Source organism: Hippopotamus amphibius, chromosome 16 (genome assembly GCF_030028045.1).
Source record: "Hippopotamus amphibius kiboko isolate mHipAmp2 chromosome 16, mHipAmp2.hap2, whole genome shotgun sequence".
Lineage (NCBI taxonomy): Eukaryota > Metazoa > Chordata > Mammalia > Artiodactyla > Hippopotamidae > Hippopotamus > Hippopotamus amphibius.
Window position 1 is genome coordinate 29,623,969 of NC_080201.1, and position 244,078 is coordinate 29,868,046.

General features: G+C 47.0%; 3 protein-coding genes across 5 annotated transcripts; 2 read left to right on the plus strand and 1 right to left on the minus strand.

Moving 5' to 3' along the window:
• Positions 1–24,438: 24,438 nt before the first annotated feature.
• Positions 24,439–183,650, plus strand: GNAO1 (G protein subunit alpha o1). Of its 3 annotated transcripts, XM_057710761.1 has the most exons (8): positions 24,439–24,556; positions 24,789–24,831; positions 110,525–110,666; positions 165,974–166,134; positions 170,924–171,052; positions 172,901–173,030; positions 176,877–177,030; positions 179,259–183,650. In XM_057710761.1, the coding sequence occupies exons 1-8, from the start codon at positions 24,439–24,441 to the stop codon at positions 179,444–179,446; spliced, it is 1,065 nt and encodes a 354-aa protein (XP_057566744.1). In that variant the 3' UTR covers positions 179,447–183,650. The 3 variants fall into 3 exon arrangements, with proteins under 3 accessions (XP_057566744.1, XP_057566746.1, XP_057566747.1); XM_057710763.1 differs by lacking the exons at positions 24,439–24,556; positions 24,789–24,831; positions 110,525–110,666 and adding an exon at positions 165,577–165,657; XM_057710764.1 differs by lacking the exons at positions 24,439–24,556; positions 24,789–24,831; positions 110,525–110,666 and adding an exon at positions 165,583–165,623.
• Positions 183,651–186,443: 2,793 nt separating this feature from the next.
• On the plus strand, positions 186,444–191,442 carry LOC130838006 (guanine nucleotide-binding protein G(o) subunit alpha-like). The gene is made up of 3 exons (XM_057710765.1): positions 186,444–186,860; positions 189,912–190,127; positions 191,190–191,442. The coding sequence occupies exons 1-2, from the start codon at positions 186,533–186,535 to the stop codon at positions 190,097–190,099; spliced, it is 516 nt and encodes a 171-aa protein (XP_057566748.1). The 5' UTR covers positions 186,444–186,532; the 3' UTR covers positions 190,100–190,127; positions 191,190–191,442.
• A 3,411-nt stretch (positions 191,443–194,853) lies between these two features.
• AMFR (autocrine motility factor receptor) lies at positions 194,854–238,200 on the minus strand. Its single transcript, XM_057710760.1, has 14 exons — positions 237,761–238,200; positions 229,845–229,937; positions 226,016–226,180; positions 224,650–224,802; positions 220,762–220,802; positions 220,460–220,592; positions 218,738–218,871; positions 217,780–217,890; positions 209,952–210,142; positions 208,076–208,179; positions 201,833–201,967; positions 200,090–200,173; positions 197,344–197,528; positions 194,854–196,517 (listed from the first exon to the last, which is right to left on the minus strand). Exons 1-14 carry the CDS (start codon positions 238,025–238,027, stop codon positions 196,370–196,372), a joined length of 1,944 nt encoding a protein of 647 aa, XP_057566743.1. The 5' UTR covers positions 238,028–238,200; the 3' UTR covers positions 194,854–196,369.
• Positions 238,201–244,078: the final 5,878 nt, after the last annotated feature.

The following is a 244,078-nucleotide window of genomic DNA, read 5'->3' on the forward strand; positions in this document are numbered from 1 at the left end:
ACCCCAAGCAATAATGGAGACTCTCAGGACTTAGGAAACATGGTTGGGCAGAGCATAGCCCAGGAAGCTGCAATATGAGCAGAGGGGCAAGGCCAAATGTGCTGAGAAGATGCCCTTAATTTAAATCTGATTTCACTTATACCAAGTTAGAGTGATGGGGAAAACAGAAAGTGATATGCCTTACCTTCTATTCTTCCTAGAAGTAGCCTTGGGTTCCACACCACCGTGGAATAGTATAGTTATAATCAGTGTATCTTATGGTAGTATGGTTAGGCTTGAGCCAGGGCAGGGAGGGGTGCCTGCTTTGCCAGTCATCAAATGGAAACCCTGGTGAGATTTTCAGGTTGATGACATGTTGCTGACATGGCTGAGTATGCGAAAGCTGAGCATGACTGATGACTGTTCACAAAGGGCCATTTTCTTATTCAGATGATCCATTTTTACTCTATCTAGCTAAGTGAAAACTGAGTTATTCTAGAATACAGTAGGCCAAGAACAAACCTATCGGCAAGACTTAAGTAAACAAATTTTTGGCATTCTCCTCAATAAGTCAGACACCCTATCTCTTTTTCCAGAGCCCATATGAAAGTCCACATGAGACTCTGAGTGAGGCATCCAATGATCATCTGGTAGTAGAAAGAACACCCAAACTGGAGCTTGCAAGAGTGGCTTCTACCCTTGTGTACTATATTGGTGGGAATGTAAACTGGTATAGCCATTAAGTAAAACAATAAGGAAGTTCTGCAAAAAAACTAAAAACAAAATTACCATCTGATCCAGCAATCCCATTTCTAGATATACATTCAAAGGAAAGGAAATCACTATCTCAGAGATATCTGAACTCGCATGATCATCGCAGCATTATTCACAATAGTCAGGATATGGAAACAACCTAAGCATTCATCAACTGATGAATGGATAAAGAAAATGTGAAAGCTATATATAATAATAATAGAATATTATTCAGCTTTAAAAAAGAAGAAAATCCTGCTGCTTGCGACAACATGGATGAACCTAGAGGGCATTATGCTAAGTGAAATAAGCAAGACACAGAAAGACAAATACCACATGATCTCACTTACATGTGGAATCTAAAATAGTTGTAATCATAGAAGCAGAGAATAGAATGGTGGTTGCCTGGGGCTTAGGAGAGGGAGAAGTGGGGAGATACTGGTCAAAGGGTATGAAGTTTCAATTATGCAATATAATAAGTTCTGGAGATCTAATGTATTGCATGGTGACTACAGTTAACAGTCCTGTATTGTATACTTGGAATTTACTAAAAGAGTAAATCTTAAGTGTTCTCATAGCATACACAAAAAAGATGATAACTGTGGGGTGATGGATATATTAATTAGCTTGATTGTAGTGATCATTACATAATGTATTTGTTTATCAAAATATCATGTCTCCGGGCTTCCTAGGTGGCGCAGTGGTTGAGAATCCGCCTGCCAATGCAGAGGACACGGGTTCGATCCCTGCTCCAGGAAGATCCCACATGCCGCGGAGCAACTAAGCCCGTGTGCCCAAAAAAAAAAAAAAAAAAAAAAAAAAAAAAAAAACATTTAAAATATCATGTCTCCACCTTATACATTTCCATTTGTCAATTATACCCTGATAAAGCTGAAAAAAGGAGTGGGTTCTAATCTATTTCCTCAGTAACTAGCTCTATGACCTTAAACCGGTCACAACTCTTCTCTCAGCTTCAGTTAGCTCATTTGTAATTGAAGGGGTAGAACTGTGCCTTTGTCCAATGGGTCATCTATGTGTTTCAGCAGAAAAATCAGCTGAACATTTTTAGGTGGCTCAAATGAATAAAAATTAGATTTCAACCACACTGCTGCTATTATTAAATGGCTACCTAATCAGACCTCTCTTTCATCCCAAATTAATCTGTAATGATTTAAATTGTAACTTACAGGTTTTGAAGTGTTTGCTTCTACATTTTCCCCCTTTTTCTCCCCTCAGCCCATTTGTGGTAGCTGGGGCAGGCATTCTATCTCCATTATTTTCCTCTTGGGGGAAAGTACAACTCTTACCCTAGGATCCCTGTAGTCTATAGCAGCAATTCTCTTATTCCTGGGCCCTACTCTAGAGCTACTAAATCAGAATCTCTGAGATTGAAGCCCTGGGATTTGTTCACTTTTTTGACAAAATACCTCTAGGTGATTTTTATACGCCCTGAATTTAAGAATCACTAGTTTACAGAGAAACATCTGAGGCCCCATTACATGTCAGGCACTACACTAGCTGCTTTGCATATATTCTTCCATTCAATCCTCATAACAACTCAGTGAAGGATATATTGTTTTTAAATAAACTTTTTATTTTGGAATAATTTTAGATTTATGGAAAAGTTGCAGAGATAGCAGTATTAGTATTCACCTCCCCCAGTTTCAATGGTCCCTATTGTTGTTATTTACATTACTGTGGTTAGTTTGTCAAAATTAAGAAACCAATATTGGTAAATTAGTATTAACTAAACTCTAAATTTTATTCAGGTTTCACCAATTCTTTCATTAATGTCATTTTTCTTTTCTAGGATCTAGTCTAGCATACTACATTGCATTCAGTTGTTGTGTCTCCTCTGGTCTGTAACACTTGTCTTTGTTTTTCATGATCTTGATAGTTTTAAGAAGTACTGGTCAGGTATTTTGCAGCGTGTTCCTCAAATTGGGTGTGTCTGATGTTTCTCTCATGATGAGACTGGGGTTATGGGTTTTTTGAAAAAATATCACAAAGGGGAAGTGTCTTTCTCATCACATAACATGGGGTATATGATATCCATGTGACATCACTTGGCGATGTTAATAAACTATATGTTTGTAATCCCAACTCAACCAATTAGGAAACAAAATTTTACCAAGTCCAGTGTTCCACAACTGCTAAGTGATGGAATTATGGTGAAGTTTCCTTTCTTTTCTCTGCCATTTTGGTTGCAAGTGACAATTCCAGCTTTACCATACATCCCCATATAAAACTCTCCATTTCAACTTGACTTGTCCTTCCCTTATGTTATTTTATACCCCACTTAACTCCCAAGTTTTCCAAGTCCTTCAGTGTTCAGCTCATATCCAATCTGCTCTTCGAAATTCTCCATGACCCCCAACAAACTCTTCTTTGATAAAATCTTGAAGCACTTACTGTCTGCCCCTCTAATCTTCTACTTGGCATATATTTTCTTAACCTCTGTCTTTCCAAGCTAAAATGGAATGTTAATGGAGAGAGACCAACCTACGTGTGATTCCATGTGACTCCATGAGCTGAATGACCTTGGTATCTCACCAACTGCTATCTTACCCTCTTCAGTCTTCCACACTGTAGTCAGAGGAATGCTTCTAAACTGCAAATCTAATTATACCATTACCTTGCTTAAAACTCTTCAATGCCGTGCCACTATTTACAAAATAAAGTCTGAGTATCTGATTCTAACATACAAGGCCCTTCATGAACTGACCCTTGGCTACTACTTTACCTTGTCTCTAGCCATCACCCCACTCTCAACTCCATAGCATTCTGCCATTCAGTCATGAAGAACTATTGGCAATTTCTAGGTGGCCTTGACCTTTCTAAGCCTTATACTTTTGCATTTGCTCTGTTATCAGTGAGGATGCTGCTGCAGAAGACTCCAATTCAAAGTGGCTGATAGAACAAAAACAATTATAACATCGCATAACAGGAAGGAGAAAAGGAGGGATGGTTGTTCAGAACTCGACAATGTCATTAAAGATGCTGGTTCTTTTTATTATCTTTTTGCTTTGCCATCCTCAGAAATTTTGATTTGCCCTCAGATTGGCTCCCTACACAGTCACATGATGGCTGTAGTAGTTCTAAGCAGCCCTTCCAAGCACAGAAATATCTAGAGAAAAGAATGGCAGGCTATCTCTTCCAGTGTTTCCTTTTAAGGGCAAGAAGTATTTTCTAAAGCCCTCCTAGCAGATTTCCTTTTATATCTCATTGGCCAAAACTGGTTCATATGCCCAGCCCTAGGCTAATCAAACAAGAGGAGTAGACTTACCATAATTGATTTAAACCAATCAGCACTTCCTCCTGAAGGCAGCAATAGGGTCACTCTCCCTTGAGTCAAGTAGGAGAGGGGACACCTTAGCAAAATCTTGGCAATTCCAGAAAGAGAGAAGGTAATGAGGGGTGACTCTCCTGGTGATGCAGTGGTTAAGAATCCACCTGCCAATGCAGGGGACACGGGTTCAATCCCTGGACCAGGAAGATCCCACATGCCATGGAGCAATTAAGCCTGCACACCACAACTACTGAAGCCCACGCACCTAGAGCCCATGCTCCACTAGAGAAGCCATCACAATGAGAAGCCCGTGCACCGCAACTAAGAGTAGCCCCCTGCTCACTGCAACTAGAGAAAGCCCATGCACAGCAAGAAGACCCAATGCAGCCAATAAATAAATAAACAAATTAAAAAAAAAAAAAAAAGGCAATGAGTGCTGAGTGGGCAGCCAGTAGTGGCTGCCACACTGTTATTGTTGCCTTAACTTCCTTGCCTACTAGATGGACTCCTTCTCATTCTTTAAGAGTTACCTCAAATATTACCTCTTCCAGGAAGCCTTCTCTGATATCACCAAGCAGAATGGACTGCTTCATCTTCTGAACTCCCATATTACTGGGTTCATACCTCTACTATAGCACTTAATACATAACTATAATTATGCCACCTTCAGAAAAAGTGAAACCTTGGAAAAATGCACCATGTCCTATAAGGCTTTTGAGTTCAAGCTTGTTGAGAGAAAGAGAGAAGGAAAGAGAAAGGAAGAGAGAGAGGGAAGGAGGAAACAACTTAAAGTCTCTGAGTTCCAGGCTGTTCATTTGTAAAATAGGGATAATTTTAATTTCTGATAGTTGTTTTAAAGATTAACTAGGATAATATACAGAAAGCACCCAACACAGTTCTTAACACATAGCTTCCCATATATTTTTGGAGAACATGCACTCATCTTGTATTTTTTTAAAGCCATCCTCCCACCCTTCACACACATTTCCTAACAGAACACTTTGTATACCTATAAGTTGCTCAATAAATGTGTTGATAATTTGCATCAATCTAAAAAAATACAGATTACTGAATAAATTAAACAACCAGCCTAGTTTGTCATGTCCTGATTTCCTTTATTAGACTGGCTTAGAGAATTTTTAATAACATTTCCTAAATTCTCTATTAACAGAACTCTTAATTGAGGCTCTCCTACAACCATCCAGAACATTAGCTCTGCACTCACTGCTTCAGTGACCTTTCACTAGGCACTCTTTTGCTTTTCCACTCCACTCTCTTCAGTATTCTGGGCTTCATTTCAGATCTGTCCTTCTGAGGTATGCCTTCCTCCCCTTCCTAACACTTCTTTGTTGCTAAAAATAGGAGATGTCCCTTCGGAGCAAAAACACTTGGCAAATCAGCTAGCTTTAATACGTACAGCATTATACTGGTCTCTGAGAGATCGGGGCATGGATGGATTAAATAAAGGAAGAAGCTCACCACCATCTCTTTCTCTCCATGTACCCCTGCATTCCTCAAAGGAGTTTACAAAACAAATAAAAATAGCAATACCATACTCATCAAAAATGTACCAGCTAAAGGATGCTAAGTGAGACTCTGCAGAATGCTAGAGAGTAAAAAAACCAGCCAGCTCAGAAGATCATCTGAAAGAATGTTGAGGAAACATTTGATTAAAGAGCACTATGCCCACTCCAGCAGACTAGGGCTGGAGCAGTTGCCGATCAGGATTTAACAGACACACTTCTCCAAGGAATACTGGAGCATGTGATGTGGCCAGTTTCCTGTGGACTATTATGGAGATCTTTAGGACTTCTCTCACCTAGACTAGCTCCTGGCATGATACTGTCAGCTTGGGTTCTGCCTGTACTCAGTTCCTTGTACACCCTATGAAGTTTTGTGACATTAACCCTGAAAGAGGCATCAGTATATTACCTAAAATATTCTTCTCATCCATTGGATATTTGCTTTGAAACACTCTTTGTTTCCCTGCACGTGAAAATTTTCTATTAGGTACCATATTTAATTCTCCTTATATCTGGCATATGTGTGAATGAATATATTCACGTGGATCGATCCTTATCTCCATGGGTATCAAGACATGAACATGTTGTTTTATCCATGCATATATTCATGCACAAATTTGTATGTGTACGTACTTGAAAATGAGTGTGTTTTTACCACTGTGCACTTCTGAAACTCATCTCGAGTTGCATTGTCCTCATTTCTTTGAATGAAAGTAGCAAACTTGCAGCACAAACTAAAATTGCTCAGCGGTCTCAATTTACAGGTAACTAGCCCAATTTAGTACTCAATTAAATCCTATTCTGTTTAATCTACAGTATTAGCAACTGTGTCGACCTGCTTGTCAACTACTATCTTCTGATCTTCTATCCTTAACTCAAAAATCATTCTGCCTTCTCTTTATTTTCTAGAGTTCATGCCAAGTTCCCTGCCTGTTATTTGGTGTTTCACATACATTCTTAGGGTCATAGTTGTTATAGCTTGATTTGTTTGCCTCTGGTTATCTCAAAAAGATTCTTTAGGTGCATAAATAGTCCAAAGAGTGAATCACACAAAAATGGATATGAGGGTCAGGGGAAGGTGTGAAGAATGAGAAGTATTCTTAATCGTAAGGCAGAAAGAACAGATCAACATCCCAATGACATTATCATTGATGGGTCATCCAGCTATTAACATCTCCAGTGTTAGGGAACTGAGAGCTATCCCCAAACATGCCTTCTGATCATGACAACACTCTTGTACATTAAGGTCACATCTGTCTTCCTGTTGTTTCTCCCACTCAAGTATTCATCAAAAGCCCATGAGAGTGGTTAATCTATGGTGGTTAGCCATTGAGCCACTAACCCCTTTGAGAATCTAATGAAAATGATGGACCCACTTCAAAAACTGCACATGCAAAAATAATTTTTCTTACAATTTCAGAGAGTTCACAAGTTCTGTGAAGCCCATCCATCCATGGACTCCCTGGCAAAGAATTCATCATACTGTTTTGTCCTGAGCAGAGAAATGGAGGAGAAATAAGCCATGGTTTCCTCCTTCAAGGAGCTTACTTTCTAATAGCAAACGCTTGTGAAACATTTCATAGCAATAAGACAATATATGGTAAAGTACTCATCATACACAGAGGGACAGAAAATTCTACTCCTGCTGTGTTATATAGCAGAATGGAAGTCCCCGCATGTGGCCATCATGCACTCACATTTTATCAGGGAAATAAAAGCCTTCTGCTGTGTTCTCAGAAGCATCATCTAATGGCACAGCAAAAGGAGAAAAGAGGAGAGTGCTGGTCACAGTCTGGTACACGGTATTCAATAAATGTTTGCTGAATAAGTAAACGACCCAAGAATAAAATGCTCCTTGATTTTCTGAGGAGAAAGTTGAAAAGAACAATAGAAATATTTCATTCACCTCCAAGCTTTTTTAGGAATAGCATTTCCATCCACTTCACCACTTAATCCAAAAATCTCAAAGCATTCCTAAGCCCAAAACAAACCTCTACAAGACATGTTTTAGATGAGTTAATAAAGGTTAGAAAGATGTATCCAAGGTCACAAAAGCAAAACTACAGATTAGAATCCAATCAAATCTTAGGAAGGGGGCGCTGGTACTTCCATTTTAATTTCTTAATAATGGTACCTTCTAACAAAGTATTGGGACAGCTTTAAGAAGAAGAAGTAATTAATTTTCTTTGAAATCCAGATGTTAGTCTGCTTTCTTTATGTGAGGGTAACTGTGGCTGCTCTCCACATGCCATCTCTCAGTAAAGAAACTTCATCAACTAATGCAACAGGAAAAACCTTATAGCTGGTTCATAGTCATTACTATTTGTGCTGTTAACATTGCTCTGTAATGAAATACAAAATGTTTTCTTTCAGTTGGGACTGTTGCTCTTTAGTTCTTTATATGTATGCTATATATTGTAAGGATGGTTTTGTTTGGTGCAGTTTTTGCTTATGTAAAAGGATATTACATAAAGACCAAATCTTCTAAGGGGGCCAAGCAGTTAACACTCTACCAACTATAAATGAAATAGTCCCTGTAACCCCTTACAACGTCTTTCCAAAGAAAAATCAAAGATTTTACATAATGTAAAGAGAGATTTGAAAGTATGAATTCAAGTCCTGGCTCTACCATTCAATAATTGTGATCAAATCACCTAGCCAACCCAAGCCTCTATTTTGTCACCAGTAAAACTGGGGTAATAAAACCTGCCCTACTAGCCTCCATGGTTGAAATGAGGTTTACATGAGGTTATACACATGAATAGAGCCTTTTAAAAGTCTGCATCAGTGTTAAGAAAATACAGTTTCATCCAGAAGAGATGCTTACCTGGTGATAGTTGGGTCTCTCTCCACTTGTGCAGTATTAGAATTTTAGGGGTCAGATTGAAGTAGTGGGTATAAGAATTAAGATCCCTACCATCCAGCACCTCAGCTCAGCTCTACCACAGTCCTAATCAGCTAAAAAGCACCTGAGCTGCCCCTAATTTCATGAGCATTCAAAGCTATTTATTTGGGGGAAAGATAAGAGGTATATAATGACTTGTTCCAAAGTCTGATGGCAGAGTAAAAACAGTGAGCAACTGAATTCAGACTCCTGGGTTCCCAGTTTAATTTGTTATTCAATAACCAATTAACAGTTACTAATGCACACTAGCATTAAGTACATCTTTATGATAGTATTGGTAAACAAACTTGATAAAGGGGGAAAACAGTCCTCATTTTTAAAATCAACATATATGGAGTCTGGCGAGTTCAGAGAAACAGCAATTCAGAAGTGTAATCCTGAACAGATGGCTGCTCTCCACATGCTATCTCTAAAGGGGATTTTTTTTTCCAAGGTAAATAGAAACAAATGTTTTGGTGCATTGTGTACCAAAATATAGATCTCACAAGAAGCATTTTCCAGCATGAAACAATTTCCTTGTTAATCACATTTTTATGACAAAGACAAAAACTGGTGTGTGAGCTACTTTAAGGCATTCACTGTCATTCCATCATTAAATTACTCTTATCAATAAACAATATGTTCAGTTACTTCTAAGAGATTCAAGTTATTTTAAATCTGCCCATTGAATCCCCTTATTCCTACCCCCCCCATGTGGTTCCTAACAATATTAAGCCACAAAAGTAGTTTGTCTCTCTTTAAAATGTTCCAAAAATAAATAAATAAATAAAATATAAAATGTTCCTTGTATAACCAATAAAGCATGAGTATGTTTGAGAAAACAACACACTTTGTTTCATTAACTTGTTTATTCAACAAACATAGTTCAGGGATCTACACAAAGGGTAAAAGACACAAATCCCAATTCTGTCACTGATTATATGACATTAAAGACCCCTCATAATTTCTCCTAGCCTCAGTTGCACCATCAATCATAAAATACCCAACTTGCTCACTTGACAAGGCTGTGTATGAATATGCTCATTCGTTCATTCATTCATTCAATTCAACAAATATTCATTGAGCTCCTACTCTGTGCTGAGCACATGGTGCTACAGATACGGTAGTAAACCAAACAGACATGGCCCAACTTCACAAGGTTAATCCATAACTATTCACAGAAGGAAACTAAAGTGAAAGGTCTTATTTGAACAGGAAAGTAAGAGAAAGATATCCTAACTTTGGAGCCATTAGATTCTAGCCTCCTTTTGCCCAGAGCTACAAGCGAGGCTCCAGAGAAAGGGCATGAATTACAAAAGAAAAACTTTATCAAATATGCAACAAGGGACCACCTGTTAAGAATCCACCTGCCAATGCAGGGGACACAGGTCTGATGCCTGGTCTGGAAAGATCCCACATGTCGCGGAGCGTCTAAGCCCATGCACCACAACTACTAAGTCTGTGCTCTAGGGCCCATGAGCCACAACTACTGAGCCTTTGTGCCACAACTACTGAAGCCCACGCGCCTAGAGCCTGTGCTCCACAACAAGAGAAGCCACTGCACTGAGCAGCCTGTGTACCTGCAACAGAGTCGCCCCCACTTGCCACAACTACAGAAAGCCCATGCACAGCAACAAAGACCTAGCAGAGCCAATAAAAAATTAATTAATTTTAAAAAAAGGGACCACCTCATAACTGCTTCATGTCTACATTGGTACAAAACATGAGTTAAAATACAATCCAAAATGTTTCTTCCTTTAGGTGTGCTTTTTTTCCCCATAATTGCTCATAGTGGCTTTTTTATGGAAAGGAGGTGTTATAACTTTAAACACAAATGCATAAGCAGAAATAGCATTCTAAACAACACAGGACAGTGTGACATCTTCTCTAGCCCAGAATTTCCCAAAATGTGGTATGTAGACCACTGCAAGACATGAAATTATTTTAGATAGTACATAGATAAAATTTTCTTAACGATTATGTATCTACTTTAATTTATATCAGAAAAAAACATAGCACATCAAAACCATGATTTCACTGGGCTTAGCATGAGGCTAACAGCCCCCATGAATTAGAGGAGTAGGGCTCAGGTGGGCCCATAAATGTTTCCAATCTGCCACCATAACTTTAGAGACACAGGAAGAAGTACAAGTGAATTGAACTTCACATCGTGAATGTCCACGTGTACTGTAGCAATCTTATCTGAGATAGGCTATTCATTAATGAAAATAATAGTTCCATAAACGGTCTTGGGGAAGTCTTCACTGACTCAGCTTGTGTCACTTGCCCCTTTAAAGTAAACATTGTGGCCACTGGGATGAGATTCTCAAATTGGCCAGGCGTAAGCTTCGTTGCCCACTCTGGAACCTGAGGCTGGAGCAAATCTATCTAAACTGTATGAATTAACATTGGAGGAGATGTGGTTGCACAAAAGAAAACTGAGGGAGTGTTCCTTGCATGTATAACGAGGATAGTAAGCCTTACATTAGAGGACTATGGTGAGTATTAAATGAAATAATATATTTTGCCTGATTGACCTAGTGAATGGCTCAAAGCAAGTGCTCACCAAATGGTGGAACCAGTAGCAGTAATAACTGCTATTATTATTTGTTAACATGATGGTTGTTATTATTGTTGTTGTTACAGTAATGGTTTTCTAAAACAGTTTTAGGGTCATATTTTTAACTTAGTTATTTTACCAACCTAGAAATGAAGGATAATTATTTGAAAATAACTTTTGGAGAGTCATTAAGCCAAGGTAGTACTTCCTTCAATTACATCCTTAATTTGTTTATGATCTCCATGCATAATCAAGGCACTCAATTACCACAATAAAATTTTCAGTGTCTCACCAAATAGCTTTTTGATTCATTCTTAAGTGACACAGTTTTATCATAACATAATTTAATCTAAATAATTATGCAACAATAGTGTTAGTATTTACAGTAATGCTATATTTACAATAAATTGCAATGTATTTTTCATAGAACTCATATGATCTTGGGGTTAATTTAGTGTTCAGAATTTCAAAATTAAAAGTAGTGATTACAATAATAAACCATATCAGCAAGAACTTAGCAATGTTGCTAGAATCTTTACTTTTTAAAAAGCACATTATATGGTTAGGAAGAAGAGTTAAAACAAATGTGAAAACTAAAAAAATAACAAAGCTGGTTAGCCCTCTGTGGACCAAGGACAGCATTGTATACAACCTTTAAGCAGCCCAATTAATTGAAGATTTATGATAGACATAAATGCTAAAGTTAACCAAAATATTTCTAGTAAAACAATATATGAATAAAAACATATTTGGTTCATAATTTTATGAGATTATCATAAAAGACCATCATCTTAGATTATTATAAAAAATACACATAACAAATATAAAGCATTGAATAAAATAAAGCTTTGAAAAATCAAACTTTTAAAATATAGATACAGTATATTTCTTTTACGTTCATTACTGAAAACCTTGACAAATTTCAGGAGACATGAGACAAAGGTGGGTGATATATTGCCCAAATACCATAAATTTTAAATATTCTAGAATAAGTCATAGAAGGAATTTTAAAACCCTGAAATTACAAGTTGTAACTGCTGCTGACTTTTTAAAATGTAAAAGTGATTGCCAAAGGAAACAAAGAATAAGTTCACCTTAAAGTTAAGTTCTATCCAGAGTGTTAAATAAATTAAATGATATATAACCAGAGGTGGCCCGTCTCCTACCTTTACATAAGTGAAGGCAGCTATAAAATCCCCCAGAGGGCAAAGTCATTTCTGTTTGTGGCTTTTTTACGTTCTAGTGCTTCCTCACACTGAATCATTTTTTAAGGAACACCAAATACCAAAGTGTACATCTATAGTACATACATTATTAGAAATATAAATGCATGTGGCTTTCTACCAAAAACCTCAACTGAATTAAGAGAAGCACTGGGATTCTGCTTTAAGTAAAGAATTATGAGTGCTTTTTTCTTTAGGATGTTTGCATCTACATTCATAAGGGATACTGGTCTGTAATTTTCTTTTATTGTAATGTCTGTCTGGTTCTGGTATCAGGGTGATGCTGGCCTTATAGAATGAGTTGAGAAGTATTCCCTTGTCTTCAATTCTCTGGAAGTGTTTGTGAGAGTTGGTATTTTTTTCTGCCTTAAAAGTTTAGCAGAATTCCCAAGTGAAGCTATTTGGGCCTGTCATTTTTTCATGGGAATATTTTTAACTACAAATTTAATTTCTTTAACAGATATAGGGTTATTCAGGTTATCTATTTCTTCTTGAGTAAGCTTTGATAGTCTGTGTCTTTCAAAATGAATTTGCTTATTTCATCTAAGTTTTTGAATTTGTTAGTATCTAAACTGTTCACAATATTCCCTCATTATTCTTATTAATACCAGCATAATCTGTAGTGATGCTACTTCTCTCATTCGTGGTATTGGTAATTTGTGCTGTAAATCTTTTTTTCTTATCAGTCTGGCTAGAAGTTTATCAGTTTTATTGATCTTCTCAAATAACCAACTTTTGGTTTCATTTATTTTTCTCTATTTTTTTTGTTTTATATTTCATTGATCTTTGTTCTGATCTTTACTACTTCCCTTCTTCTGCATACTTCGGGTTTAATTTGCTCTTCTAGTTTCTTAAGGTGGAAGGTTAGGTTACTGATTTGAAACTTTTCTTCTTTTCTCACGTAGGTATTTTAGTGCTATAAATTTCCCTGTAAGTACTACCTTGGCAGCATCCCAAGTGTTAAGTTTTCATTTTCATTCATTCAGTTCAAAATATTTTCTAAATTCTCTATTGATTTCTTCTAACCCATAGTGATTTAGAAGTGTGTTATTTAGCTTCCATATATTTGGGGATTTTTCTAGACATCTTTCTATTACTGATTTCTAACTTGATATCACTGTGGTTGGAGAACATAGTTCACATGGTCTGAATCTTTTTAAATGAATTACAATGTATTTTTTGGCCTAGAATATGTGCTTGAAGAGTCTGCATCTGCACTTGGGGAGTAAAGTGTTCTATAAATATCATTTAGGTCAGGCTTGTTGACAGTGCCTTTCAAGTCACTTATACTTTTATTGATTTTCTACCTACTTATGAGTAGGAGAAAGCAGTGTTGAAAATTTCAACCATAACTCTGGATTTCTCCTTTAATTTATGTCAGTGTTTCATATATTTTAAGGCTGTATTATTATGTGCATAAAATTTCTGAACTTTTTTCCTTGATGAATTATCCCTTCATCATTATGAAATGACATTTTTTTCTCCCTGGTAATATTCTTTGCTCTGAAGTCTACTTTGTCTGATATTAGTTAGTCTCTCTAGTTTACTTTTGATTATTGTTAGCATAGCATATCTTTTTCCATCCTTTTACTTTTTTTTTTTTCATCTTTTTACTTTTAAAGCAATTTGTGTCTTTATATTTCATTTGTATTTCTTGTAAACAGCATGTATACTTTGGTCATGGTTTTGTGTGTGTGTGTTTTATTTGATCTCTCTATATATATTTTTTCCTAAGCTCTTTATTGGAATATAATTGCTTTTGAGGTACACCAAAAGTGAATCAACTGTATTTATACATATATCCCCATATCCCTTCCCTCCCACAACTCCCTCCCACTCTCCCTGTCCTGGCCCTCTAAGGCATCACCCATCATCGAGTTGATCTCCCTTTGTTATACAGCAACTTCCCACTAGCTATCTGTTTTACAGTTGGTAGTGTATAGATGTCTATGCTACTCTCTCACTGCATCCCAGCCTCCCCTTCGCCCCCCTGCACCCCCAACCCTGTGTCCTCCAGTCCATTCTCTGCATTTGCCTCCTCATTCTTGCTCTGTCACTGGGTTCATCAGTCCATTTTTTTTTTTTTAGATTCCGTATATATGAGTTAGCATACAGTATTTGTTTTTCTCTTTCTGGCTTACTTCACTCTGTATGGTCATGGTTTTTCAACCTGATCTGACCATCTCTGCCTTTTAATTGGGGTGTTTAGACTATTTACACTTAATATAATTACTGATGTGGTTAAGTTTATCATCCTGCTATTTATTTTCTATTTGTCCCAATTATTCTTTTTTCCCTTTCCTATTTTTCAGCCTATTTTTGAATTGAGTATTTTTTATTGTTTCATTTTATCTCCATTGTTGGCTTACTAACTATAACTCATTTTACTAGTAGTTTCTTTAGGGTTTATAGTATACATCTTTAATTATAGCGTACTTTAAAAAAGCTTTAAATTGTACATTTCCATTTCTTTGCTCCTACCTTTTTTTGCCACGTATTTTACTTACAACTATGCTATAAATGCCTCAACACATTGTTAGACAATCAGTCCTTTCAGAGATTTGGGAGGAAGGTCCTACAATGTCAACATGTGGAAATCCAAAAGTGGAGTGATTTGTTAGGAGTCGGGCATTGGCAATAGGTAAAGCTTCAAACAAACTGATGATGGGCATCAGAGATGTAGCAGTTTGTAGTAAGAATTCAGTCGTGCAGACTTGGGTTTAAGGATTGGGTTCTAATTTCCATGACATTGATGAGATCAAAGTAGAACTCCAATCCCAAAGCAGAGTTCGAGTCAGATACAAGAACTTAAAAAATGCTTATTACGGGAACCAGTCACAAGGAACAAGTGACAGCCTACTCCTTAGGGCCAGGGTTAGCTCAAAGAAGGACCAGCACAGAGACTAATTTGATGCTCAGCCATCAAGCAGCCCAACTAGGGGCTCTTGGATTTCTTTGTTCATGGCCTGTACCAGTCCAGGACTTACTACAAGGGTTAGCTTGCCCCAAGGAGCTAAGTGCCCTGCTGAAATGATTGGAAAAGACCTATCTGACCCAATTTGTCATCCCCTACTTGAATTCTCTTTCAGACACAAGCCACAGGATGTTATCACAGAGGTAACAGTGGTTTTTCTCAGTGGATATAGTGATGGCGGCCAGCTGTGAAAGAGGCTGATTCCTAAATAGAATAGCTCCCTGAGGTGAGCAAGGGGCAACTGGATTCCAGAGCCAGCAGCAAGTTGTCTTCACCCCCAAGAAATTCTGCAATGTCACAGACTAGAGTAGAGAACCCAGGTGTCCTCTGTCCAATTCTACTTTTCTTTAAAATAGCAGGTCACTTTTTCAGTGAAAGAAAAACTAATTTTTAGCTCACTATTAGATGAACCCATAAATCCTTTCTTTCATGCTTAAGTTTCTTCATGCTTAGAGGCTGATATCTCTAAGGTGGTAGAAGCATATGCTGAATTCCTTCATTCCCTGGATGAAACCCTTTCAGTGAGCACACAGGGAGCAACTAGTAATCACTAACCAAGTGATAACTAATCTGGCAGATACACTCTAGGGATGTGGGAAGTGAGTGAAGAATTGGGAGAAGTGTCAGAACCAATGCCAGAGAAAAATCACAAGAAGGGCAGGACTGAATAGATCTAGTAGAGGCTGTTGAGAGAAGGCCGACCCCTTGTCAGGCTCATCTGCCCTTCTGGTTACTTACCACTGGCTGTCTCACTCCTGGATCTACGCGACTCCTTTGGCACTCCTTCCACTCATCTTATTCACCCACAAAGAAATACTCTCAAAATCAATTGGGTGGTGATTACAAGCCATTATGTGCCTGCTGTGCTAAAAGGATATAAGGCAATTTGAAGAAAACCTTTCAAGACAGGCTTTAGAAAAAATTCCAGTATATCTAGGAGTGGTGTCACTTCTAAGTTAAAAAATCAAAGTCAAGCTACAGTCCCTTCATAATATTGGCTTGTTTTGTTTACAAAGGTGTTATATTTCTAAAGCAAATGCCAGAAAAAGTATGAAAGTTTCACTCTTCATCTGAAGGAAGGAATAAAGAAAAGGGAACCATCTCAAAATCAGAACAGATGGACTTGGACTCAAGAACTGAATGGATCTATAACGTTTTCTTGCTTAGCCCTGTGGAGGGGCCTATTGCTCTGCCTTTAATAGTTTCCTAAATGTCACTCACCAGGGTCTCTGTCCACTTAACTCAGATTTAGAATTACAGATGTAGAATACAGAAGATACCTAAAATTCAATTCCTTAATTGAGGAAATTGAGGCCTGGGAAAAGAATAGAATTTCCCAAAGCAAGACTAAAAGTTTTGTCTCTTGATTCCTAGTGCAGTGCTCTTTTCACTCTGTTGCCCTTCTTGATGTTACTTTTTTTTTAGTTTTGAAAATTACTTTCCCAAACCTACTGGGACTAAAGCTTTTCAATACCTTCCTTTAATAGTTGTATATCATCTACTTCCCACTTCTGGTTGTTACCTTTATGAGGGACAGGGTGTTGCAAAACATGGAGAATATTCTGATAATTTTGCACTATAAAGATAATCTATTTTGTATTAAAAACTAGGAATAATGTATTTGAATAAATATCATAGGATCATGAATTGCTTAAAGTTAATTTATGATGATCAATAATATCTGACAAAGGGGGGAAGGAGAATTGAGGAAAGTAATGATGCACTCAAATATAAATAATATAACTGATCTAGGTGCTATTTAAAAGAGCAACTTAAAAAGAATCTGAAAAAGAATATGTATATACATATATATGTGTACAACTGAATCACTCTGCTGTACACCAGAACCTAACACAACATTATAAATAAACTATACTTCAATTTAAGAAAAGAGCAACTTAGATATAATCTTTGAATCTTGGATCTCAGGGAAGTGGCATAATGTGGCAGAAAGAACACTGTCTTGAAATTCAGAAAATTAGGGTGGCTATCTGATTATATAATTTACCAGTTGCATGATCTTGGGTAAATCAGTTCAACTTCCCTAAGCTTAATTTTATTATGCATAAAATGTAAATAGAAATCTTGGCTATTTCAAAGGGCTGTTAAAAGGATCAAATCAAATAATGTGTGAGATAGTGCTATAATTCAAAGATCAGAGACTATATGCACCATGATGGCTGGGGACCAAGAGTGTTGTATTCAACAGTGTATTCCCAGTGCGTTCCGAGAACAGAGTCTGGCACAGGGTAAACACAATAAACATGTATTAAATAAATGAAGGCAATGATAGGGAAAACTTCATTCTTATCACTATTTTCTTACTGGAGGAATATTTATGGTGGGATAAAGCCAAATATTGGAGTGGAGCAGAGGTGGGAGCAGCAAAAAAGAAAGGAAAGAAAGGATGATCAAATTGAACAATTCCCAAATTTACCCTTTTTCTTTCCCTGCCCCATTCAGCCCACCTCTCAATCCATGAAAATTAATTACACTAGTAATTAATATTTTTTAAGATTACCTTTGGACATCCACCTTTTTAATTTTGGTCATTTTAAGCCATTACATTCAGTGTTTTTATTGAAATCTGTATATTCCTCTCTTTGGTCATTAGGAACAGTGCTGTTTTCAATTTATATAGGATGTAACTAATTCAGAGTCCTCCCTCCTCCTTTTTCTTCCCTCTTCTCTTAGCCCTCTCCAAAGGCTACAGTGGCCAAGGGAAAAGACAGCCAACTGCAGGTGTTCCCTGAGAGGAAAATCAGTTCTTTTCTTCCTGCTTCAAGCTCTGAATGATGCTAGCTAAAAGTCCAACAGGATAGGTGTCTGGTTGAAAATACATCCCTCTCTGAATTACCCTTCTTCAATTTTATAGATGTGCTCCATCACACACACAGGAATTTCATACAAATGTTTTTCTCTGCCGCAGAGGTCAGGGTTTTACAGGTCTTTGGGGAACAGATAATACACCCAAATGTCAGCTCAACTGAAGAACCATGTTTCCCCACTGGAACACTATGTTCTTGGTACTTGGCAAGCTTTGGGAACACCCCAAACCACATGTACTTAGATGATACAGACAGGTCACAAAATTAAATCAGTCTAGTCTGGCCAAACACCCTCAGCCTGCTTCTAAGTTTGAATTAATTGATAGGCTCACCCTCCCCCAGCCACACTTGTTACAGACAATCCAAACTGGTTTTAACTAGATTCAGATAAATTCACCTACTTTTTGCTATCACAAATACAACGGACAGGAACAAACAAAAACATTTCTATCTTTAAAGAGCAATGCTGTAATAATACTTTGGACCTTGAAGCTTACAGAAGATTAATGAGATAATGTCTAAATGTGTTTGAGCTGCATGTGTGAAAGGCTCTATAGAGACAGAAAATATGATAAATAATGCAAGAAATCTTTGTGTCAGGAAATCTCTTGTCTTCTGGAGGACAAGAATATTAAGTAATACTTTACTAACATGTACCTGCTAATCATATCTATCAAGTCTAGCCCAGGTAGGTTAAAAAGTCCTATTATTCCTATTATAACAAATAAGAATCTTGGTTTCTGATGAAAGATTTTCCAAGAAAATGCCAACAGGAATCAAGCTGTTAGGAAATGCCTTCATTTTAAGCCAAGCTTCCAACTTCAATTTCAGCTCTTGATCAGTCTTACCAATGCGAAAGCACCAGCCCTAGGCCCCTTCAACTTTCCACTCAATTCAAGCCAATTGCATCCCTGTGGGCTTCTCTTGCTATCCTGAATTGAGAAAGCACACCCACTTTGGGGTTCTTGAACCATCAAAATACACTCAACAAATAATGTTCTCAACAATGACCACATAACGGACTTCAATAACTTAAGAGCTCAGCTCAATTACCTACAAGACTCCATGCAAGTCTCTTCATTTGAAAGTACACAAAATCTTTATTTTTTCCCATGTCATCTTTTACTCCTAACAATGATAAATAAACTAAATTTTTTCATGAAGTCCACAAAATAACAAATGAGAGACGAAATTTAGCAAGGAATATTCTCATGGAAACTTCAAAACATTTGGCATATGCTCTTCTCACAAATTCCTAAATACCAATAAATCTCCCATTTGTTTGTTTAAAATCAGTATCATTTCATTTTTCAGAATCTTACTTGAAAATAAGTCATTACCTCTTCAAACTCACCAATCTTAAAAGTTTTCCAGAATCAAGTCACAAAATTTCTATTAGAAAAATCAAAAAGTCACGGAAGTGCAAAGAACTTTGATAAATGATCTGATTTAGCCCTTGCCCACAGACAGGTGAATTTGTTAATAGCATTAAAATTGATGATCTGTGGACAATGGGCCATGCTTGACCTTTGGGGATATATACAAAGCGATAACTCCCTCACCTCAAAGGAATTTATACCAGTGATGTGTTTCCTAAGTGCATCACTTGGGGGAGAAGGTACGATTATAAAAATAAACATTTCCAGGCTCCACTTCAGATTCACTAATTCAGAAATTCTAGCTATTCGCCCAGGAACCTGAATTTTAAAAAGCATCCCAGGTAATCCTTATGCACAATAACATTTGAGAAACACTGCTCTGGTACATCTGAGAGATATACACAAAATAATATTAACATCAGTCAGAAAAGCACTGAATAACGGCTAATAGGGAGCCTATCTTCTAGGGACATTAAAAAATTGGATCAGCATCTTCCCTTATTAATGCCAGATATTTATCAGAAAACTCTGTCATTTCTTAGCCTTACCCACACATTTTTCTAAATTACATTCACCAAGTTAGAGTGTAAGCTATCAATTTTATAATTAAAAACCCTTAGTGCAGAAACTTAAAAATCTCTAGTGATCTACCATTCTCCCCCCAAATGCCTAATACATTTGACATTTAGTTTGGTTTCATTTTGTTCCTGAACCACACATTTTAGCCTATTTTCTTTCCATGAGGAGAGTAGTGACCATAAGGAATAGTAATTTTCCTAAGTCTTTCCTTTGACAGAAATACAAAAACTACTAAACATAAAGAAAATTTGAATTCAGAAACAGGTGAGATATTTGGACTTTAAGACTGTAAGCTACTAGGAGAATTAATTGGCATAGATTCTTTACAAGACCTAGTACTTTGTGTACAGAAATATCACCTGGGGAGTGGTTACCAATATAGATTTTAGAATAGTCTGACTTGGTAGAAGTAAAATGGGTAACTGAATTTTTAACAGCTGATTCTGATGTGAATGGTTTTGAAACATTCCAGGGATTTCAAGATTTCAGGAAGCCAAGCTCTTGTCTAAACTTTGCTTGGAGTCTAAATCAATATATTAAACAGAGTAGATGGTCAATACACACATATTTAATTAAAGTAACCACAAAAGGGAACAAACAGGGAAATTCAGTTCATTAAATCAGAGCCCACATTCTGTAGGTCAGAACTGTAGATCTTGCTTTTATCATAAATTACTGTCCTCCAGAATAGAAGCCACGTGTAGCATAAAAGCAACTCAGTGTAGGCTTTTGTTGTTGTCCCTTTTAGAGAGTATATAAAATATTCTGATCATCTACTTTTAACATTAAAAATATGTTAAGCCATGTGTGGCAAGGGCTATAGTTGACCCAAGGTGGGGTAAATGAGAATTACTCTTTTGGTCAACAGCAACAATCAGAGATATAAAACTCTGAGGATCATATAAGATAAAACCAAATGGAATCTGTTTCCGATTACCCCTGATGTCAGGACTGTAATTTCCTCATTCCCACAGGAATTAACTGTGGACAAATTAAACACTTGTGGTATTATCTAATTACTAATAACTCAAAGAGAACTGAGATATTGTCATCCTCACTTCTTTTGGTTGGGGGGTGGGGGGAACCAAAATATAATTGGTTTCTGGAGTCGTAAGCTTTCTGTGAGTATAGGAAGCATGATACATATATGCAGGCATATATATATATGTATATATATAAAATACATATAACATGTTATCTGTCAAATAGTCCAAAAACCTGTAAAAGGAGCCCTGGGTTAGTACTTAATGACTGCATGACCTCGAACAATTTATTCAGCCCCTCAGAGGCTCAGTTTTCCCAGCTGTAAAATGAGTACCCAGGTTGATATGGGCCCAGACTCTTTCCACTCAGCCATGATGCTCCCCACACCACAGTCCCTGAGGTTTATGTGGGAGGATCACTAGAGATATTTTTCATAAAAGTGCTCTGTAAGCTGTAAAGCACTATACAGGTGAAGTGGATTATTATTAGTCTTTTATGAAGCCCAGCTATAAAGATACAAAGTGACCCAGAAAAAGAAAACAAGGTAGACAAACCTGAAATCCAACGTCTATAGTGCCTAGAACATTACCTGTTCATGGTGCTTAATAAGTACTGAGTAAAGAAAAACACAAAACACAAGTTTGTGCCTCCACCATACTAGGTATGATACCAAGAAGGAATAAATATACCTAAAATCAAAGACAGTTTGATTCAACCATATAAGCCACAATGCCCCAACAGTCCAAGATCTTAAATTAAAAATTACTTGATATGAAAGAGCATTACAATGTAAAATATGACCCACCACTTACAAAGAAATGGTTATGGTCTTACCTCTTCAGTATTTCAGATGCAGCCTTGTAGGGATTGCAGAATCTGGGTGAGGTGGCTGAATTTTCTTCCCTACATCTGATAGATCTGCATAATCATCCTAGGAACCTTTAAAAGAAATAACAAATTCTATAGAATATTGGTTACCTAAGCTCTGTTTTGGATCTGGGAGGCTGATTTTTAGTGACACCCAAATTTTTAGCACACCAGATTTATCCCCTAAGCTCCCCTCCTCAATACACACACAAAAGGAGACTGCATAGGGGTGGGGGGCAAGTAGAGAAGTTATTTACTTTATAAAACAATTCTTTATAAGAGTCTTTTGTCAGTTTTCTAGAATATGTAAAATGTGATTTAAGTTTAAATATTCAAATTACATTACATACAACTTTTGACATAGACAGCTATTTGTGGAACACCCAAACTGGGAAACAACAAATTGAAAAATTCAGGGGAAAAAAACGTCTTCTTGTGGGTGGGCCTTAATTGCCTTTTCCCCCCCATTGCAAATGTATTTTTATGCTGGGTAACATTTCCAAAAACAGGGATTTTTTTTCTATTGTTGAAATGAAACAAACAAGTTAGCTTTCAGAACCACAAAAATGCCCAATTGTTAGAAAAAACGTTTTCCACTGGCCCTTTGCCTCTCCTATCACCATGCAATCTTTCCTGTTGGCCCCTTTCTCTAGGAGGGCCCCTGAGGCTGTCTGATGGAACTGATTGTAAAACTATTTTGTGCAGCGAGAACGAGTTTCTTCAAAATCTCAGAGACCACCCGGAACATGCCCGATCTTTGGCAGAAGTGTATGTGTTTCCTCAGGATTTGATGAGCTGTACGCTAACTGACCCAGATTTCTGGGTCTTTATTTTAAAAAGAGAGGGGAGTGGTGTTTTAAAACATGAAGAAACTCTCTTCTCTCACCCAAAAACTATTCAAAATTCATTTCATGTATTTGTGTTTTGGGAAAAGGCAGAACAAGTGAACTCGGTGCAAAGATCTCAACCAAACTAAAACTTCCAAAATGAGCAAAACCATTTCAGCTCTGTGTTGAGGAAGTAAGCACCACCAGCAGGAAAACCCGGCCCTCCCATCCAAAGGCTTCCCTGCGTGGGAACTGTCTCCCGCGCCGCCGCCTTGGCCGGCAATCTTGGAGCAGGGTCCGCGATGGCAAAGGGAGGCAGAGGCTCCTTGAGAACAGGCCCTGGCTTTGTCTCATCCTGCTGTGTTCCTCTCCTCACAGCCTCCTCTCTCTCATACTAGGTGCTCAATAAATGTTTGTGGGACGCAGAAAGCGAAAAATCCGAATCTGCCCCTACGCCCCAAGGGCGGAAAGATTGGGAACGCAAGTTTCCTCAGAACCACGGGCTCCTCGAGTTAACTGAGGCCACCTGACCTCGGCTGCTTACGGCCCCAGCAGCAGGAGAGTGCTGGAGCCAAGATGGAGAGGAAGCGGGAGAGCGACCGAGGAGGCGACCTAGTGGACCCACCTGACGGCGGCGCGGGCGGCCCAACCCCGCGCTCCCATTGACCAGGAGGCCCGAGCCGCCGGCGCGCGGGGCGGAGACGGAGGCGGGGAGGGGCGCCCCGGCGTGAGCCCGGCCCCAGGCCCCGCCCCCGCTGGGCACCTCACAAGCCCACCTCAGGGAGCCGCGGACCTTGAGGGAGGTGGGGAGGGTGGGGGAGGGGAGGCCGCGCCACGCGCGCGCCGCCGCTAGTTGACGCGGGCCCCGGCGCGCGCGCCTCCCCCGCCTCCCGCCCCTCCCCGTCCCGGGGGCCCGGCGCGCGGCCCTGCTGACGTCAGCGAGCGGCTGGAGGTGCGGGGTGCGCAGAGCCGCTGGCGCACTCGCGGGCTGCGCTCGCCCCCTCCCTCGCCAGTGCTGTGGCGCGCGCGCGCGCTCGCTCGCTCTCCCTTCATTTTTTTCTCCCCTCCCTCCCAGCCTCTCTCCTCTCTCTCTCCCCCTCGAGCTCCCGGCTGCCCGCGGCTCTTTCGCGCTCTCCCTCTCTCTCCGGTAGGCTCCACCGAGCGATGCGAGCTCTGAGAGACAGCGACGCCGTTGCCCGCTAGAGACCTGCCCCCCGGCCCGGCCCCTTGCCCAGCCCTGCCCAGCGCGCGGGGGTCGGCGAAGGCGCCGCGGAAGCACCGACGGCGGAGGACCCGCGATGCAAATGCACTAGCAGCACCCCCTAACTCACTCCCTCCACACCCGCGCCGCCTCCTCCTCCGGCAGCAGCGGCAGAAGGACCCACCCTGCCCCCCACCCCACCCTCCGCCGGCTCCGGCTGCGGCTCCTACCTCGACTATCATTTTATTTATTTTGGGTCGTGCACAAGCCTCAGTGCCTGCAGCCCGCGCCTTCTCGGACCACGGGCGCCTCCTCCCTCGGCTCCGGAGCCCCAGACCCCGGCCACCCTCGCCTCGACACCCCCAGAGCCCCGCCAGCTGCCGCGAGTCCCCACCGCTGGAATCTTGTTAGAGGCTGTCTTTTTGGGGGGTTCTGGTTTCCCGACATTTTTGTTTTCAGCCAAGGGGAGCCTATCGTGATTTTTTCCCCTTTGAGCCCAGGCTCTGCTCTCTGGGGGGGTGGGGGGCGCTCCGAGCCGGGGAGCCGTGCCAGCCGAGTCGTGCGGGCTGTGGCAGGGAAGGGGCCACCATGGGATGTACTCTGAGCGCAGAGGAACGAGCCGCCCTCGAGCGGAGCAAGGCGATTGAGAAAAACCTCAAGGAGGATGGCATCAGCGCCGCCAAAGACGTGAAATTACTCCTGCTGGGTAAGGACCGGGACTGCCATCCCCATCCCCCGACCCCGGCCGGCCACTCTGCACCCCCCCACCGGTTCGCCCACCCCACTTGCTCCTGGGGAGACCTGGTCCCGAATTGGTACCACCATGTGCCCAGGATCGCCCACTCCCTCGCATGCCTTACCCCCCCCCCCGCAGCCCCCTCCCCCTCCTTCCCCTAAACTGACACTCACCAAAATTTCCCCCCTGTCTGTCCCAACAGGGGCTGGAGAATCTGGAAAAAGCACCATTGTGAAGCAGATGAAGTAAGTCCCTATGGCATTGGGATTTGTACTTTTATTAAGCATAATTTTCTAATAATTTTTATTACCTTGTTCACTTCACATTGCTCTCCAGGCCCGGTTTTTAATTCGTGCACATACACACACCCACACCCCTGAATTTGACTCCCCTCCCCCAGGCCCTACGTTGGTTCTGGGTCCTCCACCCCAGCTCCTGGGGTGGGTGTTTTTTTCTCCGGGTGGGGTGGAGGGAAGGGGAGCGCCTGTAGTTGTATGAATGACAGTGTCCGCCATATTGATCAGAACATCACACTATTGCATGATTATAATCATTACTCTTGATTGTGGGATGTTTCCTGTGTATCGCTGCCTCCATTTCTATCTCTGTGTCTCAGTTTCATTCTGTCTCTATTTCTCTCTCCTTCCTCCACCCCCCACTCCACATTCGTAATCCCACTTCCCCCGGTCTTCTCCTGGGGCAGTGATTTTGAACTTGGCTAAAACATGGAGGGGACACAGTCCTAGGCTGGGGTGGAGTATAAAGTGTCTGCTGTTCATGGATTTGGTGCTGAATTAGAGGCTGTGGTTTCTGCCACCCCACCCCCACCCCCCAAAGGACGAAAGTGAGGGGGAGCGGCATGTTATAGAGGAGGGGGTGGGTTTCCAAGCGAATGTGACTGACACAGGTGTACCCAAGGCAGAGGTGAAAAGAGGACGCTGGCTGTGAGGCTGAATGCCTGCCCCTTGCTTCCCCCCCTCCTCCCCCCTTCTCCCCCACCAGCCCAGCCTTTGCTCTCCTGACACTGGTAGTTTTCGTTCACTCTATGGTCTTTATCAATGTATTTATTTAACACTCTGCATAGGCTGTGTTCCATGTAATCTACCCACAATGCGGATTTCAGGCCCCACTTGCACCACCACCCCTTTCTGCCTTAGATATCAGTTTCCCCTCCTAATTAACTGGGGGTGGATTTGAGTGATGGTTGAAAATTAAAACAAAATGGGATATTCATTTCCTTCCACACTTTCTCAATAAGGAGCCTCGCCCCTCCTTCCTACTCCCAGGCTTGCTTCTTGCCCCATCCACTCCTTGTTAGCAGTTCCTAGTGAGCCCACAGGCAGCTTTGCTTGGGGAGGGGGTGGCCCTGGGAAAGGGGTGCCCGCCCTTGGGCCGCCTGGCCCTTCTACTTCCTTTGGCCTGTCAGTTCGGGACGGAGGAGTTCGTTAAGACCGTTTAGCAAGGATTCCACGTCGCTTTGCTGTGACACCTTCGTGCACACACAGCTCCTAATTAGGGGTTGCTGTGCAGTAAACAAAAATGATTATTTTTCAACCTGACAGAATAGCCGAAGTAATTGCATCCCATAGGAAAATAATGGAAAATAAAAACCCCTTTCACGGAAAGGTGGATGGGAGACGAAGCATGCTTGCGGCTTCAGAACCAAGATGCAAAAAATCTTGCATGTGTAACAGGCATGACAAGCGGGTTCTAGGCGGCGCCATGATGGTAGGGAGTAGAGACTCGGAGACAATTTCTCCCGTCTGCTTGACATGTTCTTATTTTTGTTTGAGAGCTCCCTAGGGCTTTCTTTGCAGAGGCCCCTCGGCTTGCCGCACCCCTCTGAGCCACGGGTAATTTGGCCTGGGGCTTCTTTAGAGCTTGTGCAACCCAAATGGATGGGGAGGCGGGGCCTGGGGAATTGCTCTTTGCAACAAGGTGCATGTTGCATCTGCCTGGAGCCCTTGCAGGCCGGTAAATACAAGCACCACCACCTCTTTCTCCCTAAGGGGGTACGTTTCAAAACTTCAGAACTCTGTAATCTGCGGTGGCCGGCTTGCAGCCCCATAGAAGCCCCAGCCACTGGAGCTGGGTAAGGTTTCAGGCGCTGCGAGTGGTGGACAGCGCCCAGCCGAGGCCGGAAAAGTCGATGAGGTTCAGCTTGGTGGCGCTCGGCTCGGCTCAGGCTGGGCGCCGGGCTCGGAGGGAATCGGCATTGTTCGGAGCCGAGCCGGGGCCCCGGCGGAGAGAGCCGAGCCTCTTCGAAGGGGGCCGAAGGCGTTCGGAAACGCTCGGGTGAGGGGAGCGGGGATGGAAGTGGTGGTGTGCTAGAGTCTGGAAATTAACTTTGCATCTGCCAAAGCAACTCCTTACCTGCTTTTCCTGAACAAGCCCCATAAATTAGGTCGATTTAATAAGAAGTTTAAAAATATCTACTGAGTCCCCCGAAGGGTACCTCGCCTTTTTTATTCAAAGAGAGAGAGCCATGCTCTCCAAGGAGATAGGTGTGCCATTTTAGAATGAAATTTCCTAATTATGTACTGGGGCAGGAAATCTTAAATGAAGGCTGTATTTAGACTTCCCCGGGAAAGTCTTATGCGTCTCATATTTGGTTACACTGAGGAGGGAGGGGGAAAAAATATCAAGCGTTAGGTATTTCAGATGGTTAAATCAGACGTCCCAGCACTTGTTCTCTTTTCCCTGCACAACCCCCCCCCCCCCCCCATCACCCTACAGGATGCCTTTCTGAAGAAAAATATCAAGCAAAATTGAGATTTTGTAGGTAAAACTGTTAGTATATATATTTTTAAATACACCAGTTCTCTTTAGGAAATGAGCTAAGTTTGCCCAAAAGGTCTGTCAGAAAGATTTCTGTCCCACGTAAATTTTCCCACAAGGGACCCTGGTGTTCTGCCCTCCTGAAGCATTCATGAATGGCAACATTTCCTGCGAGCCCTCCAGTTTGGCTTGAAATAAATCAAATCAGGGACTTGTGCCAAGCTGGATGCAGGACTTGTTTTATTAACCACAAAATGTGGGATTGGTGTCACTGTATCCTAGTGACAAATTCTTTTGAGTCCTCCCTTGTAGAGGTGATTTTCCAGATCACCACTTGGCTGAGAGTTGCTTGAGTCAGGAGAACTATTCTATGGGTGGGGCTGGCCCTGAAAATCTAGGTAGCATTTACAGAACACAATTTTGGACTTGCCTAGACAATACGGTTGGTGACCAACCTATCAGACTATACTTACGAGTTAATCAGGATGCTGTTTTATTTCACCTGTGCAGATGAAATTAGCGCGTTCTCCATGGGTGATACCCTGTGAGAACTTGATGACTTCCTAATGGGGACTGCGGTTTAATAGCTCAGCTTATTGCATTGAGAGGAAGAATATTGATACTGAGACACCTCCAGGTCCTCTTTAATCAGCTTTCCCAGAAGAGCAGAGAGCCACTCCATTCAGCCTACATTCTTATCCATGTGATGGCGCACTGATTACAAGACGGATGGGACTTCCATATATGCCCGTAGTAACAGAAATTATGTAGAAGAGAGTGTTAGGAAATTATTTTGCTTGACATATGTTGCAGTGGGAAACTTGCATCCACTAAGAGATGTCATTTGAAAAGCCCAATTCTTAATACTTTATTAAAATTTTCATTTGAAAATAGCTGGTTAGGTTTTTTTCTCTTTGTGTATGTGATTATGAACTAGTGTTTGGGAGCTCTCTATCAGACAATCCAGAACATTTCCGTGCTGGAAACAAACAATAATCATTGAGACAGAAAAATATAATTTTACACATACCATGAATAGTCAGTGACTTTTTTATGTGTGGCATTTTAAATAATTTTGCTTGTGAGGCAGTCATGACCTCACCTGTGATACAGCCTCATCATTTTTGCAGTCAATCGGGACTTTTTTCAGACTAATCAAAATTTCAACAGCGAGTGTTAATTTTACTTAATAACCAAAACCCTCCCAAAGGAATCTCTTAAGGCATTATGTATAGAATCAACAGAATCACTTTAAGTGACTTCTTATTCTGAGCAAATAGTGACAAGTACTTGGACTGTGTCTACCTGATGAAAATGCAAAATGAACCATGGAGTTGCTATGGGCACCACAGTTTGTCCTCATTTAAGGTGCTGAGTTTTCTGTGATGTCACGTTCAGGCTATCTGTTGTCTCTGGAGCATTAAGTGAATTTTTAGGGAGCTAGAGAGTCTAAAGGTGGCAATGAGGTGTGGCTTACTAGCTGGTAGGCTTTAGATAAATGGACACAGTAAAGTGGAGCACTTTGGATGTGTGTTCCTTTCCCGGGTCCTTGCTCAGTGCCATTGGTAAAACAAAATTTAAGGATTTGCCTGGTGATGATATCATTGCTTATACAAACATCCCAGCCCTTCTGGTAGGAAATGATTCCGAGGACAGACCCTACCAGACAGCGAAGGCAATCTTAAGATTGCCAAAAGCTTGTGGTTTCCTTCTCCCAGCTGACCCTGACTTTGTAATTAGGGTGTTTACTGTTTGGCTTGGGTTCGGGGCAAGCCTGTGTTCATTCAGCACATTGTTTGGCACCTGCTAAGTGGCAGGCATGAGTGGAGGTGAATAGCAATTTGCAACCATCACTCAGTAAAAGTACCTTTGTCAGAAAGGGCGTTTCCTGCACATCCATACAGGGTCCCATGTTGAGGCAGCGCTCTACTGAGAGCTACTCTTCTAGATCTGTGGCCTTGTTATTTCTGCAGTCATCTCTTTGGCTGCTTTGCTCCCCCTCCCCTTCCTCCAGTCTCCATGTTTATTCAAATGGCTGCACCTTGCTCTCTGGAGACAGTGTGAGCGCAAACAGAATGTCAGATCAAGTAGCAGATGAGTTCTCCTTTGCTGATGTATGGTGCTCTCCCCCTCCTTACTGTTCACTGAGCTGTAAATACCAACAGACCTTCCTGCCAGAAGAGTAGCAAACAGTCCACCTGATCTCCTCAGGAATCAGCTGTGGAATTCTTGAACCTCAGTCACCTGTTGGATTCTGAAATTGAACCCTCATGCTTGTTGCAAGGGTTGTTCCCGATGAGATTAAATGGATGAAGCTTCATGCAGGATTGACAAGACTCCACAGGAATCCAGAATTTCTAGTCTTTGTGCAGGGCTAGATTAGATTTATAGTGCCCAGAGTCAGAGACTGTCTTGTTTTTTAGCACTTGGAACTCCCCAGATTATATTGTACATCATAGCATGGCACACCTGCTAAAGATAGGACAGGATGACCTACGTTTTTCAGCTGCTCACAGTACCCTATCTCTGTTAACACTGGCAATTTAATATGAGTAGAATAAGGTCATATTTTTCAGACATGTGCTCAGTCCATCTGGATGCAGGAACTTGGTTGCCTGTCTCCTGGGGTGTTCTCAGTCTCTCATTTCTTATGAAGCTAGACAGACCCTTTTCACAAGAGCACATTTTGATCTGAGAGACAGTAGACAAATTGGTGAGGAGATGATTTCAATGAAAAAAATCATTTTGGAAGGGATTATCCCAAAATTTGACACTACCAAAGAACAACTTTTGATTTTGAAAAAAATTTTTTAAAAAGTGTATGTTTACACACACACTATAAGGATTTTAAAATGGTTAGCAGATGCTATAAGAACACCTCGCTTTATTGATTGCATCGTCATAAAAAGCTTGAACGTTCTCAAACTCCATTCTAAGAATTTGTTCAAACCAGTATCACATTCTTATTTTATTCTGTGTCTCTCATTCATGCACAATACTGGTTAGAAAAGAAACCGCCTGAGAAATCAGTCATTAGCATAGTGAGAGAAAGGAGCAGTGGCCTGTTACTGGTTCAAAGAGATGGGTAGGTTCCTACTGAGGAGTCGTTTAGCATGCTTTTAAAACTGAGAGGTGGTTAGCTCTGTAACCAGGCTGCTTGGCTTCAAATCTTAATTCTACCACTAACTAGATGTGTGCCCTTAAACAAATTACTTAACTTTTTGTGCCTCAATTTCCTTGCCTGTAAAGTGGGGCTGAAAATAAAAATGCATAATAGGGTTGTGAGCATTAACTGAGGTAATATATGATATGCCCTTGTAACAGTTTTCTAGAAATCATTTTACAAATGTCAGCTACAGTTTTGATTCCTTTGATTGATTAGTGGGTGTTCTCTTCCCATATGAAGTCCTCAAGTATGTGGGCCTTAGCTTTCCTGAGAGACAGAGTGGGGCGCTGTGGTTCACGGTCAGGGCTTCTTCCCCTTGCCTGCTCTGCAGCATCAGTTATATAACAAACTGTGTTGTCATAAGTGATGTGACATTTTTGATGGCGCAGCTGCTTCAGCCCAGGATGCTGGAGTGATATTACAGAGAGTAGGAGAGAGCACTGGACCAGGAGTCGAAACAAGTGGCTCTGGGGGCTCCGTTTCCTGGAGTAGTTGGCCCAGGGCTACCCCAAGCTCCTTTCCTGTTCTAAGTTCAGGGTCTTGAGGTCTTTGATGCAAGGCTCTAAACATAGAAGAATCAATTCTCGCTCTCTCCTGATGGGGTGGGGGTACCCATGAAAGCCCTTTTAAGGCCAAGATAATTGCAAAATAGCAACCTCAACCACAAAGATTTGTCAGCCAGGAAAGTCATAGTCCTGAAAGGCATTTAGAGAAAACCACCTCTAACCAAACTTTTCATGCAGACGTGCTTCTCAAACCAAAGAGGAGGATCTGAAAGTATCCTGTGATTGAGAAACAGGATGTTTCTGGGAGGAGGTACCCAGTGACATGTTAGAGGAAGAAGCGGTTTGTCTGTGGCTTCCAGGATGCTTAGAAATGAAGACAGCCCTGGCCTCCACCCTGGATGGGATGGTTGCATAGACAGGAAGGAACTTGCCCCGGCTCCGGTGCCTAAGATCCAGGGAGTTGGGAGATTTGCAGAATGGTTAAAGGGGAGGACCAGGAGAGCTGGATTTTAATTTTGGCTCTTTCTCTAACTTGACTTTGGGCAAGTCATTTAGCCCCACTGAGCCTCAGTCTTTTCATCTCTTAAGCTATGGGTTAGAAATCCTCAGGCCGCTTTCAGGATTCTAACTCAGTAAATGCAAAGAGAAACCTAGAAGCCTGAAATGCAAGGGGGAATAGTGGGAGTATTTACCGCTCACAGCTTTTATCTGCTGAGCCATCTTTAGTTCTAATTTTCTTTACAGAAAAGAGGAAAAACATTGTGCTTCTCATAGCACCAAAAAATTAAAATAAAACCCTGCAAGGCTAGTCAGTGCCCTGAATTTGTCCCCCTGCTCAACTTTCCTATGCTGTAAAATCAACCTGGGCCACCTGCCTCCAGAGTCTTAGAGCACTAATATTTATTACACACTGCAAATTAATTAGCTGTTTATGTATCTGTCTGTCTCCGTTGCTAGTCTGGGTGCCCCCTCCCTACCAGGGCTCCCTAAAGTAGGAATGGTGCCCTTTTTTTGCTCATCATACAGCACTGAGCCCATGTGTGGCACAAAGGAGGTGCTTAGTAAATGTTAGTTGAAGAAAAGAACAGAGGCGCACAAAGAATGCAAATTCATTTCTACAGAATACCGAATAATAATATTGAAAACCTTCAACAGTCATAGACTGTGTTCATCATTTTCAATCCCATCTGTTATCCTCATTTGTTTCTTCTCATCAACCTATGAGGAAATACAGTCATCAATTCCATCTTCCAGATGAGGAAGCAAGGCTCAGAGAAGTTAGATGATTTACTCAACATCACACAGCTTAGTAAGTGAAGCGATGTATTAAGATCATGATTTGTCTATGCCCTTTCCATTCTAACACCACACAGTTCTTACTAGACCACCACTAGCCTGGGCAATAGAGAGCTGGCAGGCCAGGACCCAGTACCTATCAGCAAACGGGATGGCACAAGCCTTGGTTGAGGTCAGTGGTTGAGAGAATAGCAAGTGCTTGGTTGGTGCTGGGTGCCTTCTGGAGGTGGAGGTGGTGGTCACCATCGTGTATCACATTGATTCTGACACCAGAGTGTTCCCTAACCACCATCTGGACAGCTCCTGAAATCATTTTCCATTCCCGCCTCAGAAATGTGGGCCATTAGTAAAGAGGAGCTGCCACTGAAGGCTCTGGCTTTGGTGGAAGGAAGTGGTCAGAAAAGACCTGGGAATGATAGGATAGTAGGATATCTGTCTATTCAGCCATCCATCCATCTATCCATCTGCTCACGCATAACCCTTTACTGAGTACCTAGTGTGAACTAGACATATACATGATGTCGTGGAGGTAGGGAGGGAGGCCTTAGTCCCTGTTCTTGAGGAACTCAGCCTAAAGGGAGATATGTGTAAAAGATACTTATACTTCAGAGCAGGAAGTCCACGAGGCTGTGGGAGAACAGAGGGTACCTTCTCTAGGCAGAAAGTTCAGGAACATTGGCCAAGAGCAATGACATGTGAGCTGAGTCTTAAAAATGAGTGGTAGTTAGCAGGTGGAGAAAAGGAACGCCAAGCAGAGGGACCAACGTGTAAGAAGGCACTGAGATATGCCACCACATGGAACATGCTGGGAATGTGAAATAACTTAGTTTGATTAGAGCACAATATATAAAAGGAGTGTCAAGAGATGGAGGATGAAAGATGAGACAGAGATCTGGTTGCGATGGGCCTTGTATATCGTGCCAAGGACTCTGGATTTTTTTCTGCATATAATGAGATGCCACCAAAGGTTTTTTTTTTAATTGAAGTATAACTGACATTACATTATAATAGTTTCAGGTGTACAGTGAAATGATTTGGTATTTGCATATATTGCAAAACGATCACCACAGTAAGTCTAGTTAACATCTATTACCATACATAATTACAGTTTTTTACCTCGGTGATGCGAACGTTCAACAACCGGAGGGTTTTAACGAAATGGGTTGGCAGGATCACTTTGCACGTTAGAAAGATGACCTATGTGGACTGGAAGGAGTCAGGTTCTGAGGTTGGGAGACCAGATGGAAACCTATTTCTGTGATCCAGGTGGGAAAAGATTAAGAACTAAACTAAAGCAGTGGTAGTAGGAGGTGGGAAAAGGAGATAGATTTACGAGCTATTTGGGCAGTGGAATAATTGAATTTTTTTGATGACCAATTGAAATGGCATTGAGGAGGAACTACCTTTTAAAGGATGTAAACAAAAATGAGTCCAGGATTCCTGGTTTGGGCCGCTGGTGGGATGGTAGTGCCGTTCCCTGAGATGGAGAAATGCAGGAGGAAGAGGGCAGACTTGGGGAGAAAAATGCTGACTTATTTAGGTCATGTTGATGATTCTTGTGGATCACCCAAGTGGAGATCCCTGGCAGGCAGTTGGATCTGTGGATAAGGAAATAGGATGCACCTGAGGAGAAGGGTCAGTTTGGAATTCTGTAGTGCTTGTGGGCATGCAGTTTGGAATTCTATAGTGCATGAGAGCCATGAATGTTGGGAATCTCACCAGGCTAAGTGAGAAGGAGAGAAAAGGCAGAGGATGCATTCCTCGCCCCCCGCCCCCGGACACACACACACACACACACACACACACACACACACACACACACACACACACACACACACACACACACACACACACACACACACACACACACACACACACACACACACACACACACACACACACACACACACACACACACACACACACACACACACACACACCTACCTCCAGGAACTGAGAAGCATCTAGGGAGAGGAGCCTGTGATGGAAACCAAGAAGGAGTGAGCTGAGAGGTGGAAAAAGAAAAACCAGTGTAGACCAGCATCATGGGAGCCAAGGAAGGAAAGAGTTTCAGGAAGGCAGGGAAGTAGTTACTTGAGTCAGATACTACAACAGTCAAATAAGATGAAGACTGGCAGGTACCCACTGGGTCTGGAAACTTGTTGGCGACCTTGGCAAGAGCAGTTTCAATAGAGTGGCGGGAGGAAAGCCAAACTGCAGTGGCGTTAAGCAAGTGGGACTGAGGAAGTTGAGGCCACGAATGGAGTCCCCTGGCAAAGAAGCCCAAGCTATGGAAGGAAGGGGAGGGGAGGAAGAGAGGGAGGGAGGAAGGGTGAGAGGACGTGGCGCTTGGGGAGGGTTTATTTGACTTCATTTGGCTCCCATGGAGGGACTTGAATCCACTGAGAAGCTGTAAAGAAAGAGCCCAGACCAAGGGAGACGTAGATGGTATAGGAAAGAGGAAGTGGTAGAAAGAGCAGAGCCCCAAGAGGATGTGCAGAGTATGGATGGGGGCTTGATCTGGACATGAATGTGCATCTCCTCCCCTGAGACTGACAGGAAGGCCATAAGCTTGGAGAGTGTGTACAGAAATTTGATGGTAGGGACAAGAAGTTGAAGGAGTTCCTGCCTTATTTATTTGTCTTTGTGAAGTGAGAAGAAATAAAAAGCAGCTGTGCTTGTTCACTAAACACCAAAGGCTAGTAACCTTTATTCTATTCAGACCATCATTTATTCATTTACTCAATATTTATCTAGCACCTGTTATGTGTTAGGCACTGTTCTAGGTGCTTGGAGATTCAGTGGTGAGCAAGTCAGTCCCAGAGGAATCAGGCAATAACTTCATAAACAAATAATTGGACATAGTAATTGCAGACTGTGAAAATTTTTCTGGAGTCACACCTTTGCGTGAGGCCTTATACTGATCACCTAGGGATCTAATTCCTGCTCTCAGAGAGTTGGATCAGTTCAGGGAGACAAATCAGTGCACAGAAGAGGCAAAAATGGAACTTGATTTGGACAGGGCTCAGGATTAAGCCTGGAGGCAGAGAAATGAGAGTTCTGCAGAACTGGGTTGTTCTACTTTGCCCAGCTTCCCTCATTCCAGGCTGTCCCCGTGGGCTGCCCATCACTGCCCCTGCCACTTGAAGATAGAAATGGGCAGGTCACCCAGGCCTTGCTGTTTACAAAATCCCATTCCCCTGGCCGTACTGATTGGTCCAGGGGATGGAGTGTGACTCAGTCCAGGTCGTGCAGAGTCCTCCTCTGGGATTTTACAGTCACTGTGAGAAAGGAGCTCTTCATCTGGGATCCCAGCAACATCCTCACTGGGTTGGACTGATGAAAGCTCGGAGCTGTCTGTGGCCATGTTTCCACATCTCCATTACTCTCTGAAGTAGGAAGGAAGCTTACCTATTTTGGGAGAGCCTTCGGGGGATGGGGTGAAGAGAGAAGGAGAGAGAGGAGAAGTCAGAAAGACCTTTGATGATAATTATTATAATCTCTGAAGCTGGCTCTTTGCACCGGACAGTTATGTGAACCAATAAATCCCTTCTTTTACATAAACTAATTTGAGCTGAAATTCTCTCCTTTACAACCAAAATCATCTTGAAAATGGGTAAGGGCTTCCAGGAAAATGAAACAGTTTGAGCTAAAGCACAAAAGCAAGACTCAAACATGCAGGGCACCATCACGGGGTAGTGGGCAGTCTTATGTGACTGAAGAGTTGGGGTTTGTGGGGATACGAGGAGAAGTGTGGAAAGGAAGAGTGGAGCTGGATTGTAGGCTTCCCTGAACATTTTGCTTCGGGGTACATACTGTGACTACATAGTAGGGTGCACTAATGGTAGGGTACCCTAACGGTAGGGTACTAGGGTGCCAAGTCGAGAGAGCTTGAAGAGAGATACCAGAGAAGACGATTAACAGCAGAGAGAGATTTTTGTAGTCTGTACTACAGGATTGGTAGGAAAAGCAATGAGAAATTGGATGTGGGGAGAGAGATTTTGGAGGCAGAATAGGTGAGAACTGGTGTCTAGTGGAACATAGAGAGAAAAGAGTAGATCAGAGGAGTCCTCCCAGTTTTGAACCTGGGTGATGGAGTTTAGTTATGCCATCAAGTTAGGAAGCATAAGAGCAGGGAGGGAAGTAGCAGAGGGAAGATGGCAAGGCACACCACAAGCACGAATTTCAGGTCCTTGCAGGGTAACTTTTGTGTTCACAATGTTCAGTGGTTTTCTTGGGAAAGTCGTTCTGACATTTAAAAGAGGTCAGGGCTGGAAGGAGAGTAGGGCTTGGCTGCCCTGCGTGGTGAGACCATGAGAGTCAGTGGATGCAGTGCTGCTGGGGTGAGTATGCAGATGGAGAGAAGAAGGGGTCTCAGGGAATGAGCCTCCCCCCACATTGTGGAGGTGAAGCAGGGGAACCTGCCTTCAACAGACCCAGAGGTAGCTCCAACTGGGAAAAGGAGCTGGAGGTCAGAGGCACTAGAGGAGACCCTGCCACATGTGCTTTAGGAAGTTCTGTGTGGTGAGCAGGGTTCTGTTCCGTGGCATTGCCCAGTTAGATGAGGACTGAGAAAAGGCCATAGTATTTGGTGATTGAGGCTATTACTGGCCTTTGAAAGAGCAGTTTCAGTGGAGAGGAAAGGATAAAAGCCAGATTCAAGGACATTGGAGGTAAGGCTGAACTGGGATTAAAGAAACTTGAGTTCTACCCCAGCTCTGTCCCTATATAGCTTGGTGGCACCAGGCAAGTTCCTTAACTTCTCTAGGACTTAGTATCTTCACATATAATATTAGGAAACTGGACTGAATGATCTATAAGCTTCTGCTCAAGTCTTGATGTCATAATTTAAATTTTGCTATTCAGCAAAACAGATGTTCTCGTGGCAAAGGAATTCCCTGCCTTCTCTCTTGGCCACCCCCAACTGAGATAATAAATTATAACAAAATTAAGCTTTCAGAACTCTAGTGCTAATTGAGAAAGAAAACTGGGACATCAGCTCAGGGAACTGTGGACACCAGCGCATGTTACGTCCACATGTACACTGCACTGAGACTGTGGGGCTCTGTGAGGCAGGAATTTGTCTCGTAATACTGTCCGGTTTACAAGACCAGGGTCCTGTGTGGCTCTTCCACAGAAAAGAGTGCAAGACAAAATAACCCCTGGGGTCCGCCCCCCTCTCTCTGAATTTACATGGATAGGAGAAAGAAGGCCCGTGAGCCTGAGCTAGCTATGTGGGGGATCTCCAGCCAGGTGGGCAAAGAGGAGCTGGAGGGACCCAGGCCTCAGGACAGGAACAGCCCAAGGGCACCCGAGGGCCAGGATGGGAGAGACACTGGCTCTGTGTCCCAGGCACTCTGTGGCCTTGTCATTGGGGACTTTGGGGAGGGGATAGCAGTAGGGAGACCCTGGTTCTGAGTTATGACCAGTCCTCCTGTCCTTTTTACCTTATATTGTGCATGCACTATAAGGCTTATTTCTTTAAATCTTCTCCTTAGAGTTTCACCCACATAGACCTCACTAGTCCCTACTTCTTTGGCACATGTGTGTTCATTTTGTGAATACCAGTGGAAGACCCACCAAGGGCTGGCATTTTCTAAGTTTCTGGGAACAGAGCTCTTAATAAGATGGACAAGCTCCCTGCCTTTAAGGACCTTACAGCTTTAGAGAAGGGGGATCGACGGTAAACAAGTAAATGAATAAGCAAGGTCATTTCATGTAGTGATGTTCTAAAGGAAGAAATTGGGCTTAAACAGTGGAGGGTGGTTAGAGGAGGTGAGAGAAAGAAAGCCAGTCAGGAAAGAGCTGAGGAAGAGGAAAGAGCAGATACAAAGGCCCTGAGGCAGAAATGAGCAAAAAGGCAACAAAGGGAGGCTGGACCACAGGGAAGGAAAAGTGATGGCAAAATGGGATTAAAGAGGCAGAGAGGAGCCACCATGCCACCCACAGAGAGGCATTTGGGTTTCATTCTGAATGCCATAGTTGATTAAAACACAGGACAATTTGACCTGGCTTATGTATTAAAAAGATTCCTTGGGAAAGCTGGGACGAAGTGAGAGAGTAGCATAGACATAGATACACTACCAAATGTAAAATAGATAGCTAGTGGGAAGTTGCTGTATAACAAAGGGAGATCAACTCGATGATGAATGATGCTTTAGAGGGCCAGGACAGATAGGGTGGGAGGGAGTCGCGGGAGGGAGGGGATATGGGGATATATGTGTAAATACAGCTGATTCACTTCAGTGTACCTCAAAAAAAAAAAAAGATTCCTCTGCATTCTGGATAAAGCAAAACTATAGGCACAGAAATCACATCAGTGGTTTCTGGGGATGGTAGGAGAGAGAGGTTGACTACAAGGGGGAACAAAGGAACTTTGGGAGGTGATAGAAAATATTCTCTCCTAATTGGTGATTACATAACTGTGTATGTTTATCAAAACTCATCAAACTGTATACGCAAAAAGAGTGAATTTACTGTAAGTAAATTATACTTCAGTAAGTCTGACTTGTGAAATGTACATGTTTTAGGAATTCCCTGGAGGTCCAGTGGTTAGGACTCTGTGCTTCCACTGCAGGGGGCATGGATTTGATCCCTGGTCAGGGAACTGAGATCCTGCATGCTGCATGACGCGGCCAAAAAAAAAGTACATTTTTTAATTAAGGAAAGAAAAAAAGAAGAATTGCAGTAAGCCATAACAAAATCTCTCTGGCTGTGCTGCTGTGTGGCTGGTGGATGACAGAGCCAGCCTTGCACAGCCCAAGCAGTACACCCACTGCTGGTCTGACAATTGAGCCTGTATTGTGTGCTGTTCCTGAAGGCTTCCTTAAATCAGTTTATTGATGTGTGTTCCTAGTTTTCCTGTTCACATGGCTTTCCTTTACAACTGGCTTGAAAGCTCAATGTGGGTAGAAACCATCTGCTTGTTTTGTGTGGGCCCATGGTAGATGCTTATTACATATTTTTTTCCTTACCTTTAACTGGAGCTCTAGAGTTTACAGACTGCTTCTGTATTCCTTAATCACCTTTGAGCCTTACTTACAGCAGTCTTGTCAGGCCACGCAGACATTCCTGTATCCCCATTTTATAGGTGAAGAAACTGAGGTGAAAATCAGTGTAGCACTATCAGAAAAGCATGAATTTTGGAGATCTTGGCTTTGCCATTTGTTGGCTATCGGGTGCTTTGGGAAAAATTATTTCATCTCTCTGAACCTTGATTTCCTAATCATTAAAAAGAGATTTAAAAAAACACACTGCAGATACACGGTCAGGATTAAATGCGGTAACACAGCTAAAAGCACTTAGCATAATGTTGAAGTTCCCTAAATGGTAGCTATTTGTAATATTTTTACTATCAGTGAAAAAAGTGATTTTTTTAAGGCACTATGGCCAGTACATGATGGAACCAGAGCCTAGTTTTTCTGACTCCAGGTGTGTCTCTCCTATAACATCACTCCGTATATTCTTACTGGTTGTCAGTTGATTGGTCCAGAGCTAATTACTTTTTTACCAACTCAGATCCTTCAGTGCAATCGTTGATTAATTTATATTTATTGAACACTCACCGTGTCCTCAACACTGTGTAGACACAGGTTACAGTGGGAGCCATGACAAACTCCATGGCTGCCCTCGAGGGCAGAGATGCCCTTAAGTTAATCAGCATTACAGCCATCTGCGAGGTGGAGGATGCTGAGGGAGCACCTACCTAGGTTTGGGGTATGGAAAGACTTCTGGAGGAGGTAACATTGAAATTGTTTTTTAGCAAGAAGGCACTTTTGTTGTGACATAGATCAATATACGTGCAAAATATACATTAATCTTACATGTTTAACAAGTGTTAAAAAGCATGCACTTATGTAAAGAAGGTCCCTAAATATCCCTTCTTGATCGTAGCCCTCTCCCTCACTCCCCACTACCTTGATTTTTGTGGTGTTTCCTTGCTTTTCTGTAGACTTTGTCACCTATCCATGCATCTTCTTATTGTATAGTTTATTCTTACTTGGTTTTGGAATCATACTGTTATGTATTAAGTTGTATCTTTCCTTCAACATTGTGTTTGTAATATTTATTCAAGTTGTACATAGCTGTAGTTAATTCATTTTCATTGCTATATAGTATTTTATACTATATTCATTGCTATATAGTATTTTATAGCATCCTCTTCTTAATATTTATAATTTTTCTGTGGAGCATCCACAAATATTTGTGTATACTCGTGAATTTGCCATATATTATTCAGCTCACTGCTATATAGCATACACCATTATATACCAACTCTGACTATCCTGCAATTTATCCATTCTACTATTGATGTGCCTTTGGATTATTTTGAGTTTGGGTCAATTCTGAAGGATGCGATGAATACCCAAGTAGATTTATATCCTGAGGTTCTATGGAGTGGAATTGCTGGGAATCTACAACTATATTAAATAATGCCACATCATTTTACATAGTGGTTATTCCATTCTATACTCCTTGCACTAGCAGAGAGAATTCCTATTGTTCTAAATCCTTGAAGATATTTGGTATTGTGAAACTCTTAAATTTTTGCCAAATTGATAGTATCTCATTGTGGTTTTACTTTACATGCTCTACCAATGAGGTTGAACAGCTTTTCATATATATTTATTGGACATTGGACTTCCTTTTCTGTGAGGAACTTGTTCTTTTGTTTTTTAAAAATTGGATTGTATTTTTCTCATTAATTTGTAGGAGTTCTTTATATGTTCTGGATAATAGCCCTTTTCCAGTTTTATTCATTATAAATATTACCTCCCTTTGTCCTTTCACTTCATTAATGATGTACTGTGATTTTAAAAAGTTCTTATTTTTCATGTTAGGTTTTTCAATCTTCCTCTTTTTGGTTAGTATTGTTTGTGTCCTGCTTAAGAGATTTGTGGTTTACTTTGAGATGGCAAAAGTTATCCTTCTTTTTCCCTCTTCTAAAAGCTTTGAGGGACTTCCCTGGTGATCCAGTGGTTAAGACTTCGCCTTCCAACACAGGGGGTGTGGGCTCCATCATTCCTGGTCAGGGAACTAGGATCTCACATGCCTCAGGGCCCAAAAAAAAACAATTCATAAAACAGAAGCAATATTGTAACAAATTCAATAAAGACTGTAAAAATGGTCCACATCAAAAAATCTTTAAAAAAAAAAAAATAGCTTTGATGCTTTTCTCTTTCATATTTAGGTGCTTAATTCACCTGTAATTGATTCTTGTATATGATGTAAGGTAGGATTCCAGTTTCATTTTTTTTCCCTAAATGGATACCCATTTGTCCCAGCACCACTTGTTGAAAAAGAGACTTTTTTCGGTCACTGTTCTGTAGAACTACCTCTGTCATAAGTCAAATGTTTATGTACACAGGGACCTGTTTCTTGGCTCTCTGTTGCATTCCATCAGACTCTTTACTCCTAGGTCATTGCCGCACTGTCTTGAATCCTGTAGCTTTATATCAGTTCTGGGTATTTGGTTTAGTAAGTCTCCCCCCACCTTGGGCATCTTCATGAGTGTTTTGGCTCAGTCCTTTGTGTTTGCACGTAAATGTTAAAGTCAGTTTATGTTACACACACACACACAGAGACACACACACACACTCCTACTGGGATTTTGATTAGTCTGTCTTTCTGTCTTTCTAATCTGTTTGGGTAGAATTGATATCTTTACATCTTGAATCCTCCTGATCTATGAGCATGTTATGTTTCACCACTTATTTAGGTTATCATAATTTCTCCTAAAAATATTTATAATGTTTCCCATAGAGGGCTTATATACTTTTTGTTAAATTTATAGCTAGGTACTTGATATTTATAATGGTCTTATAATTGCTCCTTTTTTTTTGAATTGTATTTTTAAAAATTTTATTTTTTATTGACAGGAATAGTTTATTTTTTAATTAAGGCACAATTGATTTATAACATATTAGTTTCAGGTATACGACATAATTTGATATTTGTATACACTGTGAAATGATCACCACAAAAAGTCTAGTTAAAATTTGTCACCATATATGGCTACAAAAAAAGTTTTTTCTTGTGATGAGATCTTTTAAGATCTACTCTCAGTAACTTTCAAATATGCAATGATAAAGTATTATTAACTCTAGCCACCATGCTGTACTATATGTCTGCATTATTTATTTCATAATTGGAAGTTTGTACCTTTTGACCCCCTTCACCCATTTTTCCCACCTGACACCCCCTGCTCCTGGCAACCACCAATCTGTTCTCTGTATCTATGAGCTTGGTTTGGGGATTTTTGTTTTTTGAGAGTCCTTATGTAAGTGAGATCATATAGTATTTGTCACAACATTTTAGATACTAATTTAACAGTTCCAACATTGTTGGTATTTCTTGGCCTTGACATTAGATTAGTTTTCTAATTTAGACAGATACTCAGTTTTAGGGTTATCATCTAAATTGATTTTTGCTAAAAACATAGAAAGTTCTGAAGGTTGTTCTCATTAAATATTGCCAGCACCTAGAATCTGTACAGTGTACAGAATATCTAACTTGTTCGCCTCCTACCTCCCTCGCTTCCTTTGACATGGAACTATTCTTCTTATCCTCTCCCCTTTCCCGAATCCCAAACTCCCCCTACTCTACCCCACTCCAGACAGGAATACAGCTCAACTGACATGCTTTTAGCAGCAACTGTAGCAATTCAGGTCTTTTGACTGGAAAGGCTTCCTAAAGTGATGGCATAAGTATTTGATTGCATTTTGTATCTGTTGCTGGTATATAGAAATACAGTTGATTTTGTGTATTGATTTTGTATTCATCAACCTTACCTAATTTTTATATAAATTCTAATGGTTAATTGTAGATTGTGAGGCCTAGAGAAGGTAGTGACCTGTCCAGGTTCCCATGGCTAGCTAGTACCAGAGCAAGAATGAGAGCAAGTGCTCCCATTTCTCCCTTAACTTCTTAAGGGAGAATATTCAAGAAGGGTTGGGGAAAGCCAACTGGGGAGAAGGAAATAGCATTTATTGAACACTTATTATTTAAGATGTTTAATATACATGATCAGCTTAACTCTCACTAGTGGCAGGTTACTGATTATCCCCATTTTAGAGATGAAGAAAGTGAGACTCAGAGAGGTTATCTGAAAGACTTGCTCAGGGTCACACCTTGGTTCATCACTGAGGAGACATTCCAGAGTTGGAGGAGTCCTGTTGCTCTGTCATGCATATACCAGTCAGCACACCTTCTGCGCTCAGGTTTAGAACTCACTGGGCCTCCTATCCCCACCATGCTGTCTCCCAGGGCCCCAGCCTTTGCAGATCTGGACTGCCTCTAATAAAGCTGTCCCAGCATCTCTGGACTCAGGAAGGCCTGCTTATTGTCAGCTCTTGGGTTACGTTCACCCAAAATCCCGAGATCAGTTTCCACCCCTGCCCCCCTACATAGTTCCCTCTCAACTGAGAAAATAAGTTCACAACTTGTTGGGTTCTAGGAACCAAATTAGGTGTTGCCCTGGGCCTCTCGTTTCAGTCCTGACTTGAAAATATGGTTGCGGTTTTATGACCCTGCTTTGTTATACAGTGAACTAGAAAGAATTTATGGTTGCAGTCCTTCCTGGCACCTCTTCCCCCGGTCTCGCCGATTGTCAGGAGCTGCCTGCACACAAGGAGGAGGTTTGCTGTTGCCGGCTATGCAAAGGAATTGTGCAATGTTCTGTTTGTGAACGCAGCCCAGCAGTGCTCTATTCAGTGTGACAGCTTCCTACTCTGGAACACACAGCCCTTCGCAGGGTGACTGTAAATTATGCAACCCCAGAGCTGAACAATGAGGAGTAGTGGGGAGAAGGAAGGGACAAGTTGGATTTCAGCCTGGATCTGAAATGTGAGTGTGCAGACTCCGGCTACTTGGCGATTGATGGGAGGAAGGTCTTTAGCAATTGAGAAAAGCCAGGAAGTCCTGTCACAGTGCTACTTGTGAAAGGGGGTTTTACTTTTTAAAAAATGTAAATGTTCTTTTCAAACTCTGTTTATCAATTCAGGGAGAGTTTTAGAAACTAGGAGGGACATTTACGAAAGAAAGTAGTCATGTGGTGTTACCAAAAGTGATTGAATGCTGAACACAGTATTTAACCTTTGTCCTGGTGGCCCCAAGTCATCATTTTTTGTTATGGCTTTGGAGCTAAAAATCAGCAGTGCCCCTAAGGGCAATTGATGTGCAGACTGTTTCCTCCCTAACCCCTCCCCATCTCCAGTGGTCCTGGAATGCAATTAATTCTGCTTTGATATGCTTTATATAACTTTCCCATTTCTTCACTTGCTGTCATCTGTCACATCTTACTCTTTCAGCGTTCCTACCTCAAATGTTATTCCCCTTCTCTTCTACTCTGAATCTGCAGTGGCCTGGAAAACGAAATGACTGGCTTTGTCACAACAGTGTGTAGGGCAAGAATAAATAGGATATAAGTGAGGACCTAAGGAACTCTTATAAAGTAGAGTGCTTGTACTTTGGTGCCTGAACTTTCTGCGTTTCTGCTTGCTTGTGACGTGGGGTTAAGTATGTAAAATGAATTGGCAACCATGAAATGCTCTGCAAATGTACGTGATGGTGACAAGGTTGCTACTGTTGTACAATCTGCTGCTCAGAGTTCTTCATTGTCCTTCATGGCTCCTGGCAAGGTTTTGATGCACAGAAATTGCTGGACAAGTGGCTTCCAGATAAGAGTGATGTACTGTCAACTGTTACAGAAGATGTTGGCCTGACGTTAGCAGCGAGGAGGCTGGAATGAAGAATCTGTGGAGCAAAATGCTCTGCTTGGCCCTTGCTGTAAAATGGCATGTGTGCCACACATGGTCAGGCTGCACAGGAGGATTTCTGGGGAACTCTCCCCAATGGTGGGCACTCAGCTAAGCTAGGCCAGATGCACTTGCTACTTTGTGGTCAAGACCTGCACTAGCAGTTCTTCCAGGGAAGAGGGAATGTGAATTTGGCTACTTTCAGATGTTTGTAGTCTTTGCACTGAAGTGTTTGAAATGCTTTAGTTAAAAAGCTTTCTACCAACATTATTGTTCATTCATTTTTTTCACTCTGCAGGTATTTATTGAGCTCCTACCGTGTAGGGAAGGGGAATAAAGAATGTGGGGGGAATGCTACAGTTTTTCAAAGTGGTCAGGGAAGGCCACACCAAGAAGACGAAATTGGAGCTAAGACTTGATGGAGATGAGGGAGCAAGCCATATACAATGGGGGAAGAGTGTTGTAGGCAGAGGGAACAGAAAGCGCGAAGGTGCTAAGTCAGGAGTCTGCCTGGTGTGTGTGAGGAACCACAAGGAGGTCTCCGCAGCTGGAGTCACAGATGAATTGGGAAAATGGGTGCTCTCATGGCAACAGTGGTTATTTGGAGTGTGGTCTCAACTAAAGGCGGGGGTCAGAAAGGGAGCTCCATCACAGACCTGTGTGGTCCCTTGTGGGTGTGAGGACTGTTATTCCCCTGCAAGGCCTGCTGCTTGGGGGTGGGGGGCAGGAGTGTCTTCTATGTGTGTGCGTGTGCGCGCACGCATGCGTGGGTCCTGACAGAGGAGGGACGATGGAGGGAAGGAGCCCCCCCAGGGACAAAGTGGGTGGACTCTGCATGGCCTATGAAGGACTGGTCATTTCTGGCTGGCCTTTAGGAGACAAGCACACAGAGTGTGGGCCACCCCATCCTGCTGGTCTCCTGGAGGGGAAGGCTCTCATCATTGGCCCCGGCTCTGCCACCTGCTCTCCCAAACTGCTGTCCCCAGTCTGTGAGCACAGTGGCTTGAGCCAGGATAAGGAGGCTGGCCTACAGACCCAGTTGCTGACCCATTGTGGCCTTGGCCCCAGACATGTTCAACAAGCAAACTTGGGGTCGAGGTGCAGATCCCTGGAGGTCAGAGCCAGAGGGCAAGTTTCTCCAAGTGTAGCCCGAAAGTTTAGTGGTCTACAGGTGAACACGTATGTTAATATGTTTATTTTCATGTGTCTTAGGACAAAAAGCCCCTAATACATCAAAACCATGGTTTTATAGATAATTATAGATTAGGACAAAGTTAAAGTAAGCAGGACATTTTTTTAAAGACAATAAAAGTCATGCAGGTGGCAAAAAAAAAAAAAAAGATTGCTGACTCTGAGCAGCAGTTCCGCCATCTTGGGGTTGGGGGAGTGCCTGGGAAGAGCTCCTTCTCTGTCATCTTGGGGAGGTAGCAGCCGTATCTCTGTCCCCACCCAGGCATGAGCCTCCCCGTAATTCCCACTCAGTCATTTTCTTTCCAGCACTTGTCTGCAGGGGTGTCTGTCCCATTGCCTGCACCTGGCCAGGACCCCTCACTGCCATCTCTGGCTCAGCCTTTCTTTGGGTTTTGGTGCATAGAGTCTCCTCAGAAATGCTGTTTTTGCCCTTACCACCCTGTTATGCCACCTCAAGTGGTTTCCTTCCACCGTCTGCACTGGGTCTGAAACTCTCCTTGGTTTGCAGCACAAGGTAGTTTAGCCCATCACCCAGATCCCGAGCTGTACCCCACTCTGTGGAGTGCCTCCCTCTGGCATCTGTCCATGCCCAGGCTTCTGTCTCTCCATCTGTGCTGGAGGCCCAAGCGGGCTCCTGCTGTCCTCTGGGTGTGCAGGTCGGGGCTCTTAGGACCAGCTCAGTCTCCTCTGCTCCACTGGCTGTTCCTCTGGACGCTCACCCACACCAGGATCTCCATTCCTCAGACTGTTTTGTACGTGATGTCTGCACCACACCATTAGAGTTTTTTAATATGCTGTCACGGTCGCATAGAGATCCCCCCTTTGTTTACCTGGGCATTGTACACACACAAGTGCACACATGTGTACTGTTCCCAGAACAGTCCTGCTCCCGTGAGCCTAGCAGAGCACGCAGTGCATGGGCTATTCACAGAGAATCAGCTTGGGTGGGACAGTGACGCGCGCCCGCTTTGGTGTCAGCCCTGCCTGGTTGGAGTCCTGGCTGTGCCACCTTCCAGGGAGTAGGTTTGAGGAATATATGAAGCAGAGTAGAAAGTATTTAACCTAGCACTAGGCACATAATAATAACTATGGTTGTTATTGTTTACCACTTGGCAAACATTTGGTATGTGTAGGACTTGTTTTCTCATCTGTAACCCTCCTGTGGAGGGAATCCCAATTCCTATTCTTTTCTACCCCAGAAGCCAAATAGGTCCAGGGTGCACAGTGAATATTCGGGGCAAATTTGCACCGTAAGTAGAGCCGTCCATTTACACTGTTGTGGGTTTTCTCATAAATTGACTGTTGGTCGTGGAAGAAGTTCTCGCAAGACTTATGTGAAACTGCACTATACATATGTGATGTGTATTATTTGTGTATGTGGGTCCCCAGTGGATTAAGAATGGCTGAACATATGAAACCACAGCTTTTTATAGAGTGCTTACTATATGCAGGGAGAGGGAAGGGCTTTGCTGCCCGTGCTCCTGTGGAGACTTCCATCTCTGGTTGACCCATCTCTCTCCATAGGCCTAGGCCTATTCCTCTGCTTCCTTTCCCTACATATCTTGAAATTTTCAATTCCTTCCCACAGGTGCTAGGGCCAGTTCCAAGCAGTAGAGGAGTTTGCAGCAGGGCTATAGTGCTAAGCCCGTCCTTCCTGCACTAGGGGCAAAAAATCTAAAAAATAATATCTTGATCTAGGCAGTGGTTGCAGAGGTTATACATCCTATAAAAATCTGTTGAGCTGTACACCTAAGATTTATGTCTTACTATGTGTAAATTATATCTCAATTTCTTAAAAGGTAATAATAGCGTGTTTTGTTAAGCAAAGGAAGGTCCGGGAAATTAAGCAATGCTCCTCTGAGTTCATCAGCCTCCGGAGAGTCTGATTCTGCGGGGACCATGGAGCAGTGCTCTGTGGGGGAGGTGTTTGAGTCCTCAAAAGAGAAAGGCATGCCCCATACAACCTGGTCTTCCCTACTCAGCTGCTAGCATCAGCCATCTGTGAACCTTCATCCCCTACATTTGCAGCTAGAGGTGCAGAACTGGGAGGAGATATCCCAGCACCCACTTTAGATGCCCTGAACCACCAGCATTTGAGTTCACGGACACAGCCCACTCTTCTGCACAAACCTGCCTGCCATTGTGAAGTGCAGGCATTCAAGTCCTATCTCTGCTACTTGCCGGGCTAGGAATCAGCAAGTCCTGACCTTCTCTGAGCCTCGCGGGGGATGGGGGGGGGGCATTATCCCCTGTAAAATGGTGATTAGACCTGTGTTATCAGTCTCATATGGTTGCCAGGAGTAGCAAATGAGATCATGGATGTGAAAGTGTCATATAAACTATCAATAAAGTGGACTCCCAAGCCCAGCTTCATTCCCCAGGTTTTGAGGGGCAGTAAAGTCCAGTGGTTCAGTGTGCAGGTGCCAGAGGCAGACTAGCCTCCCTGGCCCCGCCACTTACTAGCTGCATGACCTTGGCAAGCTGTTTACCCTCCTGGTGCCTCAGTTTCCTCATTTGCAAAATGGGAATGATGACAGCACTTGCCCCACAGGATTGAACTAAGGATTAGATGAGTAAAACCAGGTAAAGCACTTCTCTCAGGGCTCAGTTACGCCGCTCGTGTTACCATGGGCAAGGCTCTCTGCTAAGCTTTGAAAGGACATCTTTATTGGACAGAAACTGGAAAAAACAAAAAAACAGAACAGGTCTTATTTGAATATAACTGCTTCATGCACTAGCTGTATTTTCCATGAGTAGGGGGCTTGAGATTATTTGCTGTATTTGGTTAAATTTTCCCTTTAATCTTTCAAGTTTACCTAATAAATAAAGGTTCCCTATGACATGTCCTTGCTTTCCGGAGCTCTGCTGCAGCATCTATTGTGAGTTCTCTGATTTACAATTCAGCGAAAAAGTGACAGACTGGGTATTCTTGTTCAATTCAAGGTGATTGCTGCATAGTCATTTTTAACAGGACACCCAATTTAGCTAAATGCTTGCAGTGAGGTAGTGTGCTTATTCAGTTCAAGACGCTGCCTGTACTGTCTGAGCCTCTGCAGCTTTCTGTTGTGAGCCTGGGTTCTAAAAACTCATACACAGCTGACATAATGGCTTCTGTGCTGCCTAAGGGGCAAGAGACCTCTATCATTAGAGTCAAGTACTGGCTCTTTCTTCACCCAGTTTTTTAGTGCGTATTTGTGAAGCCCCAGGCTGGGAACTGTGCGAAAATGCAGAGAAGGAGTAACAAGGCTGGATTCATTGCAGGTCTGCCAAGTGCCAGGTGTTTTACGTTCATTAAGGTTATTTAGTCATCAGACATTACACCAGGAGTTAGGTATTATGACTCCCTTTTTACAGTTGAGAAAACTAAAGCAAGATTAAGTCCAGGGTCACTGTCTGGGGGTGTAGCCAGGAGGTGATCTCAAGAGCTTTCCTAGGACCCTTGGTTGCACTGTTCCAGGGCTACCATTCCTGTTGTGTTATGTATGAGTGACACCCCCAGGATCTTATTCCTGAGCAGCTTAAAAATCAAGTAAGAGAGATAAAACATATAAGTATTATAAGTTAACTATAACTGTCAATTGTATCTCAATAAAAGTTCTTAAAGAAAAAAAAAATATTTACAAATTAAAAAAAAATAAGTTAACCATAACACATAATAAAGTCCGATGAGGGACAGAGAACAAGCTGTGTATGTATGTTCCATGGAGCGAAGAGGCACTTACTCAGGTGGAGGCAGGGGAGATGCCAAACAACTCATAAGCTGAAATCCGTTCTGTTACACTTTGCATTTTGATCCAAACATCCAAGTGTGTATTTCTGATAGTCTAGGAATTGCCAAAAACAACTACCAAGCTATACCTGGCCCAAGGTGGGCTGGGAAAGCCTCTCAAATGTCCCACCTCTTCATTTCCTCCCTGCCCTTTGCTGGAGGAGAAAGATGCCCCACTGTACTGAGCAGAGCCACTCTCCCCTGAAACCAGATATCTGACTGGCTCACACTTTCTTGAGCGAGGAGGTGATTTGTATGTGGGCCTCAATTGTCTTTCCTGGTAGGTGGGGATGGACCATCACCGCCCTCTGGGTTCTTCCAGGGGTGTGAGTTGTAGGGAAAGGTAGGAAATGAGGTACTAATGTCAGCGGAGAAAATGAAAGCAGAGCATTAATGTTCTGCTGCTGTAAGTTTGGCAAGAAAGTCCCCAGCATAAAACTGCACAAAATGAGAGATGATGAGACCTGATGGTGAACTTGGGGCCCAACCACGCTATCCACCATGATAACTGGCTCCACGAGCCAGCTCAAGAAGGGCATGACAGCTCAGCAGTGACTTGCTGACTCTCTGTGGCCTGATTCCCTAGGACAGCCTCCAGGTCCTGCATGATCTGGCCCCTGCCTACCCCTCCAGCCTCTTCCCTTGCCGGTCGCCTTGCCTCCTTCTGTGCTTGAACCACAATGATCTTTCTTCAGTTTTTGAAACAGATTCCATGTGCTCTCTGTTTCATCTCCAGGCCTTTGTCCCTGCTGGGCCCTATTCCTGGAGCCCTTTTTACCCTGCTCTTTGCCTGGCCAAATCCTACTCGCCATCCAGGCCTCAGCAGAGATGTCACTTCACAGAAGCCTTCTCTGAACCCTAGGCCACTGGTGTTTCCATTGCACATTGAACAGACCTACCCACTGCTCCTTCTGCTGTCTTTTCATGGTTGGCATATGCCCACACCTTTTTTAAAACATGAAAGACACCACTTCAAGGGAATGTGCTCAGTTGGAGCCATTCCTTGCCTCCAGTCCCAGCCACACCTCTGAGTTGACCCACTCCAGAGAGTGGTCATTGTACCCAAGGGCCACTGTGTGCCATGACCACCTAATGGCAAGGCCTCAGTTGCTGGTGGAGATGTGGTGCACTCAGGGAGGGTACTGGTGCCCGATCACCGCAGCCTTTCCATCCCACAGGGTCTTGAGTTGAAACCACCACATTGGGTTAAGATCTGCTATGATTTACCCTTCCTGTTCCCCTACCTTCCTGGAGCTCCAGAGACCTTCTGGCAGTGAGTTCTCACCCAACCCTCCCTTCTCTGGCAAGACCCCAACTTAGGGAGGAAGCTCCTGTGTGGTTCAGAAGCCAGCCAGGCTTGGAAAGCTAAGGTGCCCATCACAACTCTGCTCTTGCTTCCCACTTTCTCGCAGCAAAAGGCTTCTTGAGGGGCCACTAAGTTGGTCAGAACATCATGACTGCAGTTGCCTTCTAGAAAGCCAGAGGTCTTTAAAGACTTTTTTTGTCAGATAATAAGAGATCTTTTCTTCTCCCACCTTATGCTGAAATTTAACTTTTCCTAGGTCAAGGAACACACCAAATGTCAAGACTTGAACCAACATCTCTTGACCTTTGATGCAGGCCCTTGTCCACTGCCTTATTCCGCTTTTTGTGTGGCTCTGTCATGGCTCTAATTTCCTCTGTCCTCTGGAAGAATCCTGAAGCCCCCAACCTGTGAAATAGCCCCTGAGAGAGAGGCATCTGGAGGTGTGTACTAGAGGTCCCAGAGCAGCAGGAAAACCTGCCACATGGCTGCTGTCTGTAGGGAAGGCCCCAGTGCCTTGGGCTCTCCAAGGTCTGAGAATTTGAGTTTCCAGAACTAGAGGAGGCCCTGGTCAGTCCAAAAATCCAACAGAACAGAGAAAAGAGAAAAGTATATGTCAGCCTGATGCTGAGAAACAATAGGACTGGAATGATAGTGCCAGAAACACAGCAGGAAAGGCAGAAGATAACAGAGCTCCCCATAGCTCCTTGGACAGCCATGCAGGATGGATGGCTCTGGCCTCTTTTTGTCAGTAAACTGAAGTTGGAGGCAGACTTGGGACCAAAACTCAGGCCTCCTAGCCTGGGGGTCTGCCATCATACCAACCTGCCTGCAAAAATTCACCCCTCACCTCCCCCATGCACCCTCTCCTCCCCCCGTGAAGAAATCACCTCGGAGGGTGCTTTCAAAATCATCCTTATAAAGAGCATTTACTACGAGCCTACTGTGGCCAGATTCCATGACAAGTCCCAGGCCTCCAGAACAGAATGATGCTTGAACTTTCTCCTTTAAGTGTACATCAGAGGCTCCTGGAGGAGATTAGGCCCTAAAACCAGCATTTTTAATGTCTTTGGGATCACAGACTCCTTTGAGAAACTGATAGAAGCTATGAAGAGATTCCTCAGAAAAATGCTCCTGCATTTTTTTAAATTTGTAAAAACAATATAAAGGCCATCTGGATCTGCCACACCTGGCCTTGATGGCAAATTAAGAAACTCTGGACCAGGTAAATGAGAGTGTAGCATTATAGCCTTGTTCTTTGAGAACAGTTGTTAATTCTCCACAGGCAGCTTGACACGGTGAGCAGAGAATGAGAGCACGGGTGTGACTTTGTGCTCATTGTGATCTTTTTTGGCAAAGTTGTACAGGTGCCAGTGTCCTGTGGCCTTTAAGTTTTCATCCCACCCAGGGTGCGGGAGGAAACCAAGGTGGAGAGAAGGGTGACCAGCACTAGAGCCAGCAGTGGTGCTCAGAGAGAATGTAGCCATTGGACCCAAGCCTTTGCTTTGGCGGTTGGGGGCGGTGGGGGCGGGGGGAGGGGTGGAGGCAGGTGGGGTGTGGGAGAAACTTAACAAAAAAGCCAGGAGTCAAGGATAGAAGTTTTGCAATGGGATTTAACAGGGTTTTAAAGAGAGCTCAACTTTGAGATGAACAGGAGGTTTAGAAAGCCTTTATAAGGTCTTCCTAAATGATGCTGACAGCTAAGAGTGGCATGCCCCTGAGAGTCTGTGATTATCTCAAAGGAGAGATCTTTATGGGAGCCTTATTAAGAACAGAGCATGTCAGTGGGAGGGAGATGCAACGTGTTCACAGCTCTGGAGGGCAAGTGAGGCAGCCTCCTTGATTTGCAACGAGCTTTGCAGTCCTTTTCGACTATTTCTGCAACAGACCATGGGTTGGTAGAGGACCCCTTGCTCCCTAGAAATTGTAGAACACTAGGGTTTTTAGCGCAGGACCTAGTGGGCTGCCTGTCTAAAGGTATCCTTAAAAAATAATAAAATAAGCCCTTAACTGGGCCTAGGGTTTGCCTCTCTACAGCCAGAGTGATGTGACAATCTAGATTAGAATCTGCCCCCCGCCCCCAAGCTCTGGAGCCCTGGGATTCCCTGGATTGGTGGCCTCCAAAAAGGAGCGTGAAAGCCATTGCCCCTGTGAGATCTTATCCCCTTCACGTGTTCTCACGAGATGCAGGGAACTCTGTCAGCCCGGCTGAAGGCTTGAGGCTCACCCTGGAGCCTGGCAGCCTGTGCTTCCATCTCAGGTGGAAGTGCAGAAATGGAGTGAGCAGAGGATAAATCCAGAGGAGCTAGGTCTGGGGAGAACAGGAAACTGTGTAGTCCAGTCCCTTCATTTGATACATGGGGAAACAGTGCAACATAGCTTTGCTGGTAGATTGTAACAGCTGATGAGGAGAGTGACAATAGTAGTACCATATTTTGAGCACTTGCTGTGTACCAGGTGTGGTGAATTGGTATCATCTCACGCACTCTCCACAAGATGAGCTCACAGTGCGGTTGAGTGTCCATGTTATACACAAAGGTCCTACATAGAATGTAGGCCCTGGAGCCCCAACACCCAGTTCCAACACCTTCTGGGTATGTAGCAACTGTATTAGTTTTCTGTTGCCGCTGTTCCATAGTAACGCAAGTTTCCTGGCTTAAAACAATACACCTTTATTCTCTTAGCATGCCTTAGGTCTCACCAGGCTAAAATCAAGGTATTGGCAGCCTGCGTTCCTTTCTGGAGTTTGTAGGGAGAATTCGTTTCTTGCTCTTTTGGATTATTTGTGGAATTCAATTCTTTGCAGTTGTAGGAATCCCCCTCTTCTTCTTGGTTGTAAACTGAGGACTGTCCCCAACTTCTGGAAGTCGCCGCATTTTTTGACTTGTGGCCCCTTTCCTCCATCTTCAGTGCCAGAAGTGGTGAGTCGAGTCCTTCTTCATCACGTCTCTCTGATCCCTCTTTTAGCTTTGCCTCTCTCTCTCCGACCCTATTGGGAGAGGTTCTCTGCTTTTAAAGACTCATGTGATTAGATTGGGCCTATCTGGATAATCCAGGATGATCTCCTCTTCTCATTGTACATAACCTTAATGACATCTGCAGAGCCCCTTTTGCAAGGTTCCAGGGATTAGGGTGTGGCCATCTTTGGGAAGGCCATTATTCTGCTTATCACAGTGACCTAGGGAAAAGTGCCCCGAGTTCTTGGTTTTGTTAAGTGAGGCAGATGATGGTACCTGCCTTTGGGTTGTGAGGATCAGTCCTGGCACACTGGGAAATGCTTACTTGATGTTAGCTGTGGGAATTGTTACCAAACTTGTTTTATACTGAGCAAACCGAGACTTGGAGATGTTAAATAACTTGACAAGGAATAAGATTCAAAACTCCTTGAGGGAAGAGACTGCATTTATTCATCTCTTTCATCCCCTGTAGTACCTAACACAGGGCCTGGCCCAGAAAAGATGCTCAGGGAATGTATGTTGGATGAATGACCTAGGACCAGAAAGAATGAATGAATTGTATGAGCACTGTTAGACTCAGAGGAATGTCAGAGATGGAGGGACTCGTTACGGTCACCAGTCCCAGCCCCTCGTTTCACAGCCAGGAACCTGAGGCTCAGTGGGGAAGGGCGCTGCCTCCCGTGATGCCTCAGGTAATGGTAGAGCCCAAAATGTAGCCTGTGCCTCCCTGACCGGTACGTCTTCCTCTGCACCAGGCTGTATTCACTTCTGTTGGGCTTTCTAGACCCCGTGGTCTCAGCTAAGCTGGAGGCCAGTTCCGTGGGGTAGAGGCATTGACTCTAACCCTGACTCCTGGCCCAGCCTTGGAGAGAGGAGCTAACATAGACAAGTGAGAACCCACATTCTTTCTGTAGTTTGTTCCTCAGGCTTCTGTAGATTTCCAGAGGCAGCAACCCAGCAGGACAGCAAGCAGGTACCTGATCTACTCATGCTCGCATCTGTGCCTCTCTGCTCTGACATAAGGCTGCATGGCATAGTCAGGGGACCTGGGTGTAGTCTGTTCACTTACACTTACAGTGTTATGGGCAGAGGGACCGTTTGGCTCCTTGGGACTTGGTTGCCCCATCTCTAACCCACCTGGATACCTCCAGGGTCCCAAGTGACAACCCTGGGTTTCAAGACCCTCTCATAGAGATGGTTTGAAAATATTCACATCAGACTCTGGGACAGAGATGCACTGTTGTCCCCAGGGCTCCCTGGCTCTGCTTAGGCTGAGTGCAGCTCGGCACCCAATGGGATCTTTCTGGGCAGCTGGCAGTGTCCCCTATCTCCACGAGAGCCAGCTAAGGCGGGACGGGGCTGTGCTCAGTATCTCTGGTCTCTCAGCTGTGCCAGGCTGTCCTTGACACGAGGCAGCCACAGGGATAGCCGTTATATCTCTATAGAGCAGAATGTGGCATTTATGCTGTCTCACTGGAATTAGGGCTTTGTCGTTGTGTCTGGTTGTTTGAGGAGAGTTGAGCAAAGTCAGAATTGTTCTTTTCTGGGCAAGAAATGTCAAGTGTTACAATGTCAGGGGTACCAGGTAACTCATGGAGGAATGGAAAGTGTGGTGGGTGGTACCATGAAAGGGGCACTAATGTGTGTTCCTACCATATGCCAGGCCTGGGCTCAGCGCTTACTTTGATTTACAGTAATCCCTTGAGGCAAGTATGATTTTCCTAGTTTTACAGATGAGGGAATGCAGGTTGGGAAGCGGTTACTCACTGGTCACCCGGAGGGTACTAACAGGAATTATTTGGGCTGTAACGAGTTGAATCTGAGCTTCACAGGTCAGCACCGAGGTGTGTGCATTCTGTCCAGATCTGATGGGGCTGGAGCATCTTCCCTGCCTTCTGATGGGAGGATGGAGTCCATTCTAGCAGAGAGAGAATGGGTAAAACAGTGGCCTACTAATCATAGCCCCATTTATCAGTAATGAAGTGTCTGCTGTGTGTACTGTTCTAGCACTGGTAATGTGGCTGTAAAAGGGTCAGAGTCCTTGCCCTCAGGGAGCTGCCATTCTAATTTCAGGAAGACAGACAAACACACATAATAAATTGCAGGTACTGAAGGCCATCCCGAGAAGAAAAGAGGGAAGCATGATGGAGAGGCTAGTTGGGGGGCTGCTTTAGGTAAGGTGGTCAGGGGATGTCTTCCTTAAGGAATGAAATCTGAGCTTAGATTCCAGTGGTGAGAAAGGGGCAGCCATGCAAAGACCTGGGGAAAAAGCTTTGCAAACAGAATGAAAAGGACAGTGGTGAGCATGTGATAACCTGGAGACTGGAAGGCTGCCAGGAGGGTGACTGAAGCCAGGCAAGTAAGGAAGAAAACAGAGGGAAGGGAGCCGGTGGGGGGGGGGGGGGGCGGGGGGGAGGCAGTGGCAGGGCCCTCAAGAAGGTTTTCTGAGTATGTTGAGAAGCCATTGGAGGGAGTTGATTAGAAGAGAGCTATGCTCTGATTTATACTTGGAAAGTTCAGTCTGGCTGTTCTGGGGAGGATGGCAGCAGAGGGGCAAGAATGGGAGCCAAGGTGACAGGAAGAAGGCCAGCGTGGTCTTCGAGGTGGTGGCGACTAGGACCTGGGTTGTGGTAGTGGACTGTGGGAAATGACTGGAATTAGGCTATTTTGGAGGTGGAGTCAATAGGGCTTACATATAATTAGGACAGTAGAGTGCTAGAAAGCCAGCCAGGCTGTAGTGTGCCAGTATCTGTGGTGTAGTATCCCCACCATGGCTGATTTCAGGCTACCAGACTCACAGTGAAGATACAGTTCGCTCTCTGAGCCCACCTGAGTCAGCTTCAGCGCACTCCCGGGTTTGGCTGTGTGGGCTGAGGAGGCGGGAGCTGCTGAGAAGCAACCCAAGGTCTTTGGTCTGAGCATCTGAGTGGTAGGGATGCTGTCCACTGAGGTGGGAAAAGACCAGAGGTCGAGAGAAAGAGGCTGAGGCAGCAGTGGGGAAAACGGTTCTGTTCTGGCTATGTTAAATTTTAGATGCGTGTATTAAACATCTATTTTGTAAGTTCTGGACAATGGCATGCTTTATCTCATTTTAATGCTAGTCCTTCCAATACTTCTCTATGAGTTTGGTGGTTTCTTCTCCATTTGCAGAACAGTAAAAGGGGCAAGAAATGGAAGTGAGGTTGCACAGCCAGTGAATGGCAGAGCTGAGTTTGAGTTCAGTGGGGTCGATGCCGCCCCAAGAGTCTAACCAATGTACACACTGCCTTCCAGAAACCACTCCATCCTCAGTTCCATGCTGCTTTTCTTAGAATGTTGAAAGTGGGTCTTTAGAAAGTTTTGGAACAGTCTTCAGACCAGAGATTACAGTATGGTTACCCACAGACCACACCCACCCTCAGCTGTGTAGTATGGGGTGGGGTTTTTTGACAAGGGGGAGTTTTTCTTCTTTGGGTCATTTTGTTTTATTGGCCTGTACAGTGTTTAAAAAAAAAATAGAAGGAGAAGAAAGACAGACATGTAATTAATCTTGCCTTGGACGAGAGTATATTCTCCAGCTGCCACCCTCAGGCTCCTCCATTCCCTCCAGTCTTACCACCTGCCTGCTTTACACATGTGTTACGTGCTTTGCTTGGAAAGCATTGGGGTGTCCCTTGCTTGGGAGGAAGGCAGGTGTGGTGGGCTCTGCAGGCTGGCTCTTGGCTTAGTCCTCGCACATCAGGGAGTGAACTGCAAGGTCTGTTCTGGGTCCTGTCCCGACCCCCAGGCCTGAGCCTGCCCCTGGGGCTTGCGGGGTGTTTGACTGGCACCCTCAGCTGCTCCCTTCCTGACCAGCACCAGCCACCAAAGGCGCCACTGTACTTGAGCGGCGAGAATTGTGATCCTCCTGACTTAGTAAATACTGAAACTATCCCGCCTCTTTCCCTGGCTGTATTACTATTAATTTGCTAATAAAATGAGGCATGACGGGCATTGTTTGTCTCCATCAGCAGCCTTTTGACCTTTCTCTCTTTCTCTCTGGTGATATAATCAGTGGAATGGTGTGCTTTAGCATCGCCAGGAGCGGCTAGAGCTGAGTGAAATCTGTGGTCAGGGAGGCTGAGGGGAGTACACAGCCCACTGTGGTGGCTGCATCTGCCTGCCTCCCCTGGACTGAGAGGACCGCACTGGGCTGGGTTACCCAAAGTGGCATAGCAGGATTGACAGGAAGATGTCACCCCAGAGTTGGCATGACCAGGTGGCCCTGAGCACGGCCCTGGAGCTGATGGTACTTTCCTGAGCCAGGGAGGGAGGCCAGCCCACCTTCTTGCATTCCAATTGTGAGTGGAGAGGAGAGTGCCCCCGCCCCCATCCCGCCCCCTGGGCTGGGTCAGGGCCCCCGCGAGGCTCACCTAGGCAGCAGCAGGGCTCTGCAATCATTTCGGATTTTGCACATCTTTAGTAAAAGATGTTTAAGTCTATATCCCCAGTACATGTATTTTTATATTATGTATATTGAAGTGTGTAAGGACAAATAGAAAAATAGGAAAGTTAACTAAAAAGTAGAACTGGAAATGAAAATACTTTCTCCCATGCCCCTGTGGGTCATGGCGGTGTCCTCTCTCCCTCCTGCCAGCCTAGAGCTAGTGCAGTGGGAAGAACACCAGGGGGTCAGAAACCTGGGTGCCGAATCGCAGGTCTGCTTATCAATCTGCTGCACACTGTCACCTTGCCTTACCGCCTGGTTCCTTCAGGTCCATGTAAATGTCACGTTCTTATGTCTTTTCAGACCACCCCACCCTATGTAAATTAGCATCCCAGCCCACTCTCTTACCCTGCTGTGTGTTTCTTAAAAGTACTTACTGCTACCTGGTGTGTTTATATATTTTGGCTTATTTGCTGTCTTCCCCTGTGTATGCCTCAGGGGAGAAGGGGTTGTCTGTTGTTCTCTGTGGTGTGCCTGGCACAGAATAGGAATAAATATTTGTTGGTTGAATGAATTAACCTCTATATAACGTAATGCTGCTTTAGTGAACTTTTGTGATGGAGGGGAAGTGACAAATGACTTTAATGCTTGAATGGAGGGCGTAGAGGGTGGAAGTGGAATTGTTTTAAGGGATGTCTGTTTTGTTGGAAACATCACGGTTGCCTTTACCCATGGTTGATGGACAGGAGCTACAAGTTATTGGTTCTCAGCTAACTAACAGGCGCTATTCTAGGAGATAACAGCTAGGTAGGTAGGTAGATAAAAAGAAAGAATTTAATCTTCACAGTAACCCAATGTGGTAAATTCATTATCTCCATTTTACAGATTTTTAAAAAAACAAACAAAAAACAAACTTGAGGCCCAGAAACTTGAGTGCATCAAACTCCAAAGTGCCTAAAACGATGGCTGGCACAGGGCAAGCACCCAGTGAGTATCTGTGGAATGAATGAAAGCCCAAGTATTTATACCCCTAAAGCTTCTCAAGCTTTTCTCCTAAGTAGCGCTTGTGGAAGAGGCTGGAGAGTGTGTGCCCAGGAAGGTCAAAGGGCATCACCTGAAGCAGCTCACCTCAAGCCCAGAAATTCTTTGATATCTGTCTGGCTTTTTACTTTAAAAATTAATGTGAATTTTTGCATTTCCTTTATATTGTAAAACAAACTCCTCTTTTTACTTTAAGAATGATGTTTTTGATTATTTAGCAATTTAATGTTTTCAAAAATTGCAATTAAAATTGCTGTTCTGAATTTAGCTCATGGGTAGTATGCTTCTGGTGTGAGTTTTGTACACCCAGGAGTCGTTTAGCCCAATTCAAGGTCCCCCGTGGAGCCTGGTGTGGGGCCTGGTCTCTTCCACAGCCCTCAGCGGGATCTCATGCTACTTGTCCCTATGTAAACATGGCTTGTCCAGAGGAAACGGGATGTTCGCTTCCAAGCCTGGGCCATCTGTTGTTTCAGACCTGGATGGTGGCTGCACCTGGGCGAACTGGGCCTTCAGCAAACAATGCCTTGCCGGCCGCCTGATAAGGGGTTGCCTCTCAAGCAGATTTTATAGGTCTGCCCTTCATCCCCAATCAGAGAGTGGGTGGGGAGAGTATAAAATATCCCTGAAGCTGTCAGAATAACCTTTATGGTCCGTTTTATATAAACCAGAGGTCCAGTGTGGTATATGAAATGGACCACTGAGACTCGGCCCACAAGATTTTGATGTCGGAGAGCTAAGGGCCTCCCAGAAGGACCTCTTTTGGGGTTGATGCTTCAGTGACTGCGTTTCCGATTATCCTCTCAATGCGGGAGTGAAGGTGTTCCACTGACTCTTAGATAAGGTTTCTTCACTCTCTGTGTCTTTGCGTCTTCCTGGAAACCCAGTCTGTGCCAGTCAAGAGTCATACTGTGGTTTAGAACTGGAAGGCCTCTTAGACACCATCCAGCCCTTGCATTTCACAGGTGGGAAACCGAGGCTCAGAGACAGAAAGGGAGGCCCGCCCCACTATAATCTGCCTGTCTGCAACCTCACAGTCCAGGGCTGTGGAGTTGGGGTCCTAGATGTCCATCTCTGCAGGGGAAATAGCTGATGCTTTGCTTACTTTCCTTGTCTTGTTAACCTCCACCCCACAGATACATCCAAAGCCAGGTCCCAAGAGGTGAGGAGAATTAGGATGTTCAGGTCCACAAAGAGGATGCTGCCGTGACTTGGGTAGCTTGGCTTACTTTCTCTCTGAAGGGCTTGGTTGGTTCCTGTTCAGAACCAGCTCCATGGTCAGGTCCTGACACTCTGAAACCCAGGGTGGCTGGCTTTGAGAGCCACTTGGAGGTGGGCTCAGAGCAGACTCACTCTTACCCAGGGAAGGGACTCCCTTCATTCAGGTCTCTGCCCAAATGTCACCTCCTCTAAGAGGCCTTCCATGATACCCTGCCTTTTAAACTAGCATTCATCATCACTCGCTGTTCCCATACTCTGCTTTAATTCTTCACTTATTACCACCTTTCATGTGCCTATTTGTTTATTTTCTGTTTCCCATTTCTAGAATATATGTTTCCTGAGAGCCCAGTCCATGTCTGTTTTGTTCACTGCCATATCCCCAGAACATAGAAGAGTACCTGACATGTTCTGTGTGCTTAATAAATATTTGTTGAGTGAATAAAAGGAGGAGTGGGAGATCATAGGGAATAGGAAGAACTGGGTATAATGCGAGGGTACTGGGAAGATGTGGAATGGATGAGGAGTGTGTGGGCCTAGGGGCCTTGCAGGACGTGGAGCTCCTGGAGGTACTTAAGGACTGGTAGCAAGCAGGGGGCTGGGAAGGAGAGGCAGTGACATGAGTGGTGATTGGGACTGGATCAAGGAAGAGAGTGGATACGCCCTGTCCTCTGAACCACTTAAACAAACCTTAACACAGACTGTGCTGAAAGCTGCTTCAAGGGGCTCATCTGTGATTCTTTCCAAAATCACCAGGCTTGATACTAGGTACTGGAATCTGAGGTCAAGTGTTTTTGATTGCTTGGTGGCCCAACCTATATTTCCTCAGGGGCCTCTGCTCCTTTCGGGCTTGATACCCTTCCAGCTCTGCAGGGCAGGGCCCCTGGCAAGGTGGCATCTAGTCTTAGGTGACAGGTGTGTCTCAGTTACAGTGTCATCCCCAAGGCTGACCTCCAGCACTTCCCCCATTTAGGTGGCAGGTCAGAGAGAGAAATACAATGTGGGAGCTGGAGAAGCCCCCAGACCATTTGGTCCATTCCGATCTATTGCAGAAGGGTAAGTGCGGACCAGACCCGATGCCCAGAGAGAGTAAAGGACCTACCTAAGGGTACACAGCAAGACAGTGGCAGAACCCAGACTAGAACCTTTTTTTTTTTATAAAGTTCTTACTTTACCATTGCTGATCTTTTGATGGTCCCTCCCTCCTACAGCCTCCCCAAAGGGGGGGGGGGATCCCCCAAACCCTGGCAAAGACCTCCAGATATCTGCTCTAACACGATTGACCCCTCTGAAGTCTTGCAACTCTGAGGTAGTTGCTGGAGAAATTCATGCATCTTCAAAAATGTGCCCAGTAAGAAAAATGGTGCTTCTGGCAAGAGAAAGTGGTTCCAGTGAGTCAAGCATTTACCAGGATCATATTCCTTGGAATTCTGGTTTCATGAACTTTTAATATTTGTTCTACACTTCCCCCTAAAATAGTTGTACTGTGGAGTAAGAAAATGCTACCTCCTGTATCCCCATCTTGGAGAGACACAATGGTCTTTAGCATATTAAATGCTCTAAGAAGTTCTGTAGTTAAGAAGAAACAGAAACAAAACCTGCAGCTCTTTTTGTATAATTCAGAGTTTCCCTCACTTGTTTGACCTCAGAACTCTTTTTGCATGAAAAACTGTTGGCCTCCCACAGAACTGGTCTTCCTCCAACCACAGACCAACTAGATCACTCACACAGGGTAGTACCCAACTTTTACTCTTTGTTTGATACACTCCTTTTTTTTAAACTTTAATCATAAAACATATTTAAAAAAATAGGTCATAAAGGCATTTTCAAAAGGGGTGGGGGTGGAGTGCCCTCCAACCAGCCTTTTGCTTCTTCTAACTGGAAGGACAGAAGAAAGACAGCTTCACAAAGATTCTCTCTTCTTTATATCCTTGTGATTCTGTTTTTATTGTCCTAAGAAAGCCTACAGGCACTTTCCATTTTGTGAGTAAAACACGTCCTCTACACAAATGGCTTTCAAGACAGGCCAAAAAGAATTCCCCATCAGAAAATGGTATCAGTGATGCTCACATAGCTCAAGAGGCAGAGTATCAGCGCGTTTAAGTGGGTTTGAATCCTGCCGTCACCATGAAACATTACTTCCTCTGTCTGCCTGTTTTCTCCCCTGTTAAGTGGGGTGCTCTTAGTAGGTTCTGTGAGCCTAAGGTTGTCTTGAGGATTACACAAGATCCATGTTGAGCATTTAGAATGGTGTCCGGTGCAAAGCCAGTGCTTACAGAGAGCTCATCTATGAATATCATTATCACTGGAATGAAAGCTCTGTGTAGGCAGCAACTTTGTTTTGTTCACTCCTGAATCCCCGGTGTCTAGAACAGGGGCTGCCACATAGGTGATGCTTAGTAAAGACTGGTTGAATGACTGAGAAAATGAACGGATGGCCATCCCTGTATGGAGAGCAAAGCACATTTCTGAGAGTCAGATTCCAGCAGAGTAGGCGCCAGGGTAAAAGTGAGCAGCTTTCTGCGAGGCAAGGCTATCGTTTCCTCTGCCTTGTCCTCTCTGCACATGAATGAGGAGCCAGCAAGTCACGGTGTGGAACTCAGAAGTAGAGCGTCAGGTGATTTCCTGGAAGGTGACAGTGTCATCTGAACATTTCAGACCTCGAGGTTCCAAGCCTTGTGGATTTCTATTCCTGGTTACTACGCAAGGTCTGTGTTTGTCCCCGTCAGAAGGTTGCCAGCAGAACCTCTTACCTTGGGAGTGCCACAGGAAATGTGCTGCCTGGGGAGTTGCTTTGGAAGGGGAGGTGCTCCTGGCTGTCCAGGGGGGACCAAGAGTCCCTTGGCCACCTTGACACCCTCGCCCCCCAAAGGATCCATGTTCCTTCCTCTGTGAGTTGGCACCACAAAATGGCACGCGAGCCCTTGGCCTGCTGATGTTGACTTTACCCTCTCTTGAGAAAACAAAACCAAGGCACTGGACCAAAATAAGCAGCCCAGATGCTGTGCTGACCCAGCTCTGCTGGGAAGCCTGATATTGATTTGCCCCTGGCCTCTCTTTGCCTTCAGTAACCTAAGCTCTGCCTGTCACCTAAGCTAGGAGGTTGACTCCACTCCATTCCATGCAAACACCCACACCCGCATTGCTTTTATTCCTGAAGGAGCCAGGGTTTACCCAGAGTTTGGGACTTTTAAGGACTGGGAGTGGCCCAACCCGCCCAGTCTCTGGCTGGAGGTGAGTGGTCAAACTCCTGTCCCACCCTCTCTGGCTGGAGGACTCAATAGCAACCAGTCTAGGGAGTGGCAAAGGCCTGAGCAAAACTTTTGTGACAAGCTAAGTTCATGACTTTGGCCCCCTGGCCCAGAATGTCCTTAAGCTGGGGATGTTTATGGCCAGGGAGGGGAGCAGATCTCTGGGGAGGGGGTAGCCTGCAGCAGTTGCTGTCTTTCAGAAAGTGTAGCTGGAAAGAGAGGTTACTGTGATTCAGCCAGGCCTGAAGTTCTCCCATGGGATTCCGATAGCTCTGCGGAGATCTCACCGAAGGCAAAAGCCTGGATGAGCCTGTGAGCTATTTCAAAGCTGACTCAACGTTTCAGTTCTGTAGCTCCCATTTTCCCCAGTCCCAGGCTCGTTTGCTTCTCACACCCAGAGGGAGTTCTATGAGGGGACAGGAGTTCTTGAGGTCAAATAGGACCAGCGTTCCCCTCTACCTTCCCCACAGTGCTCCTGTTCTAGTGACCACAATGGGTATGCAGAGGGCCCTTCCCAACTCAAAGATTCTCCAGGAGAGCACATTCTAGCCCTAGGAATTGAGGAAACCAGTCTGCCTCTCTCCCCATGGTCATCTGCCTGGGTCAGAGACCTGTTTGCCTTGGGGTGGCAAGCACATGGCCATCTGCAGCTGCCCTGCACCTGGCTAGTTAATGTTCAGCCACCTGCTTGCCCGGAAAATATTATCCATGTCTCTCCCCGTCTTGACTCATCAGAGAGTTTAAATGTAGCACCAGTGCTTGAGTTCTAGAAATGACAGCCATTCTCTGACCAGGCAGACATGCTTAGCCACAACTCACAGCTCTCAGGGTGCCGTTGGAGGTGGGGGAAAGGGTATTAATATTAAGGTCATGTCCTCTTGAGGGCTGATGATTGAGGTGTGTTATTTCTTCTAGCATTTGGCTCCCTCAAAGAAATTCAGCACTTCCCTCTGATCGCAGAGGGCTTTAGAATGTTAATAAAAGGCTCAGTCTATATAGATCATCTACAAATGCGATATAGATTTAGACTCTTAGAGAAGAGTCTAGAAGAGCTTAGAAGAGCATGCAGCCCAGCCTGTTTACAGATGAGTAAGCTGATGCCTGCAGAGACCACAAGGACATAGAGAGGGCTAGTGCACCTGGGGGGCAGCCCAGCTGAGCCTCCTCCACTCTCACAGCCTCTGCCCGTCCACCATTTCCTCTTGGCTTCTTTGGAGCACACACCAATCTAAAACTTGTTTCCAAAGGTGGTGCTTACGGTGGAATGCTTGCTAAGAAAGAACCTTCCATTTTCCATGGGATTTTGATGGATTTGTGGAGTATGCCCAGCCTTCCTCTGGCCTCCCTGGCTGTCCTGCTGCATAGACTGCAGCCTCTGTGTCCTTGACCCTCTAGCTCCGTCACTCAGCTCTCTGCTGGGGCTAAGGAAGAATAACCCCACCTTGTCGCTGGCCGCTTGCCTGTTGGACTAAGATGAATGTGCATTGATTCCGGTAGGAAGTAAGTTATTTGTCTTCATCATTTGACCTGCGTGGACCTCATGGCTGTGTGTAAAATAGGAGGGGAAATGGAGTGGCAATTTATGTACATGACTTGGGTGAGTCTTTGTCATTTAAAAACATCACTAAGGGGGATCCAGACTGCCCTGTTTTTACCTGAGATGGTGACTCTTGAGTCAGTGTGTTTTGGCACAGGGAAGTTAAGCATCAAGCTTAAGATCCTTTGTCAGCCCAGGTGTCCCTTTGAGTTCAGGCATCATTCTTGATTCTACTTCTTAGTTAAAGTGGAAATAGTGTTCTCCCATCACTGCTTCCTGGATCTTTCCTGAAGCTGCCGAACTGGTTGACGTTTGCTGGCAAATCAACATTGATCTACTTTAAGGAGAAGAAATTAATGGTACGGGCAATACTCACTGTAGTTTAATTTGAAGAATCTAACCTTAGGTAAGACTTGCAAAATAGATCATGTTGGAGAAAAGGGAGCCTATGTTAAATTGTGTCTTTTCTATTCTCCCACCACACACGCGCGTGCGCATACACACACACATTCCATTCAGTTTGAGTCCGTGGAATTCACTGTCAGAGGTAGACTGGAAGAAAGGAAGAGCAAGTAGAGGTGCCCTTCTTAGGGAAGGGACCGTAGAGATTCCCAGCAATGACTTCCAAATACGTCTGAACTGCATTGGTTCAGGCCAGCCCGGTGACTTTAATTGACCAAGGTCAGAGAAATGAAGTACCAGTCTTTGGCTATCCTGCAAACAAACCTCCTAATTTCCAGTCAAGTGCTGTGTTTCACTATAATGTTCTACTTCTCTCCTGGAGTGACCTTTCCAAGCTAGTCCGTGACTCACCAGAGCAAACTGGTCTCATGGCATTGTAGTCACACCAGCAGCTTTGTTCCCAGATTCAGTGATCCTCTGTGATCGTCACATGCCTTATGGCTTTGAATGACTTGTGTTTATTTCACAAAGTCAGCATCATCAATAGAGAATCAGGTTTTACTACCATTAAATATTTTCAGATTCGGAATATCTTCTGGGAAAGGCAGTCAGAAGTGCTTTAGCCAGTGGCAGTGTTGGTGGAGTGTGTGGGTTTGTACCTGTGGGTGTCAGTGCCTAGTTCCACCACTTATTGCTGGGTGATCTTGCATAAGTTTATATAATTTATCTCAGTTACTTCGTCTGAAAGATGGGAGCAATAATAGGACCTAGTTTATAACGTTCTTGTGAGGACTGAGTGGCATGCTGCACATAAGGTGCTTGTTGGCGTGTTGCTGGCACATACACACACTGGTGTCATCGTCATTGTCATTTATTCTTCTCTTGTGTTTGCGTAGGTCTCTTATAGCTGTAGATGTTATCACCCAATGCAGAGTTATATGAAGAATCAAAAGCTAAAGAGTAGTGACATGAACCTAGTAGGGTTTGTGCAGTCTTTCAACGGACATTTATTAAGCACTTACTGTGTGCAAGACACAGAGCTGCATATTGGGATGAATAAGACAGACGTGATCCTACTTTCATGACTCCTACCCTCTTGGAGGGGAGACAGGCATTTAATGGGTACTTACCAGCTTACAGAGAGTGTTACAACATGGATGCCCTGTGTCTGACAGAGGAGAAATCATACATCCTGGTGGCCACCCCACTCTTCCAACCAGAAGAACGCAACAATCTCCCTGGAAATCCATCTGTGTAAATTTAACTCTAGGGGGGAAAACACAGCCGTTCCATTTCCAAACTGGAATTCTCCCCCATGTGTTTTTGGGAGGCACAGATGCCTTGGCTTTTCCCTCTAACAATAACAGAGATTGTTCACAATTATGAATGGTTTTGGTTGACTTCAGCTCCAACAAAACCATGAATCATTTCATAACTTCTGAAATTGCAAAGAAATAAACACTCTGGCTCTAGGAAAAAAGTGGACAAGTTATGGTGCGCAAGTTCGTCTAATTAAAATGTGAATTCTTTTTTGTTTGTTTATTTAACAGCTGCATGTTTCAAGGCCAGCTGGAAATGGATAAAAAAGCCAGTTGTTTCTAGGTACCTGGGGTACCAATTATACAGTCTCATCTGTGTAATCTGTAACTGGCTATCCATAACCTCTTTCTCCATCTTTCTCAAAGCTTCAAGCCAGAAGCATTATTCCATATATTTACCATGTTATAAGGAAGTGAGGGTAAAAGGAAATACATGGGCTGAGGTTCCTGTGACAGAGAGTCTCCATCATGGATCCCCATCACAGATAGCCATATGCACGTACACCCTTAGGTGGGACCACTTTTTCCAGCAGACTTGTTAGATCCTCCTGATACCAGGCCACAAGATGAGGTTTTCTAAAGGTGGGATTATGAAAGTCAGTCTTTCCCAATCTGTGACAGCCTGTGAGGTGCCAGCAGGGCCTGGCATTTGAGATACAGGCTGAGATACAAGCTAGCAGCTCCTTCTCTTCCCTCTTAATCTAGAAAGGTGCATCCTTTCTTTTAAGAAGGTGCTTTTTGGCCATAGACACCCCGATGCCCTTGCCCATGTGTACATTCAGAGGCACAGCTGGGTTCTACTATCTCAGAGCTGAGACCAGATGGAGAGTGGGGATAAAAACACAGTAAATGTCACAGTATCTGAATCTTGCCTTCTATTGATTCACATTCTTTTTTAATGTTAGTAATGTTAACTGCTATAAGAATTTATTGAAAAGCTACTTCTTTTGGAAAACAGGCTCAGGGGAGCCAAGTCTGCTTCCACTCCTGGTCTGTTTCCACCCTCGAGGGTACAAAAGAGACAGCAGTAGACTTGGACCCATTGTCATAGCATGCCCTAACACACACACATTTATTCTTAATAACATTTTTGTTATACAACTAATATGTGTTTGTCATAGATAAATTAGAGTATACAGACTTTAAAATGGAAGAAAATAAATATAACCTGTATTCCCACTACTCAAGGAAGCTACAGTTGGCATTTTGGTGTACACATTTCCAGACTTCTTTCAATGCATAAGTACGTGTTTTTAAACAGAAGTTAGTATCAGGACTTCCTGGATGGCGCAGTGGTTAAGAATCCACCTGCCAATGCAGGGAACACGGGTTCTTAACCACTGCGCCACGGAGATACCACATGCCACGGAGCTACTAAGCCCATGCGCCACAACTATTGAGCCTACACTCTAGAGCCCATGAGCCACAACTATTGAGCCCATGTGCCACAACTACTGAAGCCCATGCGCCTAGAGCCCATGCTCCACAACAAAAGAGGCCACCACAATGAGAAGCCCGTGTACCACAATGAACAGTAGCCCCCACTCTCCACAACTAGAGAAAGCCCGTGTGCAGCAACGAAGACCAAACATCGGCCAATTAAAAATTAATTAATTAATTAATTAAAAAAAGAAAGAAAAAAAATTTTTTTAAAGTATCAAGCTGAGTACATAATTTTGTTACCCCTCTTTATACTAAATATACACTCTGAACATTTACCCACATCAACAAGCGTAATTGCATATCGCTTTGTGTGCTCTGCAGATCTCTTGGCAGAGCTTTTCTTTTGTTTTTCTCTTCCTGCCATCAGAGAGAGAGAAGAGAAAACACACTTTACCATTGTATCACAGACGCACATCTTGGGCACCTCTGAAAGTTTTGCAATGACCCATCACAAACACTCCACCTAAGACCCTGCCCGCTCCGAATTGTAGTTATGAGTATGCCCAGTCCATCCACTGTTGTCAAGGTAAAACGCACTACCAGCTTTGGCACCATGGAGACTGTGGGAAGTTGCCCTGGGTACCACTTGGAAACACTGAGTAGGTTTTCTCAGCAAAGGAAAAGGGACCAAATTTTAATAGAACTCTCTTTGGTGATTAGATACTTATAAAAAGGAGCCAGGTCAGCATTCCCCTCCCCATCCTAGGCTTCCTGCAGCTGAAAAAACCTTTCATGGACAGAGAGGGTCCTAGGGACATACTGGACAAGCTTTCCCCAGCTGCTGAGCCCAGTGGACTGGCAAGGCACCAGCAAATAAGAATATCTGTCCACTTTTGGAGCCTAAAATCAGAGGTGCTGAGGCATCACATTCTTCAGGTTTTAATGAAGAATTGTTTCAGTGATGAGTTCTAGAGATAATTGCTGAGTGTTTATTATTCTGGGAAAAAAGTTTAAGAATTTCCATATTTAGAGCAGATTGGCTAATGTGGGAACACTACATATAATCCAGGTGCTGGACCCTTGTAAGTGTCATTGTTAATTATCACCGGAGCCTTCAGCCCTGGATCTCTTTACCAAAGTGGATGAATAAGATTGCCATTTATTCACTGAAAGATAGAAACAGATAGTATACAGCATCTTAGGTTAGGTGGCTCGGCAGAGGCTGTAGTAGTGTCTTTGAGGGGTGAGGGTCTCAGTAACTGTCCTTGAGCCATTCAGAAAAGGAGTCTTGTCTCTGCAAAGGTGCTATCAGAAGAACAACTTGCCACTGTCCCCCGGGACCGCAGAAGGTGAATAGGTGGGTGGTCTGGAAAGCACAGCAGGAGGCTTCATATAACACAGGCTGGATTCAGGGCAGGGGCTCAGCCAGCCCCTTATGTCTGAGGAAGAGATGGGGACTCTTCTTCAAGTGCATCTGAAAGCCACCTCGGTAGCCCCCAGAGAAGTGTCCTCTCATTGGTTTCAGCTCAGTCTCTGCAGGGCTCAAGAGTAGCCAGAGGCAGGCTTGGAGACACTTTCTCTTGTGGACACCATTCCCTGAACCCTGTTTGTCTATTGAGTTATGGAAGGCATTGTGCTGCCCCACATATCCTAACCATCACTGGGTGCCCCCTGTGTGGCCTCGCCTCCGGATGTCTACAGATGTGAACACCTGTAACTTCACTCACTGGGGCGATAACAGTTTTCAACCACTTCCCTAAAATATCCCATCAGTCCATCATGGCCCTATGTAATGCTTCTATTGGGTAGTGGGTCCCATATGTGTATACATTTGAGCATGTCAGTTTGCTGGCACTTCTTCTGTTGTCCTGAACTTTTATCTGAATCTTATATCAGAATCTAATTTTTCCCATTTCTGTAGACTTGCCAGTTCCTCCATGGAATTCCTATACAAAGTCCTAAATGGAACCCCATGACTTGATCTTGGTTTAATTGGTTGATCTCAGATTGTGATTTCCTGTCTCTTCAGACTCAGGGCTACTCACAGCCAAGGTTGTGAGCTGTGAAGCAAGCCAGGGTGTTCTCCTGAAGTGGGGTCATCCTTCAGAACCCAGGTGTGGGAGGGGTGTTTGGAAACTGTAACAGGACAAGTTCTGTATGGCTCTGGTTTGATTCATCTCAGCTCAGAAAGCCACCCTTATGCAGAGGGAGAAGGCAGGTAACAGCCAAGGACAAGGTGCCTCCAGGGGAAGAGTGCTCCTTCCAGGAGGTGGCACTGGCATCATCCAGCTCTCTGTAGGGCTCCACACTCTTTGTGCTCTGTGTGCTTGGTGACTTCATGGAGCAGGGGCAGACCTTGAGAACTAAGCAGTCCTGCAGCTGCATCCCAACAAGAGCTATGCTGGACTCTCTCATGACCCTACAGTGCTCTGATGCTGCTCCTGTGGAATTTTCCATGGTGAGTTCAAAGCACTTTGGGTGGGTGACAATGAGAGCCTGTCTTGCAATTCCCACCATCAGAGAATGCCTCTATAGTTGAGCAGTAGACCTGGGGGTTGAAGCATCATTTCTCAAGCCCCTTCTTCAGCCTAATATGCAGCATTGGAGGTGCAAGGGTGACTATACGTAGCACAGAATTCTATCACTAAGTGGAAGAAAGGGAGTTGCTTTTCTGTTCTCTTTCAGTCCTTCTGATCAAGTCGAGGAGAGAGTTTCAGTTGGGCTCTAGGATGTCTTTAAACCGCTCTAAGTCTTGTTAATCTTCCTTTTTTAACAAAGCATTTTATTGCGTGGTCTTATTATGCGGTTTTATTTCTATCGTATTTGCTTTCATGGTTATCTCCTACTTAAAGCATGTGATACTGGATTTTCATTTAAAGCAGTAATATAAAATTAGTTGTTAAAAAAATAAGATATATTTATTTCTAGTATGCATAATTAAATTAAACTACCAAGCTAATCAAGTAGGGTGGTACGTGGCTATGGCCAAAAATCATGAGGGTGGTCCTTGAGTGACTAAAGTTTGAGAAATGCTAAATCAGACCTGCTCTTTTCCTTACCACACCGTCCAATGTCCCTTCTTGCCCAGGCAGCTGACAAGGCATTTTGATTTGAGTCTGTATGGCTTATGTCACTCACGGAAGCTCCTGATTACAGGCCTGTGGGAGCTGAACATGAGTAGAGGTCATGCTGTCTGCTGGCAGAGACTGTGACCTTGAGCCTCAAAAGGAAGCCACTCTTGGGAAAAGGGAAAGTCCTGGACTTGGGAGTTCCTATCGCATACCTGACAACAACCTGCATTACAGCATGGTCACCACCAGAGTTAGGGGGAGCTGTGGAGGTCACTCAGCCCACTCTCCTACCAGTCTAGGACAGCCTCTGGTGCCTAGCCAAAAACACTAATAGCAAATGTGTATTGAACCCTTGCTATTACCTGTTGGCATTCCACATGGGTTATCTTATTTACTTCCCATAATGCTACAAAGGTAATAGTAATAGTGGTAGTAATAAGAAGAGGAGGAGGAAGAAAAGGATGGAAAAATTTTTTATATTTATTGAGAATTCTTCCCAAAATGATCTACAGATTCAATGCAGAGTCTTTCAGAATCTCAGATGCCTTCTTTGTAGAAATGGACAAGATGATTCTAAAATTCATGTAGAATTTCAAGGGGCTCAAGATAGCCAAAACAATCTTGAAAAAAGAAAAAGTATAACCTATACCTCCCAATTTCAAAATTTACTACAAAGCAACAGTAATCAAGACAGTGTGGTATTGCACAGGATGGACAAATAGATCAATGGAATAGAATTGAGAGTCCACATGCATATGTGGTCAACACATGCATATATGGTTTTTACAAGGATGCCAAAGAGCATTCGATGAGGAAAGAATAGTCTTTTCAACAAATGGTGCTGGACAACTGGATAGCCACATGCAAAAGAATGAAATTGAACCCTTACGTCATACCATATATAAAAATTATCTCAAAGTGAACCAACGACCTAAATGTAAAAGAAAGAACTATAAAACACAGGGATAAATCTTCATGAATTTGGTAAAAGGTTCTTAGATATGACACCAAAACACAAGCAATAAAAGAAAAAATAGATAAATTGGACTTCATAAAAATTTAAACTTTTGTGCTTCAAAGAACATCATCAAGAAACTGCAAAGATACCCCAAAGAGTGGGAGAGCATATTTGTAAATCATAAATCTGATAAGGGATTTGTATCCAGAATATACAAAGAACTCTTACGACTCAATTGTAAAAAGACAAATACCCCAATTAAAAAAATGGGCAAAGGATCTGAATAGATGCTTCTCCAAAGATGATATGCAAGTGGGCAATAAGCACATGAAAAGATCTTAACATCAGGGAAATGCAAACCTTAACACCCACTAGGATGGCTAGAATCAAAAAGTCAGATAACAACTAGTGTTGGTCAGGGATGTGGGGGAATTGGAACCTTCATACACTAATGGTGGGAATGTAAAGCGATGAGTTGCTTTGGAAAACAATCTGGCAGTTCCTCCAACAAGTCAACACAGAGTTACCTTATGACTCTGTGGCCTGACTTTGTAACTTTATGGTTGGAAAACAACCCAAATAGACCAATGGATAAACAAAATGTGGTATATCCATACAATGGACTATTATTTGAGTATAAAAAGGAATGAGGACTTCCTAGGTGGTGCAGTGGTTAAGAATCCACCTGCCAATGCAGGGGACACGGGTTCGATACCTGTTCCAGAAAGATCCCACGTGCCGCGAAGCGACTAAGCCCGCGCACTGCAACTGTTGAGCCTAAGCTCTAGAGCCTGTGAGCCACAGCTTTTGAGCCCATGTGCCACAACTACTGAAGCCCAGGCACCTAGAGCCTGTGCTCCACAGCAAGAGAAGGAGAAGCCGTGACAATGAGTAGCCTGCGCACCACAACAAAGAGTAGCCCCTGCTCACCACAACTAGAGAAAGCCCGTGTGCAGCAACGAAGACCCAACACAACTAATAAATTAATTAATTAATTTAAAAAAAAGGAATGTGGTACTTACACATGGTACAATATGGATAAAACTTGAAAACATTATGCTAAATGAAAAAAAAACAGTCATAAAAGACTACGTACTGTATGATTCCATCCATATGAAAGTCCAGAATAGAGAAATTGATAGAGACAGAAGGTAGATTACTGGTTGCTTAGGTGTGGGAAGGAGGGGGGGGGGAGGTGATAACTAAAGGCTTCAGGGTTTCTTTTTGAAGTAATAAAAAAGTTCCAAAATGGACTGTGGTGATGGTTGCATATATCTGTAAACATACCAAGAATCTGTGAATTGTACTTTAAATAGGTGAATTGTAGGGTATGTTAATTATATCTCAATACAGCTGTTAAAAATATTTACTGAGTATTTACTAAATGTCAGGCAGAGTTCTAAGCATTTTTATCTACATTAACTCATTTTATTTTCAGTCACCCAATGAGGTAGGCCCTATTATACAGATGTTTCCCCCATTTTGCAGCTGAGGAAACTGAGGCAGAGTTGCCCAAGGTACCATTCTCACCTTAGTACATAAGGAAGACGAGGCACAGAGTTTAAGTGCTGCCTCTCTGATCACGCAGCGAGTACATAACGGAGGCAGAATTGCAGTCCAGTACCAGACCCCTGTTCTCAGCTACTCACTGTGCTGCACTAGAGGTGAAGGAGGGTCCCTGTCCTGGTGGAGTTACCATCTACTTGAACACATGTTCGTAAAAGAGAAAGAAGCCCCAGAAACACTGGATAACCATCCACACTAATTCGCTCTGGGGCTTTAGTTAAGGCACAGCATTACTGGGCCTCAGTTCCCTCATTCCTTCAACCATGTCTTAGGCCGGATGCAAGAGGGCCCCTTTCTGGGGTTCTTGAAGGTAGCAATGCAAGTCTATGGACAACCTTTAGCACTGAAAAAAAAAAAATTCTAGCAGGATCCTATCTGTTATCAGGCCTTGCAGGCTAACGAGACCACAGAGCGTCTTTGCTCTTGGCTGGAATTACATCCAACGAGGGCAGTAACCCTGGTTACCTCAGGCTGATGAGAAGCTCTGATTAGCAGTTACGTATCTGACTCTGCTTAGCAAAAATAAGAAATTGAATCCTTCATTGCTTGAGAGGTGCTGTGTGGTGGGATAAACTTTCATAGCCTGTTTTTGGGCTCCTGGGTGGGGAAGGCCAACTGCAAGTCTGTCAGACTGATTCTCCAAGGTCATTTGACCCCCATGGGACTTGCCCTGCCCTGGACCCCTGGCTTTCTGGTCACTCAGATCCCAGCTAAGGAAGTTTTCTCTTACTACCCAGGAGTTCCCTGTTGAAGGCTGGAGCCCAGGTGGGCAGTGGGGAGGGGGCAGGCCACCACAGCCATGCTGGGCACGCACTGTGCTTTCAGGAAAAAGGGCAGGGCCCTCTGTGCTCTGAGCCACCAGTTTTTCTCTTTCTATAGGCAGAAGGCAGGGTCTGGGTCCTGCTCGTCAGCACCATCCTCAGTTGTGCTTGGAGAGCTCTGAAAATAAGCCAGATAAGGAGTAATGACCCATCGGGTCTACTCCAGCACTCGCGTTCCCTGGCACTAATTTTCAAAACATGTTCTACTAAAATGTTTTCCACTGAGCAAAATAGTTCCTCTAGGATCAGCCTGTGCTAGAGTCTTAGGACAACTGAGCCGAGAAGAAGCCCTCAAACAACATTTATTTTACAGATGGGGAAACCCTTTCGGTTTGTTTAAAGAGCTGCCTCAACTACCACTGTTGGTCCGGAGAGAGGTGGCCTGTGGTCGGCTGTGGCTGCTGACCCAATCATCAGGATCATTTACCCATTCACAGGAATCGGCAAGGGCTACTTCTGCTCGTTGCTAAATTCAGTTTGTGTGGGTTTGCCGTGGAATCACAGCCTCGTTGTTCCACTTGATTCAGTTTGGCTGGGGCGATGCTCAGGTCTTTTGCAGAAGAGTCCACAGCTCTGGGCAGTTAAAGGGTGGCCTGCCCTAGAGCGGCCAGAAAATCCTGCTCACTGACTCATTCGTTAACTCACAAACATAGCAGGCATTGCCCCAGGAATTGAAGAAGTATGAAAGCAGTTGACGTGGATATGTTCCTGACCCAGAAGGAACTGACGAGTGTACTGAGGAAGGTAAATCTGTGTACTAATCAAGGCAGAAAATATTTGGACCAGTTGGAGGGCTGGGGCACTTGAATAGAAGGAAGAGTTATTGGATGCTGGAGGCCCACAGGAGGTTTTATGGAGAAGATAGTATTTGAGCTGCCCCTGAGGAATAAGTAAGATTTAGGAACTGATATGGTGTACTTTCTCTGTCAAAACATGGCCCACTGAGAACAAAAAACAAAGCAGTTGAGACATTCCCGGTACCAAGTCTGGAGGCTGGAGCTGGGCGGTGTCAGGAGGAGGGGGTCCTTGAAAATCACCAGGGTAATCAATTCTCTTCCCTTCTCTGTGCTGGGTTTCCCATCCTTGAAATGGTGGGGTTGGTAAGACAGATGGTCAGCCGCTTTCTGCTCTGTCTTCTGAAAATCTAGTCCAGGCTCCCCTTTTTTTTAGAAGCATTAATGTACAGCTACATCCGTTAGGTGTTGAGTGTGACCACATGCTGTGCTGAGTGCTTTGTTTGCACCAGAAGACACCCAGTGAGGCTTAGAGGTCAAGTCACTTGCTCACTGGGTCCATCCATTCACTTAGCAAGTAGTGGATACGTCTGTATGCCAGATACTGCCCCAGGCATAAAATGATGAGCAGTGCAAACACAGCCTGTGCCCTTGTGGGGCTTATCAAGTTGTATGGAGGAGAGGGACACTAAACACATATGATGAATCTTATTTTAAACTGTGGAAAATGCGGGCATCTTAGGAGAGAGACCAGTGGGAGGTATGTAATTTAGATTCAGCATGTTTTGGTAAGGGACAGCAGGATTTAAACCCAGACGGTACCGAGTTCAGAGCCCATTCCATAGGGACTGCCCAGCCTCTTCCCAGCTGAGATCTCTGCAGGGCACCTGGGTAGTCAGGGACAGGAATCAGGTCTCCCAACCCCCTGGATCAGCCTTCTTTGCTCACAGGCTACCTGCCACTCAGGTTACTACCTCAGGACACATACCTGTCTGCAAGACTGATGAGAAAACATGGCTGACTCTCACAGTGCCGTCTTTGAGGGGCGGTCAGAGTCAGCCCTAACACCCAGACTCTTCTTTCCGTCTACCTTCTCAGGGCTTACAAGTCCCAGGTCCTCCTAAAATCATTGGTAAGTTTTCCTCAAAGGTCATGTTATGGAAAACCCCTGCTTAAATCTGCCAACTGCAATCACAAAGGGCATCAATGAGAAAACCTCTTCTGTAGAGTGTTTGTGTTCACGGTAACATGCCCAGGTCACAATCTGAGACATTGGAGCCCTGTACACAGAAGGAAGGATCCTGTTGCAGGCGTCCCTGGGCCCTGCCATTGCCCGTGACTAGAGGATGCCGGATGTTCAAGTTCAGTGTCTCTGACTAAAAGCAGCTCTAGGAATTGTCCTAGCTGGGGGCCGCACAAACCCCCAGCATCCTGCCATGAACCTTGTTCTCTGTGCTTCCGTGTTCTCCCTCGTGTGCCCTCCCCACACGACAGTCCTCCTGTGGCCAGTCTGCTGTCCTTTCTCCCCTGCTTGCCCTCCTTTCCTTGCCCACAGCCCTTTCACCTACTTCAATCCTCTCATCTCCCTTCCCTGGACATCAGTCTCTTCAAAAAGATCTTTTAAAGAGAAAAACTGTAATTTATGTTTGTTAGCTAAATGAATTAATCAAATAGGGCTTTTTATTATGTAATATTTTGTCCATAAAAAGAATGTATGACATCAATGTAAGGTATTAATAAAATGCCCGTGTTGCTGAGTTACATCTCCTATGTGCCCCACCCCTAGAGTAACAGCCTTTTTAACTGGCCAATTTTCCTCTTCTCTCCCCAGTCTAATCCAATGTCCACATGCCTGCCTCAGCAATCTTTGCCCAGCTCAGCTCCCTGCAGTCACCCTCTCTCTCTCTCTCCCTCCCCTGCCCCCCTCCCCCGCAAACGGTTGACTTCGCTGCCCAGAGCACACAGGCTGGGGTTCCCTGTCCTGAGCAGAACAGAACCACCTGCTCCCTGCATTCTGCTGCCTCCCTTCCTTGGGTGCATGGTTCCCCTTACCTGGAATAACCCCCACCTACACGTCCCACATCTCTTCCTGTCACACCCACCTCTCCTTCTAGGCCAGAGGCTGTCATGGTTTTCCCAAAGCCACACCTGATTTCTCCAGTCAGCTGTGCTTCCTCCTCCTCTGAGCCCCTTTAGAACTTGGGTGGTTTTTCTTTTCTCTTGAGGCATCTGACATTTTGCTGCTTTTTATTAAGGTTAGTTTTTTCCAGATCTTATCTCACATAGTGGATTATAAGCTTCTTGTGGACAGCCCCATGTCTGAATTTGCAGGGCATGGTAGAGCACCTTACACATAATAGATACTCATTGCATAACTGGACAATAGTGACTTGAACAGTCCTCCTCCAAAGCCCAACTCACATCCTCTTCCCTGAAAACCTATAAAAATAGGTACCCCTTTGTCTGCCTAGGGAAATAAGGGCTCTTTGAGTAGGAATGTGGTTGATTCTGAAAAATACTGGCTAGATAAATGAATATTTGCAAGCATTCTGCCCAAGATGGAGGATAAGACTCAATGCTTTCCAAGGCAAAAAAATTGTTAACCTGTGTTATTTCTTGATAATTAACCTCCATGTAATGATATTTGGAATTGGAAATTAAATATCATGTAAAGACAAAGCAATTGTGCTATCAACTGTATTTTCAGAAAGCACCAGTTGAAGATTGTGGCTCTCAGAAAGTCATTCATAAAGGTTTCTTTTTTTTTTTATTGACGTATAGTTGATTTACAGTGTTGTGTTAATTACTGCTGTATAGAGAAAGGATTCACTTATTCATATATATACATTTTTAAAATATTTTTTCCCTCATGATTTATCATAAGATATTGAATGTAGTTCTCTGTGTTGTACAGTACGACCTTGTTGTTTATCCAGTCTGTGTATAAAAGCTTATGTCTGCTAATCCCAGCATCCCACTCCATCCCTCCCCCAACCCCTTCCCCCCGGTAACCACCAGTCTGTTCTCTATGTCCGTGATCTGTGTCATATTTTAGATTCCACATATAAGTGATATCATATAGTATTTGTCTTTCTGACTTACTTCACTTAGTATGATAATCTCTAGTTGCATCCATGTTGCTGCAGATGGCATTATTTCATTCTTTTTTACAGCTGAATAGTATTCCATTGCATATATGTACCACATCTTCTCTATCCATTCAACTGTTGATGGCCATTTAGGTTGTTTCCATGTCTTGGCTGTTGTGAATAGCACTGCTATGAACACAGGGGTGCGTGTATCTTCTTGAATTATAGTTTTGTCTGGATATATGCCCAGGAGTGGGATTTCTGGATCATATGGTAATTCTATTATTCATTTTATGAGGAACCTCCATACTGTTTTCCATAGTGGCTGCACCAACTTACATTCCCACCAACAGTGTAGGAGGGTTCCCGTTCATAAAGGTTTGAAGTCTCCCTGTAGATGTCTCTGGGGACAAGGGGTTCTGAAAGAGATTTTGTCTGCACATCTCACTTGTCAGTGCTTTTAACAAAACACAAACTACTTTGCTTTAAACGACACTGCTAAGAAGAACATGTACAACTCTTTGAAATGGTTTTTGACAGTATAACATACCTATGCCTTTTAATTGTACTGTCATTACAGTGGTTAGAGAATATAAGGTATAAAAGTTTCCACCCTTAACTGCTATTTCTATTTTTCTGTGCTACTTTCCAGTCCTTGTCCATATGTAGCAAGGAAACTTTCACTTCTGCCAGAAATGAAATTGAAGTGCTGATGTGATTCTATTACAGACAAACTTTGTGAGCACCTACTATGTACAAAATCCTATGCTGAGAGCAGATACAAAAAAGACTTTGTCCACTGAACAGTTGTTTACTAGGCGCCTGCTCTGTGCCTGGAGCTGCTCTGGGTCTTGAAGTGCATTAGTGAATAAGGCAGAGCCCCAGTTCTCAGGGATGGGGAAGCAGACTCCAAAGAGATTTAGAAAAAAAGAAAAACGTGTCAGGGCAGGTAGGCTATGAAGAAAGATAAAGCCGAGTAAGAGGAATAGAAGGTGCTGCTATTCTAGGTGGGTGGTCAGAGACATCCCCTCCAAGGAAACTTTGAAGCAGAGATTTGAAAGAAGTCTGGGAGTGAGGGAAGAGTTTTTTGGCAGAAGGAACAGCAAATGCAAAGTGCAAAGGCGGTCCTGAGGTGGGAGCATTTCTGATGCATTTGAGGAGCTGACAGAGGCTTGGGCGGATAGAGTACGGATGGGAAAATAGGAGGTCAGGAGAGGGCACAAGAGGCTAGGGCTGGCCATGTTTGAGGCTATAGTAAGGACTTGGACTTTTATTCTGAGTGTGATGGTGCCTTTGGAAAGTATTGACCTCACTGGAGAACAGGCCCAGGGACAAGGAGTGGAAGCAGAGAGATAATTAGAGGACTGTAGGAATTAGTTGAAAAAGAGGCTGTGGTGGCTTGGACCAGAGTGGTAGTGATTTAGGGAGGCGGTAGAGCAGTCAGGTTCTCAGGATGTTTTGAAGGTGAAGCCAACAGGATTTCCTTTCACACTGAATATGAGTGTGAGAGAAAGAGGAGTTGAGGGTCAATTCAGAGTTTTTGGTCTGAGTAACTGATAAGATGGAGGTGCTACTGAGACCTAGAAGAACACAGGAGGAACAGGTTCGGGCAGCAAAATCAGGAGTTTTGTTTGGTAACATGAAGTTGGATAAGCCTCCTCCTAAATAAGTTCGTGGCAGATACTGCCCAGATGTGGCCTCAACATCTCCTCAACACTGTGCTTCAGAAACCCACACCTAGGAAGAAAACTTTCGCTTTCCTGCTATTGACAGAGAATCCAGTGAGTATGTCCTGGCGAGGGCGGTGCTGGGGAGGAGGCATGATCTGGGAAAGTTGCAAGGAGGAGAGAAGCTTGAATTGAACTTTCATGTCAGTTAGGGGGCTACTGGTTGCAAGTGACAGAAAACCCAACTCAAAATGGCTTAAACCATACAGGAAATTAGTAGCTCACAGATCAAGAAGTCTAGAGATTAAGCAGTCCTGAGGTTGCCCAGTGCAGCTGTCAGGGACCCAGGTCTTTCTGTCTGTTCATTCCACCAGCCTCAGCACTTCACTGGCTCTAGGCATCCTGGTTTCCGACACCTAAATCCAAGGGCGTCCCAAGGAAGGAATTATTGAAGAGCTCAGAGGCCTGAGCAGTTAGAATAGGGAAGGCCACTGCTGATGTTCCCCTGAGCAGTTGCACTTGTGCAGAAGGTGGACCATCCTCAACTTAAGCCCTGTGCAGAGGCAGGTGTAGTTGATGGCTCTTGGCTAGAAAGAGCAGCACACAGGACAGTGTCTTCCCTTGGAAACCAAAACCAGAAACTGATACTGATTCTTTGTCATTCCTGCCTTCATTCAGGTTGTATACTGGACCATTTCAGTTGCAAATGGTAGAAATCCTGCCCATATTGGCTTTATTAAAAAAGAAACTTGTCAGTACCCAGCACTGAAAAGTGTAGATCCAAAGTCTCCAGAGTTATCCTTAGTACTTGTGTCTCTCCTCTCTGCCTTCCTCTCTGTTAACTTTGCTCTCAGATGAGCTGCCTCTCAGAGCCATGAGATGTGGCCTCAGCCTCAGGCCATACACACCTCAGCTTCAAATCCCCGTGGAAAGTGTGAGTTTTCTTACTGGTTACCCCAGGAGAAGGCTTAATTCTCACTGCTCTGACTGGCTTGTGTTCTCATCCCTGAACCAACCATTGAGGCTCTGGAGAGTTCAGTGTGCCCAGACGCCACCTTAATGACACTGAACTAGAGTCGGGGAGAGGTGGCACTCCAAACTCCTAATGCTGGCAAAGAAGTGAAAGAACTGTTGGTGGTCCTAGGCCACAAATATCCAACCCAAGACTCTACCTCCAAGTCCAAGAAATATCTAAATATTTTGTTTCAACATCCCGTATGTGTTTTACAGCCTATAACAGGCTATCTCAGACATCTCACTCAGTCCTCACAATACCGCTGTGAAGATGGCTGAGTGGTGATTATCCCACTTTACAGACAAGGGTCAGAGAAATTACATGACTTGTTCTGGATCCTCCAGGTAGTAAATAGCAGGTCTGGCCTTTGAACCCAGGTCTTCTGACCCCAAGTCCAATGCTCTAGCCTACTCTGCCAGCAGAGCTGCCCGTTACGTCCAAGACTTGCTGTGAATCTGCACACATATTTGACGGAAGACTTTTTTTTTTTTTTTTTTTTTTTAATTTATTTAATTGGCTGTGTTGGGTCTTTTTTTGCTGTGTGCGGGCTTTCTTTGGTTGCGGTGAGTGGGGGCTACTCTTCATTGTGGTGCACGGGCTCCTCATTGCCATGGCTTCTCTTGTGGCGGAGCATGGGCTCTAGGCGCATGGGCTCAATAGTTGTGGCACACGGGCTTAGTTGCTCTGCAGCATGTGGGATCTTCCTGGAGCAGGGATTGAACCCATGTCCCTGGATTCTTAACCACTGTGCCACCTAGGAAGCCCGGAAGACGTTCTTAAAACTGCACAAAAGAAATCAAGTTGCAGAGTCAGCTCAAGGAGTCACCATCACTGAAGGCTTGCGATATGTAAATAGAAAAATAATGTCATTAAGTTCAAGGGCATGTTTTAATAACAGTTAATTAACTTTTACTTTTACAAAATAGCACATATTTTCGCCTTCTGCTGAGATGGGTCCTAGGAAGAAGGATTGTAATATCCCCAGGTGGTCAGGTCAGTAGGATTTTCCTCACAGCCTCCTTCATAAAGAAGAGATTGCCTGTGGATGAGTTGCCTCGCCCTCCCCTGACCAACATGCAAACCCTTGTCAGTTGAGGGTCCTGCAGATCACATGGCAGAATTCAGTCTGACCCCAAGGTTGGCGCACCGAGCTTTCCCCTGCAGGAGTCAGTTCTGTACCAAGCGGGATCATCTGCCCACCCCCATCTCTCCCAGAACTCCAACTCCAGTCTGTCAGCCAGGCCGCCTTTTTCTCTGATGAACAGGTGGCTCCAGAGTGGATTCTGAAGCACCTTGTTAGATTTCTGCATGTTTGGAAGTACTTTTTCTGGGGTTTAAATGGAACCAGAAGGCTTCAGGCTAGAAGGCATCAGCTACAGTCTCCAGTTCTCTGAGGCCTTGTTGTACAGACAGGTTAGACTTGTTCTCTATAGAAGGAACAATGGTCAGATAAATTACAGGGAAGGCCAGAAATCATCCTTCCACCCACAAAGTAGGGCCACGCTGAGAAGGATAGAGGGAATTCTCATTCAGATGAGCTGATGAGGCCAGAAATGTGTTTGTGATTCATTGAGAACATAAGTGAAGGTACAAAGTAATTATAGGTACTCTACTGTTTCCTCATTGGTTGTTACTCTCTGGATGACAGAGCAATAGCAGGACTGGTTGGGACAGCCTCTGTGAAGCCAGATCTTCTGACTCCATGTCCCCCAGGTTGGCCCCCAGGTGCCAGCCCTCAGATGAGGATTAGGGGGAGCAGTGAGTCTTGTACTGGCAGCCCCAGCAGGCCGCTAGGCACAGGGAGAGCGGGGCCAGCCCAGGAGGGAGTCAGGGCGAGCTGGGGCTGGTAGCACCTTGGTAAGAGCACAGCTTTGGAGTTAAACAGAAGCCCGCACCTGCCACCTACTACCTGTGTAACCTTGAGCAAGTGAGTTAATCTCTCTTAACCTCCAGTTCCTCCTCTGTGACATGGAGATAATAATAGTACCTTCCTCAAAGAGTTGTTGTGAGGGTGAAATGAGATGGTGTGTGTAAACCACCGAGCACGCTGTTTGGCACAGAGTAGTTCCTCAGTGTGTTCAGATAGTGAGGCTGTTGGCCTCTTCCATCCCCACGTCAGAGGTCTGAGTCCTGCCTTGGGTCTCGAGAGTGTTGCCTCGGTACCAGCGCATTCTGAGGACCTGGGGCCTCACTGAGCCATCAGAACAGGAGCAGCTCACCCGCACGCCCTCATCAGGAATACTCGGGCGGACTCCCAGACACCCTCCCCACCTTTCTCCTGGCCTCAGCCCCATCCTGCTATACCTTCTCAGGGACAGCTGGGTGGGCCCTGTCCTCACAGTGGGAAGACACGCCACTGCTTTGCAAAGCTGCCCTCCTGCAGCTCACAGGGCCCGTCTGGCAGGTGGGGTCCCTGTTGCCCTAAGGCGGTGCCATGGTCGAGCCAGATTCTGAGGCTGCTGTGGGGCCTCGGGTGGTGGGACCACCTGCTTGCCTCATTCCAGGAAGTTGCTCTTGCCTGACCTCTGAGTGTCTGATGAGATAGCAGCAGCCGTGTCTGGAGCCAAGTGATGGAGCAGGGAACAGTGTCACTCCCCTTGGGCCTCTCTGGCCTGGCCCAGATTTTGGCCGTCTCTCCTGAAAAGGCTCCCTTGAGGACCCTGGGTCTGGTGCCAGGACCCATCACCCCCACCCTTTCTCCATCTCACCCGCAGCAGCATGTGACTCGTCTTATCACAGAGATTAGCGGGGAGGAAGCCTGCATGTAGAGTCAGAAGGCCAAAGTGAGCCCCAGCATGGCTGCTTGCCCGCTGGTGACCTTGAGCAAGTCACATTTCCTTTCCAAACTTGCTTTTTTGCCTGGAAGAAGAAGGGGAGAAGAGAATAGCTATCCTTTCTCCTTAATAGGGGATGCATGAATGTCACATAAGATAACCATAAGGCAATGCTTAGTTGTTTGAGGAGATTTTAAAGAAAGTCAGAGGTGAATTTTAGAAACAAAAAGATTCTTTCCAGCCCAGTGGAACAGATATTGGCTACTCTTTTCATCTATTTGGAGTGAAAGCAGGCACTCTCACTGGACCACCTTGCTAGTTTCAAGGCTGAAACCTCAACTGCTGGGTCCCGCTCAGATTTGACCCCCAACAGGAGGTCTGCACAGACATGGAAGGTCTCGGAGGCCTTTCTTGGACTTTGCAGGCTACATGCTTCTGTTCTCTTGCAGCAGCAGAGCTGAGGGATGCGTAGGTGGCTGAGTGGGATGGGGGAGTCAGCACTGAGCCTCTGCGTCCTCCCCAGCCCCAGGGGTGGGAGGAAGATGTCAAGTCTTCCTGGGATTGAGCTTCCAATTAAAAACACAAAACAAAACAACCTTGTTGACATTCTAACTAAAATTTTTATTAAATTCCCTCATAAAAAGGGGGAGGTTTTTAAAATAATGTTATGTTCCCACTCAAGGACATATGTCTTTTCTTCAAATCTGGTTTCATATCCTTCAGTAAAATATCTTTTTTTGAAGTATAACATACCTGGTAAAAATACACCACTCCTAACATGCAGCTCGATGGACTTTCACAACGTGAACACATGTGGATGCTCAGCACCCAACACAGCTGCACTCATCTTTTCTCATCATCACCCCCACTCTCCGGACTCCCAGCAGCATAGGTCAGTTTTGCCCGTTTTTGTATTTTCTACAAATGGAATCATTCCTTACATATTCTTTTGTTTGTCTTTTACCTGACATTCAGGTTTATCCACACCATTAGGTACAGTCGTCATTGTTTCTTCTCACTGCTGTATAGTATCACGTTGTGTGACTAACCTCAGTTCTGTTCACTCCTTTCCAAGTGATGGGGGTGACCCCTGGTTTTGAGCTATCACCAGTAATGCTGCTAGGATCATTTGTGTTCATAGCTTTTGGTTAACTTATGCACACATTTCTCTTGGGTATGTACTTAGGAATAGAACTGGTGGGCAGTAAGATTTTTATAGTTTTCTTCATGTACGTTCTGAAAGTTTCTTGTATAATTTATCCCTAGATATTTATAATTTTGTCACTGTTGTGGATAGGCTATTTTTTTAATTTTCTCTTTTAGGTATCTATTACCAGAAAAAATATTAATTTTTGAATATTTATCTTGGATCCAGCCACCTTATCAATTCCCTTATTAATTATAGTAGACTTTTTTTTCTTTTTACATTAGTCTCTTAGGTTTTCTGGATATCCAAATATCATCAAAAAGGTTATTTTAGCTCTTATTTTGCAACATTGATACCGTTTTCTTGCTGTACTCCATTAGATGGTAGCAAGTAGATCATGATAAATAATAGTGGTGATTGCGTGCACCCTTATCTAGTTCTGCATTTTAATTAAAATGATTTCAGGGACTTCCTAGGTGGTGCAGCAATTAAAAATCCACCTGCCAATGCAGGGGACATGGGTTTGATCCCTGCTCCAGGAAGATCCCACATGCCGCAGAGCAACTAAGCCCGTGCGCCACAACTATTGAGCCTGCGCTTTAGAGCCCATGAGCCACAACTGTTGAGCCCATGTGCTGCAACTACTGAAGCCCATGCACCTAGAGCCCATGCTCCACAACAAGAGAAGCCACAGCAATGAGGAGCCTGTGCACCACAACAAAGAGTAGCCCCCACTCACCACAGCTAAAAGAAAGCCCGCACGCAGCAAAGAACACCCAACACAGCCAATAAAATAAATAAAATATAAAAAATAAAAATAAATAAATAAATATTTTAAAAAAATGATTTCAGAATGTCCCTGTTTAAAATCATATTTGCTATTGGGTTTTGGTAAATACTCTATTTTGTATAAGTAATTAGCTTCTGTTCCTGGTTTTTAATGAGAAATGGTCTAAATTTTACCACGTTACCTTTTTGGCATCTGTTCATGTGAACATATGACTTTCCCATCTTTGTGGTTGTCATGGATAATGATGTTGAACTACTTCACATTTCTAGAATGAACTGGTTTAGTTGTAACATTTTTTTTCTTTTGATACTTAGCTAGATTCAATTATGCAAATAACTTTTGCATCAATTTTAATAAATGAGAATGTTTTGTAGCTTTGTTGTGCTATCTTCTTCATGTTTTATTAATTAAAGTTATAGTGGCTTCATAGCATTAATTGGGGAACTCTCCATCTTTTAGTATGATCTAGAATCCCTGAAGTAATGTTGGAATTATCTGTCGTTTAAAGGTCAGTAGATCTTTGATCATCTTTCCAGTTTTTCTATGAGAATTTTTTTTTTTCAGATGTTCCTCTACCTCTTGGGTCAATTTTAGTAATTTATGTTTGTCTATGAATTATCAGATTTTCAGCTTTGTGGCCATAGGGCTGCATGTGGTGTTCTTTTATGATTTTGCTTTTCTCTTCTGCAGCTGTGGTTGGGTCTTCTTTCTCATTTCTGATCTTCGTAAATTTGCTCTTTTCCTCTTAGTCTCATTAAAGTCTTATTTTACTTATTTTCAGTTTTTGTATTTATTTATACTCTCCACTCTTCTGCTATGTTTTAATCTTACTAATTCCAGCTTTTAACTTTAGTAATTTACAATCATGTTTCTTTTGTCTTGGTTTGTTCTTTTTTCTTTTTTCTTTTTTTCTTTTTTTTTATGGGCTTCGGCTGGTGCCTCTGGCTTCCAGCCTGCTGTTGATCTGCCCGCCATATCTTTTCTTTTTTTTTTTCTTTTTTCTTTTTTTTTTATTATTTTTTTGGGGGTACACCAGGTTCAATCATCTGTTTTTATACACATATCCCTGTATTCCCTCCCTTCCTTGACTCCCCCCGCCCCGAGTAATCTTTTTGTAATTTCTTAAGGCGAGGGCTAAGTTTATTTTTCATATTGCTTCTTTAATCACAGAGGCTTTGAATTTCCTCTGAGCATGACTTTTGCTCTGTCCCATGGGAATTGATATGAAATACTCTCTTTGAGTCCTGTATATTTTTAGAAATGCAAATTATTCATTTTCTCTGTTATCTTAATATTTGCCTATAAGAGTCATCCATTTCTGAAAGACATCGTTGAAATTTCATATCAATATTTTACTTATGCCATTTCTAATAATTGCTGTATATATTTAGCTTCTCTGTTGTCTAATGCATACAAGTTTCTGATGGTTGTAGCTTTTTCATAAAGTGTTCCTTTTATCATTGCAAATATCCTCATCCTCTGCAGTATTTTTCAACTAAAATTCCCCTTTATCTAATTAATTTTGACACTCATGCTACCCTTCTGTTTACATTTGCCTGGTATCTATTTGTCTATGCATTTACTTTCAACATTTCTACATACCTTTATTTTAGTTAGATTCTAAAAAACATTGTGTACCGGGGTTTTGTTTTTTGTTCTAAATTTTCAACCCAATCTGACATCGTCTTCATTAACTGATGTACTTGATTTTATTCCTTCCATCTTATGGTATGTTTTTAATTTCTTTCCATCATTATTTTCATGTTTTTCTTTCCTCTTGTTTGTGCTGGTTTGATGTAGTTGCTTTGCATTTCCCTTGTCAATTTGGAAGTTCTCTACTTTTCCATCTTATTAGGGTTACATTCTTTCCCCCTTAATTCATAAATACATATTGCTCTACTATTATTTGAAAACAAGATAACACGAGATAACTGCTTCTCCCTCCAAGTTGCTCTGTTTCCCCTCTACTTTTCTCTGCTTCAGTGGGATGAGACCTTTAGAATTATTTCCCTATCCCCTACTTAAGATGAGATCTTGGAAGACTTTTACTCCTCTCCTTTTCAACCCCTTGATTTTGTTAGGATAATTTAATATTTTTAGATTTAGGCCGTAGTTGGAATTTCCCTGATAATATGTCTCTTTAGAGTCCTTATTTATCAGTTCTGTTCCCAGAGAGTCCACCTTTCTCTGTTTAGATTTGGCGGGGAGCAAGTGTGTGAGCAAACATCCGTATTCATCATGCTTTCCTGACCTGTTCGTTTTCCCCCATGTTGAAATCTCTGTTCTGGTGCATTTGTTGTTTGTTGCTTTAAGTATTTTCCATAGATGGGATGTGTGGGTGATAAACTCTGTGGATTCTCACATATCTGCAAATATCTTTTGCCCTGAAAAATGATGGGCAAAATACAAAGTTTTTGAGGGGCTTTGGTTCTCTTTTCTGAATGGCCTGTAGATGGTATTCTACTCTCTTTTAGCTTGTAGTGTTTCAGATGAGAAGTCCAATGTCAGTCCTTTTTTTTTTTTTTTTACTTTATAGGTAAGATGTTCTTTCTGTCTAAAAGCTTTTAGAGTTTTGTGTTCATCCCCAAAGCTGAGGAATTTTACCAGGATAACCTGTGTGTATGTCCTTCTCACCACCCTTCCTGGAACTTTGTGAGCCCTTTCAATCTGCAGACTCAAGTCTTTTTTTTTTTGGCCCTGGGGAATTATCTTCTGTTTGTTACTTAGTTACTGGCTCTCCTCCATCAGTTCCCTTTCCTTCTTCTAGAACTCCCAATATTCTCAAGTTAGCTCTCTCTGGGTCTTTCCTCCAGGTCTTTTGTCTTTTCCCTCATGAATTCTACTTTTGCTCTATACTTTAAGATGATTTTTTCCTTTTCGTCTTCCAGGCCACTAATTCACATCTCAACAGGGACTCACCTACTATAGTTGGGAAGACTTTTTTTTTAATATGCAGAAAGTCTTTTATGTCTTCCCTGACTTGCTTCAGAGCACATGTAATTTTCTGTTTGACTTGTCTTTTGTCTCCTGAAGCGTGTGCACTGTTTATTCTGACTGATCTTTTTTCTGCTGGAACTTTGAAGCATGTTGTGAGTTTTTTGTTGCTTCTGGTTATGGAGTCCAGAATGACAGGTCTCCACTGTGGAGTGGAGCTGCCCTTGCCCTCTGGACCAGTGGTGTCGAGGTAGATGAGCCACTGGTCTGCTCCTGGGATGTCTGGGAGGAATCTTTTCTTTCTGGCCCCCCCATTCTCCTTCAACCTCAGAGGCAGGGGGAGTGCAGCCCACTTGTTAAGCTCCTTCTCAGCCTCCTGAGGTCCAGGGAGATCTGCACCAACCAGGCAAAGCCAATTTCAAACTCCCCATTCCTCTCCCCGGATTCCTACATACACGCTTATGTCCACAGGTCTCTCTTGGCCAGTCTCTTCCCAGTATTGCAGCTTTTGATTCTTACTCCCAAGTTCTCTTAAGCTGCTCTTCAGGTAAAAGGGAGAGATCCTCACACCAGTGTTTCACTTTTATCTCCCACGTGTACCCCCATCTACCCAAAGTCCTCAGCAATTCTCTAATTCAGCATGGGCAGATGGAATAGGGATGCTAATCTCTTTCAGGTTGCTGTGTTCCCAGAATTCCTGTCATCCTCTCTCAGTTTCCAGTGGATTTCCTTCCTCTGGGCAGGCTATTGTTGTGACTGGCACCTGGAGCCCTAACATCCCCCCACCTCCTAAAGCCCCCTCCACTCTTTCATCTACTTGAATCAGATTACACACTGGACTAGATTCCAGAATCATTTGCTCCAGGGTCCCTTGGAGTGTGGGCTGGGCACTGCTGATGATCCCAAAGATGATTTGCAATAGTGAGAAGGACCCTTGAATCCCATGATAGGAAAGCTATTTTTTCAATTCTCTTTCAGTTCTTCTTGAGTTTGGTGTTACTGTGTCTTTGACACCTCTTTAACACTTATGAATCTCCCTTTTAACAAGAAAGAGAGCAAATATCATGCTCATAGTCTTTGGTAGGCAATAGTATTTGCCTTTAGCCAGGGCGGGATGGCTGACAGAGGAGGAGGTTTGGTGGGAAAATCAGTAGTTCAGTGAGGAACCCATTTAGTCTGTAATGCCTAATGCATATTATGGAGATGTTTAGTAGGCAATCCAAGGTCTGAGCCCTGGAGCACTCCAGTGTTTAGAGATTGGATTCCTTCCTCCTTGCCAACCCATGCATAGGTACCTTCCCCACTGCTTGGCTAAGTGCCTTTGCATTAGCTAGCTCAAGAGATTTGCTTCCCATCACTTCTGGGCCACTTCTCGGCAGCCGAGGCCACGTGATTGTCATTAGTTTCCATGTGCCTGACCAAGCAGCACTTAAGTACAGACATGGCCTGTGGCCAAACTTCCAGCTGTGCAGAGCCTTCTGGTTGGCTGTGCATCTTGTCAGATCCATGGGATGTGTCTCATGCTCCAATGAGGCTGCATTTAAAGATGGAAGCAAGCTGGATGTGTTTCACAAGTTTGAACATGGTTCCCACTAAATACTCCAGGTTCATTGGACCTGTCAAATTCCTGGCCATATTTATTAGTTATTATTCCCACCCATGTTTATTAGGATAACCAAAAAAAAAAAAAAAAATCTGCTATCAGTTTAGCACTTTTCCTTCCTACCAACTTGCCGGAAACATTTAGTCTATCAGGAATGTGGCTAATGACACTAACTGGCTCTTTCAAGGGGTCACAGTGCCAACAGGGCCAGCAGGCAGTAGACAAAGGGCTGCGGACCAGTGGGGCCAGTAGACCACTGGAGAGCACTGGCCTGCCCACAGCAGGCAGCCAAACTCAGTTCCCACCTGAGAAGGCAGACCAGCACATCCAGTTTTTTCAGGAGAAGCCAGAAATTAGTAACTCTTTGTGAGAATTCTCCTGATTTATAAATATTTGCTCCAATAAAAAACTAAGCTAAACAAAAAACAAAACCACTGCAGGCCAAACAAAACACATCTCTCTCTGGCCCAAATCCAGGCTGCGGTTGGCTAGTTTGAGGCCTCTGCTCTGGGACAGTGGGCCAGGCAGTCACTTCAATTCTCATACCTCCCCCATTACTATGAAACGGGGCCACTACTGGGGCTATTGGGATGGAGGTTGTGAAGGGACCCTGCTTCCACCTGCAGTTCTGCTCCTAACTGGCTCTGAGACTTTGGCTAGGCAGTAGGTTAACCTCCCTAAGCTTCAGCTTCCTTACCTGTAAAATGGGGATAACTGTGTTCCTTATCCTTGAGATTTTGTTGTGAGGATTAAACAAGATAATATACATAGATGCCTAGCACAAAGTTAATGTTGAATCAGTAGGAGCTGCTATTATTGTTCAAGTAGTGTCTGTGAAAATGCTTGGAAAACCCAGAAGAGAGTGTTGGGTACTTGTCACTGTTCTGGGTAGTGACAACCAGCCACTCAGACCAGCCAGCTCAGAAAGCCCCTTGCCGTGTCTCTACAGCAGAGGGAGGCATCAGGGCAGGCCTGAGAATGGCCTCATTCAGCCCTCTCCCTTTTATTTAGTTCAGGGACATGATGGTAATGATAATATTCCTGAAGTCCTGAGACTTGCTGTCTAGGAAGGCCCAGCGCCACATCCCCATGGCTTCCCTGGGGCTGGTGTCAGAGGCTTGCTGCCCTCCACACTCTGGCCCTGACACACTCACAGCCTCTGAGCAGCCCCTTGCGTCACAGGATCAAGGGGTGCTGAGGAGACAGAGGGAGAGTGTCTGTCATCTCTTTGGGAGAAAGGAGGGATTGGGGCAGGATGTGATGAAGGTTTAGTCTGAAGTTGCGCAGGGGAACCGTGTGCAGCCCTGGCCTCCACAGCTCTGCTGGTGCTTCTCCTTTTGATGTGGACACTGCAGTCCAGGCCACTCCTGCACAGGGCACTTTATTCTTTGTGGAAAGTGCCACCAGGCATACATGCCTGGCTTCAGATGGTCCATGATCTGAGCCTCAGAGCACGGTGACGGGCTTGAAACAACAGACCCCACACTGGGAAGCAGGATATTTGCTTACACATTCTTGCATGATCAGCCGAAGAGCCCCAGGGACGTTTTGTGATCAGTGTGAGCCAGCCAGCCCGTGTTGGATCTGGGGGTGCTGGAGCTGGCACAGGAGGAACGGCCTGGCTTCCAAGGGCACGGACAGCACCACCGCTGGGCACTGCAGCCATCACACTGAAAGAGGACCTGGTACACTGTCAGCCTCACACATGGTGAGAATGCTGCCTCCTTGTTGGCAGGCGTGATCTGCTTCAAAGAGGCAAAGGCTGTGCCTTGCACTGAGTAGATGTTGGGGAAGTGTTTATTGAATTGAAGTCCATTCTTGGGAGCCCTGTTTGTGTCCGATGCTGGAAAACCATGTGTATTCTCTGGCCCTTCCCACCATCCTTCCCTGTCTCTAACCATCCCTGCACCCAGACCATGCTGATCAGCCTGCATGTTGGAGCATAAAGCACATTGGATGCGGAAGTGTCTTAGAACAGCTGTCTCAGCAGTTGGCTATGGTGCTAATAAGCAAAAGTGGATTTGGTGGGGACACACAGTCAGGGGTCTGCCAGGACACACCCCATTCATTCACTCACGGTTCACTCCTTCAGCAACCACGGGTCTGGCTCTGGGGCAGGAGGAGGAATCTGAGCTGGATTCTGCCTGCCAAGGGGCTTTCTGTCCAGCGAGAGGACTGAGATGCATCATAAGGGATAGGAATATCAGGTAGAGTGTGGTGAGTGGAGCAGACACGGTGCTGTGAAGGGTCAGCAGAAGGGGCAGGGCAGGGCGTTCACTTGATGAGGATTAAACTGTGACACTGGAAAGGTGTTAAAGACTTAGCAGTTAAGGGGCCAGTGTGGTAATAGCAACCTCCTGATTGTTGGGACCACTTCCTAATGCCTTTCCTCTCCTTTCCGGTTGGTCAGAAGTCTTACCCCTCGCCAGCCTGGTCTCCTTCCTCTGAATGTGCTTGATATCATCAGTATTCCTTGGAAGCTGTGGTCTACGGACTGTCTGTATAGTAGTTAGGAGCTTGGACTCTTGGGGATACCCATGTTTACTTGCTGCCCGACCTTGACAAAGTGCATTAACCTCTCTTTGAGCCAGTTTTCTCATCTTTAATTTTTTTTTTAATTTTAATATGTATGTATGTATGTATGTATGTATGCATGCATGCATGTTGGCTGTGCCGGGTCTTAGTTGCAGCATGCAAACTCTTCTTTGCGGTGTGCATGCAGGACCTAGTTCCCCCACCAGGGATTGAACCCGAGCCCCCTGCACTGGGAGTGTGGAGTCTTACCCACTGGACTGCCAGGGAAGTCCTTCCCCATCTTTAAGATGGAGCTGGCACTAACACTCACATAGCTGTGCTGAGCTGGATGCTGGGAGCTGAGGTCCCAGGGGCACTGGGAGGATTGAATGCATGAATGCCCAGCCCTTGGCACAGTGCTGGCACCTGTAGGGTCAACAGGTGCTGCCATCCTTATTCTTCCTTAGGACCCAGCCCTCCCTGCTCCCAGCGTGGCTGAGCAGTGTGCATTCGAGCAGACTTGGATGATAGGCAGTGTGCATTTTTCTTTTGTCTTTACCTGAAATCCTAATGAGGGGAACCTGATTGAGGGGACAGATTCTCAGGATGGAAGCTGGAGAGGCGCCTCCATGGGCTGCTTGATTTCCATATGAGCCAATTTCAGGCTTGATTCACATTTAAAAGCCCTCAGCTGCCAGCTGCTGGACAAGGAGCACGCCTGCTCCTCGGCAGTGGCTTGGAAATCATGATGAGGGACCAGACTCTACTTGTCTTCCTGCTGGCCTCACAGAAGAGCAGCATGAAACAACAACTGAGCCCTGATTTCATGACATGCCAGCCCTGCCATGGCAAAGAGAGGCCGAGAGGGCATAGCTGGGCTCTCAGCAGCCTCCGCGCCACGTGCAGCCCTAGCAGATGCCTTCGGCCTCAAGAGCAGAACACGCTGCCCCACCCAAACATCCCTGGAGAGGAACGTTGATGTGGAAGCCCACAAAGTGATTTTTGTGGACTTTCTGTTTTGGGCCATGACCATATGATAGCGGTTATGAATGAGGAGCTTGCATCTGCCTGAGAAAGTCTGGGTCGGGAAACCCAGGAGACTACGGCGGGGCTATTTAAATCCACCACACGGAGACTGGCATCCTCTCTGGGCCACATCCACCACCGGGAAAGGAAGGCTGGCTGGGCTGGACTCTGCTGCGTGTTTCTATGACTGTATTTCTCTCAGTCTGGCAAGACATGCCTTCACCTGGAATTCGCTCTCACTTTCTTTCAAAGACTCAACAAAGGGGTTGTTGCAGAAAAAAACTGATCCCACGAGAAACCAAGCACAACACTCGGAGAGTTGGAGAACTCAGGTTTATTGAGCGGGCGGACCCAGACGAGCTAACGCTCCAAAATTCTGGGGCCCCATTTCAGGGGAGTCTTCTCCTTATATAGGTTAAAACATACAGCTATAATTGGTACAAACTGATTGGCTACAAATTACTATAGGTCACGGGCAGTTACAGAGCGCAGGAGTTGCCATGGGTTACACACATAGTAGGGGGTCCTAACAGGAACTTGTAGGAGTCGGACATTCCATTCCTATCAGGACTAAGGTCACAATTTGCAGTCTCATATTGGTTGCAGGTTGAAGTTAATGGTCACTTAACAAGTCTATGTGCAAAGGGTCTCAAACAAAGGCTTGGGGTGGGTGCCTGAGAGCGAGACATTCTTCCCTTATCTGATCACTCTTAGTAATTCATTTTACTGTTTAACTGAGAGTGGTGAGCAGGCCTTTGCACGATAGAGGAGAGTAAGCAATTACAAGTATGGAAGTTTCAATTTCCTCATCAGGGTGACACAGGGAACCAGAAGAACGCTCAGGTGGTACCATCGGAGATGTTCAGGGGCCTGAGTGCAGACGTGGCCCCTTTGGTGTAGCGGGTGTGACAACTGACCGCTGCTGTTAGATTTGGGGGATGCATGAGTTACTCTAGAGAAGATTGTGGATTCAGATTTGCTTTTGGCAGATTTCACCACAAGCATTTCCCTGGAGGGCATGAGAAATGCGATCTCCCCAAGGAATGCTGCCCTGTCTCCTGATGACCTGTATCTTTCGCCTTGAACTCTCCTTGGCAGGGAGCTGAGACAGGCTTTCTTGTTTGTCTCTTTGTTTCAGAACAAACATTCACCTAGAACAGTCCACCATCTGGGACAGCGCTTGGGAGGCCCTATGGCAAATCTCAAAGCTGTCCCCTGCGTGCATGCCAAGCGGCCTAAACCAGAGAATGGGGGATTCTTTTCATGCCCCTTTGTCCCCGCTGGTTGGTAGTGGTGTTTTGCTGTCCTTCCTGCCCAATCACTGGTAAGAAGGGAAAGCAAAACAAGGCCTCATTTAAAAGAAAAACAGGAAGGGAAAAACCAAGAGCCTGTGAAAAGTCTTTTCCAGGCTGCCTGGGTCTTTAAGCAGAGAAGCAAGGAGAGTTAAGTTCCTAATTGGGGCCGGGGAGTGGGGGCAGCAGAGAGTGTTTTGGGAGCCGCTAGACCTTGGAACGGGTGTAAGAGAAAGTGATCTCTAACTTGACTTGGCCACTGTGCAGTGGGGTTGGAGCAGAAGCTTTCCTACAGTGCTGTGGCCCTCAGAGCCCTCAGAAGTTACCAGTGTGTGCAGTAACTGCACCTTCTTCCACATCAGCAAGTCTTTGTGGCTAGTCCAGTATCCTGCTGCCATCCTTCTAAACAAAATCCCAAGAGCTGTGCAATGTATCTGCAGTCATCAAAACTCCTGGTTGTTGAGAACAGAAACCTGCCTCAGAATGACTGAAGCACACACGTTGGTTCATGTAACTGAGCAGCCTAGGAATATACTAGCATCAGGCATGGCTGGATCCAGGTGTGTGCTACACTGACTGGCCAGGTGTGGATCAGGAGCTCACCTCTGGAACTTAGGCTAGGGGTAGGGAGATTCCCCAAAGTGGGAGCAAGGATGGTTCTCCAAAGGAAAGGAGAATAGGAACTGGGCGAGCAAAAACAGCAGATACCACTCCAGCTCTCATTTACTGTTTATAAAGCTCATCATCTCTCATAGGCGTATTCCACAGTGAGTCACCACTGTACCCCACAGCGAGTGGTGAGGGAGCCGGGAGGAGCCTGGAGAGGAGCCCTCCCACAGACTGTCAGAGTCCCACCTGGTCTGCTTAGATGACAGAGCTTTTTGGACTTGTCAGCCTGGGGTCAGCAAGGGAGGTGTTTTAGGTGGTTCAAACTGGTGACTCTCTGGTCTGTGAGCAGCAGGAGACTCTAGTGGTCTTTGCTATCTTTCCTGGGGTTCATGAGAACGCATCCAGGGGCTAATCAGCAGGGTCATAAATAATGAACAAATATTCTGGCGGTAGGAAGGTTTTTTCCCCCCAAGGATTGAACAAGAGGAGCAAAGCGCTGCAGCCTCACTCATGCTTTCTCCACAAAATATAATCAAAAAGCTGTGCAAACTGCCCCCTGGTGTATAATATTATCCATATATTAAACATAATGCACTAATAAGAATACTTCATTTCATTATGTCAGCGGAGGAAGAAACGGCAATCTAGCAGCAGCCCTAATCAGGCAGATGGGAAACCAGAAATGTTACTTAGATTTAAGCAGTAAAATCGACATTGAACCAATTTGCCTCACTCACAGGCTTTTTACTGTGTTTAACAAAAGCTCAAGTCTTTACATAAGGCATCGTAAAACGGGCTCAGGAGCCATAAAGCTCTCTGTCGTGTCTTTGTAACACAACCAATGAGTTTAACAGTTGGATTTCAAAAAACAGCTTTGGATTTTCCCAGAAGCAACATGGAATGGACAACATAAGGTGTCTGTGTGTCCTCACCCTTAGAAAACCTACGAGAACTGGGGTGTTAGGGTTAAAGGTGGAGCAACCCAACGCTGGTGAGGAGGGAAGGGATTCTGGTTAATGACAAAGAAGAGGGCCACAGATTCTGGGCCCTCAGGGAGAAGGCTGTTCAGCACCCAAGGTGGAGAGGTAGGAGGTGGTGTTGGGCCAGGGAGGGATGCATGTTTCCTGACTCACAATTTAAAAGCTGCTTGCCTGCCTTTGCAGAAGCGAGTCATGTGCGGAACTGCCGGTTTAGAGCTGATGAGGTCCTGAGCAATCGCCTGTTTCATTCAGCTATTCAACCGGCATTTATTAATCCTCCACTGTGCCTGGCACTGCTGCCGGTGCTGTATGGTCAGTGAGACAGACAGGGCCCCTGCCCTCATGGAGCTCGTTGGTATGTGGGGAAAAGGATAATATACATGTAAATCTATATTTATATCAGGTGGTGATAACTGTTTTGAAGGAGAAACAGATAGTATACAAGTAAATGTATAGTTATGTCAGGCGGTGATAACTGTTTTGAAGGAGAAAAAGATAGTATACAAGTAAATGTATATTTATGTCAGGCGGTGATAACTGTTTTGAAGGAGAATCAGATAGCATACAAGTAAATGTATATTTATGTCAGGAGGTGATAACTATTTTGAAGGAAAATAAGGCGAGATAAAGACAGGGAATGATGGAGAGCCTCTTTTAGCCAGAATGGTCTGAGGAGGTGACATCTGAGCAGACCTTGAATTCACTGGGGGATGCAGGCCTCTATTTCAGAGCTCCTTAATCCTTTGTCCACCAAGAGCCCCTTTAATTATTTGCCCCCATGTTTTGTGATCTGTTATACCCCAAAAAAGACATAAAGATAACCACAGAACTTGGTTAACCTGAGTGAAGCAGCGTGACCACAGAGAGTTCCCACAACCCCAGGCCCAAAACCAGCACCTGACCTGTCAGAGAGGCTGGGGCAACACACACAGGAAATGAATCCAAAGTCTCCGTGACTCACTCCAGCTGGTCGGTAGCAGGGCCAAGATCAGACCCCAGGTCTCCTGAGTGACAAAACTGGGGTAGAAGCTACCACAGGAAATGCCAGTATTTTCTAAAAACACTAGCATGGGAAGAGCCAGTGGCTGGAATCTGAGTGTGGATTAGGAGGCCGAGGGTATCCTCACAGGAGGCTGGCAGAGCTGCCTCGAAGGGTTTCCTCTAACACCAAGGTGGAGTCCCAGGCCAAGGCAGCTGGTACTGATTTAAGAAGGGCTGGCCAGAGGCCTCGGCTCTTCGGGGCCTTTACCTGCCCACTTCACCTGGGATTGCAATGCTTGTCAGTGGCCCAAATGCCTCCAAGTTCAAGGCATGATGTCTCTAATCTAAGGCTGGGATCCCAGGAATCAGACCACCCACGCTAACAAAAAGAGAAAAAGGAACAGAGCCCAAGAAGGCAGTGCTCAGAGCCTCACGCCCCCGTGGAATGAGAGCCAGTGTGTGCCCACCCCACCCCCCAGCCCCCAGCACTGGGAGTCTTGAGAAAGGGCAAGGTCCACATTGTTTTCCAGATAATGGCAGCAGAGGCTGTGTACTAGAATCACAACAAGTCCCGGTCTTGCCCCTGGCTCTGTCTGGTGACAATTGGCAGCTGACAGCTTTGCTTCTGGCCCGAATTTCCCCTCATTAAAAATGGCATCTTTATAACAGATTTCTGCAAGTCACTGTCAATAGGACATACCCCTTGTATTGTACCAGTCATTCCCCTGGGGGATTGGTCTGCCTGACACTATTCTTTTTAAATACCCTCCTATTCTATATGATTCTAATATTAGAATATCATTTTAAAAATAGTATTAATTACTCAGGGATCTTATTTTTTTAAATATTTTTTCTCATACCATACAACTTCACCCCAGTATTATATTACACAGCTGGGTTTCAAATCGAGTCTTTCGTGTCTTCTTTTCAAATAGCTGGAAGATCCCATTTGTGCTCACCTGCTTCACTCGAGCCCTGCCTCTGGCTTGTTCTGTGTAGGTTTCATAGCTTTCTGCCTTCATTAGGAGGAGTAGGCTCATGGTTGAAAGCTGGAAGAGCTCCCATCCACAAGCAACCCAAACATCCACTAGTAGGAGTTCAGTCGAATGACTCAGGACCCATTAGATGATGGGACACCAAGCAGCCAGTGACACAGAACCACACAGTGTGATTCCATCTCAGGAAAAACAACACGCATGTGGACCCGCAGGTGAAAGGACTGAAATTTACACTAATATGTCGATGGTGCTTCTCTCTAGGGGATGGGGTGATATTGGCTGGGTTATTTTTCTTCTTTTTTCCTTAGCTGTGTGAGTTGGAATCTGTAAGTGTTCCAAAAATAGGCCTTTCAGTCAGGGCTCGAGAAGTCAGGGAAAGAGGAGGGAAAGCTGCTATTTTAAAGTGATCCATGCTTAGAGCAGGACTGGTAGAAGCCAAGATGGTTCAGGACAGTACACAGATGAACATTTTTTTATCTTAATAGGTAACTGTGGCGCTATGTGATCAGGTCCCTGCTGCTCTCTCTGACCTCAGCCCTGCTGCCCCCATTCTCCTGGTTACTTACTCCATTCCAGCCCAACTGGTTCCTCACCATCCTTCTAACACACAAGATGCCCCAGGACCTTTGCACAAGCTGTTCTCTGTGCCTAAAATGCTCTTCCTCACATATATGCAAAATCCACTCCATCTCATCATTCAGGTGTCAGCTTCACGTGTCACCTCCTTTCCTAGCTCCTAACTTTATACCCCCTCTTTGTGTTTGTCACTCTGTAATATTTATTTGTTTGTTTACTAGACTATGCATCCTTTGAAATCAGGACTATGTCTGTCCTGTTCCCCACTGCCTCCTGGGTGATATATGAATGGCACCTGGCACGTAGTGGTCAGCTTTGTGGGTGAGAGGAGGAGGAAGCCATTGGTGGGAAATTGGAGACAGTGATCTTGAGGATGGCTCCAGCTCTGCAGGTCAAGGAAACAGCCTTTATGCCTGGAAAAGAGTGAATCTTCTGTCCTCCCAACAGGGGCTTCAAGGTCTCAGTGCCTCTGCTCTCTTGAGACTCTGGGAAATCAGAATCAGTGGCCCAGCATAATTACATAGGAAGACACACACATCATACCTCTGCCCACCTGGTGGTCTCTGAGCCAGTCATTCAAAACATGGGTACCCTCTGGCCCCAGCTCCTCACTCATTTAGGTTAAGGCACTGCAGCACTGGGTGGGCAGGGGATCCATGGCCTGGGAGACAAGACAAGCGGTCTAGCCCTGCTTTGGCACTGATTAGTCTGTGACTTTTAAATAATACTAGCGACTGGCAGTTATCGGGCCCAACTGTGTGCCAGGCCCTCCCCACACATTCTTTAGTACTGCAGACAGCCCTGTGAGGGACAGTTATTCTGTTTTCTAGAGGAGAAACCTGGGCCCAGGAAGGTTAACTTGCCTGTGGTCCACACGGTTAGTGAGTAGGAGAGTCAGGGTGTATCCAACTCCTAATGGGTGCTCAGTGTCCATTTGTAGAATAAATTAAATGAGTGAACAGTGTCCTCTAGGGGATTTGGGCTGCTGCGGGTCCTGGAAATGCCCACCTGCCACCCACCCCCTTTTCCTGCCCACACAGTGCCCTCTGGACCACTGTCGACTGCCCTGCTTTGTCTTCACTCTTGGTGGCATCAAGCAAACCAGGGACCAGGTCAAAACCTGCTGGCCACGAGACTTCATCAAGTGAGAATATGTACAAAAGCAGTCAGCGGGGCTCCAACAGGGAGAGGAGGGGGGTTTCAGTAAGGTCAGTCCACCCCCGCCTCCCCCCTGCCACACACACACATTATCCTCTGGTGCCTCCCCTCTGCTGTGCCCACCTCAAGCTGGTCTGCTGTTCCTGCCAGCGCCCGTAGCCTGGCTGGTGTTTGTGATGCTTCCCTCACTGAATTAACTCGCTGTTTGTACTTCTCCATGAGACTCAGTGGAATCCTCGCTCCAGAGGGAACATCAGACCTGCACCAGCACCAGATCCAGGGCAGCCCTCCTGACTGCTCTCTCTGGCTTCCAGTCCCGCCTGCCAGCCCATGACGTGCCTTCTGTTCGCTTAGCACACATTTCCCGGCACCCCGTGTGCCAGCTAGAGGCTCTGCAAGACATGCAGAGACCACACAGGCTCTCCACAGTGCCGCCTCTGCTGTGCTGTGCCCCCCACCCCCGAGTCTGGAGTCCCGTCTCCCTCCCTGCTCTCTGGCCTGCTCCTGCTCCACTTGGAATGCCGCTTCCTGAGAGCTGGGCCCTGCACCCATCCTGCACCCCTGCTGTTGGTTCTTCTCTTGTAGCTCTTTCTGATTGGGTTTTTCTTCTTGGGTAGCACTTACTCCAATTATAATTTAACCGTTTGCAAAAGTAATTCTTTGATATCTATCTTCCATATTCAAGCTCCATGAGGGCAGGGCTTGTATCTGTCGGTTCACTCTTATATCCCCAGCATTCACCTGGCACATAGTCAGTACCTGAAAAGCATATGAAAAGTCAATTAGGGGCTAAATGAAGAAGCTTACAGAATACCCTCGAAGAAGACTCCGGGTTATTGGGAACTAGAGCTTTTAAGACAGAAGTGGAGAGAAAATCTTTCTGTTTTGCAATTGATAGATGTTTTTCTTACCTGGTATCACCCATCACCACCCCCCTCCCCACCCCCCGCTTGAGGGGTGCACTGAGGTAGATGAGAGGCCTATGACACAGTGGAAGGGCCTCTGGAAGTTTTGTCCCTGCTCTGCCACAAGCTAAGCATGTGACTGGAGGCAAGTCTGCCCTCTCTGAGTTACAGTTACCTACCCAGGCAGGTGGCATCATGGTAGGAGCATGACCTTCATCATCAGATAGTCTCAGGGTTGATTTGGCAGTTGCGCAGTGTCGCTAGGAATGCCCTATACCCCTTTGACCTGCCATCCTTAGGGTGGTGGCATTTAACCCCGTGGTCACAACGTGGCTGCCACGGCTCCAGTATTTACTTCCTCACACAACCACATATAAAGGCAAAAAGCCAGGGAATGGCTGGCAGAGGAACAGCCAGGGACACGGGGGCAGTGGAGAAATAAGGGGACCGGAAAGCTGTTCTCAAAGACCTCTCATTGGAACAAGAAGAGAAACTCTTTCTCACAAGCATTTCTAGCCAACTCCCCTTCAGTCTTACTCACTTGAACTGGATCACATGGTTACTCTTAGCTGCAAGGGAGACAGGAAAGGGAACACACCATGGTGAGAGGGGGATGGCTGTTGGGCGGCAGCCAGCCTGTCTGACACACATACCCTTCAGCTGGCCCTTGGCAGATACCACTTTATACTATGAACTCTCATGTTCTCAGCACTTGTTTTCTCACCTGGAACCAGAGCCCTGGGAGGCAGGGACCAGGCTGAACCCAAGTAAAACATGTCAGGAAATTCCTGTTGATTGAATTGATTGGTGACTTTACCCCTTGTTACTCAATTCTTCTCTCCTGGCCAAGATGGTCCCCACACAAATCTAGTTTTATATAAATGGCTGCATGGGGCACACATTTTACTCTAACCAGTGTTTTCATTTTATAATCCTGTCCGCGTCCATTGCTCCGTTAGGTTCTGTGGAGCCCCTGAATGCTGATATGTGGCTCATTAATTCACTGGTATCTCACTATTGACTGCTTGATTAAAACTGTGTTCTCTGAAACCAGGGTGGTCTTTTTCCCCCTCTACTGGGGAGGACTGTGGCTCCAGGGCCAGAGCCCCATTGCTGATCAGGTCTCCCTGATTGGAAACCATTGTCAGTGGTCACACGAGCGAAGCCCTGAGCGCTGACCCTAACCCAGGCAGCCCGTGTGTGATCAGAAACACATTTTATAACCTCATTAAGCAACTCCCAAATCAGGAAATGTAGATTTTCAACCCATTGCTGCTCCTGTGATGTCATTAGGTAAATGAGCAGATTCTCTGCTCCAATCTGGACAGTGCCTCCTCTCCCTGCCCCATCTTCCTCTCTGTGGTTGTGAGCCCTGCTTCCTCCTCCCCAGGGGGAATGGGTCCTCCCATGGCATCTGGCCTCCCTGCTGCCCCATGGCCCCGAGTCACTTCCTGTCCTCAAGAGGACAGACACAGGACACCCAGCACCCTGCACTTTCTCCCCCTGCCCCACTCACCAAATACAATAATGTCGATAACAGTCATAATAACAACTGAACTGATTGAGTGCTTCCTGTGCCAGGCCCTCTTCTTTATGTACCATGACCCAGTGAGGATAGTCACTGTTAATTACCAGGCCCATCTCCATGGAAAGCTGAGGAAACTGAAGCACCGAGCAGTTAAGGAAAGTGCCCAGTCAGACAGCTCTAGTCTGGCTCCAAAAGCACAGTCCCAGTGCTGGGGAAAGGGTGCTGATAAAAGGAAGCAGAGGAGGGGCATTTCATCCCCATGGAGATAGAGCGAAAAATCGTGTGTTCCAGCAGGTTGGAGTCTGTGAGTTTGTGAACCTCCAGAAATGGGGGTTAAAACTGTGTCTGTTGGTGCGTTTGTCACAGTGTGAGAAGCATCTGTGATTCAGAGAGGGAGATAGCTGCTGGGCCAGATGATCCTCCAGGGTCCCTTCCAGCTCCCAAGCCTGCGGTTCTGTGACCATATAAGGCCACTGTGCCTGGGGAGTCTCACTGCAGCTGAGTGCAGTCCTGCACTGAGAGGGGGGAGCAAGAGCAAAGGCATCCCCAGCCTAGGCCCCCTGCAGGGTCCCCAAGGCAGCAGAGAGAGGAGCTGGGCTCCGGGAGGCCAGGGGTCCCTCCTCGATCACCTCTTCCCAGAAAGCTCAGACCTGCTTGGGCAGGCTCGGCTGCCACCCTTCCTCTCTCTCCCCATTTCCACTTGGGATCTCCTCCCTCAATTGCGTTGCCAGGTTTCCAGAGTCCAGCTGGTGGCTCCCGTCCAGAATCAAACACTCAGGGCTGCACAATCAGCCCTTGCTTGCTCCCCAGGTTCCTTCTGGTTTGGTAGCTTGGAAAACGCCGCACCCCTCAGAGTCCCTGAGTTTGGGGTGGGCACCAATGCAGCATCTAGCTTGACCTCCCTTTGCTACTCTGGCTCTGCAGACATAGGAAATCTGGTGGGTTCTACCCCCCACCCACACACACACATCTGCCTCCTTTAGTGAGGTCCTTGGAGAAGGGTGGGTCTTGTGCATCAGTGTAATCCTGGCTCATGTAGTTATGTCCCACTTTCCCTGAGTACTATTCAGAGCCAGGCCCTGTGCCAATTGATATGGAGAACAGGAACTGAGATGGATGAGATGTGGTACCTGACCTCCAAGGACCAACAGGTTGGTGGTAAAGACAGAAAGTTAACAAATAAGTGCACTAGAAGATGGTCTCCCAAGGTGTGAAACATGTTTTAGCCATGACTATGTTGGTTGTAAGTGACAGAAACCCAAATCAAATTAGCTTATCCAAAAATAAGATGGAGGGACTTCCTAGGTGGTGCAGTGGTTGGGAGTCCGCCTGCCAGTGCAGGGGACATGGGTTCGATCCCTGCTCCAGGAAGATCCCACATGCCTCGGAGCAACTAAACCCATGTGCCACAACTATTGTGCCTGTGCTCTAGAGCCCATGAGCCACAACTACTGAGCCCATGTGCCGCAGCTACTGAAGCCCGCATGCCTAGAGCCCATGCTCCACAATAAGAGAACCCACCAAAATGGGAAGCCCATGCACTGCAATGAGGAGTAGCCCCCGCTATCCGCAACTAGAGAAAGCCCATGTGCAGCAATGAAGACCCAATGCAGCCAGTAAATAAATAAGTAAATAAGTAAATAAATAAATAAATTTATTTAAAAAAAAAATAAGAGGGAGGTCTTTGACTCTTATCACTCAAGTGTAGGGATGGGGTTAGCTTCAGGAACAGCTGGATTCAGTGGCTCAGATGATGTCTCTGGGACTTGATTCTGCACTCTGTTATTCAACTGTGTACATAAAGCTCGATTTGTCTGGGGCTGCTGGAGTGTGAGACACCAGAGGTGCCACTGACCTTTACTAAGGTGTCCCATGCAACCTCACTCCCGCTTTCCAAATCCTGGCCTGGTCTCCTCCAGGGCTCATACCTGGGTTGTCACAAGAAACCAGACTCCCCTGGGCTGCCTCTCCAACCCCTAACCAGACACCTCCTTTCCTTGCCCCATACTCCTTGGGCTGATATTATAGGAGATGTTTTGATGCTGGCAGAAGAAGCAGTCCCGCCTGTCAGCATCCACCTGGTGGGCACAAGCACCACCTTGAATGCCACTGTCACCCTTAATAGCTTCATAACCTCAGGTTACTAGGTTAACCTCTTTGAGCCTCAGTTTCTTTATCTGTCAAGAGGAAATAATTTTTATCTTCTAGGATTGTTTTGAAGATTAGATGAGATAGTACATGAAAAGCACTTAGCTCAGAGACTAAACCCTCAAACATTAGTGGCTGTTAGGATTCTGCTTCTTTTATACCACCAGTGAAGGAAATTCTGTTTGGGGGATTTTGACTTTAGAATGAAGATATTATTACTAACAGCTACCATTTATCATGTGCTTACTATGTAATGGGCACTTTACATTTGTTCCTCTCAACAGCTCCTTGCGGTTGAGGAAATGAAGGCCTGAGGGGTGAAATCCTTTACCAGGAACATGTAGTTCATCAGTGATGGAGCTGGCAGCTCCCCTGTCTTTCTGCCTCCTAAACTCTGACCACTGCTCTACCCTCTGGAATGAGATGGGAAATGGAAAGTAAAGGGGCCTTAAGTGATACTTTTAAGGATGTATGACTCAAATCCGTGTGGGAACCGAAATGCCCATCAGCAAATGAATGGATACAGAAGATGTGGCATATATATACAATGGAATATTACTCAGCTATAAAAAGGGATGAGATGGAGCTATATGTAATGAGGTGGATAGAACTACAATCTGTCATACATAGTGAAGTAAGTCAGAAAGAGAAGGACAAATATTGTATGCTAACTCACATATACGGAATCTAAAAATGGTACTGACGAACTCAGTGACAAGAACAAGGATGCAGATACAGAGAATGGACTGGAGAACTCGAGGTATGGGAGGGGGCGGGGGGTGAAGGGGAAACTGAGACGAAGCGAGAGAGTAGCACAGACATATATATACTACCAACTGTAAAAGAGTCAGTGGGAAGTTGTTGTATAACAAAGGGAGCCCAACTCGATGGAAGATGCCTTAGAGGACTGGGGCAGGGAGGGTGGGGGGGACTCGAGGAGGGGGAGTCAAGGAAGGGAGGGAATACGGGGATATGTGTATAAAAACAGATGATTGAACCTGGTGTACCCCCCAAAAAAATAAAAAATAAAAAATAAATAAATAAAATTAAAAAAAAAAAATCCGTGTGGGGGTTGAGGTGGAGAAGAATGTGGTATGAAAGAAATACTGAAGGACTTACACTAAAAATAATTCAGTATTTTTCTCTGAATGGTAGGATTATGAATATCACTTATTTTTGGTGGTGTTCTGTATGGTACAACTTTCCTAGGGTTGAGTACTTACTACTTCGTAGTCAGGGGGGAAAGGAAGGTATAAAATTCTACCCTGAAGCAGGCAGCCCAATTTTAAGCTAATATAAGCCAGTTTGAACAAGTTATGCAACCAGTAATCATGATTTGAGCAATTTTTGCCCGAATTGCATCATTTTTGTAAACCCCAAATGAAGCTTCTTTATCTTGGGCCACCCCAGGAACCCGTAAGACCTTCCAGGCAGCATTCTGCCTAATCCAGCCCAAGGCTTGAGGTGTGGCAGAAAGGACTGTGTACTGTGTACTGAGACCCGAGTTCTGCTCCTGCATCTGGCTCTCGCGGTGCTTGCTGTTAGGCCAGTTAGTCTCGCTCAATCTCCTCTTCTACAGATGGGTATGATAAAAGCCTCCCCTCCCTAACTTGTTAAGTCATGTAAAGATTAATACTAATAGGTGTGGAAAATGATAGTCCCATGCCCTAGTGGAAGGAAATCCTGCAGGCAGCTGAGGGGCTAGAGAGTATTCCCAGGAGAGTGGCAAGGCCTGCTGGTCCAAAACGAAGCATGAGAAACTCATTGCACTGGCTTCTTTGGAGAGTGTGTCATGGGGACCGGCAAATCCGGGCTGCACCTCTCAGGTCACCCAGAGGTCCCACCCTCTGAGGGGAGTTTGGTCATGGAGCCGTTTTAGTGATGAGTTTACAATATGTGTCTTAACTTACCATGCTTTACTTTCAAGTAATATTATGCTACTTCTTGTATAAGAATTTTTCAACAGTATATTTCCATTTTACCCCTCCCGTCCTTTGTGCTATTGTATAAATTTTACTTCTATGTGATACATTTTCAGCCTTTTTCCTCTCTTTGCTTCAGTTTGGATGGTTTCTGTTGCTATGTCTTCAAGTTCACTAATCTTCTGTGTATCTAAATCTGCTGTTAATCCCCTACAGTGAAATTTTTATCCCAGATACTGTATTTTCATCTCTAGATACTCCATTTTGTTATTTTTTGTATTTCCCATTTCTTCATTATACTCATGCTTCCCTTTAATTTCTTGAAAATATTTTAAATAGATGTTTTTGAGGCCTTACTTGTTAGTTCCATCATCTCTGTCATCTTCTGCGTCTGTTTCTGTTGGCTGATTTTTCTCCTGGTTATAGATCACACTTTCCTCCTTTGCATATCCAAAAATTTTTAATTGGATGCTGGATGTTATGAATATTATATTAGTAAGTGCTTGGATTTTGTTGTCCTCTTTTAAAGAGTGTTAGATTTTATTCTGTCAGGCAGTTAAGTTACTTGTGGGTCAATTTGGTTTTTTGAGGCCCATTTTTCAGTTTCGTCAGGGCAGGTCTAATGTCACGTTTACTCTAGGGCTAGTTTAGCCCTACTACCATGGCGTGAGCCTTCTAAGGTTTCTGCCAAATGCCCTAGGTGTTCAACGCTCCACTCTGGCTAGTCGGAACTTGAACCCAGCCTTGGATGAGCTTTGGGAGGTGTTCACCTTATAAGCTCCCTGACACTTGTTTCTTGAGCTTATAGAATCTCACTGTATTTAGCCAAAGACTCAAGGAGACCCCTATTCAGATATCTGGAGCCCTCTTTCTCTGCACTTTTCTCTCTGGTATCCTGCCCTTCAAATCCCAGCCCCCTCAGCTTTCCTGAACTTTTATCTTTATCCCATCAGCTCAGTAAGACCTCTCTGCTCTGCTCTGGTCCTCCCTCCCTGCACTGAGGTCTGGTAGATGCCTCCAGGCAGAAAGCCAACGCAATCATAGGACTCACCACACTTGCTTCCTTTCTGTTCCGGATCACAGCCTTGTGCTGCCTATTCTCCAGTGTCTGAAGCCACTTGTTTAATGTATTTTGTCCGGTTTTCTAGTTGTTTACAGTGGAAACTAACAATTCCCTTTAAGATCCCTCTGGGGTAGTGCACCAATGATCCAGACTGGGTGTACACTCAAGAAACTTGTACAGAAATGGATTTAGGGCTAATAAAAGTCAGTGAAAAGGCAATAAGGTCATTTTGATCTGCTTTTCAATAGAAACTCAGGTAAAGACTCACAATCCAGCACCAAGTCACATTTTATAACAGGAATCCTTAGTGTCCATGAACTGACGAATGGATAAGTAAAACATGGTATGTCCATACATGGAATCTAGTTTGGCAATAAAAAGAAAAGGAGTACTGATGCATGCTACAACGTGGACGAACATCCCAAGTAATAGAAACTAGCCACAAAAGACAACACTTTATATGAGTCCATTTATGTGAAATGTCCGGAAGAGGCAAATTTATAAAAACAGAAGGAAGATCAGATGAGTAGTTGCTTACTGCTGGGGTGGGGGATGGGGAGTGACTGCTAATGGGCACAGGATTTCTTTTGGGGAGGACAAAAATGTTCTAAAATTAGACTGTAGTGATGATTACCCAGCCCTGTGAATATACTAAGAAACATTGAATCACACACTTTCCATGGGTGGATTGTATGGTCTGTGAATTATATCTCAGTGAAACTGTTTATAGAAAGAAAGACTTGTTAGCAGTTTTCTCCTGTACTGAAGGATGTGAGGGGCTGGAGAGGGGCTGTGGAGGTGGAAAGGAGGTCTGAGCTATTACAGAGGTGGATGTACATGTTACAAGTAGTGTTCAGTCTTGGAGAGAAAAACATGACCACAGGAGAGTTTGCACGGAGGGGATGACTAATTTTGGATATTAGTCTTGAAAACCATTTGTCTTTTCTTAAGTACCTCAACCGTGAGAGGATTCTTGCAAAGTCTTAGTTTTACCCGCTTTCTAGTTTTCTCTTCTCCCTGGACCCTTGTCAGCAGCAGGCATTCACTGAGCGGCCACCATCTGCAGGGAGCAGGGACCTCAGGGCATGTCCAGCCTCAGCGTTGACCCCAGAGGAACCTGAGAACAGGAGGGCAGGGAGTGTCGCATGGCCTCTGAGAACTGTGATGTCACCTTCATGTCCTCCATGCCATGTTCAGAGCCATCAGAATAAGGGCGACAAAGTTGTCATATCCCAGTCGAGGATGGAGAGTAGGCACACACCTTCTGTTGACTTTTCTGTTGAAGATGAAGGTGGTTTGTTTTGAGTGCTCTTACCTCCATTAAAAGCAGTGTAAGTTTTCTGTGAAAGAAAAATATATTCTTCATTTGCAGGCTTCTCGCAGGGGTCTTCAACAGTATACTCCTGAGTGGATATTTAAGTTAAAATCCTGCGCTTTGCTTAAAAATACTAATGGCAAATGTTTGCTGAGTGCTTAGTGTGTGTTCTAAGTGCTTTCAAGTATTATCAACCCCTTGACTGATCTTTCTTCCACTGTACATAGGGAATGTAAAAAGAGTGCATTTCTTTTTACCACTGTTCTTTCAGATTAATTATCAGTAATTCAGGTAGATTTTTCCTTCAGATTTTGTGAGTTTATCACAGCAGCTCAGTAATCCGGCATCCAAGTTGGACCTGGCCCTCAACCAGCTAAGTCAGGAGGTCGGCCGGGCGGGGAAGCCTCACACACCTGGTGCACTCAGTGCCAAGTGAGGACCGCGCACTCATCAGATGTGCTGTGTGTGGTTTTTCTCTAGGATCATCCATGAAGATGGCTTCTCTGGAGAAGACGTGAAACAGTACAAGCCTGTTGTCTACAGTAACACCATCCAGTCCCTGGCAGCCATTGTCCGGGCCATGGACACTTTGGGCATCGAATATGGTGACAAGGAGAGAAAGGTAAGCCACTGCACCCGTGGGCATGGGGAGGAGAGGGCCTCTCTCTGGTACCCGCCGCATCCTCTTTATAAGACCAGGCTGCTATACGGGGACAGGACGAGACTGTGCTGTGTCACCCGCCTGTGTACCAGTCGACCTGGCCAACACAGTCAAACAGGGGCTCCAGTGATGGGCAAACCGCCACAGCACAGTCGCAAATGGAGACAACTGCCACAGAATTCCAGGGTTTATTTTGCAAAAGAGAAAGTGTTGGTGACTGCCCTAAACTGAGTCTCTCACAACATTGTCCAAGTACATGCCCTTGGTCAGTTGACTTAAACAGAAAAAATATATCTTAGACAAAACAAGCTCCACCTGGCCACCATCTCCCCTCCTTAGGAGAGCTTTCTTACCTTGTTGGGGGTGGGGGCAGCCATTTGAATTCACTCTCTTCCTCCTTTGCGCCAAGGGATGTGTTTTCTGCACCTCCGAGGTGAGTCTGAGGACCAAAGGGGCAGACTTCCTGTAGGAAATTGATGTCTAGAACAGGCATCTAATAAGTGGTGAGTGGAATAAGTTGTAAAAGCCTCTTATTTGCAATCATTTGCATTAACTGTAAGACTGAACCTTACACAGCCGTACTAACAAAGCTAAATAAAAGAGGGGAGGGAGGAAGGGAGGGAGGGAAAACAGCCTCAGACAAGTGACTCTTGTCTCCTGGTGGAACTCTGAATCCCAGTGATCCTCTCCCTGTGACCTGGAGAGTGAGAAGGGGAGCAGGTCGAGGCCTCCAAGCGCCTGGGCCTCTCATGGGAGCCTCTGGATGGAGAGCATTAATCTCCGATTACTGTGTGGTTTGGTAGTGCATTATGTATATATCCTATCTTTGCTAAAAATCACCTCCCTCCAGAGGAAAACAATCTTCACCTTCTCAGGGTCTGATAAATCATCTGTGACAGATAGCTTTAGACGTAAAATTCAATATTTTATGCACAAAATCCTAATTCCATGCAACAGAGCATCCCAGCTTAGGCATTGGCTCCTCCCAGAACAGGGGAATTGGGTGACTGACAGTATGTCCGAGGCCAGCCTGGGGTGGATGGGGAAGCTGGGTGCTGCCCTCTGCAAGGCTGAGTCTAGAAGCCAGTTCTGCAGACAAAGTATTTCTCCCCAGGGGCCGACTTTGGTTTTGGTCATAGAGCCAGGGCCTGTGGAATGAGGACCACTAAGAGTTCTTCAGTCTTGTTTCCACTAAGTATCCATGGAGGGTACAATGTGCCAGACCTTGCGGGAGATACAGGAACCCACACAGTAGGAGTGGAGCTGGAGAAACCAGTCAGCAAAGAGCAACTCAGATCATCAGAAGCAGCCAAGGCAGGTTACAAGTAGCCAGACAAGTTACAGGGCTTCATTCGTTTTAACAGTGGTAATACAAATAGCTCTCTTGCATTGAACACCTACTAGGCACTGTGCTGACAGGCCTGTGCTAAGCACCTTACAAGTATTAACTCACTTTAATCAACTCAGGCATTAGAGCCCAGAGCAGGAAATGCCTGGTCTGCTCTTCAGATACAGGACAGGCCACAGGCCTTTAGTCTCTCTATCTCCCTTTAGGCCAAAGAGAGAACATGGCACCTGAATCTCAGTTAATCAGACAACAGGCACAGTGCAAAAGGCTCATGTGTCCACAGCACACACCTTACACAAACACAACACGCACACTTGCACACACACACACCACAGCCTGTGAGATCGTCCAGGAATGTGTGTGTTCACCGCCACACCCACCTCCCAACCAACTCTTCCTTCCCCAAAACCTCCTCCCCTGATTATAACCCAGAATAGTCGGTGAGACTTTGGCATGCTTTTCTCCTTCAGTTTTAGAAAATGTTCGTTGTTCCTGGGGGATTTTTTTTTCCATTTTATTATCCTGAATAGAGGGATGATTGCTTGGGAATTGCTAGGAACATGATACATTAAGGACTGTACTGCGGGGCCCCTCAGCCCCTGTGGCCATTTCTCTTCTGTGGGATTCTTGGTCGAGACAGCCCTCAGTTAGGAAGTTGGGAAAGGCTCCACTGGGAAGAGAGGCTGAGAGCAGAGTGGGGACTCCCTGGAGAGTCCACTGGGCACGGAGGAGCTGGACCCTGGTCCTCTTCTGGCAGGTGGCACCATGGCAGGCGCCTGACCTCTGGCGTGCTGTCTCTAGGGCAGCACGGGTTTGTCAGGCACAGTCCTTCTGGCTGGCAAAGGCCTCCAGGCCCCGGGGCACCTCCTCCTGTGTTATTTCACTTTAGGCCAAAGTGAGCTGGACAGCTGGAGAAGTGTTTCCTGGGAGTGGGCTGCTGTGGATTTGCTGTCTGGGCAGCAGTGTGCAGGCACCACCATCCCCTCCCCGCAGCCGTCTGCCTGTATGTCAGTTGTGGGAGGTGGGGGTGAGGTGGAAGGGGTGAGCTGCTTCAGACTGGGTGGCCAGGAAAGGTTCCCTTGAACCTGGAAAGGATATTTGCGAAGAAACTTGACGTGAGAGGGAGCCAGCCACGGAAGGAGGAGGGAGACCACCAGGGCCCTGAGTGAGGAGTGAGCCTGCCAAGTTGGGAACAAGAAGCTCTGTTCAGCCTGAACTGCACCTGGGGGCAGGGGTAGGCCCTGGGGTATTGGACACCATCAGTCAATCTACCTGCAGATGCAGCCAGCCAGTTGTTGGTGCCCAGGTGCCCTGACCCCAAGGCTGGGTCTCCAAACTCTTTCCTCTCTCAGGTCCCCAAGGGCTGCGCACTTGGGGATCTGCTGTTTGGATGCTGGGAGAACTGCCCTGTGCAGAGCTGACCCAAATTGGTGTTTTGGTTTCTAAAGAAAAGACCTCCTTCTCTCTCTTGGCTTCCCCACATCTGCCATCATCCTCCCACCCATGATGGGGTATCTGGAGGAAGACAGCTCCCCACCCAGCACCTGCTTGGGCCAACCAGCTTTATACTCTCCATACAGAGAAGCATCTAGATGCTTCCTTGCCGTACCTCATTAGAACAGTGTCCTTGACTTCTCCTGGCAGCTGGCTTACCCCCTGCCCTGACCCCCCAGTGGAGGGAGGACTGACTAGTATTTCCCTCAGTCCCTCTGGGGTGTGGACTCACCTGAGGCCACATGACAGTGTGTGAGCCCAAGCCTGAAAGAGCCGCCTCATTGGGCAAACAGCAGGGACCCCCTTACATGCCCCATGCACCAGCCTCACCAGACCACAGACTGCTCCCCAAAGACACTACCCAATTCCACACCTCCAGGCCTCGGCTCAGACCACACCCTCTGCCTCTTGTGCCTTTTCCCCCTCTTCCCCCTGGAGCTCTTCTTGCTCAGCGAGGACCAGCTGAGTTCCCATCTTTGGATGAAGGCTTCCTTTCCTTCCCCTAACAGCAAAGCTCAACTCAGTGCTTATTCTATTGGGCATGTATCTCGTGCACTGTGTCACTGTTTCCTTAGATCAGTGACCCTTGCACTTTAGGGTAATCAAAACCCATTTGAGCAGCTAATGAAAACCATGAGCCTTCTCTCCAGAACCGTGTGCACACTCACATATCCAGGAAATTTTGCGGAGAGTTTCAGGGGGCTCTGGAACTCATAATGCCCACCAATGGAGTCTAGAATAAGAACTCCTTCATCATCTAAGGTCTTTCTGCCCAAGGCCTGTGTCATTTATCTTTGGGTCACCTCCTCACCCCAACAAGCAGCACAGTGCTCAGCACATAGTAGGCCCCCCAAAAAATCCCTTGAGTGGAATGACATGTCTAACTTTCTTAGTTCTCAGAGAAAAAGGGAAAACTACATGTGATGTTACCACTAATGAACAGATGTTGACTGAGTACCTACTGTATGTGTACCTTGTGCTAAGCTCTGGAGAAAGATTCAGAGGAATGTGGGATGGGGCCTTGAAGGGGCTGTTTCATCTTCTTGGGAAGACAGCACTCATAGGCTGAATGAGCTCAGCTGTTCCATGAAGTGGTCAGGGAAAGCTTCTTAGAGGAAGTGAGGCTGGAACTGTCCTTAAAGCAGAGATATGGCTTCACAGGTACAGGTGTGGTGAGAAAAGGGACTTGAAGCAGAGAAGAGCGTGAATAAAGGCCGTGGGCTGGTGTTGACCAAAGGAGATTTGATTGACAGAGGAGGCCAGTGGCCAGAACAGAGGATTAGGATACAGGAAGGTGTGGAAAAGTTAGAAGATGCAGTTAGGTCCAGATTGGGTAGGCCTTGGAAAGTATGCCAAGGGGTTTGGGTTTTATCCTGTTGGCAATAGGTAGCCATTGATAAATTCTGAGCTGGGGAAGGATGGGATGAAAGTGAGTTTTAGGAGATTGTCGTGATGGCATGTGCAGGGTGGGCTAGTGGTGGGAAACACTGAAGGTTGGGAGGCAGGTTGGGAGCTACACTAAGGATCTTGATGGGAGTTGGAAAGGAAGGGCAGCAAAGTGATGTGTGGTGACAAAAGAAAGGGGCCTGGTAGTTACTTGGCTACTGGGGCAAAAATATAAGGATCAAGAAATTGGGACTCTAGTGTTACCAGTTTGGATGACTGGGAACAAGGTAACACCTCTGGCAGAAGTCAGGAGGCAGGCTGGGCTGGGCCAAATATGGTCTCAACCTAATGGGCTCCAGGTGGAATCAGCAAGTAGATGGACTCAGAGAACTGTAGCTCCAAGAATTAAAGGTGACCATAATATAGTCGCTTTCAATTTTTATATTCCAGGGCTTGTATTAAACCATTTATGTTAATTAAATTATTTAATCCTAACAACTACTTGTGCAGTGGGTGCTATTGTTGTCCGCATTTCACAAGTGGAAAAAAAAAAAAAACGAGGCACAGAGAGGCAAAGTGACTTACCTCAGGTTGTTCAGCACAAAATATATATGTATGTAATACAGATTTGTAACCCTAAGGAAGCTATAATCCATGAGGCTCAGATCCAGAGCAGAGTTCCACTTAAATAGGCACAGTACAACCAGGCAAAACAGATCTTCAAAATCCCATTCTTTCTTCTGAGTCTCTCCAAAAATATGAAAAGGGACTCAAAGGACAACTCCTACTGCTTTTCTCACAAATCATTTTTTATCTTCCTCATGTCTGTCCCAACTCCACTCTCTTCAACTGCTTTCTCCCTAAGTTCTCCAGACACCATCTCTACCCACAGCGAGCCAGGCTGTTTCCCTCCTGTCCTCTTTCTCCTTGCTTTTTCGCCTGGTCCCTCCTGCTTTCTTCCTCCCTCTCCTGATCTCTGCCTAGAAGGGATTCCCTCTCCTCCTCTCCCTCTTTCCCTTTCTCCAGCTGCCCCCTGTTTCTTTCTTCTTCTCCCCATCTCTCTACCCTTTCTCCACCTCCTTCCTCCCTCTCTCTCTCCCCCTCTCCATCTCCCTCCTTCATTCCCTCCCTACTCACCCCCAGTTCGTTATCATGTAAATTGTCTCAACCTTTAGAGCGGAGTCCCCTCCCCTCCTCCTTCTTCATTCTCAGCCCAGGGCCTGCATCTGTATCACAAAAGCTGAGAAACCTGTCTGGCAGAACTGGCCTAAACTCTGACACTGGAAGAAAGTCTGGGGGAAACTGGACAATTACAGGATTAGTAGGTTCACTTGGACCAACGTGGGGGGATGGAGAAAGTCTATGAACAATCCATTGTTATAAATTTTATCACACCCATCTGTATATAAAAGTATACATAAACTTTACATGCATAGACATGTATACTTGCATATGTAAAGTACACTATAATGGGACAATAGTGAAGAGATAATGCTTTGAACTTGTATGAGGCTTTATTCTGTTGAAGATACTCTCATTTTCATTTTTTCATTGTTTGTGCCTATGCCTACTCCTTCTCCCACTGAATTATAAACTCCCTGAGAACAGAATGTAGATCTTATCCATCTAGTATAATGCCTGACACAAGAAGTATTGGATACTGCATTCAAATCCCAGCTCAGTCACCAGCTATATGGCCCTGGGTAAATTATTTAACTTCCTTAACCCTCAGTATTTCTTTCTGTAAAATAGGCAAAATTCTCATACTGTCCCCTTTCATCTGCTGTAAGATTAAGTGAGGTAATGCATGTGAAGTGCTTAGTACAGTGCCTGACAAGTACAGTACTTAATGGGCAGCCCAGGGTCAGTGACCTAAGTGAGACTAAAGATCAGTGCTGGTTGCTGGCATTGCTGCCCAGCCTCTAATGTTCCGCCAAGGGTCTTCATGAGAACCACCTACCCCCCCGTGCCCCCTCAAGATAATGGCACTCTTTGGGGAGGCAGAATCAGATTTCATACTTAGATTCCAGAATGTCATTGGATCTCCTTTGGTAAAAGAAATCTTGACATTTAAGTCACATAGCAGAGCGCTGAACACTATCTTCTTCTTCTTCTTCTTCTTTTTTTTACTACCTTCTTTTTAAATCAGTGAAATATTGTGATACCACGTCCACGGCGCAGTGCTGTTCACCCTGTGGTTTACATGAATTCTGAAACAGACAAAAACAAGCATGCCCTCAGGTCTGTGTCTGCCTGAGTTCCTGGGGTCTGGAGAAACCTCAGCAGTGGTTGTCAGATCTGATGGGGGCTGGGGAGGTGACAGATGAAGGCCTAAACCTGAGGCCAGGAGGAGGCTTCCTCTGGGCAACTGCATGTACACTGCCACTCCTCAGCTGTATCGGACCAGGCCTGGCCTGGCTCTGACCCTCTGCCCACCCAGATTAATAGAGCTTGAAACTCCTCCATTCAAGACCATCCAAGTCTGCTTTTCCATTTTGCAGATGATGGCAAAATAGGCCCCACCTGGCTCCAACAGGAAAGAGACTTACTCAAGGGATGACGTGGCAGGCCCAGGACTAGAACTTTAGGTTTTCTGAATCACTGTTCACTTCCCTTTCCATCTCAGCAGCCTGCCCCAAAGCACTCAGCCAACTTGGGGCCTTCTTTCATTTGGTCAGTCAGTCGGTCATCCCGCAAGTACTTAATGAGCAGTCACATCCCTGGCAGACAGTGCACAGGCAGGCAGGGTTAGATGCAAAAATGAAAAGTTGAGGGATCCCATCCTTTGATTTCCAAGGCCTCCCCAGCTCCACAGGGTTCAGTGCAGCCAGGTCAGCTCGCTCCCTCTTGTCTAAGACTGGATCAGGCCCCAGCCTCCGGGTTTGGGGCCATAAGGAGTTCCAAACCTGGCTACTATTACCTTGGCCCAGGTTGGTGGCACAAGTGGCTCTTCCTGCCCCTCCTCCAAAAGGAAGACCAACTCAAAGGAACGGCAAGTTTCAAGATGGGAAAGGAAGAGGAGGGACTAAAATCTCAGGTTTTTGAGATGTCCCTCCAACGCCTCTCTTCCTTAGAGCCTTCTTGGGTTTCCCCACCTGCAAATGGTTGCCGCCACTGTCATTCTGGAGCTCCAGCCCCAGCTGTCCCCAGCACTCTGCCTCAGGATGCTTCCCTCTGCAGCCAGACAGTGAGTCTAGGGGGCCAGGACGGTCTTGTCCACATGTGCGTTCACCTATCCATTTGTCCACAGAGGTGTTCCTGCAGTGGGGGGCAAGACCCAGTCCCTGTCCCCAGAGCGCAGGCAAGGAGGGCAGATGCTTCAGTAGACAGTGTTTTTTATTATTGTGAAAGTGCAGTAATAATGACGTACCTCACTGGGTTGTCTTGAGGATTAAATGACTAATAGATGCAAGCTCTTAGAGCAGGACCCAGCACACAGTAGGTACTCGGGAAAGCTGAGCCATGGTTAGCATCGTGTGCCTTGAAGCAGAGTAACAAGTACTCTAGTTTTCAAAGGTTGGTTAGGCATTACAGATGAATGCTAGGAGGGAGGCAGGCCCCCTGGCTGAGGGCAGCCTGAGCTGAGTACATGTGTGCGCCGGGGTCTGAGGGCTCATAGGAGGAGCCTGCCTTTGCTTGGATTCCATCCTGCTGTCAACTGCCCACCCTAGGGAATCGGGAAAGCTGGAGCAGGCTTGGACTTCTTGCATGACTGGCATTTAATGAAGAGGTGCTGATGAGGGGAAGATGATGGTTCTGCTCCACTGAGTTTTGGAGTTTACTGAGGGCTAAACAGAAAACCGCTTTTGTGAATGTTGATAAAATGCTGAGCCGTTCCCTGCATTAGTAAGTCATGTGTTGAGAACTCACGAGGGTGTTTCCTTGTTGATGGAGGGTCACACTGGGCCTCAAGGTCCTCTCCGTGGACTTCAGGGGTTGTGGTCCAGGCCCAGAGATGAAGGACATTCCAGTAGGAGGCTGGGTCTAATATGCTACCACAGGACATTCTGAGGAGGTTACCTGTAGGACCAAATCGTTGGAAAAACAGTTCACCCAAGAGAAAGCACATCCTTCCTGCCTCGAGGCCTTTAATCTACAGGCACCAGGCAAAGCACGGAGACACTCCCTGGCCTTGTTCCTCGAGAAGCAGGTGGTGGGCTGCCATTACAGTTATGGAAGGATTATGGAGGTATTCCCTGTGTTGGGTTTGGGGTAGTCACTGCCTTAGCTGTAACTGGTAAGCACTTTCCCTTGAGCAAGTCGCAGAGCTTCTCTACGTTTCCCAATGTAAGTTAGGATGTATTTGGCTGCAAGTAAAAACCAACAGTGTCCTCGATAATAGGGACAGCTGTTGTTTCCCCAACAGAGTCGGCAGCCCTGGCGCTGCTCTGCAGCTGTGCAGCATTAGGGGCTGAGTCAGCACCTCAGTGGCTCTCTGGGGGCTCATGGCTCCAGGATGGCAGGTAACACCCTCTCACAAGGACTCCAGAGGCTGGAGGAGGAGGTGGGGCAGCCCGACTTCTTAACTCCACATTGGCCTAGCAGCAAGGGAACTGAGGAAAGCAAAAATGTGGCTTTTGGGCCCACTTTAGTGGGGACACAGAGGCAAGAGAGAAGGGACTGGGAGACAGCACCCATCACCACCTGCCACCCTGCCTGTGGACTGTCATGGGAATTAGTAAGAATGTGAAAGCAGGTGTGCTAAGTCATTGGGAAGTCCAGTCCTGAGGCCAGGAATGGCGGGGCTGCTCTGGCGGGTGGGTGCTCCTCCGGGCTGGGGCAGAGGTGGATCCTAGTTTCTTCTCCAGTTTTTGCCTTTGTTTTCCCACTGTCTTAGTCTTTTCTGGCCAATATAACAAAAATACCATAGACTGGGTGGCTTAAACAAGAGAAACTTATTTCTCACAGTTCTGGAGGCTGGGAAGTCCAAGATCGAGGAGCCAGCAGATTAGCTGTCTGGTGAGGGCCACGTCCTAGTTCATTGTCAGCCATCTCCTCACCGTGTCCTCGCAGGATGGAAGGAATAGGGTTGAGCTCTGGCGTCTAGTATAAAGGCACTAATCCCCTAATCCCCTCCCAGAGGCCACTCCTCCTAATATCATGACATTGGGGGTTAGATTTCTACATAAGAATTTTGAGAGGATGCAAAATTCAGTCTATAGCACCCACGTAGGCTCAGAAGCTAGAATGTTGTCCCAAGGGGCACCAGAGACAAGAAAATGGTTGGTGGCAAGTAAATCTCCTGGCAGCACAAAGCCTTGGCAGAGTCTCTGGGAAGAACACCCATGCAGGCAGACCACCACCCGCACACCCTGGCACCTGCAGCGCCTCCAGCGCCCCAGCTTCTCTGGGCTCATTGGTGACTACTGCACCTGGCCTCCATCTGGCCCCTCCTGGCCACCCTTCCACATGCAGTGGGTCTTCAAGCCTGGGACCCTGCCGATCTCCTCACAAGTTCATTGCCTGTAGAAAGAGATGTGGAATTTTAAAAAAGAAAGAAAAGGAAACCTAAAGACTAAAGAACATGAAATGAAAACCACAGGCTTGCATTTATGTCCCCTCCCTCTCTCTCTCCTCCCCCTTTCTCTCTCCCCCTCCCCCTTTCTCTCTCCCTCCCTTCCTTTCTCTTCCCCCACCCTTCCTCTCTCTTTCACAGTAGCCTACAGTCCCCTGTCTCTGTCTCTCCCTGTAAACCCTGAATTACCAGCTCTAATGGTGAAAGAATGTTACAACTGTGCAAGTACATATTTCCAAGCACCAGGATGAGTGGGGTACCCACTAGTGACCTTCCCCTTGGGTGTATGGAGGCCTACATCACAGCCCTCACTCTACCCCCACCCCCCATGTTTCTGCCTGGCTATCCCGCAAGGGGAACCAAGAGCCTCCTCTTTGGAGAGGGAACATTGTGGGTGCATCCTTTGGGCTCAGAGGTTTCTTTAAGGTGTCAAACAAGTCACCAAGGAGATCTCCCAGCCTTAGAAGACATAGAGAACAGCTAAGAGAGGTCTGCCTGCCCAGTGCCCATTTTTTGAGGCTCCTGGCATATTGAGAAATGAAGAATTCTTAAAATAAGGTCACAAAATTGTGGTATATTTTAAATATGTGTACTTAACAAATTAATACTTTGGACCCATCACAAATGCAATGGAATGTAGTTGTGCTACCTAGAACATAGTTTCAGGATTGATAAAAACATTAGTACACAGTGCATGCCGGCTGTGCAGTCCTGTAGGGGAACACAGGTTAAAGCTTTGTGGTGAGCACTGTCACCGTTCACCCCGGAGGTCTCTCCCTGACTATATGTATTACCTTATTGGGCCCAAACCCCACATTTGAGCCCTTTGTGAATGTCCTATCCTTTCCTGGGAACCCAGTGTACTGCAGAGGAGCCTGGGGACCAAGAGGCGGACTTTGGCTTGTTGAGGAGTGTCAGGGATGGGAAAGAGGTTAGGTGCCCCAGGGCAGCGGCACCATGTGGTTGACACTGTGAGTCACAGGCTGGGTGGGGGTGGCTGAGGTATGGTATCTGGGTCCCTCCCCAGCTCAGAGGCCCTGCTCTGCATGCTTGTGAGGTAGGGGGTGTAGTGCCACATGCTTGGGGTGGGGGATGGCTTCACTAGGAAAACCAGCGCCCATCAGCCCTTCTCGTAACCACACACACATCCATCTTCTGCTTTACTCAGCTTCTTCCCCCCTTCTTATTAATTTGTGCCACCACAACCTACAGTGGTCTTGCGTCACTACCAAACTTACCCACCTCTGGATAAGTTAGGACACTTTTGGTCACAAGAGATAATAGATACACTCAAACTGGCTTGTGAAAGAAAAACAATCACCTGACTCAGGGATTAAGAAGTCCAGAGGTCCTGCTGCAGGTGAGGCTCGACTCAGCAGCTCTGATGACAGCCCTGGCTCCTCTTCATCTCTCTACTCTGACCCCCCCATGTGGTCTTCCCCTTAGACTCCACAAAATCGCTCCTTGCCTTGCAAGAAAATGGCTGCAGCAGTTATGTCACCACATCCTCCCACCCTACCTGACCTGTGAGCATCCTGGGATGTACAGAGCACAAGGTGTGCCCCTGCGGTCTATTCTTTGAGCAGCCACTTAGGTCCTGGGAGTCCCATTCTCTCCCAGGGCCCAATTAGATCACATGCCCCTTCCTGAACCAGTCACTGTGACCAAGGGAATGCAGTACTCTGATTGCCTGAGGGGTTCCCAGGAAGACCAGAGTGAATTCCCCAGAGGAAAACCAGGAGCTGGAAGCAGAAGAAACAAATGCTGGGGAGGCTGCTGTAGCCATCCTAAATCTCTTCTTGACTTCAGCACTGCCAACTGTGCCTGACTCATACTGTATCAGTAGATGGCCAGCCAGGCTAAAGCTAGCACAGCAGGATTATGAGATAACCCAGTTTCCCGGGAGCCAGAGCTGCTGTTCCCATGGTGGCTCTTTCCCAGTGGGCTACCCAGGATCCCAGGTGCAGGGCACATGGACACACAGCCCCCAGCCCATCACTCACCCTTCCCATCTTGCCTTTCCACTGGGTCTGCAGCAGGGGGTGATGGCAGAACCACAGATGAAAATGGGCAGGAGATCCCCATGTTTGGGGATGTCTCCTGGGAAGACTTGGGTCTTTCCAAGCCCACCTGAGCCACCAGGGACCTTAGCGTTGTGCCAGTCAAAACTTCATTTTAGAGCTGGGCAAGTGTGGCTGCCCAGGGCTGTGCCCAAGGGAGGCAGCTCAGCAGGGGTTAGAGCCAGGCTTTGGAGTCAGAGACCCAACCCTGAATCCTGGCCCTGCCTGTCCAGGATTGGACTTCAGGGGGGTTACTTGGTTCGCTCAACCTCAGATTCCTCATCTGAAAACTGAAGGTAATCATATGACCTACTCACAGGGTTGTTATGATTAAAGAATTCATGTGCATTGAGGGCTTAGCATGGGGCCTAGCACCTAGTAAATGCTCAGTAAACAGCTCTTATTTGTGTCTTCCTCACCCACACTTCGCTGCCTGTCTGGTGGAGAGAGAGCCAGGACTAGAAGCCTGGCTGTGACAGTTGTTTCAAAACTGGGTGAAGAGCTAGTGCCAAGGCCTCTGACCTACTACAAATCAAAGAGGTGGCCTCAGTCCCTCCCCGAAATTCCCTGTTGGTTTTGGTTCCAGGCCGGGAAGCAGAGTGTGTGCCCCAGCTTCTGTCCCTCTTCCTGGCTCTGCGGGAGTGGAGCTGAGGAAGGCTGCTCCTGGACCAGGGTCCAGCAAGGCCTGAGACAGAGGCCAAAAGAAGTAGAGCCAAGGAGAGAGGAAGCAGGATTCCAGAGAGAAGGAGAGAGGCAGACTGCACTAGGTGACAGTCCCCCAGAAACACTTGAGATGGTTCTTCATGAGTAGGAAGGGTGACCCCATCGGGTATCCCAGCATCGGTGGGGTGCCTGGCACAGAGAAAGTGGTCCTCAAATGACAGCTGCTTTGTTCCTTTGTATCAAGGCTACCTCTGGCTCCACGGATGTCATTCCCTCAATAAACCCCTCCCTAGTCCCTGCGGCTGGTAGTGTCTTTTCACCTTTCCTGGGCACCTACAGCTTCTCTCTCTCTTTCATTTGTTCACTCACTCATTCATTTGAGAAACATATTTTGTGGCCTTCTGTGCAATAGCGGCATGCCAGGCACTGGGTGCACAAGGTGAGCAGAAACAAGCAGCACTGCCGAGAGCTCAGTCTGGGGGAAGATGGACACCCCTCAGTAGCTTCACAGAGCTGTGAGCCCCGCAACAGCAGGCCCAGCCTGTCCCGTATTGAGGACAAGGTGTCTGACAGAAATCAGGAGGAACTGACATGAGTGAGGCAGGTGAGAGCCAGAGAGAAGGAGCAGAATGTTGCAGGTGGATGGAACAGCATGAGGAACAGCATGTGCAAAGGCTCTGAAGTGGGGAGTGTCAGGGTCTGAAAGAAGGCCAGTTTGGCCGGAGCCCAGAGGTCAAGTGGGGAGAGTGGCAAGAGATGAGGCTGAAGAGGGAGGCAGGGGCCAGCCAGGTGAGGAGAGCGTCCAAGCCATGAAAGGAATTTTGGCTTTGTTCCTGGATCAGAAGGGAGGCACCAAAGGTTTTAAGCAAGGCCGAGACACGGGTGGCCTCTGCGAGGCTTGCTGTGGCTGCCATGTGGAGAATGGATAGATGGGCGGCCAGAGAAGAGCTGAAAGACTACTGCAGACCCCTGGGGGTGGGCAAGTGGTCTGTCCCAAGAGGGAGCGAGCCTCTTTCTAGGGCTGCCCACCACCCACCTGACATGGAACCTGGTGCAACTGCCACATCCCCTACTGGACCATGAGTTCCTCTGGGCATACTGCCTGGCACAGGGCCTGCTGAACCCTGCAGAGTTCTGTGGGTGGGCACATGGAGGTCCCCCCAACTCAACCAATGCAGACAGGACCCCAGGCCCTCAGTACAATAGCAGCCCTGGCTTCCTTGCTCTGGGAGTTCCAGAGGGAACCTCCTCCAGGCTCCCTGACCTCCCTTCCAGCCCCTGACCTCGCCCCTTCTCAATGTTCTGACCTCTACTCCATCAACCCCCACCCTGACCTCAGTTTCCTCATCTGTAAAATAGGGATGATTCTATACTTATGACAACAAATACGACGAGCAGGGAGTCACTGCAGTGCAGTGTGCTCGTCCAGACACAGCATGAACATGTTACTAGCTCTGATGTGCACAGACCCTTCTGGCTCAAACAGCAAGCTCGCATCACCCAGCACAAGTGCCAGCAGTCGGCTTCTCTCCTTCCTCTCTCCCGAGTGTACCCAGGAGCAGCTGACAGCCCTAGAAGAGCCATGGATTAGGAGTATTTGCACAACCAGGCTCCCCTCCCCCAATATCTCTGGTCCAGGGTCCCAGGGCACAGTCCTGAAATAGCTCACTGCCAAATTAGGTCCCGCTTTTCCAGCTCTATGGGTGCCCTCCCCCTTCTTGCCCAGCCCTCTGTCTTCCTTCCTTTCTCCTTCCTGCCGCACTTCCCTGCCTGGTGCCAAGACCAGCTGGTCCCCCTGATGACAACCAGCCAAGGAGAGGAAGGCGCTCTCTGACCCAGGGCAGCTCTCTGGGCCCAGCTTTGCAAGCCAGGGTGCCTGCTGGGGTCTCCACTGCTGTTCTCAGGGTCTATGGTTGTGCACCTGAGTGGAGCAGTACCTTGATTCCTGGACACTGCCCTCCCCAGGACCATGTCCAAGAGTTCCTCTCTGCAGCAAGGAGTCCGATGATAAGGTCTCAGCCTCTTGTATCTTTTCATGTAGAACCACAGTGCACATCCTCCAAGTGAAGCTCTGTGTGTGATGGGGCAAAGAGCACATACGCGAGAGTCAGGCAAGCACAAGGTCAAAACTAGATCCTTTTTTACCTTTGCGATGTCAGGCAGATTCCTTAAGTACCCTGAACCTCAGTTTCCTCCTCCTTAAAATGGAAATAATACCAGTGTATATCAGTCAGGATGTAGGCTTCCTTGCTGTAATGAAGACGCCCTAAATAACAGTGGCATAAATAAGATGGATATGCATTTCTCTCCTTCCTGAGCAGCCCAGATGTGACACCGATCCGGCCCTTCTGTCCTGTTGCTCTGTCACACTCAGGGTCTCTGCTTCTATTCCAAGCCCAAGAAGCTGCCCTCCACTACCCCTTCTAGCCAGTAGCAAGGGAGAAAGGGAGGGGGATTGGCCTCGAGTGTCAGGTCGAGGAGCATAGATGCTCATGGCCTGGACTCGGGGTGTCTAAGTTCAGGCAAGAGCCCCTCACCGGCAGTGCTCCACAGAGACCTCCAGAGTCGAGTTTCCCTCTATGGAACTTGTTGCGTAGGGTCATCATGCTTCAGATTTACTTCTTATCCAAGGCCCAGTGGGTCTCTCCTGGCCCAACGCATCAGAATCTCAGACCACCTTCCACTAGCGCTCCGGGGCAAGCCTCCCTGCAGGGCTCTATTGCATTCTTCATCTCATTCATTGAAGTCTTCAGCTCCTGAGTTTCTGTTTGGTTCTTTTTATTTTATAATCTCTTTGGAAAAGAACTCATTTTGTTCATATATCTTATTCCTGATTTCATTGAATTGTCTTTCTGAATTTTCTTTCAACTCATTGAGTTTCTTCATAACTACTATTTTGAATTCTTTATCTTTATTCTCAAAGGCATTGCAGTACTCCATGCCTTTGAGCTTAGTTGTTGGACAACTGTTATTTTCTACTTTTGGATGCCACATTTCCTTGATTTTGCATATTCCTTGTGGTTGTGCATTGGTGCTTTCACATTTGAAGTAGCAGACACTTCCTTAACTCTGTGCTCATTGCCTTCAGCAGATGTGGTGGTATAGTCCATGGGAGAATCCCAGCCTTGCTGAGCGCCTCCTGCCAGACCTGCACAGGAGGTCCCTTCTTCCCTTCTTGTGAGTCCACATCCCTCGCAGAATGCAGCAGCCCTATTGGAGTTTAATCACAGCTTTCTCAGTGAGCACGTTGCTGTGAACGTACAATTTTGTGCTGGAGGAATCACTGACACTCTTCTAGCCCGGGATTCCTCAGACATTAGTCCCTTGATGTGATGGAGCAGCACTCTCTTTTCTTGTAAGTTTGGGGACACGGACTGTATCTCCTCTTGGGGAACCACAGTGTGCATTACCGTATCCAAGGCCCTCAGCACCGTACAGAAAGGGAGCTTGTTGATGTGTGTCTCATACAGAGTTTCCCAAACTTTTTTTTTTTTTTTTTTTGAGTAATCCTGTTACCTTGTATAACCATTCTCTGGGACCTGCTGCTCTCCCCCAGGTCCTTCCTTTTACAGAAGGGGATGCTGAGGCATGGGGCAGAGAGAGGCTAGCACGATATCACACCACAGGTCCAGCAGAGCTGACACGAGAACCAGGTCTCCTGTTTTCTAGACCGAGGATTTTTCCACTTGCCTTCCTCTCTTCTGTCCCCACAAGAAGCAAGAACCGTGCTCCCATTTTCCAGTAACCATTCGAAGTGTGCCTTCCCTGCTCCAGAGTCCCTGTCCTGTACCCCACCCCACCCCCCCACTTAGCATCTGGTCTCCCCTAACATTCGGAGGGCAGGGTCACTGCCTTCTGCTTCTCTTGCTTCCAAAGGTGGGGGGATCAGCCTGGGACTAAAGGTAAGGTACAGAATTTTGAGCCGGTGACCTCTTTTTTTTTTTTTTTTTTTTTTGGCCACATGTCAGTTAACATGGGTTCAGGGTTATCCCTCTGAAACTTTCACCCTCACTTGCACTCCGTATGCCTCCAGGAGTGCAGAGAAGGGCAGCCCCTGGTGCGTCCATGTAATCTGATCAAACCCCACACCCTGCACTGTTCTGAGCACTGTCCACGTGTTAGCTCATTTGCTCTCTTCTCTTGTCCCTTTCGGAGCACCCTGTTTCTTGACAGGACCCTGATTGGTACACAGATTCCATTATTGCTCTCATTCTGCATATGACAAAACTGAAATTCAGAGAGAGGAAGTAACAAGCCCAAGGTTACTCCATTGGGACTGGGTGCAAACCTAGGCAGTCTGCCTCCAGACTTTTAACCAACCTAAGGAGGGTACAGGCCCATGACCTCCACCTTGGCTTTCCCACCCAGAACCTCACTGGGAGCCACAGTCTGGGACCAGGCCCTCAGCCACGTGCAGAGTAGATAAGTACCGGGAAACCAGGAGAGAGCCGTCGACTCTGAGGCCAGGCTGTGGTCCCTAGCCTGCCGGCGGATGAGGCCCAGATCCTAACAGTAATAAAGGCCTCATCCACTCCAGCGAGGCTGATTCTGCCCCCTTGGCTGGCTCCTGGGGGCTTGCCAGCCACAGGGGTAAGCAGGTGGAAAGACCACTCCAGGTATCACCACCCTGAGCATGCCAGGAAGCAAGCCCTGAACACATCCTCGGACTCCAAGTCCTAGACGTTTTGAAGCTGGATGGGAAGAAGAGAGTCAGGTCTAGCCTCCGAGGAGGCTGCTTCCTCCTGGAAAAGTTGGGAAGGTGGGAAAATGCAGGCCCCCAGCCTTTATCTTATCAGCCACCCAGCTGGATAGGGAGAACAGCCAGGGTGAGGACCAGTCTCCCCTCACTGTGACTCTCTGGCACCTGGAGGGGCAGGAGCCCAGTCCACCTGGGGCCCCTGGGAACTCAGCGGGGAGGGGCTTTGTCAGGTGAGGGTCCATCTTGAACTGGAGGTGTGCCAGGCCCTGCCCGAACTTACTCTGTGACCTCAGGCAAGTCCCTTGTCCTACAGGGTCCTACAGAGGAACTAGATGCCTCTAGATGCCCCCTCCACCCCACCCCCCATTTCAGTTTTATAACTTCTAAAAAGTTCTATAAATTCTCCTGGCAAAACTTAAATGCTAAGCTTAGGTGATTGCCAAGCACAAGGCTCTTCCCTTACATCCAAAAGAGAAAGAATCCCCAGTGTTTCATTGGCGGCACAAGACAGACTTCTGTCAGGGAGGGAGTTGATGTCAGATGGGCAGCATACTGTTGTCAGCAGCGGACACAGCCACCCATGGGCACCCAGGGCACACAGCTTGGGGTTGGGGCCCGGGACTGCAGATGTGGGCACAGTCCCAGCCAGGGAGGAAGCTCCGGTGGGAACTGACACACATAGGCCACCAAGCCTCAGGGATAAAACCCCTAAGTCAAGCAGAAAAACACTGTCAAGTGTTACTGTCGCTGCATCTGCGTCAAGGGCAACCATGTCGAGGGGCTGCAGGGGGCGATGGATGTGAATGGCCATGCGAAGCTGTCAGCTTCCCTCTGATCACTCTGGAAGGCTCCCTGGGTGGCGGGGGCAGGGAGGTGGATGTCGGCAGCCGTTCGCTTGACGAGGATGAGATGGCAGCGCATATGGAGCAGGTTCAGGTGGGGACATGAGGTCGGGGAGCCTTTGGGCACCGTCACAGACGCTGTGCACACATTTCTTGGACTGACCCACACCTTAAGTCCAGAGCACGTGGGCCAGCGTCCCACAGCAGCATCAGGGCATCTGGAGCACTGAGCAGTGGGAGCTGCTGCTCCTGAGAGGGCAGGCCCCAGGCGGTCGCAGCGGTCGCCTCTCCTGCCTGCCATAGTCTGCTCCCCACAGCAACCCGTGTGAGCTCTTACAAGTGCGCATCTAACCCCTGCTTAGAAGCCCTAGTAGCACCCTCGGCCCCCAGGGTCTCTGCTCCTGCCACAGCGTCTGCTTCTGAGTCAGAGCTTTTGTGTGAGCCATGGCCCCTGCAGGAGGCGTTCTCCACCCCTGTTCCCCCAACAGAACTGGGTCCTATTGTCCCCTCCTCTGTGAAGCCTCTCCCGACCCCCAGACCAAGCTGGGCCTCTTGTCCTGACACTCTCAGATCCCTGGGAGCTTACTTCAGGGCCTTGCCATGTTTGTAACTGTATGTGTGTGTGAATATTCCCTCAATGTCCGTACTCCTGCTGGACCATATAGGGAAGGGGCAGGGCCTACATGACTCCACCTAGAATCAATGCCAAGCACCCAGCACACTGGCTGACCCAGAGGGGAGGGGATGCTCTGTTAAACTCTGCTCCATGGCCAGTGTGCCGAGTTGTCTGCTGGTGTCAGAATGTACATATCTCTGGCCCAACCTTCCAAAACTGAGAGATCCCTCCTACTGTTGTTACTCTTCAGGAAACAGCCACAGGCAGGCTCTGCCCTGCCCAGCCTCTCAGCCTGCAGGTCTGGCTGCATCTCTGGTGCTCCAGCCTCGAGAAGCAGCCATCGTGGAGCCCAGCATCCCTGTGGATGCCTCTGCACCATGAGGCCTGTGGTCCTGGCAGAGTCAGGGGCTCAGACATCCCACCAGGCTCTTTCCTTTTCCCCAGGCCTTGGCCTGAGAAGAATCTGGTGATAGTATGAATTCTGGGTTTCAGACCCAGGTTTGTTCATAGATAGCTGTGTGACCCTTTGAAAACCCCAGAATACATGCTCTCACTGGATCTTTTGGCCAGCTGACTGTGTAGATCCTGAGGTCCAAGGGACAACAGCAGCCTCAGATATATAGGGAGATGGCTTCCCGTGGGCGTAGCAGAGAGTGTCACCAGAAGAACCAGCCAGAATAACTTTGAGAAGTGGAGCCCACTGACCTGGTAAGTGCTGACCTACAGCACTCACAGGTCCTGAGTTGGGATTTCAACACCCTCCCCCACCCCCACCCCCTAGAAGATGGGGTGAGAGGATGGAGACTGTGCTTTCTGTAAGGGAGCCAGAAGGCCCTGGTGGCTCTCAAACTCCCTGCCCATTGTTGTCCTGCGCCTGGACATTCTCTCCAACATTTATGGGACACCTGGTAAGTGCCAGGCTGGCAGCGGACAAGCCCTCACAGCTCGTGTACATGTGGAGCTCACAGACTTGTCTCCTTGCCCAGGCCCTGAGCAGCGCTCAGCCTCACACTCTGCAGCCAGCCTGGAGCCCAATGCTGCCTTCTGTCAGCGGTGTGATCTGGGGGACGTTACCGACCTGCTCTGTGCTTCTTTTTTTTAATCTGTACAATAGGGATAATAATGGTTCTTATCTTGTGCTTAGGACAACATAAAGGGCTTGAACAGTGCCTAACACACTAGTATGTGTGAGCTCTTTGTATTAGCTGCTTTGGGCTGCCATAACTAAACATAGACTAGATAGATTAAACAACAGTTCTGGAGTCAAGAGGCCCAATATTGAGGTTTCCTGTGAGAGCTCTCCTCCTGGCTTGCAGGTGGCCACCTTCTCACTGTGTCCCCATGTGGCCTTCCCTAGGCACACGCCTGCAGAGGATAGGAGAAGAATACTAATCCTATCAGATCAGGGCCCCACCCTGATAATCTCATTTAACCTTAATTACTTCTTTACTCCAAATACAGCCACACTGGGAGGTTGGGGCTTCAACATACGAATTTTTGGTGGACACACACAGTCTAGCACACTCTTACTAAGAATATTTAGTTTTTATGATCTACTGCCCTGATTTGGCCTTTGGTTTCCGAGATCAGACGAGATCGGGCGCGTTCAGGGTGGTATGGCCGTAGACTAGCCTTTGGTAATGAACTTGCTTGGCATGTATGAGGCCTTTACCAATTACACAGCTCTATGATGAGCCCCTATATGGGCAAGAACTCTTTGTTTTACAGCTCTGAGCCCTGGGTTTGGCACCAAAGTACATCCCTTTTACTTCCGCTGTCTTTTTTTGAGCTCTGGACCTCCCACCTGTGGGGCAGGCATAACTGGTATCTACACATGAGGAAACTGAGGCTCAAAGAATTCAAATGACTGGCCCACAGTCAAGCAGTTAGTCAGTGGCAGGGCTGTTCTTGGTCCCAGATATCTCAGAACCTGGCCCATTGCTCTCTCTACCACTGGTATGATGGTATGACCCCCTGTGAGATCAGAGTCAAAAATCAGATTGTGGAGAACCAGAATGAGTTTGGATCCTATATTTGTAGCGCCATCTTGTTCATAGGCCATCTCCCAGGCCTGAGTTTTCTCAGCTACTGAATGGAAACCACACCCCCTGACCCTAGTACTGTGCAGGAAGGGGAGTGGAATCACACACGTGACACATGTGAGAGGTGATACCTACTGGAAGCTGGCTCTGTGCATCTTCCCCTGGAACATGGCCCCTCTTCAGGCAGGACACAGAGGGCAGGCACCTCAAAAAGAAACTCCATAGCCACTAGCAATCACTCCCCATTTCCCCCACCCTCAGTCCTGGCAACCCCAATCTACTTTCTGTCCCTATGGGTTTGCCTGTTCTGGACATTTTTGGTTTTTTGGTTTTTTTTAATTTAGGGTGGCATTGGGTCTTCATTGCTACGTGAGGGCTTTCTCTAGTGGTGGCAAGTGGGGGCTTCTCTTCCTTGCAGTACACGGGCTTCTCATTGCGGTGGCTTCTCTTGTTGCAGAGCACAGGCCCTAGGCATGCAGGCTTCAGTAGCTGCAACACATGAGTTCAGTAGTTGTGGCTCTCGAGCTCTAGAGCACAGCCTCAGTAGTTGTGGCTCACGGGCTTAGCTGCTCCATGGCATGTGGGATCTTTCCAGACCAGGGATCAAACCCATATTCCTTGCGTTGGCGGGCGGATTCTTAACCACTGCGCCACCATGGAAGTCCTGTTCTGGACATTTAACACGAATGAAATCATACGACATGTACTCTTTTGTGTCTGGCTTCTTTCACCCAGCATAACATTTGCAAGGCTCATCCAGGTTGCAGCCGAATAAAATTCCATTGTATTGGAATTTGGATATACCAGAATTCATTCATGCATTCCTCAGTTGATGGACGTTTAGGTTGTTTCCACTTTCTGGCTGTCCTAATGATAATGCTGCTGGGAACACTCGTGCATAGGTTCTCGTGTGGACTCATTTTTCCTTTGGGTGCCTACCTGGGAGTGGAGCTGATGGGTCATATGCTAAGTCTGTTTTAACTTTCTGAGGAAGCATCCAAGTGTTTTCCAAAGTGGCTATACCATTTTACATTACCATAAGCAATATATATGAGTGTTCCAGTTTCTCCACATTCTCGCTTGTTTGTTATTGTCTGTCTTTTTTATTATAGCCATTCTAGTGGGTGTGATGTGGTGCCACAGTGTGGTTTTAATTTGTGTTTCCCTAATGACTAAGAATGTTGAACATCTTTTCATATGTTATTAACTATCTGTATATCTTCTTTGGAGAAATGTCTATTCAGAACATTTGCCTGCTTTTTAATAGGGCTATTTGTCTTACTATTGAGTCTTAAGAGTTCTTTATATATTCGGGACACCAGTCCTGTATCAGATATATGATTTGCCAATATTTTCTCCCCTTTCCCTTCCTGCATGGTGTCCCTTGAAGTCTCACCCACTTCTGCACCTGACGCCTCACCTTGGCCCTCCTTCTTTTCTGGTCCTGCTCATTTTTCTCACCAGCTCTCCCTTGGGGACTTGCGCCCTCCTGGGGCTATAGGAACTGGCCCTTTCTTGCTTCGTGGACAACGTTCCCAGCAGGTTCTCACCCAGCCAGCGGCCCAAACTGCACCCAGACTGTGGTTGCTCTGGGTTTGGGGGCGCTGAGTCTGTGTGATGAGCTGTGTCCACAGCCCCATGGGACAAGTGTGGCAGAGTGGAGAGGAAACTGCCATATGCTGAGCATCCACTTAGCACTTGATGCTTTGCATGCACTCTCACTGCATCCCCAGAACAATCTCGAAAGATGCTAGTATTTTGTCTTTCCTGGGCATAAAATGGAGCCAGGATTTGCTGTCTGGGGTGTCTGAGTGCATAGCATTTTTATGGCTCACAGGCAACAAGTTTGCCTCTGCTCTCCTATTTGGTAAGTGTCTACTCTGGGAGGAGCCCAGTGTTCAAAAATTCTAGAGAATGTGTTGGTACCTCCCTAGGACTAAGTCCCAGGATAGTAGCAACAGAATTTCCTTGACATTCCAAAAAACTCCTGACTTCACCTGGTGTAACGAACAACCCCCATATCTCAACGGTTCAATACAGTAAAGGAATGTTTCTTGTTCACGTCTCAGTCTAATGTGAAAGGTGCGGGGTGCTCTGGCCCATGCAGCCAGGAGGCGGTTCCTCTCTGCTCTGTGGTTTTGCCAGCCCGTCAGCCTCAGGGTCTTCTGCTGACTCCTGACATCAGGCCAGCAGACAGGGAAAGGAAATCCACAGAAGGTTGTAAGGAAAGTTTGGGGGGGCAGGCCACATTCCATTGGCCAGAACTTGGTCACTTAGTCACACCCAGCTGCAAGGTGGTCTGGAAAATGTCTAGCTGTGACCTCAGGAAGAAAAGTTAAAATGCTCTTGTCACAGGAAGCCAGTGTCTGGCACAGTGCATGGATGGGAATTTTAGCCAAATCGCCTCCGGCTCCTTGAAACCCCACCTCTAATGTTGCGAGAAGTCCGTTTGCGTGGCTTCTCTGGCCCTGTTTGTTTCCTGCTCCTCGTGGGGACCCGGCAGAGTTGTGGGAGCTGAGCAGTGAAAGAGCATCACTCCTCTGTGACGTGGTGGAGCAAACCTGGAATTCACTTGCTGGTGGCAGCTGTGGGAGAGCCTCCCCGCCCCTCATCTCATCTCCTCTGTCCCAACTCTGTTAAAATGGACTGCCCTCCGACACCGCCATGCGTGATAGCCCTGGAATTTAGATTCCAGGTGCTGTGTTCTAGGAGCTTCTGTTATGTCATTGTTTCTCTAGTCTGATACACATACTTTGGTAGACGTGTGATACATACATATAAACCTTTTTGTTTTAAACTTTTGTCATATGTCTATTGTAATGCATATTAGGAAAAAATCACATCAAACTCATAACTTCACATAAGTTATGTGAAATCATTTAAGACGAGGCTAACTTCAGGGCTCTACTGATAATAGAAGAAAAAGTGGCACCTGAATGACTGAGTTTGGGGACATGGCATAGGGTAAAAAGGCTCAGAGGCTAGAGTGCCTTGAGGAACCGTGGTTCCAGTGCTTGCCAGCTGCGTGACCGACCACTCTGTACCGACTTTCCTCCTTGGTAGCCTGTTCCCGTAATGTAGGTAGAGCACAGGGCAGTTAGGGTGCCCTCAGATGCTGAACAGCAGTATCTGGCACATGTTATCTGCCGGTTATGTGTTAATTATTAGGAAACACTGCATCCTGTCATTTAACTGTGCCTACAACCCTGTGGTGGGTGTTATTACTGCCATTTTACAAATGAGCCAAGAAAGGTTAAGTTACCTGCACAGCTAGTAGCAGAGTCAGGCTCTGGCCCCCGGTGTGCCTGACTCCCAGGCTGGGCTCTCTGGGGGGAGTCCTGGCTCTGGCACTAACTTAGGAGGCTGAGTTAGGTGGCCCCATCCCTCTCTGAGCCCCCTACATGCGTGGAGCAGGGGGTCAGCTTAGTGGTTTGTGCAGGACCAGGCTTGCAGAATGTAGGGGCTGCTGTCCTCACTTCAACCACAGCGGAAGCCTTTGCTTAAAACAAAAAATAAAAACAGAATTGGACCGGATGTGATCTAGATGCCTACAAACTTTGCCCCCGCCCCGATCCCCTGCCTGGCTGTGGATTCTTGCTGCTGTCTCTCCCCAGAGCACCTGGGTGCTTTACTGTGACCAGCTTAACTTCAGAACTAACCCAAGTATAGACCATCATTTGTCCACCTAATTATCTGTTGATGGATGTTTGAGTTATTTCCCTTCTAGGGCTAATATAATACTGCAAGAACATTGACGTACAGGTTTTTGTGTGGACATATCATTTTACTTCTCTTGGTAAATACCTAGGAGTGGAATTGCTAGGTCATACGATAAGGGTATGTTAACTTTATAAGAAATTTCCAAACTGGTTTCCAAAGTGGTTATACTATTTAAAACCCCGCCAGCAGTGTATGAGAGAGTTCCTGTCTTCCTGCACTCTCACTGACACTTGGGATTGTCAGTCCTTTACATTTCAGCTGTTCTAGTTTGTACATAGTAGTATTTCATTGTGCTTTTAATTTGCATTTCCCTGATGACTAATGATATTTGGCACCACTTTGGCCATTTGTATATCTTCTTTTGTAAAGTATCTGTTCACAACTTTTATTTTTCCATTTTAGTTTGTTAGTCTTCTTATTAATGAGTTGTAAGAGTTTTTTAAAAATATATCCTGGATACAAGTTCTTTGTCAGATGTATGTGTTGTGAATATTTTCTCCAGTCTGTGGTTTTCCTTCACCGTGAACATGTTTCAGTGCATTAATGAATGAACATTGATTTGTTGACTCTCAAGCTTCCATCTCTAGCTCATACCTCTCTTTTGAGTATTAGGAATCTTTTTCTAATTCTTTCTCTTCGGCTGTGAGATACCTTTATCTGCAGGTAAAGAGGTGGTGTGGCATTAGGGGTTGAACTGTGGACGCTGGGATCAGACCGTCCTGGGTCCAAGTCCCAGCTCCAGGACTCATGAGCGGACAGATCTTCACCTCCGCTCTCTGAGCCTTGCTTTCCTGGTTTGTAAAATGGGGACTATAAATGATCATCTCCTTGGACTGTCATGAAGATTAAATGAGATGATGATTGTAAAGCACCCAGTAAGGGCACAGAAAAGCTGAGCTGTACCTGTTAAGACTCCTGATGCCAAGGCCCGTCTGCACCCCAGGCCCAGCCCAGGCCAAACCAGGCTGCACAGAGCTGGCTGCTTCTACCTTCCTTCTTTATATTGAAAGTACCACCCTCCTCCCCGTTACTCTGGCGAAAACCTTGGACTCCTCCCTCCCTTCCTTGGAATCCTCCCTCCCCTCCTGTGTCCCACTTCTTGTTCCAGAACAGGGAGGCTCTTGCACCAGCCCCTACCTCTCTCTGCCCAGTCCCCTGCCCCGGGTCAGGCCTCCTCTCTCTGCAGGGCTCTCGGAAAAGCTCCTCAGCAAGATGGCCTCCCTGCCTTCTGCCTCCCCCATCTTCCATCCTGTGTGCCAAAGGCTTCTTTTCTGAATCAGAACCCTGGGGCCCCAAGGGTGAATGTTTGGGGGAGACCACTTTGTAAGGGCAGGGCTCGGCTGTCACCAGCTTCTTCTCTGGTTATAAATAACAGGCTCTATTCTTAGTCCACCGGCAGTTAGTTCTCCTCCCCTACCTCGCAGAGCCTCCATCAGGGACCTTGGCTGTCCTTACTAGAGACAAGCCATTCCTTGGCCTTTGGCAGGACCCATTCCTTTGATACGTGATCAGAAAATTCAATTATAAAACCAATTACTGATTTCCTGAGCTTTACAAGGGAGACATGAAAGTTTGATTAAGTTTGATTTCCTGTTTGGCTGATTGCCAGCCAAGGCCAAATGGGCTTGTGGGAGATTTTTTTGTTGATTCTGTTTTATTTTTTGGCTGTACTCTTGGGGAGAGAAGAGCACACTGGTTTTATGTTGTGGGGATTTTTACCACCCCTCCAGCTCGCTGAATGGCTTTTCCCCTGTTGCGATGCATGAGATGTAAATCCCCCAAAGACCCGTTGCCAGGGTGACAGCCTCCGGAATTGAGCTCAACTAAACAAAGTCCCTCAGCTTTGAAGGTTGAAGCATTTGTTTCCCATGCAGCGTCGGGTTATAGTGGCCCTTCACAAAGCTGCACTCAGGGTCACCTGCATGCACAGGGATGCAGAAGGGGCTCTCTCACTGGTCACTTTGGAATAGCTTCAGCAGTGTGGCTGGGCTCTGACTACTTCCAGCCCAGGGAACACACAGATGCCAAGGCCAAGGGTCAGGAGGTCAAAAGACTAGAGCCCCTGAGCTGCTTCTGCCCAGGTGGTCACCTCTCCCCAAAACCTGCAGGGCTGGCAGGCAACAGCAAGCTGCTGGACCCCAACAGCCAGGGCCCAGGGCAGGAGGGTTTTGGAAAACAGACCTTTGTCTCTAGCCAAAGCACCTTGCTTTCTCAGGTACTTCTGGGAAACTGAACAAAGCCTGTGACAGGAGCTGACTGGGGCTCTAGGTCAGAGTCTAAGTTGGTTCCGGGACCCAGGTTCCTTCCCTAGGAGTAAAATGAGAGGATTTCAGCTGCTTGAAAGCTGTAGCCATTCCAGACCTCTTCCTACAAGAGGCATATTATCCAAGAGTGGGATGAGACCCCACTCAGAAGTGTCTCCCCCATGCCTAAAGTGTCCCAATTAGAGATGGGACCCCCCCACCCCATTTTAAAGGCTTTTAAGTCTCTAGGAATCCTGGTTAAAGTACTAATACCCTTGGAGGGAGAAGCATCTCCCAGTGGGGACTAACCATCAGCTAACTGAGAAAATGGCCCTCTGGGAGTAGGATGTGGGATTCCTGTGCCCAGGGTGGGGTCAGATGAACTCCACCTGCCTTCCAGCTCAGTCAAGGCCAGGCCCAAAAGTGACCCCCCAGACCAGAAAACATTTGCACTTCTGACATCTACGGGGTGCTCCACACCTCACAAAGCACTCCCACCCCACTCTCGGCCACACAGCAGCCTCATGAGCCGGCCACCTCCGCCCCCAGTTGGACAAGGCACCCAGGTCAAGTGCCTTGTCCAGCATCACACTGCCGGGGAATGCAGATTCAGGACTTGGCCCTGGGACTTCTGAGTCCAACCTCAGCCTGTTTCCTCTGCACACATAGCCTCCAACTGCATTGAGGCCACAGACGTAGTGCACCTGCTTTGTTTGATTGGCTTATTTTGTGTGTGTGTTTGTTTTTATAAGGTGAGAATTTTTTAAGACTTGAATTTAGGTTTTTTTCTTTTCTCTCTCGCTCTTTTTTTTTTTTTATTTTTGTAATGAAACTGTTACAGCTTCCTGGTGGTGTTGTAATTAGGAAATTCTGGGTTAGTCAGCTAGGCAGAATTGACAAATAACCAGGCAGTGCTGGATGGATTACTCTTTCCCCTCCTTTGAAATTCAGGTTTTCCCAAATTGGGGGAAAGTGGGGGGGAGTTGTGAAGTGGGGAAAATTTTGTGTAGCTAGGCTGAGCCAGGGAGGGTGGACTCCCTCCTTTATGTAGAACTAGACAATAAAAAAAAAAATTAGTTATCTTTGTATAGCATGATTTTTTTTATATGTGCAGACATGAGGTAGGATGGGAAGGGCAGGGGCAGCAGGTAAGGGAGGAACCCAGGTTGGGGTCTAGGCTTTGACAAGGAGGGATTGGCATCCCAGATGGGGGGAGGATTCTTGATCAGGTGCCTGGATAGACCCCACCATCACCCCCACTCCACGTGTACTTCTGAGTGACAGAGACGACAGCAGGGCAGTAACAACTGCCCCGTGTAAGGAGCCCACGCGGGCGGGCCCTGTGCCAGACACTGCTGTGTATGATGTTCTTCACTTTCATTCTTCATTTTAATAGTGACATGTTTATTTGAATATGAATCCAAAAAGTATGTAGCCCATCTAGCTCGTGATTCCCCAAATATTAGAGTAAGGCCAGTGTAGGGGCTTAACTTATTAAAAAAGTGACTCAAGTAAAAAAAACATACACATAAGGCCAGGAGTATTACACGGATTAGGCAGGAATTATGAAAGCAGAACAGAAAGGACTAAAGTTTGCGAAAGCTTGCCGTAGCCATATGCGCTAGGTAAATAATATGGTTCTGCTCATTTTACAGATAGGAAGCTGAGGCTCAGAAAGGTTGAGTGACTTGTCCACAGTCACACAGCTGATAGGTAGCAGAGCCAGGACCAAGACCCAGGCCTGCCTGACTCCAGAGGCAGGTCAGCAGCCCCGGCAAGGCTCAGACCCCACAGCCCAGGTGAACATTCTCGTCTTCAGGCTCCAGGTGAAGCCCCCAACGCTGTGTGTCCCCCCCCTCCCCTGCCGCCAGCCTTCCTGGGGCTGTCCGCTAGAGAAAGAAGGCTTTTCTAGCTCCTTGCTAAAGGGTTGATGGAGGTGAACCCCACTCTGGGGAGGGGGGGCTCTGGGCTTGCTTCCTCCAATCAGCCATGTCTAATTCTCTCAAATAAAAGCCTTTTCAGAAAGCGCCTGGCGCGATGCTGTGTGTGACTGGCAGAGCTGCGATGCCCAGGACTCTGTGTGGCAGCCTGGCCCAGCTCCACCCACCCCCACGGGCCCTCCCGATCTCCCTTTCCTTTCTTCCCTGTCCTCTCCCAGCCCTTCCCTTCCTTCTTTCTTTCTTGTCTCTGAATCACTTTTTCCAATAAGCCGTTGACTCAGTATATCAAGTAACTCCCTGAATGATTTCTGAAAGACTCCTTCTGGGGACTGAAACCTCGGAGTTGGCAACACATTTATATTTATGTGGGGCCGATATTTCTGGGCAGTGTTAAATTTGCATGGGGAGCTGACAGAGTAGCCTCTTCCACACAATATAGATGGTGAGGAAACAGCATCTTCGGCAGGATGGAAATAGTCACACAAGCAACTTTTCCAGGCCTATTACTCTACTGGGAGAAATCAGCCCAGTTTACCTAGGCATGGGGGAGCAGCAGTCAGACAATCAGAACACATCTTCTGGCTTAGAAACCATTTGGGTCCCTGTGTTTTATAGTTGGCTGGGTTCCTAACTAGGGATTCTGGGACTGCAACCCCAGGAATAAAAGGCAATTGGGGTGTGTGTGTGCGCATGCACACATGTGCACACTTGTGTACTTGGCTATGTAGTTTGTGCTTGTGTGTGTTTGACCATGTGCCTTCTCTAAGGAAAGAGCCTGTAGCTTTTGTCACCCCTCAAAGGGGCCTCCCACAATCCTAAAAAGGTTACACTAAAGACCTACTATGTGCCAGGCTTGTAAGCTGCTAGCTGAGGCCTCTGAGGAGAGTAATTCTCACTCAACTTAGAGTTTAGAGATGAGAAACGAACACATAAACAAGAAAAGCCAGATAGTGGTCACACAGTGCAGAGGGGTGAAATAAGCAGATTCCACGAATGGGTGGCTGCTTGAAGTCAAGGTGGTAACCAGCCAGCCTCTTGCCACAGCTCATGCTGTGGCCAACCGTGTGTCACAGTGACAGCTGGTGTCTACTGACAGCTCACCATGTGCCAGGCTCTGTCCTCAAAGGCTTATATTATTTCTTTTAAGCATCCCAGCACTCTGAGAAGTTGGGGCTGTGTCACAGATTCGGATGGTAAGGCTTGGCGAGGTCACACAGACGGCTAGCGAGAAAGCCAGACCAAAATCTAGGGTTGCCCACGTTCAAATGCCTCACTGGGTAAAACGCTTCCCTCTCCACACATCATTTTTCTCATCTGTAAAAATGGGATGATTCTGTACTTGGCTTATCCCTGAGAAGCAAAGAGAATAGTTTTTAAAATATGAACTTTTATGCAAATAGGCCTGAAGGAGCCCCAGGTGGAGCTGATGGTGTGTCTGTGGTTCCACAGAGCTTCCCGAGTTTTCTTAGACCCCTCCAGGGCTTCCAGTGCAACTGCCAATGAGAGGAATTTTACCTAAGCCTCATCTTACTAATTAGAGAGTTTGCCTTGTCTCCCACTCTCCTGTCAGATTTCCAGGGAACAAACAACAGCTTTAGCTCCAGAAGCCTGACACTCGTGGCCACTGGTCTCTGGTTCTTACCACCTGCTCACTGCCAAGTGGCAGCAGACTCACATCTCTCAGCCCAGCACCAGACCTCATTCCTCAGACCTCTGGGAGCTCCGAGGCCAGTTAGCCTGCGTGGCCAGTGTGAACACAAACTGACTGATGCTGCCAGTGGTTGATGCTTAAACACAGGCTGACGGCATCAGATAGCTACAGTGATCTAGAACACAGGGCCTGGGCCACTCTAGCCCTACCTGATGGAGGGTTTTTGATGTCAATCCCCCGAGAATATTAATGGAAGGTGTAACACACTTCATTGAGTATTGATAACTTGAGGTGACTCAGATGCGCTTTTGAGGATCAAGGCTGTTACAGGAGGGGTGTGGTAGAGCCAAGAGCACAGGCTTTGGGGGGTGAGAAAGATCTAGACACACCCCAACTCTAGACTCCAGCTCTGGAACCTTGCACCGTTCATTTGCCTCTTGAGTCCATTTTCCTCTGCCTTGTTCTCATTTATCCAGGGGTTAAGTGAAGGGCTGTTCTTCACTTAACCCTCTAAGCACTTATCACAGAAGTGGGTAATTTTGTTCGTTGTTGCTATGCGTGTGCATATGTGCACAGGGAGATTGGGGGTTTTTTTGTATATTTGTTTGTGGTTTTTTGTTTTGTTTTGATGAGTTATTTTTAACCAGCCCCCTGACTTGTACTTATTTTACTGTGCATTTCTTCCAAGTGGGACACAGCTCCACCCTTCTGCTTGATTGAGGGGTTCAGTCACAGCAGTCCTGTGTGACTCATAGACCACAGTGGCCGTTATGTTGTGCTCTTACTCTGGGTCACGCTAAGCACCTGACTGAGCTAACACTGAAAGCACCCAGCATCCTATGCTGTTTTGACCTCTGTGTTACAGATGTGGATACGGAGACTCAGAGAGGCTAATAGGGCTGGTTCCAGAGTCCAGTTACTCTCAGCACGTTGCTGTCTGGAAACGTGCGTGTAGCCGAAAGTCCTGGGGCCCTGAGTGCCCCCACCTGAGGGTACTCCCTGCCTCATCCAGACAGTGGCACCTGTGTCCTGTCTCACTTTGATGGGAGCAGTCGTCTCGATCTGCCGCTCAGAATCTGCTCCTTCTAGCCCCACTGACAGCCCCTTCCCACCTGCAACGTTCAGTTCTCAGGGACCCCAGTGCCAGCCAGCCCGGGCAGACTGAAGTTCCCCAGGCCCCAGCTACTTGGCCGTTCAAACTGTTTGCCTCTCCCTGAAGGGTTTCCTCCACCATCCGCCCCTTCCCCACAACATGCCCCACTTCCCAGCCAGCCTGAGCTCAGTCCTGCCTACTTGCTGGGAGCCACCAGCTGAACCATCAGGGACCCTGTAACCCCTCCTCTCTGTGCCTCAGTTTCCAACTTGTGTGATGAGGGAGCGTAGACGGCATCATTTCTAAGGGCCCTTCCAGCTCCTACATTGCAAACCTCCGCCATCCTCGTCTGCTGACTATGGTGGCCTCCTCGGTGTTCTCCCTGTGGCCACTGTCCCGGCTCTCCCACACCCAGTCTGGCCGCACAGCAGCTGGAGTGAGCGTTCAAAAGCAGAATAGCATTTCTCTCCCCTCCATTAAGTCCTCCATGGTTTCCCACCACACTTGGAATAAAAATCAAACCCCTTTCCGTGGTCGGCAGCGCCCCAGTGGGGGCTGGGGGCTCACACACTGGCTGCCGCTCAGCAGGCGCCTCGAGCACAGCCAGCGCACCAACCCGCCTGCTGTTAGGCCCCCGGCACCCACAGTACTGATAGCATCACTGTGTGTCTTGATTCCTTACCCAGCCCGTGTCCTCAGCTTTATATTTATGGCTTGCCCTGACATTTCCCTTTTCTTACATGTCCCAAATTATTAAAAACAGCTTCCTTATAGTTAATTGAATGAATCGTGGGAAAAACATTTTTTCTGTCTATAAATAATTCCACCTAAAATTTTTCTGGGAGTCTGAAATGCTGTGACAAGCCCCCAGCATGCACCCGATTCATGCCATCGTGCTCCCATCCTCAGCTCTTGAATGTCCAGATGTCACGGGAACTCCCCCTGGCCTGAAACAGGACCTCCGGGATCAGGCAAGGTGGGGGTTGGTGGAGAAAGGCCACAGGAATCAAGCAGCCTTTGGGGACTTCACTGGTGGTGCAGTGGTTAAGAATCCACCTGCCAAGGCAGGGGACACAGGTTCGAGCCCTGCTCCAGGAAGATCCTACATGCCACAGAGCAACTAAGCCCGTGAGCCACAACTACTGAGCCTGCGCTCTAGAGCCCATAAGCCACAACTTTTGAGCCCACATGCCACAACTACTGCAGCCCTCACGCCTAGAGCCTGTGCTCTGCAATAAGGGAAGCCATGGCAATGAGAAGCCCGTGTACTGCAACGAAGAGTAGCCCCCACTTGCCACAACTAGAGAAAGCCTGTGTGTAGCAACAAAGACCCAACACAGCCAATAAATAAATATATTTTTAAAATGCTAATTCTGCTACTTTCAGACAGTGAAACGGCCGCCAAAGGGATCAAAATCTTTTTTTTTTTTTTTTTTGGCTGCACTGGGTCTTAGTTGTGACATGCAGGATCTTTCATTGCAGTGTACAGGCTCTTTGTTCTGGCGCATGGGATTCTCTCTAGTTGTGGTGTTTGGGTTTTCTCTCTCTAGTTGTGGCATGTGTGCTCCAGGGTGAGTGGGTGCTGTAGTTTGCAGCACGCGGGCTTTCTCATTGAGGCGCGCAAGCTCAGTAGTTGCGACGCACTTGGGCTTAGTTGCCCCGCAGCATATGGGACCTTAGTTCCCAGACCAGGGATGGAACCCACGTCTCCTGCACTGAAAGTCAGATTCTTTATCACTGGACCACCAGGGAAGTCCCAAAGTCTTATTTTTTAAGACGGACACACAGAAGCCCATTTGGCGACTAACTGGTGTGATTCAGAGCCGAGTGCAGGCATGGGAGCTGGTGCACAGCCTTCCCAGAGCGGAGACTCCCGCGGTGTGTCCTGGAGCACAAGGTGGGTTGCAGGTGTGCCCATTCGATCCCTTCCTACATGTACAGAAGGTGCTATACAGATGCCATCACTCTCTACTGGGCCCTGACATGGGAAAGGTTGGGAGGACCAGCCTATAGGAAGCAAATCTTGAGTAGGCATCTTAGGTGGCAAGGCCTTGGGTAGAGATTTCACAGAAATCCCTCATGACTGCCGGACATTTTAAGTATTTGCACACTTGTGCAGCGTCACATGGTGTGATGGTATTGGCCGCCTCAGAGATGATCACATCCAAGGAGCCGCACAGAGGCGGCTTGTGTGCTGAAACTGACTCCCAGCCCTCATACCTGGCAGTCACTGCCCATCAGTCACAGCACTGAGCCTGGCCTCGGAGTCCTCTCGTGGTGGCTGTGCCCCAGGCAGGCACAGAGTTGGCTCTCAGGTGGAAGCCAGTTTCCCATCTCTGGTCTGCCCAGTGCAGCTCCCTGTTTTCAGAGCCCCGCAGGGGAGAGTGAGCTGGAAGGCCACCCGGGCGAACACCCATCTTGTACCTCAAGGCTTGTAACCCCCTAGTGCAGCACTCGTTGGCTCCTTCCTTGGCAAGTTCATTTGTTCAACCATTGTTTACTGAGCACCTGCTGTGTGCCCCGCTCACACTCACTGGTAGATCCTGAATGCAAAAGGGAGCCTGACTTAGGAGCTCAGGGTCCAGGGAGAGGCCTGGAAACACATACCCTAGAAGGGGGTGAGAGCCACCCTCACCAGGGGGCGCAGGACCCTGCAACCCCAGGCTTCAGTGGGCTCCTTGTCTCTGCCCCAGTTCATTCTCAGGGGCTTTGCCCACCATGCTGGATGCCTGTGTTCTGTCACTCCTTGCTGAAATCCTTGCCCCAAATTCCAGTCTTGTCTCCAGGGCTGACCAAGACCTGTGGCATCCCAGGCAGGCAGATCCCTGGTCCCTCTTCAAGCCAGTATTTTTGGTGTGTCATTTATCATTTATTCAGTGGGTCCATGGAAACCCTGGTTTTCTATTAGTGAGCATCTTTCTGTATTGTTCAAAATCAGGGATATATTAGTTGCACCAAACATAACCTTACAGTTTAACTTTGGGGAGCTGGCTTTCAAGTCCTTCGTCTGTAACAAGAGAACACTGGTTCCTCGCAGTCCCTGAGGGCAGAAGGGGCCCAGGTGTATGTAATTACACAGTTAGGCCCAGAAGTCAGTTTACAAGTTCCATTTTGTTTTTCTCTCTTTCTTAAATGTTGGCAAACATTCTCCATTTTACTGCAGTTCGTGTTCTTTCTTTGGTTTTCACTTGCCGTACTCCCAACCAGGCAACTTCTTGGGAGGAATGTTAGAGGATTTGAAATTTAGATAATAAAACAAATCCCTTCACCCTTGAAAACAGCCCTATCCCACGCAAAGCTCAGTTTCAGAATTCCACTGACCACCTGTCTTGGCCTGGCTAAGAGTCAATGAGCTGGCCCGTCCCTGCATGTGTGTGTCCCACATGTATGTGGTTGTGCCAGTGTTCAGATGGCATAGGTGGGCACCCAGGAAGGACACGGTCCAGCTCTGCTGGAGCAGACAACCCTCTGGTTGCTCTGGAGGCATCCAAGACGGGGGCGGGGGCGGAATTTCTATTCACACCTGTGGCATTTCGGCTCCTCTCAAGACTAGTCTACCCCATAACCTGGCTCTCCTGCATTTCCCGTTGACGTGAGCAGAGACCTTGAGACACTGGCAGTCCCTTCTCTGCTTCCCAACCCCATCTTTGGCTCACCCTGGTGTGGCCAGGCTTTCCAAGGACAAGGAGATGGCACTTGGTACCCAGCCTAGCTTATGTCCTAGAATTCATTCATTTCTTCATTCCGCAAGCAGCACCCTGTAAGTGAACAAACTTGTCAACAAACCAGATGCTGGCCCTGCAGGTGTGGAGCTCACAGTCTCCCTAGGAAGATAAACAGTTGGTGAGGAAACAAATTTATCTAATTTTACACTGTTGTAAATTCTGTTAAAGAAAAGAATGCTGGCCTGGGAACAACATGAAACACCTGCTTTAGATGAGGTGGGGGTGGGGAACATCAGGGAAAGCTTTGAGGGGAGGGGGAGCGTTGCATTTAAGCTGAGACTGGAAAATAAGAACAGCCAATCTCTTGAAGTCTTGAGTTAGCAGGAGGAGGTGTGCCAAGGCCCTGAGGTGGAAATGAGCTTGGCAGATGTGTTGCCAAGCCTAAAGAGGGGGTAAGGTGGCCAGCAAATTCAGGTAAATGAGGGCAAGGGAGCCTCAGGATGAGGTTCAAGGGGAGGCAGGACCCACACCTTGCGTGGCCTTGTAGGTAGAGTTTGGAAAGGTGGAGAGAGAACCCCCACTCCCAGCCCCAGGAGAGTCTCACCTTGGGGCTGTATTTATTTGGCTAGGGCTGTCACAACAAAGTACCCCACAGGCTGGGAGGCTTAAGCAACAGGAATCTTTCTCATTGCTCTGTAGGCTGCAAGTCTGAGATAAAGATACCAGCAGAGTTGGGTTCTTCTTTGGCCTCTCTTCTTAGCTTGTAGATGTCTGTCTTCTCCCTGTGTCCTCTCATGCTCTTCCCTCTGTCTGTGTCCCCCAGTCTCCTTATAAGGACATCAGTCATAACGGATTAGGCCACTCTGATGGCTTCATTTTCACTTAATCACCTCTTTAAAGACCTGTCTCCAAATACAGTCTCATTCTGAGGTACTAGGTGGTTAGCGTTTCAACATATGAACTTGAGGGGGGACACAGTGCAGCCCTTAACCAGGCCCTCCTGACATCCTCTTTGAAGACGGGGTTGTGGTTTTGGATCAGCATGTTCAAATGCCCTGGGAGGCCAGAGGAGACAGTCCTAGGCAGCCTGCTCCCTCTTTGTTGAAAGAGCCACTTAGCAAATGTTTAAGAGTGTCAAAGACTTAATGGCACCAAACTGAGACTTTCTTACCCACGATTAATCAGAACCCTTGAGAGCTGGAAACGTCCCAGAGTGATTCAGTGGTTATTACTCTAGGTCCCCAGTGGCCTACACTTTGGGACATCCTCCTTAAATATTACCAGGCAGGGCAGAGTCTAGGCAGGGAAGTGGGTGACAAGCTGAATAAGGAAGGGGGCTGGGGCTGGCCAAGCCCACCCAGGCTCCTTCATGTTTCCTCCCAACCCCCAGCATTGTTGGGGAGAGAGACCCAGACAGCCTTGTACTGAATTAACTGGAGGGAAGAACCCCCCAGCCGACCTCAGGACCTGTCTTCCTCAGACCCCTCAGGTCAGTGTGTTCTCAGCTTCCAGAGCCAGGGGGCACCCGACCTCCAGATGCTGGAGGATCAGGGTCTGCAGACCCACAGATTAACCTTGGGTGACTCCCTCTACCTTATGCCAGAGATAAAAATAACTAAAAGGAGGGAAATGTCCTAAAGAAATTACCTTGAAATTCAGAAGACATGAAGGCAGGCTTCATCTAATTAAGGTGACATTTTAAAAGGGGGGAGGGGGGTAGGGGGACGCCTGGGTGGCATTTTAAATTGCAAGCTGATTGTGCAGCCTCTAATTTTGGTTCTGAGCAAAGTTTCCAGTTGGAACAGAAGGACCGACTTCAAAGGCACCGCCTACTGCCGGTAGGGGAAAGAGAGTGAAAAGAGCAGCAGGGGACCTCTGGGCACAATGTGGCCAGGATTCAGGGAGAGAGGGGAGGGGGGCACAGCCTTCGAGAGTCTGCTGTGCCTTTTAGGGGATCAGTGGAGCTGCTCCTGCGAGGAGAGCTAATTGAGGCAGTGGCCTTGTCCTTGGAGAGTGAGCTTTTGTCCAGCCTGGGCCATCATGAGGGCATTCACCAGGCAGAGCTCTGGCCTGGGCTGGCCGCAGGCCTCCCCCCACCCCAGTCTCTCCCTGGTTCTCAAGTAACAGCCCCAAGCACCTTCTTGGGGAAGGGACTACTCCCTCCAGGGGACTTCTTCCTTCCAGCATCTAAAGGCCCACCAGGTGGAGAAGGCCTGCTTCCTCCCTCCCTCCCAGAATCCTGGGAGAGGCAAGCCCTGTCCATTTGAACTTGGAAGGCAGGTGGATGGGTCTCTGAGTTGGAGGTAGTTGGCAGACTAGCCCATCCCCCCAGGGTGCAAGATACTGCTCTCCTGCTCCCTGGACAAAGCGACCTCAGTGTGTGCAGAGCCAGGTGCCCTCAGGGACTGCTGGGTGTCCTCCCTGCTTTTGTCCACCCCAGGTTATCTCATGGAGATAGCTCAACTAGGCAGATTTACTATTATTGTTATGCTGGCTCAGACTACTATCATTGATCTGCACACACGCACACACGCTCCTGCACACTCATGCACATGCATGCACGCCATGATTGGAGGGTCTCCCAGTTCAGACAGCACATTCTCCCAGACCCCAGGTTCTCACAGAAACCCTAGGAGGAGAACATGGTGTGAAGAGCACCACCACTCAGAGCTGAGGAAACTAAGCCACAAACCATTGAAATGACATGCCCACATCTTTGGAGGCCAGATCTTTGCGTTTTCCACAAATCTCATGTGGACTTGTGTCACTTGCTCCACTGGACTCTCCCCCACCCACCTGGCTCCTGATCAGCCACCAGAGTCTCTGTGCCACTCCCTCCCTCTAGTCTCCATCTCACTTTCTCAGTGAAGGCCTCTATCCAGTTCCTCCACAGGGAGGCAGGCGGGATGACAGGGTAGCTGACTAGTGAGAGCGTGGGGTAGCAGACGGAAGGAGTTCTAGTAGGTGGCAGGCGGGTGACGTGGCCTTGGTTCCATCATGGGGGGAGCCGGCGAGGGTTTCGCGGTGGTGATTAAATGCTTTCTTGGCAGTAGAGTAATTAAAGGGAGAGAGCCTGGAGGCCGAAGACTGGTCAGACCCCTGCTGTCATCCATGCAGGAGAGGCGGGGTGGCCTTGCAAGGGAGTTCACACCTTTGTGGGGGCAAATGACAGTTCTTGGGAATCCGTTGGCTGCAGGGACAGAAGAAGGGAAGAGAATGGAGTTGGCCTTGGGGTCTCCAGCTTGTGTGACGGGAAACACAGAGTTGCCTTTGGAAAGACAGTGTGTCCGCAGAGTAGTGCAGGTACCCCTGGGGTCACACTAGTTGACCTGGCAGTTCATACGGACCAATATCTTCTGTTCGAGTAGTTTTGTGTGCTTTAGTGTATATTAGAAAATTAGCACGCCGACGTCTGATTTCATGGATATTATTGTTTAGGATAAGATGATTTTTTAAAAAAATTTTATTGAAATATAGTTGATTTACAATGTTGTGTTCGTTTCAGGTGTACAGCAAAGTGGCTCAGTTATATATATATAAAAAGAATTCTTTTTTACATTCTCTTCCATTATAGATTATTATAAGATATTGAGCAAAATTCCCTGTGCTATACAATAGGTCCTTGTTGGTTATCTATTTTATATATAGTATTGTGTGTGTTTTAGTCCCAAACTCTTGATTTATTCCTCCCCTCCCCTCCCCTTTGGTAATCATAAGTGTGTTTTCTATGTCTGTGAGTCTATTTCTGTTTTGTAAATAAGTTCATTTATATCATACTTTAGATTCTACATATAAGTGATATCATATGGTATTTGTCTTTCTCTATCTGGCTTACTTCACTTAGTATGACAATCTCTAGGTCCATCCGTGTTGCTGCAAATGGCATTATTTCATTCTTTTTTATGGCTGAGTAATATTCCATTGTATATATGTACCGCATCTCTTGTATACGGTAAGCTAATTTTTAAGAATCAGTTTACTTTTTACTTACTGTCATTTTTTAAAATTAAGAAAGCAGCAGCGGTCATTTCCTGGTATGAAATCACAAGCCTGAGACAGGAAGGAAGGCAGTGATGGAGGGTGTGGGACGGGAAACCAGGAGCCAGAGTGGGATGATGGGAGGACTAACTGGGAATGTGCTGAGTTGAAGTGGAGGAGCCAATGAACCCGGGGTCACTGCCCAAAGAGTCTGCACAGAGGAGGGTCTGCTGACATGCCGCCTACCGAGAAGGTAGCTTGAGAAGGTAGCTTGAGAAGGCAAGAAGGGTTTTGAGGACAGATGTACTTAAATGTCTGGTGGAGGGACAAGGACCCACAAGGGAGACAGAGGAGCTCACTGCCCAGGAAGCAGCATCCACGGGGCCCAGAGCCCGGAGAGAAGAGGAGTTAGCAGAGGGCAGGCTGGCGATGGGGAGGGCACTGAGGACCCTGGTGGGAGTGGGAGGCGGAGGGGACAGGACAAAAGGAGGAAGGGGAGGACAGTGGCTTGAGGGGGAACAGTGTCAGAGGAAGGACTTAGTTTGGGGAGGCTAGAGAGTGAGTGCAGAGAGAAGGTAAAGAGAGAAGGCCCCAGAGAAGGAGTGGATGGGGGTGCGGGCGGGGCAAGGATGCAGAGTCAACAGAAATGGAGTGGGGACCAGACGTCCATCCCCACCTTTTCAGCAGGTCAAGTCTGATGTGTGGGATGCAGGGCACAGTGACTTCCCTTTCAGGGTTTGGCTGAAGTTCATCTGGTGGCTAGAGGGACAGGGTCCCAGAAGCCTGATAGGGGGCAGTCTTAGGTTTGGATTCAGTGGCCCCCAGGACTAGGTTGTTCTGGCCTCCCCATGGCAGGCAGAGAGGACAGCCCACCTCACTGGAGGACAAGTACCCACTCAGCTGCAGGGCTGCTGGGGATAAGTGGGCAGGACGGGGTCCCTCTCTCCTTCCTGCCGTCCTCCCTGCTGGCCTTGGGGTTGGGCACTTACTTTCCCATTCGCTTCCACAAGGACGTTGGCAGCTAGGAGACCAGAAGTCGCCATGACAACAAAACTCCTTAAAAGGCCAGAGCCCCCAGTTCTCCTGCATTTGCATTCAGGCAATTTGGGGTGATTGTCTCTTAACAAAAGAGGGGAGATGGAGCTAGTGGGGTAGACTCGCTGTTGCCATCCCCCCACCCAAGACAAGGAAGGCACAGTTGCCCCTCCCTTCCCATGAGAATGCCACATGCTCCTTGGGAGCTGGAACCAACAGTGAGCTCATTCCCTTTGGAAGCCAAAACCAGGGAACCAAGGAGGGAGGCAAGGACAGAGCAGGAAATAGGAGGTCAGCAGCTGGTGAAAGCTGGAGCCTGTGGCCTGCCCCCTGTCCTGTGCTGCCCACCAGCAAGCAGCGTACACACCCGGTAAATCAGGGTGGTTCTCCAGGCTTCACAGAACCTGCAACAGAGGCCCTGACAGTGGGAGGGGGGTCAGGGCTGTGCAGAACTGTAAGCGAGGTGGATTGTTCCCAGCCCTGCTGCCCAGGGCCAGGACCGGTCTCCCAGCTCCTAGGTGAGCTCCTTCTGCTCTGCGTCCTGAGGGTGCACTGGTTGTATGCCTGCCTTAGGCTGAGCACCATGGGACTGCGCTTCCAGGCTGGGGGAGTGGGCCGATTTGAGCTAGCATGATGGACAAACATGTTGATGTTTATCTCAGTAGCTGTTAACTCATTTTAATGCATTTTAGAAAAAGATAAAAACTAACATCAAATATCCTTTTGCAGATATTGTTAGTGATACTAAATTTACTTTCTTGTAAAACTTAAGTGGATAAAAGTGTAAAGAAAAATATTACATAAACTATAGTAGGTGGTATATAGAAAATTTTATCACCATTCATCAAGCTCCTACTATGTGCCACACAGTGTTCTGTGGAACAAATGTTATTCCAGTGGTTGGTGTGTGAGTGACTGAGGCTTAAGAAACACTGCTGCAGGGCACACCTTTCTCCTTGTTTCAGGAGAGTGGAGGGGGGAACACAGATTCTTTGATACTCTAGAAAACTTACCTCTGCCCTTCACCAGCTTACAGTCTTCTGGAGAGGGCAATGTCTTGCTCATTGAAGCCGTAGAAGAGGGACAGTACCAGGTAATCCATCATCTAGGGGTAAATAGATGCCAGATGTCACATAGGGAACAAACACCAGGAGAGGAAGAACACTAACAGGATGTATCAGTCAGGGTACCACTACCTGCTACAATAGATATGCCCCAAAGTGTTTCGTGATTCAAATGCAACAGAAGGTTATTTTTTGTTCATCTGATAGTCTAGGCAGGTGCTCTGGGTGGGTGCATGGTTCTCCTCCACACAGTGATTCACGACACTGTGAATCTTCCATCTCATGGCGCTCCCCCCGCCCCCCCCCCCCCCGCCCCCCCCGCCAGAACTTTGTCATCCTCTGCATTTAGCAGGGCAGGAGCACACTTACACCTGAAGAGCCTTGGTCCAGGAGCAGCGCACTGCACATTCACACTCCATGGACTCCAGCTCAGTTATGTGGCAGGTTGTGGACTGCAGGGGCCATGAGAGGGCCAAAATGCAGCCCACCTTCCCCTCACGGAGCCATACGACCCAAGGAAAAACTCCCTTTTTCTAACCCAGACGAAGGTGCCGTGTGGACTGGCCTCTACCCTGGCCAGGGCTGGGGGAGCAGGGCATGGAAAGAGGTGAGAGGGGAGAGAGAGAGGAACTGAGCCCAGGTGGTACCATATGGCCCCCTTTGTAGCCCCACCGTTTCGGAGAGGGAGGCCAGCCCCCAAATAGGGGCAGGGCTGCTCCTCTCGCTCAGTGAGCCCTGTGCAGCTCTTCCTTAGCCTAGGGCTGAGCTGAGGCCTGGGCCACCTGACCACCCTCCCACGCCCAGGTCTGTGCAGCCTTGTCCCGCGCTGTGCCCGTGGTGCCCACCTATGTCAATGTTGGGGAGATGCAAGTGGCAGAGGCCAAGTGTAGAAGGGAGGCCCTGCACCCTGATCCCAGGCCTTAGAGAAAGCTGCCTAGGTGGCAGCCCGGAGGCTGGAGCAGCTCCCTGCCCTGCCGACACGCATGAGAGACAGGCCCCGGAGGCTTCACTCAGCCCCACGCCTCCCCCGGCCCTGCACTCCTCTTGCGGCCGGGCGCTGGGAGTCCAGGGAGCTGGCAGCCGGCCCGGTCCCACTGTGCCTTCCCCCTCCTGCCTGCCCTGAGTGGCCCGCCGGGACCTCTGTCTAGCCCAGCTGGTGCACAGCTGTGGGCGCCACTCTGCCCCGCCTGTGTTTTGTTTGACCTGTGTATTTGTCACCCTTGTTTTTTACACCTGTCGCCGTCCCGCCTGCCTCATGTAAACACTGCAGCATCAATGCACTGACGCTGGTCCCCAGGGTGGGCACCAGCCGGGCCCTCGGGGAGCTCCAGCCCCTTAGCAGCAGGACTCAGCAAAGCAGGGGGTGGCCGCAGGAGAGCGTCCCACGGGCCAGCTCTCCCAGACCCTGCCCTCACGGAGACATCAAAAGACCAGGGCTCCGGGCCCGGCGCTGCCAGGGGTGGTCATCCAGCAACAAGTGGGGATGCAGTGCTGCGCGGTGCTGACAGAGCAAGAGCCCTGGAGGCAGACGCTGGGGCTCACGTCCCAGTCTGCCCCACACCAGCTGAGTGAGCTCGGGCCTGTCTCAACCCATCTGAATTACGGTTTTTCCAATTATGAAAGGGGGGAAAACAATAATACTTGTGAACATTAAATGACATAAAGCCCCTGGGAAGCTCTCACTAAATACAAACTACTGTGACTACCTCTTAGGGCTCCTCCTTGACCACCAGAGTTCTGAGCAGGTGTGTCTGTGTTTGTGTGTGTGTCTCTGTGTGCCTGTGTGTGTCTGTGTGACTGTTGTCAGCTTCAGGGCTCACAGGAGGCCACAGCCCTAGGCTTGCTGGTCCTCTGGGCTGGTTAGTTCAGCCTACCCTGGCCCCTGACCCTAGAGGTCCCTCCTCAACCCCAACCCTGGCAGGTTCCCACCACCACTAGCCTTTGGCAAAAACTCATAATTCTTGATTTTCTACCTGAAAAGTTTTATCGGTAGCTCAAAGCCCTGCCTCTAAGCCATGAGAAGGTCTGCTGTGAGTCAGCCCCACCTCAGCAGGGGGAGACCTCATCAGCTGGCCCTTGCGTGTGCAGCTGGGGGGCCTCTGTCTGCACCGTCCCGTTGTGAACAAAGGGAGGTAGGCAGCAGGGTCCTTCTGGAATTTCACATTAGTGTCGGGCTTTCCTTGTAGTTATTCTGCTGGACGTCTATTTAAATCACTTCATGCAGGTTTTCCATTTACCATAAGAATATGAGGTTTGTAAGGACAAAGATGTGTCTAAGAAAAGGAATAAGTGATGGGCATGAGGTGGAACAGAACTTGGGCAGAAGTTAGGAGGTGTTCAGGGGATAATGTTTGGGAAAGAATGACCTGGTCTAGTGGTTTTCAGACTTTTGGCTTGAGAACCCCTTTACATTTCACCTTATCATAATTTGAAAAAAAATTATTGAGGACCCCAATAAACATTTTGTTTATGTAGGTTGTAGCTATCAATGTTTATTGCATTAGAAATTAAAAAACAAGACAAATTTTTAATATTTATTCTTTTAAAAGTAACTATAATAAACCCATTACATATTAGTATAAATAACATTTTTATGAAAATTACTATTAATATATTGTCTAAAAATACTTCAGTAAGAAGAATATCATTGTTTTACAGTTTGCGCATCTCTTTAATGTCTGGCTTAATGGAAGACAGCTCCATTTCTCATATGCGCTTCTGTGTTCAGTTTGTTGTGATGTATTGTTTGGTTGAAGAATCTGAGTCACATTTGGCCCCACATAAACCCATGGTTAGAAAAGAGGGGAGTATTTTACTAGCCTTTTCAGATAGTCCTTCTTTGAAACTTACTAAAACTGAACAAGTGATAATTTCTTAAAGGGCAGAATCTGAAACTATATCAATGATCATTTCCTACTCTGTTACATTAAAATCCATTTGTCTCTTCAACAAATGTGCAGGAACAACTGGACATTTACATGCAAAAATATGAATCTGGGTACAGACCTTATACTTTTCACAAAAGTTAGCTCAGAATGGATCATAGACCTAAATGTTTACATGTGAAAGTATAAAACTCCTAGAAGATAATTTAAGAGGCAACCTAGAGGGCCTTGGGTATGATAATGACTCTTTAGATACAACACCAAAGGCACAGTCGTGAAAGAAAGAATTGATAAACTGAGCTTCATAAAAATTAAAAACTGTTCTGTGAAAGACACTGTCAAGAGAATAAGAAGACAAACCTTGGAGGTTTGCAAAAGAAATGTTCAGTAAAAAACATATACAAAGAACACTTAAGAGTCAACAATAAGAAAGCAAACAATCTGATTTTAAGATGGGCCAAAAACCTTAACAGACACCTCACCAAAGAAGATATATGGGGCTTTCCTGGTGGCACAGTGGTTAAGAATCTGCCTGCCAACGCAGGGGACGCAGGTTTGAGCCCTGGTCCGGGAAGATCCCACACGCCGCAGAGCAACTAAGCCGGTGCACCACAACTACTGAGCCTGCGCTTTAGAGCCCACAAGCCACAACTACTGAGCCCAAGTGCCACAACTACTGAAGCTTGTGCGCCTAGAGCCCATGCTCCACAGCAAGAGAAGACACCACAATAAGCCTGTGCACCGCAACGAAGAATGGCCCTGATCACAACTACAGAAAGCCCGTGCGCAGCAACAAAGACCCAGTGCAGCCAATAAATTAAAAAGAAGGAGAAGAAGATATATGGATAGCCAGTAAGCATATGAAAAGATGTCCCACATCTTATGTCCTCAGGGAAATGCAAAGTAAAGCAGCAAGGAGATGCCACCACACACCCTTGAGAATGGCCAAAACCTGAAACACTGACAGCACCAGTTGCTGGTGAGGATGTGGAGCAACAGCAACTCTTAAGCATTGCTGACAGGATGCCAAGTCGTACAGCCAATTTGGAAGAGTTTGGTGGTTTCTTACAAAACTAAACATTCTCTTGCCATACAATCCAGCAATCATGCTCCTTCATATTTACCCAAAAGATGTGAAAACTTACGTCCACACAAAAAAGCCTGCACACAGATGTTTATAGCAGCTTTATTCATAATTGCCAGAACCTGGAAGCAACCATAATGTCTTTCAGTAGGTGAGCGGATGAGTAAACTGGGCAACACCCAGACAGTGAAATATTATTCAGCACTAACAAAAAATGAGCGATCAAGTCGTGAAAAGACAAGGAGGATCCTTAAATGCTTATCACTAAGTGAAAGAACCCAGCCTGAAAAGGCTGCATACTGTGTAGTTCCAACTATATGACATTCTGGAAAAGGCAAAGCTATAGAGACAGTAGAAAGATCAGTGGTTTCCAGGGGCTAGGGGAGGGAGGGATGAGTAGGCAGAGCACAGAGGATTTTTAGGGCAGTGAAACTGCTGTGTATGATACCACAGTTAAGCATACATGTCTTTACACATTTGTCTAAATCCACGGAACGTACAACACCAAGAGTGAACCCATAGGTTAACTCCACACTTTGGGTGATTATAATGTGCCAATGTACGTTCATCTTTGGTTTAAAAAAATAAAGTGTACCCTTCTGGTGAGCGATGTCAATAATGAGGGAGGCTCTGCATGCATGGGTCAATGGGAAATCTGTGTACCTTCCTCTCAATCAAGTCTTTTTTAAAAATCCATTGGTCTACTTTGCACTTCAAATGGGTCAACCATGCATGATTTTTAACATCATTTTGATTCTCTGGAAAATACTGGGTTATGCAGATCTTCCACATGTTGGCACATTTCAGTGGAGAATGTAAAGGACTCGCATTCGTTAACATCAACATGTCTTATCAGAAGAGTCTTCAGATGTTGGGAAGCTGCGAGCTTATGGTGTTAAATACAAGTTCTCCAAAATTCTGATTTTTCACTTGAAAGCTGGGATTTTGTCATTTTGGTAACAGCTTTGTTGTTTTTTCCTTGAAATGATATGCTCATTTGGTTTTTTAGAAAATGTCTTCCAAAGACCAAGTCTGAATTACCATTGTTTGTCTGTCAGGCATTCTTTCAAGTAAAAGTTATGTCGCATGGAACAAAAGGGACTATTTTGGCTGGCAGGTCAGTCTTACAAGTGCCTTCCCTCCAGACAACCATCATGTGTGGTTTGCAGCACACTTCCCGTTTCATCACACAGAATGTGAAAAAGACGTGCGTGCAGGGTAGAGATCCTTTTAATTCATAATTTTGACCACTTCCTCAAGGATGTTCTTAAGGAGAACTGGCAGTGGTTTTACTGTGACTGCACGGTGGCAAAGCACAGAATGGCAGCTAGTATAGTTCAGTGCCGCTGCTTCCTGCTAAGGGGCTGCAGTTTTGCCTCCCGTTGCTTTTGCACCCTCAGTACAGGCATTAACACCATCAGAGAGGCCAAGAACATTGTCGTAGAGTTAGGAAAACAGTTTGATCTTGTGGACCCCTCAGAGACCCCTAGGGGTGTACAGGTCACCCCTTGAGAACCACTGATCCAGCCAACCCCTTTCTTGTGCCTTTGAGGACAGAGACTCTGGAAATAGATAAGATGTGCCCAGGGTCCCAGGGTCAGTCAGGGAGAATGTGGACACCTGGTGCACTGCCCCAGGCTGTGTCCCTGAGGTCCTAAAACCAGGTGACACACTCCTTTTCAAACAACAACATCATCCGATCACTTTAATGGATGGTGCGGAAACTGATGTCTCCAATGAGGAGGCGAGGAGGGAAGGGGTGTCAGTGGATAAGCCAAACCTGTCGCCTCCAGGACGCGCTGGCCTCCCTATCACCCCCACCATGTGCGTGCTGTTCCAGCTTCCATCTTTTCTCTTCCATAATTGTGTCACTAATATCTCCCAGCCGAGGCGGCTCTAATTAAACTATTCACCATTGTCACTTTGTGTTCTGAAGAGACGAGGTTGGCCATTATCACTTTTCTTTCCTTTCCCTTTGACTGAGCTCCGTGTGGGTAATTTCATTCTGCCCTTGTTCGTTTCTTAGAAACTTAGCCTATCCAATTTTAGTTCTTTTCTCCCATCTTAGAACATTGAGCTCAGGAGAAAGGAGGCAGAGGGTGAGAATTTGGAAATTTCTGACCTTTTCACCTTAAAGTTTATTTTAAACTGAATAGTGCCTGCCTGGTGGTTCAGCTGTCCTCCCAGCCCCCGTCTAGGAGAGATGCCCGGGAGGTGCAGACTGGCAGATCTGGACCTGCCGAGGGGAGAAACACACCAGGAGAAAGTGGCACCACATAAGGCTGTTCCAAAGCGGGTGGTGATTGGGGTTTTGGACAAGCACGCAGCCCCACTCCATCCTCGGGCTCAGAGGCAATCGGAAGCCGTCGTGACATAAACACACCACTGCCACTGAGGGCCCAGGACAGCCACTGTCTTGCACCTCCTCCCCATCACTGGCTGGGGCACCAGCCTTCTCCGCAGGCCCTGCTCACCCCCTTCTACACTGGCCTCGGCTTTTCCCAGCCCGTACCTGCCAGTCTCCCCACCCACCCCTGGCCCTGAACCACCTGCCAGGGTGGTTTTAGGAGACATGTGCAGTGGTTTCACCTAAGGACAGCACAGCTGGGGAAAGGGCTGAAAGCCATGCCTCCTGAGGAGGGCCAGGGGCCTGAGAATGTCTCCGGACCCACACTCAGAGAGCGTTAGCATCTGCTCAGTAAGGCTCCATCCCAGAGCTGCCCACAGCGGGGCCCAGGCTGCCCCTAGTCCTCTCCCCTGGGGGTGAGGGTACACAGTTCACACTGGACTCGGTCTGTGTGAGAGCTCATGGACCATCTGTGCGGGCTGGGTGCTGTTCTTCATTTAATGTCTATGGGCTGTGTGGACCTCTGAGCCCACCATTGTCCAAAGGCCCTGGTGATGGCGGGAGGGGTGTCAGATGCCTCCCAGGATCCACTGCTTCCTGGCAAGGCCCTCGGCTTCCCCTTTAATTTCCTCCTGAGGGAAGACCAGTCTCTGGACTGTCCCTGCCTTGTGGGCACAGCTGACCCACGACTGCCCGTCTCCCAGACATACCCCTCTCACATCCCCCACCCGCACCAGTTTCTCTTGAGATGGGGCCCTTACTCGGTGTCCGCCTCCTTGAAGGAGCCTTCCCTGACTCCACAGCTTGGTTGTTGTGTCTGATGCCCCCACTGGACAGCAGGCTTGGGTGGGCCGTTTCCAGACCCTGCTGGCTGCCATGTCCCCAGCACCCAGCCCTGGGCTCAGCCAGCCTGTGGTGAGCAAGCCGTCACTGGTCTAGCACTGGCTCCTGCTTAACTTGGGCCAGGGCCAGGGCCAGGGGTGGGAAACCACACCAGTTACAGGGGCTGGCAGATGGTTTCTGAGTGGAAACTTCTAAGTGTTGAGCACTGGAACTGGTGAGAACTGGAACCCAGGCCAAAGTCACCCCCACAACCTCCTGGTTCTTGAAGATACATAGTAAACCAGCAGGAACATCTGCTTCTAAACAATTGGAAGATCCAAGAGTTTTAAGGCGGAAAAGGGTGTGATCCTTCAGAAAGTGAGTTTCTTTAGAAAACCCAAGTCTTTCCCCCGCTCCTCAGGAGGCAGCCTGGGCCCAAAACAGAGAAGGTTCTCAGAAGAGCTTAGGACAAATAAATCCCTGAGGAATCCTCTGAACCCAGCTGGAGGTCTTAGGAGAGTCTTGCTTTACAAGGCAGCAGGGTCCTGACAAAGATGGGACCATGGGACAGAGGGAGCAGACGTCAAGGGGGCAGCTGTCCCCTGATGTGTTCAGGACTCGGGAGATGCAGGCAGTCTCTCCTTATGCCCAGATGTTTCTCTTTCTGGAAAACATGAAAATTCCTAAGGCGGGAACCCCACTTAGTAGTGGGTGTGCAGTGGATAAGTGAGTGAACGGGTAGGTGGCTACACAGATCTAAGAGGAGTGAAAGGAATGAAAAGGGCGCACAAATGAAGAATGAAGAGATGGACAGACACTGTGGAAGGATAGAAGGGAGGTGAGGGGGTGGGGGTGGGAGTGAGTTGATGGATGAACAAGGGTGTCTGAAGGGTGATGATGTAATTGGTGTGTGGACACCTGATGTTGGGTAGGTAGCCTAGATAAAGGGGTGTGGGGTACATGGATGGATGGCTGGAGAAGGGATGGCATAGCTGAAAGGAGGCAGGATTAGAAACAGCGTTCAACCCTTGGTTCTGATGTAGGCTCTTTCTGGGGAGCCAGGAAGGTTCCCCTAGCTAAGGCAAGTGGTAGACCAATTAGGTCTGCCAGCGCCCCCCAGAGACCCTGTGCCCAACCACGTGCCCTAGGCACAGGCCTCGCTAAGACTCCTAAGTCCAGGTGAAGAAAGAGCCCCAAGCATGCCCAGCCCTCAAGTGCTAAGTGCCTGTAGTGCCCCAAGTTTTGCCACTAACATGAAACACCTCACAAATGTCTAAAATACCGCTGGGGGACGGGGCGGGGTTGGGGGGGGCACCACTTGCACTGAGAGTCACAGAGAGCCATCTGCCAGCCCGTGGCCAGGGGAGCAGGGTTGAGGGAGTGGCCCCTCTTTCTCCCACTGTCCCCAGAGGCAGAGAGGAAGGGAGGGGTGCTCCCCTGGGTGTGCAAGAGAGACCATGACCACTGCGTTCCTCAGATGTACGGGCCTGGCACGTGTGTAGTGTATGAAGTGCCCAGAATGTGCCCACTGCCATTCTCCATCTGCTGACACTGTAGTACTTAGGCTGGACCTCCAGCATCAGGGGTCTCTCTGTCCCTTTCCCTTGAGGAACAGAGTCAGCAGCCTGTGAACGGCAGCTGTGCCCACTGGGCCTGGCCCTGCCCTGCCTTGTATCTTGGGCTGGGCTTGTCCAGCTCGCCCTCCCTCTCCTGTTGGCCTGTGCACTCCTGCCCCCTGGTGGGAGCTGGGGCTACTGCATTGCACAGGGTGGGGCAGGGCAGGATGGAGACTTCCCTGCAGCTAGCTGGCTGGGGGGGGGCGGGGGGGTACACACACGCACTCACACTTCACTTGGCCTAAAAGATTAGAGAAGGAGGAAAACTCTGAAAGATTCAAAGCAGCGCCTCAAACAGAAGGGGTTATTATTATAATTACTGTGATTATCGTTATCAAGATTATCATGCTTGCCTGAGAAGTCTTGTACAAAGCAGGCTTATTTTATGTCAGCTTGTTGTTTGTGTCTCAGGGACCTCATCTTTGCTTGTAATAACTAGCATCTGCAGGGCTCTTAATGTTTCAAAGCTGTGTCACATCGATTTAGCCTCTTTCATCTGCGCAAACAACCCTGTGAGGTGGGAACTAATAAGAGAGCAGAGGCTCAGAGAGGTTAGGTGGTCTGTCCAAGGTCACAAGGCTAAAAAGCTGCAGAGGCAGGATTTGAACCTGGGTCACCTGACCGAAAATTCCTATTCGCTTCCCCACCACATCCTTTGCATTTCTTCTCTTGAGAGGGAAAAGGCTTTCTCTCATACTTTAGTTCCAAGCCCCTTTGCTTGAAAGACAGGGAAAGAGTTTTGCAGACCCAAGTGTTTAACGTGCACTTGGCTGTCCCAGTTTCAGATGATGCACACACTGGGGCACTGGCAAGGCCCTGCAGTGCCTGGCGTGTGAGCAGGGGTGTGTGGTGTTCATTGCCAGTGGCTCAGCCAGGCCGATGCCAGCTTCCCTGGGTCACCACTTGTCCCACCATCACCCCTGGTGTGGCACAGCACCGGCAGGCACCAGCTGCATCTCTGAGAAGAGTGAGCAGGAGATGCTGGGCAAGAGAAGCTGGCACAGGGGGGCTCTCTGTGGCCCGAGAAGTGGGCAGGTGGGCAGGGCCATGTGGGCCATGGGGGGCCATGGGAGCCCACGTCCCTCCTCATAGTATGGGTTCCCCAGCTCTCAGAACCAGCTGGCTGACTGGAGAGAGCTTTCTGGAAGTAGAGCCCCTCACCCTAGCCAACAGGCAGCCCCACCGACAGGCCTCTGGATCGCGGGTGCTGCTTCCCAAGCACACTCATGGCCAGTCCCCAGTGATTCATATCCTTGTGGCAGGGGGCCCTGGGGGGTCCCCTGTGTACTGCCAGTTCAGGGGGGCATCTGCCCCCAACACCCCCCCAGGGCAGCCCACTTCTGGGAGGCCCTCTGAGCCAAGCTCCACACCCCACCAAATGCTGGAGATGCCTCCATCTCCATGTGCTGCTTCCTCTCCCTGCCCCACCTTTCTCCAGATGCTCACGGATAGGGTTTCCATAGGCGGTTCTCCAGTGATGAATGTCCTGCACCCACTCAGCCCAACCCTGCAGGGCCCTGCCGGGCACAGTGTCAGTGAACAGCCTCCCTCAGTTCTGTGCAGGACAGTCTCCAGAAGCCCACCAGATGGCCTCTGGTGTCCAGTATGTGGTCAGTGCCCACGATGCATCTTAGTGCCCCCTACAGGAAACATAGCGCAGCACGTGGGCATGTGCACGTGCCCAGGGCATGGTCCAGACAGGAAGCGGGGCGGGGGTGGGGTGGGGGGGGATCAGAGGCCCGAGGAACTGTGTGGACCCCAGTAATGGGCGGGGTCTGCCTAGAGAAGGTAAGCATGATATTGGCCTCGGCACACCAGGCAGGTGTAGTCAGGACTCTTTGGGGTGCACCTGTGAAAAATAAACCAAGCAAACAAAAACATGTCTTCAACTAGTTTAAGAAAGAGTCAGAGGATTGATTGACTGAGGTAACTGGAAAGCCAGAGGTATTTGTGGCTGCAGGCACAGCTGGATCCAGGTGTTGATGTGTTATCAGGAACTGGGGTGCCTTCCTCTCTCAGCTTGGCTTTCCTCAGTGATGGCTCCACACTCAGGTGGGCCCTTCCTTTGAGAGTCTCTCTTTCCTAATGGTTTATACAGGTGTCCTGGAGCTGGTCAGGTTAGTCTCATTCAACAAATTTGGATTCTTTGCCCACCCCAAACTGTTCAGTAAGGGCAGCAGGATGGATTGGCCAGGCCCAGACCATGTGTCCATGCTGGAACCATGGGACAGAGGAAGCCCCATGCAAAGTGCTCAGACTGAGCTGGGGGAAAGAGTGCTTTCCTTCAGAGGAGCAGAGGTTCTGGTGTCAGAAAAGGAGGAAATGGAAGCCACACAGGTGGAGGGGGCAGCAGAAAATGATGGAGCAGATCAGAGGGGACGGGCCCTTCATTGCCACCTCAAAGCTCCTCCACCAAGTAAAACTACACAGGTCAGACCTGGTGGGTCTGCTCCGGCACATGTGTCTACTTTGTCATACCTCATGTTGCTGGCACAGTTGGGTGTGCTCTGACCTGCAAGAGGTGGCACTGCTATGGGGGCTGTAGCAGAGGGAAAGGTGCTGGAAAATGTCCCCCCTCCACTGACTCAGGAGGGGACCTGGACAGGAAGGTCAGCCCCAGTGTGAGCCCCATCCCCCGGGGCCCCAAAGGCAGAAAGACAAAGGGACAAGGGCCCCCTCTGGCTCTATTAATTGCTTGTTAAGCTTGACCCCCACAGGGCTGGCCCAGCTGGCAGCCGCCACAGTCCTCCAGGGTGTGTTGGCAAGGCCCCTCCTTCAGGCCCCTTCTTCCCGCCACACCTGACCCTTCCTACCTTCCTTCTTACCCATCTCCTGCACCTTTGGGAGGCTGGGCTAGACACCGTTGTCTGAGATGCAAGTCCAGGGCTGTTGGCTGGAGCACAGTAGAGGTTAACCTTGGGTCCAGGCTCTCCCACTTACTAGCTGTGTGACCTTGAGCAAGTTACCTCACCTCTGAGCCTGAGTCTCCCCATGTGTTAAACAGGACGGCTACCTGGCAGAGCTGCTGTCGTGGTTGAACTGGGCACAGTGTTGTTAAAATGGACAAGATGAGAAGAGTCGGGAGATAGGGTGGAGTGAGAAATCGAGACCATGCCTGTTAGTGAAATGCCAGGGACCCATTCATCTCACAAATGCCGCTGAGCACCAACAACTCTACAGAGCATGGTGAGATGGGGGTGCCATGAAAAATCAGGAGACTGTCCCTGCGCTGAGGAACAGGCACACACAGTACCAGCTGTGACTCTGCCTGGGGCGTGGAGGGGGGCTTCCCTGAGGCAGTGGCGTTTGAGATGGAGAATAGCCCGGGGAAGGATGTTCTAGGTGGGGCCCTGAGGTGAGGTAACCCTGGCTACTTGGGGAACAGAAGAAACGGCTGTGTGCTTAGAGGCCCAGGAAAGGGGAAAGGTGGGAGGAGGTTAGGACAGAGAGGTGGGCAGGGGCTTTGGAGGCCATAGTAAGGAGTTTGGAATTTAGGGATAATGGGAAACTATTTAAAGAGTTTAAACAGGGAGAGTTATTGTATCCGTTAGGATTAGGTTTGACTGTGAATGTCCGAGACCGCTAAAAAACAGTGATGTAAATGAGATAGAAGTTTAATTTAAATGTAAAAAAAAAAAATGTCAAGGACCTGACTGTTTTTAGATCACTCGTCCACTATCCCTAGGGTATAGACCTTGTCTTCAGGATCCAAGTTGGCTGCTAGGGCTCCAGCCACCACAGGCTTCTGGAAGGAGGAAGTGAGAAGAAAAGGGTACATCTTCCCTTTACAAAGACTTCTTCAAAGACCTCACTACACTTTGGCTTACCTCCCAATGGGCAGAATGCCTCACATGGTCACATCTTTGCCACAAGCAAAATTAGGAACTGTACTCTTTAAGTAAATATCAGTGTGCCCAGTTAACAAATTAGGGGTTTTCTACAGTCTCCTGCTGACAGCTGGGTGGAAAACAGACTGAAGAGAAGAAAGAGGGAGGCAAGGAACCCTTGGAAAGGGGCTAGGGGCAGCCAGGGAAAGACAGTGGTAGCTTGGACTCAGGGATGTGCAGGAGGAGATGGGGATAAGTGGACATTGGGAGGGAGGTGGCAAAATGAAGGATGACTCCTAGTCTTTGAGTCTGAGGAGTTGGGCACTGAGCTGGGGAAGACAGGAGAGAAACAGAAGGATAGACAGGGAGGTATCGCCAGCACCAGACCTTGCCTCCATGATGAGGTGGAGCTGGGAGGACAGCTCCAGGTCGGCCTTCCCCACATCATGCACTGCATCTCTCTGGAGTGGGTTTCCCAAGATTCCAGGTCATGCACACAGGAGCACGAAGTGGCTTTGTGGAGGTCCGTGATTTCTATGAACCACACCCTCGAGTGGCCTGGCAGAGGCATAATGCACCTCTAGGTGGGAGTGTGCCTCTCCCCCAGCAGGAAGTTTTGCCCTGCCCACCCCTCAGATCCTGACTCCCTTCTTACAGCAGGCAGAAACCTTGAAGGGGGTCCAAAGGAGGAAGTTTGGGAAGCTGGCCAGGTTTATCCCAGTCATTCCACAGATGGGAAAGCAGGCTGAGATTTCCCGAGGTCACACAGGCACACGGGAGCAGCATCAGCATATAGGTCCTGACTCACAGGCCTGTTTTTAGCCTAGGTGGAGGCACCACCCCTGCTCACCCACCCCTGCCTCCCTGAGTCACCGCCTGCCTAAGGCACCCGACACCTGGGTCCCAGGGCCAACTTTCTAGGTGACTGCCCCCAGCGGAGGCTTGGATGCTGAAGAAACTCATTTCTAAGATGGGCCCGGACCCAGGCTCTCCTGGTGGGCAGCCCTCCCTGTCAGCTGAGGGTGACTTGGGAATCCGAGGGCTGGGGTCTTTGGGACACTGTCCCTAGGGAGCTGGATCTGGGCTAGCATCACGGGCGTGGCTTCCTGGCCTCCAGGCCAGTTGTGGCTTCCTTCCCAGGGCAGGCAGTCGGGAGGGGACACAGTGCCAACACCTTCCCATCGACCTTCTGCAGTAGACAGGCTCTGACACGTAAACAGCTATTTAGCTGGACAGCTTGATTCTGGAAGTCTCCATCGAAGGCTTTGGCCCCACATACCTTTGTACAGAATCTCTTGTTAGCCATGAGTCTTCCAGGTGTTGACCATGTCTCTCCTTCGTGTCTCTCCCACCACGAAGGTCACCTGCAGGTTTCCAGTACCTCTGCTCACTTCCTGAGCCATGTGCCACGGCTGGGGAGTCTGGCTCTCTGGCTTACTTGGAGGGCGGCGGGGTTGAAAGGGCTCGAGAGTGGAGTAACCGTCTAGTAATAATTATTGTGCCCATGAATGAAAGACCCGCTGTCCCTTCCCCTCTCCCTGACCAGGCCTAGGGTTGAGCCCTTGTCCCAGTGCCCAGCCGGGGCTTCTGTCCCTGCTGAGGCCTCAGAGCCGCCCTCCATGTCTCCCCACAGGCCGATGCCAAGATGGTGTGTGATGTGGTGAGTCGGATGGAAGACACGGAGCCCTTCTCTCCAGAGCTGCTCTCCGCCATGATGCGACTCTGGGGTGACTCGGGCATCCAGGAGTGCTTCAACAGATCCCGGGAGTATCAGCTCAACGACTCTGCCAAATAGTGAGTGTTCCAGGCAGGCGGGGGAGCCGCAGAAGGGGCTGGGGCCAGCATCCTTGGCTGAGGACGGAACTGCTGTGAGATATTCTGCCTCGGGTGTCAGGAAGGAAGGAGAAGCGGCTTCTCCTCCTGCCCCCAGAATGAAGAGGAGGCCAGGGAGGTGGGGAGCACAAGAGACAGCCGACAGTGGGGCTCCCAGAGGGCCGGGGGCCGTCACCTGCTTGCTCTGGTGAGGGCCTGGCCCTCCAGAAGGAAGGTTTTCAGTGTAGCCATCTTTTCCCCCTAGAGAACGCTTGACCCTGTGAGTACAAATCAAGGGTGACGTAGACAGAAAATAACTTACGTGGTGCCATTTTGTCTTCTTTTTGAGAAAAAATACGCTTTCCATTCCTCTATCTTTAAAATTAAAAAGAAGAAAAACATAACCTATAAGATAAGTAAAATAAATAATCAAACATACACTTTAATACTGTGTTATAACTAATAAGGGGAAGGAGAGGACAGAGGAGAGAGAGGGCCCAGCAGGGCAGGGAAGGAGAGGGGGTGATGCAGCTGAAAGCCAAAGAGGGCTTGGAGGGTAACAGAGGGGAGGGCAGAGGGAGTGACAGGACCATAGGACTGCCCGCTGCAGCCTTGTCACTCCAGGCATCTGGAAGTTTACACGCCCTTGGCCCCTAGATCGGGGGCTCCAGGCCCCTGGGAATGGTCTCCGGTCGCCGGGGACACGGCTTCTGTTTTGAAGACACTGGGGTTGCACTCCAGCTTTCAGGAAATGCACCCACTTTCACACTCTCCTGCCCAAGTTTTCAGTGGGAGCCTCTGGGCTTAAACCCCACTATCTTAAGACAGGTGTGCTCTGACACTGATCTGCTCAGCATCCTCACCAGCACTGCTCAGCCGGGACCACTTTGTCCCCAGGAGACCTTGGCAATGTTTGGAGGCGTTTTCGATTGTCCCGACTGGGGTGGTACTACAGACATCTAGTGGGTAGAGGCCAGGGATGCTGCTGACTTCCTACAGACACGTCGTACAGTCCTCTATAGCAAAGAAATAGCTGGCCCCAAATGCCAGTAGCGCGGAGAGTGAGAAACGCTGGTCTCTACGGTGCTGATGAAGTGGAGGCTAGCGCCCAGAGAACAGCGCCCACTCATGGACGCTGGGACATCACCATTGGCTGTGACGACAGCTAACAAACAAGGGACTTGTCTTCCCATCACTGCACACTTAGATTGTCCATGGAGCAGGTGCATATGTCCTGTGAGTCCAGGTGGTAGTGACCCAGGCCCCAGCCCCAGATGAGCCCCCAGGGTACCTTGGTGGGCAGGGGTGTGAGCCCAGAGGTTCAAGTCCACACCGCTCTCTGTGCACTGAAGTCACAGACCTCCATCCAGGTCTCCCCACAACACCCAGATTCAGGCCTAGAAAGAGTCCCCCTTCCTCCCCCTTCCCTGCCCCCTGCTCAGCCCAGTCCAGGCCCTTCCCATCCTGCCCCCCCCCCACCCTCAAGGGCCCTTCAGGGCATCAAATCATGACCCCCACTTAAATTTTTACCACTTAACAAATTATAATATGAATCCATTGCAAAAATATTTTTTAACAATACAGAAAGGTATAAAATTAATAGTTAACTCCTCCTCCCAGGCCTGTCCCCCCCCACTGTTAACTGTCTCCATTTATTTGTCCCAGTGATGTCCAGAAGAACCTGACCCTCCAACTCTAAATCGTATATGATGCTATTAAACACTTAACTTTAATGCTATTAAATTTAATTCCAGCTGTGAAAGCTGAGGAATTCAGTTCTCCTCCCTCCCTTCCTTCACTCTTCCCTACGTCCACCCCCAGTTCTTTGCTAGTTACGGGATTATTTTCAATTCTTCTGGTGGTTTTTTATAACTTGAAATGAGCGACTTGAGTCAGTACTTGTCAACTCCCCCCAGGTGAGCAGAGGAGACCCACCCTCCTCTCTCTTTTGTCTCTGGGACAGGGCTCCTCAGAGGGCAAAGGCAGGACCCACAGGCAGTCAGGTTCGGAAGGACCTTAAACAGTTTCTGGTCCAGGGTTGCTTTGCTGTTGTAGTTTTAGCTGATAAATCTCATCTTCTGACAGAAGTTGGGGCCCGAAATGTGAAACAGTTCAAAGTAGATTTGTTGTGACAGAAGGGAGAGGGGGGTCTAACAGGGCTGTCGCCTGGCACAACTCCAGGGGGCGCCACTCATCCTGGACTGTGGGAGTGGTCCCCAAGGCTCGACGCCTCAGTCACTGTGTGTGCCCAGCCCCGGAGGTCTGGCCAGTCCTCTCATGTGACCAGTGAACATGGCCGGGTCTCCCCTCTCCCCTCTGAATGATGGCCCTGAGAGGTCCTGGAAACCCAGAAACCTGAGCACATCCCAGCAGGGGCTGTGAAAGGTAGTTCCATGGTTTGGTAGGATTATTTTTTCCCAGACCCAGATCCCCACTAAAGGTCAGCGCTGGCTGGCGAAGTGTCCTCCTGTCCCCTCCTCCCGGGTCTCTCTGCCCTCTCCCTGTCTGCTCTCCTTAAGTCGCAGAGCCATCTTCCCAGTACACTCTTCTGGTCAGAGCTCTCCAAAGTGAAAGCCCAAGTCCTTACAGTGACCTCAGGGGCCTGCATGCTGTATCCCCCTCACCTCCATCACCCCCTGCAGTCTCACCACTGCCTGCTCCTGCCCCGTGTGTGCCTCCCCCACCCCTGGCATCCAGTGTCTGTAGCCCAGGCTCCTCCTCCTCTGTGGGTGTGGCCTCTGCGCCCACCGGTCCTTCTGTTGGACCACGAAAGACTCATCCCCTCGCTCCCCTCAGGCCCCGCTCCACAAGCCTTCACCAGCCACCTGATGTCAAACAGTGACCCCAGCCAGCCTCCCCGCTTACTGATAGCCTGATTCTTTCCTCCTGAGGCTTACCACCTCCTGACATGCTGTACAGCCTGCTCCTCTGTTATGTACCTCATAGAGACACACACACACACACACACACACACACACACACAGAGGAACACAGGCTCCGGCGAGGTGGGGCCTGTGCACCCGGCCCGAGCGCCCAGAACAGTCGATAGGCAGTACACACAGCAGGTGCACAGTCCACTGTGCTCACGCTACCAGCCCCTCCACAGCCATCTCCCTGCATGAGGCTCAGCCAGCACGGAGAGGTGGACAGCCAGGTTGTCTGTCTAAAGGAGGGTTCCCCAGCTGGGACGGGGGCCAAGACCAGAAGCTCCCAGCCCTGGTCTCCAGCTGGAGATGACAGGAGGAGGCTCGATTTGAAACCAGCACAGCTTCTAGGCGGAGGCTGGGGGAGTGGGGGAGGGGCATGCACAGAAAGTTGGGAGGATTGGGAAGGGCTGGGAGGGGCTCCTCCAGCTGGTATCAGGGGCTGCCCAGACGCCAGAGCTCTCAGGTCTGCTCTGCTGCCTCAGCCTCCTCCTTCCACAGGCAGAGAAGGCCTGGAGGCCTGTTTAAGAGCTCGGGCTCTGGAGTCAGGCAGACCCGGGCTCGAGTCCCAGCAGTGTCCTCTTTCTAGGGCAGCCCGTGCTCTCCCAGGTGTGGTTTCTGGGTGTCAGATAGAGCAAGAGAAGACGCCAGGACAGCAGGGACAACAGGCCGGTAGACCTGTATAAGGCCGCTTCCTGGCCCCCTGCCCAGCCTGGGAGGGCTGGACTCTAGGACCCCTGGCCAGAATTGGTTTTATTTCCTTAGGGAGAATCCTCGCAAGGATTTGAGGCAGCCCGGGTTATTGGTTTACCAGTGGACACCCTCCTCAGTGAAAGCATCTGCCCTTCACAGCCCCATGGACATCCATAAGCCGGGGAGCCAGCCCCCCAGCAGGTTCCAGGACAGGTGCTGATGAAGCGTGGCCCCCCACATGCAGCCTGGGACCCCACGTCACACTGTGACTCAGACCCTCGTGGCTGCTCCCTGTGGGCTGTATGTGGCTTTCCCCGCACAGGGATGGGTAGCCTGGCTGGCCCTGTGGGTCATTGAATCTTCCTGCCAGCCTGACCAAGCTCCCTCCTTCCTGGTTTCCTGAATCCCAACCAGGTCTGGGGTTCAGACCTAACCCATACCAACCCGTAAAACCCTTCCCAGTGTGTGACCTGGGCAGGTGAAGTGCAGAGGCCTGGTCTGTCTCCAGAGCAAGCGGTGGCGTGGAAGGGGCTCTGATGCCAAAAACCTGGGTCCCAGCAAGGCCCCATCCCTGCCTGGCTGTGTGACCTCTGAGCCTCCCTTCCAGGAGCACCAAATGGGAACATGCGACGGCCCCCTTGATAAGCCCTAAGGAGCGAGGTAGAGGCAGGCTGAGGCTCAGAGGGCCTCTCGGAAGCCGCATAGGGTACTATTAAGAGGTGGAATCCCAACCCCTGGCTCACAGCTGGGCAAGGCACTCACCTTCATTAGAAAACCCAAGTTTTCTAATCTAGGAAATAGTATGTTTAACTCCAGAAATCACGGGTGAAATATGATCGTGCATATAAAGACTGGAACCTGACTGTCGCCCATTATTATTTTAAGATGAAGAAATGACAAACAGTATTATAAACACATTAGTCTCCTTTAAAAGTTTTGCCCTTGTCTGAGTGTGCCTGGAGCGCAGCCCTTGTCTGAGTGAGAGGCTCCAAGCACGTGAGGCCGGAACGTGAGCTTCTCTTCCTCAGCTGCCACCCCCACCCCTGGCCCTGGACGGGGTGGTGCCATCATGCCACAGCCCAGGACATGACTGGCTCTCGGGGAAGGCCGTGCCCAGCACCTGGTCCACGGTCCCCTGTGTGTTCTGTCCCCAGCTACCTGGACAGCCTGGATCGGATCGGGGCCGCCGACTACCAGCCCACCGAGCAGGACATCCTCCGAACCAGGGTCAAAACCACCGGCATCGTAGAAACCCACTTCACATTCAAGAACCTCCACTTCAGGTGAGGCCCAGGAGGCTCCCGAGCCCTGGGGACACCTGCCTCTCTGCCTTAGCTCGTCTGGAGCGCCCAGATATCGCCCTGCCTGGGGGACTTTTGAGTTGGGAAAGGCAGTTAGATACGAGAAGGGACCTGTGGGTGTGCCTCTTTTCCACCAAGTTCAGGGGTGGGGGTGAGCAGGGAGGCTTCCTGGAAGAGGGGTTCTGGAGTGGGGCTCTGAGGAACAGGGAGGATTTAAGCAGATAAAGGAGGAGAGTCCTGTCCCTGGGTGACTTCTGAGGATGAGAGGAGGGTGGGTCACCCAGGTGGCCCCTTGAAGGCCACCTTGAGGGAGGGGTGGAAAAAAAGGGTGGGTGAACCCAAGCGACGTGTGTGAGACCCCAAGGACCCAGGTCATCTCAAAGCTGGAAGGGGCTCGGTGATCAGCTGACCCACCCTCTCGGGGTACATGTGGGGGGAACCCAGGCCTGGGAGGAGCAAGGCTGTCCCCAGGCACAGAACACAGCTCCCGCCAGGGGTCTGAGCGCCTCAGAACAGGCCCTGCTGGAGGGTTGTAGCACCACCTGGGGCAACCTCCTCGCGCTGAGGCCTGGGAGCCCCTGTCCTGCCCCCACATGCCAGGTACGGTTTCTGGGTGCCAGGTGGAGCAAGAGAAGAGGCCAGGACAGCATGGACAGCAGGCCAGTTGACCTATATAAGGCCACTTCCAGGACCCCTGGCCAGCCCGCAGCCCAGCCCCTGCCCACGGCCACACAGGCAGAGGGAGCTGAGGTTCTGTCTCCATCTCTGCAAACCGCACAAGCCTCACGGGGCACACGGACCTCTAGGCCTCCCCTGAATCTGGGGAGCACAGTGACGGGCCCAGCAGCCCCGCGAGCTGCCTCTTCCTCCCTAGTCTCCTCAGTCTCTCCCGCTCACCCCTCAGGGGCAGAGGGTGCAGAGCTGGGCTCGGGGCTGCCCAGCCCACAGAGTCTGAGCATAAGCACTGTGGGGGGACACAGAGATCATCAGCCAGTGCCTAGTATTTCAGATGGGGACGCAGGATCCGAAGGAGGCAGTGATAGGACGAGTACCAGACCTGTGTTTCTTTGTTCCAAGCCTACCACTGTGGTTACCCTGCTCTGCTGGGAGGTCAGGGCCCAGCCCACCCTGGCAGCTGTGTACCAGCAGGCCCCCCAGGCCTGGGAGGCTGTGGAATTCACTTAGGGCATTAGGTGTAAGGTTGACCTTTTACTTCCAGGACCAAAGCACCACCTGCCACAGTCTCCCCTGACAGCCCTCAGGCCCCCTGGGGGATGGTGTCTGAGAGGGGGAGAGGGAGGGGTGGCATAGAGCAGAGGCTTTGTCTGCAGTCAGACCTGGGTCTCACCCCAGCTCTACCACACCAACTCCCATCGGGACCCTGCACTTAACCCCTTGGTGCCTCACTGTCCCTCCATGTAGCAGGTGACAATTCCTGCTCGCCTTCCTCCCTCTGAGGATGCTTCTGGAGTTTTCACAGACCACAGACATGAACAGACATGCTCAGAAAGCCAGGGACAGGATGCGTGTTACCCTGAGAGGAGGCCCTCACAGAGGCGTTTCTTGGGAGCCAGCTGAGGTCACCCCTTAGTAAAAGTCCTGTGATGCAAGGGCAGGTCTGGGAGCACAGCCCAGTCATGGGGCAGAAGCAGTTCTGACCACCCTACCCCGGGCACTTAGTGGTCAGCCCTCAGCACCCGGAGCAAGGCTCCTGGGGAGGCTCGTTACAGGTACAGCCCCCTCCTCCCCCACCCCTTAGCGTGACCAGAGTCCCCACACCTGTCGGGGCCCCGCCGCCCACCCCTCCCAGCTTCCCCATCTCCCCGGCAGGCTGTTCGACGTCGGGGGCCAACGATCTGAACGCAAGAAGTGGATTCACTGCTTCGAGGACGTCACGGCCATCATCTTCTGTGTCGCGCTCAGCGGCTATGACCAGGTGCTCCACGAAGACGAGACCACGGTGAGTGGCCCTGGCCTGCCTGGCCTCGTGGCCCACGGCGGCTCTCAGGCGGGGCCGGCTGTGGTGTCTGGGGGTTCCGTCCTTGGCCGGGCCGTGCCTGCTCCCTCTTCTGGCTTGGTTGCTGGGCAAACGCCTAGTGATGCCAGTGCAGTGAAGGCAGCCACGGGTCACCTGCTCAGAGGCTGAGTGCAGGCGGGTGACATGTCTCTGCAGACTCTGGGTCTCAGGCAGTAAGTCCCTCTCCAGTAAACACAGCAGAGATGCGGAGGCTGTCAGGCCAGAACCGAATTAAGCAAATCCTAAACGAAATAAGGGCGCAGTTGAGCAAGAATGTACATGTAACAGAAATAGCAGTTCTTAGCCCTGACAGCCCTCCCTGAGCAGTGGACGGGGCTGGCAGCAGGAAGGGAAGTGGGACGTGGTGTGGGTGAGTGACAGCGCTGGCGCGGGCCCCTCCCCCAAAGGAGGCCAGCCCAGGTTCCTGCCTCCCGTCAATGCGTCTTCAGTCTGGGGCCTCGGAGAACTGCCAGGCTGGCTTCAGAGGGGGGCCCTCACCTGGAGAGGGCACCACCTTTCTCTGGGCCTGGGCCTGGTTTGCTTCCAAATTCGGGCAGCACCCTCTCTGCCTCGATTACTATTTCTGTCAAAGGGGTGTGACCGTAGTATGTGCCTGGTGGGGCATTGGCAATGGAGTGAGATCTGTGAGAAGTACTTGGAACCGTTTCTGGCACAGCAGCACCAAGCTGGGGCTTGTATTGTCGCTGGGGATTGTCCTGAGCTCGGGGCCCACTCAGCTGCCCATGGAGAGGTGGGCCTGCTGCAGAGCCTGCGGGGGAAGCTGGGTGTTGGCCCGATGCCCCTGTGGGTTATCTGGAGTTGAGCACCTGCCAGGGTGGGGCTCCTGGGCTGTGGGGTCACACCCTTGGCAATCGTTAGCGCCTTCTGTGTGAAGCAGGCACAGACACCTGGCACTGAGGGTTTGGGACTGAATTTGTCATGGTGGGTCTTGAGCAAGGCCTGTCTTCTCTCTGGGTCTGTCTCCTTGTCGGTCCTGCCTGCTGGTCCCACGGGACTGCTGCAAAGATCTGCTGGGCTTTGGGGTGCAGTGCCGTGGGGAGGAGGAGCCGCCGTGCTGAGGGACTTATGCAGCCATGAGGCTATGGGCAGATTGGGGCCAGGGCCGCCGGCCGGGTGGGTGACGTGGATTCATGCCACGTTCTGGCTTGTCGCCCTTGTCCTTCCTCCTTCGGCCCCAGGTACACTCCTGAGTTGGGCATCAGCAAAGGCCCCCAAGGCCTGCCTTGTTCCGGGGCGAGGCTCTGGGGCCCCAGCTCTGCAGCTCTTTCTAGTAACACCGTCATCATCTCAGTGGCCTCAGCAGGCTGTGGTGTCTAAGATCACCAGACCTGGACCCACCGACCACCCCAAAGCACGGCTCCTGCTGCCCCCACAAGGCACCCGCGTGCAGGGACTGCCCTGGCATATCTCTCACTGGTCCATTGTTGACTGCTTTTGGACCCACTGGTTGTGGTCCACTTGGCCCCCCACGGGCTCTGAGCTCCTCTTGGCGCATCTGTTCTTCCTGCAGCACCTGGGAGTGGGAAGCAGGGCTGGTGCAGCAAGCCTGAAGCTGATCCTGCTGTGGGCTTCAAAGAAAGCAAAGCACTGGAGTGTCAAGGGCCCCAGGCCTCTTCCCGGGAACCTGCCCAGCTCAATCCCAAGTCCCAGGCTCGTCAGCCTTGGAGCACAAGGCAGAGCAGAGGGATGTCTGGGCGGGTCAGGTAGCAACGGGGTCCCGAGCTCCATGGCCCTTGGGTCTCCAGTGAACGCGGGCAGGTGCCAGGCCTTGTGCTTGGGCGGCCTTCCTGGTCTGCTTGCCCGGCAAGCGTTCTGCAAACTCCTCCCCAGCCCTGGCTCCAGGGCAGGGCCCGTCCTGGATCACCTTCCTCCTCGCCTTCCTGCCTTTACTGTCTCTCTCCCTTCCTTTCCCTCACCTCCCTCCTTCTCCCCTGTGTCCCTGCCCTTCTTCACAAGGGCTGGTGCAGAGGACCTTGGGGAAGCAACAGCACATGGGGCCACAGCCAGGAATGGGCTCTTTCTGGGGCCCTTTCCACCCAGGAAAGAGCAGCAGCCCTTCCAGGGCATGGGAGTTGGCTTTACCACTTAACAAGAGCCCACAAAGGCAGCTTACTGCCATGGTGACAGCAAGGACAGCGCCGTAGAGCTGAGCAAACGTCTGTGTGTCCAGGGCCAGATGGCAGCATTGTGCAGCTGGGGGGCCAGGCAGATGTGGCCTGGGGTCTAGCGCTGCCCCTGCGGCCATGTGAGCTTGGCAGCCGCTCCACCTGCTTCTCCGTAAAATGGAGCCCGTGGCAGATCAGCCTCTGGGCGGCTGTGAGGACCAGCGGGCTCGGAGCTGTGCGAGCGCCTGCCCTCAGGACTCTTCACTCAGCAGATGGCAGCTGTGGGACGACTCTGTCCAGGCGCCCAGCTCAAGGACAAGTTGTGGGACAAGGACACTGCCCCCAGGAGGCCAGAGTTCCACCCTGCTGACCCATCCTTGGTCTTCCACCTTCCTCTCCGGTTGGCCTTGCCCCTCACTCCCAGGCCTGGGGCAGGAATTGGGGCTGCCTGAGAAAAAGGTGTCTAGAGGCTCCTGGAACTTGGCCAGGAGCCCCACTGGCCGGCCACCCTGCCCGCCTCAGCCTGGACCCCAGCGGCCCTGGGCCTCGCCTGCCACAACTTCTCAGCACCAGTGCCGTCACCACCACCTGCAAGGCCTTAACTTGCCAAACCAAGGCCAAAACCATGAGCAGATTCTGAGAGACCCTCCAAGTCGGGCAGGTATGAAGCGCCTCCTTCCAGCTGAAACCATCAGCTAAGAGTTGAAAGCAGCAGGTTCCCAGGGCGCCGCCGGGTGACTTTGCTGTGAAGCCTGCCCCCGACTCCCGCGTTCCACACTCACCAGCCGCTCAGCTTAGGCTGGTCCTCCCCACCCTCGCCTTCCATTCCAGCCACGCAGGCCACAGCCCCAGCGCGGCCATGGCCTCCGGAGCCTGCACGGGGGCCTCGGGTGGGACTGGCTTTGACTTCCTGGCCTGAGACCGGTTGAACCAATTTTGGGGTTTTTTTTTTCCTTTTTCTTTCTCTCATGTTTCCTGCTGGGTTTTTATCTTCCTCTGTGTTTTAATCTGTTTTGCTGGCCTTCACCTTGGGGTTCTTCTGGCCCCTCTACTGGGAAACCAGCCTCAATAAGCCCCCTGGCCCAGCCATGGCCCAGCCATGGCCCAACCAACCTACCCAGTCCCCAACCACACCAAGGCCACAGCAAGATCACTCCCCTGATGCTGTCCCCCTGGTGTCTGCTTCCAACTCTGGATTAATTCGAGGATGTCTTAGTCCTCGGTTAATGTTTCCCAACTGAATGCGTGCACCCTCCCACCCTTCTGGCGAAACCAAATGAGACCCTGGTAAAGAAATCTGCATGCCCGCGGTCCCACGTGGACATGTGGATGGTGGCGCGGCCCCTGCCCCTGCGTGCATGGTGCATGTCCTCTCCGTGGGCTGGAGTCCTTCAGGTGACCTTGCTGCCCCAGCCCGGGTCAGCCCTCTTCAGGGGAGGGGCAGCATTCCCCTCCCTGCGCCCTGCTCCACCCCCGCTGCCTGTGTGTGGAATGCAGCAGGGACCACATCCTTGTCCTTGCGGGTCCTCCTGTCTCCATCCCTGGTGGTGCATTCAGCCATGTTGGTGGACCTTCCCTTTGCTTGTCCCGCTGTGTCACTGGCCGCGGTGGGTCAGGGCCCCAGGCACCCCCAGCCCTCACTTGCCTCTCTGCTCTGTTGCAGAACCGCATGCACGAATCGCTGAAGCTCTTCGACAGCATCTGCAACAACAAATGGTTCACAGACACGTCCATCATCCTGTTTCTTAACAAGAAGGACATATTCGAAGAGAAGATCAAGAAGTCTCCACTAACCATCTGCTTTCCTGAGTACACAGGTAGAGACTGTCGCTTCCCACGGGGACTGCAGGGGCCACACAGCTGCTCGAGCCACACCAGCTCCTGAGGGAGCTCAAGTCCCCCTTCACTGTGCTCTGCGGAGGCACTGGATTTTACCCCAGAGAATCCAACACAAAACTGAAGGCGGGGCCCCTCCCTTCCCTGTAAAGTGCTATAGCGAGGGGCCCGGGGCAGCCAGCTGGGGCTTCCTAGTCAGGGGAAGAGGGCTGGAATCCTGGCTCTGCCACTTACAAGCTGTGTGACCTCAGCAACCTCTGGACCTCAGCTTGGTCGTCTGTAAATAGAGCTTGTCAGTAACACCAAGATGATGACGGGGGTGAAGATAGGGGCTTCGAGTCAGGCAGCCCAAGGTTCATGCTCCCACTCTGCCACTCACAGCAGGTTATGTAACCTCTTGCAGCCTCAGTTTCCACGTCTGTGAGATGGGGACAATCACTGTGATTATCTATCCCTCCCTCCCAGAGCTGCCAGAGGTCAAAGTGAGCTAAGGAACAGGGAAGGCTTAGCATAGCAGTCGGCGCATAGTACGTGCTCACTAAACATTTGCTATTGCTCTTGTAACTGTGATTACAACTAAAAAGTATCATGACGGCACCCCCACACGGAGAGTTATAAGATTCAGATGGCCTGTTGGATGTAAGAGAGCTTTACAAGCAGCAGAGACCAGAGCCTCCCTGCGGAGGCCACCTCTGTTAATGCTGCCCTGGGTTTACCTGACTGTGGGTGGGTGGGCAGCCTGGCCAGGGCCCCCATGGAGCAGCAGGGTGGCTGGAAAAGTCTATGGGCTCCCTGGCTCTTCAGGATGGCCAAGGCCTCGTCATAGAGGCGAGTGGAAGCAGAAGTAGGCATCCCCAGCCTGACCAGCCCCCCAGCCTGGAAAGCACAGGGGTAGAAAGAGTCCCAACAAGGTGGGCCTGCTAGGGGAGCCTCCTGGCTAAACCCCAGTTCCCCAAGAGTGGACGTGGGGGCCTTGGCTTGGAGCCAGACAAGCAGCACAACTCACTCTGTCTCCCCTTCCTCGAGATTAAGCTGCGTGCCCCGTGGGCCAGGCTCCCAGCAGCATGCAGCCAGAGGTGGGCCCGGCTCAGCACCCCTCACACTCGCCAGTCAGCCTCCTTTTAGCCATATATGAATTGGGGGATCTGTGGATCCCGTCCTAGGTGACCTGGGCTGTGGCCCATGGGCCGGCAGAAGCAAGGTGGGTCAGTGACCGAGGTCGATGTGGTGCTGATGAGGTCCCAGGGACCCTCTCCCTCACCTCCCGCCAAGATTTAGGAAAGAGCTATGGTCTGGTAGACCCCCAAGGCCAGGCCTAGTGGCCTGTTCCAATCTGCCGAGGAGCTGGGTCCCTCCCGCACCCACAGGCGTGCCACTGCCGGGCTTCCAGTCTGCACAGCAGTCGCCCTGTTGTAGCACAGTGGCTGCAGAGTCCAGCCCCGCTCCCTCCCTCAGTGGGTTGTGGCAGCCATGCCTGGGCCTGGGCTGGGGTCCCTGGAGCCTGTGGAGGCTTCAGGGCAAAGCCAGGAGTCCTGTTCTGTTCCTCCCCAAATAGAGCTGCTCTCCTGGGAACCCCTCTCCCTGGGCTCACCAGGGGTGGAGTGATACAGCAGCAAGGAAGGCAGCGCGCCAGACAGTTCTTAATTCCTGGGTGGTGAACATGAGAAGGAGGGAGGGGGAAGGGAGGAGAGCTGGGGGATGAGAAGAAGGAGGCCAAGGCTGCTCACAGGTGCCACACAGTTTCCTCCCCCCTTGCCCAGCAATGGCCAAGAGAGGTGGCATCTCTGCCTGCTCTGAGGAGTCACAGCCAGGAGAGGACAGCCTGCAGGGGCTGGCGCAGACTTCTGAACCTGTGTGAGGGCTGGTTCGGACTTCTTTGCGCAGGACCCACAGGAAGAAAGAATGTTTGCATCAGGAGCCCGTAGATGTATCTGTGAAAAGAAACAGGAGTTTTATGAGACAGTGCTCACCCTTAGTGCAGGTGAGGCCCGGGGAGGTTTGATCTCTCGTTTCATTCATTGTTTTTAAACTGGATGTGGACCACGGACTTGATTTCATGACCCACTGTTGACTGAGCTGAGCTGCCGTTAGGTTTCTCTTGCAGGGTTGTCAGTGAGAGGCCCTCAGTGTCTGCTTCCCGGCCCGTGGCCTGACTGGCACCCAGGTGGGGGCCTCACCTCACCAGCTCCCAACATGGTCTCTTCCGCAGGCCCCAACAGCTTCACAGAAGCCGTGGCTTACATCCAGGCCCAGTACGAGAGCAAGAACAAGTCAGCCCACAAGGAGATCTACACCCACGTCACCTGTGCCACCGACACCAACAACATCCAGTTTGTCTTTGACGCCGTGACGGACGTCATCATCGCCAAAAACCTTCGGGGCTGTGGCCTCTACTGAGCCCTGGCCTCCCCACGCAGCCACCCACCACCCTGCCCAGCCTGCTGTCTCACCCCTGCCCTGGAACCAGAGGTCCGCCACCTCCCAGACTGCTCTCTACCCTTGGCAAGGAAGCACCAGCGGCTGGCACTGAAAGAGGAAGCACCCTCCATGGTCGCCCTAGCCCCAGATGCCAGGACACGTGGTAACGGGGCTGGCAGGGCGCCAAGTGCCTGCACCCGCCAAAACGGGAGACTCACTGGTCTCTGCTTCGTCGCTGGGTGTTTTCCCCAGGGGAGAGGGGTGTGGGGGCCAAGGCCACCGCCGGCCCAGAATGGGCGTCTCTGCACGTAGTGGTTCATGCTCGGGGTCCTTGGCTCTCCTCCTGTCTTCTGAGGCTGTGCAGATGGTGGGGCAGGGTGCTGGCAGGGGCCATGGGAGCCACTGCTCAGCTTTTCTTGGGATCTCTGTGGTCGAGGGCAGCTCCATCACCAAAAGCCAGGGTGGGACCAGGCCACCAACTGTGTGTGGGTCTGGGGGCTCAGGCCTTGGTGAGTGCCTCCCACCTCCTCCCCTTGCATCTCAGCCCCGAACGCCAGCCCTTCCTTCTCTGAGCCTTCCTCCTTTCACATCTTTGGGGCTCCCCAATACCCTCCTGGGGAACCCCTGACTCTTTATAGTCTGGAAATGCTTCTGAGACTGACTTCTTGCAAAGGCATGTGGTAGATGGTAGGAGGGGTTGAGTCCCACGGTGTCTGGACAGAGGTCGGGGAAGAGGCGGTGGGGGGAGGAGGCCGGGGGAGTGGCTCTTGTGTTGACTGGGATGGGAGACTCACACCCAGTCTTTGCAGGCCCCAGGATGGCTTATCTGTTTCTCCCATACGTGCTTTTTCTTCTCAAATTCACAGTGAATTCAATGCAAACTAGCCAGCGCAGCAGAGGGTTTGGGGACTGGAGGTTCTGTAGTTGAGGAGGCCCAGGGGAGGGGTGGACATGACCCCTGTAGCCAACGTCCCAGCATCCTTCTGTCTTGGTGAAGAAATCGGAGAGTTTGTCCACAGCCCTTGGGGTCCCGCCAGCCCCTGGGGGCAGATGGATGGGCCCATCCTACTGGAGTGTACGCTGTGAGGGGCGCAGCCTGCTCTCCTGGACAGAGTCCTGAGACCCCTTGGACGGGTTTTGCCACAGAGATCCCTGAGCAGCAAAGGGTGGGGTGACTTCTCTTCCGGGTGACCCAGGCCCTGACTGGCCTCTGGCAATGAACACACCTCTTTCTCTCTCCTGGGCGCCTCCAGTTGGTTGATGCCACCAGCCAACACCCCAGGCAGACCCTGTGTGCTTGGGTGGCAGCTCTGCCTGGGGAACCAGATGTACCCAACGGGAGGAGAGGAGCTGCTCCTTTAGGGGCCTCTGGGTCCCTCCTCAAGACTTCTGCTCCTCCAGCCCCCACTCTGGGCTTTGCTCAGTCCCGGGCCAGGCAGGACCCCTGGCCTCCCAGTGCAGCCCCTGACTGCCCCAAGGCCAGGAGCTCTGGGCTTCTTGTTTCCAACAGACACAGAGCTCTGGGTGGTGCATGGGAGACCGGGCGCACCTTCCCTAGTGCCAAATGCCTGCACGGGTGGGTACCACCAAGGTGAGCCCCATTCCCTCCTGGCTGTCTTGCTGCTGCCCCTGGCCTCATGGGAAATCACAAGGCAGCCAGGCTGCAGGAGCCACCCTGGCAGCCCGGGTGCACTGCAGTTTTGTTTGCCTTGTGTGCTATGCCTTGTGCCAGGTGCTGGGTTGTGGCAGAGGACAGGCCGCTGGAGCCAACAGCCTCCATGTCCTGCACGGGCAGCCAGGGCCAGTCAGGCCGTCTTGCCAACACTGAAAACGTAGCAGTTATTTCTTGGCACCACCACCCTGGATGTGGCCAGCTGTGCCCCTAACTCTGCCCTGTGACCCCAGATTCAAAGGCAGCTGACAAGAAGGGGATGCTGGCCAAACCCCACCTCTGAGGCCTGGAGGTGGGAGTCACCGGCTCGCCAGGCCCAGGGCAGCAGGCAGGCGTGAGGGCCCTGGGCCTCAGCCCACCCTGTCTGCACCTTTAGGAGGCTGGGGAGCAGGGTGGCTTGGGGCCTCCCTGCCCTTGCGTCTCCTGGGCTGTCTTTCCTCTCCCAGATGCTCTGTCCTGCTCAGCTTCCTGTGTTGCTCTTGCCTTCTGACCCCGGCCTGCCCAGGGGGTCCTTGGCTGTCTAGTCAAAGCCCCCAAGGAGTGATAGGCCCTCCCTGTCCACTGTGTCTCCCATCCACGTCGTCACAGCTGGCTGCACCATGGGGAGGAATGATTGAGGTGACAGATGAGTTTTGGCTCCGTCGTGGGTGTAGGTGTGGGGGAGATGTTATGGGTGGCCCTGTGTGCGCCCAGGAGAGGCCGTGCTTCAACTCTCCGAATGCCTTTGGTTTTTCAGACCAAAGGGATACTGATTTCTAGGAGAGGTGCCTTTGCCAAACACCTGAAAATTGTGCCTGACATCCATCTAGGTGCCTGTGGGCAAGCTCTGTGCCCTGCACCGATTGCCCTCACGAGAGCACGGTCTTGGCCTTCCCACCACGAATTGAGAGAGGCCCCAAGGCTCTCCGGCCTGACTGGAGCGGGCAGTGCCTGAGACCCAAGGAAGGGCTCTGTGGAGCCTGTGGACTCTGGCCTGAGGAGGGTGCAGGGTCTGCCCCAGCCCTGAGCAGGCGGCACAGCTCGGGGCCTCTCATCCACAGCTTTCACATTCTGGCTCTGTGGCCCCTTCCATGGAGCCCTGGATGCCCTGGCCCTTTCTCTCCCCTCTGGGCCCAGCAGAGCCTAAGAACCCGTGGCCACATGCTCCTGCCATGGGGCAGTGGGCAGAGCCCAGGCAGGAGACCACCACCGTATCTGGTGCCAGGAGGCAGCTCTGCCTCCCAGCCTCTCCTCTGCGTACGGCTCCACGCCCCGCTGATGGGAACTGCCCTTCCTGACTCCCCAAGTGCCCTCCCTACCCAGAGCCCCCACAACCAGGCTGTCCGTAAACCGCCAACATGGAAGGCCCTTACCCAGGCCCTTCCCTCCTGCCAGGGGGAGTCCTGCCAGGGGAGCAAGTATCCCACTGCGCCCGCCTAACCCTGCCGCAGCGTCTGCCCCAGTGGGCGATTCTGCAGGTGCTCCTCTGGCCTGCGCCTTTCCTGGCTCCTCCGCCCTCCCCCTGGCCTGACCTAGTGCACTCTTGAGCCCTCTTGGTGAGTAAATCCATCGCAATCCAGGCCTCAGTCTCTTCCCTCCGGACCAGGCAGTGTCCTGCCCGGCCCCCTTTTTGAGAAGTCTGGCGCACAAGGCCTCTTCAGGCGGCCTCTGCCCTTCCCCGAGCCTTCCGGAAGTCTTCAGGCACAACCTGGCCGTTCCCAGGAACTGAGGCCCGAGGCTCCGGCTCCACGGCCACCAGGGATTCAATCTGGGATGCAAAGGCCAGCACCCTCCAGACAGCACCCCCATGTCACCCCACAAGCCTACAGAGTGCAGGGTCCAGCAGCCCAGGGCACTGAGACGGGACACAACAGCCAGACCAGGAACAGGGCCTGGGCGTGAGCTGCTGCCCCCCACTCCCCACCCCCAGTGAGGCAAGTCCTCAGCCCTCTTGCCCAGGAGCAAAGCGGGGCCTTCCCTTGGGGGCTCCAGACAGACTCCACCCCCAACCAGATGAAGGCCCCTGTCAAGGGAGGGCCTGCTCGGGGCAGAAGCAGAAAGAAGGCCCACCCAGACCACCCGCGTGAACCCATAGCCTGTTCCCAGCAGAGCCAGCAACGCGGAGGCACCCCTGCTCCTGTGGCCCATCCTCTCCTCACCCCCTCACCATGCGTTCCTGCTGGCTCCCTGAGCAGCTAGGCCCTTCACCTCCTGGTCTCCTCTGCCTCGGTCCCTGCGTCCTCTGTGCCCTGTGCCCCTTCCCCTCCCCGTGCCCCTTCCCCTCCCCTTGCCTGGCAGGGTGGGCTGGGGTGCCTCTCCTTCCTTAGCAAACCTCTCTTAGGTGCAGTAGTCCCACCTCCCAACCCCATCGCCACCCACCCCATAGTAACTGTAATTTTGTAAGCAGGGTGACCCGTTGGTTTAATAAATCTCTAGTCATTGTAATAATTTATTGGCTGCCGTAATGTATTTATTAGTCACCTACAATTAATAAAAAGTGCCAGCTTTTTCTAGCATGAGTGTGGTGTGTTGTGTCAGTGCCCAAGTTGCTTCTGCCGGGCGCCCCCCGCACAACATGTGTCCTGGGGCTGGACTGTGGGCTGCCTGGCAGAGGGGCACAGCCTGCTGGGGCAGGACTCTGGGTGACTGGGATTGTCATGAGGGCAGAGGCTGGTCTGTCCTGTCCCGCGTGCTTGGTACTGGCCACGGCACTGCTCCAGTGGTGGCAGCCGGGCCGCTGGCCACGCTCTGCTGGAGACTGGGAGAGACAGGAAGGTGACAGTGGGCAGAGGTGGGTGCTGTCACCTGGCTGTGACCCCTGGCTTCCTTCTCTTTTCTCAAATGTTAACATCTCCTACTTTGAATGTGTTCTGGCATCCGTGATCTCTGGGGAAGCTTGTAAGGACAGGCTAGGCTCTTGGCTCCTTGGTGATGGGTTCCAGTGGGTTCAGAGGGATGGCGGTGAGGCCTGCGGGGTGTGGAGGGGGTCTCGGTGCCGGCGCCTCCCCTCCCCACTGTCCTCCCTGCAAGTCCAGGCTCAGCCCCTCCTTCCAAGCTCACTACGATGGCCTCTCCACTGAGCCAGGTCTGACTGGGGGGTGTCGCTGCCTCCCTGGCCCCTCCCTGCTTTGTGCCGCTCGCTCGGAACTGGACTTTTTCACATGTGTGCATGTTCTCTCCCCAGCTAGACTGTGAGCTCTCAGACAGCAGGAGCCTGTGCCGGTCGTTCCTACAGCCCCGTTGCTGCCCCACAGAGGGCCTTGCGCACAGATCCAGCTGGTGTTGGTGCGGAGAGTGCCCGGTTTGCAGCCCTGGGGACTGGGGCGCCTTAGCCAAGTGGAACTGTGGAGCCCGGGCAGCTGGCCTGGATTTTTCCTTCGGACATAAGCTCGGTGGCCTCCAGACATTCAGCCCAGGCCATGTACCAAATGGGCGAGGTCCTGACTCTCAGCTTGGGTCACGCTGGTGGCCCCTTCTGGCCCTGGGAGTGCCCTGAGCATACATCCCCACCGTGTCCCCCTGAGTCTGTAGATCAAGTCGAGATAGTTGGGCAGTGAGTTGGGAATCTTACCTCTGGCTGAGGGCTTCCAGCTCTTGGTTGAGCAGCTATAGGACAAGATGGCGCTGGGTGGTGTGGCTTTTCCTGTTGAATCCTTGGCTCTCGGAGAGGCTCTCCTCTGCTCCCTGGTGGCCTGGGTACCCTGGGTGTTCCCAGCCCCGGCCCTGCGCGTGGGTCCACTTGGCCTCCCAGGAAAGCTCCGCCTGCCCTTTTCTAAACAGGCTCCGTTGGGACGGCACCAGGTGGACGTGTCTTGTGCCTCCCTGGGTGTGACTATGAAGTGACCGACCAACCAGTGGGGTTGGGGGTGGGGCAGGACTGAGAATGAAATTGACTGGTTGAGACTACGAAGGTAATAAGATCATAGGAGTTTGCTGAATATGTGCGGCAGAGTGAAAAGATGATGCTATTTACTATAGATCCCAGAGGGTGTCATAAAACCCTGTGGTTGTCTAGGGGCTCCCGAGGGGCAGCTGAGAACCCAGACTGCCCCGTCCACCAACCGGCCTTGACCATAAGGACAAGGGCTTGGCGTTGATACCCTTTCCAGGTCACCGGTATGACAATGCAGTCATGGAAGAGATGACCAAAGATGCACGGAGCTGGCCGTGACCCTCTGATGATTTATCCTAAAGCCCACAGGCTCCTCATGCTGGCTGGAGAAACCCATTGCACTGCAGAAGCTCTGGTCTGGCCCAGAGCCGGGTGCAGGTCTCTCTGCTCTTCTGTCCCCGCCATGTCACCTCTCAGTGACACCTAACGACCAATGAGGTTAAATGGCACGAGGCAGGGGAAGAGCTGGCAGAGTGGGGCTCAGTGAAGGGTGGTGGTCATTTCTTCTTCCTCCCGCTCCCACTCAGCTGGAGGGAGACGTCAGAGAGCCCTTTACTCAGCTCCTCTGCTTGCTCGTCCGCCTCAGTGAACAGCGCCCAGTGTCGCCCACACCACTGCTCTGCTCTCTCCTACGGTTTGCTTCCATCTTCTTACTTCACAGGGAGCGTGTAGCCTGGAATTACTCCTGGGCTTGAGCTGCAGACCCACGGAGCTAGGCTTGAGGCGGACACGTTTCCAGGGCTAGGACAGGGTTCTTGAGGGACATGAACGGCTCTCCCTTCCCCCAGAGAGGTATTTCATGAGGGAACCACCTTCCTGTGTAGAAATGGGTTTGTGGACAGAGAACGAACTGCCAAAAAACAGATTCACGTGCCTGGCGTGCCACAGTAGAGTAAGTCCGCCCTTGCCCGGGGCAGGAGGCTGTCCCCCGGGGTCCTGCGTGGTTTGGAATGCCCATCGTGTTCACTCATGTGCTAAACGAACTCCTGTGCGCAAAGCAGTTCTTCACGTCTGCCGTGCTTAAAGCTCCGTGCGCGACCAGACGTGGTTAAGTTAGACCCAGCCCGAGGGGGGATGGCCAGTCCCCTAGGCACTCCTGCAGGCAGCCTGGGCAGGAGTGGCTTCCCAAGTGGCAGCTCCCAAGGATGCCGGCAGGGGCCTGGTGTGACTTCCCCTCAGACCACAGGAGGAGCCTAGAGTCCCTCACCACTCCCAGGGGACACCCCCACCCACAGGTTAGTCCCAAGAGGAAAGGTCTGGATAGGAAGGGCCAAAGCCCAGCTCTCAGGCTCCCATGTAGCAAACCCTCCCCACTCCACACACACACTACGACACACACACACACACACACACACACACGTAGGGAGACCCTCCCCTGGCTGGAGACTGTGCAGAGGGGAAAGCTCCGTCACCCTGTCCTGAGCCTCACCCAGGGAGCGCTGGTTGGTTCCCAGTCCAGTCTTTGCCACTGGTCCTGAGGCAAGGGTGTGGGTTGCTCTGAACACTGGAAACACGAAGCGCCATGCTGTGTGAGAACGTTCTGTCAGCCTTCCGAGGGGCTGAGGAGCCCCTCCTGAGCTGCCGAGCAGCCCGGTTCCTCCCTCTCAGGCCTAACTCTCGTCTTCTCTTTCCTTGTCTCCGTGTCTGTCCCTCTCGCTGTCTGTCTGGCTCTCTCCCTCCCCACCTGGGGCTGCAGAACCGCATGCACGAGTCTCTCATGCTCTTCGACTCCATCTGTAACAACAAGTTCTTCATCGATACCTCCATCATTCTCTTCCTCAACAAGAAAGATCTCTTTGGTGAGAAGATCAAGAAGTCACCTCTGACCATCTGCTTTCCCGAGTACACAGGTAGGTATTGCGCGGACCTGCCAGGGACCTGCGTCTCCCCAGTGGGTGCAAGGAAGAGGCGAGGGCGTGACCAGGTCTGGCCCTTCCCGGGCACTGCCCTGGGCGTGGTGGGAAATGGACCCTCACGATGCATGTGTTGTGACCAGGTGACTCTGGAGGGACGTGACAGGATAAGGAGACAGGACAGGCCCACAGCTTCCCCCTCTCCTTCTATCCTGGTCCCCTGCCTCCCCAGTGGCCCCCCTTAACCCCTGCCCTGGGCTGCTCTCAGCCCCGCCTGCTCTCTCCGCTCCCTGCTGTGGTACCAGACGCGCTGTGCCTCTGTGTGCAGCGGCCCTGCCCGCGCCAGCAGATCTATCCACCCCTGCGCTGTCGGGCATGCTCTCCCCTGCTCCACTCCCATCCTGCCTACTTTCTCCCGCTCTTCCTCCACCCCGGGCTTTTCCCCCAGTCAAACCACCCCTACTCTCTGCAGGCCTCCTCCATCCCCACCTGCCTCTTCCTCCTTCTCTGGGGCTTTTCCTTCCCATCTGGCTCCAGGCAAACGTGTCATACACCCCCATGGTGAAGCTGTCTCTGGCAGCTGACGGAGGCTGTGTAGGATGGCTCGGCTCTGGGCTGCTGCTAAAGGCTAGGGCAGTGCTGACAAGAGGCCAGAGCCCAGCCTTTGTCGCTCAGGGGACTGGGAAGCTTCTAGAGGCCCCTGGGGTGGCAATGGAGAGTGTGTCACAGGTGGGCTCCGTCAGGAACACACTCCCTGACGGCCCCAGCAAGAGATCAGGGCTTAGGCTCAGCTCCCAGGGTGACACGGGTCCCCAAACCCAGCCAGATTCCAGAAGAGAAGGATGCTGGCCCCTCCGCCCTCCTCCACTACTGGGGAGTCGCCCTCATCGTTTGATGTGCACATTGGCTTGTTCTGAGCGCAGCCTGTCTCCACTGTGTGAATCTGCCAGCTTCCTGCCCTCCCCAGGGTGCAGAGAGGGAGGCGGGGCAGGCTCTTGGGGCTGACAGACGTCAGGAGCACGGTCCAGGCAGGCAGGCTGAAGCAGCTTCCGGACCCAGGCTCTGCAACTTTGGGCAAGTTACTTGTCTGTGCGTTTGTCATCCAGGCACCACAGGAGACAGTAACGCCCACAGCTTGAGGGGGCGCGGGGGTGAATGGAGAGGATGGTGCCTGGTGCCAGGTCTGCACCACAGCTGCCATCAGTGTGTTTAGTACCATCCAGAGGATGGAAACCAAGGAAGGGGGATTGGCCGTTGAGGAGGTGCCCTCTGCAGGGCAGAGCGAGTCCAGGTGGGCACGGGACAGGCCAGGGAGGGGCCTGCCTGAGGGCGGAGCCTGGGCTGTAGCCCCTCTTGGCAGCCACCTCTTCCAGCCTCAGCAGAGGCCCTTCAGGACCAAGTCAGGTCTTTAGAAAGTGGTGGTGACCGGATGGGGCTCAGCAGTCTGCAAGCAGGCCCTCTCAGGCCAGTGCCACCTCAGGGGGCTGGCCTGAGCCCAGGGCTCCTCCTTGTCCCCAGGGACCTGGCCCCACCGGAGCCCGATTTGGGACGTGGCCCGAGGAGCGGTCCGTTTCACTGCTGTGTTGTATGGGGCGCTGGATGCACCTAGGGAAAGTCGGTCTGAATTTGGGAAATGTTTGAGTTCTTCAGGGCCTCCAGAGGGATCCAGTTTGAGTTCAGAGAACATGATGGATGACAAATAGTCACCCATGAGGTGGCCCTTGGGGGTGCCTAGACATGTGGGAACCAAACAAGCTGGAGGGGCTGGGCGTGCAGGTGGTTGTCTGAATGTCCAAGGGGAGCTCCGGGGGGCTGCCAAGCTGTGTAAGGGCGCAGACTCAGCAGATACTGAGAAGGTGGGAACTGGGCGTCCCCAGAGTCAATTCCTGGGCACTTGTCACCTCCATGGGTGCCGTCTTGGCACCCTCTGGACGAGAAGCTCCTTAATGGGGTCCACTCCGGGGCTGCGTCTAGTCTGCGAGCTGCCACTAACTTGATGGCTTCCCTGTGTTGGTGGCCGACCAGTGGTGGGGTTGAGGCTCTGCTCCTTGGGCTGGTCCAGAGCTGGCCTCCGCCCTGACCCCCACCCAGGGGTGTCCCCACCCCTTAGCCCTGACCCCTCACATTTGCTTATCCAGCTGCAGAAACCTTCCAGCACCCAAGCCCCAGCCTCCCTGTGGCGCACACCCAGCTGCTGGAGAACGGGGCAGGCAGGGTGGGGTAGGGGGAGGTATCACCCCACACCCTCGACATAAGATTGTATCATTTCCATGCTGGCCAGACCCTGGGGCCACTGAAGAAAATGGGGCAACTTACTTGGACGGGCTTTTAGGTAATTCTGTGTCCGTCCATGTTTTATGATAATTGTAAACTACAGGATAGAGCCACAGGGTTTGGGTTGCAGCTGATGGGCACATGGTCCTGATGTCATCCAAAGATACCCCCCCGAGACCCCCGGCCAGGATCAAGGGAACATCCAAGGAACTGTAGGGGGCAGTGGGGCCCCAACTGGTATTACAATGCTGCCAGCCCCTTAAACGTCCCGCCTGGGGGTTACCAATGCCCTGTCCTGCCCACTCACCCAAGAACAGGGACTGCTTAGAGACAGTTCCAGCCCTTCTCATTAAGAGGAAGCCTCGAGGAAGGAGTGCAGGCCCGGCGTCCCGCACGCCCAGGGCCACCACCCCGCCGGACACTTCTGCATCAGAGAAGCAGCAGGAGGACTGGCTTAGACCAGGGGTGAGTGGTGTGAATGGCGGACCAGCCAGCCTCAGTGTGCTCATCCAGAAAGCAAAAGGGATAGCCTGTGGCCACTGTCCACCGGCGTCCCGGGGAATCCCATGTGAACAGAGGGGAAGACGTGAGAAAGCCAGAAGCAAGGCCAAGGCTCAGCCATGTGTGGTTTTCCACGTAAGATGCGACTCCAGCTTGGAGAAGGGCCCCAGGCAGCCTCCTGGAGAAGGTCACGGCCCGCGTCGCCAGTGCACCCCCCTCCCCCGCCCCACGTTCACCAGGGCCTCCCCCCGGTTCTGCTCTGTCTTGTTACAGGCCCCAACACCTATGAAGATGCCGCCGCCTACATCCAAGCACAATTTGAAAGCAAAAACCGCTCACCCAACAAAGAAATTTATTGTCACATGACTTGTGCCACAGACACGAATAACATCCAGGTGGTATTCGACGCCGTCACCGACATCATCATTGCCAACAACCTCCGGGGCTGCGGCTTGTACTGACCTCTTGTCCTGTATAGCAACCTATTTGGTAATGATTCCAGCCCTCGCAGGAAAGCTTGCACACACACATACGCACTCACAAATGCAAGTTGGTAAATAAACTTTAAAAAGGCATAACCTTATATATAGACAAATATATATTAAGTTTTTCAGTTTGTACGAGAAAGAGCTTCAGACAGAACTGACCACCACGCCACTGGTCATCCAGGTTCTCCTGGGACAGCACCTGAGCGTGCACTTAAACACACACACACACACACACACACACACACACACACACACACACACACACACACACACACACACACACACACACACACACACACACACACACACACACAGTGATGGGAGTCCTGATGTGGGAGTCCGTCCTTTTAAGACCCGTCACGTGATTTTACACTCTGAGACCCATTTCTGTGAGCAGGGGGAGGGCAAGGAAAGGCCTGGCATTAGTCCAGCCTCTTCCTCTGTTTCCACCCGCTGAGGCTGTAATGCTCTCAGTTCTGTCCTGCTCTTGTGCAGATTCCAAAACCCTTCAAAAAATGGCTAACACCCCAATGTCTCCCTTCTCTAGACTCCCAACAACAGAAAAATTAAGGATGCTTCTCTTTTGGGTGGTGGAGGTTATTAATTTCAAGAATTTAGAAGAATCATTGCTCCAACCAATCCACTGTCTCCTGAGTTTTCTTGATTCGTGTTAACAAGGCAAGAGTCAGAGACAAGGGAGACTTGGTCTGCTTTCTACAAGCAGCTGAGGGGAGGGACCACGCAAAGCACAAGGTCACCTGCCGAAGCTGCTCCGGCTCTCCTCCAAGAGGGGAGGAGAAAGGAGGGCGGCGACGTGGAGACGGGGCAGGAGGGGCTGAGGGGAGGGCTGATCTGCAGACCTGGCTGGGTCTGGGTCCTGTGGGGTGAGGCCTCCCGGGGGGCCCGGGCTAGGCTTCCCCTGGCTCCTGATCCCCCTGGGATGCTGCCCCATGTTGCCTCACCTCAACATTATTAAACATGTTAGAGGGTGTTTTGGTTGGTTGGTTGGTGTTTTAAATCAAGGACAATGGTCAGACTGGACCCCTTATCTCTCTTTCTACAGACTGCTTCACGGACTCTTTGCTGTTGACGTTGATCTCCTGGTAGCATGACCTTTTGGCCTTTGTAAGACACACAGCCTTTCTGTATCAAGCCCCTGTCTAACCTACGACCCAGAGTGACTGACGGCTGTGTATTTCTGTAGAATGCTGTAGAATCCGGTTTTAGTTGAGTCTTTACATTTAGAATTTGAAAGGAAAAGAACATTTCTCATGTGCTTTGTAGTTTAAAAAAAAAAAAAGATAAAGGAAAACTCAGCATCTCATCCATCGTTTTTTTCTTTTTGAAATAAACATACGCACCTGCACCCATGCCCACCCCATCCCACCTGCAGAGGTGCCTCCTGTCCTCACCCTGGGCGCTGGTTCCAGACACGGCCTCACCGCCCACAGCCCTCCCCGCCCCGCCCAGCCCTGAGTCCCTCCAACCACGCGCTCACTCCAGGTTTGTATAGTAAAAGCACAGCTCTCACTGGCCAGTAGCTGCCCCAAAAGAATATGGAATATATATATAAATAGAGCCCTATAGAAAACAATTTCCCCCCCAGGTCCCTTTCTACAGAGTCCCTTTATCATTTGGTTTTTTACTTGTTTTAGGTTTTGTTTTTATTTTTGTCCTGATGAGCACTATGTATTACATACCAGATCAGCTTTCGTAGTCTTTGGGAACCAGGTTGTGGTTTTTCCCGCTGACATTTTGCTTCTGTCTCTCAGATGGATGCCTCCTTTGTGTGTACACGCCCTTCCACCTTTTCCTTTGTTTCAGTGCCCTGTGTTCGCTCTTTCTCACGTGGGGATGTTTGTGCTGCAGATAAAAACAAAAATTTTTAAATACCACAAGATGGAAAAAAAAACAAAAAAAATATTTAAAAAAAAGATGGAATGTAATGTTTACATGAAAGCCACATTTCTCATGATCAGTCCAATGTCATTTCTACTTTGACTAGTATCCAAACCCCTTCACGGTTTCACTTTTAAGACTTAATATTTGCTGAAGAAGACCAGTCACAGCCATTTCAGATAAAGAGGCAAAAAGACAAAACACAAAAAATTTAAAATGCAGAAAAAAAAACTTGGAAAAAAAAAAAGGAAAAAAAAAAAAAAAGCCCACGGGTCTTTCTAAGCCTTTCTATTCCCAATCGGTGAGGTTTCTGTGATATCTTACACACTGCCAGTCTACTTCTCTGACTAATGGAAAATTCATGTGTAGCTCAATAAAGAGAATGTTTGTCTGTATTCCTGAGTCTCCCCCTCGGGCTTCATTCTGACAGGAAAGGGAAGGAGGGATTTGACTGGGCCACAGACACTGGGAGGCTGGTGGGTAGGGCTGTCGATGCTGGGTAAGGAGTCCCCCCTGCCCCCCAGTGCTGCCGTCAAGGGGAGCCAGCTGAGCGCAGCCACCTGGGAGCTGGGTGGGCAGAGGAATGGGTCACTCCCACCTGCAGTTGTCCTCTTCCTCCCTGCTCTGCTGTGGCATCTTTCACTCTCAGCGGGTGTGGTTTGTTTTCGAGGGTAGCATGGAGTAGAGGATTGGAAAGTGGGGGAGGGTGGGTAATCCCAAATCTCCTTGCTCATACGGGATCCTGTACCCAGTGGCTCCACCACAGCAGAATGGGAGGTCCCAATAATGAGGCCAAATTGCCCTGGCCCTCTGTACCCAAGGGGTCGCATGCACTCAGTTGGACATCTTTAAAAGCCTCCCCTGTTGCACCTGGATGCCAGAAGTCCCCTGCAGGCAGAACACACACGGGCCAATTGAGATCAGCACAGCCTGGCGTACAGTCTGGTTCTCCATCCCTCCAAGTGGCAGGTCTCACTACCTCTTCACTGGGTTGCCAGGTTTCTGTCGCAATTAGTTGCAAATCATTGAGACTGAGACCTGGAGGGAACACAGCTCACCAGAATGCTTGCGTCACGTCCATGGATCAGTTATTAGCCAAGCAGTCAAGTTTCCACCTAGGAGATGGCAGGGGCTGGGCAAGGTCAATTAACTGGAATCCTCCGCACACTAACAGCCCAGGAAGGCCTCTCCTTGGCAGTTCCAGTGGCTTGAATCTAGTGAGGATGGGAAGTAGGGGGTTGATACTGCTGCAGAGACCATGGAGTAATAAGAGGCTAGTCACCCTCCTGCTGCAAAGAATGGATCCAGCCAGGACAAGCCTGCTGGTTAGCCAGCCAGCCAGGCAGGCCCACCCATCCCCCGGTGCTTCTCCCATCAGCTCCCTTCACCCCAACTTATCTGCAGAGGGAGGCTCGCAACCATCTCTGCTGATGGGAAGGCTGCGCTCCTGGCCACAGCTTGATCTCAGGACACTGGTCTGGGGGGATGCAGATAAAAGACTGCAGGAAGCCACGACTTCTACATATGGCATACCTGAATTTCTGTAAAAAAATGAGCCATAGCATAACGGTTCTTTCCCAACTTGCCTATGAATTTTGTAGATAAAAACTTTAGTTTCTTTGCCTTATCTTTCATAAAATGGGATCCAGAAGCATTTTGTTGGGAAAGGGTGCAAGGAAAGACCAATTCAATTAGAACAAGACACGTGCGGGCAGAGCCTACACGTCATGGTTTCTAGACACTCTCCAAGCACCTCTAATGTGCAGTCAGGTTCTGAACCACTTCTAACAAAAAGCAGGGGCGCTGAGATGAGAGATGGAGGCATCCAGATGACAGAGGGCCTTCAGGGCAGGCAGGCAGAGGTGGTTCCTTGACCAGCTCAGCAGCAGGGCCGTGGCTCCTGCATGCGAGGCCCTGCTCCACAGAGCTCTCAGCTTCCTCCCCGTAGTGGGGAAAGTCAGGCCCAGAGAGGACCATGTCTGCTGGCTGAAGATAAAAAAGCACACTGTCTATACAGTTCAAGTGGGAAACCAGGTCCAAGTGGCCACCTGGGCACCCAGGATTTATATCAACACAAGTAAAACATCCACAAGGACCATCAATCTCTACGGTACATAAAAGCCTCAAAATTAGGGGGAAAGAAAGCAAACTGAGAAGCCAAGATGTCAGCAGGGCCAAAAGAAAACGGAGGGAGACTACTTACTCTTCCAAAGAGCCCAGAAAGGGCAAAGGCACCTCCACCACCGTTCACAGAGCACCTGACACTCAGTTTACCAGCCTGAACCAGCAGCCTGGCCTCCGCTCTGGGCTACCCGGCGCAGCATGAGGACAGGCTCTCTTCCTGGAGACAGCCAGCACAGTGAAGGGGCCACGGGATGGGGACTACCTGATGGAACGGGACACTGGTCTAGCCTCCTGCTCTCGCCCTTAGCATGTCTCCGATGCCCCGAGAAGTGACAAAAGCCAAGACACAGTATAGTTAGTGCCCAGATTCCTTTACTATCCAGGTGTAAAATCTAAGGGTAAATTTAGGACTTCTCTTTTGGGGTCATTTTAACGGCATGTCTCCACTTTGATCGCTGTCATGCTTCTGTATTCCAATGTCTCGGGACCCTCTAAAATTGACTTCAAAACATTTTCTCTTTTCACACATCTGAAACATAAGAACACATGGAATTGGTATCATCTTTAAATGTGCACAACATGCACACATATATAATTAAAGGATGAAAAAACCCTCCAACCAAAATGGAACACACAAAATCAAAACGCGATACCACCTCTGCACCTCTGAAAAAAACTGCCCTAGCTCCCAGCCACACACAACACACTAAGAGAGTTTGCTTTTTATTATCATTATTATTGTTTTACAATAAAAACAAATAGCTATGCTCTCAGCAAAACCAATTTAAAAAGAAAAAAAATCACAGAAATTTACTAACAGCATTTCAAGATAAGGCTTTTGAAAGATTTATTGAAATAAATTATCTCAGCCTAAACACTTACTCATCACTCTATTTTCAATTACTTCTCAACATTCTAAAAACTTTGTTATGTAAAATACATTTAACTTTGCCAATAATTTTAGATAATACTGGATTCTTCCCAAAAGGACTACCATAAAACTATGCTTTCAAACATTAAAAAAAAACTTAATCCAGTAGGACATAAAACTGAACTATGTAACCTATGATTGCATGTTTCAAATCCTTCAAGTTAAATGTGTCAAGGATTTGAAAAAGTTTAGACCTGGGTCTGCTCCAAGGCAGGTGGACTCAACATCTTACCTTTCTACATTTAATTAAACCAACAGGAACCCAGTTATGAAAATGAAGGACTCCAGGGAAGAAAGATACAAAAGGTATCTTTTATTTCTTCAATAAAGCCCTCCAAAATTTACTCTCCCACCTTGTAAGGTCCACATTTCCTCCAAGGACCAAACCCACAGCCTTTGGCATTGCCTCATTTACTTTACCAAGGAATTAAACCCACGAACCAAAGCTTGCTGCTGAACCCTTTTAGTGTTGACCTTCCCCATGTCTGGGGCAGGGAAAATGAAATGCAGAGGAGAGGACAGACACACAGGGTATACTCGTGAGATGCAGGAGCACCAGCGTTAACGGAAACAAAGCCAGCTTTGGATAGGGGGCTCAGAAAGTTAGTGCCGGATGTACTAGGACACAATGGGTCACCTCCTCATACTACATTCCTGGGCTTTCCCCTCCTCTGCTGCAAGTATCAAACCAAGCACGGTTTTTCCAAGATGCCCTGCCGGCCCAGGCATCCAGGAGCCTCTGTATCATTTTGGTCTGGCCCCTGAGACACTTTGAGTGCCCCCTCACTTGAACAGCAGTTTGACAACAGGAAGGACCAGTGGTGTGGAGTCGGGCTCAGGCTGCACATCTCCACACTTCTTTTTACGGATCCTGCCCCCGATGCCTCCCCCACCCCACCCCCACATACTTTCTGCCAAAACTGGAGCTAAAGACACCAGCATTTGTTATGACTACTGCATAAAACAGTCACGGAAGCTGCCCGCTTCAGGGTCTCTGGTTGCCCATGTCCTCTTGATCCTCCCCCACCCCTACGAAGTCCAGTCAGTGCAGAAGAGATCATGCCTAGAGTTAAAATGTGCAGTGTTTCTAAATGAAGAGAAATGTCACATAGAAAGTATTACAAAAAAGGATTACATCTGTCAGCTGTCCAAACACTATTAAGACCACATGCTTTATACAGCGGCAATGCAGTCAAGCCCACTTCTTCACACAGCGGGCAGTACTGGGCACAGGCCTCTTCAGCGGGCGCGCGGCTCGGGAGGAGGCAGCCGAGGAAGGCGGGGAAGCGCTAGGAGGTCTGCTGCTTCTGAAGTCTCCGCTCCGCGGCAGCGGCCAGCATCCTTCGACGCAGGGTCATGGGGTCAGAGGTTGTGCCTTCCGAGGGGAGGCAGCTCTCCGAAGCTGAGTCATCTTCAGAACTTCTGTTCAAGAAACGCCTACGAAAAGAAAAGGATCTGAGTGAGGGATCAGGGAAGCTCTGGAACGCTCAGAAACATCCGACGTGCTTGCTTAACTCCCCCATCTCCCCAGCACCGTCATGCAGCTGTCACTCAGCACCACCCCGTGAAAAAGACACCTATCCCTGAACAGAGGGGCAGAATTTCTCTGTATCAGGCAGCTGCTCAGCTCCTCCCTCTCCTCTGGCCACCCTCTCCCCACTTAACACACACAGCATGAAGCCCCCCCCTCCACCACCTCACAAGGCTTGCACTGGGCACTGAACCCACCCACAGGAACAGAACACTGGCCCTGTCCCCAAGAGTTTAAGTAATGAGCACCTGCACAGCCAGAGAACATTCTGGCTCCGGCTGCCCCCGCCAAGGGGCTGGGGGAGGAGGGGGTGGGAGTGGGGTCTGTGCTCCACGGCTGGCTGCACGCAGAGTGGCCAAGACACAGGACTTGGGAGCTGGACACCAGACCAGTGTTAGCTTCTCTAGGCCTCAGTTTCTTCAACTTTGTCTGTCTAATGGGTATAATTACCATGCTACCTCTTAGAGTTAAGAGAATTTAGAATAATTAACATAAGGGGTCTAGAAAACGTTGGCACAGAAGTGCTAACCATGTAAGTATGCCTGAGAGCGTCCACAAGAGACTCCAGCAGCACCAGCGGGAGATTACCAGTTGGGCCCAGTATTAGCAGATCCTCTGATTTTTCAACAGAGATTTGAAATCTGAAGTTTTGGCTGACAGGTGACAGTTTTCCAATGTTGGCATCCATGATGCGGGCCTTCAGGTCCAGTGGGGGCTGCAGAACCCACTCACCTCCGAGCCTGCTGCAGGAGGTCATCCTTGCGCTGCACCAACATGCGCTGTCTCTCGTCGGCAGACTTGGAGAAGCGGCTCCCCCTGGCCTCAAAGTCCTCCCCTTCACTGGGCTCCGCTTCCAGGTCACCAAAGTCCAGCACCTCCTCCAACCGAGGACTGAGGTCCAGCGGCACCCGCTCGGTCTGGACACACAGGAAGCAAGGGGCTGCCGTGAGCACAGGCTGCCCTGCCAGGCAGATTCCCTACCTGACCGGAGCCCCAAATAATGCTCTCCTGGACCCAAAAGGAGGCAGGCTGCCAGGCAGGGAACCACGAGCACATGTGAAACGGCAGGTGTGGTCTCCTGGAGGGCACGACCTGACTCACACAGCATGTTCAACAGCAGGGAATAAGTGAATGATTACCAGTATGAAAAACAGAAGACCTCGAAGAGCCTGTACTCTCGGAAGGGAACAACGTGAACCGCTAATTTGCATTCTGGGAACTTGGTGTTCAGTGCTACTTACTGCTCTAAAATTTAAACAAGTTTTATCATATACACTGCACAAATTTCATACCCTCATTTGACTCTGAACAGTTAAGCAGATAAAAAGGGTAAATTCTCTACGTATCTTTTTTAAAACCGATATAAGGTCATGTGGTCCCTCACGTAACAAGATACAGCAATGGGACTCTCTCTGTTCTGGCTGCAGCTGTGAAGGCCAAGACAAAGCCCAGGGGCCCCCAAAGGCTCAGGCAGGTGCCCGGCCATCTATGTCGCTCGTGCTCCCAGACCCAGGCTGGCCAGCGCCAGCCCAGTACCCACCTCCAGGCGACAGCAGAGTTGAGGAGGAAGAGGCTGAGAGGCCTATTTTTAAGAGTTCCTGGTGTGCACACTTTTCTGTCACCCATCCTCACCAGCTCTCCTTGCCCTCAGCCAAGCGACTGAGGGACTTCAAGAGAACCATGTGGCCTGACACATGTGCCCTAGAGTTTGGGGGACACGGAGACTGGTGGGAGAAACTGGCTTGTAGCAGATTTTAAAAACACTCTGACGGGAGCAAGTTCAACTTCCACTGACTGTACGGCACTGCTGTGTGCGTCCTGGAAAGGAGACGCGGGCTCTGCAGGAGGTAGCAGCCTGAAGCTGTTGAAATTGACTTTGCTCAAGAGGACCACTGGGAGGGGTGAAGGGAGCCCTGTGAAGGCAGGGGTGTTCATAAATAGCCAGCCCAAGTTCAAAGGAAGCATAGTCGGGGTTTCTGGTGCTAGACAGGACAGGGAGAGTCTACAGTAACAGCTGTAAGACACACACACACGAGTCACATGGCCCATCCTAACCTTCTCTCCTCCTGAGCCCAACCCTAGAGGAGGTCAGGAAGAAGAGCTGGTGAGTGGAGGTGGAGTTGGATGGAAGGGAATGCAAGGCCCACCCTCAGGTCCCTGCCGGCCTCCAAGCCTGATCCACACAGGCCTGAGCTTGGGCAGAGCAGAGACCCCGAATTAATGATGGACAGAGCTGATCTGATGACTAGGCTAAAAACTGAGGTGTTTATTAACTGACTGTTATCCAAGAACTTTTTATTTTCTGAGAACGGCCAAAAGTGTTATAGAGCAAGCTTCCTTGTCAAACAAGTACTTTCCTTCCACTACATTAAAAAAAATTCAGAAACCTTCATGTTCACTCTAAAAACAGAGCTGCGGAATCAAGACAGAAATGGAACACACTGTACCCACAAGGCCCCAAGCCAGCCTAGCATCCAAATCTAAGCCAAAAATGAGAACTGGAAATGCAATGAGCCCCTTCGTCAGAAGCCAGACACCATTTTACAAATGCTGCACAGCCCAATGACAGATTTGGATATGAAAATTTTAACTCAGCAACAGATCTGAAGAAGTCTTAGGAGTTTTTACTGTTTCCTATTTGCAGGGAAAGACATGTGAGGTGAAAGCAGCTGCTTCCAGGAGAGCCCTGACTGACACTGGCATAGAAGGCGGCACCATCCTCAGACCCCAGCCCCTCTGTGGGAAGCCCCACAGTCACACCAACAAGGAAACACAAAGATAGGGTTGTTTGGGGTTTTTTCATTCTCTTAAGAAAGTTTCTGGAAAGTATGGTAACTGATTAAGCAAATGGGAATTACAGAAAAGGGACGTGAACTGGAACCCCCAGGCTGTGGGGCTAAGAGCATGGGGTGGGGGTTGGGCTTACTTTTGCCCTGGAAACCAGACAGCGGAACTGTTCCTGGTTGGGGGCAGCTACCCCAGGTCACCCAGAGTGGATATCTAGGCAGTTCTGGTTCCCAAGAGAACCACACTTCCCTCCATGCCAGGGGTCTCATTTCTGTGAAATGCATGGAAGTCCGTGCAAATGCTGAGCTGGACAAGTGAGGCGTGGGGGAGAATAAGCTGATGATTTCAGCTCTGGAGAGTGGAGCCTTGTGCAGTCACCCCAAGTCCTGGGCCCAGCCTCACTCCACCCTTCTTAGCGCTACCACTCGAGTTCACGGCAGCAAGGCCAGCCCAGTACAGCATGACCCCTTTCTCCTCCAGGTCCTGAGGCCAATCCCCAGGGAGTGGGCTGCAGGCCATGCCCGGGCACAGCAAGGTTTGTCAACCTTAGACACTGAGACAGGACCTGCATACGGCCTCTTCTCTGCTGTTGCCCTCAGCCACACAAAGTCAGAGGCGGGACGAAGACCAGCGCCAGGTCCCCTGCTGTTCCCCAGTCCCATACGCACTCTCTCTAGTGCGCAGGCCTTACCTGAGCAGAAGTTTCTCCGTCCTCCTGCTCGCCGTTTGGCCTCTCCACAGGACTGTTCAATGCAGGCCGAATGCTGTCTGACCGCTGAAAAAGAAAGCAGCACAGACAGTACAGAGCTGTTTTGAACTCAAAGAACAAGAACAGGGGGATCCTGGAGTGTGGGAGAGCTACAGACCCAACTGTCTGAGTTCAACAAATCCTGCAGCATCGAAGACATGAGAATGCTCGTGAGGTTAAAGACAGGACAAAGGAGCCTGAGGCCTAAGTCTGAGAGTTATCAACGGGCTCCATGTTTAATTTCCCTTTCAGTAATATACAACTGCCCAACAGAAACAAAATGACAACAGCAGATAACAGTGACAAGACACTGTGGAAAAGCCCTGACACCATCAGCTTATCCACGTCCTTAACATCCTATGAACTAGGTACTGCTGTTCTCACTTTCAGCCAGGCTGAGATCCTGGTCCGCACTGCAGAGACCTGGGGGCCCTGACCATGTCCCTGCAGGTCTGCCCCCTCAGTGCTGGCTGCCCAGTTTTTGTGTTTCATTGCCGGAGGACTCACTCTGGCTGTGTGAGGGAACTCTGCCCCCCGCACCCCCAGAGGCAGCCCTCAGCCAACAAGTGATGGGAACTGGTGTATAAACACCCCGGCTCCTCTCCCCTCAGGAGGGACAATGCATCCTACACTGCATCCCAGAGGCATCCAGAGGGCTCAAGCTCTGGTCTCCCACAATGGGAACCCGCTGGATAACAAGACCTTTAACCACCTCACAGCCCCACCTGCTGCTTGTGTTTCCTGGAACACTTTCCAAATTAACTACTGGCATTTGAATCCCTGTCTCAGGATCTGCTCCTGGGGAAACCCAAAGCCACAGCCAGGTCAAACAGGTAAGGATCCCTGAGCCACCTCTAATACCTCAGCCCCTTTGACTCCCAAGTCAAGGCTCATTCAAAGACTAACTTTTTAAGAATTTACTAATAGATTCCCAAGTTTCCGCATCTAAGTTGAGTAATTTCTTGGTATGTGATTCCCTAATCACATATATTCCTTGGTCCTGTCAGAAAGCTTGTTTTTAAAATGTCAGTACTTCTTGTACCCATCAAAGAGATTATATGATGATGGGCCAGGAAATAGGATCTTTAAAAAAAAAAAAAGGTCAAACACATAAGCCTCACACAGATAGAAATTATACCCAGTGGAAAGCCACACCAATGTGCAAAGCCAGCCAGGGACAGAGGACGCTATCTCCTACAGCCGGGGTTAGCAAACTATAGCCTGGGGGCCAAGCACCCCAATGGCTTCTGTAAATAGAGCTTTCCTGGGGCACAGTCATGCACGCTCATTCACATGTCATCCATGGCTGCTTCGGTGCCACAGCACAGAACTGAGACATCACAACAGGTAGTGCATGGCTTGCAAGGCCTAAAATACTTCAGTCTGCCCTTTATAGAAAAAGACTGCCAGTCCTTGTCCAAAGGAACCAGTGCTATGACCTCTTGGACTGGCTGGTTTGGGGTGTACACCTGCACAAAAAACTGGCCAAATATTTTTGTCCTTGGTCTTAATCCAAGCCTTTTGGATGGGTCTACTCTCAGTCATAATTTGGAAAGTTAGGGAATTCACAGAAACCTTTCATCAAGTCATAAATGATATTCAGCTGTTAAGTAACTAAAACGTTAATCCAGAAGAGTAAATCTTTATGAGGACAGAATTCATTTGTCACGCCTGAACACTGTTTACCTGTGTGGGAAAAGGTACTTGAATCCGTCCTTCTAAAATGTTGTCTGTTGTTATTTCGACGGAGCGTGTCAGCTGGAGGTCCTGCAGCACTAGATGGTATGGAACCTGGGGAAACATTTCTTGAATCTGATGAGCCTATAGGAATACAAACAAAGAGGCCACAGAAACGTTCACTCGCAACAGTGATTCACTGAGGTCATGGGGTAAGGCAGGCTCTGGGCACTGAACTTGGTGACCTGCCTTGAAAATACAAGTAATAGGCCACCTCTATGCTGCAGATCACCATCAAACTGCAGTCTTTTTAATATTTTTCCAGAATGCCAAACAGAAAACTTGGGGACAGCATCAACTTCAGATAAAAAAAGCACAGACATCCAACTGGATCCCGAGACAGGCTGAACTAAAATATTCTAGTTTTAAAAAGTATTCATTTTAAAGCTCAGTAAAATCCAGGTATATAAACATGCTCTCCTTAAGGATATAATTCCTAAAAGGAACAAACTTCTGATACACACTACATGAGTGAAATTCAAATGCATTACGTGAAAGAAGCTCAACTCAAAAGGCTACGTACTGTATGATTCCATTTATGTGACATTCTAGAATAAGCACAATTATAGGGACAGAAAACTGGTAAGTGGTTGTTACAGGCTGGGGGTGGGAAAGAAAGTGATTACAAAGGGGCATAAGGGAATTGGGGGGAGGGGGAAAGGAACTGTTCTATATTTTGATTATGGTGGTGGTCACATGACTGAATGAGTTTGATAAAACTCACAGAGACCAGAGACGGATACTATAAAAACTGAATTTATTGTGTATGAATTTTACTTCAACTTGAAAAAAAAAAGATGATAAGAAATCTAATTGCTAACATTGCTCCGGAGCTGCAGTCTTCACACTGTACTCTAGAAACGTCTCAGAGGCCATCAGGGCTCTAGGGTGGGCATGTGTACAGAGGGGAGCAGGCCGCGATCTCGGCCCACCAGCATCAGTACTTTCATCCAAGCAACTCCAGACTTTTTTCTCATACATGTATATTTATTTTACAAATGCTTGTGTTCAAGGTTTTATTTGTGGAAAAGTCCCAATGATAAAAAGAAAAAACGAGGAGGAAAAATAGAATTGCTTTGGGGGCACAATAAAGTCTACTGCTGGGACAGTGGCTCCAAGAAACATGTTGTCATGCTGTAGAGAGAGGGGGAGATCTCCCAATGTCAGGCTGAGAGAAAAAAGACGGGGGTGAAACCTGTGCAAAGCTTTGCTTAGGGTCGTCAATGGGGCAGGGAGGGCAAGACAAGTGTGCAGGACAGAAGGACCCAGAGCTCCACAAGCCTGGGATTCCCTCATTGTTTCTATGAATGTGAGCGGATCATTTTTTAAAACCCAGGTCAAGTCAAAGCTAAGCGGGCAAGCATCCAAAACAACCCTGATAATCAGATAACATTCTTCTCTATTCTTAAAAAGGTCCCCTCTCTTTTCCCAAACAAAGTCCAAGATTCATTTCACTCGGCCAAAGCTTTTCTTCCAGAAAATCCAGCAAGTTATATATCAGCTCTTTATAAAAAATGTATTGTGACAATAAATTAGTTGTGCTAAAAATAGGCTATTCCAATCCACCGTGGAATGGGAGGAAGAACACCAGGGCCTGCCTGAGAATTTTAAACACACCAACTCCAAGAGGTAATTTGCATTCCTGGGAGGGTTACCTGCCCATGAATTCTAATTTTTTTTTTAAGAGGACAGGTGAGGTGATCCACCCGAAGAGCTTCAACAGCTGTCCGACCCTACATTACCCAGGCAGAGCCTGACCCAAGCCAGTCAGTGGCCACACGGGGCTGCCGCACTCCCAGTCCCTCTGCCCTCACGACGTCACTCACTCTCTGCTGATGACCTGGCTGAGTGCTTCACCAAGAAAGCTGGAGCCAGCAAAAAGCCAGGTCTTTTTTTTAATGGTCAAAATCATATAAGAAAATTGCCCGTCTTAACCATTTTTAACTGTATAGCAGTGTTAACTATACACACACTGCTGTGCAACAGATCTCCAGAACACATTCATGTTGTAAAACCAAAACTATACCCACTGAACAGCAACCTCTCACTCCCCGTCCCCCAGCCCCCAGCAACCACCATTCTACTTTCTGTTTCTATGAGTCTGAGTAATTTAGATACTTCATGTAAGTGCAATCACGCAGCATTTGTCTTTTTGTGACTAGCTTATTTCACTTAGCATAGTATCCTCAAAGTTCTTCTTTTTCAGGCTGAATAATATTCCATTGTGTGGACAGACCATTTTCTTAACCCATTCATCTCTGATGGACATTTAGGTTGCTTCCATCTAAACGGTTATTATGAGCCATGTCTTCTTTTTGAACCGTATCTCAAAACAACATGCCTGTAGCTATGTCCATCCCTCCTCCCAACAAAGGTGAATGCCTCTCTCGGGCTCCGGCTCCCAACCCCACCTTCCATCTCAAGGTCTTTGCCTTCAGTTAACTTTTCTGTTTGTTCTGTACTATCAATCTCTCCTCCTCTAGTGATCATTCGTATCTGCATACCAAGCATGCTTTAGAATCTTTTTTAAAAGACTCTCGGGTACTCAAAAGAACTGAAAGCAGGGTCTCCAAGAGATATTTGTACACCCATGTTCATAGTTCCATTACTCACGACAGCTAAAACATGGAAGCAACCCAAGTGTCCACCAATAGGTGAATGGATAAGCAAAATGTGGTCTATTCATACAATGGGATATTATTTAGCCTGAAGAAGGAAATTCTGACACATGCTACAACACAGCTGAACCTTGAGGACATTAAGCTTAGTAAAATAAGCCAGTCACAAAAAGATAAATACTGAGTGATTCTGCTTATATGAGGTACGTGAAGTAGTCAAAGAGAAAGAGGAGAATGGTGGTTGCCAGGGGCTAGGGAGGAAGGAATGGGGAGTTATTGTTTATTGGGTATAGAGCTTCAGTTTTGCAAGATGAAAACAGTTCTGGAGATGGACTGTGGTGATAGTTGCACAAGAATACGAATATATTTTTTTAATTAATTTATTTATTGGCTTCATTGGGTCTTTGTTGCTGCACACAGGCTTTCTCTAGTTGTGGTGAGCAGGGACTACTCTTTGTTGTCTCTTTGTTGTGGTGCGTGGGCTTCTCATTGCAGTGGCTTCTCTTGCTGCAGAGCACGGGCTCTAGGCACGGGCTTCAGTAGTTGTGGGATGCGGGCTCAGTAGTTGTGGCATGTGGGCTTAGTTGCTTCACAGCACGTGGGATCTTCCCAGCCCAGGGATGGAACCCATGTCCCCTGCATCGCCAGACAGATTCTTAACGACTGTGCCATCAGGGAAGCCCATGAATATACTTAATAACACTGAACTGTACACTTAAAAATGGTTAAGATGGGACTTCCCTGGTGGTGCAGTGGTTAAGACTCTGCCTGCCAAAGCAGGGGACACAGGTTCAATCCCTGGGCCAGGAAGATCCCACGTGCTGTGAAGCAACTAAGCCCATGTGCCACAAATACTGAGCCTGTGCTCTAGAACCCACAAGCCATAACTATTGAGCCCATGTGGCACAACTACTAAAGCCCACACACCTAGAGCCCGTGCTCTGCAGCAAGAGAAGCCACCGCAATAAGAAGCTCCTGAACCACAATGAAGAGTAGCTCCCGCTCACCACAACTAGAGGAAGCCCGTGCGCAGCTATGAAGACCCAACGCAGCCAATAAATAAATTTTAAAAAACGGTTAAGATCATAAATTTTATGGTATGTGTATCTTATCACAATAAAAAAGATGAAAAAAAGAAGATTCATGAAGAAAAGAAAAAACACATATTTAGCATTTGCTTATATGTGTATGTAAACATTCTGGAAAAACACAACACAGAAGAAACTAACTGAAGTTGTTACTGCAAGAGAGGAGGGTATCTGGGTGGATGGAGGAAAGGACAGGAGTGTGACTTCCCTGGATACTCTCAACAGGTTTTGAAATTTGTGGATAAATGGACTGCTCAAAAATCTTTCAAAAAAAGACTAACAAAAACTCCTCTGACAGCACACCCTTTATCAAGCTACCACCTTACTTCTCCACTCCCTCTTACAACACACTGCCAGCTACTCGGTGTCTTCAGCTCCCACTCATTTTCCAATCCACAATCTAGTATTCAACCCCTTAAGCCATGGAAACTGCTTGTTCCTCTCCAGCTGATCAACCACCTCCACTCTGCCAAACCCAACATGCACTTCTCTGACCTCATCTTCTAAGAATTCCCACATGCTTGACTTGCCACTTCTCCTGCTTTCCTTCCTTCTCAATCTCCGCCATGGCTCCTCCCATTCTGCCAGACCTCAGCCCTGAGCCCTATTCTCTTCGTGAGCTACCTGCTTTCCCTCGAAGAGATTCAGTCCCCTACAGACTTAAAGCTCCCAAATGCCTCTCTCCAGCTGAATCTCTTTAAGGAGTTCCAGAACTGTCTTTTGACATCTCCACTTGGAGGTCTCATAGACACCCCAACTTGCCCAACCAAACAGAAGGCCAAGTCCCTGTCCTCCACCTGGTTCCTCCTCCCGTCCTGCCATCTCATAACATGGTACCACTGCTCAGTTGCTTAACTGAAAACCAACACTCCCCTCACCTCACTACCCTACATTCAAATCAAAGCACTGTCAAGTCCTATCAGCTCATCTTCAAAAAGCATCTTAAATCTGCCACTTCTTTTCATCTTCATTACCAATGCCCTGGTCCAAGCCACCATCTCTTTTTGCCTGAACTGTTGCAATAACCTCCTAACTGGTCTCACTGGATCCATTTTTGCTCCTTTAAAATGCATTCTCTCAGAAGTCAATTATTCTCTATTAATTGTCCTGTCAGTTCCCTGGGAGAGGAAAAAAAGCCCTGAATGGCCTTCTGATACTTTCATTACAGTATCTAAACTGGACCGTAGCCTACAAATCCCTGCATGATGGCTCTGCAACCTCAATTTATGTCACAATCTTGGTTCCGACTCGCAGGCTCCAACCACAATCACCTGTTTCCACAACGTTCTTACCTCATGGCTTTTGCACCTACTGTTTCCACTGCCTCTTTCCCCCGATCTGCCTCCTTCTCACCCTTCAAGTCAGCTTAAATATCGCCTCTTAAGACTTCTCTGAAGCTCTCCTCCAGAACAGCCTTTACCCACCACGTCACCGCCCTACTGCCTGCAGAGCCCTCCCTGGCAGTGATCTTCTCTGTCTGTCTTTATAATCAGTCTCCTCCCCTCACCCCACGCAGAATTCACAGTTCTTTAGATTAGGGCTCCCGTCCGCCTTGTTGACACTACAGGCGTCATGCAATTTGTTGACAGTGCTCAGTACACATTTGTTGAATACATACACCAAGATAAATTAATGGGCGAACAAATGAACCAATGACTTTCTGAAGTACCACCAGGCTTACCCAGGTCAACCAGAGGCCCTATCTAGGCGGGACTATTGCAGGTTGCATTTTTAAGACTCCTGTATTTATTCTCACAATGAACACGACATTTCAACAATGGTGAACCATGTCTCTCCAACACTGTAGGATAAAAATACACACCATTTGCCAAATCTTTAGAAAAATACAAAAAATCTTGAAGTACGTGGACAATATCCTTGAGCCAACAGCATGCCTCAATATCTCAAGGGATGTGTGTGTGTACTTATATTTATATATGTACATCCACAGGCATTATGTATGTATATGTGTATGTGTATGTGTGTGTGTGTGTGTGTGTGTGTGTGTGAGTGAATGTATACTCATTTATTTATTTTGGGAAGGAAGAAGATAGTGCCAAAATAACACACTTAGTAGGCCTCCTGCAATTTTTAATAAAAGTCACATCATTCACTCCAGCCAATAACTACCCAAATATTTTCGGTGAAAATCAAGAGGAGTCCCAGCACTGGCCTAGATCACAAGAATGAACTTAGTAGTGCTCAGAAAAGGTTAGGTTATCTGCCACACAAGTAAAATGAAAGCTGGTTTCCGAACCAGTTTCAAATTTTAAAGCACAGGAATTGAAGTGGTCCTCGTGAATAAGATGCCCCTGAAAATCCTGCCGTTCTTTCCCGTTTTTTTGCTTGTTTGTTTGTTTTTTCAATGCTGCTGTTCTGCCAGAGCAGAGTGAGACCACCTGAGTCATGCACGCTGCACACGTTCACCAGCCCTCCCTTCCCTCCCGATTGTCAGTCACCTTCTCAAAGCAGTGAGCAATCCTTACCATTGCATTAAGCTGGGAGTTGCTTGCCTGCGTAATGCCTAGAATGTTGGTGGTGTGCATCACTTCCACTGAAAAACTTGGCAGCCAACTCGCGATCCGGGACCCTAAAACAAATAAGAACCCAGCGCACATTTTAGAGATCTCCTTCCATGTCACTTACTCTGCAGTTGGCCACTCCATGGCAAAAGCTGGTACTCACTGAGGGCTTACTTTGCACCTGGCCTTTTGACCCATGTGGATTAGCTCATTCAATCCCCACTAAAACCCCACATGGGTTTATTATTATTATTATTATTATTTCCATTTTACTCTTCCCGGAGATTTGACTCTAGTGCTCTTGCTGGTTCCCCAAGGCACTCAGAAGCTAGCTAAGATCACAGCATTTAATTATGGTGGCCAGGACTTGAAGCCAGACAGTCAGGTTCCAGAGCTCTTCACTGCTGGGCTTTCCTGCTTCCCAGTGGCCCTGGATCCACACAAACTCAATCCCTGATGCAGCCTACACCGTAAGGAAGGTTTTCAGCTAATGCTACAGGAGATGAGGCTTTGCTCCTCCTCCACACCACACACAAATACTACTCATTTGGAGACATCATTTTCATGAAGTATTTTCTACTTAATAATCTGTTTAATTAAAGACTTTCATTTTCTGATTCAAAATTCTTTTCAAAGAGTTATACAACACAGGTTTGTGGACTAATGGTACCAAGAAGTCTGCTGCTTCTGCCACTTCCCTACGGAAAGGGAATCCTAAGATATACCACAACCAGGTGTCAGCGGTAAAACAACTCCATATCAAGCCACACATTTAAGGAGGGTTTCCCTTTCCTTTACAAAGAAGCACTGAGGTCTGGAATGTAAAACAAGTTCAATGGCGGTCTCAAAGGTCTTGCCTGGACAGGCTGTACCCAATAAAAAGTTGGATACTTATTTCATGTACTTCTTAGGGAGAAATAAAGTTGCCTTTATCTATTTTGACTAAGGTTTTAGTAATAATTCATAAAATAATAGCTTACATAGCCAGGACCCATGTCCAAGATCTGCTAATCCATTTCAGAAGTCTTACGTGGTAGAGGCTGTAATCAGTGGCCACAAAGAAGCCCCTCTACACCTGCCCAGCATCCCTGCCCAGCCAAGCAGCCATCATCCCCTCCTCTCAGTGACTCCACTCTACTCCTCTACTCCTTCCTATCAAGGATTTCAACATGTCACCACTCCCACTGTGCTCTACCCTCAGAAACTCAAATCAGAGACCTGAAGAGCACTCCTAAACAAACTGTCCAGGGATACCTACTTTAGAGTAGGAAATACGAACTCACAGAATTTAGTGGTATTGGAATTGATGAAAACCAACAACAGCCTGATGTAATGTGAATTAAAGGATGATCAACCAGCTCCTGATATGGTGCCCATGACCTTACAATTTTAAGTGTGGTTTTATTACAACTCCTTTCAATATTCTGGAAGGTGGAATATTCATATTTTATAGACAAAGAAACAGGGTTCTAGTTCTGATTCTCCTTCTGGTACTCACTGGCAAGGCTCCTCAATGACCCTTCATTATATACACCAATGCAATAAATTATTAGCAACAGTTAACCGTTAAGCTGATTAAGCATGCTTCCTGCAGGCATGGTTAATTCAATTTTAACTACTTTCACCTCCCTGAACCCCCAGCCCCTCAATTCACACAGAATCTAGCAAAATACCTGGCACAGAATAACCCCTCAGTGCTACCTATACTTACTGAACATTTTCAATTAAAACTGAAATATAATATTAAATTCACCCATACAGGGCAAGTTACAATTAAAACAGCATCCCCTAAGGGGAGAACACACATTGCAGATAGTTTTAGAGGTTGAAACCAACTAACCATCAAAGTGGAAGAAGTGATTGTGTTGGTTTAAGCGAGGTCTGCCTTCAGCTGCTGCTACAGGAACCATATTCTCATCCAAGTTCTCTCCTTGCTGGTCTTCCCTGACACGATTATTGTCGGCAATATTAAGAGACATTCTGCATGTTGGGCAGGAGGTGTCTTGTTCTAGCCAGGAACGAAGACAGGAGCTATCGAAAAGTCCAAAATAAGACATCCTTAGCATATTTTGTGAGAATTCACCAGAAGTACTCTGAATGTATCAATGAGCTGCAATTTTACTTTCTATTTACCATTAGCAAGATTTAAACGCTGAGAAACTTGCTGACATTACCTCTTTGCCCTGTTTCACTCTAACATACTTCTGGTGCATCCTGCTCTGAACATTAATTTGTTAACATACGTGATCATCTACCAAGCTCCTGGTCATGACCCTTCTTCAATAAGACTGTATCACCTGGCTCACCAGCTTCCTCTCCAGTTCTATCTAACTTAAAATCCATGTGGCAGAAACCATCCAACACCCTTGCCTCTCATGTCTTTGAATCCTCTATTTCAATGATCTGTTCTCTCACTCTACTTTAGCTTCCTATTAACCTTGGCCTTCTCTTCAAAATCATGACTTCAAAGATCTCACTCTCCAACTAAAGCTCCTCTCCTTCCAGCTCGCCTCTTATTTGCTAAGACCTCCTATCCAGTTTTTCATCCAGTACCACATCCCCCCAGAGCCTTACTTCTGTCTTCACCCAGCTTACCCACAACCTTATATCCATAATCTCAACTTCTTCAACCCTCTTATATTTGTATTCTGCTTTCCCAACCAAGCTGAAAGCTTCTCATGCCCTTTTTTAGGAGATGATAATGCCCTATTTAAGGCAGTCTCTCAATAACTACTTGTGCTGCCCATTAAAGGAAGTATACTAAAAAAAAGAAGAGAGAGAGAGAGAGAGAAAAGGTTGAAGTGATCTCCAAGGTCTCTTCCCAATTTATAATAATACTTATCTTTCTTCTAAGATTTCAAGGGGCCTTCCATTCCACAATAATACATTACCTTTCTTCTAAAAGCTCAATGAGGCACTGAATAAAAGTGCTCCCTTCCTCTGTGCCTTTTTCTTTTTTAATATCTGGGAACATGTGCACATATAAGGTTACACAGGAGAGCCTCACCAAAACGTGATGATCCTCAGAGTCTCTAGAAACCTAATGGTACTTAACTTTCCCAGAGGCCAAGATGAAACTACTTCCTATGTTCTTTCCGCCAGAAGAGTATATGACAGTAATGTTCCAAAATAATGAAAGAGTGCATTTAATGCTTTCACATTTTGAAATAATAAAGTAGCTATAATTCCTGTTTGTGATCATGTAACTATTAGCCAAATAAATGATTATACTTTTAAAAGTTCATTTCCCCTTAATGAACACCCTTAAACCACACCTCTAGTAAAATCAGCCTTGTGTGGGACTACCAAAGTGTGTAAAATTCTTGCCTTCCAAAAATGCTACCTGTGACACACTTTTCATAAGCAAATCCAATTTTACTTCATATTCTGCAAAAATTTCCCACATTATATACAGTAGCCTAAAAACTCCAAGGTGAGTACAACTAGTCAGATATAGTTGCCTTGAAAAAAAACAATGCCAAACTTCCACAGCTAAAGAAGTCAAGCTTCAGAGAAAACAGATATATTTCTATATAACTATAATATTCTATTGAAGGATTCTTTCTACTCCTTCTAAGCATGACACTTCAGTGTAACTATTTACTGGACTCTCAAATCTTGCAAAGACATCTTGTACAGCAACAAATTATCTAGCTATAGTCTACCAAAATCTAGACATTTAGCTTTATGACAAATGAATCTGCCATATATTATCATCATACAATCCTGCCCCGATCTATTAACCAAAGCTATAAAGCAAACCAAGAAGAGATCCTAACAATGATTTGCTCATGCAACCCTAGGCAGACAGGTGTTTTAAAAATTAAATCCTAACTTTTTTTTTTAATTTTTATTTATTTATTTATTTATTTATTTATTTATTGGCTGTGTTGGGTCTTGGTTGCTGCACGTGGGCTTTCTCTAGTTGCAGTGAGTGGGGGCTACTCTTTGTTGTGGTGTGCGGGCTCCTCATTGCCGTGGCTTCTCTTGTTGCGGAGCACAGGCTCTAGGCACGTGGGCTTCAGTAGTTGCAGCACATGGGCTCAATAGTTGTGGCTCACTGGCTTAGTTGCTCCACGGCACGTGGGATCTTCCTGGAGCAGGAATCGAACCTGTGTCCCTGCACTGGCAGGCGGATTCTTAACCACTGCGCCACCAGGGAAGCCCCTAAATCCTAATTCTTAAACAACCACTAGTCAAGAGGGAATCACTTGGGCAATTAGAAAATACTTTGGGACAAAAGAAAACAAAAGCATAACATAGCAAAACTTATGAGATGCAGCAAAAGCAATGCTCAGTGGCAAACTTATAGCTAAAATTGCCAGAAAATAAAAAAGATTTCAAAACAACAACCTGATTTTATAACTTATGGAACTAGCAAAAGAGCAAATGAAACCCTGAGCCAACAGAAGGAAGAAAATAATAAAGATCTGAGCAGCGATAAATGAAATAGAGCATAGGAAAACAATAAAGCAAATCAATGAAACCAAGAGTTGGTCCTTTGAAAAAAATCAACAAAACTGACAAATTTTAGACTAAGAGAGAAGATACAAATAACTAAAATCAGAAATGAAACTGTGATTATTACTACCAACTTAAGAGAAACTTAAAGGATTAAAACAGAATACTAAAAATAATTGTACTCCAACCAATTAGATAATATAGATAAAATGGACAAATTTCTAAGCAACACAGAAATTACCAAAATGGACTCAAGAAGACAATCTCAACTGATCTATAAGAAGAGATTGAACCAGTCAAAAAAATCTCCCCAAAAGGAAAAGCCCAGGACCAGATGGCTTGACTTGTGAATTTTAAAGAAGAGTTAACATCAATTCTACTTAAACTCATTTTCCAATACTATTCAACACTGTAGTGGGAGTGGTAGAGAGAGCAATTAGGCAAAAAAACAAACAAACAAAACAACAACAAAACACATATCCAAAGTGTAAAGGAAGAAGTAAAACTATCTTTATTTGCAAATGACATACACATAGAAACCCTAAACAATACATACACACATACACTCAAAACTACTATAAAACTAATAAACAAATTCAGGAAAGCAGCAAAGTAAAAGAGCAACATGTAAAAATCAGTTGTTTCTATACACCAGCAATGAACAATCCAAAATAGAAATTAAGAAAACAATTCCATGTATAATAATATCCAAAAGAATAAAATAACTAGGAATAAATGTAACAAGGAGATGAAAGACTTGACACTAAAAACTATAAAAGATTGCTGAAAGAAATTAAAGACCTACATAAAACAAAAGACATGGAATGTTCACGGATTGGAAAACAATATTGTTAAGACAGCAATCCTCCCCCAAAGTAATCTAGAGAGTCAATGTGATCCCTATTCAATTTCAATGGCCTTTTTTGCAGAAATGGAAAAGTGGCTCCTCAAATTCATACAGAATTGCAAAGAGCCCCAAATAAGCAAAAAAATATCAAAAAAAGAAAAAGTCAGGAAATGCACCATTTCCCAATTTTAACTTACTACAAAGCTATAGTAATCAAAACAGCATAGTACTGGAATAAAGACAGACATACAGACCAACGGAATAGAATTGAGAGTCCAGAAATAAACTCAACGTCTATGGCCAAATGACTTTGCCAAGGGTGCCAAGACCATTTAGTGGGGAAAAAATCGATTGTTCAATAGATGGTGCTGGGACAACTGGACAGCCACAAGCAAAATAATGAAGTTGAACCCTTACCTTCACTTCATGTACAAAAATTAACTCAAAATGGATCAATGACCTAAATGTAAGAGCTAAAATCCATAAAACTAATAGAAAAAAATCTATCATGACCTCAGATCTGGCAATGGATTCTTAGATCTGACACTGAAAGTATAAGCTACCAAAGAATGAATAGGTAAACCGGATTTCATTAAAAATTTTAAATGTGTATATCAGAGGACATTTCCAAGAAAGCGAAAACACAAGCTACAGAATGGGAGAAAACATTTGCAAATCATACATCTGATAAGGGTTTAGTATCCAGAATACATAAAGAACTCTTAAAGCTCATCAACAGAAAGACAACCCAATTAAAATAGGATAATTTGGTTTCAATAGAAATTCTCCAAAGATGATACACAAATGGCCAACAAGCATGTGAAAAGATGATCAGCACCATTGGTCATTAAAGAAATGCAAATCAAAACCACAATGAGAAACCACTGTACACCTTAGGATGGCTATTATCTAATGTGAAATGTAAAATGGTATGGTCATTATGGAAAACCACGTGATGGTTCCTCAAAAAATTAAACACAGAATTACCACGTGGGGACTTCCCTGGTGGTGCAGTGGTTAAGAATCCACCTGCTAATGCATGCGACATGGGTTCAGTCCCCGGTCTGGGAAGACCCCACATGCCACAGAGCAACTAAGCCTATCCGCCAAAATTACTGAAGCCCGTGCACTTAGAGCCCATGCTCCAAAACAAGAGAAGCCACCACACTAAGAAGCCTGTGCCCCGCAATGAAGAGTAGCCCCCACTAGCCACTTGTGGAGAAAGCCACAACTAAGAGAAAGCCCGCACACAGCAACAAAGACCCAACACAGCCAAAGAGATAAATAAATAAAATAAAACTTAAAAAAAAAAAATTACTACATGATCCAGGAATTCCACCTCTGGGTATGTACTGAAGAGAACTGAAAGTAGGGTCTTGAAAAGAAATTTGTACACTCATGTTCTCAGCAGTATTATTCACAAAAAGTAGAAACCACCCAAATGTCCACCGACAGATGAATGGATAAACAAAATGTGGTATATACACACAATGGAATACTTTTCAGCTTTAGAAAGGAAGGAAAATCTGACACATGCTACAACATGGATGAACCTTGAAGACATTATGCTAAGTGAAATAAGCTAGACATGAAAGGACAAATATTGTATGATGTGCTGCTGTGTGAGAGCAGTCAAATTCACAGAGACAGAAAATCGCATAGCAGCTGCCAAGGGCTGGGGAGAAGGGAAGATTGGGGAGTTAGTGTTTAATGGGTGCAGTTTCAGTTTGAGAAGATGAAAAAGTTCTAGAAATGGATGGTGGTGAAGGGTGCACAACAATGTTTATGTACTTAATGCCACTGAACTGGTACACTTAAAAATGGTTAAATGCTAAATTTTATGTTATGTATACATTTTTTTAACCACAATAAAAACATTACATTTGAGAATTATCTTTTAAAAAATCCACCATAATGAGATACTAGAATAGCTAGACTGCCACCAACTAGAATAGCTATAATTAGAAAAACAGAAAATAAGTATTGTTGAGGAGGTGAAGAAATTGGAACCCTCATGTTTTGTTGATGGGATGTAAACTAGTGCAGCTGCTGTGGAAAAGTTTGGTGGTTCTTCAAGAAGTTAAACATAGAATCACCCTATGACTCAGCAATTCCATGCCTAAGTATATACCTAGAAGAATTCAAAACAGGTACTCAAACAGATACCCACTCACAAATGTTTACAGAAGCATTATCTGCAATAGCTAAAAAGCGGAAATAACCCAAATGGCCATCAATGGAAAAATGGATAAACAAATTGTTTGCTATAAAAAAAAATTTTTAACTCAGCCATAGAAAGGAATAAAGTATGGATAGAAGCTACAACTCGGATGGCTTTGAAAACTTTCTGCTTAGTAAAAGAAGCCAGTCACAAAAAGTGACATATTGCATGATTCCTTTCACACGAACTGTCCAGAATATGCAAATCCACAGAGACAGAAAGCAGATTAGTGGCTGCCAGGTAATATGTGGAGGGAGGAATGGGGAGTCATTTACTTTAATGAGTGTGAGGTGTTATTCTGGAGTGACGAAAAAGTTTTAAAACTAGAGAAGACTGGTGGCTGCACCACACTGTGAGTGCACTAAATGCCACTGAATTGTTAACTGTATGTTAGTGAATTTTGCATCAAAAAAATTAAATCCTAAAATTAATCTAATCATATGCTTGAAAACACTTCTTCCAAGGTGAAATACACTCTTTTGAGTTATTCTTCCAAACTCTCTCTGAGCTCCTTAGGAACTACCTGAAGTTTTTTTTTGAGAAATGTGTGTGAATTCTTTGCTCTTCCAACCTCATCAATCAGCACCACTATCCATCCAGTCACACAGCCGCAAAACTGGGAGACTATCCCTCACTTTCCCACAGTCAGTCTAGCACCACACACTTCCTAATCCTTCCCACACCTGTCCACCCTTCTCTAGCTCCACTTCCACCACACTAGCCCACAGTCCTCTCAGCGCACATCCGAACCACTGCAGCCCCTACTAACTAGTCCCCCTGATCTTTTCAAACTGCATATCTGATCCCAAACCCCTACTTTAAAGCCTTCAATGGCCTTCAAGCCCCTGCAGGGTCACTCATGCTGGCTTTTCCTGCCTCAGCAAACACCACCCGGCCTCTGACATTCTGAGCTCCAGCCACACGGGTTCTCTTTCATTCCTTGGATACACCACACTGCCTCCTGCTACAGAAATGTTCCCTCTGTCTCAAATGCGCTTCCACCTGACCCCTTCTTTCGCTAACGTAACTCCTACTCATCATCAAGAGTCGCTTTCTCCAGGTGGGAGTCAGATTCCTGTTACAAGCTCTCAAGGACCAAGTTCCTTTTCTTTAGAGTATTTATCTCAATTTATCCTTACACGCTCATAAATGTGCCTGGTTAATTCACATCGGTCTCCTCCATTAGGTTGAAAGCTTCGTGAAGGCAAAGACCACATCTGTCATTTTAATTTTATTCCCCAGAACCCAACACAGCACCCAGCACATTAAAAAACATAAATTCTTTAAAAAAATCAATAAATCAAAGCCCTTCTACTATTAGAAAGGAGAAGAAAAACTATTTGGGAATAGAAAATAACGAAAGGGAGATTAAAGATGTAAAGATTATGACTTTCTCAATATGCAAAATTGACCACAGGTACAAAAGGCAAAAAGATACCTCAAGGTCCACCAACACAAAAAACATCCAGTCTATAAACAGAATCATTTAGGTTAAACAGACAAAGTCCCCGTGAGATCTCTAAAAATGAATACTGTAAGGCAGTGAGGACTGCAACACAGAGAGACAACAGGACTCCACTGGGAATGGAACAGCCTGTACCACACACAGATCTAGACCAGTCGTGAAGGTTTTCAGAAGATCTCATTTTCTAATTCCTGACAACACAGTCACAGTTCTGGACTGCTCAGCATTTCTGGTCTGATTCTCACCTCAGCACACTTCCCTGGTGTGTGTTTTTATGTTGCTTTAGGGCATGTGCAAAATGCAAAAAATATATAGTCTCACCAGGGTGAGAAGAGAGAATAAGCTGTTGGAAAGCGAGGACTCCACCACCCCTTTCTAAGTCTTATAGGCACAATTGATATACCTTAGAGCTTAAATGGAGAATGAATATGCTAACACACCCAGAAATTAAGATGGCAAACTGTGAGTGAGGAACAGTCCTGCCATGCAGGGAAGAGGCTGAGGAATAAGGAAGGCACCCCAGGCTCCCCCTCCTGCTCGGCACCAGCACCACGGCCAGTCTGAGGGAATGTCCCCACTCCTTAGCTAAAGCTGGTCTTAAGCCTGGGCACAAAAAGCACCCACGCGCCCTGGACAGAACACCAGTCCCACGTGGCCCTTTGCGGAGCTCCTACTTGTGGAACAGATGTCCACAGGGCAGTTTCCTCGCAGCCTGCATGGAGTCCCAGCAGATGGCACAGTCATCGTTATTGACAGCCAGCTCCTCTGGAGTTGCAACCGCAAACCTGTAAAAAACAGAGAGTGCACGTGGCAGAGGTCTCCGTCAATTCCACTCACAAATACTGAGGACCATTTACTTCACAGACTTCACCTTTCTAACAGCACAGCTACAGAGGAATTGTGTTCAGTAGAAGACTGCCACCCACCAAAAACATTATACCTGTGTTCTCTTCACAGCCCATCAAAGAGCAAGAAACCTACACAAAGAAACTGACTTTGTATGAACAATGGCTCCTGTCAGTGATGACCTAAGCAGACATTTCCAGGTAAATCGGAGGAGTTAAGACCCCTCAGAGAGCCAAGCTATTTCCTTGGACACAAAAAGGCTACCCATTCCTCTCACACCTTCAGGCTTGGTTTAGCCTCAGGATGGCAAGGGAGAGCCTCCTGCAGTGAGGTTAAGAGTGTGAGAGAGAGTATGTGTGTGTGGGCATGCATGTGTATGGAATAAAAAGGGCAGAAGCCCAAGGAAACTTCCACTTAATAATAATGATAATAAAAATAATGACGTAATAAAAGAACCTAATCTTTACTGGGCACGTAGTACGTGCCCAGTACTGCTCTAAGTATGTTACGTTCATTATTCCATTGAAGCCTCCCAACAGTTCCAGGAAGAAGGTTCTGCTATCATCCCTGTACTTAAGCAATGGAGGCACAGGGAGATAAGTAAATTGCCCAAAATCACACAGCAACTAAGCAGGGCTTCACACCCCGGCAGTCTGACTCTGGAGCCTATAGTCTTCACCATTCCATTAACAGTTTACAAAAGCAGGTTCTCACATAATCTGGGATCTGTTAGTATTAAAGATCTAAAATGAGTCAACGTGGGCAACGTCAAATTGTGTTCCTTACCTGGCTTCCATGTTTCCAACCACTCGCAAATAGTTCTTGTGCCGGCGGATTCGACGCTGTACCTCATGAAACAGGTAACGCAGTTGCATAAAGATGACCAAGCTGGCCATGGATAACCAGATGTTGCCAAATAACTTAACAAGAGGGAAAGAGAATAAAATATACAATGACAACGAATGTGAACTTGCTAGTGCTGAGGGTGGGGTATGCAACAGAAGCTCCGAATTGTGGGTGAAGGAGAATTGGAGCAATCATTCAGAAAGCAAATGCACATATTTCTCTCACTACCCTAAACAGTGTACATGCTCTCTGGCCTAGTCATTTCATCACCAGCAATCTTTCCTGAGGAACTAATCAGAAATTTTAAAGCTTTATGCAAAATGATGTCTACCCATGCAATTATCAAAAAGAAAATCAGGAAATGGACAAAATGCCCAGTAGGGGAATAGTTATACTATAAACTCATATAAAGTAATATTATATACTCATTATATTTAATTATAAAATATCATTACATCCTATTACATTGTATATATAACATTTTGAAGATTAATTACATGGGAAAACATTTAGGCGAAAAAAGGATAAAAGTACTTTAAAAAACTAATATGTGACAAAAAATATACATAGAGATGTGAAGTAGCAAACAATTGAATACAATCTAAATAGTCTATTATAGGAGTAGACTGTTCAGTGGCTGAGGGTGGAGGAATAGGAGGAAGGCGGTCAAAAGGTACACACTTCCAGTTATAAGATAAATACGTACGGGGGGAAGTAACGTACAACATGATTGTGACAGTGTTAACAGTGCTACACGGTATATTTCTATTAAATCACTGTACCTCTGTGTCATGGAATTTTTATCTTAAAGGTATTAAAATGATTTAGAAGAACTGTTGCTAGCACAGGAAGATGTACATAATATACTAGCTACAAAAGCCTAAACTATATACCCAATACACGATCTCAACTGATAAATGAATGGATTTGAATATATAAAGAAGCAGTAAACACAACAAAATGTCAACAGTTATCTCTAGACATTTGTTTGGGAGGGGGTCTTTTTTTTTTTTAAAGTATGCCTTCAAGGTTACTTTTAAAAAGTAGACATAGAAATGTGCTGTGTTTAACCCAAAATTTTTTAAATGCTACTTTGATAGGCTTACATTTAAATAAACTGCCCACCGAATATGTTGATTCTCACCATTCTTAGATCACTGAAGTGCTAACCAATGAAGCAGGTTTTCACCCTGGTGATTTCTTGCACACCAAAGTAAAATGTAAACAATGAAGTAGGAGGGATTAAGAATAAAGACTTTGTTTTTAGTTAAAAAGATGGAAAATTTATGAATCCATGAAGGGAATTCCCTTTACCACCTAGAAAGTAACTTAAATATCAGAAGCCACAGAAACTATGAGGAGAGGAACTCCCTTAATTTTATGCTAAAAGAATTATCTACTGACTCAGTCAGCAGAGTTACCTAAGTCTCCTAGAAGGACAGTGAACATCTCCTGAGTTGGGCACCAGTCAAAGCCATTCCACACTGCTTTACATCCCACCCCCAGCCCCCAAAAAAGGGCTGAAGGGGCACAGCAGCATCGTTTTTTCAGTCTTTAAGTGGGTCATCCACGAATGTTTCACTTGTTAAACCCTACACTAAACAGGGTTCCTGATTCTAAAAAAATTAGCTCTCTGTTAAGAGCTCCTTCTGGGAAACCTACCAACATGTGAATATGGTGCATGAGGTCCAAGGACAACAGAGTGAGCTCCATGACAAAATCTGTGTAATAGACATATGTTCCCTTTCCTTCCCATGTCCCTTCGTGGTTGAGGTCCCAGAGGTGAATTACATATCTGCAGTGAATGGAGAAGAATCGCGTTAATGATGCAGTGTTAACAACTGAATTTGTTTTAAACATGATATAGTATAGTCACAGGTTTTATAAATTTTTTACATATTATATTCTTTAAAATCAACTGTATGAGTAGACCTCCAACACCTCCCTCCCAAATTTCTACTCACCGTAAAATCACATGAGCAGTCCTCACTGTCACAAGAAGAGACTATTTAAAAAAAAAATTTTTTTCTTTTTAGTAAAATTTAGCTTTGCTCAGACCAAACTTACTTTTACAAAATGATAAAAGATAAACATTTCTCAGTTTAATTAAAAATCAGGTTGTTCAACGGCTGGGGATGGGGGATTTGGAGGAAGGTAGTCACAAGGTACCAGTTATACGATAAATAACTACTGGGGACGTAATGTACAACATGACGACTACAGTTAACAGTGCTGTATTGTATATTTCAAAGTTGTGAAGAGAGTAAATCCTAAAAGTTTTCATCACGGGGAAAAAAACATTTTGGGGGGTATGAATATGAGACGTATCATGGTAATCATTTCACAATAAATGAAACTCAAGTCATTATGCTGTACACCTTAAACTTATACAGTGCTGTATGTCAATCATATCTCATTAAAACTGAAAGGAAAAAAAGCAAGTTACCATTTTATTTGTGTGCTTCAGATTTCCATGGAATATTTTCATGAACTAGAAACAACTTTTATTGAGTCCTTTCCTATTAATAGATGACAACCAATTACACCTGTCCATCTCCTGGGGATGCCTTCTAAAACCTTTTTTTTTTTAAGTGTCAACAATTGTTTTTTGTTTATTTGTTTGTTTTTAATTATTTATCGGCTGCATCGGGTCTTCATTGCTGTGCTTGGGCTTTCTCTAGTTGCAGAGAGCAGGGACTACTCTTCGTTGCGGTGCACAGGCTTCTCAGTGAGGTGGCTTCTCTTGTTGCAGAGCATGGGCTCTAGGCGCGTGGGCTTTGGTAGTTGTGGCGTGTGGGCTCAGTACTTGTGGCTCACAGGCACATGGGTTTAGTTGCTCCACAGCAAGTGGGACCTTCCTGGAGCAGGGATCGAACCCGTGTTCCCTACATTGCCAGGGAGATTCTTAACCACTGCACCACCAGGGAAATCCCATATATTTTCTCTTGGTAGAAAATTTAGAAATTATAGAAAAAAACTAAGAAAATCTTGTCACCCAGAAATGGTCCTTGCCATATATAAACATCTTCAATTGGAAACACGTATTTTATCCCTTGTGACAGCCATGAGATTGTGCCTTGCAAACTGCTAAGTGTAACTGACCTTTTTAAAAAAAATTATTTATTTATTTATTTATTTGCTGCGTTGGGTCTTTGTCGCTGTGCGCAGGCTTTCTCTAGTTGAGGAGAGTGGGGGCTACTCTTCGTCGTGGTATGCGGGCTTCTCATTGCAGTAGCTTCTCTTGTTGCAGAGCACAGGCTCTAGGCATGCAGGCTTCAGTAGTTGTGGCACAGGGGCTCAATAGTTGTGGCTTGTGGTCTCTAGAGCACAGGCTCAGTAATTGTGGCGCTCAGGCTTAGTTGCTCCATGGCACGTGGGATTTTCCCAAACCAGGGATCGAACCCATGTCTCCTGCATTGGCAGGCGGATTCTTAACCACTGCACCACCAGGGATGTCCCACCTTCTACAATCTTGAGGTCAATGAATTTGACAATCACTTGCATTTTATACTGCATTAAGTCACCGTAACTGATTATCCTAAGAGGGTGTCTGAATACTTGGTGACCCTATACCCAAGGTACATTTTAGGTACAACTATCCTAGATATGAGTCCTTGCTCTCTACATAATGCTTTCTGCACCACCTTCAACCACACAGAAGAAAAGAGAATGAAGGAAATAAATAACAAAATAAGACCCTCATAGTATTTTGTATTATAGAAAATTTGATACTAAGAAAAATCTCCTCAATCTAGCAGAATAAAACTGTTAACATTCTTTATGTTTGAGATCAGGAAATTCCCATTTACAAATGGAAAATATTTTACACAGAAGAGAAACATTATAAATATAAAAATATGATTTAGTTCAAAATATCAAATCTGTAACATGATAAACTATCTTAAAAAATTAATGAGCTAAAATAAAAATATGCACTATGACCTAATAGACCTATTTAAAATGTCTTTATTTTTAGGTATACCTTTTTTCAAAGTTTAGACTAATAGTAATTAAAAGTTAGAGAAATGAAAAAGGAAAACTATCATTCAAATGGTGATTTAGGGTAAAATATATCTAAAGCAAATTAATGTCAGAGCAAATAAAGTTTTAAATTTTTTTCAAGAAGAAATATATTTGTATACCTTTCATATACAAAATGTATTCAACTAGAATTGCAAATGTTTTTATTAAGTACTTAAATGTTCTTTTCCAATTTTACTTACACGACTATATTATACTCTAAAATGAATGCTATTAAGCAAAATAAAATTTAACCCTATTCTAACAAATTCCCAATTAGTAATGCAAATTTAGTGTTTTGATATTAGCTATCTATTTATATTAGATATATATTATCTCATTTTTTTCATTAATAATAGCAATTATGGACAAGAAAAAAGTATTTTGCCTTTGGCCTGAGGGAAAAAGCAATTGTAGCCACTGAATATAAAGTATATACAGGGCTTCCCTGGTGGCGCAGTGGTTAAAAATCCACCTGCCAATGCAGGAGACGAAGTTTCAATCCCTAGGCTGGGAAGATCCCATATGCCGTGGAGCAACTAAACCTGTGTGCCACAACTACTGAGCCTGCGCTTTAGAGCCCGCAAGCCACAACTATCAAGCCCATGTGCCACAACTACTGAAGCCCACGTGCCCAGAGCCCATGCTCCACAATAAGAGAACCTGCCGCAATGAGAAGCCCACGCACCACAGTGAAGACTAGCCCCCGCTAGCCACAACTAGAGAAAAACCCATGCACAGCAATGAAGATCTAACACAACCAAAAATAAATAATAAAATAATAATAAAAAATAAAAAACATACAAAAAATTTGATTTCTATTGAACAGAAATTATTATTTTCAGGTTTTTAAGTTAATTCTAAAATATACATGAATATCTCAGATTATTCTTTCAGAATAATGAATATAGTTTGCATATGTATTGTATTATTCTATAAAACCTTAATATATGGCTATCTAAAGTAACTAATTACAAGGTATTTCCCCATTAATTGTTACCAATCATTGTTTATAATATCTTAAGGAGAAAACCCTTTCTACTTGGAAGTCATAGAACTTGGATTGTGCTACTTTTGCCACTTTCAAACTTTAAGCAATTCACTTCACCCTCCATGCCTGTTTCCCCATTCATCAACAGGAATATTAAAGGAGTAAATATATGTAAGGTATTTAGAATAATCCCCAGCATATAGTAAATAAGCACTATATAAATGTTAGCAAAAATAATTACAGTTGACCCTTGGGCAATATGGGAATTTATCCCCATACAATTTACAGTCGGGCCTCCATATCTAGTTCCTCTGCATCAGTAGATTCAACCAACTGGACCATGTAGTACTGTAGAATTTACTACTGAAAAATACCCACATAACAGGACTTCCCTGGTGGTCCAGTGGCTAAGACTCTAAGCTACCAATGGAGGGGGCCTGGGTTCGATCCCTGGTCAGGGAACTAGATCCCACATGCTGCAACTAAAGATTTCACACATGGCAACAAAGATCCCCTGTGCCACAGCTAAGACCTGATGCAGCCAAATAAATAAATAAATATTAAAAAGAAAATCCACATATAAGTGGACCCACACAGTTCAAACTCACATTCAAAGGTCAACTGTATTTTTTATTACGTTATAGCAAAGATTACATGAAATAACATACATAAAAGCATTCAGTACCAATACCCAATCCAAAACAAAAGAACTCAAAAAATGCTTGTTAAAATGAAAGACCAGATACCCATCATGGGTGAAAATAACCTGTCAACAATCCTCTAGCTTCCTTGAAAATACAAAGAACATAATCAGAGCAAAAGCTCCAGGCCTGCATCTTACCTCTGCAGCCATGAAAGCCAACGTGTGCATCCCATGGGTGTAGCCTGTGACACAACAGACAACTGCTAATCCACAGCAGGAAAGCAGCATAGCGATCAGTAGAGACAGAACTCGACCATGGCTACTCATCGGTGTGGTGGGAGAAAAGGAAAGCTGAAAGTACACAACAGGAGAAGGAAGCTCATTCTTCAGCATGGCAGTGTTAAACCTGACTAAGAAACTCAAGGTTAACCTTGGTGTCTTTGCTTGGAGGTGTGTGCTTAGCCACATAGCCAAACAGAACCACAGAAAAGTATCCCATTACCAGATGGTCAAAATTCTCCAACCAAAGCCTCCTACCAGTGGGATTATAAGCCTCCAGAAGCAATTTGCCAAAGGTATGTAATTCACTCTTCTAATTTCGACAGGACTCAGGGCAGCACCACGTTCTGTTCTGTTCTTTCTCCATCTTGCTCTAGCCCCAGGCCCTCAGAGTCACTTGGGAGGACATTCCTGGCCTGTTCACGGCTAGAACTGAAGTGTAATCCAGGTGCAGACTGACTACTATCATGATGCTATGCTACTACTATACAAGGAGAGGCAACAGCTTAGAAAGAAAGGCCTGGAGCTGTGACTCCTGAGCAGGAAGGTGTAGATACCAAACCAGTCGGGAAAGTCAGAAGCGCCTGTTCATGGCCCAGGATGGGGGGTTGAATTATTGAATTATTGAAACAGCTAAAGGCTTTGGAACTGGGATTAACTCACAAAGGGGTGCAAGGATCACCAGGTCCGTGAGAACTGGGTAAAGAAAGGGGCAAACAGGATTGTGGAGTGGGTTTCATGGAGCAGCAGGGTTGCAGGTGCCCATTTACTCGGGATTCAAGAGATTAGTTCGGGAGAACTAACTGAAGCCAAGAGGGTCTTGTACAGAAAAGGATTTACTTCTCCAGGGACCAAGGAAGCCAAGAGAGCTAGTTCAGTCCTGGCCCAGGGTTGAAACAATGTAAACTAGTCAGAAAGAAGAGCTCCAAGAATCAGAGTAACAAGGGGGGAAATGGAAGGAGAGTAACAGAAAACATCTGGATGAGACCAGCTCTTTTCCAGTTTATATATTACGGTTTCTTAGTGCTGTGATCAAAACAGTTTGTATAGGTGAATTGACCCCACGTGGGCTGTTATATAATACTACTGCGGAGGGAAGGAAACCTCCCTAGGGGACACTGCTCCTGCATTCCTTGGCTGCTGCAGAAAGTTCCTCAAGAAACAGGTAGGAGGTACCTGATCTGGAGGCCTTTCCTGGGAGAGCTATCACAGCTCATTCATATTACACAATTCAGACCTGGCAAATGTGTACCTCAGCAGGAAAAGAGCTTGGCTAAAAACTCACATATTCAAACCGGTCCTTGCAGAGCTGAACCATCAGATGCAGAAATACCAGTCCGGCAAACCAGAGGCACCACATGACCACTTCTTCCACTGTCTGGACATTCAGCACACCAAAAATGAAAATGAACTTGTAGAAAATAAAATTCCAAAACTTGTCTTTGAGGTGCTAAAAAAGAAAAATATTTATAAAGGTGAGTACCATTACACTGAGCCCATTCGAGAGAAGGTAACACAACAAAAGCTGGCTTCTAAGAAGAAAAGAGTCTATTCTCAGCTCTCTAACACTTGTCCACAAGAAAATATCAAAAGAACGCAAAGAAAAAAAATGAGCCCTCTGAAGGATAAGGGTAAGACACCTAGAAATTAATGTGTACATTTTAGATTGAATTCCGTAGTCAGTTACGAAATTTTAGCCATTAAAAGAGGAGTGATATTAGTTTGGTATCTTACGTATTAATTAATAATACATATACTCCTAACACAAAATAAAAAAGAATGGTGAGAGCTACAAGTATCATTTTTAGTACTTTTGCTCTCTGGATTCTTAAAACAAACAAAAGAAAAAGATTAGATATTCTTCTTCTTTTTTTAAACATTCTTCAGATTCAAAAATGACATATGCTCATTTGCCAGCCATAATCAATAACGTATGAAAAAGTACAATGAAAAGTAAAACAAAAATGATGCCTTAACCATTTTTATGCATTTTTCTTCCTAAATGTAAAACACTGATTTTTGTACACTTTTATTTCACTCTTATGAGGGCGAGTCAAAAATTATCTGCACTCCGCTGATATTAAAACTTCTGTTGGCTGCACTGTCTCATCTGCGCTTTCCGTTCAAGCCTACTGTCTCCCCAATCACTGCTGTCCAGGTGTGAATGTGTTACATCAGTTCATCTGTAACTGCGGTGCGAGCAAAAATGGATGCCCCACTTGTGATTTGCACAAAAGAAGAGCAGTGTGCAGTGATTCTTTTTTTTTGTGATCTGAGGGTGTACCTGGTGCCGTTATTTATCAAAGACTTTGTGCGCAGTATGGAGAAAATGTTTTGTTGCGAAGAAGTGTGTATGAATGGATAGAGAAGTTCAAGGAAGGTCACACAAGTGTTAGCCATCAAGAAGGAGCCAGATTCACTTCTGATGAAGAAGTGAAGACAGTGGTTGCATTCATGGCTCGCAGCTCAGCCTAAAACATTTTTTAATGAGGGAATGAATACAAAAGCTTGTTGACAGGTGGACAAAGTGTATTGAAAAGCAAGGAGATAATGTCAAAAAATTATGTATTTGTCTTTTCTAAAGATTAATTAAAATAAATTCTACAGTCAGAGTGTGGATAATTTTTGACTCACCCTCGTATATTGTGAGAACCTTACCAATGCCAATGAATATTGTCTAAATAGACCACTTCAGTAGTTACAGATGGACACTGAGTTTTTTTCACCATTCAGAAAATGTTGCAATGAGTATCTTTGTACGAATTTCTATTTTTTCAGCATTATGGAATCAAAGGTTACAGATGTTGTTATGGTTTCTAATACGTAACATCCCTCTGATTTCCAAAGAAGTTATATAAATGTACACTCCCACACAAGCATATCTGCTTCACTGTACTCTTTCTTACACCGAGGATGTCCAGTTTTACAAATCTTTACTATCCTGAAAAAAGGGGCAACAAGGACTGTCTAATCAGCAGATATTAAAAGATACCTTAAGCCATCTGTGGGAGTGGTGGGAACTGAATGTAGAGGATAAGGATGAAAATCTGGCTCCTAATTATACTTTTATATATAGTTTTGAACCATGTAGATGTTTCACAAATTCAAAAAACAGAAAGAAAAGCGAAATTGAACAAAAACAGAAATAATTGAACCTACATGTGGAACCAATCGATAATGTGACTATTTAAAGATAAGAGTTATTTTGAGAACTTTAAAACAGTATACTCTGACCATACATCCTTTGTTCAGAGAACAAAAATGAACTGGGAATCCCTGGTGCATGTGTTTTCAGATCTGGGGCAGGAAAGCATGAGGTGAACCTAGAACATTTTGTGCCCTGGTTCTGAACCTTTGCTCCACCATCTATTTGCTGTGTGACTTTGGGCAAGTCACTTACCATCCCCAGACTTTGGTCTCCTTATCTATAAGACAGGTCTTATAACAACAGCATATATCTCATAGAATAGTTGAGGGAACTAAGTAAATTAATATACGTATGGTGCTTAGACAAGTGCCATAGTAGGCATTAAGTGCATTAAAAAAAATTCCTTGTTCTACACCACCACTTAACAGTTTAATATTTGCCCCATTTTAGGTATTCAATGTCTTTGCCTCTAGCATTACTCTATTTCTTGAACTTTAAGCACCCAGACAGTAAACCTATGTCAACTCTGTAGTGTTCTCAGAACAGTGCTTAATAAATGCTACTAGATGACACTGGTCAAAAATTGCCATCACAGAACAGCATGAAAGACATGATCTGTACCGAAAAAACAAAGTCGAGTTGAGTGACAAATCTGCCCATTATGATTACCTCCAGGTACTTAAAAAATCTCTGTAATACTCCAAGGTTATGTTTTCTGTAAGTTCTGAACTGATAGTTAACATTTTAGGAAAAAGAAAGCAGTACATAAGGCCCACTGGTGCCAGATCAAGCCACCAGCAATTAGACTGCTTATCTGGCCTGACCAATTTTTGGCCCACAAGTCAAAAGTTCTTCTTGAAAACAAAAGAAGCATCAAAAAAACCTCGTGTATCCTACAAAAAAAACCTTCTATGTTCTACTGATCCCATCTGGGAGACCTCTGGAGTCGATATTTTAGAGAAAGTGCCCAATAGTCACTAATGAAAAATTTCTGGGAAAACAAATAGTCATGCTCTTAACAGCATCCCAGGGCTCAATCACACAGTAACTGCGTTTCAACTCTAAACCAGGGCCTCAGCTGGTTTAATAACAAGAGATCTGGGCTGAGAAGGATGGGTAAGGGGTAAGGTCACTGTTTTAATGTAGTAGGTTCCTGTGTCTTACCACTAGGATATGATAAAGTACAATATAGTTCTATTTGTATGTTATTGTTTTAAAGGCCAGTTCTAAATTCCTACTTTAAAACACACCATTCTACACTGTATCCACTAACAACCTTGGGGAACTGCCAATCTGTACAGTATGCTTATGGCATTAATTCTTTAATGAAAGCACGTCCTGCTCTCACAGCCTGAGAATGATGTTCAAATGTCAAACTATCTCACCTGAACGCTGCTTGTACTTAATATACTTTTGCAAAGGGAAAAACTAAAACCTCTCAGTACATTGTACATTCCTTCGGAAAAGAACCCATATTCTAAAGAATGACATATACGATCACGCAAACTAAAACAAGTCTGAGCTTCTTTCAAAATTACCTCGTAAAAGTCATGGGGAAATTGCTATAAACTACAATAATGGGACAACTTGGCTACGTTGAACACGGACTGTGGATTACATAAAGTATTTTTATCAATGCTAAATTTCCTGATTTTGATCACTGTGCTATGATTACGTAAGAAAATGTCCTTGCTCTTAGGAAACACATACTGAAGTATCTGAGGTTAAAGGGGGTATGACGTCCCCAGTTTACTCTCAAAAGGATCAGAAAATACACGTATATATAAATAAAAGGCAATTGTTAGAGCAAATGGGGCAAAATGTTGATAATTCTGAACCTGGATGAAGTCTATATAGGAGTTCTTCATATTATTTGTGCAACGTTTCTGTAAGTTTGAAATTATACCAAAAATAAATTTTTTAAAAAATCTGGTCATAAGAATGCATCCTTGCTATCTGGACTTACCTGTCTTTCGCTCACTCGAAGAGGGCCAAACACAATACATTGGATTAGCTTAGCCACCAACATCAAAACACAGCAAGCAGTGTTTACTAGAACCTATACACAAACCAAAGAAAGGAAGTTTATTTCCTCCTGTTGAAAAATAAAAGCAGCTCTAAAAATTTTTTGTTAGGAATTCAGCCAACATTTCTAACAACCGAGCCTTTCCAGTTTTATACCAGTACAAGATAAGTAATATTTGAAGGGGCACATTTTTATGGGTGGTGGGGGTACAGGAGTAGGGAGGAGAGGCACCAGCTTAGTTAATTCACAGAGCCCTGTCCCAACATGTACCCTCCAGAAGGTCATCTTCCCTTTCAGTCTTAACTGAATTGTGTGTAAACTTTGTACTGTTATGTATAAAACTGTGTGCACCTTAAAAACCGTAGGTATCTCCTAGGTACATCACTTCCTACATTAAGATTTTGACAGCCCAGAAGAAAACTTTTCCAGAAAATGCAGTTATGAACAGTAAAGTCAGCACCCAAACATCCTGTCCTGCCCTGTCAAAATATAGGAGGTGTGGAGTCTTAAGAGGGTAGATGGTCACAAAAAAGTCACAAGGTCATGAAGAACTGAGAATCAAAAACATACATATTTTCAAATGCACCGCAATGGGGCAAAAGACATCTATGGTCGGTGTTGGCCTTAAAGGTTCTAGGGCAATCGAGGCGAGTGGAATCAAGAAAGCAGGAAGAAGAAGAAAACTGGCAGGATGAGCTGAGAACAGAATGGCAACCATGAGACACCAATGACAATCCAAGGCCTTTTTCACCAGCAGGTGGGAAACTTTCTTAGTAATTAAGAGACGGATCTCCTTACACCTAAGCAACAAAGCTAATGCTTACAAAATGAAAACATGGGCTGCCCCTGACTCAGAGGCTACTGTGGCGTATCACATTACTGATGCTCAAATGATTTTTAAAACCACAGAAACTGAAAAACCCAAAAGGACTTTGATGAAGACAGTAAACAAGACTTTTATTAAGAGCAAATGAAAACGAACACCAACAACGTCAAGGCTGCTTCCATCTTTGATTCACTATGTTTACAGGAAGGTGGCCATATTTCTCTTCCCAGGTCATTCTTCCCTCTACTTTGAAAAGAAGCAAATGATATTTTAAGAATAAGTAAATAAAGGAAGGTAACAGAAGAGAGTAATATAAGAAAGCAAACTCCCTAAAATCTCTTCAGGTTCCCCTTAGTGCTTGATACCATCCAGCCCTTTGGTAGCCCTGATGTATTACATATAACAAATGGTAGGGTAGCCCTGATTCATTACAAAAGATTAAATTATGTTTAGTTACATTCTGCCTGTCTAATGGGGCAAGGAAGTATGTGATATATTTTCAAAGAACTGAAACAAAATTAGTGCTGAAAAATGAAACTCTTCTGGTAATTAAATCCTCAAATAACCAGGAAAAAACCCAAATCAGTTATTCAAAACATCCTATCTCCCTAACATATGACTCCCTGTGGAACAGCCCTATTCAAAACATTCCAACAAATAGTGTGGAATACTAAATTTTAAGGAGATCAAATAGATGTTTAAAAGGCTCATCTTCATTGTGCTCTAAACCCCAATCATGTTAATTAAGAAAAAATGTCATAAGACAAAACTACAACCCCATCCCGCATGCCATATCCCCCAGCTGAACAGGATTTTTAAAAATCAGCCAAACACCCCCAGCCTAATTAGAACACAATTTTTAAAAATTCTTCCTGTTTTTGCAGGTAGACATATGAAATACAGAAATAAATTCAACACATTTAGGACCTACTTATTCAAGGCATGTGGGAGATGAGAAATAGGGGTGATCTGGACCCTGCACTGAAAGAGCTTTTAGGATCTACAGGACACGGAACTTGGTAAGCATCTAACAGACCAAGCCAGCCGAAAACAACAGAGGAGAAATAAAATTGAGGGTCGCTTAACCATTTCTCTACCCAAAACAGCATTCTCACACACCTTGGGTTACAAAATAAGAAATAAAGTATTACTTCTCAGTTAAAACTTTTTTTTAAGGTTTTTCTAAGTTCGAAAATCAGGTATATAAATTTTGTATATTTGATTTACCAAAAAAAAGTCAAAGTCCCTCATAATTCCATCTCCAGTAGATAACCATTTTCTATTTTGATATAAATGGAAGATTTAAAAATTAGCACCGCTAAGAAGGGAAAAAGAGCTTGAGAACGTAAACATGTTAGAAAAGGATTTTATGTAAAAAGAGATAACCTTTTGTGAACTTGATATGACAGTGAAAGCTATTCAGGATTGGAAGCAACTACAAATTATTTTAAGATCATGAACAAAGTGTTTATAAAAACACCTCAATAATAACTGTTTATTCTATTCTACTAGAAAAATGTCTTAATTTCACAAATATTGTCATTCCAATAAAGATATAGTAAGTTCTAAATTTTAAAATTGACAAAGGCTTGAAAATTGCAAATACAGAAAGAAATATAATTGTAGCATTCTTCATTTAAAAGCAAATCCCTGGATTAACATATACACACTACTATATATAAAACAGATAATCAACAAGGACCTATCATATAGCACAGGGAACTCAACATTCTGCAATAACCTATATGGGAAAAGAATCTAAAAAAGAAAGGATATATGTATACGTATAACTGAATCACTTAGCTGTACACGTGAAACCAACACAACACTGTAAATCAACTATACTCCAATATAAAATTAAAATTAAAATAAAAGCAAATCACAAATCAGATCCCACTAGGTCACCAGTGATATTCTTACAGAAACAACACTTCAGCCTATATTTAAACCAACAGAATTGGGACAAACCACCTCACCTCCAATAATCAAAATGAGACTCACTTCCAGCAGACCTAGTCTGAACTTTTATCCTTGCAGACCACAGCAAAAGTACTAACCTCATTCTATCTGCTATACAGAGCTAACTAATCTTTCCTTGTGGGCAGAATCCAACTTAAATGTAAGTAAATCTAAGTACAAGGGGTTCAGTGGAGCACTGTTTATAAAAGCAGAGAAATGGAAAACAAATGTGCACTAGCGAGACTAGTTCAATAAACCGTAAAACAGCCATTCAACGGAATACAATGAAGCCAGGAAAACTAACTCAGCAGTTCTGCATTTACTAGCATTATACAGAACCTTCAAGATAACTTGCTCACTGGGAAAAAAGCAAAGTGTAGAAATGATTAGTATGCTACCTTCTGTGTAAAAAAGAAAGAATACATATACTATATATATTTGTATAACATGTAGATGTGAATTGAATCAAGTGCTTGATCAATCTCAGTATTTCTTAGTCTTCTACTTAACACCAGCACTAATTACAAGAACCTGGTAATGGCCACTTTCAGGGGAGGGAGGAAGGTAGCAGGAAGAGGGAGATTGACTTTTCACTGTATATCACTTGTGCACCTTTTGACTTCTGTACCAGAGCATGCATTCCTTATTTTTTAATTAATTTTTTTAAAGTTTAGACTCTATTAAACTAACCTAAGCAGTGCAGAAAGTCCACATTACTTTTCTTACCATATCATGGGAGACAGGTGACTAACAAACCCAAACTGGGTAGCTTAAATCACAAGTTAACCTGTTACAACACACAGTATTTCTACTATATTAAAATGCTTAAGAAAAGTTTCTCATACCTATAGCAGTGTAAAAAAAGCAACAACAAAAAACTTTAAATAATATTTTCTTAAAGCCTCACCACATGCATTTTTTTCTTATTCTACACAAAATAAAAACAAGTTTTGCTTGTCCCTGAGCAGCCTTAACAGGTTAGGTAGTAGTGACTCAAGGACCCCCTACTTAATGGAGCCTAAAGTAATTCCTTTTACTCTAAGGCCCCATAATAAAACTTCTCTCCCAGAATGGTTCTACTGTTCTCCTGGAGAAAACAGAAACTAAGTTATGAGATAGCCTGGCCTGCAAGAAAGAGAAGAGGGTGACCAGCTTGGCCACATTTTTCACTGTGTGAACCTGGTGGTGCTTCTGATCCTGTAACATGCTGACCACCAATGGGGCATCATTTGTGACCTTGTGAGGAAATGTGGTTAGACTCCCAGGAACCGTTTCAAGGATAGGATCAATATGGATATTCCTTAGTCTCCCACTTCACACGGCACTAACTACCACCGCCCCCCCCACACACACACCCCTTTTACCAGTCTCCTCCTTTAAGGACAACTGGAACGTTACTTTTCTGCAGGCTCCCAGTGACAAGTGTAAAACGTCAATAATGCATACCCCCCCATTACACTGATGACTGTCTTTCTCTTTTCACATCAGGGAAATAAATGAGATCAAGCATACAAAACATGCAGCATACATCGAGCAAGCAATCGAATAGCAATCTCCTTCCCCCTCACTCTACATATTTTTCCTATATTTTTATGTTGTTTATCTAGGCTTATATCCTATTATTTACAAGTTTAGTCTTTTTCTTCAGCTGCCCCAAAATTTCTGGAGCTAACATTTTTCTCTAATCTTCTTTGGAATATTCATCTCATAAAGACTCAAACCTAGTCAATTACTTTCAGTTCTCAAGTTGTATAATTATGTGAAGATGGGCTCTTTAAAGAAGGAATCAAAAACTTCTTCTCTAATGGGGTATCAGACAGCAAATATTTCAGACTCTGTAGGCCACATCCTCTCAGTCTCATTCTTCCTTCCCAAAAAAAAACCAAAAACAAAACAAAAAAAAAACCTTTAAAAAAAAACCTTTAAAAATGTAAAAACCATTATCAGCTAATAGGCTGAAAAGACCAACACGGTTTGCCAATCCCTGCTCCCAATGGTCAGTTAACTTTTATCCATTTTCATTTTTGGTGACTTTTTCCTTTGACACTTCTATTTATACTATTTCATTTGCATATAATTAAGTTGTCAGAACTTTAAAACTTGTTTCATATTTCTATTTCTCCATTTTACCATGTCCTGCTCTTACAATTTTAAAAGCAAATACATAAAAAAGAAAAAAAAAAACTGAATAAAACCCAGGAGAAAGTAATGAAACTAATGAGTAAGATTAATGAAGTTGAAAAGCCAAAAACACCTGAACAATTCAAAACAATGATGGAAACAGATCAGGAGGTACTTTAATGGAAGTAACATCTGAACAATGTAAAATAAGCCTAGAAATGAATAACAAAATAAACCTCATCTGGAATGGAAGTTTAGAATGAAAGTTCTAGAAAGACATGAAGAAACAAATAATCATGTCAAACCTGGGTATCTCTTAGTGTAACAACCCTGGGAACTGCCCCTCAAACCTGTTCTCAATGCCCATGCCAGATGGCCACCTGGAGAGCTCTCCCTGGGGATTGCAGTCTTAGGTCACTGCATCTCCTGGCCTCTTCCCATTCTACATAAATCCATCTTCCCCACTGCTGCTGTAGGTCCTCCCATGAAAAAAATCATCTCATCATGACAGTCCCTCCACCCCTCCACTCCCACTTAAACCCTTCCACCCATGAAATAATGTTCACACTCCTTAACAGAGCAGGCAAAGTTTATATAAAAAGCGTGACCTTCAGCCCATACCCCATCCTCTCCCTCATCAGTTTCTCAACCAATAACATCCCTAAAATCACCTAGGACAATTAATCAAAATGAAGACATTATATTAATACCTATATTCACCTAAACTGTCCCTACAAAGATAAATTTTAGAGATTCCAATATGCAAAATAATTGCAGGATTCAAAGTGGCAGAAAGATCAACTGATTGTTTTGTCTTGCTTGGTTTTTAAAAAATTGAATCTGAGTGTTCTTGGGCAAGGCAAAAAAGGATCCATTCTGACAAAGGCCCCACCACATATTCACTTAATAATGCTATCTGTCAGGCCTCGGAGGAAGGCTTTTGAGATTGTGACTCCTATTCGCCTACTAAAGCAGAGACTTAAGTAATGAGTGAGGAGGAAAACTGAAAATGCACACAGGGAGAGTCTGAGGAACCAAGGAAGGCCAAAGTAAAAGTGTGAAAACCATAGAGGAAAGATGGAAGAAAAACAGCAAGATCAACTGAGAAAGGGAGAAAAATCATCAACAGGAAGAAATTGTAAACTCGCATGAGGCAACACCTCTTGCTGAAAAAGCTGGGAAAAGGAAATTTTCTTAAAATTAATAATTTTCACAGAAAATCAACAGGCTTTATGTAATGTTTTATGAAAAGGTGTTAACCATGGAATTTGAACATGAATTTTGTAAAAAGAAACTCGGGGGTGGGGGGAGATCATTAAACAGTACTAGTAGTTGTTAAATAAATACTAGAGTAGTTCCATCTCAAAGGCTTATTTGTATCTTATACTTGAGTATATATATATAAAGACTACGTTATAATCTCAACATTTGGCAAAAGCACTCTTCACATCACTTTGAGTTGTTTACCTGCCAACTGAAACGCAAAAATAGACTTTTTAAACCTATGTTTAACAGAAATTGAACGAGAGACGTGGGTTGAGTTCTTTCTCTTCTCCCTCCCGTCTATCAGGTTCAGTTTTACACAGCAGTGGAGGAATGGAACCTCACCCTTCACTGCCTTCTACTAATCTCTTCATCAGAAGGACCAAGAGACATAATCCACATCCACAGAGTTCACAAATCCCACTGCTTCCTGATGAAGCACAGCGGGATTAATTATAACAAATGAGCTGTATATCATTCTGTATACTTGGAATATTAATCCCAGTCATTTACAGCCCACTCTCACCCCGAAACCGGAATTTACAGGAGGAGACAAGACTCAAGACCCAAGACACCACAGCAAATCCAAAGGACAGACTTCAGTCCTGGAACAACTTTTCTGACCACTGTGGGGTTTCTATGAGGCATTCAAAGGCCAAGGGGGAAGCCTATCTCTTTAGCCAAAATACTTTTGAGCTACCCGCCTGAAATTATCTGTTCTAATAAGTGAAACCAGAATTTACGACTTGTAAAACGCTGCTTATCTTACACTGGCAGACAAAGTGGAAACCCTGTTTTAAAATGGATCACTAAAAGGAGAACTCCTGACTTAAAATGAAGAGACACCTCTCGACTCCAAATGTTTTGGCTGCCTTCAGACATCAAAGGAAACTTTCATGAATCACCAGGTAAAAGCAGCAGGAAAGGAAGCACAGTTTGTATTTGTGTGTTCTACCCAAAGAGGACAATCACATAATTAAAAAAAATTAAAAAAAAGTTGTGGGAGACGGCCTCTCTCCCAACAGAAATGTCCAAACACACCCAGATGCCTAAAATTCTCCTATGCTCAACATCTGAACTCTGGCTCTTCCCTCTCTTCACGTGAAACCCGTTAACAACATTTCCGTGCCTGACCGAGTCCGAAAAGCCGTTCAACTTCCCTCCACAATTTAATAAAACAGCCGGGATAACTGATTCGCCGGTCCCAGCCTCCCAGGTCAACCTGAGGTCTTCTTGGTTCCTTCCCGGTGGTCCCCCAGCAACCCCGACTCTGCTCACCATCTTTTACTTCTCGCCCCACCCCCCAGCACCTCCCCCTCCCCCCGCCCCACTCCCTCCCTCTCCTCCGTCCCTGTCTCTCCCCCCGCCCCTGTCCCTCCCCCTCCCCCTCCCAGGCCGGCCGCGTCCCTTCGCGCTCCGCCCCCTGCGCCTCCCCAACCGCGTCCCAAAGTCCCTTCCTCAGGCCCTCAAAGGCGACCCTCCCCTCCGGACCCGCCCCTCCTCACGACCCCACCACCACCCCCCAACCCCTCACCCGGTCCTTCGGCGGCGCGCACGCGGGCGGGCCTCGCACTCCGGGGTCCCGGGGGGAGGGGACCCCGGCCCCAGCCACGCCCCCCCGCAGATAATGGGTGACATGGCGGCCCCCGCCCCGCTACTCCTCCGAAGGCCAGGCAGCCTCGCTCACCCACACGAACAGGCTGTCCGAGAGCAGGTACTGGGCCACGTCGCGGGCCCGGGGTCCCCCGGCGCTTGGCCGGACGAGCGCGGCCGGGTCTGGCTGCACCGGGGCCGTTACCGGCTCCGCCTCGGCGGGCCCAGGCCCGGGCCCGGCCTCGGGCTGGCTGAGAGCGCGGTAGGCGCTGACGATGGTGCCGAGCAGGGCCAGGCCGCTGAGGCCCGTGTAGGTGCGGAGGCTGGGCCAGGGGAAGCGCTCGAGGAAGAGCAGCGGCATGGCGGCAGCGGCGGCTTCCAGCCCCCAGGCCTCCCCGCGCTGCGGCCGGGCCCCGACGGCCTCGCGAACGGCGCCCACGAGCTCTGGCGTCGCTGCCGCTGCCGCTGCCGCCGCCGCCGCCGCCGCGCCGGGCCGGGCCGGGCCGGGCCGCTCCTGGTCGCTCGCGCCGCTCCGCCCCGCGCCGCTCCCGCTGCTGCCCCTGCCGGCGCGGAAGAGCCTCGGCTGGCTCGGGGCGGGCCGCCGCCCCCAGCAGGGTGCGGGCGGGACGGGCGCGGGGGCGCGGCCTCCGTCCCCCGCCTCCAGCGGTCGCGCCGCCGTCTGGCTGGCGAAGGCCCGGGCCGCAGGCCCTGGGGCCCAGCACCCAGCATTATCCTCCGCCCACACCTCAGCTAGGCCTGGCCCGCGGACGCACAGGGCACCCGCCCGGGGCCGAGCCCAAGCGTCGCTCAGGCCCGACGGTGCTGACGGGCGGTCGAGCCCTGGCCGCGCGGCAGGTCTGCTGGACGCGGGGACCCTGGCCACAGGGCGTCGGGGCCACTTGCCCCTTCCCTTAGTTTCCTAACCCCCCCTTAAGCCCGTTAGCCCGGAGCCTCCCTGCGGGCCCAGGAGCTTCCCAGGTGGCTGAAAGAGGACATGGTGCTTAGGGAATAATAGAGGCCCTGACCCCATAGAAAGAAAATTAATCAACGGTCTTAAATTCTTAGCAAATAAAGTTTCTGCTGTTTACTAGTAACCTCCAGCAGAGTCTAAAACGAATCTGATTTAGCAGGAAATAAAAATGTGTTCCCTCATACACCAGGTAGGAATGTAAAACGGTGCAGCTCTTTTGGAAAGTTGCCTGTCAGCTCATCAACAAGTTCAAACCGAAGAGTGAGTGACCATTTGACTTAGCAATTCCACTCCTAGGTAAATACCCAAGAGAAATGAAGACATACCACCGCACAAAAGATGCACACGAATGTCAACAGCAACATTATTCTTAATAGCCAAAGGTAGAAGCAACCCTAACGTCCCTCAAGCACTGCATGGATAAAAAAGGGATACCCCCTACAATAGAATAGTGTTCAGCCATGAAAATGCATGAAGTACTGACACATGCTGCAACAGGACAAACCCTGGAAACATGCTAAGTGAAAGCAGCCACACAAATGGCCACATAGTGTGATTCCCTTTATACGAAATGTCCAACATACATACATAGAGAAGGTAGATTAATGTTGCTTAGGGAGATGAGGAAACTGATGTATAAAAGCTAAATGTGGATTTCTTTTTAAGGTGATGAAAATGTTCTAAAATTGTGGTGACTGTGGCACAACTCTTTGTAAATCTTTGTAATTTATATGGTGAAATATGAAAATTATAGCTCAGTGAGGCTGTTACAAAAAACAAACAAAAGAGAAAAAAGTGCTACCAAAGGAAAGTACCTTGGGGGTCTTACTCCTCATTGTATCTCCAAGGCCTGTATTCATGCCTGATGCAGAGTAGATGTTCAGCAGATATTTGTTGAAGCTTACAGACTTTCAAAAGAAAAGGACTAATATATGTTCAAGGTCTCTTTCATGCCTAATATTCTAAAAGTTTAGTAGAAAACAAAAGATCGCTTACCTCAAGGTTATTACTATACAATTTGCGATTTTTAGAAACATCCTATTAAAGGCCCTGTGATGAAACACAACAGTTTGGCTTTTAGTGGGGAGGAAGGATGAGCATTTACACACACATGCTTTTATATGAGGTCTATATGATTACTTTCAGTTCCATTTGGTTCTCTACCTGCATCCATTTGATTAAAGTGCTAAACTTTCAACTTTATTGGTAAATATTTTATTTTGAAAAAAGGATAGTAATTTTCCACATAAGTAACTGTTCTACTTTATCTGAGCCCCCATAAATTTTAAACCACACTATCCAACTATCCAAATTCAATCCAAGCTACAATGCAGTTACAAAATATACACCAAACTTGTCCTGCCACCATAAGAAAGGGGCTACTGTTAATAGACCTGTCCTTATTAAGGTATAATATTCCACCATCTTGAATTCAAAGTGCTATGCTCTGAGTTATACTTTGAGAGAACCACTGCTTTCTAAATGTTAAAACTTTAGGCAACCTGTTTTCTGGAATGACTTTGTGAAGTGTTTGATAGCAGCTTTTAATTTTTGATTCGGACTACATAAAAACTAGTCTAAATTAATATTAAACTTTTAGAAGCTTGAAATTTCTAAAGATTTGATAAGAGAATAGGTGACATTAACCTAAATATATAAGGCTTTTTATTTGCATTTTAAAAGATTTTAAAGGTTTGTGTCTGGATATTTGACTAGGATAATCAGTATTTGTCCTACCAACATTTTGTCCTCACCCACTCCAAGAAAGTAGCCAGGCTTTTGCACATCCTTCCCTCAAGGACCTTTTTTTTTTCAAGGACAGAACCCACCTTCTGAAGTCAACCAGTGCTCCTGGTTCTTTGTACTGCATCCTACATCATGATAGGAGCAGGAAAGGAGACAAGACTCAGAGGGATGAATACTAGTGTGCCCAGGAAGGCTGGACCCATAGGCACAGAGGCCACCTGCATCATGAGTCCCAAGGCCCAAGTGCGGCAGTGAGGCAACTGAACCAGACTTTAAGAAGCTGGTCCAGCTTGAACAAATATCCATGGAGTCCATAATGGAAACTAGAGGTGTCCCCACCCTCAACTTCATTTCAGAGTACAATTTATGCTTTCTGCATTCTTATGACTTTGGGTAGGCCCCCTATTCCCGATAATGACTGTGAGTGAATTCCCTGCCATCTTTGTGAGATGGGGGATCTGATTTGGCTTGACTTGAAGGATATAAATATAACATTTCAGACAAACCAGAGTTGTGAAGATTCATATCTAGGTACATTATCGCTCTTTTCATTTTTAAAAATATCCAAAATCCTTCCATATTCATGACCTCATTTGATTTTCACCATCCCGTTAGATTCTGCTGAGTAGTTTGGGTGTTAAGGTTCTCAACAGCCTAGGAATTGAACTTCATCTAATCCAGTAGCCTTCATTGAGCTCCCATGGAATTCTGCTGGTGTTTTCATTAGCTGGACCAATATGTTCCATCACTAAATCTAGCAGAGGGGAAAAAAATAACCAACTCAAGTTCATAGGGAAAAAAGTAAGTTAATGGGAACATTTCAATTTTTAGCTTTTCTTTCCTAATTTTTCATAGCTCTTTGGTGCCTGCTATAAAATATATAAGTAGTAAAATTTTCAGAAAAACTTTGCAATAACTATATCAGGTTTTGTTCAACTTTTGTTCAGATATAAAGTCTCAAGGCTATGGTTTTATTACACATGCATTCTCACATTTTAAGTAAATTTTCCACTACAATGATATTAAATTGCAAAGTATTACATAGGTACCAAGCATGGTGTCACAGAATATCATGACCTCCAAGCAAGTCTGATTAAAAAAAACAAAACCAAAAAAACTAAAGTCAATACTCTCTGTGGAAACTGAGTCCCCAGTGACATAACACAGTTAACAAAATTGCATGGCAACTTCTAAGTCCTAGTCTTCAGATTCCAAATCCAATGATCCTTTCACATTGCAGGAAACTGAATCTGCCTAAGACAACTGCCAACGCACAATGGAGGAATGCGAGGGGAGGACAACATGGATGTCCCAGGTCTTCAGGATCTTGATGTTATGTAAGTTGCCTCTTACCTAATGTAATGGCCTCTGGCCAATGACACTGAAAAAGAACCATTGCAGGATTTCTAATGGCACACTAAGGTTAGTAGCCACACGCAAAATCACAGTCATTGTTTTAATTTTTTTTATTGAAATGACAAATAAAATAAAAAAGGAACTGACTATTTTAATCAAACGTTTACTTTACAAATATAAAAATATAACCAAAACTTCAGTTTCTTGTATACATTTTTCTATAAACTTAATGCCAGGGAAATTCTCAAAGCCAAACTATAAATGATGCTTGTACACTATGATGTGAACACAGCAACCGAAGTTTAAGTTTTTAAATGCACTGATCTTTCCCTTAAGAGAACATAATACATTGTCCCAATTTAGCTCTAGTCTTACAGTACAATCCATCACTAAAATACAAATTACGCCTAAACTGACTTAATCTAGACTTACTTAGGTTTTAGTCAGTTTTTTTCACAAAAACAAGCTAGATAAATATAATACAAGTTAATATTAAAATGTGTTTTATGGCTCAAGTCAAATTACAGTATTATGCTTCTCATTACATATTTAACAAAGGCAAATTGCTTCAAATGAGTCCAGTTTAACCCAAATAATCAGTGATGTAAAACATGTGGAATAATTATGGAAAATCAAACTTTATGCTTACATAAGCTGACTTGTATTACAGTCAAAATCCACTAAGCCTTCTCTGACAACAACGCGACCTACAAAAATTTCACACTCTCCGAAGCAGTCTCAGTGATGGGCACATACTGTTGCAAACACTATGAACTAGTGAAAACATCAAGTTTGAGAAACTCTGACGTGGAAAAGGTACTCCAAGCATTTCATCTCAAAAAATAAAGTCATTAAAAACCTGAGAGTTTAAGAGTCACACCATTTAAGAAAGGGAATTTTAAGCTGACTGCTTGCTGGCCTGCTCAGTTTGGAGGACCTCTACCTCTCATTTCTAACCAAGCATGTAAGAAAACAGACTGGATAGTTTGGTTGTTTTATCCAAATAAAATGCTAACTTAACAGAACCCTTGAATATAAAAAATGAATCATACAATGCTAATTACAAGGGAAGACAATGCTAAAAAGTAAAAAAATCTTTTAACTACTGTTAAAAGGATGAATTCATACACAGAATTAACATAACACTATTTAAAGTATTATCTAATTTTTAAAAAAATCACAAGTCTTTATCACATAGGAAAAAAAACACAGATTTCACTTTTCTTCAAAGGGATGTCAATCCTAAATATGATTTAAAACATTTGAGTAAAACTTTTTAGTTTTTTTCCTCAACCTGCTGAATATTTTCCAATGCCATTTAGTAGTTTTATATAGAATATGCACTACTTCGATTAGTCAGGGAAAAGAACACGGCATATATTGTAATTATACAATGCAAAAGAGGGCTTTCATTTACAAACAAACCTGGAACATAGAAGGCATTCAAAAATGTAAGTTAATCAACAGCTCATTTAAAAATTAGTCAATGTTTATCATCTAGAGAATTGGAATGCACAATTCTTAAAATTGGAATTTTAAGACTGTTAGTTCTTGAAGAAATATGATCAGAACTTTTATAACAAAAGTGTTAAACTGCACCTTTTTGTACCCTCTTTCTAATGGAATACATCAAATTTGACCTTCCCTAGTTCTACTATTTTCATCAGGAAACCTAACAAGAGAGCACTGGGATACAACTATAACCCGTTCAAAAACAAATTTTAAAAATTTGTGTTTGTGTTACGAATTTTACACTCAAAACCAGATCTATTACGTTCCAAGGTTAGATAGAAACTCACCCAACTTAATGTTTTTCTCACATAAGCCCCAGGATATGGATGACTGACTCAAGCACTAATACTACTGGAAAGTAATGCTCAAGAAAGAATTTCTAGGTCAAAGCTTAAGTTACAAAAGGACAAGAGTGGCCTCGAATCAGATGGCTCTTCAACTCAAACACTCCTTACTCACAGCACTTTATAAATCACACCAAGAAAAAGTCCTCCTCTCCTCACTCTCCCCAAATGGCAAGAGCTAACACACCTGAAAGTGGTCACCACAGCTATCCACTTGGATGCCAGAAACAATCACGGAAGATGGGCTGGATAGAACCATCTCCATCTCTGCCTTCCCCAATGTTGTAGGATTCATCAGTGAGCTCACCAGTAAAATTACAGTAACTGAGAAAAATGTGAATGTAAACCAGAAGGGCAGGACTGTTACACTTGAAGGAGGACTATCCACAGAACTAGGGGCTTTTTCAAAGGAGATCCCTGGTCATTTTTTGTCCTGGAGACCAGTGCTCACCTACTACTAAGCATGGACACAGTAACAGTCACT

Bases quoted from the DNA above. Each gene is read 5' to 3' on its own strand.
- GNAO1 (XM_057710761.1), top strand. From the start codon at position 24,439: ATGGGATGTACTCTGAGCGCAGAGGAACGAGCCGCCCTCGAGCGGAGC. The intron at 171,053-172,900 runs GTGAGGCCCAGG...TCTCCCCGGCAG, and splicing joins TTCAAGAACCTCCACTTCAG to GCTGTTCGACGTCGGGGGCC. The intron at 173,031-176,876 runs GTGAGTGGCCCT...GCTCTGTTGCAG, and splicing joins TCCACGAAGACGAGACCACG to AACCGCATGCACGAATCGCT.
- LOC130838006 (XM_057710765.1), top strand. From the start codon at position 186,533: ATGCTGTGTGAGAACGTTCTGTCAGCCTTCCGAGGGGCTGAGGAGCCC. The intron at 186,861-189,911 runs GTAGGTATTGCG...GTCTTGTTACAG, and splicing joins CTGCTTTCCCGAGTACACAG to GCCCCAACACCTATGAAGAT.
- AMFR (XM_057710760.1), bottom strand. From the start codon at position 238,027: ATGCCGCTGCTCTTCCTCGAGCGCTTCCCCTGGCCCAGCCTCCGCACC. The intron at 218,872-220,459 runs GTAGGTTTCCCA...CCTCTTGTTAAG, and splicing joins TGCACCATATTCACATGTTG to TTATTTGGCAACATCTGGTT. The intron at 197,529-200,089 runs GTAAGGCCTGCG...CTGTGTGTCCAG, and splicing joins ACGGAGAAACTTCTGCTCAG to ACCGAGCGGGTGCCGCTGGA.